At 36.9% G+C, this 288,358-nt stretch overlaps 11 protein-coding genes and 1 long non-coding RNA gene across 30 annotated transcripts; 4 read left to right on the top strand and 8 right to left on the bottom strand.

Annotated features, from left to right (window-relative positions):
* Positions 1-40,591: 40,591 nt before the first annotated feature.
* Positions 40,592-44,737, bottom strand: LOC132268751 (uncharacterized). 5 transcript variants are annotated; one of them, XM_059769580.1, is made up of 3 exons: positions 44,526-44,692; positions 43,471-43,708; positions 40,592-40,858 (listed from the first exon to the last, which is right to left on the bottom strand). In XM_059769580.1, exons 1-3 carry the CDS (start codon positions 44,555-44,557, stop codon positions 40,766-40,768), a joined length of 363 nt encoding a protein of 120 aa, XP_059625563.1. In that variant the 5' UTR covers positions 44,558-44,692; the 3' UTR covers positions 40,592-40,765. The 5 variants fall into 5 exon arrangements, 3 of the variants coding, with proteins under 3 accessions (XP_059625563.1, XP_059625573.1, XP_059625554.1); XM_059769590.1 differs by lacking the exon at positions 44,526-44,692 and adding an exon at positions 44,067-44,412; XR_009469360.1 differs by lacking the exons at positions 43,471-43,708; positions 44,526-44,692 and adding an exon at positions 44,067-44,515.
* A 285-nt stretch (positions 44,738-45,022) lies between these two features.
* On the top strand, positions 45,023-65,490 carry LOC132268729 (C-type lectin receptor-like tyrosine-protein kinase At1g52310). The gene is made up of 5 exons (XM_059769531.1): positions 45,023-45,325; positions 45,476-45,551; positions 59,136-59,555; positions 59,749-60,319; positions 64,275-65,490. Exons 1-5 carry the CDS (start codon positions 45,245-45,247, stop codon positions 64,780-64,782), a joined length of 1,656 nt encoding a protein of 551 aa, XP_059625514.1. The 5' UTR covers positions 45,023-45,244; the 3' UTR covers positions 64,783-65,490.
* Positions 65,491-66,063: 573 nt separating this feature from the next.
* On the bottom strand, positions 66,064-75,134 carry LOC132268734 (allantoate deiminase 1). Of its 3 annotated transcripts, XM_059769545.1 has the most exons (12): positions 74,935-75,133; positions 74,020-74,108; positions 70,407-70,510; positions 70,251-70,335; positions 70,013-70,129; positions 68,435-68,544; positions 68,250-68,355; positions 68,045-68,131; positions 67,069-67,311; positions 66,825-66,950; positions 66,582-66,743; positions 66,064-66,499 (listed from the first exon to the last, which is right to left on the bottom strand). In XM_059769545.1, the coding sequence occupies exons 1-12, from the start codon at positions 75,032-75,034 to the stop codon at positions 66,377-66,379; spliced, it is 1,452 nt and encodes a 483-aa protein (XP_059625528.1). In that variant the 5' UTR covers positions 75,035-75,133; the 3' UTR covers positions 66,064-66,376. The 3 variants fall into 3 exon arrangements, with proteins under 3 accessions (XP_059625528.1, XP_059625533.1, XP_059625542.1); XM_059769550.1 differs by lacking the exon at positions 74,020-74,108; XM_059769559.1 differs by lacking the exon at positions 66,064-66,499 and having other exon boundaries at positions 66,603-66,743; positions 66,830-66,950; positions 74,935-75,134.
* A 14,462-nt stretch (positions 75,135-89,596) lies between these two features.
* Positions 89,597-92,042, top strand: LOC132268707 (polygalacturonase QRT3). Its single transcript, XM_059769509.1, has 3 exons — positions 89,597-89,800; positions 89,994-90,233; positions 90,709-92,042. The coding sequence occupies exons 1-3, from the start codon at positions 89,657-89,659 to the stop codon at positions 91,756-91,758; spliced, it is 1,434 nt and encodes a 477-aa protein (XP_059625492.1). The 5' UTR covers positions 89,597-89,656; the 3' UTR covers positions 91,759-92,042.
* Positions 92,043-93,731: 1,689 nt separating this feature from the next.
* On the bottom strand, positions 93,732-116,199 carry LOC132268720 (choline-phosphate cytidylyltransferase 2-like). Its single transcript, XM_059769518.1, has 8 exons — positions 115,987-116,199; positions 115,586-115,699; positions 102,580-102,675; positions 101,751-101,793; positions 101,281-101,436; positions 101,064-101,144; positions 94,556-94,666; positions 93,732-94,336 (listed from the first exon to the last, which is right to left on the bottom strand). Exons 1-8 carry the CDS (start codon positions 116,112-116,114, stop codon positions 94,175-94,177), a joined length of 891 nt encoding a protein of 296 aa, XP_059625501.1. The 5' UTR covers positions 116,115-116,199; the 3' UTR covers positions 93,732-94,174.
* A 1,408-nt stretch (positions 116,200-117,607) lies between these two features.
* Positions 117,608-124,669, bottom strand: LOC132268691 (copper-transporting ATPase RAN1). Of its 3 annotated transcripts, none has more exons than XM_059769499.1 (10): positions 124,030-124,095; positions 123,463-123,687; positions 122,174-122,788; positions 121,423-121,852; positions 120,869-121,194; positions 119,941-119,999; positions 119,487-119,829; positions 118,891-119,100; positions 118,523-118,780; positions 117,608-118,413 (listed from the first exon to the last, which is right to left on the bottom strand). In XM_059769499.1, exons 3-10 carry the CDS (start codon positions 122,666-122,668, stop codon positions 117,937-117,939), a joined length of 2,598 nt encoding a protein of 865 aa, XP_059625482.1. In that variant the 5' UTR covers positions 122,669-122,788; positions 123,463-123,687; positions 124,030-124,095; the 3' UTR covers positions 117,608-117,936. The 3 variants fall into 3 exon arrangements, with proteins under 3 accessions (XP_059625482.1, XP_059625487.1, XP_059625479.1); XM_059769504.1 differs by having other exon boundaries at positions 123,463-123,516; positions 124,030-124,094; XM_059769496.1 differs by lacking the exon at positions 123,463-123,687 and having other exon boundaries at positions 124,030-124,669.
* Positions 124,670-129,406: 4,737 nt separating this feature from the next.
* Positions 129,407-130,191, top strand: LOC132272619 (uncharacterized). The gene is made up of 2 exons (XR_009470047.1): positions 129,407-129,568; positions 130,136-130,191. It is a non-coding gene; the product is annotated as an uncharacterized LOC132272619 (long non-coding RNA).
* A 1,997-nt stretch (positions 130,192-132,188) lies between these two features.
* On the bottom strand, positions 132,189-147,951 carry LOC132268671 (UDP-N-acetylglucosamine diphosphorylase 1). Of its 2 annotated transcripts, none has more exons than XM_059769482.1 (15): positions 146,877-147,951; positions 146,540-146,594; positions 146,209-146,360; positions 144,655-144,694; positions 143,976-144,068; positions 143,782-143,894; positions 143,590-143,664; positions 138,117-138,156; positions 137,913-137,995; positions 137,731-137,811; positions 135,882-136,025; positions 134,850-134,917; positions 133,416-133,530; positions 133,102-133,258; positions 132,189-132,478 (listed from the first exon to the last, which is right to left on the bottom strand). In XM_059769482.1, the coding sequence occupies exons 1-15, from the start codon at positions 147,033-147,035 to the stop codon at positions 132,381-132,383; spliced, it is 1,473 nt and encodes a 490-aa protein (XP_059625465.1). In that variant the 5' UTR covers positions 147,036-147,951; the 3' UTR covers positions 132,189-132,380. The 2 variants fall into 2 exon arrangements, with proteins under 2 accessions (XP_059625465.1, XP_059625469.1); XM_059769486.1 differs by having other exon boundaries at positions 137,731-137,808; positions 146,877-147,948.
* A 12,831-nt stretch (positions 147,952-160,782) lies between these two features.
* LOC132268638 (protein FAR1-RELATED SEQUENCE 1) lies at positions 160,783-167,661 on the bottom strand. 4 transcript variants are annotated; one of them, XM_059769467.1, is made up of 10 exons: positions 167,507-167,661; positions 162,964-165,290; positions 162,794-162,850; positions 162,631-162,699; positions 162,446-162,514; positions 162,275-162,343; positions 162,112-162,180; positions 161,809-161,877; positions 161,522-161,727; positions 160,783-161,085 (listed from the first exon to the last, which is right to left on the bottom strand). In XM_059769467.1, the coding sequence occupies exons 2-9, from the start codon at positions 165,247-165,249 to the stop codon at positions 161,650-161,652; spliced, it is 2,766 nt and encodes a 921-aa protein (XP_059625450.1). In that variant the 5' UTR covers positions 165,250-165,290; positions 167,507-167,661; the 3' UTR covers positions 160,783-161,085; positions 161,522-161,649. The 4 variants fall into 4 exon arrangements, with proteins under 4 accessions (XP_059625450.1, XP_059625443.1, XP_059625454.1 ...); XM_059769460.1 differs by having other exon boundaries at positions 161,538-161,727; XM_059769471.1 differs by lacking the exon at positions 162,631-162,699 and having other exon boundaries at positions 161,538-161,727.
* A 13,709-nt stretch (positions 167,662-181,370) lies between these two features.
* On the bottom strand, positions 181,371-209,990 carry LOC132268614 (protein CHROMATIN REMODELING 4). Of its 3 annotated transcripts, none has more exons than XM_059769443.1 (11): positions 209,365-209,990; positions 205,190-205,503; positions 204,607-204,708; positions 203,670-204,461; positions 196,136-196,243; positions 193,180-195,957; positions 190,629-190,786; positions 187,291-187,405; positions 184,823-184,908; positions 183,774-184,437; positions 181,371-183,672 (listed from the first exon to the last, which is right to left on the bottom strand). In XM_059769443.1, exons 2-11 carry the CDS (start codon positions 205,403-205,405, stop codon positions 181,609-181,611), a joined length of 7,083 nt encoding a protein of 2,360 aa, XP_059625426.1. In that variant the 5' UTR covers positions 205,406-205,503; positions 209,365-209,990; the 3' UTR covers positions 181,371-181,608. The 3 variants fall into 3 exon arrangements, with proteins under 3 accessions (XP_059625426.1, XP_059625432.1, XP_059625437.1); XM_059769449.1 differs by having other exon boundaries at positions 209,580-209,990; XM_059769454.1 differs by having other exon boundaries at positions 184,823-184,905; positions 209,365-209,989.
* A 9,200-nt stretch (positions 209,991-219,190) lies between these two features.
* Positions 219,191-255,617, top strand: LOC132268566 (uncharacterized). Its single transcript, XM_059769400.1, has 9 exons — positions 219,191-219,476; positions 222,400-225,668; positions 225,749-225,829; positions 234,270-234,422; positions 234,780-234,943; positions 235,033-235,180; positions 235,277-235,399; positions 237,314-237,401; positions 255,153-255,617. The coding sequence occupies exons 2-9, from the start codon at positions 222,681-222,683 to the stop codon at positions 255,353-255,355; spliced, it is 3,948 nt and encodes a 1,315-aa protein (XP_059625383.1). The 5' UTR covers positions 219,191-219,476; positions 222,400-222,680; the 3' UTR covers positions 255,356-255,617.
* Positions 255,618-259,103: 3,486 nt separating this feature from the next.
* LOC132268576 (tRNA (guanine-N(7)-)-methyltransferase) lies at positions 259,104-262,005 on the bottom strand. Of its 5 annotated transcripts, none has more exons than XM_059769423.1 (3): positions 261,797-262,004; positions 261,286-261,708; positions 259,104-260,271 (listed from the first exon to the last, which is right to left on the bottom strand). In XM_059769423.1, the coding sequence occupies exon 3, from the start codon at positions 260,253-260,255 to the stop codon at positions 259,497-259,499; it is 759 nt and encodes a 252-aa protein (XP_059625406.1). In that variant the 5' UTR covers positions 260,256-260,271; positions 261,286-261,708; positions 261,797-262,004; the 3' UTR covers positions 259,104-259,496. The 5 variants fall into 5 exon arrangements, with proteins under 5 accessions (XP_059625406.1, XP_059625411.1, XP_059625416.1 ...); XM_059769428.1 differs by having other exon boundaries at positions 261,821-262,004; XM_059769433.1 differs by lacking the exon at positions 261,286-261,708 and having other exon boundaries at positions 261,821-262,005.
* Positions 262,006-288,358: the final 26,353 nt, after the last annotated feature.

Genomic DNA, 288,358 nt, shown 5'->3' with positions numbered 1-288,358 from the left:
ATTTGTATTGTCATGGCAACTACTTGTTGAGCGGCAATACCAGGGATTTTGGATGGATTTTATATATGTACTGTTATGGTGCCTCGGTATGAGCTTGAGCCTCAAGACCGATGGCTAGGGAGCGTATATGCATCGAGATGTGTAGCTGGCTACGATGGTTGGAGGTGTACCTTGTTTAGATATAGGTACATATGCCCACTTCGTGTGCGTTTTAGCATGTTACCTCTATTCAGGTTGAGACCGGCCTGTAGTCCAGTGAGAGTCCTTTAGTGTGACTGTATATATATTTACGAACTATCAGCTATTGTTGAATTGTTTAGGATGTACATGTGTATCGGACCTTTGTTTGGATTGTAATAGTATAGAACTTGCGCGTGGGCCTGACCCACTACTATTTTTCAGGTACACGATAGTTCCAGGCTTAAACGTGTTCGTGCTGAGCAGAGGTCTCTATTCACTCTTCCGACGATGTAGGGCTCTCTCTATAGTTTTATTTCTGGACGTTTATTACAGTTGTTCTATCTTCCGTTTGGATGTTTAATAGGGGTCCACTAGAGATGGATTCCCAAGTTGTAAACTGATGGAGTTTTGGAGTTTGGGTTTGATGGATTTTAATAATTATAATATTTTGCGGATTCTATTTTTAGTTCCTTCCAGCTTTAATTTCATTTCTTAATTTATTTTGTATTCCGTGTTCATTATAAAATATTAATTGTTTGATATTCCCTTGGGTTTGGGCCTGGGCCTGATCAACCCGTGTCTCGGATCCGAGGGGTATCTTAGTTGGTATCAGAGCACTACAGGTTCAAGTGTCTCTAGGATTCTATCGTATAAGACTTCCGCGTAGCGTTTTCTCTTGTTTAGAGCTTTAGGATTAGGATTCGTTGAATTCCTTTACGGTTCGTTTAGAAAGTACTGATGTCAAGTGTATTCTGTAATTGCAGAATGTTTGGCACTAGGAAGAGGATGAGGGCCACGATGAAAGCAAAGAAGGGCCCAAGGTCGAGGAAGGTTATTCCGGTGATTCCCCTACGAAGGCCGATCAAGAAGGCGAAATTGGAGACTAAGGAGTTGATTCCAATAGGCGTTGCTTCGGAGTACAAGTCAAGGAAAGTTTCTTGCGTGCGGGATTGGCCACCATACTGTGGACCTAACACAACTTCGGTGGTGCTCGAAGCTGAGCCAAGGGGAGAGGAAGACCCCGAAGAAGATCAGGATGGAGGAGATACCGAAGCATCTAAGATGGAGGGCACCGGAGTTCAAGGATGACTGCTCTTTTAAGAGTACTTTTAATTACTAGTAGTGGAGGAGGTATTAGTAAGAATGTAGTACGGATTTAATCACGTACATTAGGATTATGTTAAAGAACACCTTACGGTTATTTGTTTGACAGTTTTGGTTTGAAAAGTTCTTAATAAAGTAAACTTGTGGTTTTGGCTATCTCAATTTTGTTTATTGGAAGTTGTGTTCTGATGTATACATGAATGGTTTTATTAAACTGTATTGGAATGTGTACGTTGCGATAAGGAAAGGAAGTCAGTCACAGTAGGGTGATTGGTTTTTGGACAAGCAAACAAAGTTTTGCTTATAGGTTCATTGTCTTGAAATAGGATGATTACCAAGGAGTTATAAAAGAACTTGTGTAAACTCAATATGTTGGGTTTGGTATAGAAGGAAGATTCTCAAAATAGAGCGACGTTCTAACTCTGAGTAGATTTCGGAGCATTTTGTTTATTTTACGTGTTTTGAACCGTTGGGATTTAAGTTGGTGACACATGTATGCAATAGACCTCAGGATATTTCTACACCTTTTTGGCAATACCACCACTTTACATAGGAGGATGGTCCTGTGACACTAGATATTGGTAGACTCGGATTTCTAACAAGTTTTTTGGTCCTAGACATGCACACGTATGACGTGATACTTGAGATGGATTGGTTATCACTACCATGCTCAAGTTATTTGTGTTGGAAAGGTCTATTGTGTTCACCATACCTAGTTAGGATATTTTACGTCGTTGCTATGCCACGCTCTAGCGGGGACAATAGCACCCATATTTTTTTTGTTTCGGGTAGAGTAGGAGACGGAGGAGGGGATTACTGTATCTTTGGATAACATACCAATTGTACATGATTTTCCAGATGTATTTCAGGAGATTCCAGGGTTGCCACTTAGTCGCGAGATCGATTTTGTGATAGACTTAGCTCCAGGCACTGCGCCTATTGCTAGGGCACCCTATAGGATGGCACCGGTAGAGATGAGAGAGCTGAGGGATCAGATTCAGCAGTTACTCAGCTAGGGTTTTATTCGTAGGAGTACATCACCTTGGGGAGCACCGGTTCTGTTTGTAAAGAAGAAGGATGGTTCGCTTCGTCTGTGTATAGATTACAGGGAGTTGAACAAGGTTACGATTCGTAACAAGTATCCTTTGCCCAGGATTGATGACTTGTTTGATCAGTTAAGGGGAGCCACATATTTCTCCAAGATTGATCTGCGTTCTGGGTATCATCAGCTGAGGGTCAGGGAGCAGGATGTTCCTAAGACAGCATTTCTCACGCGATATGGTTCTTATGAGTTTCGAGTTATGCCGTTTGGGACGACTAATGCACCTGCAGTATTCATGGACTTAATGAATAGAGTCTTCCGGGCTTATTTGGATCAGTTTGTTATTGTCTTTATTGATGACATCTTGATCTATTCTCGGTCGGAGGACGATCCTGCTAGACATCTTCGCATAATCTTGCAGACGCTTCGTGAGCACCAGTTATATGCCAAGTTCGAGAAGTGTGAATTTTGGCAGCGGGAGGTGAAATTTCTGGGTCACGTGGTGTCAGAAAAGGGGATAGCAGTGGATCCGACCAAGGTTTCAGTGGTGGTTGAGTGGGGACAGCCTACATCACCTACTGAGATTCGGAGTTTTCTCGGTCTGGCAGGATATTACAGGAGATTCATCCAGGGGTTCTCCAAGATAGCAGGACCACTCACTCATCTGACCAAGAAGGGTGTACAGTTCGTGTGGGATGAACACTGTCAGCGAGCTTTTGATGAGCTGAAAAGGAAGCTGACTTCTGCACCGGTTCTGGCTACTCCGCAGAGCGGGATAGAGTATCTTGTTTACACGGATGCTTCGTTGCAGGGTCTTGGATGTGTATTGATGCAGGAGGAGCGACCGATTTCTTATGGATCTCGGAAACTTAAGCCTCATGAGCTTAATTATCCAACACATGATTTGGAGTTGGCAGCAGTGGTCTTTGCCTTGCGTATTTGGAAGCATTATCTGTTGGGTGAGTCCTTCAGATTATTCAGTGATCACAAGAGTCTGCAGTACTTGTTCACTCAGCGGGAGCTAAATATGAGACAACGCAGGTGGTTGGAGTTTGTAAAAGACTATCATTTTTCTATACAGTACCATCCAGGGAAAACGAATGTAGTGGCGGATGCACTCAGTCGCCGACCTGTTGGTAGTCTTTCTGCTCTATTCACTACTGAGTGGAATGCTTTAAAGAGTGTGGATGAGTTATCAGATGGCTTGCATGGTGGTTACACCTTCCATCATTCGCAAGGTTTTACAAGCACAACTCACCGATCAGTAGTGTGTCGACAAGGTCGCAGAGATAGCTTCCGGAGAGGTTTCATTCTACTATGTTGGGGCTGATGGAGGTTTAAGGTACAAGGGACGGTTAGTGGTACCTTCTGCTAATAATTTGAGGAAGGATGTGATGACCGAGACTCATCACTCTGAGTTCTCTGTTCATCCAGGAGACAATAAGATGTATCAAGATATGAAGCGGCAGTTTTGGTGGGCAGGTATGAAGAGTGTAATACCTCGTATTTTTGGAAGTGATTATTTAAATTAATGTTATAATGTGTAGGTTTATTCATCTTTTAATGTTAGATTATTAAATTAATTATTTGTGCGTGAAATGTTGATTATGTGCACTACGTATAATAATGCTAATTTTTTTTATATTTTAGTTATTTGTGTTTTATAATAATAGAAAGTAAGATTAATAAATAATAAAATAATATTATAATGTGCCTAATATAATATGTTTAGTATGTGCTCTACATATTCTAATGTTAGTAGTTATATTGTATGGATTATGTTGTATTAAATTATAATATAATAATAATAATAATAAGATTAATAAAATAATAATAATGATAATAAGATAATAATGTAATTATATTATTATTAATTAAATGTCATGATGAAAACAATGACATTTGGATTGGGATTTAATTCCTATAGTAGACATTTGGGTTTTGGGTGGACTTAGGAGGCATGACCATTAAGCCTTATAGGTAGGAATGTGAGGAATGGGTGAGAATTAAATGTAAATTTAGATATTTGTATTATATATATTATATAAGTTAGTATATATATATCAGTTAGCCAACTTACCCTTAAGGCAGCTCACCTAAGTAGAAAAGAAAGAATAACAGTGAGCAATTGTTGAAGAGTGAAAGGAAGAGAGAGAAAGAAGGGAGCCTGTACCGGTGTAGGCGATTTTACCCGACTACGCACAACCGGCGGATTTATTTTAAATCCTAAAGGCAAGTTATTATCTATTTTTCCCCTTTGAATCCATAAATTAATTGTTTAAATTATTTAGATTATGATGGAGCATTGAGAGCATGCTTAGATTTTAATAAATGATTATTTTTTTTTTAGTTTATTAAATTAATTTTTAATTATTTAGAATGGTAGATAATTAGTTATTATCCTATGAAGTTCAAAATAGCTAAAAATAATTCCTTAAGGCGTTAGGGATTTTTTTTAGAATTTTTAGGAATTTTTTGGGCATTTTCTGCAATTTCCGGCGAGCCTCCGGCGAGGTTTCCGGCCACCGGCAGTGAGGAAGGTGACCGGAGTAATCTGGTGTGTTGCGGTGTATTGTAACAAGCATGCGCATGGATCAGCAGCCGTTAGATGGGTTGTGGATCCTTAGATTAATACGGCGTAGCGCGGAACACCATATGATGGTGCGCACGAATCATTGGCCGTAGGATTAATTAGGCTCATTTAGATTGATCCGGTGTGACGCGAGTATAGAGTCCGGATGCAGCCAACCAACCAGGAAGTGACACGTCTGCAGGAAGCCATGGTGCGCGCGTGGGAGTGCGTGCGCGCGCGTAGCTGATGCCAGATGCGCGTTGAGGCGCGTGCAAGCGCGTGGGAGAGTGGGGAAGGTTGGGCTGCGCGTGGGGGAGCTTGGGGCGGCGCGTGGGGGCGCATGAGGGGCCCTGTCAGCTGTTGGAACTTACCAGAATACCCCTAGGGCCTGTTTTGTAAATTCCAGAACCTTAAACTTGGAGTTTTAGGGCCTGTGTTGGTAGTTACGGGTTTAACGGGCCACGAAATTATTATTTTATTACCCGTTGATTATTCTTAAGGCCGATTAATCTTTTCTAAGCATTTATTGGCTCGTTTACCGTACGGATATGAATGTGATTTATTTAACGACATTGTTAAATATAAATAGTGTTATTATTTTATTCAATAGTATCAAACATTACTGTTAAATTAAATAATGCCATGGTTTTAGTCATATAAATTATCCATGATATTTTATGGGATGTTTATACTGTTAAATGATATATAAACCATAATTATTATGCTGTGTGCATTTCAGGAAATAAATGAACTGTTTAATTATGTCACATTTATATTATATGGATGTGTTGCCATATAGAACCATGTGAGCTGGCTAATAAGTTTAGACTCATTTATACCTTATGCATTCGTTGCAATAGACAGATGTGTGGTTATCGGGGTATGTGGTTTAATATTATGGGCATGTGTTGCCTAATTGACATACTCAGTATATTTAGTATTATTATTGGCATGTGTTGCCTAATTGATATGCTTAGTAACTCATTAGTACATTGAGATGCGTTACTACTGTGTAGTCTTTACAGTCGGTGTTGTCGGTACCGTGCACCGTGTATAATAGCTGATTTCCCGGGTAGGGAAAGGAGACACTTAACCACCTAGTGTGAGTTTAAGTGATCCCCGTCTATTCTGGTTGAGGTCATATTATACATCAGGTAGTTCCATTTGGATGTATACAGATATAGTACTCATCCGATTCATAATGATTAATTTATTTGATTCTCTGATTTGGGTCATAGTAGAGAGGACTTGCTCGTGGGGTTGACCCACCATTGTTGTTATTTCAGGATACGATCAGTACCCATCCAAGGTTGAGGTTAGCAGTGTGGGACCACCATCCGAACTCATCTACTCTTACGATCCAGTTCAAGGTAGAAGTTTTATGTATTACTTCAGTTTCAGTTTTTATTTACTTTTGACGTTAAATTCTCAGGTTTATATTTAGGGATCCTTGACATAGGATTTCCAAGTTATAACGGAGTATTGTATTAAATAAAGGATGGATGGATGTTTTATTATTTAGTATTCCTCTCATGTCTAAATTCTTTTATTATTATCATTTTGTATTCCATGCTTGTATATTGCCAATTGTTGTTGATATCCCTCATTTTTCGTGTATAAGCCTGATCAACTTATGCGTGGAAAATGTTGGGGGTGTCACAAAGAGGGACATTGCTCTTTTTATTTCTCAATGTAGTACTTGTCAGATGGTTAAGATTGATCATTAGAGGCCGCCAGGAGCTCTACAGCCACTACCAATTTCGGAGTGGAAATGGGAGAGCATATCAACGGATTTTGTGGAAGGGTTGCCAAATTCTTTTAAGGGGCATAATTCCATATGGGTCATTGTGGATAGGTTGACCAAGTCAGCTCATTTCTTGCCTATTTGCACTGACTACACTTCGGAGCAGTTGGCGAGGCTTTACATTTCAGAGATTGTGAAGCTACATGGCATTCCATTGTCTATTATATCGGACAGGGATTCGAGCTTTGTATCTGGATTTTGGAAGAGTTTTCAGCAGGCTTTAGGTATGGAGTTACACCTTAGTACTGCTTATCATCCTCAGACTGACGGACAGACTGAGTGGGTGAATCAGATTATGGAAGATATGCTTCGGTCGTGTGTTCTGGATTGCAAGGGCCACTGGGAGGAATATTTGCCACTTGTGGAGTTTGCTTATAACAATAGTTTCCAGAAGACTATTGGTATGGCACCATTTGAGGCATTGTACGGTCGACCGTGTCGGTCACCTGTTTGTTGGATGGAGGTTGGAGAGAATTGATTATTAGGTCCTGAGTTCATCAAGGATACCTCTGAAAAGATTGCTCTTATTTGAGATCGCATGCGTACTGCCCAAAGTAGGCAGAAGAGCTATGCTGATCGTCGTACTCGGGCTTTGGAGTTTCAGGTTGGGGATCAGGTTCTACTCAAAGTGTCTCCTATGAAGGGTGTTATGCGCTTTGGGAAGAAAGGGAAGTTGTCACCGCGATTTGTTGGTCCATTCATGATTACGGATCGCATTGGAGCTGTTGCTTATCGGTTGGCACTTCCGGATACATTGGATCGCGTCCACAACGTGTTTCATGTTTCCATGTTACGGAAATTTCTTCGAGATGAGGATCGGTATCAGCATATCGATGTTGGGGAAATTGCGTTGCAGCCAGATGCAACTTATTTAGAGCCACCGTGTCGTCTTGTCGACTGACGAGATCAGATTCTTCGTAATAAGGTTATTCCTTTGGTTCGTGTTCAGTGGAGTCATCATAATGAGTCTGAGTCCACTTGGGAACGAGAGGATGTCATTCGCTCACGGTTTCCTGAAATATTGGAAGAAGGTAAGAGTGAATTCAGAGGACGGAATTCCTTTTGTTAGGGGGAAATAATGTAATACCCCTAATTTTAAAAAGGATATTCCTGGTATTTAATGGTATTTAATTTATTATTTAAGTGCATTTTATTTGATTATGTGTCATTATTTTTTTTATTAGGTGCTTAATTGTTTTCTTTTGTGGTGATTTAATTTATTTCTTTTGTGGTTATTTAATTTATTTAAATGATATTTATTTTTAGTTATTTGATTGGAATTAATTGTTAGTGTTTTAATTATTTAATTGGCATTAATGGTTTAAGTGTAATTGGTTTAGTTATTTGATTGGAATTACTTGTTAGTGTTTTAATTTTTTAATTGGCATTAATGGTTTAAGTGTAATTGATTTAGTTATTTGATTGGAATTTCTTGTTAGTGTTTTAATTTTTTAATTGGCATTAATGGTTTAAGTGTAATTGGGTTTACTAATTATTATTTTGTTCAATTAGATTATTTGTTAAGTATTTAATGGTGAATAGGGTAATTAGGTAAATACATCTAACTAGGGTTTTAATTACAGTATAAATTAGGGTTTTATATTATAGCCGTCGTAGGTTTCTACGTTAATTGGATGGGCCGGTTAGGATTGTGAGTTGGACTTAAATGAACCTAGGGTTTAGGAAAACTCTATAAGTATAAGGTAGACGTCTGTGTAGGGTTTTTTTAAACAAAGCACACGTTTTGTGGAAGTGGAGAAGGAAAAACGTAGTTTTTCACATTCTGCCCAGATTTCATCAAACATCCGATCCTACTTCGTCCGTGGTCCGATCGAGCTGAATTTTGGAGGAGAGGTTCAGGACTCAGTGACGCACAATCTGAACGGTGAAGATTAGAGTTTGACCTCGGGAACAATGATTCGTACTCGTGAACAGTAACTGGGTCGCACAGGTTTTTTCCATTCTGCCCAGATTTCATCAAACATCCGATCCCGCTTCGTCCGTGGTCTGATCGAGCTGAATTTTGGAAGAGAAGTTCACGACTCAGTGACGCATAATCTGAACGGTGTAGATCAGATTTTGACCTCGGGAACAGTGATTCGTACTCATGAACAGTAACTGGGTCGCACAGGTTTTGTTTCCATTTTGCCCAGATTTCATCAAACATCCGATCCCGCTTCGTCCGTGGTCCAATCGAGCTGAAATTTGGAGGATAGGTTCATGAATCAGTGTCGCACAATCTGAACGGTGGAGATCAGATTTTGAGTTTGGGAATAGTGTTTCGTACCCGTGAACAGTAACCGGGTTTTGGAACTCGCAGGGATTTTTTTAAGAAGACGACGTTGAAACTTTGAACAAAAGTTTCTGAGGCAAGATTCTATCCTTACTCTTTCCCTTAGGCTTTATACTCTTTGCACTCTTAAATGATTTCAGGATTAATGAAGATTAAACCAAACTAAAATGATATCTGTTTTGCTATGAAACTGGTAGTTACAGTAGTGTTGTATGCTTGTTCAACCTAGACTAAGCATGTTTGTGGGTGCATTGTAGTTCTGTGGTTCATGTTTTTCCTTACCACTGCTAGTATAAATTATTGGAAGGATGGGTCTAGATGATAGCTATCTTAACTTCTGTAATAGCAACTGTTGGAACTTAAATACTATGAGGATTTGAGTTTAACACTAGATCGGTTTTGTGGAACACTATAATTTGAGCATGTCTACATACATACTGTGAATATTGTTTTGATGCTTACATTATCACAGTTAGTATCAACTGTGGAGGTTAGGATTTTGTGATACATACCCTACATATCTGTATGTCATTTGTAAGGTGTTAAATGAAAGTTTTAATTAATTCTGTCTTTATATCAGACTAAAGGGAACAACTTAAATTGGGCATGTATATGTTGTTGTTGTGACCCTGTTTATCAATGCTTATTTTATCACTGCTAACATTGAATGTTGGATGTTGGAATTTAGTTGATATATACTTGATTTATTGGTATTATTGACTACTGGAGGATTGGAAAGTAGCCACCGGTATGGGACGGTGGCATACTAATGATGGGTTTGGTTTTTAAAACAATACCATTACCCACCTACTTGGAATAAGGATGGGATTAACTAAAAGTTAAGTCCCGTGGATTTGTATTGTCATGGCAACTACTTGTTGAGCGGCAATACCAGGGATTTTGGATGGATTTTATATATGTACTGTTATGGTGCCTCGGTATGAGCTTGAGCCTCAAGACCGATGGCTAGGGAGCGTATATGCATCGAGATGTGTAGCTGGCTACGATGGTTGGAGGTGTACCCTGTTTAGGTATAGGTACATATGCCCACTTCGTGTGCGTTTTAGCATGTTACCTCTATTCAGGTTGAGACCGGCCTGTAGTCGAGTGAGAGTCCTTTAGTGTGACTATATATATATTTACGAACTATCAACTATTGTTGAATTGTTTAGGATGTACATGCGTATCGGGCCTCTGTTTGGATTGTAGTAGTATAGAACTTGCGCGTGGGCCTGACCCACTACTATTTTTCAGGTACACGATAGTTCCAGGCTTAGACGTGTTCGTGCTGAGCAGAGGTCTCTATTCACTCTTCCGACGATGTAGGGCTCTCTCTATAGTTTTATTTCTGGACGTTTATTACAGTTGTTCTATCTTCCGTTTGGATGTTTAATAGGGGTCCACTAGAGATGGATTCCCAAGTTGTAAACTGATGGAGTTTTGGAGTTTGGGTTTGATGGATTTTAATAATTATAATATTTTACGGATTCTATTTTTAGTTCCTTCCAGCTTTAATTTCATTTCTTAATTTATTTTGTATTCCGTGTTCATTATAAAATATTAATTGTTTGATATTCCCTCGGGTTTGGGTCTGGGCCTGATCAACCCGTGTCTCGGATCCGAGGGGTATCTCAATTAATTAATTCATTGTTTATTTATTTTCTTTATCGTAACTTAGGGTTTGAGGATTTAATGTGGCCGACTCATAGTTAGAACGAGAATAGGGTTTGGTTACTTGAAGCCTATAAATACATAAGAATACTGGGGTTTAGGGTTTTAGAAAAACATAAACGTAAGTTCTGTAAAAACAGAGACAGTGAGATACAGAGGGAAAACAGAGAGAGAACCGGAGAGTGAACTTGTGTGATTCACAAAACAGAATCAAGGAAGGAAGTTTGGTATAGGTTACTGGACTGTAATAGGAGCAGCAAGAGCTGTTTAATACAATCAACGTGGCTGGAGAAGATAGAGGCAACAATTAGAGATATTTATTCAAAGTCTCAAAGACAAGTTCTTTTATTTCTCCTTCCCATTGGCTTGTGTTGTGTGCACCTAGATAGTCTCTAGGAGATTAGTTGGACAATAATTGAACTATGCATGACCATTATATGTTATACTTGATTATCTGGTATTAGTGAAATTTAATTTGAAATCATTCTGATATGTATAGTTTGTATCGTTTCTGTTTTGGCATAAAACGGGCCACTGTTTTAATTTTATTTTGAATCTTACTGCATCAAACCAAGGTCTAAATTAATACTAGATGTAGTTTAAGGTCTGTAAGCTCAAAATAGAGGAAACACAGTAAGGTTAGAGTGGCCGGAGACGGAGAGGATGAGCTGAAACGGAGCAGAATGAGGCCGGACGCTTTCAGAAGAAGTGAGAGCCGGCTCCATAGAAGTGGGAGCCGGTTCCAGGCTAAAAGAGCCTGCTCCCAAAGTTTGGAGCAGGCTCCCTCCTCTATTTTACATTCTGGTTTTTGTTTTTTTTTTGTTTTTTACGAACTGTTTGATACTGTTGGAGCATGGAGACTATTCTGATGAATCTGGGACTGTACAGAGTGATTAGGAAGATGGTTTTGGGTATTACTAAGACTTAAAATTAATTAGAATTCAGTTCTAATTACTTGGAACAAACAGTATCAAATTAATGGAATTATGTATAATGTTAACGGATGAAAGATGGATTAATTGCCTAATTAAATTTTAGCAATATAATGGGATGTGAGATATTTATAAAACTTATTTTAAATGCATGGTAGGGTCCTCTGTATATTTATTTTGATCTAGTCATGCATTGGGATGTTAATTGTCGAATTATTAAACTTTTTCTGCAATTACTTGGATAATCATTGGATTTTTAATTGCGAGAATATTAATTATCGTCCCTACAATTATTTGGATATTAGTTGAACTGTAAAATTACCATCTACGGATTTATTTTGATCCATACATGTGTTGGGATGTTAATTGTCGAAATATTAAACTTTTTCTGCAATTATTTGGATTACCATCGGATTTTAATTGCTATAATTTTAATTATTGTCTTTGCAATTATTTGGATGTTAGTTTGGACTGTAAATTACTCAGTATGATTTATATGTTGTAATTTACATGGATATGGAGGATTGTGTGCACCGGTATGGGACGGTGGCACACTAAGGACGGCTTGGCTTCAAAATGTTAAAACCTAACCTTTCAGATTAATGGAATGGATTGTAAACTGTTGAATCCTAAATTGTGTATAAGTCAGATCAACTGACTAAGTTGAATGACTTCCTGGATTAGTTGGTTGTGGTAAAGTCATATCAGCTGAATAAGTTGAGTGACTATCTGGATTGTGTTTTGTATGTCTCCTCGGTGAATAATTGAATGACATACTTTGGATTTGGACGGATTTTAGATATATGATTATGGTACCACGAGATGAGCTTGAGTCTCAAGTTCGTTGGTTAGGGTGCGTATATGCAGTGGATACGTAGCTGGATATAGTAGGTAGGTGTACCTTGTTAGGTCTAGGTACTCATGCCCACCTTTGGATGCGTTTTCGCATGTTGCCTTCTATTCAGGTTGAGACCCCTATTATAGTCCAGTGAATGTCCTTAGTGTGGATGTATATATACGTATGGACTAGATAGCTATTGTGAGGATATCTAGTGTGTATCTGCGTATCAGGTCACTGTATGGATTGCAGTTAGATTAGAACTTGTTCGTGGGCCTGACCCACTCTTTTATTTTTCAGGTGCTCGTCAACTCCAGGGTTAGAGTTTGGTCGTACAGAGCAGATACAGACTTCTATTCCACCGACTACGAGGGATTGCTTACTTATTAGTTTTGGATCGTACTTCAGTTATTTCATTTTACAGTTGGGATTTTTATTAGGGGTCCACCGGATGGATTCCCGAGTTGTTAATTAATTGGAGGTTTTGGAGTTTGGATTTTAATAATTATATTTTTGGGGAATTTTTATTAGAATTTATTTCAGCCAGCTATTATTTATTTCTTTTCCTTTAATTTGTATTCTGTGTTCGCATTAAATATTAATTGTTAGATATTCCCTCGAGTTTGGGCCTGGGCCTGATCAACCCGTGTCTCGGATCCGAGGGGTATCATAGTTGGTATTAGAGTACTCCGGGTTCAAGTATCTCTAGGATGTTTCGTATTAAGACTTCCGCGTAGCTTTTTCTCTTGATTGGAACTTAAGTTTGGGATTCCTTGTATTCCTTTTACGGTTCGTTTAAACTCGTACTGATATTTGTCTTTCTTTGTTAACAGCATGGTTAACGCTAGAAGGGGACAGATGAACAGTCGACAGAGGAGAGTGGCGCGTAGGCAACAGGAACGCCTGCGGCGTCAGGAAGAACAACATTTGCAGAGTTTCAGGATGATGGTCAGTTTCACGAGGGGCAGGAGGATGTTCAGCAGAGTCAGGATCAAGGAGGAGATCCAAAGTTTCCTCCTCACGTTAATGACCTTATTGCTTGGGCTATAGAACCAGGGGTAACCGCTGCACTTCGGAATTAGCCTCAGGTACAGCCGGCACCGTTACCAGTACCGTTACCAGCACCGGTTGTTCAGACTGATACTTGGGAGAAAGTGATGAGTTTTTTCACAAAGGGGAGCCCACCTGAGTTCACAGGCTCCACTGATGCGAGAGTAGCTCACCAGTGGAAACAGGACATCGAACGACATCTTTGCTTGATTCAGTGCACGGGGGTTCAGAAACAGATGTTTGCTACCTTCAAGCTAGTTAGGGATGCACTGCAGTGGTGGGAGTCAGTTACCACTATAGAGGAGAGGATGACTTTGACTTATGATGAGTTCAGTGCACGCTTTGAAGTGAAGTATTTCCCTTATGCAGTCAGGGCAGCCATGAAAACTAAGTTTCTTAACCTACAGCAAGGAAACATGACAGTGGCAGAGTATGAGCAGCAGTTCACACGCTTATCTCTTTTAACACCGGAGGAGGTAGATACCGAGGAAAAGAAGCGCAACAGTTTCGTTAAGGGACTGATGTGGTCTATCAAGAGAGCTATTACAGGTAATCCAGCTTATACTACCTATGCTCAGGTGGTAGACGCGGCACTACAACAATATCAGTTAACCGTGGACTTCAGACAGGCTAAGGGTGAGAAGCGGGGTGATAAGGACTCTGCTAATCAGTCAGCTGAGAAAAGGAATAAGAATGGACACCAACAGAATTACAAGGGAAAATTTCAGGGACTGTAGCCTTGGAAGAAGCATAAGGGTGGTTCAGATGCTCACAGGGATATGGCACCTATTCAGCGACAGCAGAATGGGGGACCACAAGTGGGACAGGGTCAGCCACAGGCTAACCGACAAAGGAGGTTGTTTGGTACTTTCCAGGATAGTTGCTATACTTGTGGAGAGTATGGTCATACCTCAAGACAGTGTCCTAGAGCAAGACAGGGACATGGACAGGGTCAATATGTGCAGCAGCAGCAGAGGCAGAGGGCGCCAGTGCCTTTACCAGCTCCACAGGTTCCACGGATTCAGGGACAGTCATATCCAGCTTTACCGGCACCGCCGTAGTCTCAGGGATAGGCACCGCAGCAGTTACATTATGGCAGGGTGTACAACCTTATACCCCAAGATATGCAAGCACTTCAGGCTGTTGAGGGTAAGTTTCCTACTCATGGTTTACTTGGACGTGTTTTATTTGATACGAGTGCTACACACTTATTTGTAGCTAAATCTTTTGTTACTTTGTCTGGGATGACGACTCGGGTATGCAGTAGACCTCATGGTATTTCTACACTGTTAGACAATACAGCCATTCTTCATGAGAGTGATGGACATGTGACACTAGATATTGGTAGACTCAGATTTCTAGCCAATTTTTTGGTCCTGGACATGCACACTTATGATGTGATACTTGGGATGGATTGGTTATCGCATTACTATGCCCAAGTTGATTGTTATGATAGGTCAGTGGTTTTCACCATACCTGGTCAAGACATGTATGTCGCCGCTATACCGCGTTCTAGCGGGGTCACTAGCACCTATTTGTTTCATATGGAGGAGGAAATGGAGGAGGGGACTACTATATCATTGGATAACATACCAATTGTACAAGATTTCCCGGATGTATTTCAGGAGATTCCAGGGTTTTCGCCTAGTCGCGAGATTGACTTTGTGATAGACTTAGCTCTAAGCACTACACCTACTACTAGGGCACCATATAGGATGGCACCAATAGAGATGCGAGAGCTGAGGGATCAGATTCAGTAAGGGTTTTATTCGTAGGAGTACTTCACCCTGGGGAGCACCAGTTCTGTTTGTGAAGAAGAAGGATGGTTCACTTCGGCTGTATATAGATTACAGGGAGTTGAATAAGGTTACCATTCATAACAAGTACCCTTTACCCAGGATTGATGATCTTTTTTATCAGTTGAGGGAAGCTACTTATTTCTCTAAGATTGATTTGCAGTCTGGATATCATCAACTTCGAGTTCGCGAGCAGGATGTTCCGAGGATAGCGTTTCTCACTAGATATGGATCTTATGAGTTTCGTGTGATGCCGTTCGGGTTGACTAATGTACCAGCGGTTTTCATGGATTTAATGAACAGAGTCTTCAGGGCTTACTTGGATCAATTTGTTATTGTCTTCATAGATGACATTTTGATTTACTCAAGGTCAGAGGACGATCATACTAGACATCTTCGGATAGTCTTACAGATGCTTCATGAGCACCAATTGTATGCCAAGTTTGAGAAATGTGAATTTTGGCAGCGGGAAGTGAAATTTTTGGGTCATATGGTATCGGAAAAGGGAATAGCGATGGATCCAGCCAAGGTCTCAGCAGTGGTTGAGTGGGGACAGCCTACTTCACCTACTGAGATTCGGAGTTTCCTCGGTTTGGCAGGATATTACAGAAAGTTCATCTAGGGGTTCTCAAAGATAGCGGGACCACTTACTCATCTGACAAAGAAAGGTGTACGGTTTGTGTGGGATGAACATTGTCAGAAAGCTTTTGATGAGCTGAAGACTAAGTTGACTTCTGCACCAGTTTTGTCTACCCCACAGAGCGGAATAGAGTATCTTGTCTATACGGATGCTTCTTTGCATGGTCTTGGATGTGTTTTGATGCAGGAGGAGCGACCGATTTCGTATGGATCTCGGAAGCTTAAGCCTCCCGAGCTTAATTATCCAACACATGATTTGGAGTTGGCAGCTGTGGTCTTTGCCTTACGTATTTGGAGGCATTATCTGCTGGGTGAGTCCTTCAGATTATTCAGCGATCACAAGACTTTGCAGTATTTGTTCACTCAGCTGGAGCTGAATATGATATAGCGTAGGTGGTTGGAGTTTGTGAACGACTATCACTTTTCTATACAGTCCCATTCAGGGAAAGCGAATGTGGCGGCGGATGTACTCAGTCGCCGACCTGTTGGTAGTCTTTCCGCTCTATTCACTACTGAGTGGAATGCATTGAAGAATGTTGATGAGTTGTCGGATGCTTTCATGGCTTGCATGGTAGTTACACCTTCTATCATTCACAAGGTTTTAAAGGCACAACTCAAGGATTAGCAGTGTATGGACAAAGTTGCAAAGATAGCTTCTGGTGAGGTCCCATTTTATTATGTTGGGGCTGATGGAGGTTTGAGGTACAAGGGACGGTCAGTGGTACCTTCTGCTGACGAGTTTAGGAAGGATGTGATGATGGAGACTCACCATTCTGAGTTTTCTGTTCATCTAGGAGGGGACAAGATGTATCAGGATATGAAGCGGCAGTTCTGGTGGGCAGGTATGAAGAGGGGCATTGCTCTTTTTGTTTCGCAGTGTAGTACCTGTCAGATGGTTAAGATTGATCATCAGGTATGCTTCGGTCGTGTGTTCTTGATTTCAAGGGCCATTGGGAGGATTACTTACCACTTGTGGAGTTTACTTATAACAATAGTTTTCAGAAGACTATTGAAATGGCACCATTTGAGGCGTTATACGGCCGACCGTGTCGATTGTTTGTTTGTTGGATGGAGGTTGGCGAGAGCAGCTTCTTTGGTCCTGAGTTCATCAAGGATACTTCTAAGAAGATTGCTCTTATTAGGGATCGCATGCGCACTGCCCAGAGTCGGCGGAAAAGTTTTGCGGATGGTCGCACACGTGCTTTAGAGTTTCAGGTTGGGGATTAGGTTCTTCTCAAAATGTCTCTTATAAAGGATGTCATGCGCTTTGGGAAAAAAGGGAAGTTATCTCTGCGATTTGTCGATCTGTTCATGATTACGGATCGAGTGGGAGCTGTTGCTTATCGATTAACACTTCCGGATAATTTAGATCGCGTACACAACGTGTTTCATGTTTCTATGTTACGAAAATTTCTGCGAGATGAGGATTGATATCAGCATATCGATGTTGGGGAGATTGAGTTGTAACCGGATGCAACTTATTTGGAGCCACCGTGTCATATTGTCGACCGTCAGGATCAAATCCTTTGTAATAAGGTTATTCCTTTTGTGCGTGTTCAGTGGAGTCATCACAATAAGGCTGAGTCCACTTGGGAACGGGCGGATGTTATTCGCTCGCAATTTCCTGAAATATTGGAAGAAGGTAAGAGCGAATTCCAAAGACGGAATTCTTTTTGTTAGGGGGGAAGAATGTAATACCCCTAATTTTAAAAGAATATTTCTGGTATTTAATTGAGTATTTAATTGCATTTTTTTTTTAATTTTAATTAATTGGTTTGTTATTTGATTTAATTACTTACTTGACGTAATTGATTGAGTTAATTTTTTTAATTGGATTTAATTAATTATTTGAATTAATTGGTTTATTTGATTTAATTGCAGTCTTTGTTTTTTTATTTAATTGTATTCTTTTTGATTTAATTGAATTATTGGATTTAATTAATTATTTAAATTACATTAAGTGTTGAATAATATGTAACTTGGATTAATTACCTGTTTTAATTACCATACTTATTTAATTAATTAATTCATTGTGTATTTATTTTCTTTATCGTAACTTAGGGTTTTAGGATTTAATGTGGCCGACTCATAGATAGAACGGGAATAGGGTTTGGTTACATGAAGCCTATAAATACATAAGAATACTGGGGTTTAGGATTTTAGAAAAACATAAACGTAAGTTCTGTAAAAATAGAGACTGTGAGATACAGAGGGAAAACAAAGAGAGAACCGGAGAGTGAACTTGGGTGATTCACAAAACAGAATCAAGGAGGGAAGTTTGGTGTGGGCTACTGGATTGTAATAAGAGCAGCAAGAGCTATTTAATACAACCAACGTGGTCGGAGAAGATAGAGGCAACAATTAGAGATTTTTATTCAAAGTCTCAAAGGCAAGTTCTTTTATTTCTCCTTCCCATTGGCTTGTGTTCTGTGCACCTAGATAGTCTCTAGGAGATTAGTTGGACAGTAATTGAACTATGCATGACCATTATATGTTATACTTGATTATCTGATATTAGTGAAATTTAATTTGAAATAATTTTGACATGTATAGTTTGTATCGTTTCTGTTTTGGCATAAAACGGGCCACTGTTTTAATTTTATTTTGAATCTTACTGCATCAAACCAAGGTCTAAATTAATACTAGATGTAGTTTAAGGTCTGTAAGCTCAATATAGAAAAAACACAATAAGGTTAGAGTGGCCGGAGACTGTTAGACATGCTTATTGAAAAACGAATATAGAACCTTAGAAAGGTAGATGAGGTGAAATATTTAATATATGGTATTTCAAGAGTTGGAAAACCAGAAGAAATATATCATATATAAAATTTCAGGATTATCCCAAAGTTGTGGGGGGATATTGTCCATAGATAAAATTTGCTATGAGTTACCTCACCAAATAAGAAATACTTATAAATGTAGGGTTCTTAATCCTAAGAAATTTTGGATAGAACCAAAAATCATTTATAGTATTATAACAATAGTGCATGTTATTTCCTATGAGGAAAATATTATGGAACAACTACAAAAGTTCTTTTTCCAGCGGAAGAGTTGAGTTATTTGTTCTAGTTGAAGAGTAAAGTGTACAAGCTTATAAGTCCTTGAGTGGATTAAAGCTAGTACCAAGACAATGACATAAATGTGATGTATAAATCATTGTATGCCTTAAAAAAATTAATGATATACTAATTAGTATATTTGATATGAAAGATTTAACATCTAATAACATAGTATATTCTCAATAGAGTGAGATTGAGATAATACTAGTTATGATAAGAAAAGCCTAGCTAACTTTTGTAGATGTAAATCTCATATATAAATACTAGCCAAAGTATATCATTGGTTGAGATTGCAAGGCATCTTAATAACTGTGTTTAATTGCACATTTTCAATCCAAGATCGGATCACTGAAAAACAATAAATTAGGTAGTTGAGATACACCCTAAATCCAATATTGCATAGATCGAGGTATGTAACTAAATTGGAGGTGTAACAGTGATGCAATCTGGATATGAGCTATTAAAGACTTCAAATCCAATAGTGGATATGTCTTTTATATTAAAGGTGTAGTTCTATGTTTTTAATATAACTCAAAGTTAGAAACTTTGAATAAATCAAATAGGGAAGTCAATAGACTTCACATAGAGGACAATTCAAAGTAAGTCTACACCTGTACCACTAAAGAAAATGATATTGCTAACAATAAGCAATTTTACGGCACAAAGTATACAGTTGCTCTCACCTGGAGAAATCTCTACAGAGTGTAATATTTTTAAACACAACCTTGTGGCCACATATAAAATTAAAGGTTATACTAGAGAGCAATTGTCCAGTTCATCGAGGGGAATGGGGTTTAAAGCCGAAAGCTAACTAGTCACCTTAATGGAAACCCAACCTAGCTGACTGGAGATCCCAAGATCTAGGTTCAAAGGGACAACAGAAATTCTGAGTGACTCACCAGAAGCACTGGAAAGATATAAATCTTCTACCCATTTCTATGATGAGACAGTGCTACCTACAGCGATGATCAGGATAAGCTACGCTTTTAATGACTCTTATACCTTGAAATTTCAAGTGGGGTATGGTAGGATACTCTTAATAAAAAGTCACCTATATGAGTGTGAAGTGGGGCCGCTTCTATGAGAACTATAAAGGCTAAGTTTTCCAAAGCACTCATTGAATACCAGGACTTGTTCAGGGCCAAAATGAACACAACAATAAGAACCAACTTTGTGAGGAAAGCTACTGTGTGTTTGTTATTGTCTTGGTTTACACAAACGGCTGAACAGTTCAAGACATCGCGTTCACTGGTTAGCCAGTAAATCCGATAGCAATACACTAGGGAAGGTTGAAAGCCAAAAGCCACCTATCCTGATGCAGTACTTTTTCGACTATACTCTCTCTAGTGTCTGCATGATCATCATTTGCATTTTATGCAAATTTCCATTCATGTGGGGGATTGTTGGAAACGGGGGCATTAAAAACATAAACTTTGGATGAGATTTGAAATAGATTCCACTAATAATTTTTTACGGATCTCTAGACAAGCGCGTTTCTCTTCGCAAGGAGATGAACGTGGTATATTTACTTTCTGAAATCCGTTTCTGGATGAAAGAAAAATTAGCTCCAAAGTGTGGTATTTTGATAAGCCTAAATATGTATGCAAAATGTGGGAAGTGTTTGTCCCACATGAAAAAAATGTTGAAACAAATTAAAATTTAAATAAGCTGAGTTTAGGATTTGGGCTTGGGCTTGGGCCTAATTATAAAGTCCAGATTATTCTTTTTTGGAATTTTGGATTGGGCCTAATTTTAGGCTGAGATTATTTAAATGGGTTTCACGAATGGGTGGGTTTTTTGGGTGGTTGGTTTTTTTGAATTAAAAAACTACTTTTTAGTTTTTCTAAAAAGTTACACCTTTTAAATTAAAAAATCATATTTTAGTTTTTCTAAAAGGTTACACCTTTTAAATTAAAAAAACCATATTTTAGTTTTTCTAAAGGGTTATACCTTTTAAATTAAAAAATCACTTTTTAGTTTTTTTCAAAGGGTTACACCTTTTTTCAAACCATCATAACCCATGGTTGCACCCACTCGAAAAGGCACATTGCAACATAGTGGAATGGATGTGTCTATTGGTGAACAGACACTATGTGAACCATTGCAACCTATTCAATGGTTGTGTCCAATGATGAAGAGATGCACCCAATCCGAAAAGGCATTTCTGTTTCTATAAATACCCCCCTTTTGATCATTTGCATGTGGTTCATTTATTTCATTTTCTTTTATCTCCCTCTCTAGACTTAAATCCAACCCAAGTGGGTTCAAACCATAAGTTAAGTGGTCCGAACCACTTAGACCCTAATCCAATTTCATTGAGCCATATTAAGATTGGTCCGAACCATTTGATTCGGATTACACCCAATTCAGCATTTATATAGTATAGATGCATTTTTGAGTCAGAGAGAGTATCACACAGAGAAGGTTCGCGGTATCCATGTGTTTGTAGTGTTGCTACTGGTGGATGTAGACCGTTGTATCCTGGGAGATAGACGCCACTGAGTCCGTTAGCACCATAGCGGGGCGAATCTGTCTTAAGGACATAGTATCCAATACTAGCCTTGGTCCAGGTTCTTTATTGATTATTATGATTTTATTAATTTATTTTGCATATTTAATTAAATATAGAGTTGCATATTTAATTAATGATTTCTTAGCATATTGTTAATTATTTCATGACATATTAGTATAAGATTTGTTATATCTTAAATGTCACATGACGCATATATTTTACCAATAAAAACTAGTCAGCTCCAAGATATAACCCAATCAGCTCGCAGCGGCATCTCCTCCATGTGCATGACCACAGGAAGATTAGGTCCAAGTGTATATAAGTCTAGTTGCTCATAAACTCAATATGTAAAATACTCTCAAGTATAGTATACACATATACATATATGGAAGAGTATAATAGATGGATGGAAACCTATTCTTTTAGAGTTTCACTCATTCTAGATGTACATATTCAAACTTTACCCCTTTAGAATGATAAACATATAACCTATATATAGTGTAAAAGAATGTAACGGTTATAGCAACATAAATAGAGAATTGAAATATAATTATTTCGTCAATAAATATAATAAATCATTCCATTAAATAATATTTAATATAATGTAACTTAATATATAATTTAATATATTTATTATTTCACATATATTGCGCATCATTAATTCTTTATTATTTTGATTTTATATGAGATTTATTGAGTCAAATTAAAGTTCTTTAAAATTGGGCTTACTGTTTTTGGTAGATACTATTTTAGTCTAAAGAAAACATTTTATAAAAAAATTGACATAGTCAGCTTCTTTTTTCATTAGGTACAATGTTGAAAAAGAACAATACGAAAATAAAGAAAAGGCAGAGATGTATCATCCGTAGCAACACACAAGGCCAACATTGCTTGGGAAATGTCTCATTTTGGTGTCATCAATTGCAACGAGAAATGATTGTTTAGTCGCTTTGAAGAATAAAGAAAAGGTATGGGAACTGAAAAAGTTTGGAGATAGTGACAGGGGACCCAAACTTTGAATTTTTGTTTTGTGAACAAGAGGTAGCAGGTATAGTACTCCAGCAATTCTGAAGCATTGGTGGGGCTAAGAAAATTGGTTTTTTGTCCGCTTTATTTCAGGTGGGTAGTAGTGATTAATGACTATTTGTGGTGCAAGAGATGCAAAAAAAAAAAGATGAAGATAACCAAAGGAAAAAAAAAAAAAATAGTGTAGTATATTGTAATATGACCTTTTTCATGGCAAGTGTGCTTGCATGGTGGGTCACAACTTAATAAAATTTTAGTTTTGTGTGGCGGAGGGAGATCGCACGAGAGTTGTCCCGGGTTCTCTCATCCGATATGGTATGTGTGTTTATGTGTGCTTGCATTCTCCCTCATCACGCCAATTTCTACTTTACAATGTTGCAACTAAAATAAATGAATAGCAAATGCATCCGGATGCACTAACAATCCAAGATAACAAATTATCAATCTTAAATTTCTCAAACGATGTATTATTCAGTGATGTATTATTTTGTGAAAAAAAAAGAAAAAGAAAAAGAAAAAAGAAGAAGATGAGATTGATAAGAAGGAAGTGGTGGGGTGAAAATTAAAAAGGAAAAAATGAAAATTAGAGAGGAAAAATACGGAGAAAAAAAAAAATGAGCAAAAAAAAAGGAGTTGGGCTGTGAATAAAGAAAATAAAAAAGACCAAGGGTCTTTTTAGGATATAGTCCTATGTCGAGGGGGATGGGCCTAAGCCCCAAGGGAGTCACCTCCGGAAGTAACCCAACATTCTGATTGGCGATTTAATCACATGACGAAAAGTTCAATGGGTTGAAACAATCTGCACTGCGTGACTCATTGACGACACTATTTTTTGGAGGTTTCTCGAAGAGATTTTTTCCTACTCATCCCTATGGCATCAGTGTTATGATGTGACGTTAAGGAAGGGTTTTGCCCTGAATGAATTCGAGGCAAGTATACTCTCGCATGGTATAGGTGACATATACCATTGGAGGATTCACCTAAGTGAAAGTCGTCGTGAGGCCGCGACCGTGGGAGTTGGGCTATTCCCTAGGAACTTTCATGAGAATCAAGATACCAGCGCATGGCCATTAATCACGCTAACCCGCGAAACCAAGTCTTTTGTCAATACTATATGTGTGGTATGTTGAAGTTTGGCTTAAGGAACCGAATTCAAGACTTAGTTCATTCAGGTTCCTTAAATGGAGACTATCACACGAAGTGTAGGTTCAAGCCCAGAAAACACCTACGCCGATTGCATAGTATAAAGTTGATCAATTATATATTTTACTTATTTTATTAAAATAGGTGGGGATTGTTGGGTGTTATTTTAATAAAATTAATAAATATATTAAATTATATATTAAGTTACATTATATTAAATATTATTTAATAGAATAGTTTATTATATTTATTGATGAAATAATTATATTTAAATTCTCTATTTATGTTGCTATAACCGTTACATTCTTTCACGCTATAAATAGGTTATATGTTTATCATTCTAAATGAGCGAAGTATGGATACGTATATCTAGTGTGAGTGAGACTCTAAAAGAATAGGTTTCCATCTATCTATTATACTCTTCCATATATGTATAGGTGTATACTATACTTTAGAGTATTTTACATATTGAGTTTATGAATAACTAGACTTATATAGACTTGGACCTAGTCTTCTTGTGGTCGTGCATATGGAGAAGATGTCGCTGCGAGCTGATTGGGTTGTATCTTGGAGCTGACTAGTTTCATCAATATCCGCACGAAGGGAAGGACTATCAGCTTTAGGTCAATATATTTACACATGCCTCTACAATCAGGCCAGCACTTTCTTACCTATTTTAATATTATTTTCATTTTATAATTTTTATTATTATATTAATTTTCTATTGCAGAATTATTATATTATTAAATCCTTATTCATCTTTATATCCATGTTGTTCATATTGTTGTATTCATTTTATTGAAAGAATTGTAAAGTGTTATTCATGTATTATTCATATTTATTTAATAACGAATTATTTATTATTTTATTTCATTGTGTAATGTTGAATTGATTATTGTATTTGTATTAGTTTATAAAATATGTGGAATTTCCACAACAATTACTTACTTTCTTTTTGTTATATATATTTTCTTTTCTTTTCTTTTTATATCAAATTTTTTTATTTTTATGATTCTATGAATAATCTTACTATATATATATAGATATATATGTCGTGAATATGAATTTTAACAAAAAAAAAATTCCTAAAATAAAAAAATATGATTAACTAAAATAAATTGTTATTTAAAATAAATAAATAAAAGTTTAAACACATTATCAGTTTTCTATTTAAGGAAGAGAAAATGTTTTTCATTAATTAAATATACATGTATATATTTATATGTGGGACATGCTATTTTTTTTTTGGAATTAATGTTCATGTGCGGTATGAATTATTATAGATTAATGAACTCTTTTTATGTGAAAAAAAAAATCAAAAATGTTAAGAAATTCCTTACACTTTAATTTAGAATAGCATAGATATATATGTCGTGAATATGCATTTAAACAAAAAAAAATTCCTAAAATAATAAAATAATGATTAATTAAAATAAATTGCTATTTAAAAGAAATAAATAAAGTTTAAACACATTATCAATTTTCTATTTAAGAAAGAGGAAAAGTTTTGATTAAATATGCATGTATATATTTATACGTGGGACGTGGTTTTTGTTTTTTTTTTAGGAATTAATGTTCATGTGTGGTATGAATTATTGATTAATGAAATTTTTTTATGTGAAAAAAAAATCAAAAGTATTAAGAAATTCCTTACACTGTTTCAGTAATTATAAATACTAATGTTTACATAATTACTTGCTTTCTTTTTGTTATATATATTTTACTTTCTTTTTTTATATCAATTTTTTTATTTTTATCATTCTACTGTATATATATATATATGTTGTGAATATGCATTTTAACAAAAAAATTTCCTAAAATAATAAAATATAATTAACTAATGTAAATTGCTATTTAAAACAGATAAATAAAAGTTTAAACATATTATCAGTTTTCTATTTAAGGAAGAGAAAAAGTTTTTCACTGATTAAATATACATGTATATATTTATATGTGGGACATGCTATTTTTTTTTAATTAATGTTCATATACGGTATGAATTATTATAGATTAATAAACTCTTTTTATGTGAAAAAAAAAAAAAAAAATCAAAAGTGTTAAGAAATTTCTTACACTTTTAGAATAGTATATATAGATTATTTTTTATCATTCTATGTTATAATCTTACTATATATATATATAGATATATGTTGTGAATATGCATTTTAACAAAAAAAATTCCTAAAATAATAAAATATGATTAACTAAAATAAATTGCTATTTAAAACAGATAAATAAAAGTTTAAACATATTATCAGTTTTCTATTTAAGGAAAAGGAAAAGTTTTTCACTGATTAAATATACATGTATATAGTTATATGTGGGACGTGCTATTTTTTTTTTGAATTAATGTTCATGTGCGGTATGAATTATTATAGATTAATAAACTCTTTTTATGTGAAAGAAAAAAAAAAAAAATCAAAAGTATTAAGAAATTTCTTACACTTTTAGAATAGTATATATAGATTACTTTTATCATTCTATGTTATAATCTTACTATATATATATATAGATATATGTTGTGAATATGCATTTTAACAAAAAAAAAATCCTAAAATAATAAAATATGATTAACTAAAATAAATTGCTATTTAAAACAGATAAATAAAAGTTTAAACATATTATCAGTTTTCTATTTAAGGAAGAGGAAAAGTTTTTCACTAATTAAATATACATGTATATATTTATATGTGGGAGGTGCTATTTTTTTTTTGGAATTAATGTTCATGTGCGGTATGAATTATTATAGATTAATAAACTTTTTTTATGTGAAAAAAAAAAAAAAAATCAAAAGTGTTAAGAAATTTCTTACACTTTTAGAATAGTATATATAGATTATTTTTATCATTCTATGTTATAATCTTACTATATATATATATATATATGCATTTTAACCAAACAAATTCCTAAAATAATAAAATATGATTAACTAAAATAAATTGCTATTTAAAACAGATAAATAAAAGTTCAAACATATTATCAGTTTTCTATTTAAGGAAGAGGAAAAGTTTTTCACCAATTAAATATACATTTATATATTTATATGTGGGACGTGCTATTTTTTTTTTTGAATTAATGTTCATGTGCGGTGTGAATTATTATATATTAATAAACTCTTTTTATGTGAAAAAAAAAAAAATCAAAAGTGTTAAGAAATTTCTTACACTTTTAGAATATTATAGATATAGATAAACAAAATATATACATTGGAAGCATGGTTGATATGTTATTTTATAAGTATGAACAACAACATACTTAAGGAGGCATGTATTAATTCCCAAGACATAAATAGATTGTCATTTAGATAATATAGACAAAACATACTCATGGAGGTATGGAAGAGTTGCCAAAGCATAAATAAAATGTTATGTAAATTCAGATGAATAAATATTATTTATGGATATTGTGTTTATGGATTAAGGGAATAAAATACTCCTATGTTCGAATAAAATATTATTTACTGACTAATAAACCAATGTATTAAATTTATAGGTTGAGGGAGTTAGGGGAGTTAGTCTCATAAGAGGATAGTTTATCTATTGTCGTAAACAAAGTTTATATATACATACATATATATATATATATATATATATATATGTATGTATGTATACTAATATCTATGGATGGGATCCTATGATTTATTAATTAAACCTATTGACATTATATAGTATTACTTATCATTTTACTCTAAAGGTTAAATATTATATTAGGATGATTGTGATTAGAGATGTATTATTCATCGTTTTTCAAAGACTTGGTAGAGGTAACTTGCTTATGAGTTTGACCTACTTCATTTTTACATATTTCAGGTTTTAGAAGTTCAAGTCTCAATGCTAAGGATCCACAGCTTGGAAACTTATCTATCATCCACTATTTCAGTTATTTCAAAGTAAGACATTATTCTATTATTTATTCTTGGAATTATTTATTTGTGGATTATTGAATAATGGATATTGGTTAAGAGGTCCTTAAATTACGGGATCTCGAGTTGTATATTTGAAAATTATTTAATATGGATTTTAAGTTGGAAGTTTATTAATGGATTATTATATTAGATTTCTTTTGGCGGTTTATTTATTTATTTTAATTCTTTTCGAAATCTGTGCTTGTTAAATATTAATTGTTTTGATATCCCCTGATTTTTTAGTATGGACTTGATCAATCAATGTCTCTGAAATTAGGGGGTATCACAACACACATCCTCTATATTCAGTTACGCATCCCAGGGGTAATATAACCTTCCTAATTATCGATCCCGATACCTCAAGCTTGTATCATGGTACATAAATACATATATAGCCATATCCTGACAATGGTACATAAAATATAAAATAAATAAAAGCCATATCGTGATGACAATGTCACATCATTCCTATCCTGACAATGGTATGATGTAGAATGAGGTTTATTAGCCAGATCATCCCTAATATACAACCATATCCTGACAATAGTGTATAATCTGAAACCATATCCTGACAATGGTTTCGAAATAAACAACAAATGAAGATCAAATATAAGATCATACAATACTTCCATAATTATGATTATAATCATTAAATCATCCATTACAATTGTTATAACAAATAAAGCAATATAAAATATCATGTAATTAACTTACAGCCTATTTAAGTTCCATTATATATTGATGTTTATTATGTATTATGGGAATTTATCAAGTCCATATAAGTCATTTAAATCAACTATTACGAGCTAAGTAGCCTTAGAACCCATGGGAAAAATAATAATAAAAAATAAAAAATAAAAAATAAAAATCCATCCTGTTCATTTTTCCATAAAGGGAGCCAACTTATTTTCAAGGGAGTTGGCTCTCTTTTCACAAGGGAGCCGACTCCTTTCCAATGGAACCGACTCTCCACCTGAGAACCGAAATTTTTCATAAGGGAGCTGGCTCTCCACCTGTTGGTCTTCGTTTTTTTCAACTCCGGTTACTGTAAATTGCTCTGTTCTCCTCCGTTAAGGGTCCTAAACATGTATTATAAGTCCCAAATAATCCCAGTTAATTATTTAAAGCTTTTAGACATAATTACAACAAGTAAAAACAACAAATTATACATCAAATTACAAGTTCATACAAAATATATACACATATATTCTATCTATTTTTAATCCGTTTTAACATGGAAACAGATTCATTTTTACTGTTTAATCATCCTAAAGTAGTCATCCTAGGCATGTATTGAACACGAGATCAAAGGAGAAGAGTAAAACAAAGAACTTGCTTTAAGGGTTTCGGATCAAAACCCAATTTCCTTCCTTCTCCAACCTATTCACTGACACCGGCAACCTCTGGTTGTCGTTGTCACCTCTGCTGGTTTGGTTATGCACCACAAACAACCTCTCTCTTCCTCCCATTGGTTTGGCTTGGCCTTCTCGCCCAAACCCTTACATTCTCTCTCTTTTTGTCCCTCTGCGTCTCTTTTTTTTCTCTCTGCCAAGATCTCTCTTTCTGAATGCGTATATGGGTTTGCAAACCCTTGCACAGACAAAATATATATATATAATATATACACTACCCGAATCCTAATCCTACTATACCTCGCGTTTAACTTAAAGAAAAATAAAAGAAATTAATAATAATAATAACAACATATATACACACACACATCTATTTATATATAACTAATGCACCCATGTGCCATGATCCTTACCCATTCAGGCTTTCATTCGAAGTAGTCCATGAGACCTATTTTGTTGGTCCATTATTACTAACCCAATCCATCCCTTTAAATAAAATTAGAATAAAATAAAACAATTAAACATTTAATGTTAACAAATAATTACATACAAGTATACACAATTAAATCACATAGTTTACAATAAACAATTAAATCAAAGAACCACATAAACATATAGCCAAGTAATCAAATAAAATGCAAATAAAATAATTAAATAAATCATTTGAAAATTAGGGGTATTACATTATTCCCCCCTAATAAAGGAATTCCGTCCTTGGAATTCATCTTTACCTTATTCCAAAATTTTTGGAAACTTTGAACGGATTTCGCCTTCCCGTTCTCAAGTAGACTCAACCTCATTATGATAGCTCCACTGAATACGCACAAGAAGAATAACCTTGCAAAGAACTTGATCCATACGGTCAAGAATACAACACGGTGGTTCTACATATATTGTATCCGGTTGCAACTTCATCTCACCAATATTGATATGCTGATAACGATCCTCATCTCGCATAAATTTTCGCAACATGGACACATGAAAAATATTGTGGACATGTTGTAAATGGCCTGGAAGTGCTAACCGATAAGCTATAGCTCCCACGTGATTTGTAATCATAAAAGGACCGCTAAAACGCGGTGATAATTTCCCTTCTTTTTTTTTTTTTTCCCAAAATGCATTACTCCTGGGAGACACTTTGAGCAAAACTTGGTCTTCAACCTGAAACTCCAATGCACGTGTACGATGGTGTACATAACTCTTCTACCTTCTCTGGGCAGTGCGCATGCGATCTCGGATATAAACGATCTTCTCAGAGGTATCTTTAATAAACTCAAGACCCAAAAATACGCTCTATCCAACCTCTAACCAACAAACAGGATATCTACATGGTCAGCCATACAATGTCTTAAGTGGTACAATACCAATAATCTTCTGAAAACTATTGTTATAAGCAAACTCCGCGAGTGGCAAATAGTCATCCCAATTGCCCTTAAAGTCAAAAACACAAGCTCGAGACATATATTCCATAATCTATTTAACTCTCTTGGTCTGTCCATCTGTCTGAGGATGATAAACAGTGCTAAGACGTAACTCTGTACCCAAAACTTGTTGAAAGCTCTCCCAAAATCCTAACACAAAGCTCGAATCCCTATCCGATATGATGGATTACGGTATACCATATAGCTTCAAAAATCTCTGCAATATAAAGCCTCGCCAACTGTTCTGAAGTGAAATCAGTTTGAATAGGCAATAATGAGTTGATTTGGTCAATATATCAATAATGAACCAAATGGAATTGTGATTCCTATTTGAATTTGGAAATCCCTCAACAAAATACATAGAAATGCTCTCACATTTCCACTATAGTATAAGTAGTGGCTACAAAGAACTCGGCGGTCTCTGATGATCAATCTTGACCATCTGACATGTACTATATTTTAAGACAAAGATAGCTATGTCCTGTCTCATGCCTGCCCACCAAACTATCGTTTCATGTCTTGATACATCTTATCTCTACCTGGATGGATAAAAAACTTAGATTTGTGAACCTCTGTCATCACATGTTTCCTCAAATCATCAACAGAAGGTACTATTAAGCGTCCCTTATACCTCAAGCCTCTATCTACCCCAACAGAATAAAATGGAACATCTCCAGAAGCTAACTCTGTAACTCTACCAATACACTGCTGATCTGTAAGTTGTGCCTTAAGTACTTTGTGAATAATAGACGGTATAACTACCATACACGCCATAAAAGCATCGGTCAACTCATCAACCATCTTCAAAGCATCCCACTTCGTGGTGAATAATGCAGAAAGGCTAGCATAAGGTTGGCGACTTAATGCATCTGCCACCACATTCACTTTCCCTGGATGATACTGTATAGATAAATGATAGTCTTTCACAAATTCTAACCACCTGAGTTGTCTTATATTTAGCTCCCGCTGAGTGAATAAATACTGTAAGCTCTTGTGATAACTAAATGGTTTGAAAGACTCTCCCAACTGATAATGCCTCCAAATACGCAAGGCAAATACCACAACTAGTAACTCCAATCGTATGTTAGATAATTAAGCTCATGAGGCTTAAACTTACGAGACCCATACTAAACTGGTCGTTCTTCCTGTATCAAAACACAGCCAAGACCCAGCAAAGACTCATTTATGTAGATAAGATACTTTATCTCGCTCTATGGAGTAGTTAGAACAGGTGCAGAAGTCAACTTGCTCTTTATCTCATCAAAAACTTTTTGACAATGTTCAACCAACGGTACACCCTTCTTAGTCAGATGGGTGAGTGGTCTCGCTACTCCAAACGTTATCTGTGCATGGCGTTAGAGCCCTGACATCATGTAAAATGACGTAAATACCCTTTGACAAAAGTCAAAGAACTCCTTAACCCTAAATAATTATATAAAAGGACTAAAATATCCTTAAATATTTTTATAAATTTACAATTTTATATATATATAGATATAAATTGCTTCTTATATACTAGGGTTAAATGCAAAAAAATCCCCCTAAACTATTACCTTTTTGCAAATAACCCCCTTGAATTAAAAATTGCTCCTTGAACTATTTATTTGTTGTAATTAAGGACAAATCTATCACAAAAGACTATTTTACCCTTTTTATTAAAATTTTCATTTCTTATTAAATTATTTTTATTATCTTTTCTATTATGTAAATATTAATTATACTATTTACCTTAATTTTATTATTAGTATCCATTTATCATGAAAATGAAAAAAAAAATGATAAATAGATTTGTAACTACCATTTTCTAAATTGATTAACTTATTATTAAAACTTTATTATTTCTAATAAAATGTATTATAACCAATATAAACATTTTAATCGTAAAAAAATATGGAGTATCATCTTTTAATACAATATATTGATGAAAAATTAATAAAATACTTTTATATTCATTAAAAATAAAAAAATTTTACTATTTTTTTTTTATTAAATCATTAATTAAAAAATTAGGGGTAAATTTATGCAAATTTAATGAAAAATATATCGTCAAATTAGTATGAATTTTTTCATAATTTATTTAGATAAGAAAAAATTATTAAATATAATTCAATAAGAAAGGGTATCATGGTCATTTAATGAAATATAGTATAGTCTTTGGGGTATGTTGTAACAAAATGAAATAGTTTAAGGAGTTTTATGCATAAAATATAGTTTAAAGAGGTTATTTTCAAATTCAAACATAATTTCTTTTTTAATTTTTTATTTATTATTATTATTTTTTTTGAACTTTACCCTATATATGCATATGCATATGTGTGTGTGTTTATATATATATATATATATATATATATATATATGTATATATATCCCTCTCTTCTGCCTTTCCACCACTAGCGCCGCCAGCGACCCAAAGACCGACGTTAGTGATCCAAGCCCCAATTCATAAACACAGTTAACACCAACCTTGCCTCATTGGAGTTGCGTCAGACTCACCTTTACCTTCACCTTCACCTTCACTATCACCATCTAGCCCCAACACCCACATCTCTATGAAAATTCCTTTCCTTTATTGAAGTTTCAATTTTATTGTTTTTCAAAGTAGGGTTCTTAATCTCGTCTCTCTCACTTGACCTATCCTCATTTCACCAAAACTAGATAGAGAGAGAGAAATCGCCTTGATTCATTCACTACCATGACCAGAAAGCCGAAGCTAAAGAAGCACATGACGAAGGTAATAGCGGTGAAAATCGATGCCGCAGCCACCAACCCAGCCGGTGGCAAGGCCGGCCAGGTGGAGAGTTTCTACACATAGTGGATGATTATTAATCGGAGAAGAGAAGCATTATATACCATGAACAGAGAACCAAGTTCGCTATGGAACAAATAAATGGCACAGGAGACGAATCACATGAGTCACAGGTAGTGGCACTGACCCAATTGTTTGATTATTGTCTTCTATCTCTAAAATTGAAGAAATCAAGTTTCCAAATTTAAAATAGGGTAAAGTGTAAAAAATAATTATTGACTTTTTGCAACTAACCCTCTTGAACTAAAAATTGCCCCCCTAAACTATTTATTTGTTGCAATTAAGGACAAATTAATCACAAAAGACTATATTACCCTTTGTTATTAAATTTGTCATTTCTTATTAAATTATTTTTTCTTATATTTTCTCTTATTTAAATATTAATTATACCATTTACCTTAATTTTATAATTAATATCAATTGATTATAAAAATAGAAAAAAATAAATAAATTTGTAGCTATCATTTTCTAAAATGATTGACTTATTATATTCACTTTAAAAAAATTTAGTATAAAAAAATATATTCTTTTTCAAATAATATTCATGAAAAATTAATAAATTACGTAAATAAAAAATATCTTCTTTTTAATGCAATATATTCATGAAAACTAAGAAATTACTTAAATTGTTTCAAAATTTTCTATTTAAGATTATTATTTAAATAATCAATTTAAAAAATTAAAACCAAACTTATGCAAATTTAATGGAGAATATTTCATCAAATTAGTATGAATTTTTTTCATAATTTATTTTAACAAGAAAAATAAATCAAGTGTAATTCAATAAGAAAAGGTATTATGGTCATTTAATGAAAAATAGGTAAGACAATGGGGCATTTAGCAACTAGATGTGATAATTTATGGAGTTTTATGCGCAAAACATAGTTTAGGGGGGTTATTTGCAAATTTAAACATTGTTGAGGGGTTTTTTTTTGCACTTTACCCTTTAAAATATTATTGTCTTCAATACAATAACCCTAATAAAGATTTTGCATCACCTCTACAATCATACACACGCATATATATAAAGATTCATATACGAACAAACACATGGACAAGTATGTAATTCTTGTTCATTTTTAAATATGTTTGGAGTGGAATGCTTAGATTTTTTAAGATGTTTGGAGTGGAATGCTTAGATTTTGAAATATAATTATCAAATCTGTCCAGAATCACTCATGATTTACGCACTTCAAGATTACAACTGATTGATCACACAAAGAATAGTTAGAAGAAGAGTACTGTTATTTAGCCCGACTTAAAAAAACCGAGTTATAACCGACTCTATACTTAGATTGCCACGTATGCAAATATCATCGTTCTCAAGTTTTGTTTTCTCCACCGTCAGATCTTATAAAGGCGTCGGATTGGGGGTTTAAAAAACTACTTTGGTTACAAAACACGGTGGTCTTTTCATTAATCCAACCACCGATGATTCAGCAAGATCTGCCGAAGAACTCCCAACAATACTCAAATTCGTTTTCTGTTTGTACGATCCAAAACACACACATTCAATTTTCATCAAATTCATCTTCTGTTCGTGCCATTCCAAACACACATTCAATTTTCATCTTTTATCCATAGAATACCAAATACACACAAATTCATTTATCATAGAATCTCAAATAGACACTCACTCTTCCCAAAGCCGCAAGGCAGTACTCATTCATAACCACATAACAGGGACAAGAACATTCTTGTTTAAAAGCGCCCCCTCCCCCCCTCTTTATTTTTTTTTTAGCCCTTTTTTACTTTGTGGGTTGAGAAACATTATGATGTAATTATAGAGTCCCAATCACCATGCTAACACCTCCCCCAGATACAAATTTGTCATCCCGTAAAGTAGGTCTCTCTCTATATCCATGGTGAAATAGGTGTCGCCGGTGGTAGAGTAATAACGCTATGGTGATTTTTAAAAAAGGTGGCCCACCAGAGATGGAGGAATTGTGAAACTCTATTTTTTTTTCCTTATATATTAATATTAAATAAACGTGTTTGGGTGACCAATAGCATTCAGCCATATATTGAATCGGTTTTTTATCGGTACAAAAAAGTCGTCAAAAATATCATTTTCCTTAGAAGAATATATATATGTAATCATTTCAGCTTCCAATAAAGTACCTATAGATCAGTTCAGAACATGTGCTTAAAATCCACTTTAGTTCCTCCAAAATTTCAAAAATAAAAAATACATAAAATGAGAAAGAAGAAAAACAGTGAACTGACTTGCGAATTTTGTAGGTCTTCAAATTGGAAGTTCTAGATATGAGAGATAAGTGGGTAAGATGATGCTAGGGAGAGAAAAAAGAGTACGAGTAGGGGTGCAAAAAAAAAAACCGTGGAACTGTGTAACCGTAAGAACTGAATAGAATCGTGAGTTTCGGTTTGAGTTCTCACGGTTTCGGTTCCGGTCCCAGTTCTGGAATTAGGAACCATGGGTGTACGATTCCGGTTCCAGGCCCGTGGGAATGGGCAAGAACCGGAACCGTATATATATATATATATTATTAATTACATACTTAGTAGTTAGTTAGTTACAACCATCTACTAAAGTCCAAAGTAAGTTAAGTATATACTGGTGAGGCTACCACGTGGTCCACTAGTGTCCACAAAACAAACTCATTTAAACCTAAACCTAAACCTAAGTCTCAGACTCTCATCACCCTTTATCTAAACCTAAACCTAAGTTTCATCGCCCCCCTAATCTCAAGGCTTCCTCAATCCTCATCACCCCCCTAAACTCAAGAGTCAAGGCTTCCTCATCGCCCTTCGCCTTAGTCGATTCAATCTGATCGAGAAATGGATGGAAAATAAGGTTCACGAGAAGGTCTCATCACTGAGACCAATGCAGGACAACGATCCTCTATTCTTCAGTTCCTCTTTGATCTCTTCAGATTAAAGTTTGGAATCTTTTAGTACATCGAATTCAACAAAAACTAGTTTCTTGTAATACCCCTAATATTTAAAAGGATATAGTTGGAATTTAAATTAAATTTTTTTTGAATTTTGTTTTCATTTTTATTTAATTATTTGGATTTTGTGTTTTGTGTGAGTATTTGGCTATATGTTTCATCAACATTGTTTTTGTGTTAAATTAATTACTTATTTGTTGTAATTTAATTGGATGATTAATTGGTATTTTAAAGTAATTGATTATTTGTTTTAATTTAATTGATTGATTAATTGGTTTTAACTGACGTGTGTTGTATATGGCTTATATGATTTATAAATTAAGTTTAGGGTTTATGTGGTATAGCCGTCATATAATAAGTTATGGAAATTAGGATTAGGGTTTCAATGGAGCCTATATATATATATAAGTTGTAGGTCTGGCAAGGGTTTTAAAAAAAACAAACTATGTTCCCGTAACTAGAGAAAAAGAGAAACAGAGAGGCTGAGGGGTAAAACATGAAAGGAAAACTGGGGAAAGGCTTTCAGCAATGTAACTGAAGGTCGTATCAAGGAGGAAGGAATGGTTTACTGTGAGATTGAACTGGCGCAGTGATTAGAGGAATGAACAGTCTTGGAGAAGCTTTGAAACTTAGAGACGACGATGAAGATTTCAAACCGGAATCTTAAGGCAAGTTTCAATCTATTCCTCTCCTGTAAACTTATGTTCTGTGCATCTTATATAGACTCCAGGAACGTAATTAAACTTTTAAAAACGGACTTTATGCATGCTAGATGTTTTCTGTAATCTGTTCTGCGTTTTTTTAAAGTTTAAATTATTGTTGCATAAACTGTTCTGTTGTGAGTTTACTTTCTGTCGATTGATTTACACTGGAGTATGAGGGGTTCTAGGACTGTAAGAAACTTAAATAGAGTTCTAAAGATGCTACAAAGGTTTGGGGATAGGATGGGAAGCTTTGCCGGAAGCACAGAAGGCAACCGAACGAAGCAGAGATGAGTTTGGAGCAGAGGAGAAGGCTCAAAGTGAGAGAGAGAGGGCTCCAAATTGTGGGAGTTGTCTCCCCCTTCTTAGAGCCAGCTCCAAGGGGTTAGGGAGCTGGCTCTAGGTAGAATAGAGCCTGCTCTTTTATTTTAGAGCAGGCTCCCTTGGTTAAGACACGTTTGGATGCATTTTGGAACTGTTTGGGCACTGTTTGGGCTAAGTTTGAAATTCTAAATGGTTTTAGGGACTGGAATGAGAATTCTAAAAGTATTTTCAAGGGTTTTAAATTCCTCTAATTGTATATTTTGGTTCATAGGGCAAATGGAATAAACAGTGTAAAAATAAGTGACTTTGTACGCTGCTAACGGATAGGAAGGACTAGTGCGCTAAGTTTTGTTTTAAAAATTTAACGGACTATTGCATGGAATCTAAATATGATATTATGCTATATTAGAATTCATTATGAATAATTTATCCTAATATGCTAAGGGTTTTCACAGTGTGGGAGTTTTAAGTAATGACGCACATTGTTGGCGATTGTAAAGTATTTAGTTGTGTAAATTTAATTTAGCAACTTAGATGACTGGAGGATGGTTCTAAAATCTATGTTAGATACAGAATAAGGTCATATATTTATTAGACCTTATTTGTGCATAGGTTGGATTTTAATTAAGGAACTAACAAATTAGGTTCCATTAATTAAATGGAGATTGTTATTTTAATAGTTAAACTATTCTTTATGTTTCAGCAACTATTGGTTAGTACTGTGGATGTTTCTGAGTTATAGTTTGGCATTCTCAGCTTTATAATTGACTCTTACTATTGTTAATATTGTCAACTGCTGGACTGTACTATGGGTTAGTTGAAATTTAATTAAATGAATTAAATTGTCAATGACATCGATGGATACTGGATCTTAACTTGATGAATTATTAAACTTTGTCTCGTTAATTACATGGATGGATTCTGGATTGCAAGTTGATGAACTGTTTAAACTCTGTATATCAACTATTTAGATTACGTGGGTATGATTTGATGAACTGTTGAAAATGTTGCATCATTCAAGGATCATTTGCATTATATGTACAGGTATGGGACGGTGACATATCAGGGATGGATTAGATCAAAAAGCTAAGTTCTACCCCTTTATACATAAGGAATGGATTAACTAAAACAGTTAAATCCTACATGGATGCATGTCCTGTCAATTAAAACAGTTGAACGACATAATGGATATTTGTTTTATCTTTCTGCATTAGGAAGGAATTTATATATATATTTATGGTACCGTGATATGAGCTTGAGTCTCCTGATCACGGTTAGGGTGCGTATATCGCAAAGGTTGAGTAGCTGGATATAGCTAATGTTCCCTGGTAGGTCTAGGTACTTGGCCGCTGGAAAGCGTGTTTTATATGTCACCTTCTACCCAGACTAAACTATGTTATAGGCTAGTGAGCATCCTATAGTGTGTATTTATATATCTATGGACTATTATAGATATTGCCGAGTTATCTATGATGTATCTGCGTATCGGGTTTATGTACGGATTGTAATAGATTGGAACTTGCATGTGGGCCTGACCCACTCCTATTTTTCAGGTATTCGCCAGTTCCAGCTTAGAGTTTGATCGTGTTGATGCAGATACAGACACTCACTCTACCGGTTACATAGGATTTCCTTCCTATTATGGTTTTGGATTTTAATTCTGTAAATTTATCTAAAGATTTGTATTTAGGGGTCCACCAGGTGGATTCCCGAGTTGTACGGATTTAAATTATATTAAATTATTATTTAAGGTTTGAGGATTCATATTAGTATTATTTCTGTTTATTATTATTTAAATCTTACTTCAGTTTTATTCCTGCTTGTTTATATATTGATTGTTTGGTATCCCTCGGATCTGTGCTCGGACTTGATCACCCGTAGCTCTAGAAACGAGGGGTATCACATTTCTCTATTCCGAGGCCCAAACAAATCAAAACTAACATTTCATGTTATGATTATGATCTATTTGATGACTATCATGATAATCAGCAAAAACATGAAGAAAGTGACCAAGTCGAAATTGAGAGCTTTAAAAATTTACAACAATTTGAAGTCGGCAAAAAAAAAGCAAACAGTCGGTTCTCGTGGAACCAAACCAGAACCGAACCTTAAATACTGTTTGGTTTGGTTCCATACTTATAGGGTTTCGGTTCTAATTTTAAGGAACTGTTGTGAACGGTTCTGGTTCCAGTCGGAACCATAAGGAACCGAACCGTGTGCACTCTAAGTGTGAGAGTGCTTAATGAGGGCAAAATAGACATTTTAGGTTGTTGATATTTTAAAATAAAATATATTAAAAAATTAAGGATAACATTGTATTTTCGCACAGATTTAACGGTGGAAAAGTAAAATTGGACTTAAGTGATAATAATTTTTGAAAGATGTTTTAATATTATATTTGGTCAAACCTGAAGGATGTCCATGAAATTAACCCTATTTTTTGGCATCACAAGAAGCTTACATGCCAACACGAACTTGAATTTTGACTTTTAACTCTGGAAGGTGAAAAAAAATTACTAGTTATAACCCCCTTTGTGATAAATGAGATTGGAGTTAGTTGAGATATTTTTTTAAATTGTAAAATGCTTATTTTAATTGATAATCATGAAAAGTTTATAAAATTATAATTACTTTGGGTAACTAGTACATTAAAGGGTCTTTCAAAGCCATGGTTGATATATGAGTTAAAAATATAGATTTATTTATTTATAACCTGGCAAACATCCAACAGCCTAACGGCACTTACAAAGATGAGGCATAAACAACCATAACAATCCCACACAGGGATGAACAATAAATCCAAAAAAAACAACCCCAAGACAACTAACCCAACACCAAGCTAGCTCAAGATCGAAGTCTTGAGAACAGTTAAAGCTTTAGAAAGTGTTAAGAAGGCTGAACTGGCTATCCCTCTAGAAACGTAAATTAAGTATCAAAGCACTGAAGGACCCACAACGCAACAGAAGACGAACTTATAATATGAAAATCAAGGAACCACATAACCCAAGTCAATAACCTGGCGATGATATCAGGGGCAAAAACATAACCGATAGGCTGCATCACCCAGACAACACAAAACAAATAAACTATGGAAGCCTCCCTTGTGATATGAAACACAAAGACATAAAAAGGATTAGCATTAAACACAGGGCTCGAGGGTACACGTGTCCATTACCCACCAACACCCATAAGAAAAACTTTCACAATACACTTTTAAGACGTCAGCGAAGACACCACCATAAACGTGCCAAAAAAGGAGTGAAAAATCACCGCCATACACGTATCGTCATATCGTACGTGACCCTGGCCCACCCAACACCCAAAGAAAACTTCTAGAGAACGCTTCCAAGACATTATCCATGACGTTATACCTACCCCAGCCGAAAACCCTAATCCCGACCACGACGGCTGTGATACCCCTCGGATCCGAGACACGGGTTGATCAGGCCCAGGCCCAAACCCGATGGATATCAAACAATTAATATGTTAAAATGAACACGGAATACAAAGTGATTAAAGAAATAATATAATGAGCGGAAAGAAACTAAAATAAATCCTCAAATATAAATATTTAAATCTTGACAATCCAAACTCCATAAGTTTACAACTCGGGAATCCATCTCTAGTGGACCCCTAATAAAATCCCAAAATGCATGGAAGTAAAACTGAAGATAAAATCTAAATCTAATATCTGGAAAAAAGTCCTACGTTGTCGGTAGAATAGAAGTCTGTATCTGCTCTGCACGAACAAACTTTAACCCTGAAACTGACGAGTACCTGAAAAATATAAGGGTGGGTCAGGCCCACATACAAGTCCTGATCTACTACAATCCAAACAGGAATCCGATACGCAGATACATACTAGAAAGACTCAACAATATCTAGAGTAGTCCATATATGTATAAGTACACACTATAGGACGCTCACTAGTCCAAAAAGGTCTGTCTCAGCCTGAATAGAGATACCATGCAAATTGCACATACTGTGGTCATGTGTATCTAGACCTACCAGGGAACAACACCTCTGTCCAGCTATCCATCCTAGGCAATATACGCACCCTAACCATGGTCCTGAGACTCAAGCTCATACCATGGCACATATAATAAATATATAAAGTCCGTTCAAGGTGTGTCATTCAAAAAGTTTATTGACCTGACACATAGTTATAAGTAGACTTAACTTTTGTAGTTAATCCATCTTATTTCAAAATAGGTAGGACTTAGTGTTTAGAACTAATCCATCCCTAAAGTAGGTAGGTCTTAGTGTTTGAACTAAGCCATCCCTAATATGCCACCGTCCCATACCGGTGCATATACATCCAGATAAGTAGGACTTAACTTTTATAGTTAATCCAACTTATTTCAGAATAGGTAGGACTTGGTATTTATACTAATCCGTCCCTAGGATAGGTAGGTCTTAGTGTTTTGAACTAAGCCGTCCCTAGTATGTCACCGTCCCATACCGGTACATACAAACCTCCATACACACGTAGTTGACAAAATAGTATAAATATATATCAACTACACTCCATAATTTAGCATAAATATAGTCCAACATGTATATGGCCAATTAATGCATCCAAAATAAGATTTAGGAATAATCAACAACCATCCTCCAGTATATGCATTTGTATAAATTCATACATATATCAATATTAGGTATTCACTACAGAACCTACATATCATGCTCCAACAGTTTAAATAGCTAGACTAAGACATAACATTTAAATTATCCAAAACGGCCAATAAATTGATACAAATTAAACAAATTAAATATTAATTTAAATCCAACTAAGTATAGATAAATATAATTAATTTACCATACTTATAACACAGTAAAAATATAGAGTTATATATAATTGAATTATATACAAAACTTTGCCAAGTTCCAGTTATATAAACCTAGCAAAAACAGTGCAACGTATAGACATTATTTGAACTGTTCATTGCTCCTTCCCTTAAACCATTATTGTATTAAATATTTTCAACATTTATTTAAATCCCTAACATTTAATTACATCTCACAGTATCATTTAAACAGCCTTAGAAAGCACTGTACAGCCAAACAGCCCCTAAAACTCGTTTCTGGGCAATTCAAGAAAGAGCAGGCTCAATTAAAACATTGAGCCTGCTCCAAATTTAGGTTAGAGCCGGCTCCTTCAGCATTGAGCCGGCTCCATCTTCCTAATAGAGCCGGCTCCATCCTCTTTGAGCCGGCTCTAAGGTGATTTTAAAGCCTGCTCTTTCTCCGTTGCAGTCTACGTCCGTTCTGAGCTTCATCTTCTTCAACTCCGGTGATTACAGAGCCTCTGTGGTGTGTTCTAATTCTTATTCTAGGTCCAATCTTAGTACTAAATAAGTTTAAACCACTGAGTTCTGATCCTAACATGTGTAGGAACACAAGTTTTAAAGCCCCGTTTACAGAACCTCTGTTAGCAAATCCTAAGCAAGTTGCAACAAATTTAATTCAGATAAATTTGGTGCAATTAAATTCTGTTTTAAACACTTGTTCTGGAGTTCCAATTCAGTCCCAGATTAGTCAACAAACAATGATATACAATCAAAACTTAAATTGAAACACAAGTTGATTCACAGCGGCAGCAAGGTTACAAATTAATTTTCTTAAAGCAACCAAGAACAGATTAATACCATCAATTTAATTACTGATTAAACATGCATAATAGATATAATTAAGCCTTAGTTTAATCCCTGGAGTCTTCCTAAGCATGCACAGAACACAGACTAACGGGATAGAATATAACAGAACTTGCCTTGAGACTTTGGTTTAAAAACCCCCAACTGTTGTCTCTATCCTCTTTGGCTACCTTTGTTGTATCAAACAGCCTCTGCTGCTCCTAATTCAGTCCCGAATTCCTCCTTGAATCACTCAAGTTCACTATGTATTTCCTCTCAATCTTTCTCTCTGTTTTCTCTCTATCACACTGTATACGTGATTATGGTGAATATGATTTTTATTTGTAACCCTAAATCAACACATAAACAATATATATATAGACTCTACAGAAACCCTAAGTCCATACAGATATCACTCGGCCCATAGGTAATCCTAGGTTATAACAATGTCGGCTATGATAAAACCTAAAACCCTAAGTTACAATTAATGCATTTAAAACACATTAAACCAATTAACATAAATAAATAAATAAACAATTAAATTAAAACTAAAAATAAAACATTTAATTCAAATAAAATCAACTAATAACAATTAAATTAAACAATATCAGGTGGTTCAAATAAATTCAGATAAAATTAAATAATACACCAATTAATAAAAATACACACTTAAACAATTTAAAAATGTAATAAAATAATTAATAAAAATATGAGAATTATCCTTTTCAATTTAGGGTATTACAACGGCCAACACACCCATGAGTCGACAATCGCAGAACTGTACCCAACACGGCCGTCGGGCTCCTGGAGAAGGAGCAAAACAAGCCGATCCTGCCCCACACACAAAGCATCCAGAGTATCTATAAGCCATCCATGCACCAAACTCAAAAACATCCATAAGGACGAACTCCACAAAGACCCGATCTGATAGAACCATCCCCGGCTATAAACAATTTGGTTGTCGAAATCCTTTATCTGGAGCACACCATAGTGCCTACATAGCCCAACACACGCAAAACCCATGATAGAAAAGGAACAGAGCATATGAAAACCCAGTATAACAATAAAACAAACCCCCAACCCACAAGAACAAGAGAATATATTATTTCCACACACAAAGAAAAACAGATATGCATAAGCAAAGATATTAACCAAAGGTACAGTGCACCACCAAATCTTCCAAAATATAAGTAATTTACCAAGGGCTAGTCGAAATCGAGAAAAGCCACAGACAACAAACATGGTAATACACAAGATCGAAAGCACTAACACAAAAAAGAAAGCACAAAACACTAGACCACACCACAAGTGACCCTATGCCAGCCAAAGAGCTTGCGAATCGAACCACATACATTATCGGTGAAGAGCAAAACGTAAGCACAGAGAAGATCGCCACCGACTACCCCAATGGAGGCACAAGATCCAACACCCACAAAACCCAAGCAGATCAAAATCGAATCGCAGTTAATTCCCCCCAGGAAGCTAGATGGATGATCATGAAACCCTCAAAATGATAAACCCTAGTCCCAAATTGATCGAGAGAAACCCACCCAACACCAAAGGAACTAAGCAGAAAAGAAACTAGCACGAAAGCAATTGAAGGGACAAAAGATGAGGAGGGAAAGGAGGAAGAAAACGGCAGAAATCAACAGGTGGGAGAAGATCACTCGGACAAACAGAGACGCTCCTATAAATATAGATTTGTTCCGGTAAAAACTTAATCAGGTGAATTGAACTTGTGATTTTTACTTAGCAGTAAGAAAAGAAAAAAATTGTAAAATAACATTAAAATATCATATAAATTAACGTACCTACCCAATGGCATCAATGTGTTTGTTGTCATTGGCTTTCACTATGCATCGTTTTGATCTTGCAGAATATTCCTCGGACAATTATCCTGGCCAACTTTGTTAAAAGCGGTTTTAATCAATCATAGATGCAAAAAATTTTGTTAGTCTAATAAGAAAATAATAGAACATATGAAAAAGGTTAAGATACATTATGTTACTTAAATTAGGTTCATGTCTAGTTTGAGGAGGGAGCCTCCTAACTCCAAAAGTCTCTCGTTAGAAAAATGAGTACATTTTTTAATACTTTAGAAAGTTACTTACTACATTAAGAATTTAAGATTATATGTAAAATGACAATGATTCACCAAAAATTTGCAATTCATTGTAAACAAAATCAGGAAAAGCACAATATTAAAAAAAGAAAAAAAAGGAAAAAGCACTCTTTATGTCAATATGACGGTGTCATAACTCTTCAACTTAAAGTCCAACCTACTGCCAATAGTAATACAGTACTCCGTAGTATTATTACCCACCAGCTATGCTAGCTGTTGGTGGTGGCTCTCTCCTCACAGCGCGTGGTCAGATAGATAGATGGATAGATGATTTGATAATCTGACGTTGTACTTGATAGCCCAACATTCTTGATTGTAATCGCTCCCCTGAGGCTTTATCAAAGTGTCATTTTGAGTTTTATTTATTTTTATTTTTTACCTTTAGGGTTTTTGAAATTGGTTCTCGCGATGGAAGGGAAACTGATCCCTCTGCAATTTATTTTGCTTCTGATCGCTTGCCTGAGCCTTCATCTTTGCTCTTCAAATACGGTAAAAAAAAAAAAAAAAAAAAAAAAAAATGAATATTTGACTTCTTCTTCTGCTTGAAATTGAAGTGATTCCATTCCATGTGTAGTTAGTGTTTTCCTTTAATTTTTTTTTTACATGATTTCACGATCAACACTCAGTCATTTGTTTTAGGTCTATAATGGTCCGCTGGGTGTGCGCTTGCTTGCTTCTTCTGAGAAAGATAACCGTACTGGAGGTGGAGGTGGAGGTACGCACGCATTTTACCTATTTACCACTAAGTGCTTCTCTGAATTCAGTTTATTTAGCTCGCTCTGTCTGGTGTCCAGGAAAAGTAGATTTTGAAAACATGGGCTACCTTCTTCTCTACTCTAAATCATTTGAATTTGATATATCTTTTTCTCAAATTTCCCCCTTTTGGGAATTGGGATGTTCCGTTGCAGGAAATAGCGTTTAACTATACAAATACACATCTGGTCCTTAATTTAGTTCAGTAATCTGGAATGAAACTGATATGTATTTTGAAGGTGTCTAGGAAGTAACCTGTTGGTAATTTTAGAGGAACTCATGGTTGATCACTAGTCTGATCCTTTGGGCAAAACCAATTCCCAGGGTGTGATGGGACATTGTTTGGCACAGTGGTAAAAGTTCAAATTGATAAGCGAGAGGAAGCAGGTTTCGTTTCAATTTGAGACAAATTAATACCATAGGGTTGATTTGTCTCCGATGTTCCCCTTCCTAAACCTCATATATGCAGGACTAGCATAGGGTAGAAACTGATTTGCATTATCATTTTATACTAAAAACTGTGAATGCTACTCAACACAAATTATCATTTTACTAAATCTTTATGCAATTCATCGGTAGTGAATGTATTTGCTTAGAATGAAGATAGACTTCTTCTTCTTCCTCTCTTTCTCGGTAAAATATGAAGATACTGTGTTTCTTTTCATTTTTTAAGCAACATAGAGCATCCATCACCCCCTTTGGTGGTAGGAATTTGGATATCCACAAATACCCCCAAACCCCGGGGTTTGGGGAAGCCAGAATGGACGTTTGACACCCTTAAGAGTTGAACACAAGACCTCTAGGCCTTATACGGCTACCACATGGGGGTTAAATATGAAGATACACCTGTCATGCTTTAACCAAATTCTTCTTTTGACCAATAGCTAATGTGCCACTGCCATGTGCCCACCTTTTAGAGCGTTCAAGGGAAGATGTAGTTTTCCCTTTCAATATTACAACTTGCTTTTACCACCCAATAACTGATTTGTAGTGTAATTGAGCTTAGTGCAAAATCATGTAGACAATCCTTAATAAGTTATGATCTTCTTCTCATCTTCTACTTACCTAGATTTTTTTTTTTTTTTTTGTTGTACTTAATAGAGAATTTTTGTGTTAACTTTGTTGCTGAACTTGAATATTCACATAGTAAAACCATGTTTTTTGTCTTCTTTCTGGTTGTTGGTTTTCACAGAGCCTCTTTTCCTTTAGGTGGTTGCAATTTGTAGAATGCTTTACATCTTGTAAACTTGTAATCTTTTGGATATGTGGTGTGGAAATACCTTGTTTCGAATGACTTTCCTAAATTTAGTGAAACTCTATTAGACTAGGAAGCATTGGTTAGTAATTTAGTATCCATATAAAGAGGTTGGAGAATGGTGTAATCCAGCCACCATCCCTTTTCAGAAATCTTTTAGTATTAGGAAATGGACATGTAGAGGTTTGAAGGAAAGACTATCATAATAGGTGGTGTCCTTCTTCTCAATAGCTGTAGCATTTGTTTTATCCATTGTGGCTGCAGTTTGAGTTCTATGTCAAGGGTGTGCAGATGTTCCCATAAATGTACAATCTCTAGATGTCACACCGTTACTATCAAGAAGAAACAATTATTATTTTTAATTAAAAATTTGGTTACCATGCTTTACTATTGAAAGCGAGTTTTCCATGGGTTCAGGTGGTTTCCCTAGAATTTAGTTTTGAACTATTTTTGTGCTTCTTTGATGCTGCCTTACCAAGATGATACGATTAAATCGTCTTCACAACAATATTGTAATGAAATAGAGAACAAAAGCAAGAGAAAATGATATATTGCAAATAATTGCAAAGCAAACTTTATTTGCTGTAAAAACAAAAAAATCTCAAAAACTAAAACTGAAGACCCTAGCAATTACAAGGGTTTATATGGAGTTTCTTCCTCCCCAATCCTAGCCTTATATTAGCTAACCATCAAATATAAAATAAAACCAAAACAGGAAAGTTGCCAAAAATTCAGAAAACTAGAAAAGTAAGGAAAATTTTAAAATATGAAAAGTTTCTAAAAGACACAAATTTCACTGCAGAAAATTAGGTTCTGTGACTGCATCAGTCCCCCCAGGTTGGAAAGAACTTGTCCTCGAGTTTTTGCTATGGATCATATGTAAGTATAAATAGGATTCTGATTGTTGGTCCTGGGCTGCCACCTCTCATGGGCGCTTTGAGGTTAGATCCTTTTTTAGATGCCTCACGGATGATCATAAAGCTCGCTTCCCTTGGAAGGCTGTTTGGCGCTCTAAGGCTCCTCTCAAGGTGGGTTTTTTTGCTTGGACCTCTGTTTTGGGACGGATTTTAACCCAGGATAATTTGAGAAGGAGAAATCAGGTGGTGATCAATCGCTGCTATATGTGTCTTCGGGATGAGGAATCTGTGGATCACCTTCTCCTCCATTGCAACATGGTTAGAGACTGCTGGAATTTGATGTTTGGCTTGTTTGGGATTCTTTGGGTTATGCCTGGATCCGTTAGAGGGTTGATTGAGGCTTGGAGAGGTTGCCATGTGGGGGCTCACATTGTGGACGCTTGGAGGGCTACGCCTCTTTGTGTGTGGTGGTGTATTTGGCTCGAGAGGAATAGAAGATATTTTGATGGGAAAGAGTTGTCGATTTCTACTCTTAAATTCTCTATTATTTCCACTCTTTTTTGTTGGGTTTATGGGAGAGATCATAGAACTTTAGATGAAATTATCGATTTTTTGGCTTCATTGAAGGCCTAAAGGTCCTTTGTGGCCTTGTGTATATTTTCAGGGTTTCGCTCCCCTTTTGAGCGCTTTTATAAAATTATTCTTACTTATCAAAAAAAAAAAAGTTAAGTATAAATAGGATTCTATACCATTGGGAACTTCTTAATTTTTCACGAACTCTTTCCATGATGATACCCGAAAATCCATGCTCTAAAATATCATGCTTGGTACCCGATTTACCTCACCAATGGTTACTATTAGATGTACAGAAGGAATTTTAGACAAGAAGCCCAGCCGAGTATTCAAGGTGTGTGGTACACCAAACATATCTTGTACAACAGCATGACCAACAATATATTGACCAAAAGTATCATATAAAAGAACATATATGCCAGAATATGCCAACCGTGCAATTTGACTATTAGCTGCCTTTGGTATCACATGATTCAGCAGACCAGAACCAACTTCTGATGGAACAGTTCCTCTTTCCCCATGTGTCATCAATTTGGAAATATCATTGACCATACCATCAACTAATCCATATGGCTCACTTTTATTAGCAAATTTCTGGTCATCATCCTCTTCTTTTGTTGTATTGAATTTCTCAACTTTATCATCTTCATGTTTCAGATTCAGTAGTGACTTTTGCATAACCAAAAAATCATCTACATCACCACATATGATATCATCCTCTTCCTCCGGGTAATCATCATATTTTGGCCTGACCTGGGGTCGCATCATCTTCCTCAATCTAAAATTATTTTTCTTCACCACCAAGATATCCTACAAATTTGCCCCTATAGGCATGTTGGCTGAAGAATCAGTCCATCCGACTCATCCCAAACTAGATAATAGGAATCGGGGGTTTAGAACCCCTATTCCACTATTTTCTGTGCAAGATTCTACATCCCTTCGGATTGTATGCTGAGTTATCCCAGCGTCCTAGATTTGCTCAATTTCAGCTTGCTTGTTATGACCAATACCATCCAATTTCCAGTAGCTATCCCTAAGCGTCCATCGAGAGCGAAGTAGAGACCTTAGTTTCCGTACTTCCGTCGCCTATGTAGCCGGTCCCCTCGATCCGAGGCCGGTCTGGATGTTGCTCTACTGCAAAAAGGATTGAAAAAGTCCTCTTCATAAGAATCAGTAACCTGGAAATTGATATTTGTCAGCCAACAACAATCGGTTCGCTCATTGAGTGATCTATGGCGACGCAAAAAATACGATTTTTTCGCAATAGTTGGTGTATGACACATCATCATCCACCAAAACATTGTCATCAACTAGTGGGTTGACAACATGTTGACCCAATAGTTGAGTCAACAACTCAACTTGTCTCCGTAAAAACTCTCATTCGTGTTGCTTGGGTAAAGGTTTAGTCAGATCCTGCATCCTATAATTTCCTCCTCTCGGTTGTTGTCGTGGAGGCATGATTGAGCAGTCGGAAAGCCAAAACCAAAGCGCTGATACCAAACTGATGCCGCTTTACCAAGAGGATATGATTAAATCGTCTTCACAGCAATATTGAAACAAAATAAAGAACAAAAGCAAGAGAAAAGGATAAATTGCAAAGAATTGCAAAGCAAACTTTATTTGTTTTAAAAAAAATAATTGCAAAAACTAAAACTGGAATATAAAATAATTACCAAATATAAAATAAAACCAAAACAGGAAAGTTGCCTAAGCAAGTGGTTATGGAGATTCGGCAGTGAAAGACATAGGTTATGGACAGGGGCGGAGCCAATTAAGGCCCAGAGGGGGCACATGCCCCCCGCCCTTGCTCCAACCTACTATATATAGGTATATATTTTTTTTATATTCATATATTTATATGGTAATTTTAAATAGTGCCCCCCCTAAAATTTTCAAATTCCTCTAATTTTCTTTTGAAAAAAAAAAAAATGTTACATATATCCCCCTTTTCAAGTACACCATATATTTTTCCTTTTCTAATTTTTCTTTCCTTTTTCAAAAATTTTCTTTTTTAACTTATGTATAATTATGAATTGTTTTATTTTTTCCACTTCTTTCTTTTTATTGATGACATTTGTGATTGTATTTTATTAAAATATTATTAATCAATATTTTGATTCTTATATTTGTAAGTATATTTTTTTTACAATACTTATTTAGCATATTATTTCACAACCATTTTTTTTTTTTTGTTTTTTTAATTTTAAGTTTTTTTTTTATTCAATAAGTGCATTGTGCCTCCTCTGAAATAAAATTCTAGCTCTGCCCCTGGTTATGGAGGAAGGTTGTTTCACGTCGTTTTGGGGAGGAGAGAAGGGGATGGTCAGCTAGGCCGGTCAGATTTGCTGTCGGCGTGGGGGTGTGGAAATCCATTGGGAAGGGTTAGGATGAGTTCTCTAAGCATATTAGATTCAGAGTTCGGGAAGGATGGGACGTCCGGTTTTGGGAGGATTCTTGGTGCGAAGGTCATCCATTGTCTTTTTTGTTCCCAAGGTTGTTCAAGATTGCTGTTGATAGATATGCTTTGGTTGCTGACTGCTATCGTCTTGATAGCTGTAGGTTGTCTTGGGATGTGTTGTTCCGGCGATCTTTCCAGGATTGGGAGTTGGATGACGTCACTGGCTTGCTAGACTTTTTGTATAGACAGAAGGTGGATGGCACTGGTTCGGATTCTTTGACTTGGGTGCCTTTTTCGCAGGGGACTTTTCAGGTCCGGTCCTTCTTTTTCTGCCTCTCCAGGTTACACGGTACCACTTTCCCGTGGAAAACGGTTTGGCATTCGAAGGCTCCTCTTAGGGTGGCCTTTTTTGTTTGGATTGCAGCTTGGGGTAGTATCTTGACTCTGGACAATTTGAGGAAGAGAAGACAATTCATTGTCAACCGGTGTTGTTTGTGTACGAATGATGGAGAGTCTGTGAATTACCTTCTCTTGCATTGTCCCGTGGCTCATGACTGCTGGAGGCTTATTTTGGGTCTTTTTGGTGTCCAGTGGGTTATGCCCCATCAAGGGACTTGATTGACATTTGGAGGGCCAAAGGGTGGGGGCTCATGTTCGCGATTTTTGGAGGGTGACCCCCCTCTGTGTTTGGTGGAGCCTTTGGAAAGAGCGGAATAGAAGATCTTTTGATGGGGAGGAAATCGCCATTGGGGCGTTAAAGTTTTCTATTATTTGATCTCTTTTTAGTTGGGGTATGGGGAGAGATTGTATATCTTTAGATGAGATCGTGGACTTTTTGGGGTCTTTGGGTCCTTGAGACTTCCCCTTTCCCTTTTTTCGGTTTTTGTACAGCTCTTGGGACGCGTTCCCCTTTTGAACGATTTCTAATACATTTTTACTTATAAAAAAAAAAAAAAAAAAAAGGTGCCAAAAATTCAGAAAACTACAAAAATAAGGAAATTTTCAAAATATGAAAAGTTTCTAAAAGACACAAATTTCACTGCAGAAAATTAGGTTCTATGACTGCATCATTCTTTATATTGAAATTTGTATAAAGCCTTTCTGATGTTCTTGCTAAAAATAAATTGCAGAGAACTTGTACGGAATCTGCCAATGCGAACATTCCTTTGTTGTTTCCAACCTGGTTCCTTATTCTTTGAACAAGATAAAATGATTTGAGTCTTCAAAATGTCCAGGGTTTTTGGTCTCTACCAAAGGAGATGAAATTGTGATGCTCCAACTATAATTTGATGCATCAAAATCGTTTAGCTGTGGTGAATGAACTCAATGGAACTGTTTTTTGCATTAGAATCTAAACAGTAGGTCAAGACACAATATGATGTAGAGTATGATCAGCTGTGGTTGATTTGCTTATAATAGTGAATTCTTTGGTCAATTGATGTTTTACATGACATGCAACTTCTTGTCCACCTATGTCATGAACAAGTCCACTTTTAAAGTGGCGAAGGCATGACTTTCCCTGATTGATCTTAGCTTTTTCCCCAACTCACTCAAGTTTGTCTAATAATTAATATAGTAATCCCATAAACCAATGTTCTGATTCACAATTTTTGGGAAAGCCTCGTTCTATAATCAAGTTACATAGATATTAAATAGCAGATTAACCTCTGAAGTGGTTGGCACATAAAATTTATATGTCATTTCTTTTACCTATGATGAGCATGGCTTTGAAGTTTTTCCTCATTCACAAGTCATATCTATGTTTTATTTGATGAGAGGTATTCAGTTTAGGATTTTTCATATACCCCCCCCGGGCGCCCCGCGGGGGGGGGGGGGGGGGGGGGGGGGGGGGGTGGTGGTTTAAGGCTAAGCGGAGTGGAAACTGACTGTAAGAATGAGCAAGGAGTATGTTTTTCTGCTAAAACCGCAAGTAAATTGTTCCCGGTGGTTCAATTATTTGGTTCAATTTCTGGATGATGATTCGGTTAGAAGGAGAGAAGATGATCTTCGTTCGTGTTTGGTGGGTGAATCCGATAAGGAGGTGGGTGATAGGGCTCAGATCGCTAGGGTTCTCAAGGAGGGGCGACGGGATTGGGGAAGGGCCACTCTTTGAGTGGATGCTTGGAATTTCAGAGTGGGCTGCTTCGGAGTGCTGAAGGAGAAGGGGTTGAAAAGAGTCACGCTGTACGGACTCCCTCTCCACCTTTGGAATCATTCTCTGTTTGTGACAGTTGGGGATCTCTGTGGTGGCTTTATTTGGGTGGAAGCCGATGAATCCCTTGATGTGGAGAAGGTTCGCATCACAGTTTCGGCTGGCCGTGTTTGCCCTCCGTTTGTCTTCATCCATGATGATAAGTTCTGCTATAAAGTGGCTATTTGGGAGGAGAAGCATCCTGTGCTTGTCTCGACGACGGACAGTTTGGAAGGTGGAGATGGATCGCACCTGTTAAAGGAGGCTGATTGGTTGAGATGGGAGGCGTTAGGGAAGAGGGGATGAACGAGTTCCAGAAATGGAAGGAGTGGCGAGATTTGCTTTGGGATAGGAATACGGAATGCTTCAGAAGGATTTTCTCTTTGAAAAGGAGAGATGGTGTTTCATCCTCATCGGAGTTGTGTCGTCTTGCAGGCAATAGGACATTCCCAAGGTTCGGTGAGTTCAGAGGCCATGGCGTTTTGTCGGCCGTCCAGTTTGCTGATCGGAGAAGTTACCAACTTGGATTTCACGTGCCTGCAACGCGTAGGGGGAAGGGCTGGACCTAGGACACGTGGTTGGCGTCCAAGGTTCGGCCGTTGGAAGTGGGATACAGCTGTATCCACTTCTTTTTAAAAAAAATGGGTTGTCAAGGCTAAGCACGCTTCTTGTGCTGATGCGCTTGTGGGTGGGCCGGTGTTAGGGCCTAATTCTTCTTGTGTTGCTGACCCTGTTTCGATTGGGCCTTGTGTTGGGCCTGGGATTTTTACCTGCCGCGACTCGGGTCATTATGGACCGAGCTGTTTTGAGATAGCCCAGAGGCCCGATAAGGGTTGTTCCTTGGGTATTTCTTCAGCCTGCAAAGCGGTAAGTTGCGTGGATCGGATTACGGTTCGGCGGGTGGGCTGGATGTTGCTCCTGTTTGCTATGGGTTGCAAGTTAAGAACCGGTTCTACGCTCATTCTTCTTTAGTGGTTTGCCCGGATCAACAGCCCTCTGCGTCTCTTTCTGGGGGCATCAGACATGGTAGAAGAGCTGCTCTCCCTGTTTAGGGGCACCGGTTGAGGTCCAAAAAGAAGGTTGTTCTCCCAATTTTGCGTAAGAAATGGTCTCGTAAAGAAAAGCAGAAATGGGTGATGTCTAAGCAACAGGATTCATCTCCGGGTAAGTCTTTCTCTCGGTCTGGTTTGGCCCCTTTGCTTTCTTCTTCGTTCTCTTCCCCTTCTGTTGGGGTGTCAGGGTTGGAAAAGGGAGGGTTGTCCTCCTTCTCTAAAAGGCTTTCTTCGGATTTAGAGGAGGTTTCAATGGTGAAAGAGGATGTCTGGCATGGGGATGGACAGGGCTGCAAGTTATCTCGGTTGCCTGATTTGACCCGTGAGGGAGTCACGGTTTGTGTTGGGCGGGATTTACAATTCTTTTTTAACAATGCCTCTTTTGCCCCTTTGATCAATGACTTGCGGGCTCACTTAGCTTCGAGGAATTTTCAGAGTGAGTCTAGGGGCTGTTTGTCGAATGAGGAGTTCGGGACTCCGTTGGCTGGCAGCTCCCCTTCCACTTCTGTCCATGAGGATTGGGAGGGTGATGCTTGTTTTCGGTGGCTGGGGAGTTGGGTTTGGTGTAGTGGGATGGTTTGGAGCAGGAGGCTGTTTTGTGTGCTCCTTTGGCTTTTGTTCGACCGAAAGGGAATGTGTGGAGGGTCCTTTTTTTGAGGGAAGAGAAGGTGTGGATGAGGAGTGGTTTAGAGAGAGGTGGAGAGGTGGGTTCTCTTTTGGCGGTGTCTTTTGAGGGCAAGATGGAGGAGGTGATGAGTATGTTTCATGATGTCCTTGTTTCATAACAGAAGGAAAGTATGGGTTGCAAGGGTGGGGTTCAGAATGGGATGGATGAGCGTGATGTAAGATGCCACACTGAGTTGGTGACTTATGAAAGAAGGAATAGGGCCCCAGGGTGAGGGATGGTGGGAGGAGGGGAGGGACGGATTTAACTACTGTTTCCCTATGAAGCTAAAGATTTTGTCTTGGAATGTCCGGGGCCTTAATGACCCGGTGCGAAGGAAAGTGAAAAAGTCTGTGATTCGAAAAGGGGGAGGTCATGTGGTGTGTCTTCAGGAATCTAAGATTGCTTCGATGACGGATCGGATTGTGAGAAGCCTTTGGGGTGGTAGATTTGTGGAGTGGTGCGTTTTGGATGCTTCTGGCACTTCGGGTGGTATCCTTGTTAAGTGGGACAACAGATGGGTGTTGTTGGTGGACTCTCGGCTTGGGAGGTCCTCTGTTTCTTGTGTGTTCTCGCTCATTGAGAATGGTTTGCATTGGGTCTTCACAGGAGTTTACGGGCCTTCGGAGGATTCGTTGCTTACTCTTCTTTGGGAGGAGCTGGGGGATGTCTGAAGATGATGGTTGTTACCTTGGTGTATTGGTGGTGACTTTAATGTTGTTCGTTCTCCTTTTGAGAGATCGACGGGGGGTCGGTGGAAGACTGACATGGAGGCCTTTTCGGAGTTTATTGATGCTTCTGGGCTGGTTGATCTTCCTTTGGAGGGAGGTCCTTTTCGTGGTCTAGTGGTCGTTCTCCTCCTACCCTGTCTCGGCTTGATAGATTCCTTGTGTTAGGTGACTGGGAGGAGACGTTCTCTGATGCTACTCAGGCTACTTTGGCTCGCCCTATTTCTGACCATGTCCTGTTGACGCTGGACTGTGGTGGGTTGTGTAAATGTAGATCTCCCAGGTTCGAGAATATGTGGCTTCGTGCTGAAGGTTTTCGGGATCGGGTCCGAGGCTGGTGGGATGGGTTTGGAGTGGTTGGCACCCCTAGTTATATGCTTGCAGGGAGATTACGTCTTCTCAAGGAAAGCATTAAGAGAGATTACGTCTTCTCAAGGAAAGCATTAAGATTTGGAATAAAGAGGTGTCCGGGAATCTTGTTTGGAGGAAGAATCAGGTCTTTTCTGAGATTGCTGATATTGACAGGATGGAGGGTCAAGGGGTTTTGGGGGACGATTTGAAGGAAAGGAGGGCGAAGTGTCAGGCGGAGTTTGCTGAGATTGCTATCATGGAGGAGATTTCGTGGAGACAAAAATCTCGAGCCTTTTGGCTTAAGGAGGGCGACAGAAACACGAAGTTTTTCTATAGATTGGCCAATGCCCATCAAAGAGGCAATCATATTGGGAGGATTCGGGTGCATGAGTTGACTCTGGTTAAGGAGGAGGATGTGTGCAAAGGTATTGCTGAGTACTATGCGGAGTTGTTCACAGAGGTTGCTACGTGGAGACCTCTGCTTGAGGGGCTTCATTTCGACACCATTTCTTGTGAGGAGTGTGCGGGCTTGGAAGAGCCTTTTTCTGAAGAGGAAGTCTTGTCTGCTTTAAAGAGTTGTAACGGGGATAACGCCCCAGGTCTTAAGGGGTTTACCATGTGTTTCCTTTTGGAGTGGTGGGAGGTGGTTAAAGGGGAAGTGATGGGCACTTTTCAAGCTTTCCATGCCCAAGGGTCTTTTTGAGAAGAGCTTGAATGCCACCTTTGTTGCTCTCATCCCCAAGAGAGGGGGGGGGGGGGGGGGGCTTTGGATGTTCGGGATTTTTGCCCTATCAGTTTAGTAGGGTGCATTTACAAGTTGATTGCCAAAGTCCTTGCTCTTCGTTTGAGGAAAGTGATGGATGGTGTGATTTTTGATTCTCAGAATGCCTTTGTGGGAGGCCATCAAATTCTTGACTCAGTTCTTATTGCTAGTGAGTGTGTGGACTCCAGATTGAGTAATGGGGTTCCAGGTGTTCTGTGTAAGCTGGATATTGAGAAGGCGTATAACCATGTGAGTTGGAGTTTCCTTCTCTACCTAATGGAGAGGATGGGGTTTGGAGTGAGATGGAGGAAATGGATTCATTTTTGTATCTCCAGTGCTCGGTTCTTAATTCTTGTGAATGGAGCTCCGACCCGTTTTTTCTCCAGTTCGAGGGGGCTTTAGGCAGGGTGACCCACTTTCCCCATTCTTGTTCCTCTTTGTGATGGAGGCTCTTAGTAGGTTGATGAGGAGGGCTGTTGAGTTGGGCTTTTTGAGAGGGTTTCGGGTGGGTAGAGATGCTGGTAGCCAGTTAGAGATCTCTCACTTGATGTTTGCTAATGATACGCTCGTGTTGTGTGATGCAGAAGAGTCCCAACTCAGGTATTTGAGATGTGTCTTTATCTGGTTCCAAGTTGTTTTTGGCCTAAAGGTGAATGTTGGCAAGAGTGTTTTGGTGCCAGTTGGGAAGGTTCCTGAGATCGGCTTGTTTACTAGTATTCTTGGTTGTCACACTGGCTCTTTTCCTATCTCTTATTTAGGATTGTCTCTGGGAGCTCCTTCGAGGTGTGTCGGAGTTTGGGATCCAGTTGTGGATAGATTTGAGAGGAGGCTTGCGGGTTGGAAGAAGCAGTATCTTTCCAAGGGGGGGTGGGTCACTCTGATTAAGAGTACCCTCTCTTGCCTTCCTACTTATTTTATTTCGCTTTTCCAGATTCCCGTCTCTGTGGCTGAGAGAATTGAGCTCTTGCAGCATAATTTTCTGTGGGGGGGCAAAAGGGAGGAGTTTAAGTTTCATTTGGTTTGGTGGGAGCATGTTTGCAGGCCTATTCGTAATGGTGGGTTGGGGCTTCGTAGATTGGTGCCTTTCAATAAAGCTCTCCTTGGAAAATGGTTGTGGAGGTTTGGAGTGGAAAGGCATTGGCTTTGGAGGAGGGTTGTTGCTAGTAGGTTTGGGGAGAGCAAAGGAGGGTGGTGCTCTCTTGAGGTGCGTGGTCCGAGGGGTATGTGGGTCTGGAAGTGCATTCGGAAGGGTTGGTTTGATTTCTCCTTGAATGTCCGTTTTAGATTCAGGGATGGCGGGAGGATCAGTTTTTGGGAGGATGTTTGGTGTGGAGATATTTCTCTTGCTCTAGCTTGTCCACGGCTGTTTAGGATTGCTTCGAATAGGCAGGCCATTGTAGTTGACTGTTATCATCTTGATAGCGGGAGACTGGTGTGGGATGTTCGGTTCAGGCGTCTCTTTCAGGATTGGGAGGTTGAGGATGCCATTCATCCTGTTGGAGTTGTTGTATCGGCAGGGAGTCACGGTTGGTGAGTCTGATGGTTGGATTTGGGCACCCAGTGCTCAGGGTCGTTTTGATGTGCGGTCCTTCTTTAGGTATCTTTCTGTGGAGCCTGGAGGGCCCTTCCCGTGGAAGTTTGTTTGGCGTTCTAAGGCTCCTCTCAAAGTGGCCTTCTTTACTTGGACTTCTGTGTTGGGCAAAATTTTAACCCTGGATAATTTGAGAAGGAAAAATCAGGTGGTGGTCAATCGGTGCTACATGTGTCTTAGGGACGAGGAGACAGTGGACTATCTTCTTTTGCATTGCCCCATGGCTAAGGATTGTTGGGATTTGATGCTTGGCTTGTTTGGGTTCCAATGGGTCATGCCTCAGTCCGCCAGAGAGTTGGTCGAGGCTTGGAGATGGTGTTTTGTGGGGGGCCATGTTAGTGATGCTTGGAGGGCTACTCCTCTTTGTGTGTGGTGGTGTATTTGGCTTGAGAGGAATATGAGATTTTTTGAGGGGAAGGAGAGGCCTATTTTTTTTCTTAAGTTCTCTATTGTTCCCACTCTTTTTTGTTGGATCTCGGGTAGAGATTATAGATCTTTAGATGAAATAATTGATTTTTTGGCCTCTTTAAAAGCGTAATGGCTGTTTTGGCCTGTTTTTGTTCCCTTGGGATGCGCTCCCCCTTTTGAGCGCTTTTTATAAATTTCTTACTTATCAAAAAAAAAAAAAAATTTATTTGATAATCAGAGTCATCCTTTGATATTAATAAATGATCACTAGGAGTCAAGATCAATAGAATTTGATCACTCCTTTTTGTTCTGTTGTTAAGGCAGAGAATTGAATTGGGTGCATGTCATGTTAATCTGTCTTAGTGTGATCCCTGCTGTCTTGGCATATTAGAAGAGCGATGTGTAAAGCTGTCAAATTGCTTTACTAAATTAAAATATCTGAAACCAAAATCTATAGGCTTCCACAATCAGTAGGCACCGTAAAATTTATTATTTAATCATATCCTTTTTTTGCATCATCGACTCACATATTTAGGAAGATCATTGTATCGCCATTTTTTCCCCCTTTCTTTCTAGAATGCCATGCATAATCAACTGTTTGCTAGTTTTCTGTTCACGTGTTTATGTTAATACGAGGATTCTGTTCATAGTTCGTGTGGATTCTGCTCGGTATAGATGTTTAGTATGTTAAAATGTTTCATTTTCTTGGGGACAGCACCGTGCCCTTCTGGATGGGTCATTAGCCCAAGTAAGATGAAGTGCTTCAGATCCATAGCAAGCTCTCAATCGTGGGGGAAATCAGAGACCCACTGCAAAGTTTATAATGGACACTTAGCAGCACTGACATCATTTCAAGAACTAAGCTTTGTTCAAAAGCTGTGTGGTGAAACTGCTAGTGAATGCTGGGTTGGAGGGAAGGGTGTCAACTCTACAATTGGCTTTGGTTGGAAATGGTCTGACAATACATCAAATTGGAACGAATCTATCATTCCTGAGGCATTCTCCAGTTGTCCCAATTCGTCATGCCACATCGACAATTCAATTGATTTGTGTACATTGGTGAGTAAAGGAACCACACTGCTCCGGGCTGAGAGATGCAACATCCCTCATGACTTCATGTGCATGCTCGAAATAGGTATGTTGCTGATCTACATTCTTATATTTAACTTTCATAACTTCTTCCTGTTTTTGTTTTCATTCTGTGTTAAATAGATGAAATATAATTGTTCTTGTTGATGTTGCGCTTCGTGGTTCTTGTAAATAGGTGGTTGCTAGATGTGTTTTCTTCAATTATTTGAGAAGACGTGTCTTTTCATGGTTTCTTTCAGATAACAAATGTTACCATATGCGCTGTCACAAGGAATATCTTATTATTCTTGCTGTTGTCAGTGGACTGATTCTCTGCACCACATTAGCTGTTGTGATTTGGCTCCTTGTGTATAGGCGGAGCAAGAGGCGCAGAAAATCTCGTAAACTATCTAATCCTGCAGCATCTGCATTAGTTCCCCCATCATGGAAGGTCTTCACCAGTGAGGAACTGAGGTCGATTACGAAGAATTTCAGTGAAGGAAACCGTCTTCTTGGGGATGCCAAAACAGGTAGCACATATAGTGGGCTGCTCCCTGATGGATCAAGGGTGGCAGTTAAAAGGTTGAAGAGGTCTAGTTTTCAGAGGAAAAAGGAATTCCATTCTGAGATTGGAAGGGTTGCAAGACTTCACCATCCTAATTTGGTGGCCGTGAAAGGATGCTGCTATAATCATGGTGATCGATACATTGTTTATGAATTTATAGCAAATGGGCCCTTGGATAGATGGCTGCACCACATCCCCAGGGGAGGTAGGAGTTTGGATTGGGCCATGAGAATGAAAGTTGCCACAACTCTTGCTCAAGGAATAGCGTACGTAGAAATATCCTTGAACTTTACTTTTATTCATTAAGGGCAATATGTCTGAAATTGCAATTATTTTTTGTCATGTAGTGATTTATGTCATTATTTTTGAAGCTATGTTTTCTTTGATTTTTTTTTTGAATTTGTCTTTCTACCATGGTGCCATATTATTGTTATTTTCATCTTTATTTTGAAAGAGGAACTTATGACGTTGTTATGACTCGTACTGTATTCCACTTGATTCTTTCTACTTGCCGTAGTTCTTTGAGACCTTTTTTAGCTTCTTAGTTGTAATCCACCTTACTCTGGGAAAGAGTCTTCCTGGGACCTTATTGGACATGTGAAGTTACAAAATTGCAGTGAACATTATATATGCCTCTAAAATCATCTCCTTCTTGGCTTGCATGTAGTTAAATTGACTAGGAGGTCCATTCTCTGTGAATAATGAATAATATGGTTTTAAAATTGCCATGATTAAATAGGCAAAAACATCATCTCTGAATAACATGCTTTAAGGAAACTTATCTAGAATATGAGCAGTCCATTCACTCGTAATAAAGTTATTAACGTAAATTCATAAATATATTCTCTCACATCCTTGCCCATCTTTGTATATTCATAAATTCAAAGTTCCCTTGTACATTCCTTGGGTTTTAAAATTACCACCTGTAATGTCATTTCACCAAAATGTTATCTTCTTAACGTGTACAACGAAGAAGCAGGTCATGTACAATGGGAGTTTCTGGAAAACTTTGAATGAAATGAGTGTGCTTATGATTAAATTTAGGAAAGATTCCAGTTACCTCCCCTGAGGTTTGGAGATTAGGCAGAAACCACCACAAATTTCAAAGAAGCCTGCCAGGAAGCTTTAGCGAGCAAATCTCTGGAAAAAATTATGTTCGGAGTTCTCTGGTTCTTGGCAGCCATGGAAGATGCTGTTCTTTGTTGATTGGAGACAAAACATGGAGTTCAACTGCTAGTGGAGGCATAGGGAGCAAAGATGCCCCCTGCTTCGGCACCTATCTGGTCTTGTCTTTTGGCCACTTCTCTGTTGGTTAGATCTAGGTTTTGAGACTAAGTAGCTTTTTTTTGATGCCAAACTTGCAAGTAGCCATTTTCCTCTTTATTATTTCTCCAGAGCATTGGTTGTTGCAGCAGCCCCATAAAGTGCCACCTGAAAACCAACTTCCTTTGTGACTGCAACTTCTTAGAGAACGTAATGTCCATTGCTTGGGAGAGGAGCTCTTCATCTGCGCTAATTAATATTGGAAATAGTGAGAATGGTAATGGGTTTGGTTTAGGAGAGTGGAGAGAAAGAAGCTGGCTTTTTCCAGAGTGGAGGCAAGAGAGAAATTGGGTTGGTTTTAACAATGGAATATTGAGCAGTTATCTATGTAATTATGGCTAACTGCTATGACTACGACAAGAACAAGGGAACATTGCATGCTGATAAGTGGCTCCAGCATTTTTTAGTCCAAATCGGAGTTCTCCCTATCTACTGAATTTAAAACATACTTGATTAGCAATATGGATGAGCTTGTGCACTCTACCAAGCTGGAGTACGGTAGAGGCAGAGGCGATTTCCGGTGGAGCAATGAGATGTGTAGAGATCGGAAAGAACTCAGCCGCAGGAACAGGGAACAAATCCCTCAAAAATGGAATGAGTTCGCAATTTTTACCACAAGAAAGCCACCCCCTCATCACTTATCGCTATTTATTCTTGGATTCGCGCGCGCCGGGGGGGTGGGGGGATTCACAAAATATTTTCTGGCATTCCTTCCTATTGATGAAGAGGTGACCTCGGGCAAATTGGGAATTCAGCAATGAATTATTGATGGTTGGGTTGGACAGCAGTGATGGTGATGTTTTGGAGATGGATGAATGATGGTGGTTGTGACTTGATTAGTGTAGGTATCTTGGAATGATAGAAAAGTAGAGGGTGGGAGATAGGGGATTAGAGGATGAATATGTGGTGGTAATGGCTGGTGAAGGTGGTCAGAGTTTCAATTAGGTTAGAGAGAAGATTACTAAAAATTATAATGGAAGGTTTGTTGTTTTTTTTCCATTGCATAATTACCATCCTGTCTAGCTAAAAATTATAGAAATGTTTTTTTTATTTTATTTTTTTTTTGTCAATTCATGATTACCATTATGCCGGTCTAGCATGAACACAAGCTAATAATATTTGACGATAGGACGATGTTGCCTATTTCTTAAACTCTGGTGACTAGCAACTCAATTCCCAAACCTTAGGGAGCTAAGAGGAACTTATCCTGAAATTTGAATTTATCTCAAGTCTTAGGGAGGTCAGGTCTGTGATAGCCTGGTAGGGCATGAAATGGTTCAGGTTTGGCTCGATATCTAATCCAATCTAAAACCCATTTTATTTGAACTTAGATCTTAATTTCAATCCGAATTGAAATGGATTGGATACGGTTCTTTAGAAAATCATTCAGATCGAAGTGGATTCAAGTATATTAAAAATATCCATTCAAATGCTTAATATTATCAGCATAATATTTAGGTCTGGTGCCTTTATGTTATCAGTGTATGATATTTAGGTCTGGTGCCTTTGTGTTTTACTTTTTTATATAATTTCTTTTTAAGTCATTGCTAGTTTCTTAATGGTTGATTAAAAGAGCAACTCAGGCTACCATTTGAATTTTGGATCTGACCCAATCAAAATCGAATGTTGTATAGTGATAGCATAGGTAAGACATGGATTTTATCCATAAGATTCATCTCGGATGCAGAGTTGCATTGGGACTATAACATAAAGTATGATCCGGACTCGAATTTCATGGATGGACTATTTCATTACCTTATGACATTGTGGCAACACTAGTGAGTTTTCCATAAACGTAGAATTGCACCAAGGATCGGTGCTAAGCGCCACCTATTTTCAATAATTTTTGATGAAATAACAAAAGAATTCCAAAACGAGATTCCATGGTGCATGATGTTTGCCGATGACATTGTGGTCTTGGAAACCTCTAAAGAGAACTTAACAATAAAACTATAAATATGGAGAAATGCTCTAGAATTGAAAGGATTGAGAATTATTCAAAGTAAAACCGAGTATATGGAATGTAAATTTAATAAAGATTCACATTGATAACATAATGATGACACTCCAAAACCAAAAGATTACTCAAAGCAACTACTTCTTTTTTCTTTTCTTTTTTTAATTTTTTTTTAATTTTTAAATTTTATTTTATTTTATCTAGGATCAATAATACAAAATAGAGAGATCGATAGTGATATAACTAGCAGAATTGGAGCGGGTTGGACAAATTGGAGACAAGCTAATGGGATATTATGTCATAAAAGAATGACACATAGGCTAAAATATTGGACCATTATTAGACCAACTATGTTTTATGGAGTGGAGTTTTGGGCCCTAAAAGAGAAACAAGAATAGAGCGCATTCATGTAGCGGAAATGAGAATATTAAGATGGATGAGTGGAATTACTAGAAGAGATAGGGTCATTAATGACAGTGTAAGAGATAGGTGTGGCACCCATTAGTGAAAATTAGAGTAAGTATACTTAAATGGTTTGGACACTTGCATCGGAGACCTAGTGACGCGCTGGTCACAACGAGAAAGACTAGTTGTAATAGAAGGTAAGAAACGGAGATGGCGATAAAAAATAACATGGGATGAGGTTATTAAAAATGACTTTAAAAAGTAAATGTTGTAGGTGAAATGACATGTAATACAAAATATTGGGGAGAGAGTATTTATGTGGCCGACCTCATTCATATGGGATTAAGGCAAGGATGATTACGACAACGATGACTATTTCATACCTTATCATATGTGAATATGATAGATGATTAAGCGATTTATACTTATTTTATTTTGTGGCTATTTGTTGACTCCTAACCTTATATATATATATATATATATATATATATATATATATATATATGATTTTCCATTTATTTCATATATCAAAACAGATTCCTGCATGACAAGGTGAAGCCGCAGGTTGTGCATCGTGATATCCGTGCCAGTAATGTACTGCTTGATGAAGAGTTTGGTGCACATTTAATGGGGGTTGGTTTGTCAAAGTTTGTGCCATGGGAAGTGATGCACGAGAGGACAGTGATCGCTGGTGGCACATATGGTTACCTTGCTCCAGAGTTTGTGTATAGAAATGAGCTCACGACAAAGAGTGATGTTTACAGCTTTGGAGTGCTGCTGCTTGAAATTGTTAGTGGGCGTAGGCCCGCGCAAGCTGTTGATTCAGTGGGTTGGCAAAGTATATTTGAATGGGCCACACCTCTGGTGCAGTCTCACCGCTATCCCGAGCTCTTGGATCCTCTCATATCTTCTTCTTCACCTCAAATCCCCGAAGCTGGAGTCATTCAAAAGGTAGTGGATCTTGTATATTCTTGCACCCAACATGTCCCATCTATGCGCCCCAGAATGTCACATGTTGTCCATCAGCTGCAACAGTTGGTCTAGCCTCCTATTGTGAAGTAAGTTCAGTAAATCATATGAGCTCTAGGGCTTTCTATTGCTAGACGAAAAATGCTGTATGGGGATTTTTTCTACCCAGGTAATTCAGGTCTGTCTTGATGTTGTAAAATCATGAGAAACAGTTCTCGTGCTAACATAGTTACATTGCTGGTATAGTTGTAGAAGACGGGCTTGTTGGTGACTGGAATGGGACGCTTCTCTAAAGCACTTTCATTGCTAATGTAGTAGTTGTTTGCTTATAGAATATTTTTTGTAATCTTTTTTTCTTTTTTCGACGAAACAATCACATGAGTGTATGCAGTTAGCAGGCTTGTTTCAATTTCTGTTGGTGGGACATGCTTCTTCACCAGCCACATTCATTTTCCATTCCAAGTTCTCGAGTGGTGAACCTTATTGTCAGCTGGGGAACTGTGGAAACTGCAGAAAATATGGTATGAGGCAAAAGAAGCTCAGGCAAAAATTAATCTCACTTGTGTAGGTTGAATTTTGCATAGACCAGAGATGTTGAAATGGCTTTGATATATATAGTGGCTGGTGGACCAGAGATGTTCAATTGCGATCTCGCTGGGTAGGATCGTAATGTGTTGTGTTTTAACTGCTTCTAGTATATAAAATGGTATTGCTGGTACTGACAATTTTTGTATGTTAACCTAGCTGTTGAGAGCGGGTATGCAGTGAACCTCCTTGAGTTGAGTTGGTTTTTCTGTCCAGTGATTCCCACACTTAAATTTTGACGAACAAAAATTGTCCACAAAAGAAAAACATTACAACAATGATGGAATATCACATTTGTGATGAAAAGTTAACGTGTAATTTGAAGCTTTAGATGACATCACATTCTTAAAATCGTCTGGGGAGGACTTTTATGTTGTCTCCACAGTTTGTCTTTCTATTCTTGTTATATTATCTCTGCTTTGCAATTAGTTGGCATGAATCTTCAGTTCTTAATATTTTGTAATTAATTGTCTTTGTGCCCTTTAATGCATGACGAAAGCATTAGATGCCTTTGGTAACCGGCTTATGTATCATGGACAGATATTACACAGTGAAATAACATTGCATCGTATTGAAATCTCGTTCCTTCTACAAAGGTTTGGCTTGCTTGGCTACAATGTTTTAGCGGACAAGTGATCTACCCATAAAATCATCATCGTCATCAGTTGAAGTTGCTAATACATCTATTGTAGATGAATCTAGACCATGCATTCTTGTGGTTCTCTAGATGTACTACAAATCAACATCTACGAGCTATTGTAAGATCATAAGTTTGTAACGAATTAAAGTTTCTTGCAATTACGAACTGCTTCGTGAAGAGTTGGTACAACCAAATAGAATAATTATGTGTAAGCAGCCACACATATCCTTGTGCTGTTTCTACATCTCAAACCTCTAATTAAGTTTGTAAATAAAATTATTTTTAACCCACCTAATTTGATGAGATTAAGACCAACGTCATACAAAAACAATGTCGAACATTGTCTATAAGAAAACTATACAATTAGCCAGTGGATCTGCACAAAATGACTGCTCCACTTTAAAATTTGAGAGATATACTAGCGCATATATACTGTTGTGTTGTTTACGTCTGGGTTTCTAGAAATGCCAGGATTGCCAAACCAGCAGCCCAAACATCATCATCTAATACATGCTCTGCAGGGGAATGACTGACGCCTCCCCGGCAACGCACAAACATCATGCCAACCTGTTCATATACTAGTAAATCTTTAATACAAACAGGAAAACCACTTTGTGAACATTTGGACATGAAATGAGAGAGAATGCACCTTAGTCAGGTGAGACATGGCCATTGCATCGTGCCCAGCTCCACTCATCAATAGAGGCACATCAACTAGATTCTCACCTACCATTCTCTTCAGTGCCGTGGAAGCTGCAGATCTCAGCTGCGAGCTCAGTCCGGTATCACAAACCACTGCATTAGCTTCATGCTGAAATTATCCAATATGAGAATTAAGTCATACCATAATGTAGCAATGAAGTAACACAAAATGGGATTGAAATCCTCACACCTTACGTTCAATAACACAAGAAACAGAACGCCGATCACATATTTGATGCATCCGATTAGAATATTCATAAATAATAGCCTCCCGTCCCATGTCATCCATTGCTCGCATGTCTATGGTGAAAATTACCTGCAAGTTGATGGTTTTCGCAGCACTGGTAAAGACATGAACGTGTTTTGATGGAATAAGATATACCCCGCATGGCTAGTTGCTACATTTAGCAGTCTCAAGAAAACTGAGTACTTGCCTGGCCTGGAATGACATTACTTGCACTTGGCCAACTTGATATCTCTCCAACAGTACAAACAAGAGATCCTGCAAGAGATTCTGCAGTAAAAGCTTTGCACTGACCATCATAAGATAAAAAATCTTCTGGATGTTTACAAAGACTTTCCAACAATACAATTAACTCAGCAGCAGCAGCCATAGAATCCTGGCGCATAGTCATGGGGACTGTTCCAGCATGCCCTTGTGAACCTCTCACAGTTACCTGCAAAGCAAGGTTATGTTTGGCAAATCATTTATTTTTCCAAAAAATATAAAAGAAGAGAGAATAATATAAACAGAGTTTTGACTTGAGATTTGCTGTTCATGATTTAATAACTAGGCTTTACATTTATTAATTCACATATCTTTACATGCTAAATTCCTTAATTGGATCATCATACTTCAACTATATGCCACAGTAACCAAGCAACAATTCATCTAAATGTAAATTATAACAAATCAAGTTGCTTTTTGTGCCTGAATGGAGGAGAATGGAAGGATTTTAAGCCACATAGATGAGTTCAGGAGTCTTGAGATGCTTATTTATTTGATTATTTTGTTTTGTAAATGGAGTTTTTTTTTTAGTTATACTTTACATCTCAAAGTAAAGAAGAATCAAGTCAGAATAACTAGTGAATATTCCGGCCACTGCAGTGTGCACTTTCATGCTACTTGTAGTAGGAATAGCAAATGGGCATTTGTTTTAGTGGTTTTTAATGTGATTTAAGTTGCTGGTTGAAAATCTAACAAATTTTGTATGTAGCATTGTAGAAGTGGATCAAACTAGAGTTCTGATACCATATACCTTATCCTGGAACCTTCATCCCTACAATAATTCAAATATAAGTAACATTGAGCAACAGCATAACCAAATCAAATGGACTGGATTCCTTTAACAATAACAAACCATAGCACAAGGAATGAAATCTGATTTGTGTTGGAGAGATAAAAAATACCTTTAATCGTGTCTGTCCAGCAATGCCTTTCACCACACCAAGAGGAAGGCCAGCCAATTCCAGTATGGGACCCTGTTCAATATGAACCTGCAGCATGAAATTGAAGCAAGGGCAGTATGAGCGTTCAGAATACAGAAGTTGTATGGGCTGAAATACTTGTTCTTTAAACAGCACTCCACAGGATAATAAACATAGGCCAGGATACCTCGACGTAACCCCAAACAGATTCTGGATAATATTTGAGCTGTAAAAAGTTTTCCTCAGTAGTTTCTCCAGTTATCTCCTTTAACAAATCTTGCATTGTCACACCACTGAAGAATGATCATGCATAAATGTACTGAAATTAAGCAGATTTACAAATGGATATGAGCTGTGAGTTACTCGTGGAACCTCTTATCACGTATCTGTAACGCTGAAATCGGCAATGTACCAGCAATAGAAGCACTGCCTAAGAAGGTAGATTGAAACCTAACTCCCTCCTCATCGCTAAACGCAATCACCTGCAAGGTACAAAAGTAAGTAAAATATATAAATTTGACTTCTAATGCCAACACCACAACTAATTCAAATTCTCCATTATAGGTGTTTGAAAGAGTCTATAGTACTGGATTAATGTTAGAGGTGTCCCACATCGGACCTGGATAGGAAGTGAAATGGGTATATATGGGTGGGTATGCAATACTATCCAATATAACTTAAGCATTTAGGTTAGAGGGCAAGCGCCCGACCTGATATAGTTGGTATCAGAGCCAGACTCAGTCCTTGATCTGGTGTCACGCCAAGCGCCCGCCTGGGTATGCCACACCCGGGGGGTGCCGAGATCCAGACCGGGTAAGCAGGGTGATCTGACGAGGGTGTTTGAGGTATTTATGTATTAAAGTTACACCTTCTCTAATAACTTAAGCTTTTAGAGTAGATATGGTTGTCAACATGCTATCAGAACAGGTAAAGTCCTAAGTTCAAACCTCACTGTCACCCTAAAAATTAAAATTGAAATATGTGTTGGACACTTGGACCAAAAGAAGGCCACACTTGAGGGGGCGTGCTGAAGGCTTTATATATATTACAGGTACACCCTCTCCAATAGATTATGCTTTTAGAGTAGATGGCTGTTAATAGAGGACATTGCGAGTTTGGGCGGGGGAGAATGTTAGAAGTGTCCCACATCGGATCCGGATGGGAAGTGAAATGGGACCCGTTACATTATCCACAACATTAAAAATAATTATAACAACAAAAAAAACGACGACAACAATAAAATGATGACGATGATGATGAAGACAGTCCATCAAAAATTAAGGTTTGGGATGTAGCTGTAGTAGAATGTCAATTGAATTAATTTCTAGCAGAAACAACATTCCAATCATCCAGTCCCATCATGGTTTGTCATGTAGCAAATCATGGTTCACAATCAGAATGTGATGATGAAGATGGTGATGATGATGATGGAGACAATACATCAAAATTTAAGGTTTGGGATTGTAGTGCTGTAGTAAAATGTCAATTGAATTAATTTCTAGCAAAAACAACATTCCAATCATCCAGTCCCATCATGGTTTGTCATGTAGCAAATCATGGTTCACTATCAGAATGTGTTCTTTCCTAATATAGTTTCTTGCCATGTTTTGGTATGCTTCATACATGAAGTCACATATATTATAATATATGCTGATCCTAAGGGCTACACAGTTACTGCTAGTCTAGTCCTTAAAAAATAATTCAACCTTCAACATCACTTCTTATCATACTGCCATACACCACTAGCAATCCCATAAAATTGCCCCTGGTTACATTTTTTTTGGGTAAGGAAAACATATTTCCAGGGTACAATGGTAAATAAGAACAAATATATCTAATTTTGGAAGCTGAAGAAAACAAGGAGATAATTAATCATATTGCAATCGTCCAATGCATCACTCAATCAACTTTTCTGGAACCATTACCCGTTGGTATTGATATTTAACTGACCTCAACTGGCCGCCGTAGTTTTCCTAATCTTCCAGTGATATTCAAAACCTTCAATGCAGATAATGCAGAAACTATACCTAGCGCACCATCAAACATTCCAGCATCAATGACAGTATCCTGTTAAGAGATATGTAACAGTTAACTACCAGTTGGTATGTATTATACACTAAGCAAACTAGGTTGTATAAAGAAGGTATAATAAACGATATAATAATAGTGAATAAACAAAGTGCTTTACCAAATGAGAACCGATTAACAAAGCCTTGGCACTTGCATTCATCCCTTTAGCTCGACCATGCACATTGCCAATTTGGTCCACCCATCTGAAGATCAACAGCAGTCACAGTTGAGTTAATGAACACTACTTAATGATGGCAATAAGTAAACAGCTCACGTTATCAAACCAGCATCCTCCATCCATTTACGAATAAGATTTCCTGCTCTGACAGAAGCTGGGCTCAAGAATGTCCTCTCAAGATAGCCATCGGCATCACTTACCTGCCAGGTCAGACAATAATAGTATCGTTTTTCAAATAACCACATTTTAGTGCCACAAGATGAATGAGAAGAGTAATTTGAGTAAAGGAGAATTGAGAGGAAAATTGCGACTTGAATTCACAATAGACTGGAAGACAACCCATGCACTGAAACATTCAATGACCGGTCACTGCTAAGTAATTCAGTTGAATACTGGATCCCATTCAAGTAAAAACTAAATTAAAGGTATGAATTTTAAAGATATCTGAAATGACTTTTGAGAGGAAAATTGCGACTCAAATTCACATTAGACTGCGGAACATATGATTTCCTAGATCATTATTTCTTTTGTTTCATTTTTTTCTTGCCTTTTTTTTTTTTTCAGTTTGATAGAAAACCAATTAAGATACCCCAGTACCCCAGATCCTGTTTATTTCCTTTATATTACATTTATTATGACCAAATAATTGTTCAAATAATTTCTTAAAGAAAGAAAAAAAAAAAGATTTTGAAGCAAAACTAAACCTTTTCTTTTCTTTATTTTTTTCAAAAATGAAAAAAGAAAAAGAAAAAAAGGAAAACAAAGCCAATACTGTCATATGATGAAAATTAGCATATTCATCAAAAGTGAATGATTGATAGAAGTCTTAATTTTTCCAGGTAATATAATAAATCTTTAAGCAATAAATTCTTTACGATGAAAATTAGCATATTCATCTAAAGTGAATGATTGATAGAAGACTTAATTTTTTCAGGTAAAATAAAAAAATCCTTAAAGGATAATTCTTAAGAGTGAATTAGTATTTTCAATGTATTTATTTTATTAATTAAAGGTCACCTCCCAATCAAATATTGTTATCTATCTGCAGTCACCATCACCACTTTTTCAATATTATATTTTGCTCCTAGCTACAAAGACAAAGAAATGAGTTTAAAGGTTTAAAACTTATACAGCCATATTGAATGTAATGTGGTAGCTAGGATAAAGATACATATCAAATCTATCTTTTCAGAAAATTTCAAAATCGAAAAGGCATCAGTGACTTAACAATATATATATATATATATATATAAAAGGTATCAGCGGTTCATCCAGTCAACTAGTTTGTTCATTTATTCAATTTTCTCAAGTTTATACAAATTCTTGACACAGACAGATATCTTACGACAAAAGTTTTGCAATAGCAAATTCCAGGATAATTGTTGCCCCAGCAGGTATATGTATCACTCAAATGTTGAATGAACTTTATAGACTTGATAGTTTTAAATAGTGTACATATTTAATCCAGCTTCTCCAATTTCCGCCAGAGCATCAGAAAGTTTTCTCTTGACAATTATTTGTCTTTTGTTCATGATAAAATTATTTATTGAAATTGTACATTTTTTCAGAAGTACTCAACAAGTTTTGGAACTAATGGGCCACTCTTTTTTTATCTTTTTTTATCTGAGTTGACATCTAAAATGATCGATCAAATTAGCCAAAGTTCTGTACAGCGGTGACATTTTTTTAACCATGCTTTCAGAACAAGGACATCATGATTTATTTTTCACATTTCCATGTTCCACAGCCAAATCCTGATTACTTGGTACTCAAAATACTTTTCTCACAGATCATGTCATTATTTATTATTTATTTTTTAAGTAGAGAAGCAAAGAACAATATATTTAACCGTAAATACTATGTTAGGCTGTAATAGGAGAGACATAGAATGTCCATTTATAAATAAATAGATAAATGCTACTTATGTAGTAATTTACCAAAATCTGCAGCATCTTTATTCATTTTTTTTTTGGCAACATCTTTTTCATCTGGACAATGTATTGATGTTTGGATATTCAAGGTCAGGGTTCATAGATAGATGAATGCTACTTATGTAGTAATTTACCAAAATCTGCAGCATCATATTCAATTTTTTTTTTTTTTTTTTTTTGCAGCATCCTTCCATCAGGACAATGTATTGATTTTTGGGATATTCAAAGTCAGGATTCTTGGTGTAGGTGGTAGCTACAAAAATTCATTCCCCCCTCTTTCTTGTAGTCTCTGTAATTACACAATACGAGGCAGTTCTGTCTTACATTTTAGCTCACTATTGGAGAATGGTCTATCCAACACTAGCATAACCATGCACATGCACAGTCCTATTGCATTTCACAATGATTTTGCTCCTTACTATTGCAACAAAATATTGGTCATGGACTGTCAAGAAATAAAGACACCAACTGGAACCTTACAAGACAAGTTAATGGAAACAGGAAAATCTAGGTCCAACCATAAAGTATAAGCAAAATTTGTGCGAGATACCATGATGGATCACACAGATGAAAGAAATGATGAAAAAAATGTAGGCCACAGGCTAATGAAACCAACAATAGAATACTCAAATCCAGAACAAATTGATGTGTTTTTTTTACATCCACTAGCAGCTTTGGATGATGAGGGTAACCCACATAAGAATTATAATTAGTAAATGATTTACTTTGAAATTGAAAACATGCCACCAGATTTCAAATTACATGAAAGTAAGTTGAACATGATTGTCTTAAACTCTTAACAAGAAAACTTCACACTTATTATGAAAGGACAGTGCGATAGGGACAGCCTTAAAGTCAATGCAGGAAAGTCCAGAGGACAAGGTGTGGTGGTGAGATCTACCAATTATCCATCAACTCTGCTATTTGTTATTTCTGGATTACATCCTTGAATGCCACACCCTACAATATTGTATGGCCCATGTGTTTAGTTTTATGATCTACTGGTAGTTCACGGGACAGAATGTGAAGGGCATAAATTCTGTGTCGAGCTAATATCTCTACTAGATCCCGGTTGAAGCTTCCAACATTACTTTGATAGTTACAAATTTTAGCAATAGCTTCTATATGAAGTGAAAACATATGTGAACAAATATAGCAACATGAAGTATCACAAAGTTTGGTGTAGAGCTCATCACAAAACCGCAGTCATCCACAAACATAGGATGGAACCACAATAAACAAGTTGACTGTGGTAAAGTTGACAACAACATTGTCCAACGAGGACTAATTAGTGGTTCAAACAATAGATCTCCACCTTAGGTTATTAATAATCACCAAGACTAAAATTATTGTATTCTTGCTAATATTCTTACTATTGTTTTTATAATGCTTCATTTATTCTTAAAATATGTTATGGCTATTGTAAATCAATGATAAATATTGCATAGCATTTGCTAGTCATAAACAAACCACTAATTAATAAGGCTAAACAGCAAACCAAATTTTATGCTCTGAATGCTTTATTTTTAATGTCTCAATAAAACAGCAAATTGAATCCATTCTTGAAACACAATACAACACAATCAGGCCACTCAAACATAATGAAAGGTGAGATATGTTCAGAGAGAAGAAGAATTGCAGATCCAGACTAAACTACTCTGCTCAAGTGTTGGAATGAGAATCACATAATCTCAACTGCAGGTTTTGCAAATTTTGGCATAAGGCCTAAGAACAACAAATAATAGGGTTATGTAGATAAGTGAAGAGTACTTTAATACCTTTCCGAGCTCATTAAGTTGTGTCACCGCCTCATCCTTTAAGATTTCTGGAAACAGATTACTTTTGATGCCAGTTTTATCTTCACCACCTTATTAAATAAAAAAGCTAGTGATTGTTTTATTTCAAAATTTGCAGCTATATGATGCATAAAACAACATTGGCAATTGGTGAAACATAATACACTATTAGTGTACTAACAATAACACAAGTAATATAGTTAAGCCTCTGGGCATCATGAATCCATCTAAAATGATGTGATTGTTACCTTTTCCCGTACACCTTTTTAAAAAAAGAGAGAAAGCATCATTTTCCCATTAATTCTTATTATTTATTTCCATTTATCTATTGGAAATGGACTCAAGGTATCTCATTTTCGCCGCTTAGCCAGTATTATGTTGTTCATCGATGGAAGTAGTCTAAGTGGGAGAAATTTGAGTTTACAACAAAGTAAATTAAAACCGTTGAGAATTCAAGTTACTCCTCCTCCTCCTCCTCCTCCTCCTCCTATATATATATATGCATATTATTTCCGCGGTTCCTTTTTCTTTTTCATTCAAAATACAATAGAATTTGTCACTTCTCATAAAAAAAAAAAGAAAAAAAATTTGCATCCTGTTGTGTGCTCCGTAGTTTTCTTTAACATGAACAGAAATTGAGTCAAATTGAACACATGCGATATATTTTTACAACACAGTATTCATATATAACATACACACACGTATAAGAATTATCGACCATTATATATATATAAGCATATGATATAATCAAAGGGGAGCTCAGCCGGTGGACATATAAAAAAAATGAATAAAAAATGATATGAAAATGAAATGATTGAGTATTAATCGAGAGGAATATGCATATATATGATTAAAATAAAAAGAGAGAGAAAAAAGTTGGGTATGAAATAAAATTACCAGAAAAAAGTTGAGCGGAGTAGACGGTTGATAGCAGAAAAAGGAGAGAGAGAAAAGTTGTGGATGAATGATTAATGTTGATCAGACCCATCATCATCATCAAGCAGCAATTGAACAAGCATGCAATTGCTCTATCCCTCGATCGTTGTTCTTCCTAATTGTGCTGTGCTGTGTAGTGTTGTGAGCTTTTATTTATTTTATTTTATTTTATGGGCCTTGACGTTCTCTATGCATTGATTGATTCACAACCGTCCAAGGAGACACAGTGGCTCGTGACTGTTCGGATCAGACAGCTAGGATTAGGACCCTCACGGGCCCACCATTATTAGGGTTAGTCGTCAGTGATTGCCATTTGCATTTGCAAATTGGGGTGTGTTTGTGAGAGACTAATTGCGGATCACAGTCATTCCCACATCACTGTCATTATATATATATATATATTTTATGGTAAGATTTAGATACATCATTATCCTCCAACAAAGTAATTTATTATTCTTAACCAGACAAATTAATAGTCATCATAGGAATATATATATAATGGATTCCAAGACTGAATCACGAGACTCTTCGGTTTGTCTCTTTCCTTTTACCAAACCCTTTTAGCATCAAAATCATATCATTTTCGTACAAAGTATAATATCCGTAATTAATGTAAATAAACAGTCTTTTTAGTAACAATTGCAAGTGGGTTGCTGCTTTTGCCTTCTGCACATAATTTAATTGAATTGAATTTTATTTTTTAAATCAATTGAATAATATAATCCTATACATGCAGAGTACGAACAAGCTCCGTCCCGTATGGGACTTCCTCTTCTCTACAGTCGGACTCAGACGGGTGAGAATTATGCGTGCCACGCATGCAATGGCAGCACACCAAAAATGACTTGTTAATTTATGGTAGCCTAGCCTAGAATCTAGATGTGCGCGTCCCACATACGTTACGTAACACTCTTAATGAGGTGGTTTTGCATGCCGTGTGTTTTGAGGACATTTAGAAATTTTATTTACTTCATCCACTACAATATCAAATATCATTAATTTAGTAATACGAGTTTAGACTAAAAAATTTGATATATTATGACCTATTTCGAATCAAATTCAACTTTTTTTTTTTTGGAACTCAATCAAATCCAACCTTCCCAAACATAATATGGACCTATATTTAAATACTAATATCAAACAAAATATATCATAATACATGTCAAATGAGCCTAATGTTATTTTTAGAATACACGTATTTTTTTGTCTTTCCTTTTTTTTTTTTCATTGTCAAAAAAATTCACACACTTTACTCTTTTAAAGACTTCAACCCCCATCATACACCTTGAAAGATAAAACCGCATACTCTAGTCTTGGGGCTGTGTTTTTGTCCATCAATGCACTGTCATTTTCACATATTTAATGTCCCAACAATTGTTTATTCCTCTATTCTGATTCCATTTTTTATTCTAAACATATATATATATATATATACACACACACACACACACACACACACACACTAGCAAAGAGAACGTGGCGATTAAGAATCTGTATGCCTGGTTTCAAAATACAAAATTATCCGATGCTTGGTTACAAATTTAGAATCTGCAGCAACTTTTAAAAGGAAATATATATATATATATATATAAAGAATTATTGCCATTAAAAGTGATGGATCCATTAACAATATCATAAACATTCTATATAGATATATAAAGGATTATTGCCAATAATCCTTTATATATCTATATAGAATGTTTATGATATTGTTAATGGATCCATCACTTTTAATGGCAATAATCCTTTATAGGCCGTCATTCTTTATTGAAGCATTGAAAGAGATGATTTTAAGAAATTCAGTCCATTAATTTATAAAAAAGAGTTTCAAAACAAGCAAATTAAAAGAGAAACACAATTCAAACTTAACTGTCTTATTATGTGTATATAGAGTCTTGATCTCTTGTTCTCTATAGAGTAAGAAAATTAATCCACACTTTCTGTATAAATCGTTAGATTAAGCCATTTTTCAAACCATTGCCTTTTCATTTAACACAAAACCACCCTTACCTTATTTTTAGTTTCTATATTAAATTTTCTTATTACTATCTATTGTAACAATAAAAAGTAATTATCAAAATAAAAATAGAAACCTTTGAGTGGGAGGTTTATATCTGGTAGACGGGATAGATTGATGGCTCGATTCAGCTTTTTCTTCATTTCTTTGTGCGTGGCTGAATTTGAATCCATGAACAAAAGTGTTGACAAATAATTACTTTCCATGGATAAGGTTGTGAGAAAAACTTCACCCATTTTTTCTTGGGTTACCTTGTTATTTCTGAGGTGGATTCTACCGTTCCACCATAGTAAGTACATCATCATCATCCAATAATCAAACTTACAAATTCACATATTCAATAATAAATTTCACCAAATGCCCAATTTCAAATTGAAATAGAAAGAACTTTTGTTCAAACTTTAAATGAAATTTTCTTCAATTTCAAGTCCAATGAATCAATTTGATATTCCAAAATACAACATCATAATATATTTGTTGATAAATATCCTTATACTAGAGAAGTATATTAATTTACTTATAGTGAGAACAATAAGATATTTCTTAAGAAAATGTTATTATCATATTGTTGTTGCAAAATTGAAAGATCAAGTATTGTTTTTCTTTCAAAGAAACATCTAAATAAAAACAAAATTTTAATAAAATATACGGGTATTAGTTTTTTTCCAAAGGTTTCTATTTTTATTTTAATAATTATCTTTTATGGTTATAATGGTAAAATTAAATATAAGAACTAAAAATAGAGTGAGAACGGTTTTGTATTAAAAGGAAAGGCTAGTTTGAAAAATGACTGTTAGATTTAATCTAACGGTCTACATAAAAAGTGTGAATTAATTTTTGTACTTCATGGAGAGCAAGAGATCAGGACTCTCTCTCTCTCATGGGGAGCAAGAGATCATGACTCTCTCTCTCTATATATATGTAATATTATGAAAACTTAAGCAATTCATTATCTTTCAAAATAATAATAATTCATACTTCACGATTATCTGCAATCAATTATGTCAATAGTTTCATATTGACCTTCATTTTCAACATAGATCATAAAACAATGGTGTGAGAAGTCAAAGAAAAAGTGAGGGTGAATTGAACCCGAATGTAGGATATGATCAGACGCTAAAGTGAATATTCGCATACCATATCTAATTGGCTTGAGACTTGAGAGTGCCTGCAACGGCATATGTGCATGTGCAATTTTTTGAAATGGTGGGTCTCCAAATACTTTGTACAATTTGTTCTTCCATTCCCATATATGATGGTCATGCTTTACATATATTAAATGTATTTGATTACTTTTAATTTGGTAGACAAGTAAAATCCGTAACGACCAAACTAAAGGGTTATGACTATTACATTATAATAATTATTAGTAAAAATTTTTTAATGTAAGTATTTAATGAAAATTATTTTGTATTTTTTAATAACTCAAAAATATTAAGAAAATGCTTCCATTCACATGATGGCCATGCTTTAGGTATATTAAATGAATTTGATTACTTTTAATTTGGTAAACTAGTAAAATCCATAAGATCATTACATTATAATAATTATTAGTAATGAAATATTTAATGTAAGTATTTAATTAAATTTATTTTATATTTTTTAATAATTCAAAAATGTTAAGAAATTGATTACACTTTTATAATAATAGCAAAATTCACGGGCAATGCACGCGGTGAATTAATCATTAAAAAATATAAATTATAATAATTATAATAATACAACATCATATAAAATTAAAATCAAATTGAAATATACTTAAATGCAATATGATTGAATCTGATTCACACCACACAATTATTATTATTATTATTATTATTATGCACACATTAAAATCAAATTGAAGTACACTTAAATCCTCAAATAATCACCATTACAAAATATTTGAAGTAAAAAATCAAAATTGAACTCAATTTATACAATCATAATTTACACAAACCCATGTAATATACAAAATAATAATAATAAATACAAACATATGTATATTCAATATTTTGGAACTGATTATAACTAACTTTTTGAATCTGATTATATAAAAGATTCGAACAAATAACAAATGCAATGGGATTGAATCTGATTCAAACCATGCACTAAAAAAACATTTTATTTTACAAATACTAAAATCAAATTGAAACATACTTAAATCCTCAAAAACTACCATCATGAAATATTTGAACTATAAGATCCAAAATGAACGCATATAATATAATGAAATATTTGAACTATAAGATCCAAAATGAACACGTACAATACAATGATGTTTCGATTTCAATTCAAACAGACAGTTAAAATGCGTATAAATAATTAAAGTAAAAATAAATAAAAATACAACTATATGTAAATTCAGTACCTTTAGAGTTGATTATAATTAACTTCATGCTGATGAGTTGACCTGAATCCATTGGTCTGGACTAATCTATTTGAACATTATTCACATTTAATATAAGAAGGATTATATTCAACCATAAATGGAAAAATACCGAATGGAGCCTAACTTCTTAAAGGTTTACCGAGATAATTGGAGAATTAATTTATTCAATTCTACAAAAAATTAATTTGTAACAAATAAGTATCTCAAATTCGATAATGAATTGAAAAAGTAAACACCGTTCACTTGCACGACCAATATTTTTCAATAAGGAATATCGGATGCATCATTTTAAAAAAGACACTAACTGATAAAAGAAAAAATAAATAAAGAGTTTTAATAAATAACATATATAAAAAAATGACTTGATAAGAATTAAGATTAAGGTTACCTAATATTGATACTAGAGTTGGAGAGTCATAGTTGCCTTCATATCCAAATATCTTCAAGAATTTCTTGCAACAAACAAAATTTTATTTTCTTCAATTTTTTGTTTTATGTAACAAAACTTCTTTATTGGTAGGAACAACTTGGTTAGAGATCTATACGAATCTCTCTCCATTTTTTAAATCATATATATATTTAGTTTTTTATGGAGGAAGAATCTATACTGGAGGGCAAAAGTGATGGGAGGAAGCTTGTCTCTGCCAAAAGAGGAAGGGAAAGAAATGAGATATTTTATTTTAGTACTAGTACATGAACATGAACATGTACAAATGTTATTGAGCTAATGAAAAACGAATATCTGGATAGATTATATGTATGTGTATGAAATTTGTAGAACTATAATATGAAAAATGAAAGAAGAATGAAGATGCCAAATGTATTACTCCCATTGCTATAGAAAATAGTAATGCATCATTTAATCCCAACTAAATAAAAAGATGAAGGTTCAGGTAAGTCACAAGACACACCTTGTGACAATGAACCATCACATAATTTAAGAAAAATAAATGTTAGAAAACTTTGTGGACAATGAACCATCATATAATTTAAAAATACTATTAGTAATATATATATTTTTTAATTTAAAATAGTATAAAAATGTATAGAAATAATTAAATTTTTATACATTTTTATAAGTAGTATAGATAGATAAGAATAATATATTAAAAATATAAGTCACTATAAAACTGAAGTTGAGTGGACGTTTGTTTTGAAAAAAAAAGATACCAAATGCATCGTGTTGTGTGCTCCATAGTTTTGTTTAACATGAACAGTAATTGAGTCAAATTGAACACATGCAATATATTTTTACAATACAATATTCACATATAACATAACACACCTATAAGAATTATCGACCATTATATATATATATATATATATATATATATATATATATATATATATATATATATATATAAGCATATGATATAATCAAAGGGGAGCTTAGCTGGTGGAGATATATATATAAAAAAAAAAGAGAGAATAAAAAATGATATGAAAATGAAATGATTGAGTATTAATCGAGAGACATATGTATATATATGATTAAAATAAAAAGAGAGAAAAAAGTTGGGTATGAAATAAAATTACCAGAAAAAAGTTGAGCAGAGTAGACGGTTGATAGCAGAAAAGGAGAGAGTAAAGCTGAGGATGAATAATTAATGTTGATTAGACCCATCATCATCATCAAGCAGCAATTGAACAAGCATTCAATTGCTCTATTTCTTGATCGTTAGTCTTCCTAATTGTGCTGTGTAGTGTTGTGGAATTTATTTATTTTATTTGATTTTATGGGCTTGACGTTCTCTATGTATTGATTGATTCATAACCGTCCAAAGATACACAATGGTTCGTAAGTGTTCGGATCAGCTATAGGATTAGAACCCTCACGGGCCCGCCATTATTAGTGGTTAGTCGTCAGTAACTTATATTTTCATTATAATATTGTTATCTATCTATACCACAAGTTAGGGTGCTCAAGCACCCTCTACAACACTTAGCCAATTTTCTTTAAATAATTTTCAAAGCGTCTTTTTGCCCAACACTTAGTCAAATTTTAGCATTTTTCAGCATGGTGCTCGAGCACCATGACTAGGATGCTCGAGCACCCTAAATAGTGCTCGATCACTATGAACAGGGTGCTCAAGCACCCTCTCAACATGTAGTTTTGTAACACTATTTTGACCTATTTGGAGTCCGAACCTTGTAATGGCTAAACAAAAAAAAGACGGTCTTCGAGTCATCTTTCCATAGCCGCTGAGTTTGCCCAATTTAGAGTTTCAAGTAAAAAGTTTTTCCCAAAATACTGAATCAGGTCCAGAATTCTTCAAGGGTGCTCGAGCCCTATTTCAAAATTTTCATCAAATCTCACTTGGATGACCCCTAATTCAACCCAAAAGGTCCAAAACACCTCCAAAGGCCTCGAGAACATTGCTCTGTGCCTCAAAACCATGATTTTACTATATTCTTTAGAAAATAACCTACGAGAAACAAATAATCAAAAATCAGTATAAGAACTGGATAAAAGTATTACTAAGGCATTAACATATGCACATTTAAGGGCTTAAATATACAATATTTTGCGCTTATCAGATACTAAGCAACTTCAAAGGTTATTAGGATGTGTTATTGACATGAGGGATTATCTTCCAAATATAGCTTAATACACTTTAAGTCTAATTAGCCAACAAATTAGAAAGGCTAGAACTCCCTAAAGAAAATGACTTTTTGATAGTCGAAACAGATGCTTCAGATGCAAACTGGAGTGGAATTCTGAAAGCTATGAGTCTAGATACTATTCTAGAAAAAGTTTGTAAGTATGCTTCAAGAATTTTTAAACCTAGTAAATGAAATTATACTCCAATGGAAAAAGAAATCCTTGCTATAAAAAATAACATATTTTATTTTGAACTCTTTATAAATCATCAACAATTTCTAATTAGAACTGATCGTAAGTATTTTACAACTTTCATGAAGTTTAATTTTGATAGGTGCATCAGTAAAGGAAGATTACTACGATGGAGACATCAATGATGTCGAACATATTGTAGGAGAAACCAATAGTCTATCAGACGTCTTAACACACGAGATGGCTTGTACACTCTGTGACAGTTTTATCAAGAACAAAAATGGTGATAGCCAAAATAAATCAATTATCCACAAGGATAAAAATAGTACACCAATACCATTATAGTCTACGGACTTAAAAACCCATAAGGGAAAGTTGAAAGATAATAAATTTAACAACGAAACTTCAGTTTCAAATCCTCCGAAAGAAAATGGTCCCTTTTAAAAAACTATGGTCGACAAGTTCAAGGGCAAACAAATTGAGAATATTGAAGATTTATTCTTTGGAAATCTCGCCCTTAATATGATGAAAAACCCTACACATGTTTTCAAAACAAATGAGAAACACTCACTGTTTTAAAAGACATATCTTGGATTCTGTATGGAATGATTTCAAGACCCAAGATACAAAACATATGCTTACTACATTGAAAGTGATAAGTAAATATCTTATTATGCTCCAAAAAGAGTGTAGACGACTGAATGCCTTAGAAATAAATAGGGTTACACCTGAAACTACTGATGCTTCTATTCAAACAGAATAAATTCAGGAACTTTCAAAAGGAGAAAAAATGCTTCGAGAGCCAAAAGTCTGAACCACTTTATAAGTGGAATCTGTAAATTTAATTTATCAAAAGGTAGAAGATCTCACTAAGCACGTATTCCTAAAAATTATAGGAACACCAACTAGTGCTCACAAAAAATGGCATGAGTTCACTAAAAGAATATGAGATTTTAAAATTCCAAAATGTTATGTTACTCAGGGGCTCAGTCCTAAGATAGTTGAGTTAAGTTTCACAACTGTCCAAAGGAGATCACGAAACTAAAGCTTATGCTTTAGAAAATGGATTCTTGACAAGTTTCCAGTATCACACAGAGGAAGACACAGAAGGAATGCCAACATCCATCCAGGAAGCATGCAATGAATTCAAACCAAAACGACTATTTCATGTTGAGGTCATAACTGCAGCACTAGAATGGGACGAAATAGATTATCCCTCGATTCATCTTATAAGCTTGCACTCAGCACCCCAATGGTTGGGAAATATTATAGATGAGAACAAGCTAAAGAAGAGAAAGCCCTAATACACAAGTGATTATGATATTGGAGTAAATCGAGCCGTAGGGATAACCATGATTGAGAAAAAGATCAAAGAATCATGGACATTGAAACAATGGACCACGATATTTTCTGGAGAAAGAAAAATAATTCAAATCTTAGCATTCAAAAATGAAGAAAATTTTGAATTAACAAAATCCATTAAGTAAGGCAGATTAGTGACCACTCAAGAAACCAAGGAAATAATCGAAGCTATGAATAGAGAAATTGATTATCAAATAATGAATTATGGTATTGATGTCATGGATGACGATGATCGACTGGATGACATTAGAAACCAAAATCTGGACAACATGATGGAGTATTAGCTGTTCTCCACCATATCAATTTTCCACTGAAGTAGATGTTTTCCAAAGAAGAAATAACCAAAAGAAAAGCACAGACTGGAAAGAGTGTCAGATTGTAATAAAGTTAGATTCGAATTTCAAATCCAAATTCAAGTATAGATCTATTTCAAGTTCGGGGTCTATAAAAAGGCTCTTAAGGCATTGTATGAGGCATCAAAAGCCAGAGAGTGAGATAGGGTATTGTAAAAGTGCTTTCTTTCAAGTGTGTGTAGTAGTATTTTTCTTTCAAGCTTTTGTGTAATATTTCAGATTGTTTAAGTATTATATACTCATATTTCTTTCAATAAAATAAGTCAGTGTGTTTCCATAAACTCCTTCAAATACTCCATAGAAAACCTTAAAGTAATATTCCTTTTGGTTCTTCTATTTTGTGAATATTTATTCCTTGTTCGTTAAACCCGGTGAGCCATTGATGTTGGTAAAAGGGTGTCCAAAACAATTTTCCAGTGAAGAAAGTCCGGTCATGCGATGGTTGTTAACCTCGGAACAGAAGAATTCGAAGAACAAAAGAATAAATTCTTAAAGGTTAGTATATTCAATAGTATTATGTAGGAGCGTGGTGGGCATATATTAGATATATTTCATGTTTTATAGCTTTTATGTTATAATAATTGTGTTTTGGGTCTTTATAGTAATATAAATTGTTGTGTGGTCCAAAATAAAAAGTGAGTCCATAAATAAGAAATAGTTTGCGTGGTCTTCCCATTTACTATAGTTTCATGACTCTAACTTCAGTGTAATATTAACCCCATAAACCCATGTATTGGGAGTTATCTTCTTCTTCTTCTTCCTCCTTTTTTTTTTTTCACTTTACCCTATATATTATACCAATGAAGCAAATGCAAGGCCATGGCCCATGCGTATATTATACACTTTAGAGTTGGAGTTGGGCTGGGTTTATGCGTGCATGCCACATGTGATTTGGACTTTGGAGCAGGCTAGGTCCACAATGTGATTTTTCTTTCATATACTACTATCCATCGTAATGTTTTAGTGTGTCCTCCTTAGGGCTGCAAATGAGCCGAGCCGAGTTTTGGCCTGCTCGGGCTCGGCTTACCAGGTTCAGAAGGCTGCTCGGGCTTGGCTCGGGCTCGGGCGAGCTTAACTTAGCCAAGTTCGGGCTCGGCTCGCCAATATTTGGACAAACTCGGGCTCGGTTCGGCTCAAGCTCCATTGCATAAATCAGCCTCTTAATCTTCTACATATCCGCAAATCCCACAGCTTTTCGATCGCATTATAGAGGATGGAATCAGTTTCTTAATCATCGTGTTAAACCCTATTTTCTTATCTAATTCTTCCTAAGCACTCTAGCCCCAAAGTATTTTTCATCCTCTTATAACTCCATGAAAAGAAGAAGAAAAAAGGTGGTTGTCAAGATAAAGAACATGAATCTGAGATGGACGGATTGAGATTAATAAAAATGGTTGAGAAAGGGATATAGTAATAACCTTGTATTAGTTGTTGTTGGAGTAAGATTTTCGCATCGGTCGCTAGTAGAGTAGCTGTCAACATGAATCTGAGATGGACGGATTGAGAGGTCTCCTATGGTTGCCGTCTTCAACAAGAGTTAGGAACTTAGGGTTTTTTTTTTCTTTTGTTATAGTTAATTGGCTATAACATGTGTAATCCAATGGCTGTGATAAATTGTATAGGATATTGGGCTTATTAGCTTGTGGGCTTCAAGAATGGATATAGTTTAATTTTATAAAACCAATCTACTACATGGACCTTTAAAAACTTTTAAGTGTTTGGGCTAAATTTTAGTAACAAAATTTGAAATATAGGCCCTATTAACTAAATAAACCTGTTCACAAGCTTGACGAGCCGAACTCATCATTGCTCAAGCTCGGCTCGTTTATTAAACGAGCCTGGAAAATGAGCTCGAGCTCGGCTCGTTTACTAAACGAACGAGCCCGAGCCGAGCTTTTAACGAGCCGAGCTCGAACTGTTCATGAACAGCTCGGTTCATTTGCAGCCCTAGTCCTCCTGTGTGTGTTGTTATATACAGTATATATCTTCGATCCAATCATTTATTAACTTATAGTATCCAATATATATATATATATATATATATAGAGTAATGATCTCTTGCTTCCCATAGAGCAAGAAAATTCTTTTGCACTTTCTATAGTGACCATTAGATTAAATCTAATGGTCAAATTCCAAACCCACCTATATATTTTCCTTTTAATATAAAACCACTATCACTATTTCTAATTTGTAAATTTAAAATTTACCAATACCACTAATTACAACTATAAAAGGTAAGTACCAAACAAATAAAAATATAAATCGCTTCACCTCTGGAACGTCTCACCTCCACTAATGGGAATTTTTATTTTCTTTGATGTCTTTGCTGTTACTCTACATATTAGCAGTCTTTCATACTTTATTTGCTTACAAAAAAAAAAAAAATGATGATGGTGAAAAAAAAAAAAAAAATGATGATAATAATAGCAGTATTAAAGAAAAAACTAAGAAAAATAACTAATTTACAACGAAAATCTGAAATTTCATAGAATAATATAATTTTTTGTTGTGAATCTCCTCATTATGTCAATAAATTTTTGTTATTATAGTAGAACTAGAAAAAAGATTTTGTACGATTTATTATGACATATGAGTAATTGGAATGTGTTTACAAATAGTTAAAATCTGAAATAAAATAAAACAAAATTAACAAAAAAGATGAAACAATTTGTGACAAAGGGGTTAATAGATTGAATTTCTAATTTTTAAATAGTATGCATTTAGGGAGCTATACAATAATTTAAATTGTGAAGTGTTGCAAATCACATGTTACCTTTTTATTAATGTTTTAGTTGATGTTTTGTATGTCAATAGTGTAATTTTAAATTTTTTTTTCACATTCAAACAAATACGCAATGACAACTTTAGTATCAAGTCATGAATACAATTCTCTAACACTTATAATTTTTTTTTTAAAGAAACTAAAATTTCGATTAGTGATGAGACGTGATTTCGAGAGGTGAAGAGATTTCTATTTTTATTTTTTTAGTACTTATCTTTTATTGTTATAATTAATGGTATTGATAAATATTAAATTTAGAAACTTGAAATAGTAATAATGTTGTTGTATTGAAAGGAAAGCATATAGGTGTGTTTAGAATGTGACTATTAGATTTAATTTAATGGTCACTATAAACGATGCGAAAGAATTTCCTTACTCTATAGGAAGCAAGAAACCACTAATCTCTCTATATATATATATATATATGTATGATCAATCTAAAAGTGAAGTTGCACAGGACAATTTAATGTCACAGACTCACAGCTCACACGATTTGCATTCGGAAATGTATAATGTTTCACCTCCACGAAACACATTCATCAAACAATTAATTAACTGGGATCCATGACGCGATCTTTTCGTGCTTCCACTCCACTGACTTAAATATATGCGATCTTTTCGTGCTTCCACTCCACTGACTTAAATATATATATATATATATATATATATATCTTAATTAAAGATCTAATAATCACGGGTGAGGTTAGAACAAGAACATCCGTGTTACCTACTCCAAAGGAAAATGATTAGAGGACGACACACGAAACTCGGCAATTTGAAAAATCAAATAGTGTTGTTATGCTTTCCTTCACCACTTACCATGCAAAAAAACAACAGAATCAAGTTTTGTCCACTTTCTAATTGACAAGCCTTTCTGTTTCAAATAGCGATTATTACATATCAATGGTTTTAAGGTCACATATTTATCATTTGATAGATCCAAAATCTCATACTGTCGAAAAAATAAAATTGACCAAAATGATATGAAAAAAATACTGTTTATTTGTCAAAAATGTATCACTTTTAGGTACATAGGTACTCCGATACCGCTTTTTGTCATCGGGTACTACTTTTGTTTTGAGCATAAATGTATCATTTTTATACACATAGATATCACTTTTTGTGTAGGCATGTACCATTTTTTTGTATAGCACAAAAAGTGATACCCGATGACAAAAAGTAATACTTGCTGCGCAAAAAGTGATACTTATGTGCCCAAAATTGATACCTTTTGACAAATAAACAATATTTTTTCATATCCACACTAGTATTTTGGTCAACTTTATTACTTTAGAATTATGAAACTTTGACTACATGAAATAATAAATATGAATCATTAATATCATTTATATTTAATAATCCATTTTAAAAATATCACTAGTCTTCTCCAAAACTGTAATGTGGCCGGCCCACCTTAAAACTATTTTGGTTGATGGATTTGGAATTTGTTTACGGTAGTATATTTTACAGTTTCTTTTATGGTAGTATAAAAATAATGGGCAAAACAATATGATTGTGAATTAAGCACATAGATAGAGCAGCTGGAGCAACCGAACAACAAAATCAATTAGGATAACTGTAAATACCAACTACGAACCATTTTTGGTTTGATGATGTCAATGGAAGTACCCACTGATGGCGCGATCAGGACTTGTTAACAAATGCACACTACCTACTTAGTGGTATTAATATTATATAGTATACAATTACAAGCCAAACAATATATTAAAACTCATTCATTATATTAACGAATTAAATAGATTTTTCATGTGATCGAATGGTATTAAGACGATATTATCTTAGCTCTCCTGTTTATATATATAAAAAAAGAAAGTATTATCTTAGCTCCTTATCTCTCATCCAATCCAATACTATGGACTGTATATATAGTTTTAGTCTTCTTCAATCACTCAAAATGTAAATTCCTAGAAACAAAAATAGGCGGTGTTAAATTACTCATTCATTGGACTTACCGATGGATTGACCATCGGCCGGAAGAAAATAAAAAAAAAATTACCAACCATAAAATTGGAGGTGATAGATTCAAAAGTATATGGAGTATTAGACAAAAGTATAATTAATTATGGGCCGTCCAATACCATGGATGATCATCGATCTTGGTCATGACTACTATAAATGGGAAATTAATCTGAGCTGTACGTTTGTTAATAAATTAAGCATATATAATCAAATTAACTGTCCAAGTACATAACAAAACACAGGAAGGGGAGAAGAAAACTTTAAGCATAAGTTAGCCCCTATATTATATGTTAAAGAAAAAGTAGTTGATGGATGAAGTAGGAAGATGTGTAACTTGTCTTTGGGAGTAAAAATACCTTTTACACAATTAATGTCAAACTTGTTAGGATCCTAAAAGTAAGAAGTTGGTCACTGCTTACTTTTCTTTTGTGTCACAGAAGGGAAGAATAATTCAAAAGCCTGATGGAGGCCCACCTACATACATAGTACATACATATATGAATACACACACACACACACACACACACACACATACATTACACACGCGTGTAGTATTAATAGCTAGAAATGAGAAACGTAGCCATTAATTTCACGGATGCAGTAGTGTGGGTGTTATATGTATGATCCAATATGAAATAAGTTGATACGATTTTCTTTACCAATCTCAGTTAGGCCTCCCTTTTCGTGTCTTACTATCTCTCTCTGCTCCATCAATCTAACAGCTATATATAAATGGTTTTATGATCAAGATTCAAGAAGTAGTCGATCTTGTCGAATTACAAGAAATTAAGACAAACACACACGCACACACACATATATTAGAATTACAGGTATATTGGTAGCATTAATGGCAAGAAGGAGAGGTGTAATACTAGTGTGTTCAAGCATAATGGGTTTGGTAATTAGCTTAGTGTCAATGAATGATGTTGTATACGGAGGAGGAGGAGGAGGAGGAGGAGGAGGAGGAGGAGAGCATGAGCATTCTTGGTCGACAGTGGGACTTGGCCGCCACCACCGTGACCAAATGCGAAAACTGGAAGCATTCAAGGCATCATTAGCACCCCGCTATCATTCGCCTTCCGTTTTGTTGTCTCTTAGTGATGTTCCGGCACCGTCACCTGCATCACCATCGGCATCGCCATCAGCATCACCATCACTATCACCATCGGTGAGTACCTGTTTAATTGTGGCTTAACTTAATTCTTGGTTACTCTTTAATTAATTACCATATATATATATATATATATTGAAACTTTACATAATTAATTAACTCATGTATACCATATATATAGAAAATTAATTGATGTTATGTGATAAAAATATATGATGATGAATAATATGATGGAGATGGATGGATGTAGGTTAATGGAGGAGCAAAAGTGTATAACGTGACATCATATGGTGCAGACTCAACAGGGAAAAGAGATAGTACGGAGGCATTTGTTAAAGCTATATCAGATGCAGTTGCAGGCAGCAGTAGCGATGGAGGCTTGATTCAGGGAATCGCTAATCTTGGGGGTGCACAGATTTACCTTCAAGGTGGCTATTACCTCATCAGCCGCCCCCTGCGCTTCCCCAACTCCGGCCTAGGTAACCTCATGGTAATTCCTTAATTTATATGCCCACCCCCAAATATATATATATATATATATATATATATATATATATTGTACTAACCATTGCTTAGTCAATTTTGATTTAAGAATATTATTAAACACATATGTTTGTTACTACCTTCTATGAAAGGTCCAATTGGTTCTGCATATAACCTCTCCCTTTCTTATATATATATATATATATATATTCTTGATTAATCAAGAAGAGGTTACAGGGGAGGGAGGTTTGGAGAGATCAGCATCATAGGCCTGAAGTAGTCACTGACGCCAATCTCTCCAAAAAAATAAAAAAAAATAAAAAATACATGATATATTTATATAATTTTCAGCATCAGACAAGGTATCACATTAATTCTTCATTTATTTATATAATCTTCAGTACGTATCAATTGAACTCTAAGCTTGTCCTAAAATTTAAAACTGAAGAATTTTTGGTGATAAATATAAATAATAAATACAGATACATGGAGGAACAATAAGAGCTTCGGATGATTTTCCAAGTGATGGGTATCTGATTGATTTATCAGGCAACCGCAACGTTGGATCGTATAACACAGAGTTCATAACACTGAAAGACCTGATGTTGGACTCAAACTACAGGGGTGGAGGCATTCAAGTTATAAACGGACTTAGAACTAGCATTGATAACTGTTACATTGTTCATTTCACCACCAATGGTATCTTAGTCCAAGGTGGTCATGAAACCTACATCCGAAACTCCTTCCTTGGCCAACACATTACTGCCGGAGGTGATCCCCGCGAGAGAAACTTCTCAGCCACCGCAATCAACCTAATGGGCAACGACAATGCTGTGACGGATGTCGTCATATTTTCAGCTGCGGTTGGAATCATGATTTCAGGTCAAGCTAACACGCTTTCTGGGGTACATTGCTACAACAAAGCAACAGGCTTTGGTGGTACTGGGATTTACATAAAGTTGCCAGGCTTGACACAAACTCGGATAGTGAATTCCTACTTGGACTACACAGGCATCGTTGCAGAAGATCCGGTGCAACTTCACATCTCAAGTAGTTTCTTCCTTGGGGACGCATACATTGTTCTGAAATCCATAAATGGCGTGGTGAATGGAGTGAATATTGTGAATAACATGTTTTCTGGGAGTGATAAAGGGATCGAGATTGTTCAGTTGGATGAAAGAAATGGGGAATTCAAGGAGATTGATCAAGTTGTAATTGATCAAAACAATGTGAAGGGGATGAAGTATAAGGCGACAGTTGCAAGAGGAAGCGTGGAGGGGAATGGTACTTCATGGATGGTAGACCTTAGTTCAACTCTATTATTCCCAAACCTTATAAACCAGGTGCACTACACATTATTATTAAAATCAAGCACTAGCACTAGCACTAGTAGCAGCAGCAGCAGCATTTCTTCTTCATTTCCTAAGCATGCCTTGCGTAATGTCTCTAATAACCGCGTTGTGATTGAGTCCGATGTGCCCATTCCAGCAAACGTTTTTGTGATGGCGGATCAAGGAATTTCTTCAAAGTAGCTAGCTGATCAAACCAAGGAAGAAATTACTGTAATATAGCTAGATAGCTGGGTGGCTTGGGTGGAAGAGAGATTGATCATACATACATACATACATTCAACCAACTATGGATTAATTGGGCACAATTATTTTTGTTTTCCCATTTACATACAGGAATTAATTCACCATATTGAATTTTCCAACTGTTATACTATTTTTCAGTCAATGTAAACCACAGGATGTATGTATATTCCAAATGTCGGAAAAGTATACTAATAACATTACTACAATTACAACACATTTTCTTTATGTCTTACTAATTGCTAGTCCCGAATCACATGAGCCGCCATAAGTCCAGTCCCAGGTTTCAAATTTCAAGTGTGAAGTTGATTTATCAAACCGGAAGTTATATAGGATCAGACCGAAAATTTGACAAAATAACCCCATTTGTAGAAACATGCATGCTAATTAAAGGACTTCGGCACAGATAGACCAAACAACGCGTGTATGTGCGCGTGTGTGTGATAAAAAGCAAGGGGCTCCCATATTTTCTCTTCCATGTTCAACATTTCAAATGTGGTGACTAGTTGTGTTAAAAGTTCAACATAACCAACATATAAAACATTAAAATCTAAATCAATTACAACAATGGAAACTAACTTTAAATCAATTCAATTCAATGGAGTCTCAATTGATATCGATTGCGGCAGTTGACTGTGTAGTACAAGTCTAGAAGGTCTAAACCTAAGTTTCCCATAAATTTTTTACTAATTTTATCGAATATCAGATTACTAGAACTGATATCATGCTGACATATTGTAGAAAGCGACTATTTTTTTTTTTTTTTAAACATGCAATTATGTTGATATGAACACGCACACACAATTGGGAGGTAAAATAAGCATGGCAAATTCAGCAACACTGGTCCAAGCTTTGCAGTATTTAATTGAAAGAGTAACTAATTAATCATCCTGCCATATATGTTAGGTGAATGTGGTTGGCCATTTAAGTCACCATCCATGCGGTTAGAGTTGGTGAGCGTACTCAACTTCAAAACAGAACATCTTGCTTTCGGAACAATAAAAAAATAAAATAAAAATAAGACTAGAAAACCAGAACGATATAAAGAAAGAGTCTTATGAAAGAGATGATTACAAGGGAGCGTAGTAACAATGTAGTAACAATGTTTCGCGAATGCTAATTTATTTCTATTTTGACCCTGCCTGACTACTCAACATATATAGAGAATGGCTCTATTTATCGGATTGAGTTCCGAGTACTTTAAATTTGAGTAAATAAAGCAAATGCAGCAAAAGTTAAGAGTAAAGCCAAGGCATCCTTACAAGCATTGTTTGAGTATGTTATTATTTTGAGAACATTGAAATGTTTAGGCTTTAATTCTCTATTCTGCATTCTACTACTTGCAATAAAATTGAATTCACCCAACAACCCCTATTGGCTTATGTGTCAAATTAAAGAATAAAACTAATGGAGAAGTTGGATCGCTTTGTTTACAATTCTTACAAAGGTTCTAGGTCATGCATCACCTAGATAGTTGTAACGGGTGGACGCTTGCCCATTTACCCGGATCCGATATGGGACAAGTACCCCTTGTAACATTCTCCTCCACCCGAACTCGCAACGCCCTCATTGCGGTTAGGCACCCAGACGCGTCCGGACCGGGCGCTTGGCGTGACACCAACTCAAAGATTGAGTCTGACTCTGATACCAACTATAATGGGTGGGCACTTGCCCATTTACCCAAAAGCTTAAGTTATTGGGTAGTGCTACATATTCACTCATTTATACCCATTTCACTTCCCAATCCGGATCCAACGTACCCCTTGTAACAATAATCCAGTAACGTTTCTGGGTGAATCTACCGGCATTCTAAGTATATATGGGACATCTTAAATTCCCACTGACAAACATGACATAACATGGACGAGCAAACTCGATATGTTCATACGAAGTTTCATGCCATAACGCATACGAGATTAAACTTCTCTACATAATAAGGAAATGTCATATTGAAAGAGTTCACAAATCAAGTTAAACTTGTCAAAAAAAAAAAAAAAACAAATCAAGTTAAACAATGAAGGCATGAGCTGAAAACTGCAATATAACATACATAGCACATCTATCTCCAAGTAAGGCTTCAACCTTATATTTCAATCCCAGCACTCACCTGTATCTGCATAAATTGACATAAAGTTGTTTCTTCAACAAATACCTGCAGTTGCTAGTTCCATAGACAACTTGCTTTCTTAAGCCAGAACAAATATATACAAACACACACACACACATATATATATATATATATATTAACCATTAGAGATGATGTCTCATGCTAGGCATTGCAGACTAAATTCATGCCCCACAACTGCGAGGAATATTCAACGGGAGGGTACTCAGATAACATTACCATGAAAGATGATTACAGTGAAACAGCTTTTTCTTCATCTTCATTGTCATAGAATTCTTCTTCACTGCTGTCGTCATAATAATACTCATCATCATCTTCCTCATCATATATGAGTCCTCTTATATTTGCCTTTTGAATTAATTGTTCTTGAATTCGATCTCTAATGGCAGTTCCCTGATAGAAGTATAAAATTTATGAACACAAATGACAACGGCATCTTCTTCTACCAGCTAGTATGTGCGTGCATGAAAGCTCACCATTCAACTGAAACCTCTACTTTGTCTGCAAGTAGGTCTGTGTGCTTGTAGATGTGGGTGAGTAAGCACGTGTGCCCGCATGTGCTATGTGTGCGTGTGTTTGTGCGTGTGAGAGAAAGAGAGACAGAGCTCTCACCATTTTGTGGCAACCTTCTTCAAACATCTCAAGAAAACCTGCAACTAAACGATCGGCATTCTCCACCCATATGTTATGATGCATACCAGCCGTTTTTGCTACTGTTTGTATCTGCAGTATCACAGCCAAGAAACACACTCACTAGCATCAGTAGTGTAGCTAACAGCTTGATTATCTTCTAATAGGTAAGGAATGATGGAATTGCATCAGCAGGTTGATAAAACACAACATTCATTTCGTCTGAGTAATATCATAAGTTGAAACCTTATTCATCCAGACACCATTAAACGATGTTGATCCCGTTGATATGAGGTGCTCTCAGATGATTTAACCTTTTGGTGTTAAATACACAAAGTAACTACTCTTAGACTTAAATCCGAATTCTCATGCATGCTTGGTGGACAGACGTTTACCATTGCACCAAGTAATGGTATCCAGTCATATAAGCATAAAAAAACTAGCATGAGACGATCCCAAGAAAAGCTTGTAACTCCTGCCAAAAATTAATTAAATTTCTGCCATACTTGTGATGGTAACAGCATTACACATGAAATCCCAAAAGGTTTTATTGTTGGGAAATTTTTTAATTGGTCAAGTAGAAAGTCCTGTAAAGAAGAACAAGATGAATACTAAAAAAAGGAATGTGAAATGAAACCACAAGGGAGGGAGGGAGAGAGGAAAAGGGGAGGGGGAGGGTTGGAAACATGACAGTCTTGAATTGAATCAATAATGCCACTTTAAAGTCGACTTAGATGGGGGATCCATCTAGCTGACCCGAAGTGACTGAGATTGAGTTATCGTGAGTCATTTTCATGAAGTGAAGTAAACTAAAACACTGGTAAGTACATAAACAAGTGTTTTTGTTGGAAATCTTATCTATAAGTTGACTCAACGATTATGGCAGATTTATTGGGTCTTCAATATAGGCTAATTTTTAGGGATTTTATTTTAATTCTGATTTGATTTGATTTGATTTTATTCTCTTTATTTTGATTTGATTTTATTCTCTTTTCCATATTTGTAATTTTCCGCTTGTATATAATGATAGTCAGGCTCTCAAATTGAGTACGCCAATTTTACCAAGTTACTTTTTGGTATCAGAGCCTCAAACCTACGCCTCCCCCATCTCTCTCTCTTTCACCGCCTCTTTTAATATCTCTCTCTATCTCGTTACAGCCCTTTCCCTATATTTTTATTTTATTTATTTTTTTTCACAGACCTTCTCTCTTTTTCAGGTCGCTGTTGCGACAGTCCTAGGGGGAGTCAATCTCCTCTAGGTTCGACCCCTGTAGGGGTATTCCCTTAGTCTTTTTCATGCACTAAGGGTCAAAAGACGTGTTTGTAATTTTTTGGGGCTGCCGGGATATTCGGCAGCATTTTCGGATCAGACCGTTGTGTCTCTAGCTTCTTGGTTTGATCAAAATCAGGTTTATTCCTCCTTTATTTGAAATTATTGGTAATCTGTTGAATTGATCTATTTAATATTATGGCTGAATCAAGTAATAATAAAGAAACTCTCTTTTCGGCGCAACACACACCGGCTCAACGAGTTACTAGTGTGCTGTTGAATGGCCGTAATTTTGCATCCTGGGCTCGTTCCCTCCGCCTCTATGTTGGTGGAAAAGGCAAATCAAGGTGGATTTTGGGTACTGAAAATAGGCCAGATATTAAAGATCCTAAATATGCTCAGTGGGATATGGACAATTGCACCATTTTAGGATGGATGTTTAATTCTATGGAGGAACGCATTTATAATATATTCATGTTTTATGACTCTGTTAATGACTTGTGGACTGCTTTGAATCAAATGTATGCTCATTCTAGGAATGATGCTCGTATTTTTGAATTATATCAAGATATTGCTAAGGCCTTGCAGGAAGGCCTGAATTTGTCTGTAACTGATTATTTTGGATATTTGAGATCTCGTTGGGAGGAACTAGCTCAATATGAGCCTCTCAGTGAATTTCCTTCTAAGGCAGCCTCTCTTCTTGTCAAACGTCTTGATCGTCAGCATACCTATCAGTTTTTGATGGGATTACGCCCAGAATTTGAACCACTAAAGTCTCAGATCTTGAATGCATCACCAATGCCATCCCTGTTGGAAGCCTTTGCTACTGTTTATGGTGAAGCACGCAGGCACCGTTTAATTCAGCCCTCAATTGTTCCTGTACCAGTGTCTGAGCCTGCTGGGGATAGTATGGCTTTTGCAGCCAACTTTGGATCACGAGCTTCTAGAGGTCAGATTATTTGTCACCATTGTGGAGGGGTTGGACATGTTAAGGCTCGTTGCTTCAAACTTCATCCTGAACTGAAGCAAAAATTTTCTAGGAACCGTTTATCTGGAACTGGTTCTTCTCGTACTGTGGCTGTTGCAGAAACTCCTGTTACTACTGGTGGATCTACTGTATTTCCTGGACTGAGCCAGCTTCAGTCTCAGATTGGGCATATCCAAGACCAGCTTGGCTCCCTTGCTTCTAGAGTTAGTGCTCCTTCAACTGCTCCCACTGCAACTATTGCTACAGGTACTCCTACTGCATTTCATGTTAAGGCCAAGCAGCCCACTTGGGTTCTAGATTCTGGGGCCAATGATCACATGACTGGTGAGTTATCAGTTTTTTCTTCTAATGTCATACCTGTCACCCAATCTGTGTATCTTGCGGATGGCTCTACATCTTACATTCACAGCAAGGGTGATGTTTGTCTGTCTCCTGATATTACTCTTTCATCTGTCCTTCATGTACCTAAATTTGCCTTTAACCTTTTATCTGTTAGCCGGTTTGCAAAAAACCTCCAATGTGGAATTATATTCTTACCAGATCACTGTTTGTTGCAGGACCTTTGTTCGAAGAGGATTTTTGACATGAGCGTGATGTGCTTTACTACTTTGGGGAACCACCAGGAACGAGTCTTCAAGCTTCTGTCCTACCTACTTCTAGTGTTTATGATGTTTCTTTTCGCACTTTTAGTCTGTGGCATGCACGTTTGGGGCATGTAAACTTTTAATATCTATGTATATTGTTTCCTTCGTTAAATAAAGCATGTAAGGACCATAAGTTTCAATGTGAAGTTTGTGAGCTTTCTAAACATACTAGAACTAGCTATATTTCTCATATGAGTCGTGCTCCTAGTATGTTTGATCTTATTCATTCTGATGTCTGGGGCCCTTCCCCAGTTACTGCTTTCTCTGGACATCGATATTATGTGACATTTATTGATGATTATTCTCGTTGTACTTGGGTTTATTTATTGAAAAAGAAATCTGATGTGTTTCTTTTATTTACCCAGTTTCTTCAAATGATCAAAACCCAGTATAACACTGTTGTCCGTAATATTCGTTCTGATAATGGACGAGAATATGTTTCGAATGAGTTCCGGTCTGAACTTAATAAAAAGGGGATTTTACATCAACTCACTTGCCCCTATACTCCTGAGCAAAATGGCGTGGCTGAACGCAAAAACCGTCATCTTATGTCTGTGGTCCGATGTCTTCTGAGTGGTATGCATGTGCCTAAATTCTATTGGCACATGGCTGTTCTTACAACTGCTTTTCTGATTAATCGTACTCCCAGTCGAGTTTTGGGTGGTAAGGCACCACTTCAGATTCTCCAGCCTGATTATACATTGTTTCACCTTCTGCCTCGTATTTTTGGCTGTACTTGTTTTGTTCATAACCGTAGTCCTTCTCGTCATAAACTTGATGATAAATCTATTAGGTGTATTTTCTTGGGGTATTCTGCTATGTCAAAGGGCTATCGTTGTTATGATCCTGTGACCAAACATATGTATCATTCTCTTGATGTGACATTTCATGAAACTGTTCCTTTTTATAGTACTAATTCTGTGGTACAGGATTCTCTCTCTTGTGATCTGGAGAAGGAGATTTCTCCTATTGCCCGTCTTGTTCCTCTCTTTGAAAATCACACTGTCCTAGAATCTCCTTCTCCATCCATGCAGGGTTCCCCTCCACCTTTGCAGGTCTACTCTCGTCGCCATCGCACTCAACCTCCCCTGCCAGAATCATCTTCAGAACCAGGGCCAGGTAACTCTCCTTCTCTTATTGATCCTACAATTCTTGAGCGTACCTCCCGTTATCCTACCCGTGATCGTCATCCTCCTAATTGGTATGGTTTTTCTAGTAGCACTAACCACCTTATTTCCCAGTATGTCTCCTATGATGGTCTTTCAGGTGCATATAAATCCTTCCTGAGCAAGATTGGGACCGTTTCTATTCCTCAATCTGTGTCAGAAGCCCTCCAGGATCCCAATTGGGTGTTTGCCATGACAACAGAATTGGATACTTTACACCATAATAATACATGGGAACTTGTTGCTTTACCTTCTGGGGAGAAAACGGTTGGCTACAAGTCGGTCTTTAATATGAAGTACTTAGCCGATGGTTCTATTGATCGGTATAAGGCTCGGTTGGTGGCAAAAGGCTTTACTCAGATTCCGGGTAAAGACTTTAGTGCTACTTTTGCTCCTGTGGCTAAGTTGACGTCTGTGCGACTGCTTGTCTCCTTGTCTGCTGCCCATTCTTGGCCTCTGCATCAGTTAGATGTCAAGAATGCATTTCGTAATGGAGACTTACTTGAGACTATATATATGGATCCACCCCCTGGATTTCGGGCTGAGGGGGAGTATGCTGGGAAAGTCTGTAGGCTACGGAAGTCTCTTTATGGTCTGTAGCAATCTCCTAGAGCTTGGTTTAGTCGTTTCAGCAATGTTGTTTTATCCATGGGCTTTGTGCGCTGCCACTCAGACCATACTTGTTTTATTCGACGTCACTCTGATGGTCATTGCATTATGTTATTGGTATATGTGGATGATATCATTATCACAGGTGATGATGCTTCAGGGATTGCTCAGGCGAAACTTCATCTTCAAAAGTCCTTTGATGTGAAGGACTTAGGTCTTCTTCGATATTTTCTTGGAATTGAGGTTGCTAGATCCCGTCGTGGAATTTCTTTATCTCCAAGAAAATATGTTTTGGATCTTTTTCAAGATACTGGTATGCTTGGATGTCGACTCGCTTCCACTCCTATGGACCCCAATCTTAAACTCTCTGTTGAGTCAGGGGAATTACTTCCAGATCCATCCGTGTATCAACGTTTAGTAGGTCGTCTTATCTACTTGACTAACACAAGGCCCGATTTGACATTTGCTGTCAGTGTGATTAGTCAATTCATGCATGCCCCTCGCTCAGCTCATATGGATGCAGTTTACCATATTTTGAGGTACCTTAAGTCGTGCCTTGGTCTTGGTCTGTTCTATGCCTCAGGAAATCAGTCTGGACTCTCATGCTTTACTGATGCAGACTATGCTGGATGTAAGACAGATAGACGTTCTACCTCTGGCTTCTGTACTTTCTATGGTAATCATCTCATATCATGGAAGAGTAAGAAGCAGGCTGTTGTTTCTAGATCCTCTGCTAAAGCTGAATACCGAGCTATGGCTCAAGGTACTTGTGAGCTCCTTTGGCTTCAATCAATTTTGGGAGAGTTGGGTCTTGTACAGAAAGGTTCTTCAAAGCTGTTTTATGACAATAAATCAGCCATTATGCTTGCTTCTGATTCTGTTTTACATGAAAGGTCGAAACATATTGAGGTAGACATTCACTTTAGTCGAGAGAAGGTTCGATCGGGTATCATTAATCCTATTTTTGTTCCTTTTTTAGAACAGACTGCAGATGTGTTCACAAAGTCTGTTGGGCCTTCTCTTCTCCAGTCTTCCATCGTCAAGCTGGGCTTAGTCAACATATTTGCTCCAGCTTGAGGGGGAGTGTTGGAAATCTTATCTATAAGTTGACTCAACGATTATGGCAGATTTATTGGGTCTTCAATATGGGCTAATTTTTAGGGATTTTATTTTTATTCTGATTTGATTTTATTTGATTTTATTCTCTTTATTTTGATTTGATTTTATTCTCTTTTCCATATTTGTAATTTTTCGCTTGTATATAATGATAGTCAGGCTCTCAAATTGAGTACGCCAATTTTACCAAGTTACTTTTGTTTTCATTACCAACAGGCCAGTGGCCTAACATTACCAAGCCCCTACTTCTCAAAGAGAGGTCAAGGGTTCAAGCCTCAGTGGAAGCATGTGTGTGTGAGTACCAACTAGGAAAAAAAAAATAATAATAAACAAGTGTTTTCATTTCAAACATCATATTCAAAACAAGGAAACAAATAGGTTGAAGGTTTTAAACTACAGCTTAGGCATTATGTACCATGGAGTTTGTGGACAAAAACACCAACTACAAATGGTTTCACACATTGATTGTGTGACAAGCTAAGGCTCCTATAAGAAGAGGAGACAGTTCCAGGGTGTTTAACCATGACTGAGATGTTAAGTTAGTCTAAACACTGACAATAAATAAGTTAGAATCCAACATTTGCCACTATTTTCCATGAAGCCTTAACAAATCTAGCTTATGATTTAGAATTCCCATGCCATAACCAATAATTAATTACACATCATAAAAATGTATTTAACTTAAAAACCTAAATACCTTCTCACCAACTTTCTCTTGTTGTTTCTTCACTTTTTCACGCAACTTTTTCAATCCCATGTTCACTCTCAGCCTCTTTTCCTGATTGAAAGAAACAGGGATGAAATCAGCTCACTTAGTGGAAAATGGTAATAAGTTGACTGAAGATCAACACATAGAAAATAAAATCTTGAAAAAATTGGAAGAAATAAGCAATGGTCACTTGAAAAATAAGTACCTTCACATAGCTAACACCAAGCTCATTTCTTGAGTATCCTCGGTCCAAGTTGCGCATCACATACTGGTTGTAGTCTTTGACAATCCGCATTATTACATCTGATGTGGATATCCCATCTGTACGCTTGGTCTCCTTAAATTTTCCAACAGATTTAACCTAATACAAGAATTTTATGTCATACCTGTATCTAAATCCAACCACAGATCCATCATGGTGGAATAACAGGATGTAAAATACAGCAAGCCCATAAAAATACTTTAGCGAAAAGGAGAAAAACAGATGGACGGCCGAAAGAAACTGAAATAAAGAGGGAGGTGGGGGTTGGATTCCAAATGGCAGGAGATTGTACTGAAACATAACTTAAAATCACTATAGAGAAAACCCAATTTGCATAGCGACCCAGGAACAAAGAAAGGGCCAATGTTAGTAAAAGCAGATAATCATATAAATGAATGACAGTGTGAACTTACAAACTCATAAACATCTTTTCCAGCCCCACTTGCATCAGCATAACTAAAATTTAGAGCAAACACGAAGCCATTAACACATTCGCAACGTAACTTAAAATAACCAGGACAATATAAAATTGCATGCGCCATAAGAAATAACATTGGGTGTTCGGGAACCACACAGGAAAAGGATTCAACGTGTACAATATGTGAAATAGAAATGGCATCATCAACTACTTCCATGACCATTATATACAATAAAGAACTAAATACAAGTAAAAGGGAAATTCTAGAATAGAACAAATGTCGTGACTCAAAGTTACGAGATAATTATAAATACTAAAATGGAAAAATAAAATAAAATCTACAAACTGTTTAATTCTCTAGTTGTTTTGGTATATACACAATGAGCAATTTCAGCTATTATTATAAATATTATTTTTATAAGTAACAGTTTCTGCTATGAAAGTAACAAAAGAAAAAAACATAAAGCGAAAATTCACCATACCTATCTGCCCACATTGAAAAGCTCTTCTTTTCCCAAGAAAGAATTTCATGCATAAGATACATTCCAACATTTGCAAATGTTTAGAAGACACAGATTCCTTTTGTAGTGTTGAAAAAAATCATCATAGACAATCTTTCTATTTTTTATAAAAAAAGAGATAAAATTCGGGTATAACAGATATTTTGTTAAAATTGTTAACCACAATAACGTGTTCCCTTAAGAAAATAAATATAACCCTAAAAGAAATGGCTTCTTTCAAAATTACTCCATAAAATTCATTTCTCATCAAAACCAGCAGGTCCTTAGGGGGGAAATGAAACAATTAGGGCTGGTTAACCTTACGGAAGAGAGTCGTGTGCCACATAGTGAATCTCATGTTTGTCCAGGAACTCTGGTGTGATCACCCATGGTGCATCAGGAATAACTTCATCAACCCACCTGCAGCAGAGGAGAAGAAGGCAAAGTTGAATGCATTCTAAAGCTGAAAATAAAGTAAATTATTATGCATATGGGCAAATATATGTGACATTTAGAAGTTGTATGACAAACACACCAACTTAGATGTAAACTAGTAAGTGAGGGAGGAAAAAAGCAATGACACAAACTAAATTAATCTTGAAGCTAAAGTGATGCAGGACAAGTAGTGTGTAAATAGTAACCAAAAAGAAAGAAGGGAATGAGAATGAGAAGATGAGATGAGACTGACGAAGGAGGTGAGAAAATAGACGAATGAGATGAGAAATCAGACTGAAGGAGGTAGGCTAGAGAGACTGAGGGATTAAGAACAGCAAGAACACAAGGGATAATAGATACAAGAGAGAGAGAGTTTGCAAACTCAACGATAATATTCAATATTCCAAAAACTGAGTTCTCAAATTGCAAAGGAGCCTTTAAATAGGTAAATTATTAAGCAAACCCTAAAACATAAAAATACCAAAATAACCCTAAAATTCAAACATGATCAAATATAACAATAAGCCTAAATAAAACCCTAAATAACTAAAATCCTTAATTTTATTTCTCTTTCCCTCTTCTCCAAAAGTAACGTTGGAACATGTGTGCGAATCACACCCCATTCCCCATCAATTCTCCACGGCTGAGAAGAACTCTTCTCCAAAAAGTTAAGCGGAAATTGCTGCTTGAAATAGCTCGTATCAACATGGCAAAACTCAACTGTAATCCATGAGACGTCTGAAACTGGAAAATACATCCATTGTGACTCACTCTGACCATCAATAATACCCTTAATCAGTGACGGAGCCAGGATTTCAAGTGAGGGGGGGACACGCTGTCAAAAAAATAATAATAATACGGAGTATATATATATATATATATATATATATATATATATATATATACTCCGTATTATTATTATTTTTTTGAATAACAACTATAAAATTCAAAAGACAAAGAAGAAAAAAATTATTAAAATATAAAAGGAAAGAAAAATGAGAGAACTTTAAAAAGAAATAGTTGAAAAGTTTCAATTGAGGAAGAAAAATTTGACTTTTTCTACTAAGGAAATTTAAGGAATGCGAAGAATAAAAGAGAAAATAAAGAAAAAATAAAAATATAATTTTAGGAACTAAAAATTTGAGGGGGGGCACTGTATAAATTTTTTCATATATACGGAATTTTTTTAAAAAATTACCACATATATTATAGGTTGTTGACCAACTCAGGGGGGGCACGTGCCCCCCCTAGGCCTTCATTGGCTCTGTCCCTGCCCTTAATCCAATTCCAAGGCCATAGCTCACATGATGGGAGGACAAGTGTTGCTGCTAAAGAAAATGTAATTCCACCTGTAGAAACACAAGCTAACAACACAAGAGGCTTAAAGGCACCACGATTAGGCATCAAATACTCCACATGAAAAATTGGACCAATACTAGTATCTGTTGACAAGTCAAATAAATATGCATTAGGTCCAAACTTATTAGTGATGTGGAAATGTTGAATGCCTTGGGCTTCCAATGAATTGAGGGAGTTGTAAGGATAAGGTAGTTGTGGAAAACAAATTATAAGATAATCTCCTTCCAAGAATTTAAGATTCCTATGATGAGCATATGCAATAAATTTATAATTTTTATGACTCAAAATAATTTGTCGTCTTCTATCGGCATGAAGATCACGGACATACTCGACAAAGGAATCACATATTTTGAATGAACAAGAATGTGGAGGCAGCAAAGTAAAGTCAATGGGCTGGCGAAGGAAAATCAGAGGTATAATCTCAAAAGAACAACTTCTAGCAGACCAATTGACCAAGCTATTATATGCAAACTCCACAACAGAGAACAAAAAGTCCGAAGTGTTTAAGGGCACTCTTACAAGAAAACTAACCAACTTTCCTATACCATGATTAACAACCTCAAATTTTCTGTCAGGACAAAATGCAAAGGAAAGTTTCAAACTAGCGCCCAAAGATGCCCAAAGTGTTTTCCAAAAATAGCCTACATACTTAACGTCCATACCTGAAACAATGGAATTGTATGAGCCATGAATTCTAACATCCTCTACATGATTATCTAGAATGGGATGACGTGGGACATTAGATTCATTTAAACACATTTTCAGATGGAATTTGTAAAACTTCTTTTGCCATTTCTCTTGCTAACATGAGTTCATCAACAAAAGGCTGAGGAGAGGGCTTATATTGTGCCTTAGAGTCACTTTCTAATGGCTTTGCGGGATTTAACTTGATATTTTTGCCATTATACTTGAAGGTATACGTGTTCTCTTTACAACAGCTATTCACATTTAAATCACGTATCCATGGGCGACCAAGAAGTACATTGGCTACCTTCATAGGTAATACATCACTCACACCAAATCATGCCAAAATAGACACCCATTTGAATTGGAACTAAATACCTCTCAGAGACCAAGAAGGAAGTTTCTCCTACCCAGGCCACTCTATATGGTTGTGGATGAGGCTCGGGTTTGAGTTTCATTCTATTAATACCTGATTTTGATACCACATTTACTGGACTTTCCTTGTCAATGATGATTTTGCAGACTTTATCTCCGCATTGGAGATATGTGTGAAATAGGTTGGTTCTTCTCCAATCATCATTTTCCAAAAGAATGGATGGAACACTTGTCAAGACATTATTGATGGACTGATCTTCTTTCCAATTTCCTGTGTGGTTATGGATTGGTCCAATTTTATTCATGACATTTAAGTGCTTAGGTTGAGGATACTTGCATTCTAAGACTCGATGTGGTTGAACAGCTTGAGGTCTCCTAGCATAATTTTGGACTCGACTCTCTTTGAAACTGGTTTTTCTCATTCTGAATAATGACAATGGATAATAAAAGAATGCCGATATAATACTCAAATTGAATCAAGTAATCCAAAATTATAAAATACCATAATGCTCATAGTAAAAATTGAAATGCAGGAGAGCTTGGCAAAAATGGGCAGAATATATATATATATTTTTTGGTAAGTGAAATAATGTGCAGAATTTAGTGGTAGTGGTGACGAACAACAAATGGCAGTGAGGTACTGAAGTTTAATAGGTCAAGAAATAATGATTTTCAGTTAAAGTCTGGACCTTCTTGCAAATTTATGGACTTCAAACAGATAATTCAATTTTCAAGTGAAGTAGGCTTACCTCTACCGAAGTCCAATGCAGCTATCCGAACAAAGAAAGCTCCAAAAAGTTTCTCCAACAGCTGAAGTTGATCAATCCCACTTTAAAATAATTTTCTGAACATTTTTTTTTTTTTTTTTTTTTTTCTTTGGTTCTGCTGCACTGGTTTCCGGTTGAAGATTGCTGAACTGTTTCTGGGCTTGGCCAAACCAATCTGATACAATTCTCTTGGCAGCTGTTTCATTTCTTTTCTTTTTCTGTTTCTGGATCACTGTTGTACTGGGCTGGCCTTGTTCTGAACTTGCTTCCTGGACCGGGTCAAATTGTTTTAAGGAAATTGATTCTTGCACCGAATAGTAGCAGTGAATTGCTAGACCTACTCTTTTAATTGGTCAATTATGCAACAAATAAGGAAGTGGAACCCTCCACTTAGTTGTATTTAGTATAAATAGCCAATTAAAAATTATTTGGTTAAGCAATTCATTGCAAGTGTTCGGTGTGAGTATCACTACTCTTTTTTAATTGATTTGGGGCAGGTAGAATCTGGTATACAAGAGAAACCAAATTTATCCTTTCCAAACCAATTCTGATTTTCAAATCTGATCTTTCCAAACCAGAAGGTATAATCCAAAGTTAACTTTCCAAATTCAGTCGCGCTGAAATTTTGGTGACAATATTGCAATAATCCAAAGTTGACTTTCCAAAATCAGTGGCGCTGAAATTTTGGTGACAATAACGATCTCTAAGATTGCAATAATCCAAAGTTGATTTTCCAAAATCAATCCTTCAATTCTGTGCTGAAGTGGCGATACTGACAATAACCAAATTTGACTTACCAAAATCAAACACTGAATTCTCGGCTGAAGTTGCGATGGGAAAGATGGCAGCGATGATCAGAAAATCTCGGTGATGATGAGGCGATGAAATCAACGGCAAACTCTGGTGAAGACTGTTCGACGACGGACTGATGTCAAGATGTGCCAGACGTTGATGAGAAAGCCAACGATGATGCAAAACAGATGAAGGGGGGCTGACGGCAAGGGATATTGGCGACAAGAGAGAACTCCGGCAATGATGATTTGTGATTTTTCACTCTAAATAAACTTGATCGTTTTGCTCTGATACGAATTGACGCTGGATAAGTAGTGTGTAAATAGTAACCAGAAAAAAAGAAGGGGATGAGAATGAGAAGAAGAGATGAGACTGATGAAGGAGGTGAGAAAATAGACGAATGAGATGAGAAATCAGACTGAAGGAGGTAGGCTAGAGAGACTGAGGAATTAAGAACAGCAAGAACACGAGAGAGAATAGATACAAAGAGAGAGTTCACAAACTCAACGATAATATTCAATATTCCAAAAACTGAGTTCTCAAATTACAAAGGAGCCTTTAAATAGGCAAATTATTAAGCAAACGCTAAAACATAAAAATACCAAAATAACCCTAAAATTCAAACATGATCAAATATAACAATAAGCATAAATAAAACCCTAAATTACTAAAATCCTTAATTTTATTTCTCTTTCACTCATCTCCAAAAGTAACGTTGGAACACGTGCAACTCATGTGTGCGAATCACACCCCGTTCCCCATCATAAAGTCTATAGAGGATGACATGGATCATTACTTGACATTTTAAATTATGAATTTTGACAATCCATGTTAGTGTTGGAAAATGTTTCAAAATATTTTATTATATTTCTGAAAAATAAATATGTATATAATTAGAGTCAAGTTATTTTGATTGATTCCCCCTTTGAACAAATAAGTTTATATGTGTTCATAAGTATATACATTCTTTTGGGTGGTTCATTAATCAACAAGTGAGATGTTTCTACAGTTGATTTTTAGTATTCTTAATGAATTTATTAGATTCAACTAATTTTAGGATGAACCTATTCTAAGTTTATTCATCAAATTTATGAGATACATTTTGGTAGTTGTGATACATGAATGTATTTATCTAAGTTCATTGTGTTGGAACATGAATCTTCTTAATTCATGTATCTTGATATTTGAACACATTTATGGGGATATACTTGAGAGGTCTACATAAGACTACATTTCCATTTTTCAAGTATGGAAAAAGTATGAATGAAACATAGAGAAAGTTCAATCCCAACTTATACTCAAATTTTCTTAACTCAAGTTTAGAAGTTTTCCCTTCTAATTTTCATATTTGGGCATTCTGAAAAGAGATTAAGTGTTTCACCCAATAGTGTATCGTGCACAAATATACTGTGGTTGGATTGAGTCCTGACTTGGTTGAATCCCGGAGATAGAGTTGTCATGATACCTTGCACCTTGTGGGAGGCTTCGACTATATTCAAGAAGCGTTTACGCGCCTCCAAGCTATGGTCCAGGTTTTCTAGAAATTTGTATTTCCACCATATAAATAAGTGTAAGTAATTGTTATAATTTATCATATTCTTTTTTTTTTCCAACAATTTGAAGATATAGTCTTTCTCTTATATCGGCATGGTATTGCCTGGACTCATCTCAACACATGAAATTTTCTCAACAAAAAGAAAAAGATATATGGTGTATGCCATCGACTTTGTCGATATGGTTGCAAATGTTGAATTTGTCAAAAAATGCTCAAAGTAGTGGGGGGTTGAACATGGAGACGATAACTTCTCTCATACAAGATGCAAATTCGATTTGGATTCAGATTAGTCAAAAGTGATTTTCTGCTTGGAGTTTGCCTAGGAGTGGTGCTATCTCCTGGAAGTCTAATAGGTAGACATGGTTTTCTTATTTCTCTACAGAATTTGAGTCCGAGTCATTGAGAGGATGGAACGCGTTTTAAACTAATATGAGAATATCCCTCTTGAGTCAATGAGAGGATGGTACATACTTTGTACTTACAAGTGGAAGGAAATGATGACTTATCACCAAAAAAAATAAAAATAAAAATAAAATAAAAAAATAAAAAAGTGGAAGGAAATGATGGCCTAGTTTAGCCCTCTCGAGATAATGAGAGGATGATTGAATTTGTAGCTCTCTCGAATTAATGAGAGAATGACTGGATTCTTAGCTTTCTTGAGATAATGAGAGAATAACTGAAGTTATTACATTCTCTTACAAAGAGATAGGGACGAGCAACTCATTTTGATGAGCTAGGAATATTAGCATGCACTTTATTGTGATATGTGGCTATATCATGCAGTGAGGATGATGAATTCAAAGAAATTCATCCATATGATCATCATTTGTGGGGTTTAATTACTTATGGTATTGAGGCCATACAATATTTTCTAGACTTGGTAGACCCATAGCCCAAGAACTTCTTGGATGATTGGTGATCTTAAACACATCGAGGGGAATGGGACTAAGCCTAAAAATAAGCTATACTTGGGGATACCCAACCTGATGAGTTTCTCAGGTTCAATGGGAAAAATGAACCAAGATGGCAGTTGTTGGTGGTGCACTACATTATGAAATTTGAGAGTCCCTTTCCTATGGTGTAAGTAGTGCAAAAAGTCTTGTAGTAATTTGGAAGATGAGATTTTACCTCTTAATGGATCTATGGACATTTATTGTCAGGGTGACTACAAGACACTCCTGATAGATTCACCTAATTGAGAGTGAAGGTTGGTCACCTTCTATGGGACTTCAGGCTGTCTCTAGAGCTCTCAATGAGAAAACGGGATGAAGCACAAACCTTAAAAGTGCCGAGCTAGATGCACAACAATCTCTGAAAGAAATGTGTGTGTGACAAGTTGGATATGTCCATATGGGTTCATTAGTTCAAGATTCCGTCCATTGACGTTCTCGGGTAAACTTTGATTTGTTTGCACTAAGTAAAGGTTCAAGTCCCCAAGACACCTTTATCTATGCACATGACTTTCATGAATGCCCATTTATGAGATTTTATTTACAAATTATTGAGATTTATTTTTGTTGAAAGAGAGAGAGAGGGAGAATATATGAAAACGTATATCTTATTGAGTGACTAATACAATAATACAGTGCAGTTTATATAGGAGAAGCTACGGGAGTAGATGAGTGGAGAACAAGTAAACTCTATACATGGTAATTCTATATATGGTAATGAGGGGTAGGTGACAACTCAAACGATATTAACTGTACACGTGTGACAACTCATACGATACTAACTACACATGTGTGACAACTCATACAATACTGTACACATGTGACAACTCATACAATACTGTACAACACTCCCCCTCAAGCTGGAGAGTAAATGTCAATAACTCCTAGCTTGCCACATATGGAATCAATTGGGTTCTTGGGAAGCGCCTTAGTGAAGATGTCTGCCAGCTGCCTACCAGAAGGAACAAAAGGTGTAACAATCTCATTCGAGTCAACTTTAGATCGAATAAAATGGCAATCTACTTCAATGTGTTTAGTCCTCTCATGGTAGACTGGATTGCTAGCAATATGAATAGCTGCCTGATTGACACAATGGAGAGGAATTGGGTATTGGATTGAAATCCCAAGTTCCTGGAAAAGAGTTTTCAACCAAGTAAGTTCAAAGGCAGTCTGTGCCATGGCACGATACTCTGCTTCAGCACTGGAACGAGCCACAACTGACTGTTTCTTACTCCTCCAAGTTATTAGATTTCCTCCTATGAAAGTGTAGTAACCCGTGGTGGACCGTCGATCAGAAGAAGAACCGGCCCAATCTGCATCTGTGTATCCCTCAATTCGAAGATGTCCAGAAGATCGATAAAGCAGACCACATCTCGGAGCACCCTTGAGATACTTCAAGAGGTGTACAACTACCTCCATGTGAGGTACCTGAGGACTGGTCATGAACTGGCTCACAACACTGACTGCATAGAAGATGTTTGGACGAGTGACTGTGAGGTAAATAAGTTTACCTACAAGTCTCCGATACATCTTTGGATCATCAAGTGGGTCACAATCATCCACCTTAAGTTTTACATTAGTCTCCATGGGTGTAGCACAAGTTTCGAACAAAAATATCCAGTATCTTGTAAGAGATCAAGAGTATACTTCCGCTGAGAAAGACTAACGCCTTGCTTCGACCGAGCCACCTCAATTCCTAGAAAATACCGAAGTAGGCCCAAATCCTTAGTAAGGAAGCTAAAACTCAAGTGATGGATTAGAACTTGTATCCCATCTTTGTCACTGCCGGTGATAACGATATCATTTACATACACTACAAGAATCACAATACCACGTTTCATTTTCTTAAAAAAGAGAGAGTGATCAGCTTGGCTTCTGGTCATACCATAATCTACCACTGCTTTACTGAACTTATCAAACCATGCACGAGGAGACTGTTTGAGACCATAGATAGACTTCTAGAGATGGCACACACACTCCCCCTTAGACTTAAACCCAGGTGGTTGAGTCATATAGACTGTCTCAGTAAGGTCACCGTGCAGAAAGGCATTTTTAACATCAAGTTGATGAAGTGCCAGTCTAGATTAGCTGTAAGAGAGATTATAACATGAACATAATTTAGTTTGGCCACAGGAGAGAACGTCTCAGTATAATCAATGCCATAAGTCTAAGTGTAGCCTTTAACTTATCAAAAAAAAAAAAGTCTGAGTGTAGCCTTTAGCAACAAGTCGAGCTTTGAGACGGTCAACAGTACCATCACGCTTCTGTTTAACAGTAAAAACCCAACGACACCCAACAACCTGAGTATCTGCAGGCTTAGGAACAAGGTCCCAAGTATGATTCAATTTTAAAGCGTTTATTTCTTCTTCCATAGCTTTCCTCCACCCTGGATGAGAAAGTGCCTCCCTGTAGGACTTGGGAAGAGTAATAGAGGATAATGACAAAGAAAAAGCTTGAAAGGAGGAGGACAATTTATTATAAGATACAAAATTGGAGATAGGGTGATTGGTACAAGACCGTTTACCTTTCCGAACAGCAATAGGTTGATCAAGATCAGAGTCTGAAGAGATGGAAAAATCTCCAGGCGTTGAAGCGATTGGCAAAAGTGGCAAGGCTGGGTTTACTACTTCAGTCGTTGGAACATGATTAACTACTCTTTTCCGGCGACGAGCATAGACACAAAGAGCTGGTGGGATGTCATAATCAAAAACTGGAGTTGGAAGAACAGACTCTTGAAGAATAGAGTCCTCCAAACGACTGCCTTCCTGGGAATAATAAGGAACATCCTCAAAGAAAGTTACATTTGCACACACAAATTGTTTACGAAGAGTTGGACTGTAACATTTATATCCCTTTTGAGTGCGAGAATGGCCTAAGAAAACACATTTGTGAGCACGAGGATCAAGTTTGTTTGTCCCGGCCTTAGATTGTGAACAAAACAAACACACCCAAACAGCTTTTGAGGAATGGAAAAAGGGTTTTTGTCAGGAAACATCATTTGGAAGGGTGATTTTCCTTGAAGGACCCTAGAAGGCTTGCGGTTTAAAGGATAAACAGCAACCAGAACTGCATCTGCCCAAAAATGTTTTGGAACAGGCATTTGAATTATTAAGGCACAAGCGATAGGTAGGAGTGGGCCATTCTTCCGTTCAAAAACTCTATTTTGTTAAGGGGTATCAACACAAGATGTTTGATGGATAATGCCCCTCGACTCAAGAAACTTTTGAAAAGCATGAAGTGTATATTCAAGGGCATTGTCAGTTCTAAGAACAAGTAATTTTGCATCAAACTGATTTTGAATTTCAACATAAAAGGATTGAAAAACAGAGAATACTTGAGATCTATCTTTAAGAATATAAACCCAAGTTAAACGTGAATAATCATCAATAAATGACACAAAATAACAAGCACCAAATAAACTAGTAGTACGAGCTGGTCCCCAAACATCCGAATGTACTAACTCAAAAGGTTTTAAACTTTTATTATCAAAATGAGACTTAAAAGTAACCCGACGATGTTTACTAAGTTCGCAAGTAGTACAATTAAACTTAGCAAAATCAACTAAAAAAGGGACCAAGACTCGAAGACTATTTAAAGAGGGATGTCCAAGGCAGCAATGCCATTGGTAAGCTGAAGAGGAGGTGGAATGTAGAGCTGTCGGAGTAGTAGTTGGCTGGAAGTAGTAAAGACCATCCTTCTCAAACGCCCCACCAATCGTCTTCTTCGTCTTGAGATTATGAAAGACACGACAGGAAGGAGAAAAAGTAACTGAGCAATTTAAATCTGATATGATTTTGCGAACTAACAATAAATTGAATGAAAATTGAGGGATATATAAAACTGATGAAAAAGTGAGACCCGAAGTGCGGAAGGTACCAATTCCATGAACATGCGATTTGGCACCATTCGCTATAGTAACAACCGATGGTGAGAAAACATGGGAAATATCAGAAAGAAGAGATGCGTTACCTGTCATGTGATCGGATGCCCCTGAATCAACGATCCAAGGTGTAGAAAAGGAAGCATGGAGACATGTATTACCTGAAGTAACGATAGTAGCGGTGGAGGTGGGCTGATTTGCACGCTCACGCTTTACCAGAGAATCATATTCGGCTTTGGAGAGAACGACTTGTTCATTTACAGGAGTGGGAGTAGTTTCCTCCGAAACCAAAGCTTGATTAGCCCAAGCTGGCTTGCCATGAAGAGCCCAAGAAGTCAACATAGTGATTGTTTCGGCCACAATAAGTACACTTTTTGCTGCCACGACCCCCTCTGCCGCCACGAGTAACACGGCCTAGGTTGGAAGGACCTCTTCCCCCTCGTCCTCCACGGAAAGTATCATGTCACTCAGTAGGAACAACAAGAGTAGAGTGGTTATCCTTCTCAATCACAGGTGCATGAATAGATGCTCTTCGAACTCAAGCAAAAGTCTCACTTGCTGTGGGTATCTCCTTGCCAGACAAAATCTACGAACTTATCGGAGCTAGTTCAGGTTTAAGTCCAGATTAAAATTTTGCCACCAGAAACTCCTCTCTGTGTCGTTCTTGTTGTTCTATGTCTGTAGTCAATGATTGGTAGACATTCAATTCGTCCCACATGCCCTTCAATTCTAAGTAATAATTTTCAACAGAACGATCTCCCTGCTTAAAAATATCCTGTTACAACTGATAAATACGAGAAATATTGTTCTCTGAAGAATACATGTCCCTGAGATTTTCCCAGATATCTTTGGCAGATTCTAGGAATGACACGTTGTTGAATATCTCAGGCTCCAAGCTGTTCCATAACCAAGTCATAATCTGAGCATCTTCTTTCTCCCAAGCCTCAATAATCTTTTCATCACTGGTGGGTTTGGTTGATTTAAGATATGACAGTTTTCCTCGAGCCCGTAAGAACACCTCTACGGCTCGAGACCATTGAAGGTAGTTTGAGCCTTTCAGGTTGGTGCTGGTGATTGACCCAAGTAGATGAGATTCCTTAGTATCCATCACAAGAGCTGCTGAACAAATGAGATATAGTAGCGAGAAGGAACCGAGATAAGAGAACCGAGATCTAATCGAGATGAACCCGAGAGAAATTATCGAGGAAAGTCGAGGAAGGATCCAAGAGAGATTGTCGAGATGAGAACTGAGATCACCGAGGAGTGATCGCCGAGAAGATATTGCTAAGAGAAAGCCAACGAGGAATCCGAGAAAGATTTCCGAGACGAGAACTGGAATCACCAAGGAGAGATCGCCGAGAAGCGATTGCTGAGAGAAAGCCGAGATAAAATCAAGATCGGAGTCTGAATAAGACTAAAAAAAAAAAAATTAAAGAGGGATCGATTTCCGCTCTGATACCATGTTGAAAGAGAGAGAGAGAAAGAGAATATATGAAAATGTATATTTTATTGAGTGAATAATACAATAATACAGTGTTGTTTATATAGGAGAACTTACGGTAGTAGATGAGTGGAGAACAAGTAAACCCTATACATGGTAATTTTATATATGGTAATGAGGGGTAGATGACAACTCATACAATACTAACTGTACACATGTAACAACACATACAATACTCTACAACGTGACAACTCATACAATACTGTAAAACAATTTTCATACTATATTTTGAAACAAGTGGGGGATTATTGAAAAATGTTTCAAAATATTTTTATTATATTTCTAAAAAATAAATATGTACTACATATATAATTAGAGTCAAATTATTTTGATTCATTCCCCCCTTTAAACAATTAAGTGTAAATGTGTTCATAAGTATATACATGTTTTTGGGTGGTTCATTCATCAACAAGTGAGATGTTTCTACACTTGATTTTTAGTATTCTAAATGAATCTATTAGATTCACCTAATTTTAGGATAAACCTATTCAAAGTTCTTTCATCAAATTTATGAGATACATTTTGGTAGTTGTGATAAAGTTTTCTCTTCTAATTTTCATACTTGGCATTTTGAAAAGAGGTTAAGTGTTGCACCCAATAGTGTATCATGCAAATACACTGTGGTTGGATCGAGTCCAAGCTTGGTTGAATCCGAGAAATAGAGTTGTCATGATCCCTTGCACCTTGTAAGAGGCTTCAACTATATTCAAGAATCATTTACGCGCCTCCAAGCTATGGTCCGAGTTTTCTTGAAAATTATATTTCCGCTATATATGTAAGTGCAAATGATTGTTGTAATTTATCATATTCTTTTTCCAACAGTCAGCCCATCAATTTCACCTGGGTGGTTCTCACCAAATTACTTATTCAATATAGGCTTTAGTAAAGTAATATATTAGTCCTGACGAAGAAAAACACTTTCCGGAATTGTGGATAACGAACAGGCTTGACATGTATATATATATTTTCTCTAACAAAAACAACATGATTAATACATGTTAGAAAAACATGAGATGAAAGAAAGGAAGTAACCTGCAGTGACGGAGAGATTCATAGCGCTCCTTGTCAGTCATAACAGTTTTGCCCTTGTACTTGTGGGTAACCTCATCATTGCAGCATCCGACAAGCAAATAAGTGTTGGGAAACCTACACACAGACACAGTCAGTTTGGGCATAAATACAAAACAATACAATAGTCATAACCTCCTCCTCGATTAATTTAATTATGTAGTAGTTCGTATAAATTTATTTGTCTCAATTAATTTAATTATAACCTCAAAAAACACGTAAGAACATACTGTAGATAATTAGAGAGCAAGTGATCATCATGTCGGGATAGAAAAAGACATAATTGGAAGAGAGTATTATGAATCAGAGGGAAAGAATTGAAAGAAAAAGTTGAAACTGATGGAAGTTAAATTACTAGTACATACAATTTCTTGGCTTGCTCGAGGGAACGGGCATGGCCCAAATGGAATAGGTCGTAAATACCGTCCGCATAAACACGAACCCTACCACCATTCCTATGCTCCTTCTTTACTTCTTCTTCTTCAATCTCCATACTCTCTGTCTCACACACACAACACACACTAATCCTCCACGACTCAATGGATCAGAATGGGCATAGGTTTGCGTACTCCTCCATTTTGTTGAACAGTAGTACATATTAGAGGACTGATATGCAGTCGCACGTGCGATACTTGCACAGTCGTATCAAATGTAAATTTATAGGATAAAAATACCCTTTTAATTTTTTCTTTCTCCTTACATTCTTTTGTTTTCCTCACACTATACACCTACGTGTGTGTAAATTGATTAATTGAGTATCTATATATATATAAACAACAGCTTTTCTTTTCAAGTAAATATATAGATTGATTATCTATATATACAAACAACGGTATATAGTTAAAAGACAATTAAAAAGAAAAATAAAAGAATCCATTAAAAAAAAAATAGAAAGAAAATAATCATAATTCATAATGAGATTGTTATTGATATATATATACACATATATGGATCAACTTAGGAGGGAAAAAATAATTAAAAATGCACTTTTGTCCTATGAATTTATATTTTAAATGTCTTGTAATGATAGAAGACAAGTGTCCTCTTGTAATTATTTTTAAACTTTTTTTTTAATATATATATATATATTTTTGATAATTTATGAGCTTCCATAAACTATTTGTAAGTATATAGACCCATCAAGCAACTAATCAACCAATTTTTTTGTTATTATTTTAAATAATAATAATTATTATTATTATTATTTAACTGCTACTACTATTTATTTATTGACAATTTACGAGCTTGCAATTTTTTTTTTTATAGGTATATGGATCCATCAAGCAATTTATTTTTGTTGTTATTTTAAAATTTTATTATTATTACTAGTACCATTATTATTGTTATTATTAGTTATTATTATTCTTATTGTTATTATTATTATTATTATTATTCTTATTGTTAATTCATAGGGTTTAAAAGTGATTCACATCTTGCAACTAAGCAATTTATTTTTGTTATTTTATTATTATTATTACTATTATTATGTTTTTAATATTAATATTAATATTAATAATATTATTATTATTGATATTGTTTATTATTATTAGGCAAAATTGCAAAAACTCCCTGAACTATTGGTTAGTTGCATGATGGCTCCTGAAGGGTATTAGGGGTATTGTACATTATGATATTTTATATTTTTTATATAAATTAATAAGTGGAGGTATTTTGGTAATTTTGACCCTCGTCGGAAAATGTGGTCGATCGAGGGGTTCTTTTTGCAACGTTGATATAAATGAGGGTTATATTTATAACTCCAAATAGTTCCAGTTATTTTTCACTTAAATTTTTTACACTTTGCCTAAATATTACCGATGCTTCTTGCTGGGCAACACATCTTAATACTAATAGTAGTAGTATTTGGATTTCTAGCTATCAAAGTTCCAACATTGCAGTCCACTGTAGCATACGGCATTTGGATTATGCTGAGAAAGGCTCGACATTTAATCCTCCTATTGTTCAATTTCATATAAAATTAAAATAGAGACCAATGATTCTCTTCATTTTAGTAAAACCAAAAAAGAATACAGAGGAATGAATGGCACAAGAAGCTACATGTGAAATTTAACATCAAACGTGGGCATGTAAGTGGGCATGTAAGTAAACAAAAAAACCGGGCCTATTATTTATATATATTTTAAGAATGAAGTTGAAAAATATAAAATAAAATAAATTCCTCCCCATTCCCATTCACTTTATCTCTTTCAATTTTCTTTTCCATGAAATTGGTTAAATAATTTTTTTTCCTCTTTTTTTAATTTTATTTTTCTTTTCCTTTTCCTTTTTACTGTCATGATCCTCTCAGTTTTTTTTTAATCTACAGTTATCTCCAGTAGAGAGGTAAGTCTGGGTTTTCTATATGTCCTAAGAAGCAAAGAAGAGCACACAACAGTTACAGAAGACAGAGCCATGCATGCACCAGCTGCCCAAGGCGGTAACTCAATCCTTATCCAAGGAAAGAAAACCCCTGCAGCAACAGGGATTGCAATCACATTGTAGGCCATGGCAAACACATAATTCCATCGTATACGAGTGAAGGTCTTTCTTGATAGATCAATGGCTGTGATAACATCTTCTAAATTACTCCTCATCAACACATAATCAGCAGCCTCTACCGCGATATCGGTTCCTGCCCCAATTGCCATACCAACATCAGCAGCAGCCAAGGCAGGCGAATCATTGATACCATCACCCACCATCGCCACTACACTTCCATCTTTCTGAAATGAACGGATTACCTCTGCTTTTCCTGCCGGCATCACCTCTGCCCTTACATCTTCAATACCAACCTGCCCACCAACACATGTTCAAAATTTTAAGCAAGTAAACTAATCTAACACAATGAACCAATAATAATTATCAGACGACGGATTGATGCAATGAAAAATAAATACAGACCTCCCTAGCAACTGCTCGAGCAGTCCTCCAATTATCCCCTGTAACCATGATAGGATTGACGCCCATTTTCCTAAGGCCTTCTACAACTACAGCTGCTTCTCTCTTTAGTGAATCTGCTACCCCCATAACACCAATGAGGGCATTATCATATGCAACAAGTATGCCAGTTTGTGCACTTTCTTCCAATTCAACAACAAAATTTTCAGCATGGATTGGAATGGTGACACCATTTTCAGTCAGCAGCTTCCGGTTACCAACCTGTGATGCAATTACTAACCCACTCAAAACTAATGAAGCATAATTTCTATTGCTTCAAACAAAAAGGGACATATATTAAAAAATAAATTTTAAAAAATCACAAATCTCACCAAAATTTGTTTTCCATTTATAAAGCACCGGACACCTTTTCCAGGCAGAGCAGAGAACTCAGTGACATCAAAAAGCCATCCAGGGAATTCAGAGATATTAAACTCTTTTCTGTAGTTTTGGGCATCCTTGGTAGCGGAAGACTCGTCAAAGAAGTGAAAGTGGTGGGCATATTCCATTATAGCTTTCGCCAAAGGGTGTTCACTGCTAGCCTGAACCATAAAAAATCAGCCAGAATCATTAATTATTCATTAATGTTTTACTGCTTAATTATAGAATAAGTGCTGCTGCACTCCCCCAGCCCCTCCCCCCGGGGCATCAAATAAAAATAAATAAACAAACAAAACAAAACATAAGAACAGGAAAAAGAAAAACAAACGTGGCATTCAGTTCTCAACCAAAGCTTGGTACTACAATGTACAGATGGCATGTTCTATTTCCCAAAAGAATGGTAATTCAATAAATGCCTCTTTTGTAGTAAAATCATCGAGGTGTTTATAGCTTTTATGGAGCACTGTAATAAAATAAAAAAATAAAAAAACTGGAAATGCTTCACAGGAGCCAAACGGAATTTGAATATTCTTGAAAAAGATGTTACCTCTGCCGAAGCTACCAATGTAAGGAATTCTCCTCGATCCATTTCTGTTAAAACTCTTACAGTTGTAACTCTGGCTTTTCCTTGGGTTAGGGTGCCTGTTTTATCAAACACTACATATTTAATCTTCTGAGCCCTCTCTAATGCATCTCCTCCTTTTATTAGCACACCATTAATAGCTCCAACCCCTGTTGCAACCATGACAGCAGTTGGGGTGGCCAAGCCAAGTGCACAAGGACATGCAATCACCACAACTGATATTGAAAACATGAGGGCAAAAACAAAATAATTGCCATTTTTGGGTAACCATTGCTCTGGGTAAGCTCCGAGAGCTCCACCAATGTACCTAAAAACAGCCAACATAATATAAATATGAAAATGTGGAATATATTAACATTCAATTTAGATCATTAATTTACTAGCCATATGACCATGCCAAATTAAGTTGTAAACTTACCATCCCAACAGCGTCAGCAATGACATGGCAACAACTGTAGGGACAAATATGCTTGCGACCTGTAAAATAAAAACAAACCTAGGGTAAGGATGCCATTTGAATTCAGAACTCATGTATATTACCAGAGCAATAAAATATTCTAAATCTTAAAACAATAAAATGGAAAAATATAGAATCCATTAAAAATGGAAGAAGCACAAAGTTTTAACGTGCCGCATAGTTGTTGGCAAAATAATAAGTTTGATGATAAAACTTATGGAATTCAATTCAATGCCTTCTATAAGTTCTTGTTCTAGACCAGTTGCTTTTATGGTACCTTTTCTCTTAGGAAGTTATCCCTGCCTGTACCACTAGCTCTCTTTCACTAAGAATCAATTCTAATAAAAATGAAAAGGTTTCTTTAGATTTAATATAATTCCATAACATGATTTAAAAGGCCTTTGCAAGGAGACAACCTTGCCGGAAATCTGATAAAATTGAAATATTTTAATACATTCAAAATTTCAAATTCAAGTTCATCATATCAGAATAAAAGGATATGCCAACATGGCAAGATATAAGATATATGTGCTCAGAACAATACAGATAGGAAACAAAGCAATCACATTATTGCATTTTATAGGTTAAAAACAAAGGCAACACCACATTGTCTACTCAACATATTGTTTGGTTAGTTTTTCTTTTCATTTTTTTTTTTCCTGGCACAAAACTCATGGGAACTTGAACCATCGACTTTATACTTTGAAAGGTGAGTAAGTACCACTGGGCTACAGCCTTTGGTGGTATACTGTTAGTTAGGAAGAATAGGTTTTACATTTTTCTTAAGAGCAGTAATTATGCAATATTGCTTCCAGGAGCATGCCAAGTAACTGATAAAATGAAATAGACCACTAGTACATCATAGTTTAATTGCACAATTACTACTTACAAAATCAGCAAACTTCTGAATAGGAGCTTTGGACATCTGTGCTGTCTCAACCAGACAAATTATCTGGCTCAAAACTGTGTTAGATCCTATTTTGGTGGCTTTTATATGAAGAGAACCATGTAAATTCATTGTACCTCCTATAACTGATGAATTGACCTCCTTCAAATTGGGAGCAGATTCACCAGTAACCATACTCTCGTTAACATAGCTTGAACCCCACACGACCATGCCATCAACAGGAACCTTTGCACCGGGAAGAACTTTTAATATGTCACCAGGCTGAATCAGCAAAGCATCAATTTCCCTTTCTCCAGTGCTCTTCCCATCTAGGAAATCAACAAAATGAAACCTACTCATTTTCAAGGTTCCAAATATCATTCTCAGTATCAATTCGCCTAGTAGTGAACCAAGAAAGTTACCAGAATTAATTTTTTTTTTTTATTCTTCAACTTCATTGACATACTGTAACTTTAGAACAGCTAGGAAATAGGTTAAAACTACCAAAATTAATGCACCTCACAAACTATCCTCAAATTACAATCAGGCAAACATACCTTTGTCTTTCTCAAGCAACAAAGCAGTCGCAGGCGCGAGTTCCACTAACTTCTTTATAGCATCTGAAGTTTTCCCCTTGGCAAGTGTTTCTAGATACTTTCCCAACAGCACAAATGTTATTAGCATAGCACTTGTTTCAAAGTATGTTGGGGACCAAAACCCAGTCACTGCACCATATAGAAGTGCGCACACGGAGTAGAAATAAGAGGCTGAAGTACCCAACGCAACCAACACATCCATGTTTGTAGAACCATTTCTTAGTGCTCTGCCAGCTGCAATGTAGAAACGCTTCCCAACAACAAATTGAACAATAGTGACCAATGCCCAATTCAACCAATCACCAATCCGGAACAGCCCACTTTGGCGGAGCAACAAAGAATACAACAGAGGTATGTGAGGGCAGACTACTCTCATCAGGAAGACGGGAACCTGCACCAATTGTAAGGACTTGGTAATGAGTATCTTAAAACGTTTGTTATTATAAATTTTACACGGTAGAAGGTCAGACCTCTGGGTTTATCTCCTTTTAAAAGAGAAAGGTCTTTGGTGGGTCATTCCTTGAGTATTTTGTATGAGAAACATATTCCCAAAAAAACAAATTAGCAAAGCATTTGTTCAAACTTATTTTGCATTTCACAGGAAATATCCAGTAAATGGTTTCTAAATAATCCATCCAAAGAAAACCGATCTGAAGAACGAATTTGTTGAAAATATGAATTAAAAAAAGGAAATAAAAAAAAAATTACTCACACTGAGAATCAGACTAGCAGTAAAGAGCCGAAACATATTTGAGGATTCTTCTAGGTCTTTAGAAGCCATTCTCGTGTAAGGGTTCTTAACATGTAATTTGAACTTCCCAATGCTTCCTTCCTCAATATTATCAACTAAGGATCTAGAACCAACAACTTCGGGATCAAAGAGGACTTCTAGTTCTCCTGATGACCTGCCAAAACAAAATTGTCTCACTCCTTTCAAGTTGCAAAGTATGCTTTCCAAAAGCAGTATATCCATTTCATTAGATATTCCAGCAACCCCCAGTATGATTTTATCCTGCTCACTGCTCTGTACAAGTGCAGCTTCAAAACCAGCATCTTCAATTGCATTAACTATAGCATCCTTACTAATCACAGTAGGATCATACTCGACTTCCCCTAATGAAGTAGCCAAGGCAACTGCTGCCCTTTTAACTCCAGGGAGCTCTCTTAAGATACCTTCAACAGAATTCACACAAGCTGCACATGTCATACCTCCTATTGTGAACTGTCCCAACAGGGTTCCCTGTGGCTTTGTTTGAGATGCACTAGGTTCTGGTAAAATTTCTGCCTCAAACCCAGCATCTTCTATTGCATTCTTGATGTCTTCTCCCTGAAACAATAAATAATCACTACATTTGCTTGGACTAAAACCTCTTAGTCATGTTAGTTAGTTGGTATGCAGCATTGAAAGCAAGTCCATCCAAAGAAGGACAAGATAGCATATCCAGAAAGTATTGGCCTAACAATAGCACATAAACAAATTACAGATTTTGAGAATCTGAATATACAAGATAGATAATATGATAATTGAAAGCCAAAGTGAAAACTATGCTAAAACCAAGAAACTTAAAAGATGCTAGGGCCATCCAAAGAAGCTAAATTAGTTGGTAAGTGGCATTAAAAGCAAGTCCATACTAACAATAAGATAAACATAACACTTTTGAAATGTAGCAACCAGACAGTGTATAAAGAACAACAATTCGTGATTTTTAAAAACCTTGCTAGACACTCTATACAAGACTGAAGATACTAAAAGCCAAAGCAAAAATGCTAGAACCAATATATCCACACTTCTAGAGTCGTGAATTTGACAGAAAACATCTAACCGGAGTTTCTATATAGTTCACAACAGCAAAGAGAAGACGAATTAGAAATATCCAACAAGAAAGGTATAATTGTTAACTTCTGCTTGAAACAAGTTAGTTCAACTAATGAACCGAGTAATTGATTTAAGTGCAGAAAAGCACATGTTGCAAACGAATTAAAATACGATCTCTGAAATACCTTTCAGCTTATCTGGAGCTGTATCGTCTCTTAAAGCAAGCCCACTAGGAATGCCTGACATTAAATTGCAGAGGATTCATGTTCAGAAGGAAGGTCCATAAGTTTTACATCGGCCATCATTCACCATTAAGTAAGTCTCTTATCTAAAGGTTGGGACCACTAGTGCCACTATAACCCTCCAAATGAAGCCAAGTTTTAATCAATGATGATCCAAAAACTTCCCAACTAACAAATGAACAAGAACACATAATAAAAATTTCAGCAATCACACATAAGCAACTTAGTGTCATAAAGTCCAAAAACCCCCCAAAATAATAATAATAATAAATAAATAAATAAACAATAGCTCTTCATGAATCGAGATCCAATAAAGCCAACATCACGACCCATATGAATAATTAGAAATACAGAAAGAAAAAGTTAAGTATCATAAAGTCGAGAAAAGAAAAAGATGATGATGTCTAGTTCTGAATCATTGACCCACGATCCAAGTATCATCTAAAGCTAGTTAAAATGTATAATTAGGAGAATGAATGAGATGAACATAGTAAAGGAAAAAAAACTAACATTGAGCAAATTGGGATCAAAAACGACTTGGGCCTTGTTCTGAAGCAAAGCGACTGAAGCTCGGAAGACCCCATTGAGGGTGATGAGAGCTCCTTCGACCGAATTGGAACAAGCCGCACATGTCATCCCTGTCACTCTCACTTGAATTCTTTTCATACCTTCTTCCTCTGAAGCCACCAATTTATTTGAATTTTCCTTTTCATACGAATCCAGAAGCCGTACGTCTTCGCGGTCAATATCAGGCTGTTTTGGGCCGGCGGTGGTGAGCTGGAGGTCTCTGGAACTCGGCGCCATTGAAGGAACCAAGGAGACAGCAGACCAGAGCAGAGGAGGAATAATGTAGAGAGAGAGGGACAAGGTAAAGCAGGTAGAGAAAGAGAGTGAGTTGTTTTTTTCAAGAGAGAAAAACAGAGAGCGAGTGAGAGAGAGTGCTTTCCTTCCTTGCGAGGGACGTGGTGGAGGCAGCAATCTTTTTTGTAAGCTATAAAGTAGAAGATCTGGTACAGAGATATAATAGTTTTTTTTTTTTTTTTAATTGTCAATTTTGTCCTTTGTACTTCCTCTTCTTTTTGTACTGCAACACAACCAAACCAGCTAACTTAACTAATCCACCACACCTGAAATTGTTCTGATGTGATTTAGAAACAATTTCTTCACATGCCAAGCTAAACACACCATTACATATTTCACCCTCTCCATACCACACAGATACCAGAAGTCTAATGCATATGCAGTAATGTAGAAAACCAATCTGAAAAATTATGTTTGAATTTGGAATAATAATTTTTTATATTGTTATACTTTTAATAACCAAATATCATTAGAATTTTCATTTTCATTTAATTTTAATCAAATTTAAAACTCAATCAAATTACTAGAACTAATACATAAAATGCAATCTTTTCCCATGTTCCTAAATTTTACCGAATGGTTTGGCCAATTCAAATTCAATTATACATATATTTTTGTTATTAATTTTTGTATAGAATAAATGACAAATAGATGTTATTTCTTTTATTTACTTATAAATATAAGTTATTCAACTTAACAAATTTTTTTCTAAGACTTAAGTCAATTACTTATGCTTTGCTTTGTACGAGGAAAGAAAAAAAGTAACTGCAAATCAATGGCATTGATCCTATAATTGTTGGAAGCCAACTCCACTAACCTCAATAGGTGACGAATAATTGAATTTGATTGGTTCATAAACAGACTTAGATTGAGCGAAATTCCTTGATACTTTTTTTGGCAGGTAAGAATAGATGAAGTGAAGTAAAAGATTTTATATTTTTTTTACCAACATACTTTCATTATATAAACTAATAAAAAAGTAAATATTAATTTTAAATTAATAAGGGGTCTAACAAAATAATTTGGTACATAATTGAGAAATAAAAATAATATTTTATATTTATAGAACAGTTTTTCTCTTTTTCCTTCAATCTTTCGTCCAATTTTGGAGTTCCAAACAAAGCATTATACACTTGAACCTACTTTTTCTACTACTTCTGTCTTGATGTAAAGTTAATAATTTTTTTTTTTCCCCTTAAATAATGCTCTTAAGAGGATCATGTTACGAGAAGAGCCATAAATTCAGTTTTTATGAAAGATATGAAAAGTCAAATAAATTATTTAATACATCATCCAACCTAATAAAAAATCAAATAAACATGATAAGCTCATTACTCTTCTATGAGCTTAGAAGCATTACTCTTCTTTTTTTTCCCTATTTTACCTAGGCAAGAAATACTCACACCCCTCTTTGTTTGTCTTATGAGAACTTCAATCGTACGCCTTCCAATTTAAAAGACGATAAAATATCACTGCTGCTCTCTCTCGCTCTCTTTACTCTATGGGTAACTTACTTTTATTTTCCTTATTCTTATTTCTTTTCAAAAATGCACTGTTGCATAGCATTATATATATTTTTATTAAAGTATTTGTCTATGCATAGAATAGTGGCCAAAATTTTGAAAACAAAAAACGTTTCAACACTATAGCAATGAACAGAATTTAAAAAAAAAAAAAAAAATCTTAAATGACAATTTTTACTAACCATTATATTTTTCAAATTTGTCATACTTTTTTACAGAATATATATTTTTATATTTTTGTTTCTAAAAATCTTATAACACATAGACTTTACTAAACATACTTCTAATTACTATTTAAAATACTTTATAATAAAATACTTATTTTATTTCAAATTAAAACAAAAACACAAAAATTAAATCAGTTTCAAATAGAACTTAAAGAGTAAATTCAGAATATCTACAAGAGTATTGATTTCAAATTTTGATAATATAAAGTAAAGGAAATTACTTCATGGAGGAGTGGATTGGATTGGAGTGGAGTGGGACCAAACAAATCTTGTTGGAAAGATGACTTCATTTCCACTAGTTAATCAGGATTCAGGACTAGAAAGTTAAAAAGAAATTCCAATAATTATAACACCATGCATCTATATATATATATATATATATATATATATATATATTTGCATTTCATTATCCTTGAACCCAAACATATCCTACAGGCGAGACTCAAATAGTGCTTGACAAAATATTTCATAATTAATTTTTTTTGAATTTTTTTTTCTTTCTAAAAATGGCTTAGAGCATTTATAAAAATTCTAGGCTATTAGATAATTAAAACGCCCAAACATGAAAACAATATAATTAATTCGTTGCACTTGAAGGGGGTTTGTGTGTGTGTGTGTGTGTCTCTCTCTCTATATATATATATACATATAACTCTTTTAATATATAACAGTACTGATCTAACAATGGGATATATCAATGGCCTAAAATCAACCTGTTGTACTTGATGCTTTTGAATTGTCAAGGGTAGTTTAGTAATTTTCTATCAAATGAATTTGGTTGGTGAGATGATCGTATAAGTAGTCCTTTTAAGGGCTGCTAGGGTATGAAAGAAAGATCATATATAGTTGCTCTCGTTTTCATCTCATGCTGAAAGGTTAATCTGGACTATTTTTATTTCGATTAATCTGGACATTGAATTAGGAGGGATCCACGTCCAAATCAAGGGAATATATATACATATAATATGTTTCCTTGTAAAAGTGGCATGTTAGGTGACCAAATTAAGACCATATGTATATGTAGTTGGTGCAACGTCAAACACCATATACATATATATATATATATATATATATGTATGTGTGTGTATATTATAGTATATATGTGTTAGTTACATATGACCCAATAAGAAATGAACGGTTGTTGAACCATCCTACCACCAGTGTCAAGCAATATCCATTTGTTGGATGCCACGTGGCATCGTCTCCAACAAGTCGCAATATCTTTTTTTTTTTTTTTGGCTTAAGCTGATGACCAAGAGTGTATGTGGATTTAGCATGCGTTAATCCAAAGGTGAGACAATGAACATTAAAACTTAAAAGGAAAGTCTTTAGTTTTTTAACAACAGTTTTCAGGAACAATGATTTTTTATTTTTATTTTTAAAAAACTCCATTATCAAAATAGAAAAACTTATTTGGTATATAGTCAAACTAGTTTTTATTATTTTAAGAGTTAAAATCATAAAACCTCCTCTATTTTTCATTTTTTATTATAAAAGTAAAAATTCTAATACTATTACAAAGTTATTATATTGCCCCAATTCTGTCGAGGAATCGTTAAGGGCTTGTTAAATGACTAAATTACTCGATATACCACTTTATTTAAATAAAAAAAAATTTGAAAATTTTCAAATTACAAAATTACCCTCAGGCAAATATTATAATTTTGTTCATGTTAAATAAAAAAATCTTTTGTAGAATTCATAATTTCCGTAAACAAAAAATTAAATAAGTCATTAAAATATCATTATTTATTTTATATTCTTGAAAAATTGAATCATTTTCATACTTCAAAAAAATTGACTAATTACTACACAATTTAAAAATTGACAACAATTAGGATAGCTAATAATTTTTTTCAAATATATTTAAATGGCAAACTAATAGAATTTGGATAACCACTAAATTTTGAATAAAATTCTAATTACAAAAGTTTAATTCTTATTTTGAAAAATGGTATAAATAAAAAAGCGATTGGTTCAAAACTCAATTGAAAGAAGATTTCCAATGTTAGATTTATTGTATCTCTAAAAAATAAATAAAATGAAAGGCTTCATCTGTGTTTAAAAAGGAAATGCATAATTTGATGGTAAATTTTTTAAATAAATATTTTTAAAAATATTCTTTTAATGCCTTCAGTTATAAATTATTTAAAATTTTAATTCAAACATTAAAATTCAATCATATTTTCAGTGGATGAGTAAACGGTGGCTTTTATTATTTAACATGCTTAGGGGCATTTTTAGAATAACAAAAAAAATTGTAACAACACATGGTTGACAAATGTTTTTGTAGGGGTAATTTTGTCACTAAAAATATTTTGCTAATACAAGTGAGTACTTTAACGCCCCAAACTAATAAAATTGGGGCAATGTGATAACTTTGTAATAATGTTGTGGTTTTTAGAAACAAATCTAAATGTTATGATAAAAAAAATTGAAAGTTAGCAGGATTTTATGATTTTAACCTTTATTTTAATTTGAAACTTGACAATTAAACAATTTTTTTGTACAAAATGAAAATTAAAAAATTATTCTAGAAAACTAAACTAAATAGTCTCATTTTACCTTCATCGAAGGAAAAAAAAAAAACTTGTAAATTGCTTCTATTCAATTGTTTATAGGGTATGACACCTCATCTGGAGTTGATGATACTGATAACAAAACCAACTAGCTTGCCAACTACTTTCCCACCATGTCTCCCACTACTAATCGAAGAAACCTTCTATCTGCATCATGTATGGTGGAAAAAAGCATGCACGATTAGCTAGATTTTGGGTCGAAAAAACGGAAACTATGCTTGAAATATCGTTTCATACTTTCCCACAAATAAAAATAAAAAAAAAATTATATTTCTAATTTCCAACATAATTAAAATGAAATTTACCTGATATGATTATCTAGAATTTTTCATATGAGGTAAATTTCATTGTAATTATATTCAAGTAAATTTTGAATTAAAATAAGGGTTAAAACTTAAAATTATAAAATTCTACCTACTTTTAAAATTATGTATAGAACCCAGTAGAATTAAAAACACCTGAATTAACAAAATTTATCGAATTACTTCCAAATTAATAATATATTTAAAGAAAAATTTCACCCTAGTCCTACTTTTGAAGCCTAAAGACAATCAAGTCCTAAAATAATTTTTGTGGACAAACAAGTCATACTTTTGGTACTTATTTCCAAATCAATTCAAATTTTTTTTATTATTTATTTTCAACATTACCCTTTTTTGTCCTTTTCAATAATTAGGGTTGGGAATCTTCACCTTCTTTTTCGCACGGATTAAAAAACATTCTTCTGCCTCTTCGATACGGCTAGAGAGAGCTCCCTCAAACAAACGAAGAGAAGCACATGCCAAGTCAAGAAAACGAAGCAAGGCGAAAACCATTTTGCTTGTTCATCATCATCCACCATTTTTTCCGGTGATTTCAGGTAAGATAGCATTTCTTTCTATTCTTTTATTTGAAACTTTATCTTTTAGATTTAGATTGGGGGAATTGATGATTGGCCCAGATTCAGACTACATGCAGAGTTTTAATTAGGGTTGGGATCTCCATTCTCTCCTCTTTTATTTTCTCTAGTCACTTAATGCTTCTATAAACTCATGAGAGATACTATTAACTCGGGTTCTATTAAACTATGCAGTATGTTTCCTAATATGTTTTTTTTTTTTTTTTTTCTGTTAAGCAATCCTGATTTGTTGTTAATTAGGATTGTGTGGTGATTATTTTTTCATAGATATATATTTATAATTTGATGGTTAATTCAACAAGTGATGTGATTCTTTACTGAAATTTTTAAAGAAGCTGGCTTGATTTTTGACTTAGAAGGTTGAAGTTTTGGTAAAAATTCCTGCATCACATCTACAAGCATACTTTTTGGCATGATGAATTGTTGGCTTGATTTTTTTGTATCAGGTTTTCTTCCTTTGATACTGTAATTGATGTAATGTATCGGACAATTATTGAGTTAATTGATTATTCCATTTTTATGTATCAGGTTTTCTTGATCTAATGTATTAGACAATTATTGAGGTTGAAAATTGGATTATTCCATTTTTATGTATAAGGTTTTATTTGATATTGTAATTGATGTAGTGTATCAGACAATTATTGTGGTTGAAAACTGGATTATTCCATTCTCATGGATAATACTAGCTAATTTAATGTGTTCAAAATCCTCAATGATTACATATTTGCTTTTGTTGAGTATATTCATTAATTTTTTATCCATGGAATGTAAAAGTATATTGATATGAATAATATATACAAAAGTAATAATTCAGCTTGTGAACATTCCAAAAGAAGAGAAAAGCAAGCAACAATCAAGGGACAAACAACTGTCTCAACTATTTGGGTGCATCTCTTGTATGTTACATGAATTCTAAAGGATAGGAATGTACGGTGGTGTGAGAACTAAAGAAGGATTTTTATTCACCATGTTCTTATACAACTATATACATATAGATGATCATATTATCAAGTCCTTGTATATTTTTTTTTTTTTTCTGTGTATCAATTTGTTTGGTAATTTCACTGCAATCCTATGTTAATTTTCTAACATTCTTGAAAAGATGATGAAGATTCCCCGGCCTAATTATTGAAAAGGACAAAAAAGGATAATGTTGGGAAAAGAAAATTGAACTGATTTGGAAATAAGTAGCAAAAGTAGGACTTGTTTGTCCTCAAAAATTATTTTAGGACTTGATTGTCTTTATGCTTCAAGAGTAGGACTAGGATGGAATTTTCTCTAATTTAAATGGGTTGTGAAATATTAATTTTGACCTTAGTATTTAATGTTTAGTTAAAGGCTACAATTATTATTTTAAAATTACAAAAATAATAATTGATAAAACAGTATGGAATAATTAATTCCAAATATCACACAGCCAGAGTGCAATGTATTTGTGTGCAAGTTACTCTTCTAAGTTCTAATAGAAGAACTGAAGAAGTAAGAGGCCGGAAATCTACCAGAGGTACCATAACTCACTCAAAATCATTTGGGGTTCATAAAAAATCCTCACAGTGAGCATCATAAAATATCCTCATAGGTAAGCATTCCTAATATTGGTCAAACTTAATTTGGAGTTCTCCTAATTTATTATTATTATTATTATTTGTTTTTTGAGAATGATAAAGCAATTGAGTCCGGCCTTCGGGACTTGAACTCATAACTTCTCTTTAAAAAATATGAACTACGTACTGCTGGGCCACTGACTCAGTGATAATAACTGGGCCACTGACCTATTGATATTTATTAATTATCTTCGATCATTAGAAAATCACGTCGGGGTTGGGTGTTAGTCCCACCTAATAACTTAAGTTTTGGGGTCCGATCGAAAAACACTTACTTATTACAGTTGGTATTAGAGTCAAACCCAGACATTGATCCTTTGTCACGCCAATTGCTCGACCCAGAATGCATCCGAGTCTACATCCTGAGTAAGTAAGGTGACTCGACCCACAACGCCCTGGGTGGAAAAGAATGTAACAAGTGGGTCGGCCGGTCATGCATGTATGCTTTGTGTGTATATATTTATTGTAATTAGTTTTTTTGTCTTACGTACGAGTTACTCTTCATCAGAAATTATTAATGTTTTATTTATTTATATATATTATATATATATATTTTTCGGAAAGTTATATTATATATATATATATATATATATATTGCATCAATGAAATCGAAAATTGCCATTACAAATCACTATATAAATAGAGATATATATCCCTCCCCTCCCGGGTCCACCTAAGCATCTTTTCTGGCGCTACCACTACTAATTGTAAGTGTATGGTATCTAAATGTTTTTAGATTTTTCTTTTTTTCAGTTTTTGTTTCACTCAACAAAACCTCTCCTGTTTCCCCTTGGCATTGCTCCTTATTGCCTTGTCATTAGAGGAATTGAATCTAATATACTGCATTCAATATATTGCCTCTTCCACTACTTTCATCCCAAATTGAAATAAAGATTAAAAAAAGAGGCATCCAACAACAAGAAGATGGACGCCACATAATCAAATCATGCAATCCTCTCGTGCTCAGAAAAAGAATATAAATCAAAATCATATCAATCCTTTCATACTCAAAATAAGCCGACGCCGAAACATTTAATTCACACAATAGCACTTCATACACATATAAAAATAAAAAATAAAAACACCTGTATAAGATTTACAGGCCTTATTCTTACAAAATTAAGATACAACATACCCTCTCAAATCAACATCGCTAGACAAAACTTAAACTAAAATGAGATTTCACAAGGTGCATGAAATGTTCTTCCACGGCAAATAGCTTCTAGGTTTTCTCCAGCATAAGAACAAAGTGGTGAAACCTCCACACCTAAGCTCAAGATCAGAGAGCAAAAACATTAAGACAATAAAAGAAAATGATTAGAGAAGTTCTTTTTTAGTTTCTCATGTTACCCTTTTGATTCACTACTATCTTCATGTTTTAAAATCCATATCATATGTGCCAGTTGTTCAGGGAGCCCCCCTTTTTTTTTGCTCCTCCATTTGCTGTCTCTAGTTCAAATTGAGCCAGAAACCCAAAATGATCAGAGTAATCTGATGTTCAACTAAATTATATGACCAGGGGCGTGTTTGGGTTTATGCTTTCAATTTGTCCATTTACCTTTTACATGGCCAAAGAAATTTATCACCACGAACAAGGCCGCTAATGAAAGAGAGAATTCACAATTTCTAGGTATAAAATCAATTTTTAGCTTCTTTTCGAAAGACAAAATTGAACATTTTCTATCCTCACCATCTAAGTGATGCTAAAAAGTGAATAGGACCTTTCCAATTAAACGGGGACATCCAAACATTCCCAAAGCATTTCAACCAGACCAAACCTTACTCATAACAAGGGTTAATTCGCAACTCATTGATCACTCTTTTGATCGTTTATATCAAATTGGAATCCTATACATGTCAATTGACACATAAAAATAAAATAAAAATTACCCGTTGCATATAGGGGCACCGAATGCGTTAAGAAGCCACCAGCAGCAACCACCCAACGAGTGTGGAGACGGAGAACAAGCAGTCGGGCACTATCTGGAGTGTCAAAATTTGATCCATTGGCATTTTTTACTGGTGCAAATTCTTCTTCACGCAACACCTAAATATTGGACAACCAATACCCAAGGATATATGACAAGTAAATATTTGCACCCAAAAAAATAAGACAGACTAATAATTTTTATTATTCCTCCTAGGCAGCACAAGAAGCAGAATAAAGTAAGCATATGGCATCGGAAGAAAAGACAACAGATCACCTCGAAAAGAGCTGTGGAAGGTGCATATGGAAATGCATCAAATATAAACTGCTCTAATTTGTAACCCATTGTATGTCCATGTATTGAAGGGATTTTCTTCTCCGCAAGATGGTAACTGCACTCACATTGGATAGCTTTCCACATCAATATCTAAGAAAATGATTCGACATTAAAAAAAAAAAAAAAAAATTTAGTTGAAGAAACATGTCAATAATATTCTTTAAAAAAAAAAGTTAGATAGGCAAAAATAACAATGCCAAGAAACCAGACCACTAAGCACAGTCCTCAAGTAGGAATCAATTATGCATCTGATCTGATTGAAGGTCTAGCACTTCTTGGATAACTATAAATGATATAGGGACATTTGAGACAACATATTTTATATAATAAATCTAATATGTAAGGGTAACGAAGTGTGACATATGAGATGGCAGGGCCATTGGGAGTCTATACAAGGAAGCAATATAATTCTAGGGGCATTAAGCTGCTAGGACTAGCGGAAGGCCAAAAGAGGTGTAAAAGGAGGACAAGAAAAAAGACCCAAAAGCCAATTTTCTAACACTGATAATGGTCCAATAATAGTACATAACAAGCCATTTACGATAAAATGCGGTTGATATTTTAATGTTATTGATAAAAGACATTGATGAGTATCTAATCTACATCTTTTTTGAAACATGGCTTGATTCTATGTGACTATCAAGTTAGTCTTGAGTTCAGGACTTCAAATGTTTATTCACAATTTTTCATCGTCACCCACATCATAATTAAAAATGTATTAAAAGGTATAAACTCCAACAGAGGAAATAATCACAGAAGGATAATATCAAATGGCTGAGCAACTGAAAAGCTGTCTCATGACTTATAGATAAAGACAAACATTTCTTCTAGTTATTGAATATGTTTGTCTGTATTCACTTTGCAAACATTTTAGATTAACTCATAAAAGTCTAGTGTGGTAAATAATCAAATTTTGCCCTTTCATACAATAGATTTGATATCTTAATGGTTTATGAAACCAGGAAGAGACAAATCAGATAAAATTAGACAGGACCATCAAATTTATTGTTACAAGTGAGAGACTGGAGATTGAGGAAACTCTTAAAAAATCTACATTAGGTGCAGTCACACACGTTATATAATAAATGAAGATCTAGATAAGGTGCTGAGTCTGTGGAACAGGAGTGGCATCTATTATATCACAACTCAGTTCTTCGTGATGGATGTGACAAATTCATTAGAACAATTTATCTGCTAGATATATTTTCACATGAAACCACAGAGTAAAATTAGATTTAATATTAGTAATATTTTTTAGTAAATAGAAAAAAGTCAAACATTTCGGAATCATAGAGACTCAATTGATAACATCAAATGTAAAATAGAAAAAGTAAATAAAAACCCCTGCAAAATAAGAAAAATAGCATTGCATACATGCTGTCTTTCTCAAGGCCATTTGCCACTTGGTTCAGAAAATCCAAAGTAAACATATGCAAGCAGACCTGAAAAATATAAAGCGCACCAAGATTTCAGACAGACGGGAGCTAACAAAAAGAAAAACGGAAACATTTTTTTTTCTTGATAAGTAAAAAAGAGAGCAGAAACATACTTAAATCATTATTTCATTTTAAAACTTTTAAGCATGCACATCGAAGTGCTTAAGGCAATGTGATTTGCTATTAGATCAAATTTAAGTGCAACCTGTAGAAGATAGAGAAGGAATTCCAGCATGCTGGTAAAAAAAGAAAGGAACACCACCAAAATCTAGCCAACTAATTATCAAGTATAGAAGTCATTCTGTACTTATATTCTTATTTCTCACTGAACCAGCTTCTCCTTCATTAGGTGTGGAAGCAAGTTAGAACATTAGCTGGGACCAGCGACCTGTCATCTTAATCTGATGAAACCTATTGGTAATATTAGCAATAAATAATCACATTGCTGCAACGTTCATGGCTTAGAAATATCATTTCTATTAGTTGTGACTATTAGATTTTTTGTTATTTATTTACTTATTTGGAGCCATTGTTAGATTAATCTAGTCAGCTTCTAGTCTAATAATCAAAATAGCTGAAGGTTAAAACCATCCAACTTATTATACTCATACTCATCTATCTTATACGAACTATGTTGTCTTGATACCTTTAGTTTCCGTAGGCCAAATATGCTCATAAAAATTCTCCAAATATAGGAACAAATTATTTAACAAAAAAAGTTAAAAATAATAATAGTAATTTCAAGCAATTTATTAACATATAATACCATTATTCAATCCAAGAACTTGAAAGATTTTTAAATGGCCAACTATTTTGAAAATGTCATCTGCAGGCAGTTTGGTCTCAAAACACAATAGTTAAATAATTACAAGAAAAAAAAAAAAGTAATTAAATTAAAAATTAAAAACAAGCACAACCACATAACAATATCAATAAGTACTAGAATATGCAAGGTGAAAACAAACTATACATTACTCCAACAAAAGCGAAGACGTCCAGTTCCCTGATTTATTTCACTAGCCAGTGACGGGTCCAACTCATTGTATTCAACAACAGAAAGAGGTCCACCTTTACCTCGCCGTACAAACACACCAACCTTTTCTTGCGGATATGCCTGCATAGATTGATCAAGAAATTTAACATGTAAAAAACTAAACAAATTGCATTGAAGGAACTTCCAACATAAAATAAGAGTAATGCCCGCATCTAAAAATCAACTCTAAATAGAATACTGAACATCAACATTGTTCAACTCGATTAAATCCAATTGACACTGAATTTCTTGCATCAGTGAGATTCAAAGCTATTTGTATCATCGTGCAACCTTTGATATGGAATTTTTTTTTTTCCTAGTTGGTACTCACACACACTCGTCTCTTCTGAGACTTGAACCCCTAACCTCCCTTTGGGAAGTAAGAGGCTGATACCGCTAGGCCACTGGCCCGATGGTCCTTTGATATGGAATTTAAATGTTCTTTTTTCTGTATATAATAACGTCCTCAAGAAATAAGTAAAATGAAATTACCAATAGAAAGGAGTAGTTTGATGATAACAACAATAAAGTCCAAAAACTCTTAGTGATCGACAAGCTGGTTCAATGAGGATCTTATGAGGAGAAAGATGCTTCCAAATTAGTACTTTATCAGTATGGGAGTTGAGGAGACTGTTAATCATCTTCTAAAGAGTTGCTCAGTGGCTAGAGAATCATGGTACCTTCTTCCCTCAGTTTCTAGTGTGCACTAAAAATGCCAAGTTCTATGTACGAGGAGTTGGATTACTGGAAGAAGGTTTTGCCAACTCACTGCAGGAGAGTTGGGACACTTTGACCCTGCTCCTTCCCGCGTCCTTCGATGTCTTTGGAAGCAGAAACATAGATATCCTATTTATGGGGCAAAGTTGCCAAGTCAAAAGCTGAAAAAGTTTCCTTTTGAATTCAATGTCCTTAAGTTTTGGCTCATAGGTACCAAAATGAAGTATTATGTGATGTACCTGCCACAGATGCGGTAAATATTATTGGGTAGGCCATTTCCAGTATGATCTTACTGCTACTGTGCAGCATGATGGTCAGAGAAATACTTGTACCTTACATAAGAATAATATTTTGGTCCAACCCAATATGAGAGCATAATGAGCATTCGCAAGCCTAAGCAAGGGGAGGATGTTATTTTGTGTCGCTAAATTTGTGAAGGAAGCAGAGGAGAGTCGTGTTGTTTTTTGTCTTAACAGGGAAGAACTAACATTGTCTGCAATATATAGGAAGATGTGAAGCCTATTCTTAAGGAGCTTAAGGATAATGATACAATAAATGTTGCTCCCTGGATTGCCTCCAATTAGACATGCAACGTCATTTTGACTTGATGCCTAAAGCAAGGTTACGTAATAAATCCCATCATGCACAAGCCTGGAAAAACGAAAAAGTAAGTCCTCACTAAGTTATACATTTTCTAGCAACTAAATAACTGTCACTTAATTCAGAATCAGATGACATTTTTCAGATCATTCTTTTTCTTTTTCTTTTTCTTTTCCCATCAGGGTTCGGGACTGAGGAAGCAAACGTAAAATAATGTTTTTGATTGAGGCGTTTCAATCGTTATAAAGCAATAATGTAAATAAATTGAATTATTGGACATGCTTTTGAGGTGCATGTCAAACCAAATGTGTGAAATACATATCACATAACCAATTCCCAATGTTATGTATTGAACACAGCTACTTCATATAATTTTAAAGATTACATGTAATATAGGATATGATAGCCTTTTCAAGTTCTGCAACAAATTTAACATAAAAACCCAAAAGAACCAAGAAGACTAACTCACCTTACGAACGACTTTCGCACCAGCAGCTACCCCTTTGTCGATGAAATAACCCAAGAAAGTTGGATCAGCAACACGGACCTGCTTTCAAAATACTAATCACTGTCACTCTAATGGAATAATTTTCTAGAGAAATTCAACTGACAAGAAGAGAAACAGGATTAAAGGGAAAGAGAAGAACTCACCAGTGCATTGTCTACTCCATAGCAATCCAAATATCTAACCCCTCTCGTGGCCATATCTTCCAATAATCTTGAATATTTCAAAGCTGATTAATTGAAAACAATCAGTATTGTTCAAAGAATGGAAGCATAAACTAATAAAATCAATCAGCATTCCATCCAAACATCATTCTCTAATCTTTTTATTTTTTTTTATAAAAAAAATACCTGAATAAACTCCTCCATTTCCATCCGGAGCCTTTGCTACCTGGCTTTAATAAATTAGATTCATGTAACAACCACATTTTGTTGAATTTATTCAAATAGAAATAATTAGTGAAAAATTATATGGATGCAACGAATTAAATAGAAACTGTTCAACCAGATTTTAACCACTTCTATCAAAGGCCTACAAGAGTTTCAAGCATTTCTCTCAATTGTATAAGCTTTCTTCTTGTCCTTTCAGAAAAAAATAAACATTAAAAACAAAAGGAACAGTTCTATTCCCTGTGAAGTTTTTGAGTCATGTATTACACATCAAAATTGTTATACGCACAATGTCAATGTCAACGAAATGATGGTTTAGGACTTCATAATCTCCTAATAAGGTTCTAAACAATATGTCACAGTTTCATGCAGACAAAATGTAAGGTATTTCTTTCTGGTCAATTTTCCCATAGCCTAATAAGACACCTACTACGAATTGACGCTTCACCTTTTTCCAATAAGGGAACAGGAGATGTCGATAAAGGTCGAAAGCTGGTTCTGCAGAAAATACTGAACTTATAATTCATAACAGAAATCAAGGTTTTAACCGTGACTCATTCTTACCACCACTTGGTTTGTTAATCTCTCTCTCTCTCTCTCTCTCTCTCTCTCTGTGCAGAAAAACATAAACATAAGCAAAAGCAAAAAAACAAAAAAAGCAAGAAGAAAAATAAAATTTGCTGCTTTTTTAAGAGAGAGTTCAAAATTGTTGCCATCTAGTACTAAACTATTAGTCTATTAGTAGATGACATCTATTACCCAAACTATTGGCGTATAGACCTCAAGAAATCTCTGAAAATGAGGTCTTGGCTCGATCTCTCTTCTTTCCTTTTTTCACTTATCGTGGTCGGATGGCGAAAGGCCCACGTTTTTGCCCAGGCTATCGTCCTATCTAAGCGGCTTTCTGTTGCTCATTTTGAAGCTGCCTGGTTTTGAGGATAATATCTCAGTTCATCCGCTTATTCAATAATGATACACAATTAGAACTTGTGTCAGAATTGAGAGAGAATTCTATGGGATCGCAGCTGGGACCTTAATAGAGGAAGATGCCAATTCCCGATAGACTAGGGGTTAGTGTAATGGGGAGTTAGGTGCAGCGAGGCCTTTTCATCTTAGATAGGGGGCTCCCACCTGCCGTTCAAAAAGAAGATTGCAGGCGATCCGGACCAGTTCAATGGATTTGAAACCCATATTGGAATTCTCACGGATTACGCAATGGCGTCCTGCCCTTCTTTCTGCATCTGAAACTACCTAAAGCTGGGATTCGCCTGAGGTCTAACAAGATGCAATGTTTATAAAAGCTTGATGACGTTCTTTGACATACATAAGGCTTTCTCTCTGGTATCATAGTATATGGCAGACCAACAACCCAATCGCAGTGAAAAAGAAAAGCTTTTTTCAACAAAAAAAACCCTAAACAAAAGGCTATACCTTTCATTAAATGTAAGGTAAATGGTCATTGAATGAGAGTCTTTGGCAATGGCAAAAGTAGAGAAAATAAGGAAGTCAAGCCCGTTCCAGACACTTAATCCCATGTATAGGAATGCTGTATGGATCAGCCAGCCGAAGCATCTAGGCAAGCCTTATTCGCTACTGCCTGACCAATCGCCCCTTCTCCTTCTTAAAGCAAAGCTAATGAGGTAGCTAACTTGGGCGAGACTCCACTTTCATTTCAAACAATAGCTGCTTTCACTTTCACAATGAATAGTGAGTCGCTAACCATAAAGGGTACAGCCACAGGCGCATAGGCTTGATGAGCCACGCCCGCTACAAAGAGTAGGGGCAAGGAAGGGTGCGACTCTATTCCATGAGCAAGATGGGGAAAACAAGTTTTTACTATGATGATCAAAATGGTGAGTAGGTTGAAAAGGGTGGATCACCTCTTAGATGACATCTATTCTTCTTCATGACTGTTATTGGTACGCGTGCTTGTATTGCCACGTCTTTTCCTTTTTATGTTCCAGTGGGATACCCTCCCAATGAATGAAAAGTCACATTGTTGTTAATCAATCTAGAGATATTCAGTGTACAACAATGGTACAAGAGAGAAAAGCGGTGAATCTTTTACCAAGAATATAGACTAATGGTCGACTTACCTGAGGATAGGAAGCGTTACGTGAGTCGAAGTGGCAAACAAGAAAGCTTATCCTGACGTCTTTTAGGTTGGTACCCTTGAAAAGTCAGAAAGTGAAATTCTCGAGATTGAGATCTTGCGGCCTTAAGGGGATCCTGCTGGATTGAATCATTCAGAGTTAGAGCGAACCAAAATCCAGCATTTTCACTCATTTCACACATATATGAGACTAAAAGTGTTTCGTCTTTTCTTAAGGAAAAGGCGGGTTAGGATGAAAACACGGGTTTTTCAAACTTTTTCAATTGGATGATCGTCATCAGAGCTAAAAAATAGACATCTAATAAAGGCATCAAAGGGCTAGCTAGATTTACCATATATATACGACAGATCCAGGCAAGTGCGAACCCTTCTTGTCGAAACGAATGGTAGTGACTGCTGTATGCACAGCCAAAGACTCCAACCAGTCTAAAAGCTTTCCATGTTCGGGTGAGCGTTGACTCATAACAGTAGCCAAGGAGTTTCAAATAGACTGAAATCCATTTCTCTCCTGCCCCTCCTAAGCAAACAGTCAGCGAGTCTTTACTTGGCTTTCTTTCTGTTTCCTTCAGTTCGAATGGATGTGGCTATAAGGTCAGCTCCTTCATTGGAAAACCTTCTGAGTCTAATAGTACGAAGTAGGGGTTGGCTTTTCTTTGGGTGAAAAGCCGACCTCTAGCGGAATAATGGATTTAGGTGACCAAGGGAGGTACAGAACAAGTTCCGAAGATGCCTAAGAAAGGCAAGGGTCAGAAGACGCCTTAAAAGCAGGCTCTGGCTTTGTTGCTATACCGGCGTATGAACAGGGTCAGTCATCTTCGTAACGAACTCACTATATGGGGCTTCCGCTTCAACCGGTCCTTTCTATTTGCTTAGTGGAGAGCAGGCACCAGATTGGGGAGATCAACGGACTTGAGACTACCACAGAAAGGGGAGGATCAGCCGGCTCAAGAGTGGACTCTGGGCAACCTTCAAGGGAGACCTATACCTTGATTGCTTGCTCATCGGTTCACTCACGTTCTCATGATGTACATATATATAATGAATGTTAGTTAGTCAGATTGCTCATATGGATAGGCTTGCCTGCATAGATAGGTCCAAACTTCCCATTACATGACTTTTCGGGGAATGGTTGTTTGTTGGGATATCTGTAAGGTCAGAGGAAAGATCTCATCAAGCAATTGTATTGGTTCCCTTCTTGTGAAGGCCAGAAAGCTTTCTACGGATCACTCAGTTGGTGGACATGTAGAACTGGCAATTGCTCCGGTTGCAGAAAGACAAGTCCCATACATTAGCTTGGACTAGTATTCCAAATCGAAAGTAAAATCAACCTTTTTTCGGTCTCATATCTAAGCTGCTGCATCACGAAAGTCTGTTACATAAGTGATCAAATCTCCGTCTTTTATGTATGCTTGGCTGGACCAAAAAAAAGTATGTCCTGAGAGTAGAAATTCCTAAAAGGCTTGCTAACTAGCCACCCGTAGCAGTCGTGCCTACAAGGCATCCAAAAAGAAGTGTCCCGTTGTCAGGCCTACTTATTAGTTCATTTAAGTTTTTCCTAACCCAGTCATGTTTCTGAATGTTTAATTGGGGAAACGAAAAGACACATGCTAGCTCGTGAGTGCGAGCTTGACGGAGACTCACATGGATAGCAAAAGGACAGAGGATCTGTCACAATCGCCTATGTAACAAAGGTTTGCCTTTGCTTCTTGTTTTTCTCTTACCCCCTGCCCATTCTACTCCACCAGCAGCCATTGATATTGGTTTTCCCAATGGGTATGGAGATGGTGAGACAGTCAAGCCCACCAATTCGTAGAGATCGGTCTGGAGTCTCGGACTATCTGCCTCACTAGCTATCCGCCTTATTCCTTTCTCGCGCACATCTGATTAGTTGGAAATCTTAGTCAGTTCGTGAACAACTCCAAGATGAGACCTTTGAAAAAGGTCAAATACAAGTCCGTTTTGAAGTCCAATTTCCTGGAAACTAAAGCATGATGAAGGGGTTTGGCAACAGGGATCGGGGCTAGCCACTAAGCAAAGAGGACGGGGTTGGGGTAACTTCCTTGTGAAAGGCGGAGTGAGTGGCACTTCCTCTACCTAGAAATTGGATCAATAGTGAAAGGCTAACCCGAAATACTGTCCTTCTTTCAGAAGAAGCATACCCTTAAGACAGTGGAAACACTAAAGCAGAGCGTTCGAACCCCAGAGAATGACAGGCGGTACTCGCTACCAGTGGGAAGAAGCCTTGTTGACCTTGATGCGTTTGGGGTAAGAGGTGGGACCGGACCCCAGAGAATGACATGCGGTACTATATAACAAAAGGAAGAGGGCTTAGTAGACTGGAGCTTGAACTTGATAAGTCAAGCTCATTCTTACCACCACTTAGTATTTCTTTCTGGTCAATTTTCCCATAGCCTAACAAGACACCTACTACGAATTGACGCTGCACCTTTTTCCATAAGGGAACAGGAGATGTCGATAAAGGTCAAAAGCTGGTTGTGCAGAAAATACTGAACTTATAATTCATAACAGAAATCAAGGTTTTAACCATGACTCATTCTTACCACCACTTGGTTTGTTAATCTCTCTCTCTCTCACTGTGTGTGTGTGCAGAAAAACATAAACATAAGCAAAAGCAAAACAAACAAAAAAAGTAAGAAGAAAAATAAAATTTGCTGCTTTTGTAAGAAAGAGTTCAAAATTGTTTCCATCTACTACTAAACTGTTAGTAGATGACATTTATTACCCAAACTATTGGCGTATAGACCTCAAGAAATCTCTAACGTTACTAGTTGCTTTGGTTGTCTTGAGTATACTCTTTGAATTTAAATAGATATTATTGACTTTTAATCATTCCATAGTAAGTATTCTATATTTGTCATAATCTGGGTGCAAATTGCCTCTGATTTCTATAAGATTACAGATGGTTTCTGAAAGTTCCAAAGCATATTTAGCAATGGAAACTATAATCTTGTTAATTACCTCTCACTACAAAAGGGGTTTATTAAATGCCAAAACTAACAACAGATTTTCCTAGCATGTGCTACCCTCTCAAATTCAGCATATAAAATCTTTCACCCAAATGATTATGCAAAAGCTTTAGCAGTAGGCTGTTGGCCTATATATCAAATTCCGAATGTTAGCTAAAATGGTAATAACCAAGTGGAATATAAATATTACCACAATTTTCAAAAGCACAGGTTCAGCATGTCCTACAAAAGAATGTGTTTTTGAGGATAAAGACTCCTAAGATGAATGCGAATGTAAACATTTATAGCCAACCAGACAACAAAATTAATCATGAATTATAAGAACAAACCCTACTTTGTATGGAGTCTCCATGACAAATCTACCATCTTTTGAAACACAAGGTATGGTGCTCTGCTGAAAGAAGGTGACCTGCATTAAAAATGTATTCATAGGTGAGCTACCCCAAAATCAAGAACTAAATAAAAAAACAAATAAATAAAAATATATATATATGTGTGTGTGTGTGTGTGTGTATATATATCTTACTTGATCAGCTTCAAGGCCAAAATATTTATGACTTTCAAAAAACTTGTGTGTGGCATCATCAGTAAATGGGCTAGTCATTATGTACCAATGTATCGGCACCAAACCAGCTGAACCTGCATATAACCCAATAATTAAGAATGTGATAGCAGATCTAATGAGGTATGAATTCACAGAAACTGCAAGATGAAGCTCACCATCATTTACAGACTGAGCTGCTAATTTTTGAACACACAAAATTCGCTCAGCTTGAAGTTGAAACAACGACTTCCGGGATGGAAGGCCAATATCTGTAAAGAAAGAAAATAATAAATATAAAATAACCAGAATCTTTAGTGACACACAAAAGAAATGAGAGAAAAAAGTATTCATACAGGCACCTAGGTAAATCAAATCACCAGTGTTACCAAATCCAGGAAAATCAACTTTTTCCATGATCTTCGCATAAAAATTAAAATTAGCCATTTGGCCTGGGTTTTACCACTTTTAAGGGAGAAAGTGGGATGTAAGAGAAATAGAGGCACTTCATAAGTTAATATACTATATACCCTTACACCCTGGACTCAAAGCAAATTATTGAAGAATTAGACAACAAAATTTCTTCATAGTGGCTCCAAGAAAACTAAATTAGTCACTGCTTTCATAGAAAATGTTTCCATTAACTGAATACAAACACCAACAGATTAATAAGCACCCCACTTGCCTCAGTCATGAGCAGAAAAAATAACCTATATTTCTATTTCATTTGGAGCAGAAAAATAATATGAGAGAGAGAGAGAGAGAGAGAAGGAAAATTACAAGGAGATTTTCCAATGGAAAAAAAAGACAATAAGAGGACAACAAGTAGGGTATCAAGTAAACATGATAATCACTCACTAAAACACCCCTTAGGATCTGAACTTCCAAGCCGAGTTCCCTGCATTAGAGATTCAACCATGAGGACATACAAGCAAGAAACAACTTATAAAAAACTCTGTGCATCTTATAATTCAAAACTAGAACAAGATACAATTTATACAAGCAACTTGGGCATAATTAGGCAAAGCAACAAATTTCTTTACATACACATAATAGTCATGTATTATGGATTACATATACCAAATTTTCTCCAACCAATTATACAAAAGGATCTATCAGTGCACATTTTATACCGCCAAGCCAACAGTATAATTACACAACTACATTTCCGACATGTAAATATTACCTCCTATTAGGTGTAGTGTACAAATGTAAATAGAAAGAACCTCTCCATGCCTGAAATTATGGCATAACTTGGTAAAATAAACAAGTACAAACGGAAAAATACTTCAGGAGTTCTATACATGTATGCATGCAGCAACTACTACTAGTTCCCTGCAGAATGTAGTCAATGCCCATGACAGTAAGTTCCTTATTCAGAGATATATAGAGAGAAGGGAGGTGGAGGTAAGGGGAAGTGGCAGGGCTGAATTAGCAACAATACAATCGCAGGCGTCAAAAATGATTCTTAATGGAGAATCTACAAGGTATAAGAATCTTTCAACTGATCTATGTTGAAACTTCCAGTAGAACTGGATCTCTTCATAGTGGCTTTAATGACATTAGACTTGAGCAATTGCTAAAAGGGATCACGTTTTAAACAAACAAACAAAAACAAAAAAAAAAAAACCAATTGCTAAGGAGCTAACAGCAGTACAGCTTCAAAGTCTGAATTTTAAGACAAATTCCAAATTGTCATCATAATAAAATCAATATAGGTAAGAAGTTTACAAATTAAAGCAATAAAATTGGTGAAGATGGAATACCAAAACATCTATTAATGTAAACTATGCTATTTATGAATTTCGATGACGGAGTTCAATAACATTATGTGCATGTCTATTTCCCAGAAAGATATGCTTTGAAAATTGTAATAGCAATATGAGTTACATACACAATGATCTGAACATGACATTGTAATGGATTTGGGTGCTGGGGCACTGATGAAGTCCTCATAGGTTGTAGATGATGATGATAAAATAGTAATATTACTTTCCAAATTTATCATGTATTAGCTCCATTATACAATTCTTCCTTTTTGACTTTTTGAAATGATTTCAAATGACTGGAATATGAAGTATACTATATCCATTAAAGGATATTGTTAGTATAAAGTCCTTTTACATAGCACATAATAAAAGTTGCTATTTCTTTTATTAGGTTAACATATCAATCACCAAATTGTCATGAGTAGACATGCCAAAAGCAACACCATGCCAAACTCATAAAGAGAGAGAAAGAGAGAGAGATTTGTAACTACCAATCCAATTAGTTCAATAATTAATTCAATGTACCTTTCCATTTCTTTAAGTATTGTAAAAGGTTAAAAAAATATAAAGTAGAAGCAACTAATGAAAAAGTAGACCACATCAAAAGAAGTGTATTATTCAACTAATAACAAGAACATAATACCTGGCCACCAGAAAGAAGCAACACAGCCAACTTCCCTTCAGAGATAGCCTTCAAGCCCATCTTCCACCATTTCTCTCTATCTTCAAGCGTTCGCTCCTCAACAGTTGACACACTACTTTCTGGCACCGGCTCAATTGCCGCTGCCGGAAGCCCTGAAAGATCAGAAATTTAAACAGAATGCACAAATAACATCTATCATCTGGTATGCAAACTAAAGGAACTACTACATATACATACATACATATATATATATATATATATATATATATATATATATATATATATAAAAGCACTTACATACACATATATATAGAGAGAGAGGAAGAGTGACCTTGAGATTGAAATGAACATCGAATGATCCGATCTATCCTCGGAAGATCTATGTTCTGAAATAACATAGTTTAGCTAACAAAATCAGATTTTAAAGCCATAATTATAATTCGAAACGCACGAGATAAAAGAAAAAAAAAATGTAATTTTGGTATCTAATACATCAATTAGCTTCCGCCACGGTATCTTATATCCGAACCGGCAACAAATTAAGATGGAAACTAATAATTAAATTGAAAATGAAATTAAATCTATGTGACCAATGTAAAGTTCAAAATGGAGATATTACAGATGAGAGATCTATTAAGAACCATATACATAGGGAAAAATGAAACAACCTCGATGTCCTTGACAAGCAGCTCACGTTCTTCGGGAGATACCTCGTCCCATAGGGCAAAAGCGTCTTCTTGGCCGTAATCCTTAAGCCTCTCGAGCAGGGCTTGTGGAGGTGACGATGCGTTACTGTCAACCAATTGAGTTGCCGCCGGTTCTCTCATTCTCTCTATAATTTCTATTTCTAGATCTATCTCTCACTCTCTTAGCTTCTCTCTCTAGATCTCCGTCACTCGTATATATCTCTCTCTACTCAAGTTTAGCTTCTGAACTCTGGTTTCGGTTGGCTGTTGGTAGAGCTTCCTTATAGAGGAGAGAGGAGAGAAACAGTGGTGATGAAGCGAAGAATCGTTTTACGCTTGTCTTGAATCGTTTAAAGGACTCGAATGACCAAAATGACCTTATTTTTCTCCTGGGTCATTTGCTTGGGTATACAGAATAGAATAATCGGGTAAATTACACCCACGCCCCCTTGGTTTTAAATTTCACTTACTCCTCAGCCATCATCCAATTCACCCCTCAACTCCACCCATCAAATATACACACGCGTATAGATCTATCTATATATACACACACACACACACAAAACAAGGGCGAGCTCGGAAAACAGGGGGCGATGATGGCGAATCACCGGCGACGATGGCCTCGGAGAAGAGGGAAGAACCCACGCGAACAATGGTCTCGGAAAACAGGGGGCGAGCTCGGAACGGCTGCGAATCAGGGGTCCCCGTCCGTCCCCGACGGAATAATCGACCTCGATCAATTCCGGTCAGCGATTCGCCCCGATACGGGGCTGGTCTCGATCGTGATACTGAATAATGAGATAGAAGTTGAAGATTACAATTTCACACTGATGCGGCACAGGCTTTGGGGAAGATTCCGATTGATGCGGAGAAGATGAATGTGAGTTTGATGTCGTTGAGGGGGTATAAAATTTACGGGCCGAAAGGAGTTGGAGCTCTGTATATAGCCGAAGTTCTTTTTTTCTTTTTCTTTTTTCATTCTGTCTAATTATATTATGTAAAATACAATACTATTTTGTACATAGTCTAATTCAAGTCTGCGTAGCCGATCTTTAATCTAAATTTCTTGACCCAAGTTTAGGGGACACATTCAGAAAATTTCTTGACCCAAGTTTAGGGGACATTCAGAAAATTGTGTGAGGAGGCAATAGTGTAGTGTAATTTTTGTAGTAATTTTAATGGGGGCAATAATAAAATATTATATATATATATATCAAAATGAAAAATACTAATAATATGGTATAATACTTTAAAAAATTCAGTGGAAAATCCGTGCCTGCCCAGCCTATCCTAAGCTTAAGATAGATTTATCTTGAGTTTTGTTATCCCTAAGCATAAAGAATTCAAAAAAACAAAAATTATTTGTAAACAGGTTCTCAAGATATCATTTTTCAAAGAATTAATTAATATATAATATGTCCTTTTTTAAAATAATAATAATAATAATAAGTTGATCGTGATTATAAGTATATATAATATATATAAAATCATGTATAAAACTCATATTAAGATTAAGGTTTGGGTTGGAATCAAGTTGATGATTGAGGAGGCCCTGGATGACATGGGTCAGGTCCGACTCGCAAAACACAACCTTCAGTCCGAACAGCTGGGTCAGCCCATAGAAAGACACTGCCATATGGGCCGAGCGGGAGTAAGCCCATCAAGAGTGACCAGGGCTTACTGAGGAATAGGCCCAGGTCCATCAATTAGTAAATATCTTGTAAATATCTTGTAAATATCTGGTAAGTATCTATAAATAGGAGTTGGAATGAAGAGGAGGGGGATCTTGATTCGGGTTGAGGTGTAAGAATTCTAGAGAGAGAAAGAATAGAAGGAGTTTCTTGCATCTTCAATTGGCGCCGTCTGTGGGAAACGCATAAAAGTTTGGTTGATCAATGAGGAGTATCGAATGGATTCAAACCAATTCGGTTGATCGAGACTCGATCTTGCGGATTTGAATCCAGATCTGAGCGATTGTGACCTACTCTGGAGGAATTACGATTCTTGAAGCTTTGGCAGGAGTGACTTCAGATCTACGCAACCGCGAGTTGCTCGATTGTGACAGGATCTGACGGATTTAGAGTCCAGGCAATTCAGATCTTGTAAACAGTGAGCATAATTCGGAGAATTAGAAGCCAGATCTAAAAATTCCTACTCACGAAGCTTAGATCTACTCGCGAACTTGAGATTAATGCCTTTACTCCGTTCGGGAATAATGATAGGTGAAAGCTCCAATCCGATGGAGGCTGTCCAGCAAACAAAGCTTGAAGAGTTGATGAATTTGATTGAAGCTCTCAGAAAAGAAAATGCAGAATTGAAAGCTGGATTGCAGCATCGGCAAATACCCGCAGTTTCGCATCCGCTTCCGGTCGGAGAAGGAGGTGTTCCATCTAGTATCGCGCATCAAGGCGATCAGAACGAGAACAATCAGTCAGCTCACCACCGTGATGAAAGGATGATGGACAATTCGCCGCCAAATGTTCGTCGAGTTGAAGATCACGAAGGCTCGACTCACGTTGATCCGCAGCGGGAAAGGTTTGACCGAGAGGAAGTGATGGAGGTAGATCGCCGTCGAGTAGTGTCGCCTTGGCAGAGAGAGTTCATAGAGGAACGGTCGTTCGATCCGTCTTACCGGCCCTCCATGGTTACTGTCACTCATCACGGTTCGGAGGGCAGAACCGTAACTCACAGAGCTACCGCTGGACTCCAGAGAGAGAATGAAGCTCTCCGATCCGCAGCTCGGACGGTGGATTCACCATTCACCGACGAGATCTTGAATGCGCCGCATCCAAGGAAGTTTGCTATGCCAGTCTTTATTCTGTTTGACGGAACAACCGATCCGATCGATCATGTGTATCATATCCAGTTGAAAATGGCCCTGAATACGGAAAACGACTCTTTAATGTGCAAATGCTTCCCTACAAGTCTGGCCGGACCGGCGCTCAGCTGGTTCAAAAACTTGCCTAGGAGCTCCATTGGCAGTTTCAGGGACCTGTGCGATCGGTTCATAAGCCAGTACTATGGGAACAAACGCCCGCCGAAGGACATCTCGAGCCTGTTCACGATGCGGCAACACAAGGATGAACGGCTCCAGGCCTTTCTTACCAGGTTTAATCTCACTAAGAGTATGGTAATCGAATGCCATCCTTCTACGGCAGTTCAAGCCTTCAAGTTAGCCATGACACGCGGAACTCCGTTTCACACCAGTCTGGTAGTGAATACGCCAGCTACCATGGATGAACTCAATGAGAGAGCCGATGGCTTTGTGCGCCTCGAAGAAGAGGAGGCAGCTAATGCTCGGACAACGTCGCTTGTGTCGACCGAGGAAAAGTCCAAGGCAAAGATCAGGCAGAAGCAGGCTCAGCCGCAACGTCAGACCACTTGGAAGGCCGAAAAAAGGTCCAGGGAGGAAGAGTTGATTACTCCGCTGAAGGTCACTCTGGCGAGGTTGTATCAGGAGAACAAGGACAAGTTTCATCCACCACTGCCAATTAGACAACCCCTCGAACAGAGGGATCAAACTAAACATTGTGCTTTTCATTCTGATTTCGGACATCAGACTAACGAATGCAGGAACCTGAGGAGGCAAGTGGAGATGTTGATAGCTAGAGGGGAGTTTGCGAGTTATGTTCAAGGCTCGACGATGGAGCAGAATCGACCAGTGGAACAAATAAAAAGGAGTCATAAACAAAGCTCCCACAATTCGCAACCAGTTCGTATAATCAATGCTATCCATGGTCGACCCGAGCCTAGTGAAGAGCCAGATGAGCTGCTACGGGTGCGCCTGCGGCAGGCGCAGATGAAGAAAAGGGTCGGCAATGTGACCACTCTACACCAACAGAGCCCGTCAATGCAGATAAAGTTCGACTGGACAGACCTGCAGCGTGTTCAACTGCCTCATGACGACCCGTTGGTAGTCAGTTTGACAGTGGCAGAGTGCTTGGTGCGCAGAGTTCTGATCGATCCTGGGAGCAGTGCGAATGTTATGCCGAGGGACACATTTGACAGGCTCGACATTAAACCAGAGAGGCTCAAGCCCACCGGAAATCCCTTATTAGGGTTCGATGGGAAGAGGGTGGAACCCGTCGGGATGGTGGAAGTAGAAGTTCAAGCTGCAGAGCGAGCTCTTATGGAAACTTTTGTGGTTGTGGAAATTCACCCCTCGTATAATCTCCTGATGGGAAGAGGATGGATTCACAGAGTCCGAGGTGTACCCTCAACTCTGCATCAGGTCATGAGGTGCCTCGGGCCCGATGGAGATAAAGTGATAGACATTCGGGGGGATCAGGTCGCAGCCAAAGAGTGTTATTCCGTCACACTAAAGCATGCAGGGAAGGGAAAGGCGCCCGTCCGGTCGACAAGCCCCAGATAGCAATTACAGGAACCTCCACTCGAGCAGAATAGGGTGGAGGAGTCAGCCGACTTGACCGAGGAGCCCCTTCTGGATGTGCAGATCGATCAGTCCAGGCCAGAACGAACTACCAGAGTGGGTATAAGACTGACCAGAGAAGAGCAGCAAGAGCTAGTGGATTTCTTATCCCACAATGTCGACGTATTTGCATGGAGTCACCTCGACATGCCTGGAATTAGTCCTTCCGTCTCCTGTCATTCCCTGAATGTCAATCCTAATTTCAAACCAGTGAAACAGAAGCAGCGAAGATTTGCTCCAGAACGTAATCAGATCATAACGGAAGAAGTTGATAGGCTGCTTGATGCGGGATTTATCAGAGAGGTGCACTACCCTGAGTGGTTGTCCAACGTCGTTGTGGTGCAGAAGAAAAATGGGAAATGGCGCGTATGCATTGATTTCACCAATTTAAACAAAGCCTGCCCGAAGGACAGTTTCCCGTTGCCTAAGATTGATCAAATGGTGGATGCCACCACGGGGTATGAGCGTTTAACCTTTCTGGACGCATATTCAGGTTATAATCAGATTCCTATGGACCCCGCAGATGAAGAAAAAACTTCTTTTGTCACCGAGCGAGGAACATACTGCTACAAGGTTATGCCTTTTGGATTAAAGAATGCGGGAGCAACTTATCAACGACTTGTCAGCAAAGTTTTTAAGAATCAAATGGGTAAGATTGTCGAAGCCTATATTGATGATATGGTGGTGAAAAGTAGGAAAAAGGATGATCATCTGAAGCATCTGCAAGAGGTATTTGATGTACTAAAGCGATATGGGATGAGGCTCAATCCGACCAAGTGCTCGTTCGGTGTGAGTTCCGGGCAGTTTCTGGGACACGTGGTCAACCGCAGGGGCATCGAAGTTAGCCCCGCTCAAGCAGAGGCTTTGATTAAGAATGCCGAGCCAAAGACGATCAGAGAGGTGCAAGCCCTAACAGGACGAATAGCTGCATTAAGTCGATTTATTTCAAAGTTGTCAGACCACTGCAAACCATTCTTTGACACGATTCGGAGCCATGGAAGGCAGGTCTGGGGGGATGAGCAACGACAGGCATTGACTCATTTGAAGCAATATATGCAGAATCCGCCAGTCCTGTCAGCCCCAGAACCGGAAGAAAAGTTATTTCTATATCTTGGAGTATCTGGTGTCGCGACGAGTGCCGTTCTGATTCGTTGCAAGGAAGGGGTGCAATACCCGGTATTTTATGTAAGCAAAACACTGATGGAGGCAGAAAAAAGATACTCAAAGGCCGAACGGGTGGTACTTGCACTTGTAAATGCAAAAAGAAAGTTAAGGCATTATTTTGAATCCCACCCCATAGCTGTTCTAACAACTTTCCCAATCAGAACGCTCATGCACAAGCCAGAGCTCTCGGGCAGAATGACAAAGTGGGCCATAGAGTTGAGTTCATTTGACATAACGTACGAGCCGAGAACAGCTATTAAAGGGCAAGCGGTGGCCGATTTCCTACTAGAATGTGATGCCGAAGATACGGAAGAGGACCTTAGAAGCGGCTCTTGGAAACTTTTTGTGGATGGCTCCTCTAACCAGACGGTGGCTGGGATTGGGATCAAACTGCAAACCCCAGAGGGTACTTCCTTGAGCCAAGCACTCAGACTTGAGTTCCGAGCCACCAATAATGAAGCGGAATACGAGGCGTTGCTAAATGGATTAAAGTTGGCCAAAGAGCTACAGATCAAAAGTTTGACAGTGTATAGTGACTCGCAGCTGATTGTTCGGCAGGTAAATGGTGAGTACGCAACCAAGGATGACATGATGGGGGCATACCGTTCTGCCGTTCTGCGTAGAGCCAAGGACTTTGCAAAGATTGAATTCATACAGTTGCCGAGGGAACAGAATGCAGATGCAGACCGTTTAGCATGCAGTGCTTCAAGTTGCGGTGAAACATTGGCGAGGGTGATTCCAGTGGGAATAGTGACCCAGCCGTCCATTTTCGAAGAACCGATGGTCTCGGACCCTTGGCAAGTCAACGTCATACCGTATGAACCGAGTTGGATTGACCCAATCATTACCTATATTCGAGATGGCGTTTTGCCTATGCAAAGGGATGAAGCTAGGAAACTCAAAAAGAATGCTGCCAAGTACGCCATCGTGCGGAACCAGCTGTACAGAAGGTCCTATTCTGGCCCATACTTGAAATGTGTCACCCCCGCGGAGTCGCAGCAGGTATTGCGAACTATTCATGAGGGTGTGTGTGGCAATCATTCTGGGGGAAGATCGTTAGCGCATAAAGCAATGACACAAGGGTATTTTTGGCCAAACATGTCAAGAGATGCGGAGGAGTTCTCTCGAAGGTGCGATAAGTGCCAACGATATGGACCAATGATCCACCAACCACCTGAAGAATTGCACGTAATGGCCTCGCCGTGGCCTTTCGCGCAATGGGGGATGGATGTGGTCGGTCCTCTGCCAACTGCAAGAGCTCAGAACAAGTATGTGTTACTGGCCACGGATTATTTCACTAAATGGGTGGAGGCAGAACCGTATCCTAGCGTGACTCAGACTCAGGTGAGACGATTTATCTGGAACAACATTATCTGCCGCTTCGGTGTTCCCAGAACAATAGTCATGGACAATGGCACAAACCTCGACAGCAGGCAAGTAAGAAAGCTGCTGGAGGAGTATGGAATCAACCAGAAGTTGGCTGCAGTAAGTCATCCTCAGGCTAACGGATAAGCAGAAATCACAAACAGAACCATTTTCGCCTGCATTAAGAAGAAGCTGGAAGATCATAAGGGGAAGTGGTTGGATGAACTCCCGAACGTTCTATGGGCTTACAGAACCACCCCAAGGCGGCCGACTGGGGAGAGCCCGTTCGCGATGGCGTATGGTACCGAAGCAGTTATACCGGTTGAGCATTTAGTCCCCACTATCAGAAGCTTAGCATGGAGTCGAGATCAGAACGACAAGATGTTAAGATTGAACCTCGACATGATAGACGAAAGGAGGGACGCAGCGGCTATAAGGCTAGCATCGTATCAGCAAGTGCTGGCGAATAGTCACAATAAGAGAGTAAAACACAGGGATTTTGCCCCGGGCGATCTGGTTCTGAAAAGAAAGGTGGGGATGGTCAAAAAAATGATGCCACCCTGGGAAGGCCCATACAGAATTGCAGAAGTCATTGGCAAAGGGGCATATACGTTGGAAACCATGGCGGGAAAGTTGGTCAGCAAGCCCTGGAACGCCACGTCTCTGAAGAGGTACTATCAATAGAAGCTAAGTTCTGGTTTTAATTGGATGTTATTTGTTGTCAATCAAATACGTATGAATGAGCAAGTTACCGGAATTTACAAAAAAAGAAGAGAAGAATTTTCTTTTCCAATGGTCTACTATAAAAATTTAAAGCCAAGTGGCAAGTGGCATTCTAGCCGAGCGCCAGGCACTTAAGCAAGATAAGTGGCAGCTGGCACTATAAGCCGAACGCCAGACACTTGCTAAAAATTGAAAGCCAAGTGGCAAGTGGCATTCTAGCCGAGCGCCAGTCACTTAAGCAAGATAAGTGGCAGCTGGCACTATAAGCCGAACGCCAGACACTTGCTAAAAATTGAAAGCCAAGTGGCAAGTGGCATTCTAGCCGAGCGCCAGGCACTTAAGCAAGATAAGTGGCAGCTGGCACTATAAGCCGAACGCCAGACACTTGCTAAAAATTGAAAGCCAAGTGGCAAGTGGCATTCTAGCCGAGCGCCAGGCACTTAAGCAAGATAAGTGGCAGCTGGCACTATAAGCCGAACGCCAGACACTTGCTAAAAATTGAAAGCCAAGTGGCAAGTGGCATTCTAGCCGAGCGCCAGGCACTTAAGCAAGATAAGTGGCAGCTGGCACTATAAGCCGAACGCCAGACACTTGCTAAAAATTGAAAGCCAAGTGGCAAGTGGCATTCTAGCCGAGCGCCAGGCACTTAAGCAAGATAAGTGGCAGCTGGCACTATAAGCCGAACGCCAGACACTTGCTAAAAATTTAAAGCCAAATGGCAAGTGGCATTCTAGCCGAGCGCCAGGCACTTAAGCAAGATAAGTGGCAGCTGGCACTATAAGCCGAACGCCAGACACTTGCTAAAAATTTAAAGCCAAGTGGCAAGTGGCATTCTAGCCGAGCGCCAGGCACTTGCCGTACAAACACACAGCAAAGCTAATATAAAAAGAAAAAGAGAGAAAAGATATATATGTACTGAAGATAAGTTGAACAGAGCACAACACATAGAGAAAAAGAGTTCGGCCATTTCATTAATATTGAACATTTAGTTTACAAAAGAGAGGTGTCCATCATTACAAGAAGATATGAACTGGAAGAATTCGAAGGAGCCCTAGCTAGACGCCTCAGTACCAACAGCATCCTGGTCCTGCCGACTCGCCTCCTCGGCCCCATCAGCCGCCTCACCTTCATGAGGTGGGGAATCCAGGTGAATAACTGAGTCGTTCGGCTGGGGTTCAGCGTCAGCAGTGGCTACAGAGGGAGCCACGGTTGACGATTGGGGAGCGGTCAGTGGCAGAGCGGTAGGAGGAGCTGTGATGATCCTTGAGGATGCGATGTCCTGGCACTCATCAAATATACGCTCCGCTTCGGTGGGTTCTGGGTCGACATAGACCCCCAGAGGCTCGATCCCCAGATCCTTGTCTACCTCATCCGGAGTGGAGCTGGTCTGTCCCTCATCCGGAACCCGGTCGGCGAAACCTTCCCGGAATCCTTGAGCATACCGAAGAGCACCGACCCTGGAGAGCCGAGCATGAAGGGCCAGCATCCCACCACCCACTCTGCTGATAGCGTCGATCAGAGCGGTACGCTCGTCCAGAGCTCTTTTTTCAAAAGCCATCCGAGCAGACTGTTCATCAGCTAGAAGACGTTGGAGTTCTGCCTTCTCTTCTCTGAGTGATTCCTGCTCAGTCTGCCAGACGCTCTTCTCGAGCTGGAGGGCGTCCTTCTCATCCTGAAGGGAATCATTCTCCTTTTTCAGGACATCTCTCTCTTGCTCGGCCTTGTCAAGCCGAACCAGCACCTCGGTATTCTTCATGGCAAGGAGGTCGTTCTCTTTATTAGCCACCTCCAGGCTGTCAGAATACTTTCGGGCCCTGGCGTTCCCCATTTCCACCTGCTTCTGCATGGCCATCATCCCGAACAATGTCTGCATAGGTGCACAATAAGAACGGTTAAACCAATAGTCAGAACGGGCGAAGGCAAGACCAAGTAATATAAGAGAATTCATGAGTTAGAAAATAAAAGTCACCTCCATAGCAGATTGGGGAAAGCGACTGAACACGTCCTTCTGGGAAAGGCCCTTTGCCGCCTCAATGTCCTTCGGAGTCCACATGCTCCTGTAGTAGGCCATAGCGGTCTGGCCATCCTTCAGCATGGTCTCGTTCGGTTTCACGAACGTCCCATCCGTTCGAGTGTACCGAGGGGCCCATGGCGGCAGGCTGGGGATAGAAGGGGGGCCTGAAGCAGAAGCAGAGCCACCAGCTGCAGGAGGCCCAGAGTGAGAAGGAGCTCTGATCGCTCGGTGCAAGAGAGTACCCGGCCCAGAGACTCGGGTCCTTCTAATAAGAGGCTCCTCCTCAGGGTCGATTTCACTGTCAGGATGAGGCCTTTTGCCTCGCTCTTTGTCCCGACCGCCCCCCGCAGCAGCAGGAGCTATGGTAGCTGGGGAGGGCGCGTTCTGGTTGGCCGCAGGGGCGCTGGCAGCAGGGTTAGTAGCCACTGCGCTCGGGACAGTGTCAGATATGGTGGCTGAAGAAGAAGCCGACGCTGGAGAGGAGGTCGCCCCAGCAGCAGGAATGACTGGGGGAGTATTTTTCCTCCTGCCAAAAGAGGGAATCTGCAGTCTGCTCATATTGTAGCCGAGTGATGAGAGCGCAAAGAGGTTGTCTGAAGTGAGGAGATCTGAGCAGGAAGGAATATCGTTCAGAACGTATCTCTTCAAGTAGTTAATCCTATCCCTGCAAACACTGTAGCTCAAGTCATCACAAGGTATTCCCAAGGAGCGGCATAAGTAAGTGCAAAAACGAGGAACGCATGTTTCACAGGGGCAGTCGTGTTTATGGGATTTGAATTTTTTATAGGAGGAGACAGAGCAGACACCAAAGGCGCTCGGGATTGGGTAATCCTCTGCAGCCGGCGAAGACCAAGCCCCACTAATACCCACTATGCTATCCCTCCAACCCTTTTCAGATTTTATTGTGTCAGTGCATATGGACATCTTCTCGAACGGGTAGAGGTGGTAGAAGGGCTCGTTAGTACGGATCTTACTGACCTTATAGCACAGAAGGAGGTCTATGAGGTCAAGGTCCAGATTTCTGTCACGCATCAATAAGAGCATAACAGATATGATCCTAAAGAAGTTGGGGTTGACCTGCAGAGGGGATATCCCCAATCTGTTGAAGACGTAACTAAAGAAAGGGTGCAGAGGGAACCTAACAACATTCAGTTGAAGGTTTGTGAATAAGACTTCGCCGGGCAGGAGGCCGGCGCCGGTCGTAATATTAACGTCTTGGGGGCAAACCCTAACTACGATGTTGTCAGGAAGTCTAAGTCTCATACGAAGAACACCCAGATCTACAACCATGGTGGAAGTGCAAGAAGAATCTAAAAGAGGGAAAATGGAAGCCTGCCGAAAGTAAAAAGAACGAAACTAACCTCGGAGGACTGCAAGATCGCTGGGAGAATGACTCTCGAAGGATTTCACCGGAAAAGGCTTAGCACAGTTCTAAAAAGAGGGAGATTTGGCTGATGATGGAGACGGTAAAGGGAAGTGAAGTGGAATTCTAGAGCATTATATAGGCAAGGGGGCCCGAGGGCCGAAGCGTCGGGAAGGCAAGAAATCCCTCGAACCCCGGAACATTGATTCTGGATCTGACCGTTCGCTCCCCCACGTGGTTATCTCGAGCCGTCAGCGTCATGATGAGACGCCATCAATAATTACCCCTTATTAAATAAGGGGCAATTATGGGGGCAGTTGAGGAGGCCCTGGATGACATGGGCCAGGTCCGACTCGCAAAACACAACCTTCAGTCCGAACAGCTGGGTCAGCCCATAGAAAGACACTGCCATATGGGCCGAGCGGGAGTAAGCCCATCAAGAGTGACCAGGGCTTACTGAGGAATAGGCCCAGGTCCATCAATTAGTAAATATCTTGTAAATATCTTGTAAATATCTGGTAAGTATCTATAAATAGGAGTTGGAATGAAGAGGAGGGGGATCTTGATTCGGGTTGAGGTGTAAGAATTCTAGAGAGAGAAAGAATAGAAGGAGTTTCTTGCATCTTCAATGATTGTATAAATCCGTTAAAAAATTCGTGGGCTTACCAAAATGCCTACCCAAAAAGCACCACTATAATGGTCCATATAAATATCCGATGAAGGCATTTTCCTTTTTTTTTTTTTTTTTTTTTGGCCCTTTTAGTTTGATTATCTAATGCGATAGAAATGGCTATTGACATACCAAAAAAGTTATAAAAAAGAAATGACTATTACCTAACTCTTCGGAAGAAAAATGTGAAAATGAGCATTCCAATAAAACGATGATTATTATTAAAGAGCAAGTTGAGATGGAATGAAAAAACATTTCATTTTATTATACTAAACATAGTTTAATGTAGTGAATTGTTCTGATGTATTTGAAATATGAAAACTAACTGTATTCTGAAATATTCTTCTTAATTAGATAGTGTGAATAAACCAAACAAGTGCGATGTAACTATTCTTAAATATTCTTCTTAATTAGATAGTGGAAATAAACGAAACTGATTGAACTTTAGAAGACTAGCTGATGATAGTGATAGAGTGTAGCCTTCCAGCAATTTAGGAAGGAATATATGCTCAAGGCATGGGAATGAGAATTGCAAGTGAAAATTCCCCTATTTGTGGTTGTTCCCTCGAATAAAGGATATTCTGGCCCTATTGTGCGTGTGGGTGCGTGTGTTTGTGACAACTTCAACTTCGCTGTGAAAGTTGCGTAAACAAGGGATGAGGATCAAGAGGAAACGGATTATTCTAGCTAAAATTACTTTTCTTGTCCTCAAGACCGTATGAGAGTTTTATAATAATAACTTGAACATGTATGTTTTACATCAATGCTATCATATGATGATATGGTTTTAGAAACTTTGGCATTGCAATCTATTCACGTAAATAATAAGCATGTGAATTTTATTTTATTTTATTTTATTATTATTATTATTATTTTCGCAGAAAAGCATGTGAATGTGATTACTTGCATCATGCGTATTTAATGGAAGCCCTTCTCTAACAGGTACATTGACCATTTTATTAACATTGGTGTGTGTGTGTGTGTGTGTATTAATAAAAAATTGTGACCAATAATTACACAATTTGCCTTAGGCTATGGGAACATGTAAGGGCCTGTAATTTGTATAATGTAAATATACATGTGGTGGTAATAACATATAGTATATATACTTATTCATTTGCCAATTGCCATGCTATATATATATGTGTGTGTATGTGTGCATCATTACTTTATTCTTACCTTAAATAATTTCTATCTGGTAAATCACACGAGTCCAATTCATTTTCATTTTCATTTTCATTACATGAAAGAAATTTAAATAAAATGAGCAGCACTGGGGATAGATATGAGACAAAAATGAGGAGGGCCCATTAATATTCCATAATGCCATCCCCCGACAATTGTTATGGAGTGGGGCCTATCCCACCAACAAGTTTTCAATGTCTAAGCCCAACCCGGCCCGTTACCATCATCAACTAATCAAGATCTGAACAGAGTTTCTTTTTTGGTAAGCAGGTAGATGATGATGATCAGAAAGAACACAGTTGATAGATACTAAGGACCTAATATCATGTTTTTTCAAAGCATTATGAGTTAGTTGATGATAACTGTAAAAGCATATTAATATTATTAATAGCCAAATTGGGAGCTCAGTCTTAATACTATCCCCCACATGAGATTGCAAATTTATTTGTTACTCATGTACAATATGATTAAACCCATGATCAGATTGGGAAAATAAAAACCCATGATGGTTGTTTAATATGTCCCACAACATGGGTCACTTAAATTTATGTAAATTATATATATATATATATATATATATATATATATGTGTGTGTGTGTGTGTGTGTATTGTGGGTGGGGGACAAGAGTGTAATAACAATAACATAGATCAGCACATCACTTGGTAAAATAGTTTTTACTTCTTGGACGTCAATTGTAAGAATTGGTTTGACTACAAATCAAATGAGGAAGAGTATTTATTATGTGCTGCTCAAAATCATAACAAAAATTTCACTAAATAGGAAAACAATTTTACAATGCTACCCTCCCAGTGTTTTGTTCGGTGGGATCCAGATCCGGACAACTGAAATTCCCACACTTAAAACTCAAATCAATTTTAAGTAAGTTGGGTTGGGGTGGAAACAAATTAAGCAGCTTATAGATATGATAAATGCATTTTTAATCATGCTGCTATCAAGCACCAACTCAAGAATGAGAATGCAGTGAACCCAGTGAAAGAAATAATTTAGACTAATCAAATAAATACAGCTGTATTAACCAAACTTGACAAGGCAACAACAATATTTACAAAAGAGCTCTACGTAAAGAAACCTAAATCAATACATCTTTTTCCCATATCCACCCCCTGGAAATATATTATCATCAACAGTTGTAGTCCATCATCTCTCTGGAAAACACCAATGGTAGCACTAAAACTCGCTGTCAACGCACCAAAACTAGAAAGATTCAACTTTTAAACTGAATTATCTTTGTACAAACACCCTGTCTTGACTCCACCTGTGAAAGTAATAGATCATACTCATCAAAACATTTAGTCAATTGAAAATTCCAAATACCAATACCAAAGAAAAGCCTCTGTTTTGTCATGCAAAATTATACCCTGCAGAAAAATACAAGGAGGAGCTAGCCCAAGCAGCAAAATTATTCACATTCTCCTTTTTACATGGTCAACCAAAAATGGACGAAATTTTAGGCTGAATTTAAAAATAAAAAAAAATAAAAAAATAAAAAAACCAGATGAATTTCTTGAAAACGTTCAAATGGAAAAAGTTTCAAAAGCCAATCAAATAAAACCCACTATCAGCTTGTAAAGTGTGGCCAAACCAAACTCTGTTTTCCTTTTGAGAGTTACTACCATAGAATCAAATAGAGCCCACAAAATATATAAGAGCTCTACTATGCATCACAGATCCAAAATTCACCAAAAGTTTACCCTGTATAGCTCTCACCTAAGGGCGGCAGCCCATCAAGCCATTTGCTGACAATCAGTGATCTTCACTACATGATGCATATCAGTGCTGAAAATATAACCACTTCTGTACGGCAACTAAAAACCCAGAACTACTGAGAGAGGTGTTTCGAGAGCAAGTGTTTTGCAGCCATGCCATGCAACTGTGCAGGTCCCACATTAGACTGATCCTGAAACACAAATAAAATCAGTTGTGAGGAATCCATAAAAGAAAAACATTAAATGATCTCAAGCACTTGTGAATCCAATACCATATCTTGCAAACTGTCTTGAATGTCAAAACAACTCTGAATACTGTGTGGTCTGAAATGTAATTGCCCCTACAAGCATGTAACAGGATATGTTATTTAATTGCTTCATCTAAACAGCATAATACAACAATAAGGATTTAAGATTTTCACAACACTTCAGAGGATATAGAGAGGTTCGTAGACAGAAATGCCCCCAAAACAGTTGTAAAATCCCTTTTACTACTAACAACAAACTCAATTACACAATATTGTCAGCTTATGTGAAACCTAGTTCCTTTACAAACACATGTTAAAATACCATACCAGCCCCTGCAATCTTTGTTGAGTAAGGTAATGACCATCATGAATTGGTGCTATTGAATTTAATTGCCCCTACAGCAAGAACAAATACAACTTAAAAGTCTATATTAAGAAAGGAAAAAAAAAAGTGCAAACGCAATGTGGCCGAAATTGTTATATGCATTACCAGCCCCTGCATGCTCTGTTGATTGCTATAAAAATCATCACGGCCAGGAGCAAGGGTATTTAAATGTCCCTACAACAAGAAGCAACACAGATTATATTATTGGAAGTGAAAAACAATAACGGTTTAACTTCTTGGTTTGTACATTATGCTCATTATCAGAACATCCCCTACCATTCCTTGTACAATTTGTTGAGTGCCAAAATAGCCATCAAGGTTTGGAACTCTCGAGTTCAATTGTTCCTACAAGAATAAAACCCCATATCTAAGAAAAGACCACTTCAGATTATATTTTAACTTCAACTACATAAAAAATCTACTGTCTAATATATTAAAGTAACAATTAAAATCCATCATACCATCCCTTGTATGCTCTCTTGCGTATCATAAGAACAATCAAGGGTTGGTGCTTGTAAATTTGAGTGTCCCTACAGCAAGTATGGAACCCACATCAAAATGCATCTTCTATATCTATTTCAAAAATAAAACAAGGTGGTCAAACAGGTGAAAAATGTAACGAACCATTGGCTGCCAGGTTTCATGCATCCCAATTGTTATTACTTCTGGCTCTGACTGTACCTAAAATATATATGCAAAAGACCTACTCAAGTGAATTATCATTTCTAATGGTTTGAAATGACTTGAACTATAAGCATGATTGTGGTAAAAGAAGAAAAAGAGAATCAAATTACCTTTCCTTTTCTACACATACTGTTCTTTTTATTTGTCTTGCTTGTACTGTTACCTTGGATCACTTTTTCAAAGTCATTAAGACCACGAGTTGATGGAGAGCTGGGCTCCAATACAGGTTGAACTGAGTTATTCATACTCTCACACTTTCTCAAAGCTTCTTCCAGTGCATTGAAAGCAATATTGTAACTCTCTTGAGATAAAGATCCTTCATCACCCAATATAAAAGCCCGTTGACATAGATCATTGTAGCGTTGAACCCTGGACTCAATCATATGTAGCTCTTGTCTCGTGGTTTGTCTACTTTTTGCATCCTTTGTCCAGCGTTTCAAAATATATTGAGATGGAATGTTATGCACACCGGACATTTGAAGAACAATCATGACATGTCTACAAAGGAAACCACTGTATTCAAATAAACGGCAAGTGCAAGAAATATCAGATGTCATTTCATTCCTCACTACAACAAAATCTTGATTCTCTTCAAAATCTTGAACTTTGAACATCATGATTGCACCATCTTCACTTTCTTTCTTTGGATGACAAGCAACAACTCCCAAAACCTCTACTTGGAACTTCTTGAATATAGCATGTGTGTAAACTGTTGCCATTTGTTTCCCGAAGGGTGAGGGGGATTTTAATCCTGGTTGTTTATGCCATGACTCAAAATCTGCTTTTGCTTCCTCTTCATACTTCTCTTGTAAAATTGCTTTGTAATGGTCTAAAAATTCCTTCAACGTAGTTCTCCGTTGCATGTATTTATCAAAAAAGGAGTTTATACTTTCCGACCGTTGCGTTGTAGATATCCCAGCCAAGAAAATGTTTCTCATGTATGTTGGAATCCATCGTTCACGATCGTCATACAATGATTGAAACCATATGTCATTTCTTAGATTGAATTTATCAACAATTTTCCACCATCTCTTTTCAAACTTCTCATCTGTTGAAGACTTAATAATACATTTGTTAAATTTAGTCATAAAGTTTTCATGTTGCCTTAACACATAACTGAGTTTCTCCGGAATCTTGCTCAGTATATGCCACAAACAAAAACAATGGCGAGAAACAGGAAAAACATCAGCGATAGCTTCTTTTAAGACTTTGTCTTGGTCAGTCAATATCACTTTAGGAGCTTGTCCACCCATTGCTCTAAGCCACGCTTGCATCACCCAAGCATATGTAGATTTAGTCTCATCTGCAATCAATGCACATCCAAGCAACACAAACTGAAAGTGATGGTTCACTGCAATAAAGGGAGCAAACGGCAATTTGTATTCGTTCTTGATATATGTAGTGTCAAAAAACACTACGTCGCCAAAATTTCCATAGTCAAGCCTACCTTTGCCATCAACCCAGAAAACATTTCTCAAACGCTGTTCTTCATTCAAATCTAGTGCATAGAAGAAGGTGGGATTCTCATCTTGCATGCACATAAAATGTTCAAGCATAACCTGTGCATCTCCCTCCTCTAAAGCTAAAAGCTGCCCACTACTACCATTAATGATGCCACTCTTTTGATTCACAAATTTCTTAATTCCACCAGTCTTTCTGGACATTGTGACGTACATCTTTTTTGTTCTTGCTCGGATAGCATGCAAGGCATCAACATTACTGTTGCCTAGATCTATGTTTCTGTGACCTCGAAAGTAATAGGCTTGATCTGGAAAAATTTCATGGTTATGCTCCTTTACGAAACTACGAATAATCCATCTTCCATCCTGCCTTCTCTTAACATGCATGCAAGCCTTGCAATCCGTCTTTGACCAAGATCGATTTATTCTTCCTCGTTTTCTCTTAATAGGAATGTTTGCTGAGCCGTCTGCATTTGAAACAAGTTCTGGAGTTTCAGATGTACTAGATTCTCGCTTGCTTCCATATCTAGTACACACAAATTTTGCATCAATAAATTTTCCAGAGATTCTTGATCGACGGCTGGCCTTTATTATGGTGGCAAAACCAACAGACTTGGCGTATTCTTTATAAAATGAAAACGCATCCTCCTTGGAGTCAAATTCCATACCATCACATGGCTCTAAATTGGTATGAAAATTCACAGCAACTCCATCTTCGGCATGCACTTTCTGTCTGCTATTTGATGTGAATCCACTCACATTTGGTCCTGTGTTTTCTTTATCATGTACAGCAATCTTAGGAGAGCAAGCAGTTGCTCCATCCCTGCCATGCACTTCACCTCCAGCATCCTCCGCATCTTCGTTCACATTTGGCCTACTGTCTTCCTTATAATGTTCTCCTGATGGCTGTTCAAGGTCTATTCCGATTGAGGGCATTTTTTTTTTTTTTTTCTCTCTTAAATTTTTTTACAACATACCTGGAAGTATTGATAAATGTGTGAACTCAGCATTAGTAACCAAAATCAATTTTAAAAAATGCAGGAATATCCAGCTATGTAAGAAGAAATATGTAAAATTCGATATAATTCAAACTTCTTGTTACATTTTATAATGGAGAGAAGATTCTAAGATTAAATTATACCCTTTCTGAAGTGTTAGATCATGATATATGTTGTTGGGCCCATTCTCTAACAGCCTAACTTTTGGAGCAATTGGTAGTCTAATGGTATCAGAGCTTTGGTTCTGGAGGTAATGGATTCAAGTCTCCATCTTTCCATTTGTTCCCCAGTTCATTGTGCACATTTTGCACTTGTTCTAATCCTAATTTGGTCTATTTGCCTTGCTACGTGGAATACCGTGTCGCACGTGAGGGAGGGTGTTAGAACTCGATATACACTATTGGGCCCATTCTTTAACAACTTCAGCTTTTGGAGCAACTGGTAGTCTAACATACAAAAATAATAACACGGTAGCATTGAATTAAGAAAATACGCAAAAGAATAAAGTAAACCTTCGTGATGCAAGTAAATTAGTGCACTGTGATTCATTTAAGATAATAAGACAACCCAATCATAAATGTTTAAAAGCATTGAATTCACTTGTACAATTACTTATCCGAAAAAAATATTTGAATCCACTTATACAACATGATTTATATACATATACATATATATATATATAGAGAGAGAGAGAGAGGGAGAGAGAGAGAAAATCAATATATATCAGAAAATATCCTACAAACTTAGAGATTAGGAATTCAAATGAGGTATCATGGTTAGTTTAGATTGTTAAGTGCTACACGCTTGAAGGACTCTCTGCAGTCTAATATTTTCCAGTGAACTTAAAAGAAAAGAAAAGAAGAAGATAGAGATAGAGGAAAAAATTAGAGAGAGATTGATTTAAAACAACATTAGCTTGCTTGAAGTTCAACATTTATGTGATGACTTTCCTTACATGAAACTACAATCATATTTTACACAATAACAACCAGATTATGGCATTAGAAAAAATCACTAGAAGAGCCAAGTCAGGTTCTCAAAAAAAAAAAAAAAGAAAAATCAACAGTATTACTAGACACCAAATCCTAGAAAGGGATATTAGATGTAAACTACACTCCCTTCAGGGGTAAAAAACAAACAAAATCATAAAGATAAACTAGGCGATACAAATGACTCATCCGTGCCTATTTTTTAAAAGAAAAGAAAGAAAAAATGAATTCATCGTCAAATACTTGTTTCACCGGAAAAAATGAAAATGACATATTTCCACAATGAATGGGCACAATTATAGCTCTAGCAACTAAGGCAGGCAAGATGAGTATGTATCACTCGCACAGGAACATAATATATACACAAACACACACATATGAGAACCACTTTATTTATTTATTTACTTATATTAACAAATGGAAGATAATGCAATAATTATTGGGTGTGGTGAGTGTAATATGGTATAAAGAATCAACAACGTTGCAGTCATCAACATTGATAGAAATATGCAGCCCCTACAATATGCAAATTAGAGTAGGATACGGCTCCCACATGGATAAATTATGTTCCATGGGTCATAACAAATATATAGTAATTGCAAGGTAAAGCATTTTCAGAACATAAATTAATGAGATGGAGAAAATAACAAATAAAAAATAAAAAGAATGGTTCCAATTGTTGGGGTCACCAGATTGAACCTCTTGGAACAACAACCAGACATGTTTTGCCACGTTTTAGAATAATATATCATGTGTAGATTCACATCATTAACATACATAGTAAACTCTTCTTAAATCAGTTGGTTCAAATTTCAATTTGATGTTGGGGATTCTTGCATAGCATAGCTTATTATCGGCTCTTCAATAATATATTTGAATTCCAACATTAATCATACGAAATCAAATTGCCGAATGCCAAAAAACAAGTAAACAGATTGCCAGTCACTAATTTTGCTCATAAAAAGCAATTTACTTCTTCACGTCTATAATTTTATATAAGCTAATCAGCGTTTTCTCTGGTTTCCCTAAGCATTAAAATTTATCCGAATATATATCTATATGTGTGTGTGTACATATATATATATATACATATATATTTTGAACTTTCATTTCTGTACTTCCTGCCTACACAGTCACAGACACGCAAGTGAAGAAAAATGAAAATGCATGGAAAAAAAAAAGTAGAGAGAGAACGAGTAAAATTACGGCAAGTGAAGAAGTCCAACAGAGATTGAAGATCGTAGCAGAGAAGAGTGAGTGAGATTTGCGGGCGAGTATGGAACTCTTCGTTACCTCGACAGGTTAGGGCACCACACACTTTCCAAACGTACTCGCATCTCGCGTTTTCTCACTCGCCTCTCCTCCTATCCTCTCTACTCTCATGGGTCGGCCCACCTAAGTCTAGCCGCTTTTTTTGACCCAGCAAGATGGCACGGATCGATCACAATGTCGTTTAGTTTATGGGCTTAACTTTACCATGTTTTAAAATCTGTTGGGTCTCAAATGAACAAAGCTACTCCACTTATTAAGTTGGGCTTCTAAAAGAAAAAGATGGTCAAAGTTTTTGGCATCGTTACGAGAACAACAATATTTGCCTTCTTAGGCCCTGTTTGGTAAAGCTGCGATTTTTATTTTTTTGTTGTGATTTCATTTTTGTTAAAATGACAAATTTATGAAAAGTTGTGCTGTCATTTCAGCCAAAACAAAATACGTTTGGAAACGTACATCTGCGGTTGAATTTCGCCTTTTTTTAACCCAGATGGAATGGATAGATCACAATGTTGTTTAGTTATGGGATTAGTTTTACCATCTTTTAAAATTTGTCGGGTCTGAAATGAACAAAGCTACTTTTATTTATGTGAAAATGATAAATTTATGAAAAATTGTGCTGTAATTTCTGTCAAAATAAAATACGATTGGTAACGTACATCTGCTGTTAAATTTTTTAAAAGAGAAAAGAGAAAATATGTTTGGTAATTTTAAAAAAAAAAAAAAAAAAAAAAATGCCTATTTTATTTACAATTTGAATATAATTGAAAATTAATAAAATAACATTTTTTAATTTTACTATTGGAGTATAATGATGTACCTCAACGCCTAGAAAATAATAAATGAAGCCAAGATCCTGCATAGAAAATGCTTCTCCGAGTTTGTGAATGAAGGCATTTAAAAACTCGGGATTAGAACTTGTGAGGATAATGTCATCCACATATAAGAGTAGAAGAAGAGTGTCATGGTGGCTATGGCAAACAAAGAGAGACGAGTCAACTGCACTGCAAAAGAAACCATTAGATAACAAATATGAGCTAAATTTATCAAACCAAGCCCGTGGGGCTTGTTTTAGCCCTTACAAGGCTTTCTCGAGTCAACAAACATGATTGGGTCGTGTTGGATCCTGAAAACCAGGAGGTTGGTCCATGAATACAGGGTCAACAAGATTACCGTAAAGGAAAGCATTTTTTACATCGAGTTGTCTTATGTCCCAGTGGGGAACAAAGGCTACAGAAAAAAACAATGCGTATTGTAACAAGCTTGACTGCAGGCGAGAATATTTCAGCAAAATCAACACCAGGAACCTGAGAATAACCTTTTGCGACTAATCGAGCTTTTAACTTCTCAAGTGTGCCATCAACTTTAACTTGTGTCTTAAAGACCTACTTAATGACATTCATGTCGGTTTTGTACGGAACCAACTCCCAAGTCTCATTTTGGTGAAGTGCCAAGAGTTCTTCTTCCATTGCCAAATGCCATTCTGGATGTTGAAGGGAAAACTTTATGGTTTTGGGTTCCTTAGGTAAATCAATGGCTAGTGGACAATAATCATGTAAGGAGTATTTGGGAATGGGTTTAGGTGGTCTATTACTCCGATGAGGTAGTAAATCACGAGTGGTATTTTCTTCTAAAGGTGGACTGGGAAGATCATTTTGGGGTGGTTCTAAGTTTGGTAAACATAGATCAAAATGTGGGGTCAAGGTAGGAGATGAATGAACACAAGAGGGGTCAGAAACTGATTGGAGTATGGTATTTAAAGGTAAAGAGTTGATTTGGTTGTGGGCTGGAGAGATATCTTCTGGCATTTTTTCCATTGGAAATGGTTAGATTGTAGGGGAAGTCTCTTGTGATGAAGAGAAATCTTGAGATCCTATGAACCAATGAAAAAAATGTGATTGTCATTAGCATCTCTTATGGTAGAAAATAATGACCTGGGAGTACGAATTAAAAAAGTGAGCTCATTAAACACCACATGTCATGACATATATACAGTAGGTGGATAATAACATTTGTACCCTTTTAAAAATTCAGAATAACCAAGAGATACACCAGGTAAAGATCTCAGATCCATTTTTGTTTTTGTATAGTCTCTCAAATCCGGGAAACATCTACAACCAAAGACCCTTAGAGAACTATAATCTGGTGTTTGTTTTTCCAGCACCTCATATGGACATTCCCAACTCAATACACGAGATGGTTGTCTATTAATTAAACATATTGTTGTTGCAAAAGCTTCAACCCAAAAACTTTTTGGAACATTACTATGGAAGAGAAGAGTTAGGCCAAGCTCAATAATATTCCTGTGTTTTCTTTTAGGTAAGCCATTTTGTTCTGGAGTATGTGGGCAAGAGAATTGATGTTTGATTCTATGATCTTCCAAATATGAAATGAATTTTTTATCAATAAATTATCCTCCTCCATTTGATTGAAACACCTTAATTCTCTTATCATATTGATTGATCACATATTTGTGAAAATTAATGAAACATGAGATGAAATCAGATTAGTGCTTTAGTGGGAAAAACTAAGTATACCGTATGCATTCATCAATAAAAATAACATAATACCGAAATTTTTTTAAAAAATAACACATGAGCTACACCTCATAGATCACAATGAATAATTACAATAGGTTCATCACAATTTTTTATTTTATTTTATTTTTTATTTTTTATTTATTATTTTTTTTTTTTATGACATAGGAACCCCCACAATTACCTGCCCTTTGGACTTGTAGCTACCGTGTGAACCCCCAGCTACCCACCCCGGCCCCACAATGCGAGTAATAGGTGGTTCATCACAAATTTTATTTGAAGGAAAGAACGGTAAATGACATGCCTTTGCCATTTGACAACTTTTGCACAGTTTCTCAACCTTATTTCCAATACTAAAAATTAATTTGTTGCTCTTAAACAGATCTATTACCTTCATCTGAGGATGACCTAACCGTTGGTGCCAAACTTCATCTGAAACAACTTTATTTCTAGTTCGGAAAAAGGCTTCCTTTTTTTGCTGCAAAGCATACAATCCTCCACATCTATTCCCCATTGTGATTAATGCATTTGTCTCCATGTTCTTTATCCTAAACCTACTAGATGAGAACTCAAAATTATATGAATGATGAGAAGTCATATGACTAACAGAAAGCAAATCCCTTTTCTTTCTTTTTTTTATTTCTGGAACAACTAGTACATTTTCTAAAGCCAATGTTTTCTTTCTAGTGGGAATACTAGCAATACCAATATGTGAAATTGTGAAACCATTTCCATCACCAATGAAGACTTTATCATGTCGAAAATAAGGAGAGTAATGGTCTAACTTACTAGTAGCAGAAGTCATGTGAGATGATGTTTCTGTATCTGGATACCAAACCGCATCTTGTGAATCAGACATCAACATGGTTGCTAGTGCATATGTAACATCTTTTGGTTGATATGTTTGATTAAACCCATGCCAACACTGCAAGGCATTGTGTCCATACTTTTCACATATTTGACACATAACTTCATATTGAGATGAATGGCTGGTCTTAGCAGCAAGTGCATTTATGGAGTTATTATTCTTCATAGCATTACTTCTCCTATCAGTTGAATAACCTACTTGAGAAAACCCACGTCCTCTTGATGAAAAATTATTGTGAGCTTGTCTTCCCCTACGACTAAAATTCCTATTGTTGATGTGAGATCTTTCATCAGCAAAAGCAATATTTTGATTAACAAGGGAAAAGTTAGCATCATTGTTTTGGGAAACATACAAGTTTTAAATACTTTTCGAGGGATTTTAATACATAGATCTTGATTCATCACATAGAGACAAGTTTTATGCAAAAATAAAATATGATGTATCATTCAACTAATGGATTGAATACTTACATCAAAGGTCTGAGTAAACCTTTAAATCTTTCCTCTAAAGTGAATGTTCTCACTTATTGTAGATCCCTTAACAAGATGCCTTCTCCTTGGATCTCCATCTTCTTGGTAATTGTTTTGCCTTTAGAAATCACTCATAAGCCTCCATGAATGACCTTGGAAAATTAGGCTTGTGGGAGCCTCCATTAGATCAGAACATAAACCCTAATTTTCTAGAGAGAGAAAATATATTCCTATTTCCTTCTCATAAAAATCACTCCTAAAATATACATAGACCATGTATATATATAGGCAACATAAAGATAAGGAAAAGGAAACAATTAATCCTTCTCAATCTCTAATTCACATGTTTCAAATCTAATATGATTCCAATATCAAGTTGGGCTATGAGTGAGAATCCTTGGGGCCTATTATTTTATTGGCTACAATGAATTAATAATTGGCTCGGTCCATGGACCCAATTCAATTAATTCATAAATTAATTTCTACTCCATTAAAAGAAATTAATTGAACTCCAATTAAATAATAAATAACTTCTAAGTCAATATTACACTTTGACCCCTCTATGCATAATTAGTTATCGGATAAATAAAGCCATCAATCTGACTACTTAATTAATATATTTATTTTGGTACCTTTGATTATTTCTAACTCGATCACAATAAAACATTTGTTTGAAAAAAATAATAATTTAAATAAATAAATATATAATAAATCATTTTGTTTAAAAACACACGAACGCCTTCGAATTTACTTTGTAATCAACCATAATTAATACAAAATAAATATAAGTAGCAATGATGCAAATATTGAAAATATAACCCTCTAACTATTAATTACATAATTACCCAAAGTGTCGGTCTAAGGATCTCGAAGAATCCGCCGAACAAATCAAAGTAATTATTAATTAATAAAATAGTATATAATTTTCTCATGCTTAAGAGTCAAATGCCATGACGGAGATAGGGAGCAATTGCATACGACGGCTCTCGCAATATATCTCAACCTAACGCGGATCCAGTTCAAATCTTAATTAATTATGAGTTCATCCATAATTACCGACTATGAACCATTTATGATTACTATTTATATATCATGCATTGATTACCATCACATACATATATATAAATATCTCTTGTAATCAAATGGACACTATCAATTCTATAATGAATCGAAATATAATACATTGAATTCACCAATTGTATAAAACATAAATATTTCAGAAACGCCAGGAACATATGTCACTTTAATCCAAACAGAACAGCTCCCACTTGCCCTCATAGCCAATTCAAATTGCACCTAACTCCAATGTTATCCAGATGATGATTAAAATTATTGATCAATGACACCTTTGATAATGGATCAACAAAGTTGTGTTCCAATGCAATGTTCTAGTTACAAGTATATTTTCTTGCCGGACAATATCATGTAGAACATGATACTTCCTCTCAGTGTATCTTGTTCCTCTATAGAACCTTGGGTCATTGGTTTGGACTACTTCTGCACTATTGTCACAACATAGCTCAATAGGCAGGCTAGTATACTCCACAACCTCTAAATCAGTGAGATCAAACCAATAGGCTTCCTTTACCGCCTTTAAGGCCGCAATATATTCCACCTGCAGGTTTGAGTCAGCAGTTGAAATCTACTTAACAATCTACCAACTGATTTCCCTTCCATTAAGTGAACATACACTAAGTCATGAACCTCATAGTATCTACTTCTGATTGAAAATCAGAACTAGCATACCTGACTAGGACCATATCATCACATCCATAAATGAGTATGATATCATTGGTCCTCCTTAGGTACTTAATGATATTTTTCACAACAGACCAGTTATCAAGTCCAGGATTAGATTGATATCTTTTGACTATCCCTACTATGTATAGACCATGGCATATATGAGACTTCCATATGCCAAAGCATATAGTTCCAGTCTTATTTGCTCAATCTTCTCTGCTAGTCTTGGAAAACTACTTACTAGAGAGAACAATCCATATCAATAAAGCAAAAACTCATTTATTGAGTTATGCATACCAAACCTGGTCAAAACTTTATCAATGTAGGATTATTAAGATAAGCCTATTTTCCTTTTAACCTGATCTTGCAAAAGCTTGATCCTAAGAATATAGCTTACATCTTGAAAATCTTTCATTTAAAAGTAATTGAACAACTACCTCTTTATTGATGACAAAACTTCCACATCATTCTAAATGAGTAGGATGTCATCAATATATATAGAATCAGAAAAATAATGACATTCCCTTGTACACTCATGATTTATTCACTAAGAAATCTTCTGGTATCTTTTTGTAGATTAACTTGCCTTCCATAGGTATCACCCTACTAGAAAATTCTACAAGATCCCAGAATTTATTGGAATACATAGATTCCAACTCTGATTTCATAGTAACGTGCCAAAACGATCTGTATCCATATCGGTTCACGCTTCCGTGTAGCTTACTGGGTCCAACTCATGTTTAACAGGGATGTTCATAACAGTCTCACCTAAAAACATGATTCTGTCATATTGGATGATAATCCTCCCACTACCTCAATGTACCGATGCAAGAATCTGTGTACTAGATGATGCTGACGCATCAATAGGGAATTCATATATTATTCTCAATCTCTATAATAAGTGTGTTCATATGTGGTACATCTGGTACTCATACCATATTCTCTAACACTATGCTACTAGGTATGTAATTCATAATATGATTCTCCTATAGATAAACAGTGAGTGTAAACAATCAACTTTTATCATTGAGATCATAAAATAATCTGTCCTAGTGACTTTTAGAGTAGCTATCTAATCTATCATGCGTATGATCTGTTTCCAACTTACTTATCCATATCAAGCACACATGTACAAGACTACCCCATATGTGCATGTGATTCAAACTAAGATTTAGTCAAAAACATAGCTCAACGGTATCCTTGAGACAAACTAAGATGGAATGCAATTCATAATGTGCATTGATATCGTCAAAGCTAAACTCTAAAATGAAATAGATAATGTAGCATAACAGATCATAGATCTAACCATGTTAAGCGGAATTCTGTTATTCCTATTTGACACATAAATCCATTTAACATCAATTACGGAAAACCTGGTACACCGCACCCTCATTGACCATATAGTCTTTGCACTATCCCAAGAAATACTCATCTCCACGATCAGATCGGATTGTTTTGATAAGCTTACCTAATCTGTGCTCCACATCAGTCTTGACACTTTCAGAATGTACCAAAAGTTTAAGGCTCGTGTCGCATCAGATAAATTTATCCAAAACATGAGTAATCTTGCTTGGATGTTCATAAGACCACACGTGTCTATGTGTACCGACTCCAATTGTCCTTTATGTCTATTCAATTTGGCTGATTAAGCCCTTAGAGTTATCTATCCTTCAAAACAGGATTCACAAGTTTGGTTTAGGCTCCTTTGCCTCACTAGGTAATAAACATTCTTTGACCAATATTTGAATCTCATTTTGATTGATTACAACCCAAAAATAGACACTAAAAAAATACAATGAGTCAGGAATAACAAATTTTCTCTTAACACTCAATCTAGAAGATGCAACATTAGTTTCTACATCTTGCAAATCTTAAGAGTTTGTGATTATAGTATATTAACCATCTTTCAATGCACCAGAAACAATTGCATATCTATTCAATTTTATAAAACCAATTTTACAAAATAACAACACAGTTTTTATAAACCACAAGTGAAACAAAAATTAGATTGCGTCTAACTTCTGTGCATAAAGATAGTTCTCTAATACTAATATCCTCATACTCTCTAATTTCAGATGTAATACTCCCACTGACTTAACTACAACCTTGGCATCAGGACAAAAGATAAATATATATCCATATCATCAAGGCTTCTGGATTCCTGAAATTCTTACAATGAATTGCAAACATGCTTAGTGGCTCCAGAATCTATCTATCAGGAATTAATAGACGCAACCACATAACATAGCTCAATGATTAAATATATATTTTCCTATGCCACGTCATTGCTTAGACAGTTCGCCCTTTAGTGTTTTAGTTAGCGACAAAAGAAACAGTTTTCTTCGCCCTCAACATACACTGCCTTATTCCCTTTAACCTTTTTGAATACTCATGTTTTGTGCTAGCCTAGTCCTATTATCATCCTTCTTTTTTACTTTGCCCTTCCACTTGGGCCTAGAAGAAGATGGTATAGACTAGGTTAGATTAATAGGAACGCCTATACTTTTGATTATCCTATCATCTGTTATCAATTCTATAAGAATATCAGTGAGCGTGAACTCAAACTGATTCCTTATTTAGTTCACTCTAAAAGAGTCGAACGAGTTTGGTAACAAGACAATAATCATTTCAACTTGAAACTTACCACCCAAGTCAGCCCTATTGATCTCCAGCTAAGTTTTAAATAATAAACAATTATTTTCAAAATACAATTTCATACTGGAGTTCCTTAGGCTATCTTGATGGTGTTCAAGTCTGACATAGTACGTAGGCATACGCCCTATCTAATCTCACTAAAACATCTCATTAAGTATCTTAAAGTAGTGGAATTAGGTATAGGAGTATTATATACATTTTGTACCCTTACGTTGTGAATAAAATATCTAAGTTCCTTTTCCAATCATTATAAAAGAGGTCTACATACATTGAATATGTTAGCAAGCAGATAACATGGATTAGACATAATTAATCTGAATATAAATGCATTCATACAATATGCAAGGTAAATTATTAATATTGTCATGCATATTTAAAATTAAAATGAGTTTGTTAACCACATAATATAATAAATCTTAATTTAATAAGATTTCATTATCACTATTGGTGAACAATCCCTTTTAATTAATGCGGGTCCCTCAACTCCGTAGCATCATAAATCACACAATCAATATGTCAATAACTTATCCTGATGGAGGAGTTCATTATTACTATTGTTGGGATTCATTTGCTAGTAGGTGAGCACTTCCATTAAAATAATAATATGTGGGTCCCTTAACCACTGCATGAAAAATCAGATAACCAATACGCCAATAATTTATTCGGTTGGCGAAATTCATTATTGCTATTGGCGGGCAAATCCCATCATCTCTCATATCTCTTAAGACAATGCCTTGTCTATTTATATGAAATGATTCCCGATTATATTTAGCCTTTCTAAAATCATCTAGTGTAGACCACTCCGTTGGGGAGCTAACACTATTGATTTTAGATTAAGTGCATAACGTTATTAAAGCTCTAATGAAAAATAAAAACATTAAATATCTTGTCATTATAATCTAGACTCTTTAAATCATGCGTAGGGCCTTATTTTTAAAGATCTAATTACAATGAACATTTAATATTTTAATTTTCATGAGACAACCATTCTTGTAATATTAAGACTCTTCAAATCATGCGTGGAGCCTTATTTTTGAAGATCTAATTACAATGGTTTTAATAACGAAGGCCATGGGGCAATGTATAAAAATCCCCGCTCCCACTCAATTTTTAATCATTTATAATTAGGGTTTTCATTTTATTCATTTACATGATATAATGCAGGCAAAACGTCTTGATTTTAATCCAATTAAATTTAGAAAATATTTGGACTTTAAACGATTCACTAATATTTAATTTGAAGCACACTTTAAAAATAATTTACAAAAATGATTTTTCGTTTCCTAATAAGTGCCCTCAAATTAATTAGTATTTAAATCCAATTAATTTTCATAATTTAATTAATATAAATCAAGTCACTTAAATAAATATCATGGATCCAATGCATGAACAATAATTAATTAATAATTATTTATTCTATGCATTTCATACATCACATAAATATATAAATGATAGACAAAAGCAAATAAAATGGCCAATGGATTTAACTTTTAACATTTAATTGCTCTAAGTATTGCGCGAGGGTCAATCATTGGCTTGCAAACACCTGCAGGAGGTTGATACGCGCCTGGAGAAGCAAAACAATGCTCGGAACGCGCCCGGAGGAGCTGCAGTTCATCCCTACGCGCTTGCACGCGCTGGGGATAGCCTTAGGCGCGTGGCACGCGCCGCCATGTGATTGGAAAATGCTCCGGCGCGTGGGACGCACCTCCACGCGCGTGTACCATTGGCTGGCGCGTGTTCCCCACGCGCCAGCAAGCCCTCTTCTACTGGCGCGTAAGGAACGCGCCAGTCGCATGCTCTTGCGACTACACTTGATTCCTTCCTCCTTTGGTGATGATCTTGATGATCTGACGGCTGCTGATCTAAGCGTACCACATGTTGGTGTTCCTCGTCGCACCGGATCAGCCAGCCAAACTCCGGCACTCCCTTGCAGCCGGCATTACTCCGGTCGCCGAAAAATCGCCGAAAAAATCCAGAAAAATCAGAAAATTTCAAAAAAAAAAAAACCCTTGAACTATTAGTAAACTTGCAAAAAACCCCCTAAACTACTAAAATTGTAGAAAACCCCCTAAATTATACACATTTGTTGCAGATCACCTCCTCCGGCCACCGGCCAGTTGAATATTACTATTCATGACCAACAATTTTAAATTAAAGGACCATAATACCCTTATTTTTAACCTTTTTACCCAAACACATTAATAACTCTAATTAACCTTACACCCTAACACTACCCATCTCCATTGTTTATTTTCTTCATTAAACCCAATCGTAAGATTTCGCTGCTCCATCTACAGCAGCGTAAACAGCAACTCTCTCCCTCCCTCTATGTGTATGCGTGTTTATATGTATGTGTGTGTGTGTGTGTGTGTGTGTGTGCTTGTCCGGAGAATTGAATATATCCAAAGGAAGCATTTGCGGGAGAAATAATTGAATATGAAACAGAAGGATTGAAATCCAAACAAACCCTCACCACTCCTCTCCGGCGACACACCTCCCTTTCACTCGTCGCCAAATTAATGGTTCAAATTAGACCTAATTGCTTGTTTTGGAGAACCCAAATCGAGAGCATGGTCTCGTTGCCGAATTGATGTTCGTATTGAAACCCAATTGCTTGTTTCAGCGAACCCAACCCGACTGGATTGCAGAGGGTTCAACCTAATTTTCTAAGTTTTCTGTGATGAAGAGAATTCCCATATTGATTTCGATTCTCTGTGATGGCGGTAGGTTTGTCAGGGTTGTGACGGTGAATTTGTGAGGGAGCAGTGATGGTGGTGGAAGTAAGGGAAGTGGTGACCAGTGACCGTGGGTGGTTTGGTCTGTGCCGATATACAATAATTTTCCCCCAAAATTGTGTCAATGAAGAAGATGTACAGTAATTTTCCCCCAAAATAACGTAAGCAATTTGCGAAGAGGTTAATTTAAAGAAGTGACAATGGCAAAGGCGCACAGAAGATAAGAAGAAGAAGCGAGGGTCTGCCACAGGGGTTTTATTGTGATACAATTTGACTACGCAACTTGCCGCTGCCATCACGCCACCGTGATGCTCCACTATGGATACGGCGCCGTCAAGAAGTCCGTCCAGGCCTATGTATCACGCGCCGGCGGTCAAGTAATCGAAGTTCAATTACCATTTCCTGTTAATTCCAAAGACTGAAATAGCCAACAAGTTTCGGAAAGCCCTAGAAAGGGGCAAATCGAACAATCGTAGGGTTAGGTTAGCGGTGATCGATCACATCACATTGATGCCGAGTGTTGTGATTCCGGTGAAGGAATTGGTTAAGATTTGTAGAGACGAAGGTGTTGACCAAGTCTTCGTCAACGTAGCACATGTAATTGGGTGTATTGATCTTGATATAAAGGAAATTGGGGTTGATTTTTACACTAGTAATCTGTACAAATGGTTTTTCTGCCACCCTCTGTTACATTTTGTACTGTAGGAAAACCGAAAGCTCATCGGATTTGCATCATCCGGTGGTATCACATGAATATGGAAATGGATTGGTAATAGAGAGATGTTAGGTCTGCACCGGAGATGTGTTCAAGTATAGTTATGTTTAGGTTATCGGCATGTTGGTGGTGGTGGTGGTGGGTTACCGGCATATTGCTTTCGAAACGGTGTCCAGAAAGTCCATACAGGTGGTTATGCCGGAGGAAGATGTACAGTAACTTTATTTGGAGCTACGTGGTCTTATAATAAGGGCAAAATTGTCTTTTTTTCTTTTCCAATGACCTGAGGGAGCAAATTGCAACAAAATCATAGTTCAAGGGGGTTTTTTTGTAGTTCAGGGGGTTTCTTGCAAAACCCCAATAGTTCAGGGGGATTTTTTGCATTTTACCCTAACATAACAGTGTCGTCTTAATGGTTATACAGACGTATTTGATCTGTTCATCAAGGGTAAAATGCAAAAAAAAACTCCCCTAAATTATGTTGAAATTTTTAAATAACCCTTCTGAAATATATTTTGTGCATATTACCTCCTAAACTATTACATTTAGTTGCAAAATGCTTCAATGTCTTGACTATATTTCATTAAATGACAGTAATACCCTTTCTTATTGAATTACACTTAAATCTATTTTTCTTATTGAAATAAATTATGTAAAAAAAAATTCATACTAATTTGATAACATATTCTCCATTAAATTTGCATCAATTTAGCTTAATTTTTAAATTAATTGTTTAAATAAAAATCTTAAGTAATTTTTTAAAAACAATTTAAGTAATTTCTTAATTTTTCATGAATATATTGCATTAAAAAGAATGTATTTTTTATTTAAGTTATTTATTAATTTTTTATGAATATATTGTATGAAGAAGAAGGTACTTTTATGGTAAAAAAAAGTTTGAAGTGAGTATAATAAGTTTTATTATAAATAGTAAAGTTTTAATAACAAGTTAATCACTTTATAAAATTGTACTTATAAATATTTTATTTTTCATTTTTATAGCTAGTAATAATAAAATTAAGATAAATGGTATAATTAATATTTTGATAAAATAAAAGATAAAAAAAATAATTTAATAAGAAGTCACAAATTTATTGAGAAAGGGTAAATAGCTTTTTGTGAGGCGTTTGTCCTTTATTGCAACAAATCAATAGTCCACGGAGACAATTTGCTGTTCTGGGGTTACTTGCAAAATGGCAATAATTTATAGGGGTTTTTTTGCAGTTTACCGGTTCGTCAATTATTGTGTGTAAACTATTTTTTTATTTTTCAATGTTTTAAAAAAAAAAAAAAAATTAAGAAAAGGTTCTCAGACTTTTCAGAGCACACAACGTGTATAATTATCTTCGAATTATGGTAATATATCTCGCTAGGAGGCTAAGGGCTAGTGGAAAAACAATGGACCTGAAACAAATATGCTTTCAACATCTGGTGACAAGTTGGGTTTCTTCCCTCAGAAATAGTTGTGGTTGTAGATACAGAAACTAGGATACATGTTACCCAACCCTGCACAAGTCAGCACAAACTAGGATACATGTTACCTAACCCTGCACAAGTCAGCACAACTATTAGTATCTGCTACAAATGCCTCAAATTTATGTCAATGTTGACACTACCAGAGAAACAATCTGCATAACCTGTTTCTTCTACATTGCCTCAAATCATTTACGTGGTAAAGCTTTGAATACTTCAGCATAATTGGATAACCAAAATTTTGATCGTCAAATTAACAGCTTTGCATAGTCACAAAGAAACTTGGCATAGTCAAGTTATCAGTGCGTCATGTGCATTTGTGTTTTTGTGTGTATATATATACACACATACAGATTTGTAGCAACTGAATTCAGTAACCTGAATCTGCACTTTCCAATCTTGTCGTTCTTGAATTTTCATCAATTTCTCAAGCCTGTATCATCTTCAAAGAAAGGGTTTCTGTCGCAATGTCATAGTTTTGCATAGCAGATCTGATTCTGCAGAAATCTAATTCATTGCTTAAATTAAAATAACACCCAACCCCAACCCCAACCCCCACCCCAACCCCAACCCCAACCCCAACCCCCACCCACCCAAAAAATATATATTAAAAAAATAAAAATAAAAATAAAAAGGAAGCAGCAACAAACAGGCAACATCATGTATTTCATTTCTCTTACAGAAGCTTTACACGGGATGTCCTAAAAGATCCTATACTTGCTTGCTAGTCCAACACTCACTGCATCATGCCTACAAAAATTTTGAGCACATCCATGAAGGGCCTGAAACTTTAGTAGCATGGGAAAAACTAACTACTCTCTACTCATTACTCTGATATCAAGGCTATGGTTCATGTTCACTTGCACGATGATCTGACACAGTCCCCTCTGATGATATTTCCTCTACATCAGGCTGTGTAGCCCGAGTAGGATCTGATTGAGTCTTGCTGGAATCCCCACTCTCAGTTCGGTCTGGTTTCCCTCCTTGAAGTGGACCCCACAAACCAAGAGGTGAACCCTGCTTAGCTTTCTTTTTCCCATATGCATCTTCTGAGTTTGGCAATCCTCCTAGGTCAACAGATTTTGACAAAGGCAGCTTGCTTTCGAGGAAGCTTGAACTTGTCATGCTTGGAACGGTACCTGGACCAACACAGGATGCCACCAATTGAAGCACTTCAGGGGAGGGGGCCAATCCAGCACTTGCTTTCCTCTGGGGATTTGAACACACTGATGAGGGTGATGGATTCGTCATATCATTGAGAGGATGGAGCACATTGAGGTTGGGTTCAATCCAAGTCAGTCCTGAAGTTCCAGCAGCTGATTGTGTAAGCAGAGGAAATGGTGGGGCCAATGGAATGGAGGTTGAAGCAACATCGTCGCTGTGGAGGTTACTTTGGAAGTTATTGCTGGTTACTGCAGTATTTGGTGGGAACTGCCAAAGTGTATGTGACCTCCGCTTCTTCTTCTTCTTCTTCTTCTTCTTCAAACTCCATCGTGGATCCTTTGGTTGGGAAGGAGGCGGGGCTGGGACTACAAATGGTGGAATAGTGGGGTTCTCTTCCCCATATAGCAAGCGAACTGATTGTGCTATTGCTGAGACAGTTGGTGGCAGTTGAGGATCTGGGGGTCTTGCAGGAGCACTTACAGCTTCACGAAGCCAATGAGGCAGCTTGTTCTTTGAAGAACTACTTTCAACTACCCCTTCTTTCCCCTTGGAATGGGACGCATTCAGACCTTTATTAAAATCATGTAGCAAAGCAGAACTGGCAGATTCACCAATCCCCATGTTATTATTGGAATCACGCAAAACATTTAACGACCTATCAAGAAGACTTGGTAACTTCCCATACTTACTTGCTCCTTGTCCATCCACCTGATGTAAATCAAAGCTACCTGAGCAGTTAAACCCTAGAGAAACCGATCTATTGGCTCCAAAGGAATTCAGCAGAAATGGTTCCTCAATCTGTACATTTGAAGAAGTACCAGGTCTATCTGAGGGTCCAGCGATTGAATCTTCAAATAAATTTGCCCGCAATTTATCAGCATTCCAAGTAGGAATAGGTGCAAAATGCTCATTACGCAAACCAACTTGATCCGGTGGTTCTACATGTTGTAAGCTGGATGCTAGATCACTAAAACCCAATTTCATGTCCGTCAGGTGGGTTTGAAATTTAAGGGGCCCATTAAATTTGCTTCCATGCAATGCCCTTGCCATCATTCCATCAGAAATGGCAGGAAATAAGGAAGATTTGGTAGATTTAGTAGGCTTGATTAGTCTTGGCATTGGAAAAGTTGGCCCATCCAGGATCTTGAGTTGTTCCTCCTCCCACCTTGCTGACAAATCTTCAGCAGTTTTAAATTTGGAGAATTTTAACCTGGGGTCCTGAAGCATGGCATCCCAATTGCCCCGTCCATGTCTGCGAATACCAATCCATAGAAAATCAAGTTCATCCTCAGACCACATGTCTAGTTTTGTTTTCTTTTTGAGCAGGTTGCTCGATCCAGGTCCCGTTCTCATCATTATATTTTCAAGAACCTTCCTGTGGTTTTCAGGGAATGAAGAATATGCAGGTGGCATCTGACCCAAACCCAACATAGGAGGCACCTCCCTCTCTTGCTGGCTATATTTAGGAGCATCTTGTGGAAATTTCAAATTTGTCAACAATGGCATTGTGGGAAGGTCTTGCACAGAGTCATTTGCATCTCCAATTCTTGTCCCCAATGATAAGCTGGGTAACAGGTCAGGAAGCGGATGGGGCATGTTTCTGGCAGGAAATGGAAATCTGGGCAGCAATTTCTCATCAAAAGGTAATTTAGGCAGCACCATCTTTTCTGGAATATCAGACAAAGTTGTGCCTGAATTTTCTAAATGATCAGAAGCTTTTCGTAGAGGAAAAGCCGGAAGATGCTGCAAATAAAACAAGATTTACAATTAAAGCACATCTGTGGGTTACATTATTTCAAAATGGAAAAGCATGTACGCTTACAAGACACACACACACAGCATACCGAATTACACATGAGATAATTATCGGGCATGCTGTGCTTCATCCGCTGTTGCAGAATTTCAGCTGATGTATCCGGCAATTTTAATTTGTCTGAGGCAGTCTCGTGACCTATAACATCCATCTCATTCGAACTCCCAGGGCAAGGGGTTATGTGGAATGGGAACTCTGGTCCAATTCTTTGCCGGTTTTGTCTGCTATATGATCTTGAATGGTTCCTATGTGATGATTCCTTTTGATTAGCATTAGGAGCACACAGTCCCAGAACTGGTAACAAGTTGCTGCTGGACATTGACCTTGGATAGCTTGTGCCTTGTAACTGGTGACTAGGCAGGAAGGTGTCAGGAGAATGATGGACAAGAGGTTTAACATGAAGATCCAATTGATCACTCAGTTTATGCTTCGATATCTTGCCTAGCCTTAGGCTTGAGTCAGCCTTGCTCTTCAGTGAATCCAATGTTTGACCAACTTTGTAATCTTCCAAGTCAACCATCGAAGCCTTCTCTTCAACAGCTTGAACTAATCGAGTCACTTGATCCCCATCATTATCATTGGATAAAGGGTGTTGAGGAAGTGACTCGGGTCCGGACCATTCCTCAATGGGACCAGATGCTTCAATTGCTTTTCTCTGAGCTAGTCGTTCTTTCTGTCTAGCACGAAGCTTGGCGCTGTTGAACCAAAATAGTTGGTAAATAATTATGAAAAAAGAAATAGATGGTAAATCGTGGCATGCATGGCACAAGAACCTCTGATTAAGCCAACTTAACCTCATTTAATCAGAATAAGTTAAACAATTATTTGTAGATACCCCAATATTACCTATGGTAGATTTTGTAATAATAGCAGATTTTTATCCAAATTATTCACACTAAATATTTCATTACTCTTCCCCTGCAATTAGTTTTAAAAAATGGTCCACCTTATTAACAATAGTTAGCAATAATTTTCATATCAATAATTATTGCCAACAATGAATCTCAAATTTGTCATTGTGGCGGCATCTAGATAATACAAAAATGCTGTAGAAATAGTTCTAGAGAAATCCAAACTCACAACTTTGTTTTCAGAGCTCGTCCTGCTGGTGTATACTCTCGCTCTGGCTCTGGTTCTGGCTCTGGCTCCTCTTCAGCACCACTCTGCTTTGACACACACAACCAGGGAAAAAAAATATATTAAGACCAAGATACCTACAGATTAACACAAATACATCCCATTCAGTTAGTAACACCATTTCAGATACATACACCATGAAAATCTTAATTGCAGTTATTCCATGGAGATCCAACAACAAGCACAATAATAAAAGAGGGCACCACACTCAGAAGAAACACGAGTTCTGATCAAATAAGAAAAACTACAACTCAATAATACACTATAAAGAATGCTCCTCCTATGTATACTATTCCAAAAACAAACTCGAAATGCATAGAAACTTCCAGAACCAATTTCTATGATCAATTCTCAATATAAGACCTCAAAAATGCCTCAAGGATCCTCTGTCAGAGGGTCAATTTTATCTAACATTGTACTAATTGATACTATTTCCCCTTACCAATCAGCATCTATCTTTCATACAATTGAGAACTTTTTGCAGGTTTATTCATTTGACAAAATGCATCAATCCCCCGCTGTGGGGTTCTCTCTCCCCTTCCCACAGGAAAATAAAAATTAGAAGCCATACAAAATAATTCACAAAATAAATAAAGGATGCAAATGATTATGGCACAGAGAAACATAGAAAAACCATCAAAAAAGATTTTAGCACTTCTATACCCTCCAATCAGAAGTGGCCATGGGCCAGGCTCAGCATCTCCTACGAAATAACAGGTGGCCCATCCTGGACCAACCTTGCACCTAAACCCGCAAATCCAAGTTCTAATCCAAGCTCAGACTTCATAAATATTTCAAGGCATGAGTCTAGTCCACCATCAGCTTGACAGTGTACGTGGTACAAAGTTACCTTTTCAACTAACAGGATAGGGTTAAAACCCCTATAGTTTTTCGCTCTTTTAATAGGTTTATGTTTTATTGTAAATATATTAAAGAAGAAAATGTATATATAATATATTTAAAATATATATCATTATATATGCATGTATTATAACTTGTGTAATTCTCGGGTAAAAAACTCTTCCCAAGCCTGGCCCAGATATTGATAAGGGTTTAATATACAGTCCAGCCTCCTCTATGGACCTACACAACATACCCAGGCCTTCTCTATGGCCGGGTAAGGTCTCTCGGACCAGGCTGGTCATCAGACCAACAGCCACACCTACCGCCGTCCTTCCCTCCCTATAGCCAAAAAAAATCAGACAGGGTACCAGATATATGTCACAGTTCCTATCACATGAATCATCATTTAGTCGGTGCTTCAGTGGGAAAAATTGCTCTCCTAAACTCAACCCATAAAAATCCATTAAGTTTGGCACCAAATGAAAGGTATGAAGCAGACTTTGAAATCTTATATCATATGTCTTCTCTCAAGGACTACGAAAATTAGGCCAAGGCCTCGAAGACGAGCAAAACTAGTAAATGCAGTCCATTGAGGTTTGCTTTGAGAAGGATCTTTCAAAGTCCAAATTCGTAACATAAATTGCAGTAAAGGGTAAAATAGTTGACAACCAAATATAACAGATGACTTCATCAACCTCCAGTCAATAAATTTAAAGATGTGTCGCACGAACCTAACATATCTAAAACTCCTCACTAAACTGAAAAGATAGGTATTCTAAATATGGTTAAAACAACATCCAAAACATCAGCTACCATAGTGAAGCAGCTGCTAGCACACTTCTGAGGGGTGCCCACTAAAATAAATAAATGGTGAAAAGAAGATATGTGGTGGAACATCTGTCATCAAGAGGAAACCACAACCACTTGTGATATAATGAGGCTGTAAAGTAGTTCAAATAGCTTTTTTAAGGTCTGCCTTCAGCTTGGAAAGAAAACAAACTCATATTTGTCAACCTAGGTAGAAGCATCTAATTTGGTTCAGAAATGTGCAACTTTGTGTCACTAAATCAAAGGGCTTAGACTCAAAAGCATAGTAGTGACTTCAGATTTTCAAGGGACTTGGTGATGCTAAAAAGCTTCAAAGTATCACATTACTTTTTATTATTAAAAATCTTAAAAGGGAAACACCTAATGAAATTAAATTTCACCTTTGAGTATAAGCTAGATTGAGCTCAGTGCACCACAAACTGAGGATTCATACAGCATTGACATTAGGATTCTGTTAAAGAGATTTATAAAACTATGTATTTGTAATTTATTAAAGACACCTCCATCATCTTATCCTCGGGATAGAACATTTATAAATACTTAGAGAAAGTCGAGATAATTGAAATTTCAAGTAGGAAGATTTTATTCTTTAAAAATATTTTTTTTTAACAAAAGTATTAGACCGATAAACTTTCATATGTAGCCGTTTCTTACTAAAGGTTTCTTTCAAAGAAATAAAGAGCATAGACATGCATAGTTTTGAAAGTAATTAGCTTACATACAAAGGAAAATGGCCATACCTCACTTAATGTTTCACTAGGGTGTGGAGCATATGCTTCCCTGTAAGAAACAGCTTTCCTTTGGCGCTTCCCTCGACCAAGTGCTGCTTCCTTCTCATTCTCGTACTTCTCCCATCTACAGATCCAATATGAAACAATGTAAAAGAAACTACCACAAGTCACTAGCTACTAACTTCAAGATTTCCTCTGAGAAATTAAAAGTGCTTTAGGATCTTTTTATTTTCGTTTCTGCAAGTAAAATTACTTTATGTCTTATGAATGCAGGAAATTTCAAACATTATGCTTCAGAAATCCATTATGTTTTACCACATAAAGTAGCTGTTTTGGTTTACCATAAAGGAGAACATCCCCCTCACAATTCCCCAAAAATTCATCTACAATAAAATGCACCATAAAATTTTTTAGACCATCTTTCTGTATTATAAATTTATGTCCTCTTACAAGTGAATTGTTGTTTCACCCACCGAACGAACTGTAACCAACTAACCACTGATGACTATTTGTGAGCTTTCTACATATTATTCAACACCAATAAACTCCAGTAACTCTAACCGAAAAAATAACAGATGAAACCAATTTGGCTAATGGTTATGTTTCAGTGTTCATGTATTCTCAATTTATCTAATCAGTTTTTTATACTTAACTTCCCATATTTTGGCTAATTGAGTTAGAATCAATCGACCAAAGGAGAAGACATAATCATACTACCTCTAAGTCTAATCTATAATCTGGGAATCCACTGGAATTCTGCTTGCGCAACTCTCAACAACTCCCTCTAAGCTTAACTATATACTTGAAGGAAAGGTTAAGGAAAAGTTTAGAAACTTGAAGAAGAAGAAAGAAAACAGGAATCTCTTGTATACCATTTATATGTAAAGACAAATTTTGTCTTTCTTATTCATGTGGGGACTATATGCCCAAGCACTATATGCCCAAGCAAATATACGTAGGATGTGCAATCCTGGGTAGAAGACCAATGTTCAATATTTAACTCAATAATGTATACCAAGCTCAAAAGTTTTGGGACCAGGGTAAGACCGATTCTACATATGATGACCTGTGTTGGGTCCCTTTAAGTCAGTGACGGAACCAGAATGAATTGCCAAAATGATCAAATTTCACGGTCACAAGCTTACTACCTCACTGGCTTCTGTAATAAAGGACACTAAATTTGCTATTTTTGAGATGGACCTGGACTTTTAATATACCATAAGTCTAAGGACAACAATCATGCTCAAAATTAAGAAAAAATTATTATAGTTAAAGTCACGGTAAAATAATAAAAGTAATATGCGTCCCAAATTTTGAATTACCACTAAATAGCAATTATTTTAAAATTTGAAAACAAAAGGAATTCAATATTCACACCATATCTATAATGTTTCAATCCACTACTTTAAAAGGGAATGACACATTTAATAAAATTGTGGACTGAGCTTGTTTTCAAAAGTTATGTGATTTCATTAGTGTTAAATGTCATTTTTCAGTCACTAAATTGTGCTTTTTTTTTTTCAAAAACTAGATGAGATTTTAAAATTTTGAGGGGAACTTTACAATGAAATCTTATATTCTAAAATAAAAATAAAAAGAAAATTGAGTGTGGCAGCTGCCCACACTGAGACTATCGTGGCTACATCCCTGGCTAAGGGGGAGTCGATGAACGTAATGGGTCTGTATACAAATGTATACACAGAAGTTTTATCAAAAATTCATATTCAGTGGGGGCATTATTAGAATTTATCAAAATTCTAAATACTTAATGTAAATAGAAATATATATATATATACCAACAGGCCTGTGGCCTAACAGTACCAGGCCCCTACTTTCCAAAGGGAGGTCAGGGGTTCGAACCTCAGTGGAGGCATGTGTGTGTGAGTACCAACTAGGAAAAAATATATATATATATATATATATATATAAAATAAAATAAAAAAGGCAAATTAGAAAGTAAAGAAAGTTCCGTACTAATGTATCGGAGAAGCCATCAGTGGGGGCATCCACCCCCACTGGGCACTATGTGCCTCCGTCCCTGATTTCAGTTATGCAGAGGGAAGCACACAACTACAAGGTTCAAGATAGGCCTACCAGCCACTTCAAGTGCCTGTGCTGGCCTTCTCACTGTTGGTGCAGCCCCAGAAGGTCTTTCTTCTACTCAAGGCAATCAGTGTGACAAGGAAATAACTTCTTGAAGTAAAACAACCAGACTTAAGGGGCATTGCTGCAGTTTCTTATATAATCAAAGTGCAAGGTCAACAAGCTCAGTGAGACTTCCTTTTCGAGTCCAAATAATGGCTCGTGATTCCTCTTTTTATAAGAAAAGCAACCCAGCCACGAATCTGATTCTATCCCAAGAATCACCTAGTTACCTCCAGGCAGTCCTTCCACTCGTCAATAGCATCCACTCCTCCCAAATCTGTTTCTCTAGTGATTTTGGTCCTAGCCACTAGTCACCCAGGCTTCAATCTCATATGGTGGTTTGAACTTTGAATAATTGTGTCGAACTCTTCTTTGTAGTACGCAGCAATAGGTTTCAGCACATGTAGATTACACTCACCAGCTAATGCAGATGATGAATGTAAAGAAAAATGAGATGCAGTCTTAAAACTCACAATAATATCCACTCTATATTATATTCTCCGTATATGTACTACTGCCCTGGTATTGTGTATATATAGGCAACAGAGTAGTGTTAAGAAATTTAGGTAGGCAGAGTTTAAACCAAGTTCGAAAATACTTTTCCGAACGGTTAGATAGATCGACGATGCTCCAAAGGCAACGAAATCTACTGCAGTTCAACTAGGGACTCAAACTGAATTGAAATCATGACCCTAATTATGCATGCATGAATCCTAATTTGTGGGTGCATCATTGTGTCAACAATTTACCTTTATGCCCTTGTAGACGGAGATAACCAAATTACCCTTGAATATAGCATGAAATTCCATCTTTGACCTTGGGAGGTAACTAACACTAACTAACTTCTGAAAATTTCTAAACTAAGTTAGAAATTGAAACAAAAGAAATGACTCAGTTTTGCTCTACAAAATTTATCAACCAATGCCCTATTGACCAAACAGTTTCATTTACTTAATTTTATTGATGAATATCACACTATAGACTTCCATTTCTTACAAAACACAATATACAATACAAACATCTGTGAACATTAAAGGCTCTTTCTCCTTCAACATCACACCCCCCCCCCCCCCCCCCCCCCGACTTTCGTCTGGATATCCCTCAGTAACATCAAATTACAAAACAATAAGGGTCAAATAACATGGTGCAATAACTATAGCGCAGCAACCTATGAAAGAGGACTACAAGAAGTAACTCCTTACCTCACTCGCAGAAGCCTGTCCCATTCGTTTTCTTCAGTGCCACTAACCAAATTATCCTCCTTCTTTTCAGAAGCTTGGGAAAACATGTCATCGGTTACAACGGGAGGTGATTCAGTTCCCCCTGGCATTTCTGTTGGTTCATCATTCCACTCCAGCGACTGATAGGTTAGAGTAGGAGAAAACAGCAAAAGGACACAACAATTAAAAGATGTTAGAAACCATACAGCCGAAAAGGAATAGGAAAAAACAAAAACAGAAGTTCACAACGCAACTGGAGAACTATATTTTTCTTCACAAATAGCAGAAACAACTGAAAAGCAAAAGAGTGACACCAAAAATATTTCTAAGATTGCCCCTGTAACAATATGAGAAATGACAAGGTTACAAATTTTTAGTTATCTGATATGCCAATGGTCATATACATGACAATGCCATTGTTATACAACTTTAACAAAACCAAGTTGAGAAACACCACCAAGTAACTATTTCGAAATAAAGGAAGTACAAGTTATGAAGGAAAAATAAGCGTGCAGAGGAAGTACAAAATATGAAGGAAGAAAATATACATATGAAGTATACATATAAAAACTCTTAATATACCAGTCATTTAATGAAGATTACTTTGCATCAACCGATTATGGAAACATTGAAAAGTATAACAGGCAAAGGATCAAACAGTGGCAAGTTCGGACCAGGTTTAGTTCAAGTCAGGTTATACCTGTTCACTAACAAGGGACTGCCTGAAACCAGCCTGACAAATGACAATATTATACTACTGATATAAAGAACAGAAATTTCACAAAATTTGTTAAGGAGTAAGAGTGACTTCAGGTTTCTTGTTCCCAGACTGGACTTGTAATATCAACCCAAACCTTTTGTATTTGGGTGAGTTGGCGAGCCTGGATTATATGTTTTGATTTTTAATGCAGCAGAAAAGTACTGTTATGGCTTCAGCAATTTCATTTTCCCTGTCCCACTTAAAGGTATATTATGATTAGAACATAAATTGGCACACCTAAGATCTTGAGTATGCAAGTCTTTCACCTAGGTAGAACATCCGTTGCAAAGCATGCTAATAAGAAAAAATGCAAATTGGAAGTTTCACATGGACCACGCTTTGAACTTCGTGTAACAAAATTTATGGTTAAACTGATTTTTATGTTAGTTTTAAGTTACTAAGATGCCAGTAAACTTCTGATCCACAGGTCTTATATTTAGTCATGTTACTGGCCCGTTAGATGTGGTATTTGTTAGGTCTAAATTTTTGTTAGCAATCAAAGTTTCAAAATTGCCTATCTGGGGTTCTCAAATATTCCACCATACTTGCCAAATTTCCTGAAACCTAAAGAAGGATGATGTAGGGCAGTATTGAAGTGGTGAATATACAGGTGGTCAATGGCAATTGTTGGACAAAGCGGTTAAACCAGAAAATATATATAAATCAGAAAACATAAAGAAATGGGGATGAATATGAAAATGGTGAAGATAGGAGAGAAGGTAACTTTTGTGTAATATCATTTAGTGAGGAGCAAAACAACATTTATAAAAAGCAGCCAAAAGCTAAAATAAACGTGGCACACTTTTCTCCCCAAAATTAAATATAGAGAAACTGATTGTGTGCCACGAATGACATACCAAACATCAGCATAAGTAATTCAGGCAAAAGGTTATGTTTAGATGCTCCCCTTTATGGCTCTCCTGAGTATATCTTGTGAAATCACGCAAAAGATTCTGACTTAGAACTCTATTAACTGGAATCCAACTACAGGTGAACTAGGAACGGTAAAAAATAATAAAGATAAACAACTTAAGCCACAAATTCAATCAAGTAAGCAGAAAAAGCTATTAAAGCAAAGCCAACTAAGCAATAACAACTGAAGGAAAGAGAAGAATTGAAGCATGAAGATCTTCTTCTCCTGCTTGTATGCTCCTAAAAACAGAGTAACTTTGCACTAGTTTCTCATTCAGGCTGATATCAAATGAAAAAGAGAAAGATGGAAGACCATGATCCAACTTCATAGGAATATATACAAATCAAGTTGCCAGTTAATGAGGCAAAATAAATCTCCTCAAACAAAAGTGTGGCCTTAAGGATTAAAAGACATGTTGACAAGTGTTAACCGGCGCATAGTGTGCATCTCAGCTAGATATATATATAGACCCGATTTGACCCACTAATCTATAAGGAATCAATGAAGAAAACCAGCCAACAGTTTTTTTTTTAAAAAAAAAAAATCAACGTCTGCATGCAGAGACTTGTGTTGTTCTCAAAAGAAAATGCCCTAGGACACCTATACGATTCCCCCAGTTCCACGTAATCATAAGTTATAAATATTTCAGTTAATTAAAAAACATTTAAGAAGAACATTGATGATGACACGTACCAATAAATTTCAAAAGATAAAAAAACCTATTCTACAAAAAAATGCATCTAACCTCAGGTCTTTCTTAAAAGATATAACTAGTGATTGGTATTACGACCTCAGTAGCTATCGAAGAAAAGTTTCCCTTAAATTGATTGCATGTATACATAGATAAGTCTATCATTCACCTTTACTGAGCCAAGCATATCATTCTCTAAATCCCCTTCAGCATTATCAGGCGAACTGGATTGCAGGTTTGAACGGTCAAGCAATTTCAGAATTGCATTTTCATCCCACACAACCTTGGTGCTGCCATCTGTACACTTATCCTTGTACACGTCCCCCAGGCCACCAGCCCTCCTCTTGTGCTTATGTTCTACATCTGTAACTACTTCATCTTTGTTGCTATGACTCTCAACTGTATCTTTTCCAGTGATGATAGAGGAATCATGAAAAAGTTCTTCAGTTCCCCATCGTAAGATATCTTCCACCTCCTTTTGAGATCCAGACTTGTTGACGAAAAGCTGATCAAGCATCAATTTCTTCTTAGCAAGCTGCAAGATGCGTTCTTCAACACTAGCACGAACAACAAGCCTGTACACCAAAAGTCTATTTGATTGTCCAATTCGATGAGCCCGATTCATTGCTTGGATATCCGCATGCGGGTTGAAGTCAGAATCATAGATAATCACAGTGTCAGCAGTGGCCAAATTGATCCCAAGGCCGCATGAGCGTGTTGATAACAAGAAAACAAATCGACTTTTGTCTTGGTTAAAACGCGCAATCGATGATTGACGATCACCCACTGAAACAGAGCCATCCACTCTCTCAAATGTTTTGGCCCCGAATTCAATGGTCAAATAATCCTCAAGGATATCAAGAAGCTTTGTCATTTGTGAAAATATAAGGACTCTATGGCCTTCCTTATGTAGAACCTTAAGCATAGAATGCAGCAGAGTCAGCTTGGCTGAAGCTTTAATGCGCATTTCATGAAGGAATTCAACTGACCCAGAATCAGGCTCAGTTCCTGGTATGAGATAAGGATGGTTGCAAATCTTTCTTAATTGCATCACAATGTTCAGCATTGATTGCTGCGGAACCCCTTTTCCCAAGTTGCGTAAAATTTGATAATTCTTTGTCAGCATGGCACGATAATATTCAGCTTGTATGGATGACAACTCAACAGGAACCATTCTTTCAGTCTTTGGGGGGATATTCTGCATAGCGTCCTTTTTAAGCCTCCGAAGCATATGCGGAGCAACAAGTTTCTTCAGTTCCTCCACTTTTTCTGCAGTTGTAAGATCATTGAACTTCTCCTCAAATGACGAAAGAGAAGGGAATGAAGCCGGCTGCAAGAAATTTAGCAAGTTATACATCTCTCCTATATTGTTTTGAAGAGGAGTACCAGTCAACAGTACACGATGTTGGAAAGAAAATGTATTGAGCAAGCTAAAAAGCTTACTACCCGAGTTCTTCAGACGATGCCCCTCATCAACCACAAGAACTTCCCAAGGGACCCCACGTAGATGAGAGGAATCAGCAAGAACCATTTCATAAGTAGTTAAAAGAACATTGAATTTATAAGAAGCTGTTTTCTTATTGAACCCACTCGGATCATTGGCATGCCATTCATACTGGCGAATTACGGTTCTGGCTTTTGCGCCTCCATGATACTCCACAACATTGAGGTTAGGAGCCCATAGTGCAAACTCAGCTGTCCAGTTAGGCATCGTTGAAAGAGGAACCAAAACCAAACAAGGCAGTGTAGCTTTGAACTCGAAATATAATGATGACATAAAAGCACAAGCCGATACCGTTTTCCCTAGCCCCATCTCATCTGCAAGTATTACATTTTTGGATTTATGCCAGCATTTACGCAACCAATTCAGAGCTTCCAGCTGATGCGGAAATAATAAACCTCCTTCCAGCTCCTTGGGTTGCTCAGAGAGGGTAACTATATCACTTTGTTGACGATCACGTTTTCCCCTTGGTGTTGCATCTTTGATTGCATCTCTTTCAAATGTCTGGCATTCAAACTGATTACATAAATCAATCAGATGGGATGATTTCGCAATCACAGGTTCATCCACTCTTTCCCAAGTGCATTCATCATAAGGAAGAGCAGTCCACTTCACAAAAACTTCGGTTGCACCCTCTTTGGAGGAACGACAAGCTATCACCCGCTGAGGCAGCTTCCACCTTTCCTCACAGATATTTATCACTGCAGTCCCATACTTTGCCTTGTAATTATCCAGTTTTCTCTTTGCCAAAAGTTTCAGCTGGGATTCAGAAACCCAACTATTGTGAATATGTGATTTCCCAACCCACTTAACTAAAAATTCATATGAAACTGCAACTCCACCAGAAGATGCACATTGAGCCAATATGGATTCTTGGAGTTTTCTTTCTGGACCACTATTCATTATTTCAATATCTGCTTCCTTTGTGTCACTGATTTCTTGAGATTCAGGTATTTCACAATTGTTTGAAACCTGATTATCATCACGACTTCTCAAACTAGCATCAATATTCTCTGATGCAGAATTCTTTTCAACTGTTTTCCCCAAGTCTTCTGTACTTGAAGCAGAGACATCTTGATTTTTATCATTTAGCGGTGTAGAGCTAGAACCATTTATATCTTTCCTCACTGAATCTGTGGCATCCCCTTCCCTACATTCTTTGGTGACTGACCTCCTATATACCTGTATCTTATCCCCTCCCATATCACTTTTAGGATTTTTTTCCTCATCCAAATAGCTCACAGTATTATGACAGCCATCAGGAAAATTTTCAGCAGCTCCACCATCTAAAGTTGTATCACAGCTGGGATTTTCCTCTGATAGTCTATTTTGTTTATCTGGAGTTAGTGAATCCTCTGAAGGCAGGTCATTTGCAACCATCATAGAGATCTGACGTGAAGAGTTCATGTCATCACCTTTTACTCGACACCCCAAAACTCGATCGACCTGTCATGCACACACACACATATATATATGAAATGTATAAAATAATATAAAATGTATAGTGGTTATCTCGCCCCAATAAAATAAAGCAGCATATTTTCCTTAGCTGACACCAGCCTGACATATAATAACACTGGTATAAGAAAATCTACAGTTTCTACAGTAACCATTCAATTTTTACCTGCTGGACTTCATCAGGAACATGATCTTCACATGTCACTGTTTCATTTACAATTTTTCCAGCTTCATGTAATTCATGCCACGAATGTCCTGCTTCCTCAGGAACCCTCTGCATCAAAAGGAAGAAATAATGAATATTAAAATAACTATAAATATAATAGCAAAAGAAGAAGGAAGTATGACTATGGAGTATAGAACACTAAAATGGAACTTGCAGCAGACTAACACATCAATCCAGATTAGAATGGTATCGAACTGTGATATATAAGAACATTGATTGCACTGACATACAACGGGTAAGGTAACATTGAATCTGCACTCAAGCAGTCTTGTCATAAATATACACTAGTATAAGAGTGTGTTTATGGGTTCTTTCAATATGAAAAAAGAATTAAGATAGTAAAGCTAAGAAAAAATAAAAGAAAACAAAATCAATGAATGCAATCAGATCACGTCATGAAAATATCAGACCCTCGTACACGTAAAACAATAAATATCATGTTGTCAGTTTGACCGTTTGAGCTCAACTATCATAATCTAAATCAAATGCACTTGAGGTGCTTCCGTGCAATCAGATCGTGTCATGCAAATTTCCGACCCTCATACACATAAAACAATATAATATATATATATCATGTTGTCAGTTTGACAGTTAGTAGTGCTCAACTATTTATCTAAATCAGATGCACTTGAGGTGATTCCGTGTAAGGTATGGGTGCAAAACTAATATATTTAATGTCAGATGGAAGGATCACAGGATTCCAAAACAAGAAGAACTGACTCTGTGTGCAAGCTGCCAAGTGCGTTTTCTTCCTCAACTCAACTTTTATTCCCATGAGGGTGCCACTCAAAGCAAACTCCATGGGGGACTTGATTGTTCAGAAGAAATAAATTATAAAATCAGTTCAAAAGAGTTAAACTAGTTTAAGTTACCAGCTCCCTGTCAAGGCTGCCAATAGTTGTTGCGAAATCCAAGACCCTATGCAACCTCTTAACCCAACCAATTTAAGTACCCAGATTTAAACCATTTTTGTCTTTTATGTCAGGTTAAGATTGAAGACAATCCATCGACAAAACTATAAATGAGTTTATGATTTACTCCGTAAATGACCAGACCCAACATGTTATGGTAATCCTCCCTTGAAAGAAGATACATATTATATTTCCTATAAGTCATGAAATTTTAAATGTGAAGAAACTACAGTAGTCACTAGAACCTAATTTACATAAATTGTGGAGTTCAAATCCTTTTCTCTATTACCATTTACTAGTTACAACACACACAATGGTTCTTTCTTTAGATTTACTACATTTTTTTCATTCCTAGCAAAGATAATAAATATTCATATGCCAGTACGAATGTAGTAATAGTTAATGATTTGTTATCAATTTTAAAGAATAAAGGACAAATACATGAGGGGCTCGGACTGGCATTAGACTTGATTTCCTTGTACTTCAATTTCTTGAGATTTCAAATTTTCAATCATTCTGTCAACTTTAATTTTATGGCTGGTATTAACAATGGGCCCAATTTCCTTTTTTTTTTTAGATTCAATGTTCTGTGGCAAGGGAAAGTTAATTTTTTTTCCTTTTAAATGCATCGAGTGCACTTTTGACAGCTAGAAGTAAGATGTCCATTCTCTAACTCCTTTCATGTTATTTTATGGCAGTAAAATCTGAGGATCATTGAGGATTATGAGAACTCTACCACAGCAAAGAAATTTTTAACTGAAAATTTATGCCTTCTTAAATATCAAGAAATTTGTTGGATTTATTGGACCCTTTGACCTTAGAAAGAGCCCATATTTCAATAAATTTTTTGGTTGAGGTAACCATTATTTATTATTAATCTTGTATATGCATTCATGGTAGGCCCCTTCTTTTGTATTTTAATAAATGTATATATATAAATATCAGAAAACAAAACGACAAAATTTTAGTATTTTAACAGGCCTAAAGGTTATTCCTCTTCAGGAGACACATTCCAAATATCTTAAAACAACTGAAGCTAGAGATGTTTTGGTGTTGGATCACAAATCAATTTAGGAGAGAGGCAAAAAATTTGAGATATTTTCTAGTATATCCCATGGTCAACACCTTACAGTACAAGCTCCGGTAAATATGATTCTATAAGATTTAAAGATAAAACAATGTGTTGACGATATCTATCACCACTATTCAGTATTTTGCAAAAGGTATATGGTACACGAAATGGTACGTGTCAAACACATATAATACTTGCACAGTTTACTTGTTTTTGGCATTTTTTAATAAAAAAAATTTAAATATAATTTTATTAGTGATGTAATATTTTTATCCTTTTGCCTCCTTCACAAAATTGTCAGCCCCCCATACATGCAGCTTAGAATTTGACGTATTTATTTTATGCCCTCTACAAAAGAAGCCTAATAATTATACCTCTATTGTTTTCAAACCTTTTTGAAAACACGAGGGGATTTGCCATTATGGGCAAAAATTTAACAACTAAATACCATAGCATAAAAGTTCAAATGTCAATGATTAGTAGCACATCACAACTTAATACCATAACATAAAAGTTCAAATGTTAATGATTGGTAGCACATCACAACCAATACTATGTAAGGTATAGTTATTAAAGACATCGTAGGAGTTTGACAAATAAACCTTTTTCCCCCAAGGTGAATGCCAGAAAGTGGACATATCTAAACTTTTATTGCATTGTACAAAGCTTTACCAATCAATGTAATCTCATATTCCAAAAACATTTTATCAGTGTCCTGATTTTGCAATGACATTACTCTTGCTAATTTTGGATTTTACTTTTTAGATTTTTTTTCTCAACATATTATATTTTTGTTCATTTTATTTATGAATTAGAATGTATCTTACAGTACACAATGGACTATGATATGCAATACAAAATATATATAGAATTCAGAATGCGATAACACATGATTTTGCAATGATGATCCCACTCAACAATATACATTCAGAGGTTTATGGGGTTCAGCTTTGGGTGAAACACTAGACATCACGCATACACACATTACAAAATTTTGTATTGTGAATTAGTGAATAAGGAAAGAAAATTTCGGTGAATTAATGATTAAGGAGAACTTTAGCAACTTTTTTTTTTTAAGCAACGTGAATAATTGAAAGGGGAACGTCTAAACGTCTATCTCACTGTAGAGCTTTGTCAAAGCTTTATGAATCAATTATATCAATGAACCAATGTAAGAATGTAATTTATTAACATCTGAATTTTTAATATTACAGCACAAAGAATAAATAATTGACAATTTATTTGTCAAGTGTTTGGAGTAACGGACCATATTTCAAGTGAATTATTTTCCCATATATTATATGTATTTGCTTATTATTTTATATCTTTCAATTTTATTTTATGAATCGCAATCTATATTAATGTACCGGACACAATTTGAAATAGAACGCCACACTATAATTTATGTGTTAGGCTTCAGTTTTGATTGAATCACTACATATAACACATTTGATCAGCAGACATATTGCAATAGGAAAAATTACAGAACTTCTTCACTCTCTTCTGAACCCACCCACAACTCCCCATACTTTTCCCCAATGGTTTACTTTTAATAATTCACAAGACTAGCGGGCTCACCGCAAACTCTTCAAAGGACCACAAACTCTACATTTGCCTTTGGATTTTCAAGAACGCGCACTTGGCCCCTTTCTAATCCAGGGCTCTATTCCATCAGATCTTTCCTCCACTTTTCAGTGGAGGATGGAGGGCCTCGTTATTTGTGAGGATTAATTGGACAGCCTTTGTACCTTTTAAATGGCTTTTCCCCTTCTGGAACACAAGATCCCTAACAGTGGATCAATCAGTTTGCAAGGTGAATTTATAGTCAGAAAGACACTTCTTTTAGGCTGGAATGCTGCATTAAAGAGGAATTAGGCCTATGCTTCAGAACAAAAACGGTTTATGGCTCCTCCTACTATCTATATAACTGCAGGTCAGCTTGTGAAGCTATTGACAAGTAATTTCATCATTACTCTTCTGATAGGGAGTTATGGACCTCCCCTTTCAGCACTTCCAGAGTCAGATGGGTGCCACCTGCTCACCTGTTTTCCTTTTTGTAATGTCATTTCCTAGTTTTGGAGGATCTAAAGGGAAAATGTTGTAAATTGTGCTATTTTGGCTGTTATTTGGTCTCTATGGTAAGAACAAACTACAAAGAGGACTTTCAACATCGCTTCTCTATTGTGCAATAGGTTACTCAAAAGGATCAAATACACAGCATCTTTGTGGATTCCATTTGTCCGAATATTTGAAGCACTATACTCAGTGAAATAATTGGCGACGAGCCAGATAGTTCGGGTTCCACTTCCCATTTATCTGCAATTTTGGCACACAAAAGAACCCCTTGTGCAGATGAAGTGAAAATTGCTGCATTGAGTAATCAAGCACCCATGGTGATAAAATGCAATTGCAAGGATTACTATTAGCAATTACCATTTGGCTTCTATAGAGCTCCCAATTATGGTTCCCCATCCCTTGCTAAAATGTTTTTCTTCAATTGGGAAGTTAAGGAGGTTTTTTACCATGACAAGTAACTCACATGCCCACCTTGGCCAAACAGTGAGCTATTATGAGGGACTATTGGTTCTCTCATGCCTTTTATAGGCCTCTTTGGAAAACCAAATGAGCAGGTATGTATGATAAGGCTGATTAGCTTTATGTTGGCATGTGTGCATTAAATCGTTCATTATGTTTTCATAATCTGTAAGACTTCTACAGATTCCGAAACAACCCTTAGTTCATCAACCCTCCAGTTGTGGATAGATTTGAGAGAAGGTTGGCAGATTGGAAGAAGCAGTATCTTTCCAAGGGCGGCAGGGTCACTCTGATTAAGAGTACCCTCTCTAGCCTTCCCACTTATTTTATCTCTCTTTCAGATTCCATCTTCAGTTGCGGAGAGGATTGAGAGGTTGCAGCGTAATTTTCTGTGGGGGGGCAGAGGTGAAGAGTTTAAGTTCCATTTGGTGAGATGGGATCAGGTATGCAGGCCTATTCGGAATGGTGGGCTGGGTCTTCGTAGATTGGTGCCCTTTAATAAGGCCCTTCTTGGAAAATGGTTGTGGAGGTTTGGTGTGGAGAGACATTGGCTTTGGAGGAGGGTCGTGGCTTGTCGTTTTGGAGAGATGAGAGGAGGGTGGAGCTCTTTGGAAGTTAGAAATCCTCGGGGGGTGGGAGTTTGGAAATTTATTCGGACGGGTTGGGATGATTTTTCCAAGCACATTCGGTTTCGTCTTAGAGATGGGAGGAGGATTTGTTTTTGGGAGGATGTGTGGTGTGTTGATGCTCCTCTTGCTCTTGCCTTTCCTCAGCTTTACAAGATTGCTTCGGATAGGCAGGCCTTGGTGGTTAATTGTTATCATCTTGATAATGGGAGACTGGTTTGGGATGTTCGATTCAGGCGTGCCTTTCAGGATTGGGAGATTGATGAGGCAATTCGTCTCTTGGAGTTGTTATATCGCCAGAGGATTGTGGTGGAGGATTCGGATTGTTGGTATTGGGTCGCAAACTCCAAGGGGCGTTTTGAGGTGAGGTCTTTCTTCAAGTGCCTCTCTTTTGATCCTAGAGTTCATTTTCCTTGGAAGTCTGTTTGGCGTTCTAAGGCTCCTCTCAAAGTGGCTTTCTTTGTGTGGACTTCGGTTCTGGGTAGGATCTTAACCCAGGATAATTTGAGAAGGAGAAGCCAGGTGGTGGTCAATCGTTGTTATATGTGTCTTCGTGATGAGGAATCTGTGGATCACCTTCTTATTCATTGCTCTTTGGCTAGAGAGTGTTGGGATTTGATGCTTAGCTTATTTGTGTTTTATTGGGTTATGCCAGGATCTACTAGAGAGTTGATTGAGATGTGGAGAGGTTGCCACGTGGGGGCTCTCAATCAGGATGCGTGGAGAGCTACGCCGCTTTGTGTGTGGTGGTGTATTTGGCTTGAAAGGAATAGGAGATACTTTGAAGGAAAGGCAATATCGATTTCGGTACTTAAATTCTCGATTATTTCAACTCTTTTTTGTTGGGTTTCAGGGAGAGATCATAGATCGTTGGGGGAAATTGTTAATTTTTTGGCCTCTATGAAGGCTTGAGTCCTTTGTCCTCTTTTGTATTTCCTTGGGTTTCGCTCCCCTCTTGAGCGTCTTTTAATAATATTCTTTTATTTATCAAAAAAAAAAAAATAGCCTTCTTGTGTTTCCATTCCAGAAACCTCTTCATCTCTTCATTAGTGGCTCTTATTAATAATGTTTCATTTCTCCTAAAGAGGTAGTACAACATTTATTGGCTCATTACTCTCTCCCCTCAACTAACCAAGCTATGGGCAGGTTTGACCTCTAGTCCTGGGTGATTCTCTACGCATCCACAGAGTAATAATGGTCGATATATCAATAGGAATTGGAATCACATAAGACTCGACTGAGTGTGTAGGGACTTAAACGAACTAGCACACACATCTGATGGTGTTAAAGGTCTGACATAATGCCTTACATCCCGCGTTCATTGTACCACGACTGCATCTTTGATTGAAAACCATGTTTTTAAGTCTTGGATTGTAAGAATCTCTTACTAGATGTACCCCATCTGCATCCTTTTGTTCTTGAAAAGAACAATACGTGAGGTTCTTTAAGGGATTTAAGCTCATTATTGAAGATGAGCAGTAGAATTATTTTATGAGTTCTTCCAAGGAACTCTTTAACTCTTTGGAAATTTCAAAGAGCTGGTCATTAAGTAGTAAACGCTATTCTCTTCTTATCCTGCATCATTACCTTCGCATATGTGTTGTGCACAATATCTCATTCTCTCTTTACTTGAATTTTTTTTGTCTTTTTTTCTTTTTAAATAAAATAAATAAATAAATAAAGAGCTTGTTTCCTTCTTTGAATGCCTCCAAATAAATATGCACTTTATAAAGTCAATAGACAAAGTGTTCCAGTTTTCCAAATTACTCTTCCGAATTGGATGTTAATATATCAACTAATGTACAACGAGAATTACAAAAAATTTGTAACTTTCACTTGAACGTGAAAATATGTTTATCCTTTTAACATATTGGAACTCCTAAGATGGATTGTTGATTGGGAATGGTAGTAAAATTTGTCCCAAATATATAAATAAATATATCCTAAGAAACAATTTTATTCCTTTTTTTTTTTCCTTTTTTTTGCAATTAAAATAACAATGTAAACATGCAGAATCAGGTTCCACTCCCCAAGGTGGCTTGAAGAATGTGCATTGAATGCTTGGATCATAAAAGCGTATCAATCATTTATGCAGCACTAATTATCAATGTGCAACAATCATTTCTTCGCGATACTCTCACATTTTGAACAGGAAGAAAAGATAGTCCCCTATTTTGAGCACTGAACAATTAATTGTTAAAAGAAAAGCTTCAAATTTTATAACATGAGGAAAAGTTCCATAAATTGCAAAATTAATCAGCAAGAAAAGAGGTGTTTGAACTTGAATAAGCACCAATAACAAAAAAGACGGAAAAAAAAAAAAATGATACCTCATCCTTTCGCTGAATATCCACACTTTTTTTGAATCGACAATCCTCGTTTGACAGAGATGCAGAAGCCCCATTGTTAGCAGTATTACGTTTTCGATGAGGTTTACTGGCTCCAGGAGATGCGGAAATTGTTTTGGGTCCATGTTTATGAGAATTATTTGCACTGAATTTACCTTTATCAGTTCTAGGCTTCTTTTGATTGCCGCCAATATGAAGCTTATGCTTTCTTTTCCTGGCTTTCTGAATAGCAGCATCCGACCTAGGGACAAGTTTGTTTCTTGGAGATGCATTGTTCCAATACAGGTCAGGCTTCTTCTCTGGAACTACATCATTCAACTTTGACTCTGTAATCCTAGATAGAGACAAGACTTCCTTAGAAGCAGAGGGTGACTTATTTTCTGTTGGTATATCTGTTAGAGACAACTCAGGTTTCTTCTCACCATCAACATTCACATGTGAAGAATTACCCCCTATAGAACCACCATGAGATGGATGACTAGGGTTGGCACTAGAAGATTCGTTGTCATGGGAAGAATTTAGAGTTTTTTCAACAGATAGAACTCTGTGAGATAACGAAGATTTTCTTTTGCCTGAAGACCTTTTCTTTCCAAGAATGGAGCTTCCAAAAATCCGGGAGACCTTGTCAGAGTCAGATGATTTAATTCCAGCTTTAGATTTTCCAATGACAATCTTTGTTGCTTTTTCCGGGACAGGATCTAGATGGTTTATGGGCTCAAGCGAATCACTTTTCTGACAGCAGTTTGGGCAGTGCCACTTTCCCATTGGAATGCGCTTGAGGAGATGAATTAAAAGATAATATAAAAATAACATAAAAGAGAAGAAAATAATAATTAGCATTAAATATTTAACATATTTGAACAAAATATTGGAATGATGAGAAACACATCTTCTGTTATCATAAATAAACTAGACATACCTTAAGAGGAGGATTAAGGCACTGAAGGTGATAGGTCCTAGGACAGCTATCACAACACAGCAAGTTCCCACCAAGATCACAAATCACGCATTCATAATAGTACTGGACAGTAAAGAAAAGACAGATCAAAAGTCACAAGCAGTTTATAAATGCTTATAACACCGTCAATTTGCATCAATAGAGAAAAAGGTTTTCAAACTCTTGTGTTCTATAATTCTATTGCCATCTTGGTTTAGAACAACAGTATGATGTAGCTTGCTCAAAAGATGGAGAAGCACGAGCCAACTGGAAGTAACAAAATATATTAAACAGAAAAATACTAATTATAAGGACAACATCAGCTGGCCAAAACTGCTAAAGAGAACAATTGTTCTTGAAACAAAAGGGGAGCCATTTCGAGGAATTGCCATTGTGCTAGTGGTGATGTTATGCCTTTGTAGTTTTCACAGTTGCAGCATTCTATAGTTTCCTTTCAAGGAGGCAGCCCCCTGCCTTTTGTACTTTTCCTTCTCTTGATGTGAAATTTTGTTTTTCATCGAAGAAGAAGATGAAGAGATATAAAGAGAGAAAAGAGATAACTCACCCCATCATTTCCTTTCCTCTTGTTCATAGACTGATCAGAACACATTTCTTTCAGCTTGCATTTTGATGAAGAAATATTCGTTGGAGATTCCAAGGGTATGGAACTGTCATCTTTATCATTGGACATATCTGGACCACATGGAAGCTTTCTCCGTTTGCGCTTCAAGACCCAGTTTCTGTTAATCATTTTAGTAGTCAAAGGACCATTCTCCTTCATCTTTGGATCCTGGATGTTACATTTATGAATACCATTGACAGGAATAACATCAGAGTCAATGATAAAGTTCAGGTATCAAAATTTTCGGAATGCCATTCCTGCAATTAAAATATACTGAAGGCATTAGCAATAGAGACATTGAATGGTATCCTTAACAAAATGGGGAAAAAATGAACAAACAAAAAAAGAAAGACAAAAATAATAGCATATTGAAATCAAGCAAACATGTTCTTGAAGATTCATCAATATAAGAATAGAATTTAGCAAAGTCGAACAAAGAGGGCTAGCCTTATTTGTGAAATAAGATGCTTATGTAGAGACAGGTAGAAACAGAACAATGTAAATTTCACAGACAACAATAAAAGAAGATGGCAGATACATGAGAAACCATTTTTTTTTGGTTAGATCGTGGATTCAAGTTTTGACCTCGGGTTAAACCCAACTTTCAGGTTACAAAGAAGACCTTGAAGCAACTCACACACCATTTTATCAATAAAATGCTCCAAACTTTCATGAGAGGGCCTATTTTTCAAAGATCTACAGAATTTAAATTCAACAAGGTACACAAACAAATGTCCTCGGATGTTAGTCCAATCACAAAGGTTTATGTCGGGCAACATCACAGTATTGTCAATTAAATCAAATCACTGAACAAGCAAGGAAATACAATAATCCACTTCTAATTGATTTGTACTGAGCAATGGCCAATCAACTTCAGTCCTAACTAACGTAACACGCCATCTTGATCAATAATCTCCATCTGCGAACTTTGTGCCACCCAGTGACAACTTCAACTTCATATTTATGTTTATACTAAAGAATCTATTCTGACCAATGATTGGCAACCTACAAAATATCTAGATTTGCCAACTTAAATGAACCCCTTTGAAAAAGGTTTGGAACTGCATTTTCCAGAAACTGCTGATGAGACCTTGATGATTCTGTGCATCAGAAACAATATAATACATCAAGCCTCAAGAAGAATTTTTGTTTCTTCTTCACTGGTGTCAACGTCAACAAATTAGTTGACACAGATATGTTCAAAAGCTGTAGACATTATCCTATATCCTAAACAGTTTCTAATACTAGAAATTCATAGTAGATAACATGGACCGCTAAGCATAACTAATAGTCCATCTTTGAAACCATTAGGCTATGTTTTTTTACGGAAAATGCTGGAAATGGAAAAAATCTCAATCTTTAAGGAGTTTGATTGCAAGAAAGGGAAAAGCTTTCATAAAGTAGAATTTCTGTAACTGCTTATTTTCCAAAAAGTGTCTGCTGCAAAAAATATAGGAAAATATTTATTTCCCCTGAAAGTGGTGCTTGAATTTTGACGTCCAATTATACCTTGTGACGCTTCCTTTCTTCATTCCAGAAATTAGCAGACATGTCCTTCCTTCTATGAGTGCTTCTTTCTTAAACTTATTCTATCTATGCTTTGGGATTCTAACCACCTTTATGGAATTCTTATATCTTGAATTTGGATTAGATGATGTTGAGTTTAAATTTTTTATTTTTCCAATGAAAAAGAAACATAAACAATTGGATAAGAAGATGACTGATCTAAAACAAAACCAATTAGGCTTGCTAGTTTGTTTAATAAAAATAAAAGCACTCTGGGGAAGTAAAAAATTGCAATTCCATGTTCTCCAATAGTTCGAATACAAGAATGCAGTCGCCGACACGAATGTGTTGTAACGGATGCGGGGCTATATCGGGCATAGCGTAATGGAATCAGTTATTGCAATCGTGAAATTTTATAACCTTACACACCATCATATGTGCAGACTTGGCTGAGTATCAAGGGACTCGGCCGAAACTCGAACGATCTAAGGACTCAGTCGAATCTCATGTGATTCTGATTCTCACCGATATATCTATGAGTACCAGACTCAGCCAAGTCCGTTATGAGCAACTCAAGTTATACGGAGAACTACGCTCCAAACCTTATTTGGAACTTTCTCACAAGTTTCTTCAAATTTTTTCATCCTAACAAAATAAATGTAGAAAAACTTATTTTCCATTCTCACTTCCCTTTCTACTACTTCCACTTCCCAACATTCTTTTCTTTCTAATCAAACCTAGCCTAATGAGAAATATCTCATCATTAAAATTCCATCTTCAATGATGAATAAAACCAACATTAATAACATGGTTGTGCATAACAACCACACTAATTAACCTCCAAATATTATTAATTGTGACTAATCTTGAAAATGATTCTAAGATTTATTCTGTCTCCTTTCACCTTCTACAACACATAAGAAGGCATGCAATTTTGAACTAATAAAGAAGACAACAACAATCCAATGATTATTTCAAAAGTAATTAGATCTACAATATGCATGGAACTCCAATGAATTCAATTGTACCACCTTTTACTATGAATTGTGATAAGAAAAATAAATACTAAAACTACAAAACGATATACGGCTACAGAGATAGAAAATGCGGCCCAAAAGCAATGTCCTCCAGAACAAGTTAGGAATGTGCAATCTAAGCTAACGGAGCAAGTAAATAACTCCATTATTTTATCAATGCATAATAATATGACAGATTTATTTGTCAGACTAAAAAATGCATGATATACCTGAGTTCATGTTTTACCCCTCTAGCTTGGTAATTGCCCACTTTATGCGAGAAAAGGGACAACATGCATATGGGTTGATTAATCGAGGACTCAAAGAGGTAGGATACGTCCTAGTTAACACACACACACACACACACACACAAGAAGAAAAACCCTAACCCGCACTATCATTGAAGGAAAATCAATTGCTTCACTCAGGATGGATGAATGGCTCTAAGATGTACTCATTCAGTAGCATACCGTTCACAATGTTAGTTTAATTTTAGGTAGCATAAATACCCTCCACTCCACCCACTGAACAGAATGTACTTTAATAAGGAACTAAAATGAGAAAATCTTACCACTGTGTAACACATGCCAAAAAATAGTTATGTGATAAAAGCATTTGCAAAACCACACACACAAGAATGTACTTAGAAAGAAAGTTACCAAAAGTGCAAGGTGACTATAGGAGCAATTAGACGGCACTGTATAGAAAAGAAATGCATCGGATACGGGAACAAATAATAAGGTTTCCTCAAGAACTATAACTAGATCATTTTAAAGCCATCTAAAGCTATAAGTAGCACAATATATCTATGTTTACCAAACAATTGAAGAAAGGTACACGTTACTACAATTTGAATGTGAATACATTATTGAAACATTATAATACAAGTCTGTTGCCTACGAAGAAGAAGACCACCTTAACACAACCATGCAATAAACACACTTGTAGTGTGAAGTACTATGTAATGTTTTACTCAGAGAGTAAACCAAAGCTAAGTATAATATCTAGGCAAATAACTTTTGTAACTCCTTCATCACAGCCATCAAACCTATAAAATTTCAAATCAATAGCTAATAGCCTAATACCAGAGTTCAATTTGAATATGGATAATATAACAATGGCACTCATTTACAAGATTCCTAAATTCCCAGCTCAAATCACCATCCGAAAAAAAATACAAACTAGAAAGGTAAAACCCAACTGATATACAAAACATCATTGCGGAAAATCAAAAAAAATGGAAACAGAGAAACTGCCAATTTGAACAATCAAACACCAAAACTTGAGTGGTAAAACACATTCAACTCCTGCTGAACCCAAAACCTCATTTCAGTAAGAACTTGCCAATTACCGCACAGCAACAAGAAACTTTGGAATCAGATTACCAAACTACCCAAAAGATCAAATTGTTAGACGAAATTGAAACTGATGGCACAAAATTGACAAAAAAAAAAAAAAAAAAAAAAAACTGACATTAAATAAGAACACCAAAGCACACAAGAATCAGCTAAAATTTGATGAAAATGGAACACTCGCAAAGATATCTACCGAGCAAAACAAACAGATATTAGTAACCAGATAGATACAGAAACATACCAATCTTGTAAATGGATCAAAACACAAGAAATTGAGAGATAAAATCAATACAGATAATTTGCCAGATTATCTTATATGTATAGAGAGTGAAGAGGAGAGACAGATTAGGGCATGAAGTACAAAAACGAGAGATACGAGAAGAGAGAGAGGGAGAGAAAGGGGACACGAATAAATAGAGAGAGAAAGTTAGAGAGAGAGAGGCATATGATACGGACTCGCCGTGGTCATAGGACGGGGTTAACACTTTCCATCTGACATGGCAGCAGGGATTGTGTTGTTGTGGGAGCCGGAGAAAAAGCATCCATCCAGTGGCATCTCGCCACGTGGCACGTCCAGACGCATGTCCCGTTCTTCCCTCCTCGCACTTCCCAATTTTTTCCCTTTTCTTTATCCTTCGTCGCTCTCATTATTCTAGAGAGAGAAAGAAGAGAGAGAGTGTGTGTATGTTTATATGCGTGTGTGACTGTTCTCCCTCTCTTTCTCTCTCTTTCCTAACTTCTCATAATCGCCGCCATCAATTGCTCTTTGCTGGTGTTGATGGATTCTGATGAGAGTGTCCTATCTTTTGCAATTGCAGCCTTTTGCTTTTGCTTTTCTACCATATACACATACACATATATGTATATACTCGTATTATTACATGATCTGATGTTCATACTCTTCATATATAGTATATGTTCAAGTCTCACTTTTTATTGAACTTTCACTTTTTATTGTGATAAATTGTGATTGTTACTTACATATAAATAATGCTACAGTTACTATAAATATTAAGATTGTATTTAACCGTACTGGAGTACAGTTTTAGTAAAAGATTTAGATGAAAAGGTTTGAACGCTACTACTACTACTACTTGGGTTTGAAACTTTGAAAGTGACATGACTGCTGTGCTTTGTTCGAACAAAACAAAGTCTCATTTTACTTCATGGAATATTGTAATAACAGTCATCCGCAAATTAATTGATTGTGCGAATAAGGTTAATTGTGAGAATTATGGTTCGTGTTAACCTTTTCAAGGAGTTCAATTATTTCCTGTATTTTGCTTTTTAGTAGTTTTTAAGATAATTTTAAGAAAATTGAATCAGTTACTCTTTAAAGGTAATAACATTATTTATGCTTATACTATATCTCTCAATCTATTCATGCCATCTGTTTTATACTTGAATAACAATACAACTTGAATAACAATACAACCACTTCAAATAAATTAACTTCGAAATAAGAGATCTTCCTAAACTTTTACACTTTTGATAATTGTAGAAGTTCTTATTTTGCCTTATTTGCATTGGCTATTGTTTTCCTACACTCTTTTTTTTATAAAACAATAAAATAAAAAATAATTTAAATAAAATAAAGATTTGAGGAAATCTATTCAACCACCTCTTCAAAAGTAAAGAATGTAAATTTTATTTATAACAATATGACAACCAGTGCCTCTGGGTTGTAATCCCAAACACTTAAAAGATTTTAAGAATAAGATTCTGCAAAGCTAACCACTATTGGTAATTCTTAAAATCTTTCATTTTATAATTATGACTTATTTATGAGGTGAGGACCGTTTCTGTAGCCTTTCTGGCTCCATTCACATTTTAAACTCGCATGGGAATGCGATTATGTGAACAGTGCAAAAATAAAATTAAAATATTTTAAAAATTGTATTTTTCTAATTATATACAAATTTCCCAATATAATGCAATCTTTTTATCAAGCATTCTTCAACCTTTATATACTTTTCACGATTTGGCAGTATTAAAAAATAAGTGTGATGATATTAAAAAATAAAAACCTTTTATTGTATGTAAATATCATATAAAAGATTTGATCAAGTTTTGCTTCTTTGAATCCAAGCTAGTTAGTTAATCTAAAACATCTTATCAAATATCAAGCTAAGTAGGTTGCATGACAAGTCACATGGGATTGGAAATGTTTTCTTTTTTCTTTTTTCTTTTTCTTTTTTGCTAATGTGTTTTTAGAAGTTGTTCATGAATCGTAACTAATATAGAAAAAAATATGTTATTTATAACTTAATAGCTAACCAATTTCCAATGACAATAAGCGGTCAAATTGCACAAACTCTTTTTCTTTTTCTTTTTTTTTCCCCCAAAAACTCTTCTGAATTTTTATTTTTTTTTTTTTTTGCTAACTAATCCCTACATCTTTTATTTCCAACTTATGATAGTCCATTCCTGATGTTAAAATAGTGGTCGTGTGAGATGGAAGTGACAATGTGGACCTAAAAATTAACAATAGTTTCCTTTTTATTACCCAAAATATCATGAGTTCTCATTTCTGGTTAATAGTAAAGATAGGTTGGTTTTGAGGTATACTTTGAAATTAATTATATGTTATCCATAAATTATTATTAGCGCAAGTTCTATTTGTACTCTCCCGTGCTTTTTAAAAATTTAAAAATTAGTACTATTTGCTTAATTATAAAAATTTGTACTGTAATATAATATTTCGCTCTCGTTCCTCTTGGACCTGTATAATTATCAAATAGTCGCTCAACTAAAAATTTAGTTGACAATGTGCCTATTAACATTAATCGGACGCTCAAATTCCCTCTAACCCTATTAGAGTTTGAGGAATATTTTACAGCTTTGACACCATGCAAGACTCCTCATCAAGCACATAATTGGTAATGGGATTGACACTTCGTTCTAATGGGATAATTGGGCTTTAGGTGATTTATTTGCACCAGGTTCCCAAGCAGTATTCTCACTGACGTTGGATTGAATAATAAAACTACGGTTGATGCCTTCATATTGATCTCATCTTGGTTAGGGATGGCAACGGAGCGGGTTTGGAGCGGGTTTCTCTAAATCCCGCCCCGCCCCTTTTAATTTTTATCAAGTCCATGCCCGCCCCGAGACCCGCGACGGGTTGGATTTTCATATCCAACCCCGCCCCGTTAGGAAATACTGTGCCCCCGTGCCCGCCCCACTAACAAATTTTTTTCTCCCACTTTTTGGAACTTAAACTCCTGCTATTTAAATGTGCAAAGCCTAGGAATGACACAACATAAATAAAATTATGTATCCTAATAAATAAATAAAAAATAACATGCACATAACATAATTCAGATAACATAATAAACAAAAATAAAAGTTTAATACAACCAAATCACAAGAAGTTCTAAGCTCCAACTTCCACCATAACCAAAACAAAAACAAATTTAATACCAAGTTTATATCCCAAATTAGGATTATAAGAGATGGGTAATTGGGTAAGCCGCTAAAATAACTTATTAATATATATATATATATATATATATATATATTAAATATAGTTATATGCAGGGTGGGGCGGGGCAGGGCGGGGCCCCTAGGATATGTATATTGAACCCTTACCCGCCCCGTGACCCTCGACGGGTACAAAATTTGTATCCATGTCCGCCCCAACGGTATAACAAGTGTTCCCATATCCATTATTAACGGGGCGGGACGGGGCAGGGCCCCGGCGGGGCGGTAAAAATTGACATCCCTAATCTTGGTCTTTCCCCACCTATCATTTGTTATCTCGAAGCTGCTACTTCTACCTCCATCGTGCACATCAATAAGTGATAAAAAAATGTGGATGGCATCCTCAAATGAAGTTCACAACTTAAAGCACGTGACATTGCATCTTGCATATCATTCACCACTAGTCCCGTGGCACAATCTGGTATGGCTTTCCCCCACAATACCTAGGATGAAGTTCAATTTATGGCTGGCAGTACAATCCAGGCTTCCTACTTCTGGATAGTAAATCTGTAGCACACCATCGCAACATTTGTGCCCTTTGCCAAAATTACCTTTAATCACATGAACATTTATTCTTCAATTGTTGTTTTGTTTCCCTAATTTGGAGATTTATCAAAGACAAATGTAAACTCTGTATCTCAATTGGAATTTGGGAGGACCTAGTTCATTGGATAAGCATGCAATGGAATAGGATTTCAGCTTCAAATATTCTTCGTAAGGTTTATTTCTCATTTATGGTGTACCATACATAGGAAGAACGAAATGATCGGATCTTTGGAGGAAATAAAATTTTCTCAAGGAGTCGTTCTTGCTATAACCTGCTCCAACATTACTTCAATCCTGAAATTGGGCTTCCTTCATGATTGTCCTAAGTGACTGGAATTTGTCTTATTCATGTTATCATCCTCCACCGAGATCACCGGTTCGAGGTTCGTGCCGATCATCTTCTTATTGGGGCTCAACACCGAAATGAGCACTAACAATCACCATTAACGACTAATCAAGCTATTAATAGTAGTTATTAGTTCAAAAACAATGGAGCTAGGCTTATCCAGTGTTTGGACTTTTATTGGGCTTTTTTGTTTTCTAGTTTTTTTGGGCTGTATTTGGCCAAATGGCCCACCATGCAATTACTTACATATATATTAGTTGCTTAAAATTTTGAAGGAAAAAAAATAACATTTATTGGGGGAAAAAAAAAAGTGCTCGACAACTTTTTCAATGTCCAAAGGCATTCACAAGTGTTTAGAGTCTGTTTAGCATGCGCTTTGTTTTAGGCGTTTTCTTTTTGGCTAAAACAGAAACAATGTTTTTGCGGTTGGACTGTTTTGAAAAAAAAACCGTAAGCACGTTTGGGAACAATGTTTTGTTGTGGAAATGTCAAAAATAGAAACATGTAAAACATATTTGTTAGGTCATGCATTTCAAGAATTTTGAAAACAAAACATATTTTGTCACTCCAACTGTTGCAAAAAATATATATATATAACAAATACAAAACACATTTTTTGTTATCATTGTTTCTAATTTGTTTTTATAAATTTTAAGTATATTTTTAAATTTATTTATATATAAATAGTCATCATATTGAACACACAAAATTCATAACAAATAAACTCGAAAGATTTAATTGGAAAATTTATGAGTGCCAAACTAATCAATGGAAGTTGCCAATTTCCAACAACATCTATTACCCACATGATCCACTCTTAAAAATTCCCAAAAAGAATTTCCAACAACGTCCACTCTTAAAAATTTCCACATACTGTACAAAAACTCCTCATAGAAAAGAAATATAATTTTTCTTATATACTTATGACATTTTTTCGAAGAACTAGATGTCATCACAAATCAAATATATTTGTGCTTTTTTTTCATAATTTTTTTTTTAGGTTAAGCCCATATATTCAAAACTAATCACAGAACCTTAAAGCCTCATTTGACAAAAATGTCTTGAAGACCAAAATTTATGAAATATGACTTCTAGAAGCATAGAACAGAAAAAGGCCATTGAAAATCGGGTTCGAGGGGAGGGAGGTTACCACCAGAGATAGGAATGTCTTCGATGACACTGTAATCTAAAAGTTAATTTGAATTCTCTTCCAGAGACACCATTTTCACTTGTTTGATTGCAGAAATCCAAGGGTTTTCGGCGAGAATTCGACGGAGATATCAGAATGTGATTGGCCATCAGAAACGAAAGGGTAAAATCAGACCAAAATATAATAGAAGAAGGAAAATTAGTTTTGGGTTTGTTTGGGAACTTGGGAAATGATAAATGTTATTGGGAAGATGAGGATCAAGGAAAATTAGTTTTGAGTCGCCATAACATCGCCTCTGCTCGAGCTCTCTAGAAACCCTATAAAATGACTGAAATGTTTTAAGCGTGATTTATATACATGTTGCAAGTCTGGTTTAAGTTGGTCTTTTCATTTCTTCCGCTACAGTAATCATTTGGCCCAACAGTATCCAAAACATGATAAAACACCAAAATGGTGTTTCAACTTTTGGCTAAAAAATTGGAAATGTTTTGACACTGTTGACAAAAAAACAGGCCAAACCAAATATGTTTTGAGCAAAAAAATTACTACTGTAGTAGGCTTGCAACAAAAACACATGAAGCAAAACAAATACCAAATAGAGCTTTAATGCATGTGACATGCTAACTTGTTGTTTTCTTTGTAGGTGGACATTTTGTAATTCTCTCAGGCATCGTCGGATTAGATGGAAATAAAAATAAATGAAATGAAATGTGCAAGTATAACGAGAATAATAATGTAATGAAATGGTGATTTTCATTCTATTGTTAAGTTATATATATGAAATGTGTAAAAATAAAATGATAATAACTATTTTAGTATTTGATTGGACCTATTTAAAATTTATAGTGGAATGAAGTTCAAATTGAATTATTTAAAATAGCTCTCTTAGTGACAAATAAATTAAATTAACAAAATAACTTTCTTCTATAATTTTTTTAAAATAAATGGCAGCGGTGGTGATGGTGAAGGAAAACAATAGTGGTGTAGGTGGTGGTGTTGTAAAGCGGCGGCAGCGGCGGCGGAAGGAGACAATGATGTTGATAGATGGCGGTGACGATGCTGGAAGTCGATGGTGGTGGATAAGGTGGTGGCAGTGATGGATGTCGGCGATGGTGATGGTGGAAGGCAGTGGATGCGGCGACGGTGTGGTGGCAATGGAAGGTAGCGATGGCGGTGGCATTGCTAGTGATGGTGGTGGCAGTGGTGTAGGTGGTAGTGGTGGGATGTGGAAGTGGTGGAATGCGGTAGTGGTGACGACAATAGCGGCGACAGCGGGAATAGTGACAGTGATAACGGAAATGACGGTGGTGGAAGGCAATAAAGGTTGCGGTGGTTAAAGGTGGCAGTGGGGAAGTCGGTGGTGGTGATGGCAACGGTGGAGGTGGCAGCGGTGTAAGGCAACGGAGATGACAGTGGTTGTGGTATAGGGTGGTGGAGGTAGTGATTAGACTTAGAAAATGAGGGGTTTTGGGGAATTTAAATAATGTTTAAAACTTTACACATGAATGAATAGTCATTCTATAGGTTTAGTTGTGGAAGGGATTTTCATTTCCAGTAATGAATTTTCTTTCAAATTGAATGACCATTCTCACTTTAAATTGCATATAACACAAATGAATTGTTGGAATGGATATTCTATTTTTGTAAGCACTAACACAATTACTTGATCGTACTCCTCCTTCGAGCTTCTGAAATGTAAGAAGCAAGGTGAGGCTTAAGCTCATACAAAGCCTTATGTAGTCGACTAAGAGGAGATGCTCAATGGACAACATTACGTAGAAAAATGGAAGCTGTGACTAGAGGAACTTCACTCTAAAATGAAAGTACCTTGACAGAAATGGCAAAACACTAAACTTAATTTAAAATGAAATGAAATAGAATTTTTTTACACATTTTAGAAGTTCTAAAACACGAAACTATAATTTTTAAGGGAAAGTATTTTTTTTCACAAACTACCTAACTTCTTATAAATTTTACCTAAGAAGATAGCACGCGCACATATATATCGATATTAGTAAAATGGTACATTTGTTGCACGTGAGTAAAATTTAATTTAAAATTAATATTCAACAAAGTAATTAAATAATCACATTGATAAATTAATTAAGATAAACAGATTATAAGATTAAATAATGATATATTAAATTATTTATGTTCCTTATATATTTCCTTGTCTAATTATATTATATTTTATTAAAAAAAACTCATAATAAATAGACAATTTGAGTTTTATAAAAACTGTTCTAAACACCTTGTATTAATTAAAAATTTAAAAAATGAACTCCAATTATTTATTTTCTTTATATATTTCCTTGTCTAATTAGAGAGACTAATTATTTATTTTGTATATATTTCATTGTCTAATTAGTTTCCTTTTATTAAAAAATTCATAATAAATAGGTAACTTGAGTTCAATAGAAATTCTTCTAAACATCTTATATTAATTAAAAAAAAATAAAAATTCATAATAAATAGATGATTTGTGTTAGAGTTTTATAAAAAATCTTTTAAAAACTCATCTTTGCACTTTTAACAATAGTATAGATTTATTTATATATTTCCTTTATATATTTCCTTGTCTAAATAGAGAGACTAATTGTTTATTTTATTCATATATTTCATTGTCTAATTAGATTTCCTTTTATTGAAAAATTAATAATAAATAGGTAATTTAAGTTCTATAGAAACTCTTCTAAACACCTTATATTAATTAAAAAAATAAAAACTCATAATAAATGAGTAAAATATTCAAAATCTTTGCACTTTTAATAATGGTACAGATATATATATTTGTTGATAAAGCTTTATCAATTTATAATATTGTCTTTTTCCTTTATTCTATATTTCATGTATGTCAAACCATAAAATAGTTAATTTTCATATTTTTTTTAAAATTGTTTTATAATAAGCAAATGCTTGTTGAATGATTCGTTTTCATTGAATTCTCACTTTTTTTTTTACTTTCATTTTTCACTTATTAGTTTCCATCTAACTAAACAGATCTTTAAAGTGTATATTTACATAATAAATTTATTATTCGTTTGTTGTTGATTTGTTTATATATATATATGTGTGCGTGTGTATGTATATGTGTATATATATATATATATATATATATATTATATTTGTAGGGCCACAAAAGATTTAGTTCCCTATAATTTGTTTGCCAACCACTTATGTTTTGTATTTTTTTATTTTATATGAATCAAAATCAGTATTATATATATATATATAATGGTTGATTCCTTCAGGGAAAGAAAATGTGTTGCACGAAAAAAATAGAAGAGAGTTTAAAATATCATTAAAAAAAAAAATGGTATTTACATTACTGAACGGTCCCTATTTTTGGCAAAAAAAAAAAAAAAAACGGAATGAAAAAAAAAAATTTTGATGCTAAATAATATATGAGAAATACGTCTGCTATTTAAATCGTTTTGAGAAGTATTTCGTTGTTCGATTTTTGAGCAGAACTCATACAAGATTGTTTAAGCTTGACTTGACCATTACTCGTCAAGTTTTATCTTCGTTGCTCATCTAATCAAACTTTGATATTAATCTTGAGCTTAATATTGTAAGGAGGAAAAATAATTATAAATCCAAACAATCTATCACAGACAAGTCATTCTTACAAGTCTTTTATGGAGTTTGCTCATAAATATGTTCACAAACCTGGCAAGCCGATTCGCAAATTATTTGGACGATTCGTCTTTTAAACGAGCTTAAAGTTTGACAGCCATTCTGTTTTTTATTTTTGTTTTCATCCAAAGCAAAAGAACATTTTTTAAAGCATGTTTTGTAACAAAAAATTTGTTGTAAGATTTTTGAAAGTTAAAACATAAAACATATGTTTAATAAAAAATTGCTGCAAGTTTTTTTTTTTTGGGTACCATTCACTGTTATGCTACGGTGTGATACTATTCAAATTATAACAAAAGCCACTAAACGCGTTTCGGTGTTTTGCTTTGCTATAATACACCATTCGTATCACATCACTACTGTACACCATCCACAACACAAAACACAAAAGAAAAGTGGTTGCCAAATACCTTAATGCTGTGTTTGGGAGTATTGAATCGGTACTGTAGATTTAAAATTAAAAGTTTTAACTAAATTTCGTAAAAAAATCTAAGTCGCCAATTTAGTATTCCCAAATATAAAAATAAACCAGCTGAGTTGAGCGCGAACAGTTTTTGAAGTGTCAACTCGTTTGAACCTTAGTTCTAAGCTTGAGTTGTATTATTTAATCTGGCCCATCTGGAAGCCCAAAAAGTCCAATTGTTATTACAGACCGGGCCCTGTTCAAACACTTCAGCCCGCCTGGGCACATAGGGCATCTACCACACACCCCATTTCCACTCGCTTTAAAGGTCTTTTTTTTTCACGCACCAGTAGCACCCCCCAACAACAATCACTAATGGGACCACCTTTTGCCATAACTCTCTCGTTGATTGGTGCGTGTAATAATTGCCACTCACCTGTGGCGTCGGCTCCGTACCCGCTACTGACTAAAATCTTAAAATACTGATGTTTTGTAGATAAAACAACAAAAAAATCATCATTTATAGTGAGAAAATTGAGAGAGACGCCTTTTTATAGTGAGAAAATCGACAGTGTTAAAAAAAAAAAAAAAAAAAAATTAAATTAAAGAATTTAGAGCTGAAGAAATGTACTAGAGAAGGAGAGGACGATTTCTTTGAGTTTGTAGAGAGAGAGGACGATCTCTTTGAGTTTGTAGAGAGAGAGACTCTTAAGAGCGGCAATTATGATGGATAATACTCCAAAACTATCAGTACCGGAGCATAGTTGATAAAAACTTCGCGTATTTCAGGTACAGATTGGATCGAAAACTTTATCTGAATTTTAATGGAATTGTTTCGTTTATGTTTTGCTTCAGTTCGACTTCGATCTTTCAAGAGTGTTTAATTTTTCGATTTGTGGTTTTGATCAGTTATTGAATTTCAATTTTGGGTTTTTGTTTTGATTATTAAACCTCAATGATTCTGTATGCATGTTAATCAGAAGCTAGTATTTGATGATTTTGATTTAGTTGGTTGTTTGATTGTAGAAATACAACTAGTGGAAGCTTAATCTTTGAAAATTCAATTGTTGCCTTATAAAATATTGGAGATTTAGATGATCCAATCATGCTTATTGTTTATCAGTAAAGAGTTTTCCGGATTTGGGTTTTAACTGGAGGTTGAATTGTATACTCATTTTTGATGACTTCCGTTGTTTTGTCCATTCATGGTTAATACGTAGGTTTATTCTAGATTTTAAATGTCATTTTCCTCTTATAATTGCTTCAGTGTAACTTACTCTATGAATGGCATGCCCTTTCACTTTTCAGTCTCACTGTTTTAGTTACTGTGTTTCAGCCTTACTCCTTACCCAGGTGATTTACTGTCGTCTGGGTCATGAGTATATGCTTGAGAAGATCTCTCTTTGTCGTAGCATGTGTAGCAATGCCTGATTGCACACTTTGGGACACTGCATGGAAGATTCTACCATGCTTTTCAAATTCTTTAACAAATGTAACTGTTAAACATTGTATTTATTAGCTCGAGGTTACCATAAATTTGTGTATTGCTGCATGCACTCCTACACAGCCTTCGTTTTATTTGCTACACATCTGGACTATTTGTTAGTGTATTTTGAAATTAGTTATCCCATCATGGCTTCTGTTTCCATTTTGTTCATCATTTAATAAAAGCAGAAGCTCATGAAGCATAAGCCTCAACAAGTCTCATGCATTCTGCAATTTTTATTTTTTATTTTATTTTATTTTATTTTCTGGTTTTAAAATAAATATACAAGTAAAAATCACAAAACTGTAAAATGGAACTGCTGGCCTTTGTGGAGGCCCTGAACTAATATTTGTTCAGAACTTGTAAATGTGCTTTTGTGGAACGCAATTGCGTGACAAATGGTTTCATCTCTTAATTTTTTTAATTTTTTTTGTACTTTTATTTAGATCAGTTGGCCATTCTTCAGTGGCCAAGGTTTCTTTTATTGGATATTTAGATCATGTGACTCTTAAGGCCAAAGTTTTCAGCTATAAATGGGATTTTGCCTAAAAGAGCTTTACTTGGACCATCATGCCACGGTTGCCAGCTAGGATTCACTTTTGTCTTTATTTTTTTATAATGTTTCTTCTTATTTTTATTTTTTTATTCTCTCTTTCTATTGTTTACAATTGAGAGCTCCTTTTTATATATTTATTCATTTTAGTTTTCTCTGTCTCCCCATCTTTCTTCTCCATCCTTCTCTCCCTTATTTAATATAGTATCTTTCTCGTCAACTATAATAGCAGTAGCGGTGGGACCTTTTTTTACTTATAAAAAAAAAAAAAATTAAATAGTAGTAGCGGCAGTAATAAAGGATGTGACCAATTAGTGCTTTTAAAATCTCTTGCACAAATCTTGTCCACTGTTAAGATTTTATCAGTATACCCAGTAAAATTGTTAAGGATCTTGCTGATGCGCTTTTGCACTGGACGAAAGAAAATACGATACAAATATATTTAACCTAAATTGTGCCTATCTTGAACCATGGAAACAGCTGATAACAATACTGATATTTTGCAAATTGTATCACCCAATTTTTGAGATTTTTGCATTTCATTTCTCGCGAAAGAGATTGAATTACCCTCACATTTTTATTCCTTGCAATGATATATGTACAGGACCTTTCTTGTGGGTACCGGCTTCTTAGAAGAAATTTCACTTTCACACAATTTCGTCTTTTAAACTAGATATCCTCCCTATAAGGAATTTTTATCTCTGAATTTTTTTAAGTATAACAATCTTGATTCTTGGAGGCTCTGTGCTATAGCAGTAAATCATTAATCATTGCATGCTTGTTTTTCCAATGTTGAGTAGTATCATACATTTTAATATTTAATTGGGGCCTAATTTTGGTGGCGCATCCACCTAGGAAGAGCTACCTGTGGCCTGTGTGTAAAAAATTATATAAGGCAGTGGCATTATCTACCATCCTTTGTGTGCTAATCTTTTTCTTTTTTCTTATTTTTTTCTCCTTTCTTTTGGTAACCAACTTTTTAGATCTTGGGTAGTAATTTCTGTGAACTATCAACTATTCTGGAAAATGTTTTCACTTTGTGGTATATTTGTAAATATATGTGAATGTTACATTTTCGCTTTTCGTCCTCATATCTCATATCTCCTGGTGGATTAGTGAAATTCAGACTTTCAGAGTACATATAGTTACTTCTCTCCCCACCCCCTCCTTCCCTTTTGTAAGTAAACTACATGGGGCTTACTGGAGTTTATTGATTCACAAAGAGAAGAATTTTTGGACCTGACAGATAAGTGCTAGGGGTTGCAGAAAAGTGGGAAAGGGGAGCTTCTGCAACATACAGACTTCTAGTTTTCGATGAGGTAGTTTTGCTGAGAGTGATATGAGAATTGCCTATTTTCTCATTGAAAAGGTTAAAATTGAACAAACTTAAGGGCATTTTATTCATTAACAATTGGCATAATAACCACGTTGTAAGCTGTAGTGAATGTGTGCTTAATTTGGTTTATTCGTTAAGATGTACACATTCATAACAATGTATCACCTGAACTTGTTCAAACTTTTGGGTTGATTGATTTATTGGTTTTGAGGTTTTCCTGATTTCTTCTATGCACTGTCAGATGTTTGGTTTTCCTCTAGAATTTTAAAATTTGATCATTCAGCTTATGGAGATTCAATTTATTTATTTATTTTTGTTGGTGTAATGTGTGTTGCAGTTTTCTGTCCTTTCAGCGAAGATCATTGATTGCCTCAAAAATTGCTCAAGCTAGTAGCCTTCTCTGTCAGGGTGACTGATTTAAGAAATCAGCGAAAGCTTATTTCTTATTTTGGAATCCCTGGTTGAGAACTCAAATATTGTTTGGGAAAGATGGTTCTCTCCTAGCAAAGTTTGTGATTAACTATTTACTGGAATGAGCACATAGTTTGTGCTGATACAGCATCCATGATACATTCATGTTTTTTCATTCTGCGTTTTGTCCCATTCTAGTTGGGCCAAATGGAGAGAAATAGGGGGAGAGGTACAATAGATCAACATAAAACCTATGAACAAGTTCGATATAATTCTGTGGAAACCAGAAATGAAGGACCCGGGTCTTCAAATCATAGAGTTTTTCAGGATTCCTCTAGTTCCATTAATACAAACATGCGACCTCCGGATTTCAATTTGCCAGTTGGTGCTAGACCTGTGCTGAATTATTCCATTCAGACTGGTGAGGAGTTTGCTCTTGAATTCATGCGGGAAAGGGTGAATCCAAGGCAGCATTTCATTCCAAATGCGTCTGGTGATTCAAATAGTACAACTAACTATACAGATCTGAAGGGCATACTAGGAATTACTCATGCAGGATCAGAAAGTGGATCAGATATCTCTATGATTACCTCAATAGAAAAAGGCCGTGTCCAGGAGTATGAGAGAAGGGGCTCGTCTGTACATGAAGACAAATCTTGTTATGAGTCCACACGATCAGTGCCACAGACCTCATCAAGAAATAACATTAGTCAGGGATCCCGTGGCTATGCCTCTTTAGGGGTTTCTGATAGCTCATCATCAACAAAGGTCAAGTTTCTCTGCAGTTTTGGTGGTAAAATCCTGCCTCGTCCCAGTGATGGAAAACTAAGGTATGTTGGTGGTGAAACACGTATAATTCGGATAAACAAGGGCATTTCTTGGCAGGAGCTTATGCAGAAAACATTGACAATCTGCAACCAAATTCATACAATCAAATATCAGCTTCCAGGTGAGGATCTTGATGCATTGGTGTCCGTTTCTTGTGATGAGGATCTACAAAATATGATGGAAGAATGTAATGTGCTTGAAGATGGGGGATCACAGAAACTCAGGATGTTTCTCTTTTCTAGTACTGATTTGGATGATTCTCAGCTGGGTCTGGGGAGCATGGAGGGTGATTCTGAGATTCAATATGTAGTTGCTGTGAATGGCATGGACCTAGGATCAAGAAAAAACTCAATTGGCTTGGGAAGCTCTTCAGGAAACAATTTGGATGAGTTACTCAGTTTAAATGTTGAAAGGGATATCGGTGTTGTACCTTTGACAGCTGGTATGCCTTCATCAGCAATACAATCTTCTGAGCCGGTATTGCCAAGTTTGTCTCATGCTTACGGATCCAATCAACAGGCTTACCATGGCCAGATGGTGCATCAAAGAGAAGCAGAACTGAATCCATTACCTACTGTCCACCCGAGAGAGAGCTTCCACGATATAGATGGCAAACGTACTGTTCCATTGCAATATGTTTATGGTTCAGATACCTCTACATATGCACCGCTTATGGAAAATGTAGTTCCCACACCTCTCCATGGACACATGAATCGACAAGAAGGGTTGGCTGAAGAGCATCCATATAGTGGCATTCCCATGCAAGATCCAGAAGTGTCAATAAAGGAGCTGAGAGTGAAAAGGGATAGTTTTGCCCAGAGAATGAGCGAACTTGAAAAAAATCAGTCTCTAGAGAAGGAAGTGCTTACAAAGGAGGCAAAAATGAAAAGAGACAGTTCAATCCAGAAAATGAGTGAACCTGGAAATAATTGGTCTTTAGAAAAGGAAAATATTGTTTCTTCACATCCATATGACAGTTCTGCTCCAAATTATATTCCTAGGGAAGCTTCAGGTGCAAACTCTGCAGCAGACACTGGTGCGCCTTTGTTGCCTACAAAGAATCATAAAAAACATCAGGTATCCATACAGAGTGCAATACCCCATGAAGCTGTTAGTGGAGATGACCATTTTTACGCATCCAGTAAAGCATTTGCTCCTGGTTATGCCGACTCAGAGGCTGATCCACTTGACTTTAGCTGTCTTGAACCACAAATGCTACCTCAGAGGATTTTTCATTCTGAAAGAATTCCCAGGGAACAGGCTGAAATGAACCGTCTGTCGAAGTCTGAGGATTCTTTTGATCCTCAGGTTCTAATAAGCCATGCTCGCTCTGATTGTTCTCATCAAATCATGGAATCAGTTGATAAATTGCATGATGGAGATGTGGCTTCGCAGACAGAGCAGTCGATCTCATCTGCAAAACCACCATATACAAATCCTCAAATTGTAGATGATGGACTCACACAGGCTAAGAAGTATGTAGAGGTAGTTGATAATAATAATAAAATGAATCTCATAATTTCTGAGGGTTTTGAGTCAAAGTCCCAGAAGTCTGAGCTAAAGCCTGTGGTATTACCTTCACCTGTGGATAGCGATGATATTACTCAGGTCACGAATAGTTATAAAGAACACTATAATGACGGAGAAATATCAGGACTGAATCATCCAATAGCAAGCCACGGAACTTCAATCAAGCGTCAGGAGGATTCTGCTTCTAAGGCACCAGAGTCTCATGGTGGTGATGTAACTGTTAATATGAATGCTGGGAATAACACTAAGGGGAATGCACAACCTTTATCTCATTCAGAGAACCCAGTTGGAGCTCTTCCTCAAGGGGAGTCCTCTGTTGGTGTTGGCACTTCAGAGCAGGGAGACATACTTATTGATATTAATGACCGTTTCCCACGTGATTTCTTGTCTGATATGTTCTTCAAGGCTAGAATATCTGAGGACATGGCAATAATCAATCCACTGCCTACTGATGGAACTGGCTTGAGTTTGAATGTGGTGAATCACGAGCCTAAGCATTGGTCCTTCTTTCAAAAGTTGGCCCAAGATGACTTTGTTAGAAATGATGTTTCCCTTATGGATCAAGATCATCTTGGTTTCTCGCCCCCACTTACTAACATTGAAGAAGGAACTCCAATAGATTATGGTTTTCCACCTTTGAATACCAACGGAGTTCCCTTTGTTCCTATGGATTCCCATATCAATTTTGATGCTGATATTCAGAAACAGTCATCTGATGCAGTTGGGCCTGACACCACAGATTTGCGTTCAGATTACACTCCTTCTCAGATTAATGCAAGCGAAAGTGTGCAGTTCGATGGTCTGGTGAACACAAGAACACCTGAATCTGATAATGAGGTACTTTTAGCTATACCATATATTTCTAACCAAAGTGCTTGCCTTCAATGGTTTTTCTAATTTATTTTTATCACTTTAAGGATGGGAAGTTAGAAGCTCAGCATACTGGTGCATCTCTTGTTGATCTTTCTCTAGGAGAGTTTGATATCAGCACCTTGCAGGTATGATGCCATTCAATTCAACTACAGATGTGCTATGAATTTTTTTGGCACACCTGCAAAAGGTTTATGCAAATTTTTTATTTGCAACTTTATTACATTATATCCTATTAAAAATATAAGGTTCTGACAATGTTATCTTGAAGTATCTTCTTGCTTTTGGTAGCGAAAAAGCAAGATAAATTCAGATAGAAATGGTAATGTTTGGTTTGGACATTGTCAAAGTTCTTTTGTATGAGCAGAACACCATGGGAGAGAGAAAGATTTCAGGTTTTTTGGGATTTCTGAAAGGAAAAACAATTAAGTTGTAGCTCAGTATTGCTTAATCCTCAAACAAACACCGTCATATTGCCAAGACACCCACAACCACCAAGCATCCGCATCAACATTCCCAACATTTCCATTACCATCACCAGTGATGGCAAAATGGCACTGTCACGACCAATTCTGTCTCCATCACTTGTGCAATTGCTACTGCCAAAACTGAAACCACAGCCAAAGCATCCACACGCCACCCTTACTCATGCATTGCTTTAATTCTACCAACACTGTCTCTGCGTCAAGTATTAAATTTTCACCACTGCCGGCTCTTTGCTGCCACTTCCAACCTCAATGCCGCCACTCCATACCACCATGGCACCACCACTCTTAATTGCAGCTGCCTTTGCCACTATTGGCATCCACTTTTATTAACACCACCACACCACTTAATTCCAAATCAATTCACCATGCTTTTCTATATTTTGTACAAAATTTTTTTTCTCCCTTTTGGGTGCCATCCTATAAAAATTGATTTGGCTTTTGCATTGCAAATAGAAAAAAACATATTGTGGTATTAGGGTTTGTGCACATCACAAGGGAGGATTTGAGGACAATGATTGGATTAGGGGAAGAGGATGGAAAGGGGAGAGATGAAATACGAAGACAGAGTAATCCTCCTGTATAGGGAGTGAGTGAAAATAGGACTTCTCGTTTGTAAGTGAAGGTGGTATTTATAGAGAAGGCCACATGTGTGACCTTAGCACACGCGAATGACAACCTTGGAGTTAGGGAGACATGCCCAGTACATTGTCATTTTCAATGAGAAGCACGTGTTCCGCAATCTTTTTTCTATTCTCCTTTGGTATGCGCCCTCTAGTTGGTGGTCACAATGCTCGAGGGTTGGAAGGGTCTGGGACCATCTATAGTGGCGTTGATAAACTCTGCTTTGGTGCAGAGTAGTGGCAGGAACCTCATTTTATCACACACTTTAGCTAGTACTTTTAATGCAATCAGCTATGAAAGAGAACAAATAAATCTGAAGAAGGGAAAAACAGAGAGCAAGATTAAGCTAACGAATAACTTAAACACCCACAACTCAATCCCAAAGAAAGGGAGAGGTAAAAAGCTGCTACAACAGACTAAATATATTGATAATGCTGCTGATTACAACTTGGATCAACCCTTTTATGAGACACAAGGGATGCCCTAGCAAAGATTTAATCCCAGCCCTTCATATAAATGTAATCTAAAGGCTAGTATTCTGTCCAGCAGAATAAAGAGATAAAAAACGACAAAACAGTCCTTAAGTAGTCACATGACTCACTTAAAAGGCACATGACTTATAAAATAAAAATTGAATAACAATAATATCCTAAAAATGAAATAAAAACAGATTTAAAACTTCGATAAATGACTCAAGACCCATAAATAAACACACAATCTGATCACACCATCAGCTGCATCTATTAATGGAAACTCAGTTTTGTCTTCTAAGGATATTCAACTGTTTGAAGAAAGCACTCCTGTAAGAATGTATATTCTTTATAGTGTTGGGTCATTATGTAATTACCCATAGTAGTTAGGGTTATTGTGTAATTATGTAATTAGGGTCTCTAACCCTTTTCTTATATAAGCCTTATTTAGAGGGCTGAAGAGATGGAATACAGAACATACATTTTCTCTCAATCTCTCTCTCTTTCTCTTCCTATCTCTCATGAATCTGAACATGGTATCAGAGCGGTATAAATTCATGGGTGTGGGAAACAATAAGTGTGTTGCCCTTGTATGAGAGCGACTGGAATCGTGAGTATATCGTTGGTGTCTTTGTCGGAAGTTCGTGTCACCGGTAGGTTGAGAACATCGTCCTTAGTCGCCGTCAGATCTGAAGCCCGTCGTCGTCGTCGTCAGATTTGCAGCCTCCTTCGTCGCCGTCAGATCTGAAGCCCCTTGGCCGCTTGTGTTGTTGCCGCATCGATCGTCAACAAGCTCGCCGACATCCACCGTTGTTGTTGGCAGAGGTGAAGCTTCATCGATTCGCCTCTTTTTTCTTGGTCGGAAGTTGCGGAGGTTGTGTGGTGTCGCCGCTGTGTGCTCGCCGGAGTCTGTTAGTGGGTTGTGAAGGAGAACAGCCTTGTTTGGTGGCGCAGCTACACTATTCCAATCCTGGTTTACTAAAACCGGGATAGCAGAGACTTGTTTTGATCCAATCCGGCTACCTAGATCCGATCCGGTTTCAGATCCGACCCAGGTCCGACCTGGTGCCAGCTACGACCCAGATCCGGCCCGGTGCCAGCTACGACCCAGAGCCGGCCCGGTTCCGATTCTGCATTTTTCCCAGGTTCTTTTTTTTTTTTTAATCTTCTCCATGGCTTCCAGTTCCGATCTCCTATCTCCTGTATCCTTTAATCCTCCCATGACTTCAGTCAAGCTTAATGGAAAAAATTACATTTTATGGGCCAAGTCAGTGGCCATTTCCTGAAAGCCAAAGGCTTTGGCGATCATTTGGTTCAAGATAAACCCAAAAGCAGTGATGCTAATTTTAGTTCATGGGAACAAAGAGATGCTCAGATCATCTCCTTAATGCTGAATTGTATTGAACCTCATATTAGCTCCAACCTGTTATATCTGGACACTGCCAAGGAGATATGGACCCGACTCCAACAGTTATATTTTGGTGCTGGTAATATAACCAGAGTTTATGAGGTGTGTAGACAATTTTTTGATCTCTAGCAAGGGACTCACAGTTTAGAAGAATACCTCTCACGAGCAATGGGACTGTGTGAAGAAATGAATATGTATCAACCCATCACCTCTGATGTGAAAAGCATGCAGCAGCAACGTGAGGATTTTAATGTTGTTCGGGTTCTCACAGGATTGTCACAAGAGTATGAACCTGTTCGTGCACAGATTTTGGGTAGCTCTACACTTCCGTCTCTACCTGATATGTTATCCAGACTCCAGCGTGCCACTTTATCTAGTGGCTCTTCAGGCAGTACTTCCAGTGGTGTCACTGCTCCTTCTAACAGTGAACGTTCTGCCTTAGTTGTGAACCAGGGTGGCTTTCAGTCTTCTCGTGGAGGTGGTGGTGGTGGTCGTTTCGGCCGTAGCCGTGGTCGAGGCAAAGGCAGAGACTCCAAAATTTGCACTCATTGCGGTCTTACCAATCACACGGTCAATTACTGTTGGGATCTTCACGGAAAACCGCCATCTTCTTCCTATGCACATCAAGTGACTGCTAGTGATGGGGATTCTTCTCTCTCTGCCACATCCACTGCTCCACATGTGGCTGTTGAGACTGCTATGGTCACGATTCCCCGTGATGAGTATGCTCAATTTCTGTCTCAACACCGGACGTCCACCTCATCTTCCATGGGGTCCTTGGCTCAATCAGGTAGTGCCCCTGCATGTCTTTTGTCCTCTAGTCAGAGTCACTGGATTCTTGACCCTGGTGCATCCGATCACATGACTGGTAGTTCTCATCTCCTATCTGATTTTCAGTCTGTTCCTTCCTCTCAAAGTGTTACTCTTGCTAATGGATCATCAACTAAAGTCTTGGGTTTGGGAACTGTTCCTCTTACCCCTTCTATGTCCCTTTCTTCTGTGTTATATGTTCCTCAATTCCCTTTTAATTTGTTGTCTTTTTCAGGATCTCAAGACGAAGAAGAGGATTGGTATGCGACATGAAGTAGGTGGCTTGTATTACTTCGATCTTGCACCATCTCTCACGGCTCTTCAATCATCTTTGTCTTCTTTCCAGTGGCACTGTCGTCTCGGCCATCCCTCGCTATTAGTTCTGCAGCGTCAAGTTCCCGGTCTTAGTCATGTTAAGTCTCTGTCTTGTGAAACATGTCAGCTTAGTAAGCATTGTCGTGTATCTTTTAAGCCAAGAGCTAATAATCGTGTGGCTAGTCCTTTCCAATTAGTTCATTCAGATGTATGGGGACTAATAAAACATATTTCTATTAAGGGATTTCGTTATTTTGTGACTCTTGTGGATGATCATTCTCGGATGACTTGGTTGTTTTTAATGAAAAATCGTTCTGAGTTGTTTTATATTTTTTCAAATATTTCGCAAAGAAATCAAAACTCAATTTGGGTGTTCCATTAAAGTTTTACGTTCTAACAATGCCAAAGAATATTTCTCGGACCCTTTTGAGACGTATTTTCATGCCAAAGGCATCATTCATCAATCCTCTTGTACTTATACTCCGCAACAAAACAGAGTAGCTGAGCGTAAAAATCGCCATCTTCTGGAAGTCTGTCGTGCCCTTTTATTTTATATGCATGTTCCCAAACGTTTTTGGAGTGATGCTGTTCTTACGGCATGTCATCTTATTAATAGGATGCCCTCATCAGTGCTACACGGTAAATCTCCTCACTCTGTTCTATTTCCCGACTCCGTATCGTTTAATCTGACTCCGCGGGTCTTTGGCTGTGTGTGTTTTGTCCATAACCTTGGACCTGGTTTTGATAAACTCGACCCTCGTGCAACTAAATGTGTTTTTCTTGGGTATTCACGCACTCAGAAGGGCTATCGGTGTTACAGTCCTCATTTCCAACGCTATTTCACTAGTGCTGATGTAACATTTTCTGAGTCTATCCCATATTTTTTTGATTCTACTAGTCCTCTCGATATTACTTCTGAGCCACCTCTGCCATCGGTTCCCTCTCGGTCTGCTGTTCCTTTGCAGGTTTATACTCGACAACCTCGACCGCCTACTTCGCTCCCTCCATCTCCTTCAGAGTCTTCGGATCCGACGCCTTTACCTGTTGATTTGCCTATTGCCCTCGTAAAGGTATTCGGTCGTGTGTTACTGCTCATCCCATTTCTAACTTTGTCTCCTATCGTCATATTTCATCCTCTTTATCTTGTTTTTTATCCAAAGTATCTGCTACTTTTGTTCCAAAGACATTGCAGGATGCTCTCTCTGATTTGGGTTGGCGGCAAGCCATGGTAGATGAAATGGATGCCCTTCATCGTAATGGAACATGGGATCTTGTTCCCTTACCTTCGGGCTCCAAACCGGTTGTTTGTAAGTGGGTCTAAACAGTTAAATACCTTCAAGATGGGTCTATTGAGCGGTTGAAGGCTCTTCTAGTGGCAAAGGGGTACACTCAAACTTATGGTGTTGACTATGATGAGACTTTTTCTCCTGTTGCTAAGATTTCTTCTATTCGGATTCTTATTTCCACTGCTGCCAATTGTAACCGGCCGTTGTGCCAATTGGATGTCAAAAATGCCTTCTTACATGGTGACTTGGTTGAAGAAGTTTATATGGAGCAACCACCTGGGTTTGTTGCTTAGGGGGAGTCTCGTCACACTGTTTGTCGCCTTAAAAAGGCCCTGTATGGATTGAAACAATCTCCGCGGGCTTGGTTTGGGAAATTCTCTGAGGTGGCATTAGAATTTGGTCTTAACAGATGCCAGACCGATCATTCGGTATTTCACTTGCGCACTAAAGCTGGCTTCATCTTTCTTGTGTTGTATGTAAATGATATTGTGATCACAGGTGATGATTCTGCAGGCATTGCTAAGTTGAAGTTGTTTCTGCAAAATCGGTTCCACACTAAAGACTTGGGTAAACTTAGATACTTCGTGGGTATTGAAGTTGCTAGATCCAAGGAAGGTATAAGTTTATCTCAACGAAAATATGTGTTGGATTTGCTAGAAGAAACGGGTATGTTAGGTGGCCGTTCGGTTGATGCTCCTATGGATTCAAATACAAAACTTGTGTCTGATGAGGGTGATCTATTTAATGACCCAGGCAGATTTCGTCGCCTTGTTGGGAAATTAATTTACCTCACTATCACTCGACCTGATATTTCATATGCAGTTAGCGTTGTAAGTCAGTTTATGGGAGCTCCTAGAATGTCACATTGGATTGCTGTTCTTCGGATTATCCGATATCTCAAGCGAGCTCCAGGTTTTGGATTACTATACCATTGAAATGGTCATCTCAGGGTGGAAGGTTTTACAGTTGCTGACTGGGCTGGTTCTCCTTCAGATAGGAGATCTACTACAGGCTACTGTACGTTTGTAGGAGGAAATCTTGTTACATGGAAGAGTAAAAAGCAAACTGTGGTAGCTCGATCTAGTGCTGAAGCTGAGTACAGGGCAATGACACATACCACTAGTGAGTTGACATGGATACAAAATCTTCTAAAAGAACTTGAGTTGACAGTTGAAACTCCTACTCCATTGTTTTGTGATAACCAAGCAACAATTCACATAACATCGAATCCTGTATTTCATGAGAGAACCAAACATATTGAGGTTGATTGTCATTTTACTCGGGAAAAAATATTAAGTGGTAGCATCTCTACTCCATTTGTGAAGTCTGAAGATCAATTAGCTGATATGTTTACCAAAGCACTGGGTCATAATCGGTTAAAGACTATCTATTCCAAGCTGGGATTATTTGATATATATTCTCCAGCTTGAGGGGGAGTGTTAGAATGTATATTCTTTATAGTGTTGGGTCATTATGTAATTACCCATAGTAGTTAGGGTTATTGTGTAATTATGTAATTAGGGTCTCTAACCCTTTTCTTATATAAGCCTTATTTAGAGGGCTGAAGAGATGGAATACAGAACATACATTTTCTCTCAATCTCTCTCTCTCTCTCCCTATCTCTCATGAATCTGAACACATTTGCACTGCATCAACAATTCTCTTGGCTCCAAACAAGTGTATCGATATGGGATGTGCCCAATACATGTACTCAAATTGGACAGCTGGATCCTCTAATTGTGATGATGATAGAAAAAGAAAAAAATCTCAAATTTGATAGCAAATAAGGGTTTCCTACTTCTGAGTATATTAGTATTGAGTATATTTATGGAATAATAGCATCATCGTTACACTTTTATGTTATGTTTTTAAGTGTGCAACACACCTGTATCCAAGATTTGGATATATATCAATTTTCAAGCAAGGGGTACCATTTCCTACAATTTGCAGGTTAGGGAGGTCTACACTTGGACACATATACGTGTAGCCTCGTCAATGTAACATAGCTTGAAATCCTCCTGAGGGACATGTTAAGGCATGAGCATGAGATGGTGAATGGTTGTCAATATGGAGTCTACATGGGACCTGTACCCGCATTTATCTCTCTGCTTGACAGAAGTGTTTAAGCTGAATGCTGATATCACTATCAGTTATAAAAATTAGGTTAAGATGACAGTCATTGTCCCGTGTTGGAGCGCCTGAACTGCATTAAGCAACAAGTGTGTGCTTGTAGAGGTGCCTGTTGAATATGATTATCTCCTAGTGATGAGCACTAGATGACATAAGCTAGTTGTCATGGAATGGGAGACTCAAGTTCCTTAGGGAAGGTTGGATGAGCTAGTTGGTAAGGTAGACCATGATTCCACAGGAACTTGTGATGAGAAATTATAGAGGCTGAGGGTGAGGATACTTGGAGGCTGACGGAGATAAGTTGTGCAGGCTAATACTAATAGGCAATGAACACTAGTGGTGATAAACTACGGATGGTAATGGCAATAAGCCATGGAGGCTGATGGTGACAAGAAATAGAGACGAATGTTGAGCTACAGATGGCAGGGTGATAGAAGGAGCCTCAGGTGTATGATAGAAGCTATATTTTAGATATTAATCTTGTTTTTGGATGTCACAATGTAATATATATATTTCATTTTTGGAGGATGTTACTTGTGTCTTTTCTTGTGAAACAAGTATGAACTATAACGACCTTTTGAAAAAAAGTAAGAACTACAGTCATTATATCATTTGGGTATATTTGGGTCTCTGGGGATTTTTGGCAAGGCTGAATTGACTCACTCCTTGGGCATCTTATTTGTAGGTTCAGAGAGCCTCATAGACTATATTTACTTGCCATCAATATAATAAGAAATTCTAAATCACGTGTCTTTCAAAATGAATGGAATTCAGTCTAAGTTTGCTTTTTCATTTTTATGTAAAATTTTCCCGAAAGCAATTTTATGCTATACTCATCATTGTGCTGTTGATATTTCTATACCAAGAGAAAGAAATTCTATTGAGTTCTAAATAAACTTCCATCCCCAATCCTTACCGTCAGAAGTTCCAACTTATCTCAAATGCTTGTGTACTCGAAATATATAATGGTCCATATGGAGATTGTTTAATTGACTAAAGTTACTTATTGTTGATTCTCTATTTTGGTTGCCGTAACACAGATCATTAAGAATGAAGATCTTGAAGAGCTGAAGGAATTAGGTTCTGGAACTTTTGGGACTGTCTATCATGGAAAATGGAGGGGAACAGATGTCGCCATTAAGCGAATAAAGAAAAGCTGTTTCACAGGGCGTTCATCTGAGCAAGAGAGGCTGGTGAGCTTTCTTTATATCAAAGATATCTTGTTATTTACTTCTCTTCCTTTTTATTGATAAATTAAGCACGAATATTAACCAGTAAACTGTCAGTTCTTTATAATTAAACCTACAGTAATCATTTGAAATCACATTTCTATCATAAGATGATTGACATACAGATTATGAGGCAGGAGAGGTTTATGTTGCCGATCTCATATGGCTGGGATTGGGCCTTTTTAGTTAGGTGCTTATGAGTTCATTTCTCATTGCCTTTTTCTTCCTGAATTTCATTGCCTTTTTCTGATTAAGGAAGATTTAGACTTGCCTTTAATTATTCTAGTTTCATATTTAGATAATTAGAGATAATTTTTGCAGACGGTTGAGTTCTGGCGTGAAGCTGATATTCTCTCAAAGCTTCACCATCCCAATGTGGTGGCATTTTACGGTGTGGTACAGGATGGACCAGGAGCAACACTTGCTACCGTGACAGAATTCATGGTGAATGGTTCCCTTAGACATGTTTTGCTTTGCAAGGACAGGTAATATCTTTATTCATATATTTACTGAATATAATACACTTAACACTCGCCTTTTTTATTCTCCATCGTTTTATTTGTTATATGTCCAGATATCTTGATCGTCGAAAGCGGCTCATTATTGCAATGGATGCGGCTTTTGGAATGGAATATTTGCATTCGAAGAATATTGTGCATTTTGATTTGAAATGTGACAACTTGCTTGTGAACTTGAAAGATCCTTTACGACCAATATGCAAGGTAACAGTTGCTATGTGATGCCGTTGCTGTCTATTTATTTATTTATATAGCAAGTGATGTTTGATAATTAAATGAGCAAATTTATTTTGGTTGCAGGTGGGTGACTTTGGGTTGTCAAAAATTAAAAGAAATACATTAGTTACTGGTGGTGTTAGGGGAACCCTGCCGTGGATGGCTCCAGAGCTATTAAATGGTAGCAGCAGTAAGGTGTCTGAAAAGGTGACGTCTTTACATTTATTTCTATTTTATGCAGTTATAAAAGGAAGTATATAATCTGAGTACTTGATGTTGATCTCTCTAGCGCACTTCAGGAAATTGAATATACGACCTATGTTACTAGTCTCAAGATTTTAATCTGACCAGTTTCTCCAAAATTTATTTTATACTGAAAATTCTCTGTTTTGAACTTTGTTTTAATGAAGCTTCAATGATTACATGTCTGATTGAAGATCACATTACAGCTTCCGAGTGTTTGATTTGTTAATGACTCACGTGATATTTTGGTTATTACCACTTTGGGCAAATGGTAGTGGTTGGTCACTTTTACCACTTTGTGGAAATTGGTGGGATTTGAACAAGTGGTTAAATATTTCTAATTGCAATCGACTTGGGAACTAATTATATATATAACCATGATATGTAGAAGTACAAGACAACCACAATATCTTCAAGAAATTAATACATTCAAGAATTAAGCATGACCCATGTCAAAGACCCAATCCATCTCCTGTCATGCCGCCGCCACTTCTTCGAGACTCCGTGGATGAGAGGTGGCATAGCTGGTTCATTCCGGTGCATTAAAGTCTTTTTGGAGTCAAGCAAAATGCAGCGAAGAAAGTAAGCTCCAGAAATAGCCAAAGTGGGATGAGAGAGACTTAGGGCTTGGATTTCACCACTAAACTCATGGAATTGCATCAAATGCGCAACCGTGATCCTTATGAAAAAGGAGTTATCCAGTTTTTACTTTTCATAGTCGTTGCTTTCATTCTGTTTCTTTTATTTATTGCTAGGGGGCTAGCAATATGTAAGTCATGTCATTTGCCACATCTCATTTTCTCTCTTTCCGGCTTCTTCAACTTGTGGTAAACGTAATATATACACTTATATAAATAAAAGAAAAAAAATGATTAATTACAAATAGTGTTTTAATGAGTAAAGATTGAATATTCGAATGAAATTACCTCAATCAAGGTACCGTTTCAGTCACTAGACCGTTTTAATGTATAAAGATTGAATTAAATGGGAAGGATTGGGGCCGTTTCTTGCATCAATGGAAAGCTCTCATCCTAAGGGTTATTTTCCCCTCTAACATATACGTATATATAGGCTATAACATTGTACGTAACATCCCAATCACTACGTACATGTCGTCAATATAGGTTGTAGGAAACATCCTAAAATAATCGTATATCTAGACCTGTCAATGGATCGGATTCTAATCCGAATCCGATCCGATTAGTCGGATATGGATTGAACAAAAAATTCGATAACCCGATTACGATTTTCCTAAAAAGCCTCCAATGCTTCTTTATTTTCTTTCTCCCGAAAAGCCTCCAATTTTTTCACTTTTATTAACAAAGTAATGATTCAATTCCTAATATTTGATTTTTTTCAACCTCATACAAACTTTCAACCTTTTGGACACCAGGAGCGGACCTAGACCTAGAGGAAGAAGCATGTTGTACGGAATTTTCACTTAGGGCCTCAAACATATCCCAAGCGTCATTTGCACTCTTGTGATGAAAATAAGTGTCTGCTGAAGTAACCGATCAGATGGCAACATGCTGTCGATCAGATGGCCATAACAGCCTTAGTCTCAATAGACTCCAAACTTGGCATTTACCGGCCCCAATTCCCTGCATGAATTCTGTTGATAAATCCAACGGGATTGGCTCTATAGCCATTCTTAACTCTTTAAAGAAATACAAGTTCCAAAGGTGATGTAGCCCAATAACTTCGGTGGCTCCTATAATAGTCAATCCTCATATTTCCTGTCTACATTTCTTACATTTTGGCCCTGCAGTTTATTTTAATTAATTAATTAATTTCTGTTGATGAAGTAGATGTCATTAAAGAAGAAATAGATCGCTAATGTTATTTATCTTTTCTTTTTCTGCTTTTTTGATGTGGCAGGTTGATGTGTTTTCCTTCGGCATTGTTCTGTGGGAGATTCTTACTGGGGATGAGCCTTATGCCAATATGCATTATGGAGCGATTATAGGTGTGTACATATATCTCTATCTCTGCTTTCCCCACCCGGTCACCCCCTTTCTCTCCATGCTCAACATGTTTTGCTGGAAATTGCTTCGCTTAAGAGCATAGAGAAATTCATGGTTCAATTGATTGTATTTACTTGTTTAAACTTCTTTGTTTTTCTCTTTTAGTTACTTGTCTAAACTTCTTTATTTTTTCTCTTTTTGTTACTTGTCTAAACTTCAGTAGCGCATAACTTAGTTTTGTTTTACAGACTGAAGGCACAAATAATAACTTAGTTTTCAAGGATGAATTTGAGGGACCCTGCGTTTAAATATTTTATGATGTCTATTTTACCGAACTATCTTTGCGTAAAAGTGACCCTTCTAAAAGTTTCTAAGAAACCTAGAATCGTGACTAAATTTTGAGAGCATAACCGCTAATGGTTAACTATCTTAAGATTTTTAAAAGACGAGTTTAAAAGCATATGAACATTGAAATATTACAAAAAGATGATTTTCGGTTTTCCCCTATAGAAGTAGTGTAAGCTTGATCACGACATAACTAGTGTGTACCCATAAACCTTTGTTACATGGACTTGGGTAGGTGTGTCGGGAGCATGTATCCAAGAGTCGGTCGTGTCAAATTCTCAAACAAAAGGACACTACTAAATATTCATTCTATCTAATATTGTCATTTTCTTCCCTAGAGTAAACTAATGTCTTTATGTTGTTCAATATAGGCATTTCACTAGTTTTGAAGAAATAATATAATAAATTTAAATTAGTGGATTTGTTGTTTGGGTGCATGTCCAACCAAAAGTGTAGGACACTTATCCCATACCCTTGTAGGTTAGTATTGTGTCCGACACGGGTACTTCACCTATTTTTGAAAAGTCCATGTAACATAGCCTTAATCTACAAGTGATTATTTGAAACATACTTTTAGAAGGTCAATTACCCTCAAACCCCCTGAGGTTATTGAATACCCACAGATGAAATCTTTTGAAAAATCACTTCCACACCACCTATCAGAGTTGGGACCGTTAGGAAAATGCCCTCACTTTTATAATTATATTTGATTACCTCACTGCTGATGTAAGCAAAGAAAATTAATAAATTTAAATAATTATACATAGACTACATAATATATATAGTTATATACACACACAACAACCAACATCACAACCGCCACCTCTCAGCGCCACCTCTTTCTTTCTCTCTCTCTCTCACTCGCGTGCGTGCACAAAAAAAAAAAACACACACACACACACAGAGACTCACTCATACAAACGCATACACAATTCAAGTAAAACAGGGGAACATAAAAAATAGGTTGTAAAAGAGGACATGAACAAGCCAACTATTAGTATCATTCTTTGAGGAATTCCAACCAGCTGCTCCTTATTAGTATATATATGATCAGTTGGAAAAGAGTTGAATTTAAGAGATAAACTAGTTATGCATTATTAGTGTTATGTATGATCAATTTGCAAGGTATCCCACAGTCCTAACAGAGACCTGAACAAAATATATGTGATTCAATCCTATCCTACACCAAAAAAAATCAGTAAATGGAACAAGCAACAACCTATCTACCCACCTTATCTACCCTCATAAAAAGAATAGAGAAATTATAAAACGTGAAGCTTATTCCAGTGGTATAGTTTGAAGAACAGTATCACCGTCTTGAACAAATTATGAGAAACCCCAAACTGGAAAGTAAAAAATTTCAAGTTTTCCATAAACGCCATGATCGTTTCTCTCTCTCTCTCTCTCTCTTCCCAATCTAATCACTACAGTTCCTTCCTCTGTGCACATCCTCTCTCTTCCTCTCCATCTATATTTGAACCTATATATATGCTGGGATAAGGTTGAATGGTTGGATCGGAGTCCAATTGATGGGTTTTAGGTCTACGCGATCAATAGGAAAATGGAGTCAAGGAGGTTCACCTGCGTTCAAACCTTCCGAACAATATGGTGATGATTTTCGAGATAAATCTTCTTCCAATTTTCGCTTCAATTTATTTCTCATGAAGGTAGTGTGCTGTCCATGGCATTTTGTACTCCATGAGAGAGAGAGAGAGAGAGAGAGAGAGAGAGAGAGGCGAGGGTAGTGAGCAGTGGAGAGATATATGTCTATATAGATATATATGTGTGGTTTGGTTAAAATGGCCATTTTGTAAAGTGAATAGGGTCATTTATGTCATCTTGCTTCATATATGGGTATATTGCTTGTATGTGTGTGTTTTAGGGTTAGGTTAGAAGAAGAGAAGAGGGAGGAGAGAAATCTGAAAAAAAATAAGAGGTCTGTAGTTAGAACTCTACACCCTCACTCTTATATATTAAGACGAGCATAAGTACAACAATACCCCTATAATTTTTTATTTTTTTTTATAAGTAAAATACAATTAATACCCCTATAATAATATCTAACTCTCCCCTTAAACTGGAGCATATAGATTAAACATGCCCAGCTTGGAGCCCAACCGCTGAAATGCACCATGAGCCGGCTTCGTAAGAATATCACCTGGCTAGTCGTCAGAGCAAGTATATGGAGTAGCAATCTATTTCCGCATCAACCTGTCGCGAATAAAATGGCAATTAACTTCTATGTGCTTGGTGCGCTAGTGAAAAACGGGATTATTAGCAATAAAGCACTCGATAGTCAGAAGCTGTCTTTTTTGGAGGTTGCCTGTCTTCCTCGTCTGGATTTTAAAGGGGAGGTGGAACGGATTTCTTCTCAGAAGGATCATATGTTTAGGGTGGATAGGCCCAGCACTTCCTCTCGCGAACAGGTTCTTAGGGCTTGCCTCGTTGGGCGTTTTGACAGAGAGGTGGGATCCTTGGAGGAGATTGAAGATTGGGCCACGAAGACTTGGTTGATTTCGGGTGGGGTTAGGGTTAACTCCTTGCCGGACGGGCTTTTGTTGTTCCGGTTCCCGTCGGCGTTGGAGGCTCATAAGGTCCTTGATTGGGGCAAGAAAGTGTGGGGTGAGGCTCAGCTCTTTATTGATCTCTGGTACTACAGGGTTGGGTGCTCCGGTTTGAGGCTGAGGAATAAGTTCTGGCAAGTCGTTTTGTATGGTCTGCTGTTGCATCTTTGGTGCCAGAAGCTTTTCGTCGCCATTGGTGATGTGTGTGGAGGTTTTCGGGAAGTGGAGGCCTTCGAGATGAGCGACACGGAAAGGATTGTGATCACTGTGGCTGACGGTGGTGTGATTCCGGTGAGTATTGTGGTGGAGGATGGTCAGTGGGTGTTCAGAATCTCGTTATCTGAAGAAATTGCTCCGACCATGGTCCCGCTGACTGGGACTTATGCTGGAAATGGTGTCTTAGGATCATCGGTGGCGTCGGCTGCCTCCTGTCCGATTCGCAGATCTGGTGGTGGAGGTAGATCTAAGTCGGAGCTCCAAAAGGTGGAGGTGCAGCACAGCCGGACTCAAGGTCAGGGACGTGGGAGAAGCCACGCGCCTTAGGCGAGTGGCAGTGGGAAGGAATCTCATGTGACACGTGGTTGGAGGAGGAACGACGCCCGTTGTGAGTGGAAGACAGCTGCTCCTCCACATGCTGAGCCTCGTGATCCTCGGCGCCTTTTGAATTCTAATTCTTTTGGGCCTAATGAGGTTGGGCTTCTCCAACGTGGGGCTCATGTTAAAGGCTCGAAAAGGACTGGGAAGGAAAAGCATGAGTTTTTTTTTTAGGCTTCCTTCTGGGCCGGGGCGGCCCTCAAAGCCCGCTAAGAGGGATGGACGCCTTAAGCTTGCTGGGCCTCTTGTTGTTGCTGGACCAGCCCAGGTTAAGCCAAGATTGGCTAAGGAGAGGGTGGTTAAATGGGGCCCAAATAAAAACCTCTCAATTTCATTTCAAGGTGGGCAGCCCATTTCAGGAAGGAACCATAGCCATTATGTTCCGGTCTTGGTTGAGGAGAGAAAAGACGAACTGGGCGAAGGTGAGTTTGAGCATGACGAAGGGGGATGGGGTTTGTCCGAAGTCTTTCCGGCATGGTTCGTGTTGTCAGAACCGGCTCTCGGGTAATAGATTTAACCCTCTGCAGTCTGGGTCTTTGGGTGAAGATGATAATGGTGATTGTGAGTCCATGAAGGAGGAGGGTCTCTCTCGGAATCTTTTGAAGCAACCCAGAAAGAAATGGACTAGAAAGGACAAACAGAAGTGGGTCGCCCGTAAGGATTCTCATTCGTGCCTCGGTAAGTCTTTTTTTTCTCATGTCCGGAACGCTCCATCAGCTTCTTTCTCTTCTTCTATTCCTTCTTGTGAGTTGTTGAGAAGCAAGGGGGAGGAGGTTTTTGCTGGGAGGCAGCAGATGTTGTCGCCTGTTATAGAGGGTGACTCGGTGGATGTGAGGAGCTCTACGGTTGGCTCTGATTTTGGGGATGATGGGCCATCAGAAAGGGATGGGACGGTTTGTTTGTCTGGTGACAGGGATTTCAACCGGTTGTGTGCCGGGTTTGCTGAGACATGCTCGGAGTTTTCTTCCACGTCCCGGTATAATGATTCCTCAGGGGAGGAAATGGGCAGGTCGGCCAAGCTTCTTTTGAGTGGATCGGCTAGGCCTTATTCTCCTCTAAAAGATGGCCCAGTGACTTGTTTGAAGGGTTCTGTGCCTGATTTGGTGACTGTTTGTGTGGGCAAAGACATCCGCATTTCCCTCAGCGATGAATCAGCCTCTCTTTTGGTAAAGGAACTGCAGAAGCACATATTTTTGCCTGATGTTCAAACTGTTGATTGCAATCCGGACCCTTTCATCCGGGATGGTGTTTTGGACTATGGTGAGGATTGGTCTTCTCATGTTGAGGAGGTAGTGGTGGATAAGGGAGGTGAGGGAGATGGGAGTAGGTCTCTTGATCTGATGTTGTGGGAGGAGGAGGGTCATGCTAACTTGGGGGTGGTGGACCCCCTGGCTATTGTTCTTCTAGAGGATTTGGGCAGTGAGGTGTGTAGACAGAAAGCTGAGATACTGGAAAGGAATGGGTCAAGGCTAATATTGGGGTCACTAGTGAACTTCTGGGTGTCTCTTGCAACGGCAATCGGGATCAGGCCTTAGCAATTCTTCGGGCTACGGAAGAAGGGAGAGGGGGAGATGATTTAGTTTTCCAGAAGGAGGAGCCGGAAGAAGAAAAACCTTTCTCTATGGAAAGGGGAAAGGGAGCTTAGGAATTTGGTTTCTGATGTGAATTATGATAGGGTTTCTGAGGGGGGGAAGGAGAGGGGGAGTGTTAAGGGAGGAGGGAGGGGTAAGGGGGTGATGGGGGTGAGCGTTTCCTTATGAAGCTACGACTTTGTGGGGCAAGAGAAAGGTGGTGAAGATGGCGGTGAGGAAATGGGGGGTGCAGTTGGTGTGTCTTCAAGAAACTAAGATTGATTCTATGACTGATCGGATGGTGAAGAGTTTGTGGGGTAACTGGTTTGTGGAGTGGGAGGCGCTGGATTCTGTTGGGACTTCAGGCGGTGTTCTCATTATGTGGGATAGAAGATGGATGGCTAAGGTGGATGTTTTTAGGGGGATTTTTTCTCTGTCTTGTGCCTTTGTGATGGAGGAGGATGGTTTCACTTGGGGCTTTTCTGGGGTGTATGGGCCAGTTGATGATGACGTGAGGGATGGTCTGTGGGAGGAGTTGAGTGGGGTGAAGGGGAGGTGGTCTCTTCCTTGGTGTGTGGCAGGTGACTTTAATGTGGTTAGGTCCCTGGCGGAGAGATCTACAGAAGGTCCGTGGACTCAGGCTATGATGCACTTTTCTGACTTTATTGATGGACATTAGCTTATTGATCTTCCTCTTGAGGGAGCTTCTTTCACTTGGTCCAGTGGAAGGGAAGCACCAACTCTCTCTCACCTTGATAGATTTTTGATTTCCGGTGACTGGGAAGAGAAGTTCCTGGCATTCCTTTGATTTGGATTGTGGAGGGTTGAGATCTCGTTGCACTCTTTTCAAATTTGAGAATATGTGGCTTCGTGCGGATAACTTCCAGGGACTCGTGCGTTCGTGGTGGGAGGAGAATCTGGTGGTGGGTACGTCGAGTTTTATTCTTGCAGGAAAGCTTCGTATTCTGAAAAATAATCTCAAAAGGTGGAATAAGGAGGTTTTTGGGAGTTTGGAATGAAGAAAGAATAGGGCTTTGGCTGATATTGTCGAGATTGATAGACTTGAAGGGGAGGATGTTCTTTCTGAATCCCAACGCAGTAGGAGAGCAGCTTGTCAGGCAGAATGTGTGGAGATTGCAGTTTTAGAGGAAATTTCGTGGCGTCAGAAATCTCGGGCCTTATGGCTCAAAGAGGGAGACCGGAATACCAAGTTTTTTCATAGAACCGCTAATGCTCATAGGAGGAATAATCACATTGGGCGGATGTGAGTGGATGGTGCAGTTTTGACTACGGAGGAGGAGGTGCGTAGCGGTATTGTCTCTTTCTACCAAAAGCTTTATTCTGAGCCTCTTCGATGGAGGCCACGTCTTGATGATCTTTACTTTGATTCTATTTCTACATTGGAAAGAGATGGGTTGGAAAATCCTTTTTCAGAGGAAGAGGTGCTGAAGGCCCTTAAGAGCTGTAATCGTGATAAGGCTCCAGGCCCAGACGGCTTTACTATGAGATTTCTGTTGGAGAGGTCCAGTACGAGGTGATGGACACTTTTCATGAGTTTCATTCCACGGGGCGGTTTGAGAAATCACTGAACGCATCTTTTATTGCTCTTATTCCTAAGAAGGGTGGTGCTTCTCATAATAAGGATTTTCGACCAATCAGTCTGATTGGATGCATTTACAAGCTCATCGCAAAAGTCCTTGCATTTCGTTTGAGGGAGGTTTTGGATGGAGTTATCTCTGAGTCTTAGAATGCTTTCATTGGGGGTAGATAGATCCTGGATTCCGCTCTTATTGCCAGTGAATGTGTGGATTCTAGATTGTGTAGTGGGGCTCCTGGGGTTCTATGTAAGCTGGATATCGAGAAAGCCTATGATCATGTCTGCTGGAATTTCCTGTTCTACCTGCTGGAGAGGATGGGCTTTGGTGAGAGATGGAGGAAATGGATTGTTTCATGTGTTTCCACTGTCAGTTTTTCGGTGTTTGTGAATGGGTCCCCTGCGGGGTTTTTCGGCAGCTCTCGCGGTCTGAGGCAGGGGGACCCTCTCTCCCCGTTCCTTTTTATTATTGTTATGGAGGCTCTTAGTAGGTTGATGAGAAGGGCGGTGGATTTGGGTTTTATCAGGGGTTTCAAGATCGGTCCCGACTCCGTTCAGCAAATGGAGATTTCTCACTTGCTCTTTGCGGATGACACTATTGTTTTTTGCGAGGCAGAGGTGTCCCAGTTGAGGTATCTGATATGTGTCTTAGTTTGCTTTCAGGCTGTCTCTGGTTTGAAAGTCAACGTGGGCAAGAGTGCGCTTGTCCTTGTGGGGGAGGTTCAGGAGGTGGACACTCTGGCTGCTTTTTTAGGGTGTGGGACACAACGTTTCCCTATCTCGTATTTGGGTTTGCCGCTGGGGGACTCGGCCAGGAGGGTAGGAAGTTGGGACCTGGTGATTGAGAGGTTGAAAGAAGATTAGCTGGTTGGAAAAAACAATATCTCTCCAAGGGTGGTAAAGTTACGTTAGTGAAAAGCATCTTGTCAAGCCTTCCAACGTATTTTCTTTCGCTCTTTCGGGTTCCAGCCTCGGTTGTTGGACGTCTTGAGATGCTACAACGAAACTTCCTTTGGGGGGGGTCATGGAGAGGAGTTTAAGTATCATCTTGTCAGATGGGAGTAGGTTTGCAGGCCTTTTCAGTTGGGCGGGCTTGGGATTCGGAGATTGGCCCCCTTTAATAGTGCTCTCCTCGGTAAGTGGCTTTGGAGATTCGGCAGTGAAAGGCATAGATTATGGAGAAGGGTTATTTCTTGTCGCTTTGGGGAGGAGAGAAGGCGGTGGTCAGCTAGGCCAGTTAGGTCTGCTAGTGGAGTAGGGGTGTGGAGGGCCATTGGAAAAGGTTGGGACGAGTTTTCCAAACATGTTAGATTCAAAGTTCGGGATGGAAGGTTTGTCCGGTTTTGGGAGGATCCCTGGTGCGCGGATAGTCCTTTGGCTCTTTTGTTTCCAAGGCTGTTCAGAATTGCTGTTGACAAACATGTTATGGTTGCTAACTGCTATCGCCTTGATAGCGGGAGGTTATCTTGGGATGTGCGATTCCGGCGATCTTTTCAGGATTGGGAGTTGGATGATGTCACTGGCTTGTTGGCTCTCTTGTACAGACAGGAGGTGGAGGGCACTGGTGTTGACTCCCTGATTTAGGTGCCCTCTTCTCAGGGGATGTTCCAGGTTCGGTCTTTTTTTGTGTGCCTTTCTGGTTTTCATGGCGTTTCCTTCCCGTGGAAGACGATGTGGTTGTCCAAGGCGCCTCTTATGGTGGCCTTTTTCGTGTGGACTGCAGCTTGGAGCAAGATTTTGACTTTGGATAACTTGAGGAAGCGAAGACATATTATTGTTAATCGGTGTTGTCTTTGTAAGTTGAATGAGGAGTCAGTGGATCACCTGCTGCTGCATTGTCCTGTGGCTCATGATTGTTGGAGTCTCATTTTTGATTTGTTTGGTATTCATTGGGTTATACCTCGGACATCTCGGGAATTGCTCGATATTTGGAGGGGCCATTGGGTGGGGGCTCAGGCGAGAGTCTTCTGGAGGGTAACCCCCTTTTGTGTTTGGTGGAGCATTTGGAAAGAGTGGAATAGAAAATCTTTTGATGGGAATGAGTCCTCCATTGGGGTGTTGAAATTTTCTATTATTTGTACTCTTTTTTGTTGGGGTTGGGGGAGAGATTTTTCCTCCATTGAGGATATTGTGGACTTTTTGGACTCCTTGAGATCATAGTTTCAGTTTTTTGTATAGCTTGGGACGCGTTCCCCTTTTGAACGCCTTCTAATATATTTTACTTATCGAAAAAAAAAAAAGATAGCAGCCTAATTATCACAATGCATCGGTATAGGAGTAGGAACATCAATACCCATTTCATGAAGAAGAGAGCGAACCCATAACATTTTAGAAGCGGTGTGAGCCATAACACGATACTCTACCTCAGCACTGGAGCGAGGACTAACAATTTGCTCTTTACCATGTCAAGAAACAAGGTTACCACCGGCAATGGTGCAATAACCAGATGTAGATTGTCGATCAGAGCGACTACCAGCCCAGTCAGTACCACTAAACCCTGTCACAGAAAGGGAAGAAGCTTTATACAAGAAGCCAATCCCAATGGCACCCTTCAAATAGCGCAAAATACGATAAACAACTTCAAAGTGAGGTTGACGAGGAGCATGCATATATTGACTGACGACACCAACAACATAAGTAATATCAGGATAAGTTACAGTAAGGTAAATCAATTTCCCAACTAGACGTTGATATCGACCAACATCCCCAAACAACTCCTCCTGTTCGTCATCAAGTTTGATGGAAGTATCCATAGGAGTATCAATCGGTTGAGCACCTAGCAGACCAGTCCCAGACAGAAGATCATGAACGTATTTTCGTTGAGATAGAGAGATGCCTTTGCAAGAACGAGCAACTTCAATCCCAAGGAAATATCGAAGAGCACCCAAATCTGTAGTATAGAATTGATGGTTCAAATGATGTTTCAACTTAGCAATATTGACCTGCAGAATCGTTCCCAGAGATAATAATATCATCAACATCGACAATCAAAATAATAATACGAGCAGAAGAGCGACAAATAAAGACATAATGATCAGAAGTGGAGCGCTGAAAGCCATATGCGATTACCATAACACTGAATCTATCAAACCAAGAATGACGTGATTGCTCTAGGCCATAGAGAGCCTTCCACAATTGAAACACGAGATGCTCACTACCAGGAACCACTTAACCAGGCGGTTGGTTCATGTAAACTTCCTCCTGTAAGTTTCCATGAAGAAAGGCATTCTTTATATCAAGCTAATACAAATGTCAGGAATAGCAAAATGCTACATAAAGGACTCATACTGAGTTAAGGCGGGTCACAGGAGAAAGGGTCTCCAGGTAGTCAACCCTATAGGTCTATGTGTATCCTTTGGCAACTAAACATGCCTTAAAGCGCTCAACTAAATCATCAAGATGATATTTAACAATATAAACCCAGCGACAACCAACAGTTTGTTTCCCAGGGGAAAGAGCAATAAGCTCCCAAGTTTGATTCTTGTCAAGGGCACTAATTTTCTCATCCATAGTGTGTTTCCATCCAGACAAAGATAGAGCTTGTTGATAAGAGGAGGGGACTGAAATAGAAGACAACGTAAAAGCGAAAGATTGCAAGGAGGGAGACACACGAGCATAGGACACAAAATTAGCAGTAGAATGTTGAGTACAAGAATGTTTACCTCGACGCAATGCAATGGGTAAATCATCAGCATTTTGAGTCGATGATGGAAGAACATGAATCTCTGGCTGAGAGGATGTTATGTCCGGACCATGAGAAACAACAGGTTGAGAGCTAGATCGCTGATAAAACTGCAAAGGAGGATTAGAAGGTGGAGCTACCGACTTCGGAAGAGTAGAATTAGAATGTGGAGTAAATGGCATCGAAAGTGTAGGAGAAGATAAGGAAGGCTCCCCCTCACGAGCAGATATGAGATCTAGTGACAAATTTTGACCAGATGATGAAAAGAAAGCAGTGGACTCAAAAAAGGTAACATCGGCACTCCCAAAGTATAGTCGAGACTTGGGATTGTAACAACGGTACCCAAATATCCAAGAAAAACACATTTACGAGCACGCAGAGATAGTTTATCCTGACCAGGATCCAGGATATGAACAAAGGCTACACATCCAAAAACACGAGGAGTGAGTTGAAAAGGTAGACACCGGGATATAAAAGAGAAAAAGGAGTTTGGTTATTCACAACCGCAGAGGGCATGCGGTTAATGAGATTACAGTCAGCCCAAAAATATTTTGGCACTTGCATATTGAATAACAAGGTACGAGCAACATGCAACAGATGGCGATGCTTTCGTTCAGCAACACCATTCTGTTGAGAAGCGTGGGCACAACTAGTCTGATGAATGATACCACGATTTGCACAGAAGGAATTCATGATAGATTGTGTACACTCCAAGGCATTATCAGATCGAAGAACCTTATAAAATTTAGCAATAACACGAGGCAACTCAGATCTCTCTTTCATCAAGAATAACCATGTCATTCGAGAATAATCTTCAACAAAGATAACAAAATATAGAAATCCATTCAAATTGGCAGTTCAAGATGGACCCCTGATATCTGTGTGGACTAAATTAAAGGATTGAGTCTGACAACTCTGACGATGACTTGGGAAGGAACTACGATGGTGCTTGCCTAACTGACAAGCTTTGCACTCTAAGACCGAAACATGACTCAATGTAGGAATAGCTAACCGCAACTTTGCCAAAGATGGGTGACCTAAATGAAAATGCCATTGAAGAGGAGCGACCATGGCACTCAAGTCTGATGCCAAAACAGGTTGAATTTTACTAAGATCCACGTAATATAACGTATCCTTCTCATGTCCCAAACCAATCATCTTCTTCGTCCTGAGGTCCTGAAGAACACGTGAAGTGGGGGAAAAAAGTTATGGAGCAATTTAGTTCTTTAGTCAATTGACTTGCAGAAATCAAATTAAAAGGAAAATTTGGAACTTAAAGACTAGAAGATAACGATAATGAATTGGTAGGATGAAGGACACCTTTCCCAAGAACAGGCCGAGAGGAACCATCAGTTAAAACTTAAAACAATGTGATGTTTAATAGGTTTTAAATCTAAAAATAAAGATAATGTACCAGACATGTGAGCAAGCTCCAGAGTCAATGACCCATGACAGAGAGGATTGAGCCACACATGCAATATTACCTGAATTAGCCAAGGTAGAAGTGGAAGTAGATGGAAGAGTAGTGCGCAACTTCTCAATAACCGCGCTAAGTTGAGTAATGAGTGCATCCCGAGAACCAGAATTGGAAGGTACATGCCCAGAAGTAGTATTAGACTGCAATTATTGTGTAGTACCACCGGTAGCCTGAACTACAAAATTTGGTTTGCCACATTTTTTCCAACAATAAGATTCACTACGATTTGAACCGCCACAGTTATTACACTTCTTGTCACCACATTCAGTAGGACGGTCACCATCATGGGAACCACCTCTAAAACAAGATCGTGGTTTATAATCAGCCACGAGCAAAATTTGGATGAGTACGACAATGTCGGATAGGTTTAGAATAAATGTGAAACCAGATTGAAAGGCCTCCGGACTTGGCAATAAATATAAACCAAAAAACAACACTGAAGCCAAATAATTTGTTCTAGATCCAATAATCAACTAGCAAGCAACAATTAAGGCCTGTCTCATTCCAAATTCATTATATTGGAGGAATCTGTGCATGAACAGTAGCAAAACAAGTGTTGAACAGTAGCAGAAATATCTTTTAACGGTAGCAGGAATCTTCGAAAAGCGCTGAATGGTAGCAGAAAATTTTAAACAGTAGCAGGAATCTTCAAACAATGCTGAATAATAGTAATACAGCGCCGATAGTGCTGAACAGTAGCAGAAAATTTCAAACAGTAGCAGAATTTTTCAAACAGTGCTGAACAATAGAAAAACATTGCTGATCTGTAGCAAACAAAGCTGAAAAGCATTAACACAGTGCCAAGTAGTAACTGCACAGTTCTGAACAGTAGCAAAAAAGAATCAAACAGTGCTGGACAATAGTAAATTGTTCTTAACAGTGGCAAGCAGTAGCAAAATAGTGCTGAAACACCCAGACTATAAATTTGGCTAAAATCTATGCAACTCTTTGAATCTTGCAACCAAATTCAAGACAATGATTCAAATATCTAAAACGCATTCGTTTTTTTTTTTTTTTGACAAGTATCTAAAACACATTCCTCTGTGTTGGATTTAGGGGTGGTAAAGTTTGACACGACCTGCCAACATGACTCGAACACGACACGAGTTAAACGGGTTTGGGTTAACCTTAAACGGGTTCGGGTCGTAAACTAGTCTACACGATTAACCCGTTTAGTTAATCGTGTCGTGTTTGGGTTGAGGGGTTCAATCCCTTTATACCCGTTTAACTATACGTGTCATAAACAAATTTCTATTTAAGTTCCAAAATAACTATCTAAACTTGTATCTTATAATTATTCTTTTGTAGATTAGAGATTGTTTAGTAATTTGGTTGGATTAAAACTTATATTTTTCTAGTATTTAATGTTTGATTGAGCATTATTAATAATTTAAATAATAAAATATTTGATTTTATTAAACAAGTCATTAAACGGGTTACACGTGTAACCCATTTAATAAACAGGTCGGGTTAGTGTTGAGGATTCCTGACACGATTATTAAAAGGGTTATGTTTGGGTTGGGCTTGTTTAGTAGAATACCCTTAAATCGACATGACACGATTACGACCCGCGAACACGAATTGCCACCCCTGGTTGGATTGAAGCAAAAAGGCAGCCAAAAAAACTCCAAAACAGCAGATCAAAACAAAGGGGCAGAAATCCAGAAAATGTTTCAAAAAAATTGAAACTACACCAAAAGAGCTTCAAAATGAAGAACAAAACCCACCATAATTACTAGGAAATTCTGGCGAGCATTGACCAGCTGCTGACGTCAGCATACAAATGATGACCTGCAGCTTTTCTGATCTCCTAAAACTTGATACAAATGTTTCCTAGCCTTCAATCTTCTGCTCTGATACCAAGTTGAAGCTTGTATGTGTGTGTTTTAGGGTTAGGTTAGAAGAAGAGAAGAGGGAGGAGAGAAAACTGAGAAAAATAAGAGGCATGTAGTCAGAACCCTAGAATAACTCATATATTAAGATGAGAATAAATACAATAATACCCCTATAATAATATCTAACATTCTGAATTCACCCCTTCGACTGGCCAATGATGGTAAGAGTTGTTCAGAGTGATTTTGCAAAACCTCAAGGGAAGTTGACCACAATTTTGACTTCAGGGGATCTGAGGGTAATTTACCCTTTTTTAAACAGATTATAAACACTAACTCTTTTTTTGGGAAATTAAAATGAAGTGTCATAATTATAAACACTACCTTGGCATAGCAATAAGTGCATATACCAAAGGAATGCCCATGCAATCAAAAGGTTATCTAGAAACCTTTTTTTCTCATCTTTGAAGCATTACTATAGTATATAACAGCTAATCCATATACCCATAATAACACATATTCTACCAATGTATTTAAGAAAACATAATTTGAAAATATGAGCTCTTATTTTTGAAAAAGAGGATAGTCTAGGCATAAGCTTGATATATCATTGGCAGTTTTGGTTTAGCCGTGGTATATGCGTGTGTATATAAAGCATATTAGAATTTTGTTGTTGTTGTTGTGTGTGTTTACACATATGAATGCACACACAACAATTATAAGAGGGTTTGCATAAAACTAAACCTAACAAAGATTTGAAGGGTTTAGGGGGTGGTCATAGGAAACCTCATGTCAACCCTTATCGTCCAGACATAACTGCTAGTTGACACAGCTGCCCAATTATGTATTTAAGAACTATGCTTGAGTGTGTTGATAAGGGGCTCATGAACACAAATATATGGCCGCGCATAGAAGGGGTGGAAGAGAGATGTGCAAGAGTAGGGCTAGAAAATACTCCCTTATATGAGTGCATACATACAATATATTCATGTGTATATGTTGCCACCTCCTCACTATATATGAGTCTTGTTTGTAAGAATTTGTTGGGACTGTCATGTCCGTACTTGTATTTACCCATTTTTTTTTTTTGTACTTCATAGGTGGTGAGGCAGGGTTTCATATGCCTCCTTGAGACCAAAAGGACTTCTGTTTTAGAAGAATATTATATTGTTTTACAGTGAAAGAAAAACTAAAAGCAAAGAGCAAAAAAAAAGGGCTCTTGGTAAATCTAATACAATATAGAATAAACTAACTCTAAATTGTAGTTCTGTTGAGATCCACTAGTGTTTTTGATGGGTTAAGAAACATGCAACAGGCTCGCAGCTAATTGACCTCTTTAACGATCAGATCCTGGAATGGCCAAGGTTGATTATTGACTTTGTATAAATAAATCAAAGAAGTACTCGTTGATAATAAACATACTAAAATTTGAAATTTGGTAAATTTATTGTAAGAATCTAAAGGGTCATTACCAGGTCTCCGTAAATCAAGGATGCTTTTTTTTTTTTTTTTTTTTGGGTTGGGGAGCGTGGAGGGGATTGGATTCAGAGTGCAGACGTACCTTCACAAATATTCCGCATTGTGGTTGTTCTCAAGAAAAATACGTGTCTGATTTTGAAAAATCAGTGTCAGCAACAAGAAACAAAAAATGAAGTTCATGTCACTCGGAATGACATATTTTATTGTCAAATAATTTATATTAACAAAAAATGTCTCTTGAGTTATTGTAAGTTTATGACTGTTTTACTTAACCTGTGTCATGACCCATTAGAGAGCCCCTTTTGACACTTCTGAAGCACACACATCATCACCATCATCAGCCTCATGGTTTAACTTTTTCCGTTCTTTTAATATCACGAGCCATTTCACCGATCGGATTTAAATTTTGAAAACTATTTCTTATTACTTCATTCCATACTAATTTTGGTCGTCCTCTGTGTCTCTTACCATTTATCTGAACCAATCTGCTATTTCTAACTAGTGCATCTAGAGTTCCACAATTTTTTTTTTCCTAGTTGGTACACAACCCCCCCAAAGGAATTGTTTGCTCCCAAGAGGAGGCGAACCTTAGACCTGATACTTCCTGAGGCACCAGGGCGAAGTGACTTACCCGCTTGAGCCAATCCTTTGGGGTTGAGGTCCACATTGAATTTGTCCATACAACCTAAATCTACTCTCTTTAATTTTCTCACTAATAGACGCCACTCATAGTTTCTCTCTTACATGTTGATTAACCATATCTCTTCTAGTTATTCCTAACACTCATCTCAGTATTTGCATTTCTGCTACATTAACATGCTGTTCTTGTTTCTTTTTTAACACCCAAAACTCTGCTCTATATAAGATAACCGATCTAATAACTGTCCTATAAACTTTCCCTTTTTAACTTTTTTGATTTCCATTATGATAGAGAATGCCGCTAGTTTGCCTCCATTTTTTTTTTTTTTTTTTGATAAGTAGTTTGCCTTCATTTTGTCCAACTTTTTCGTCTTCTACTACTTATATCATCATCAGTCTCTCCATCGTTTTGTCCGATTGATCCTAAATATAAAAAAAATGAGTACTTATAATAATGCTTTGGTCTTGAATTGTTGTTCCTACATTATCATTTTCTATAGTATTGCTAAATTTACATTCCACATGTCCCGTTTTATTTCTATTAATTTAAAAACCCTTTGACTCTAATGCGCTTATCCGAGTTTCCAATTTTATTAATATGGAGCACCATGTCATCCGCAAATAACATGCACAATGGAATGTCTCTTTGTTAGTCTTTCGTTATTTCATTCAAGATTATCGTGAATAAATATGGACTTGGTGCTGACCCTTGGTGTAGCTCCATTTTATTAGGAAAATCATTAGTCCCTCCCCAGGTTCCATATATAGTATGAAGTCTACTTTTGTATCCTTGTACATATCCTGAATAAGTTCTATTAATCTTAGAGGAATATGTTTATTTGTAAAGCCCACCAAATTAATTATATCTCTAGGTTTTTTTTATCATACGCCTCTCCAAATCTATGAAAATTATGTGTAGATCCTTTTGTCTGCTTCTGCAATCTTTCATTAACTGCCTTAATTAAGTAAATAGCCATTTAGGAAAAAAAAAATAAAGAAAGTAAATAGCCTCTATAGTAGATCTCTCCTGCATAAATCCAAATTGATTTTCAGTCAAATTACATAGCCTCTATAGTAGATCTCTCCTGCATAAATCCAAATTGATTTTCAGTCGCATCACATTATTTCTTTAATCTTTTTTTTTTTTTTCTATTACCCTTTCCTATAGCCTCATAGTGCAACTCTTTAATTTAATTCCTCGATAATTGCCGTGATTCTGTATCTCCTTTAGTTTTGTAGATTGGGACTATTGTACTTGTCCTCCATTCATTGGGCATCGTGTGTTCCTCTAGAATTTATCAAATAAATTTGTTAGCCATTCAAATTCTACCATTCCTAAGATTCTCCCTACCAATGTTGTTTGGTCCTACTGCTTTTGGAAGTGGAGCAAACTTACTAGAAATCTGGATATGGATGGGAGAGAGAAGCTCCCAAAGTATATTGTTATTGGAGGCTAAATCATAAAAGTATCAAGGTAAACTTTAGGAAGCTTATCATCAAGATTTTTGGATATATGGATGGGAGAATCATTTTTCACAGAAAGCCTGCCGCCTAATAGTGAAAATGACTGCCACTGTAATTTATCTGAGACGACCACAATGGGGTTTTAGGTAACAAATGTTTGGAATTAGGCATTATCATTTTTTACATTAGTTGCAGTATAAGACTTGTTCTTGAAATGAAACGTAAAAAATCATTTATTTATGTTTAACATTCCTCTTGGGCTCCTGAACTTCTTCTAATGTGTAAATATCTATATTCTAATAATTTTATGACTCTCTCTCTCTCTATGTGGTTTGTGTTTGTTATAAAAGTATCTTCACATTTAGAAATAAAATTACTAAAAGGTTTTTGTGTCAATGTATGAGGGTTTCATCTCATAGCAGTGTGTAGAGTGCCTGCATGATGCTTTCCCCTGTAATAAGACCTGATCTATTATCTATATGCAGTTTACTGATCTCTTTCCTCGCATGCAGGGGGCATTGTGAACAACACATTGAGACCACCCGTTCCAAGCTACTGCGACCCTGAATGGCGATTACTAATGGAGCAGTGTTGGGCCCCAGATCCAGTGGTCCGCCCATCATTCACTGAAATTGCTAGGCGCTTACGTGTGATGTCTGCAGCATGTCCAACAAAACCACAGGGTTATCAGGCACAAAACCAGGTACCCAAGTAATGGCGTATGTTCCCCTCATGTAGGGCTTTGATTTACCTCTTATAGTGATGAGTTCTTTATTCCAATAAACTCCGTAAAGGTGTTGTGTATCATATGAGTGGGGAGAATGGGCTCCCGTCAAGAGTGTGAGAGTATAGGTTGGTTGGTTTCAGAATAATTACTGGAAAAGAATATGGTTTTTTTTGCAAAAATCCTGAAGAAATCAATTTTATATGTAAAGCTATTATTTGTATCTAATGAAAATGCAAACTGGCCTTGGGTATGCGTGTAATGTTTGTGATTTGTATGGAAAAGGAAAAAGGAAAAAGAAAAAAGAAAAAGAAAAACTGATCTTTTGTCATGTCTGAAGATAAACTCTCGTCCTGTGATCAAGTTAGACCTAGATATTAGGTGTTCATTATTGGTAGAGCTTGAAAAGACTCCGGTCAATACTTTGGCTTTTGACAACACCAGTCAACACCACCCCCAACAAAAAAAAAAAACAAAAAAAAAAGGTCCTCTTTAGGTGTGTTTGGACTTGCAACTTACATTAGCTGTTGCTATGCGGTTTAAGGATAAAAGCCAAGCCACATATGGTCCATTCCTTTTTTATACATTTAATACTGCATGCATGGTCAGATTCTGTATGTTGACGTAATCTGAACATAGTAGTGCGAAATCTGAACATAGTAGTGCGAGGTCTACGTTCAATTGTTAAGCATCTCAGATGGAAAATTTTCACTGCCTTCTTTTGCTTCTTCCTTCTCGTAATTTAAAAAAAAAAAAAAAAATAGTATTTATTGCTTTGCGAGCGTAATTGCATAACTTTTATACATGGTAATTAATGATAACTCAGTTCCAATCCAATTTAGTGTCATTTTGCTATGGATTACAAATTTGGGGAAATTCCTTCGTGGTTTTATGGTACAGTCTACGGATGTTGAAGTGTTTAAATTGCATTCTTCAGCAGGATTTGAGAAATCACAATCTAATTGGTGTTATTTTTGCCATTGGGGCTTAATTTCTATCTCAAGCTTATCTGATTAGGTACTAATTTGTTTTCCACTTTCTAAGAAATCACAATCTAATTGGTGTCAATTTTTTGGGGCTTAATTTCTATTTCAAGCTTGTCTGATTAGGTCCTAATTTGTTTTCCACTTTCTAAAACTACAACTTTTCCTTTCATGCTAATAAAAAAAAGAGTAAATTCGGAGTAGGACAATTTAATTATAACCAAATTAGTAAACATTAACTTACCAGTAGGGCCGGCAAAATATACCCAAACCCAATTACCTGCGCAAACCCTCCTTTTTCTCTCCTCTCTCTTCGTCTCTCTCTCCTTTCTCTGTTTTTCTCTCTCCACATTCTTTCTGCTTTCTCTCTCTCCTCTCCGTTTCTCGCTATTATTATCTTTTTGTTGTGGTAAGTGGCAAAGTTCCCAGCACGTGTAACAGTGCGAATCAATAAAGAGAGAAAAAAAAAAAAACAGTTTTAAATTTAGTTTCTGGCAGCTAAAGAGAAAAAAAACTGCATTTATTTACTTTATGCTTTTATTTACTTTTTGTATACAGTGACGGAGCCAGGATTTCAAGTGAGGGGGCCACACTGTCAAAAAATAATAATAATAATAATACGGAGTACATATATATATAACAACTATAAAATTTAAAAAGACAAAGAAGAAGAAAATTATTAAAATATAAAAGGAAAATAAAAATGAAATTTTTTTAACAGAAAATAGTTAAAAAGTTTCAATTGAGGAAGAAAAATTAGGAATGTAAAGAGTAAAAAGAGAAAAATAAAGAAAAAATAAGAATATAATTTTAAGAATTACAAATTTGAGGAGGGCACTATATAAATTTTGTCATATATATGGAATTTTTTAAAAAAATTATCACATATATTATAAGTTGCTGGCCAATTCAGGGGGGGCATGTGTCCCCCATAGGCCTTCGTTGGCTCTGTCCCTGTGTGTATATGTACATTTAGATAGAATTAAAAAAAAAGCAGTTAAAGAGAAAAAAACTGCTTTTATTTACTCTGTGTACATGTAGATTTGAAAGAGAAAAGTAAGAGAGAAAAAAAAAAAAATTTGCTTCTTCAAATAAAGTAAATAAATATATATATATATATGAATAGTATGTATTTTTATTTACAGGAACTTTTTTAACAATAACACTATTTGTTATTGGGACAATTTGTATCTAAAAATATTCAGGTTTTTGGGTTGAGTGTGGGTTGACTTGCCCATTTAACACCCAACCCGTTTATGACCGTCATAAATGGGTTAATAATGAGTTACTGACTCAATACTGACTAGCTCATTTACCAATTGCCCCGTGAGTCAAATTTGCTGCTACACCCCAAGCTGGCTCAGTGCTACCAGGAGGTCAGAGTAAGTAGAATGAGAATCCATCTCAAATCATAATCAAAGGAATAAAGGTTACTTCTTGCATCCAATCCAGGAGGAGGCAGGGGAAGGGATCAACAAGCACAAATGATGAAGAACCACTTGCATTCCATGAGTCTAATTATTACTATATATAAAAGAAAAAAAACAGAGGATAAAGCAGAAATTAAGAAATGACTTTCTGTGTACTGCATTCTGATGGTATTTGAATTCAAACTTATCAATAGAAGCCCTCCTGTCATTATATATATATATATATATATATATATATATATCAACCATAACACATACTTTCAAGCATTCAGCACAAGATCACACCTAAAACCATTCCTTCCTAGAATTTGGTAAAGAAACAAGGACAAAGCATCATTCTCTCATAATCAACCAAAACACAATAGCTAAATCTAATGAAAAAAATTACAAAACTAATAATACCTCTGTAGCACATCATATTTTCACTTAACACTATAACATCTTAATGCGATCCTTCAATAAAATCTATAATTAAAAACCAGAGCAAGTAGGAACTCCTTGATTGATTCAAAAAATCTAAATAGTCAACTAGAAATGGTTCAATCCAATATACAGAAAAGATAATGGAAAAGTAACATCAATAGCCTTTTTTACTTGCTTCCCAAAACGGAACTATCACAGGGTTTGGGGAACTAAAAAGCAACTTGCTCGATAAATATGGAACTTGTTGGGAACGCCATTATCAAGAATAAGAGAATGATTACGGTTATGCAAAGAAGGTGATCTATTTACTACAGTTTGCTGACACATACTAGAAACAAGATTTACATAGAAAATCATACAATAACCAACTTGTAACATGAAGAATTGAAATACGGTAAATCAATATTGTGCACTTCTGCAAATCGACTTTTGATGTTCAATAATCCGAGAGATGTTCCCATATGTAAAGCCACAGCAACATAGCATATGCTTGCATATTAAAGTGCCCATGCAAAATTTAAATAGTTGAAACTAGCGCTTACGCTTGCATATTGCTCTTACATTAACCAAATTAAATATTTAAAATGCTGCAATATATGGATGAAAGATGGTCCATCCATGTGACCACGGCTACACTGACACAACTAGTCTGAAAAAAGAATCGTGTAAAAGGTTCTTTTTTGTATTTTCCCAAACATTCCAATTCTATATTTACAAATTTGATGCGGAAAGGAACTTTCATTATATGTATATATATATAAAGGAGTTACAACCATTTAGGTATCTTTCTAAAACTACAATATCTTGAAGTTACAGAAACAAAGTTCTTTACTGCCCATATATTTTTCAGCTAAAAGGAGCATTGTATTTGCAACACATTCAGCACACTAATGAGCAGAGTACTACCTTCAACACTAATTTATTCTCAGCCCAATCACTGATCATTAAGTTACATAAAGCAGTAACAGCCTGTTTTCACACGAACGGGAATAAGTTTAACAGAAAAAGAGGGAAGACAACAATGTCTAGGTTGATGCAAAACGATCACAATTCATTAGGTTTTCAATTAATCGCCATATGTGGGTGTAGTCTAACAAAGAATATCAAAATTCCAAAAGAGAAAAGAAAGAAAAAGATGATCAGCATGGAGATTCTTTTGACATTAATAAAGAAGGGAGTTTAAATAGGCATTTACCACCATACCATGCTACAGGTACAGGGTGGAGGTGACCATGAATAGCCACTGGCAGAACATGTTGATGCATGATAGTTCATGAACATCTGCACTTTTGAAAGTCAAACCTTCGGCACAATGCGTCTATAAACTGATTTGAAAGTTTGCCCTCCATTTCGCGCAACCTTTTGTCCTTCCTCAGTTGCAGAGTTCAAGAGCTTTACAACTGGATCGACATCAAGTTCTTCCTCTGTGAGCACTTCAAACATTGGGTGACCCTCCAAACAAGTCTTCATCCACGCTCCAAGTTCTTCTACATCTGTAATTGTGTATATAATCCCACCAACCTCAAGAGTGTAAGCATACTCATCTAACAAGTGTGGGCTGATCACCCGACGGCGGTGATTTTTCTCCTTGAAGTGAGGATCAGGGAACAGGAAAAACATCTTTGAAAGCTGTCCTTTCTCAAAGTAATTTGGAATGTATTTCATGGAGTTAGTCCGGACAACCGAGATATTCTGGTACTGACCAGGATTAGCGATCCTCAATGCCAAGACCCGTTCCTTGACGTACTCCGTTACCTTGTCCCGCAATTCCATACCAATCATCAGGGTCCTAGGGAAAAGGGTCGAAAGACTAATTAAAAGACCTCCAAAACCACAACCGATGTCTGCAAACTGGATCTTTTTGGAACTAGCATCTTGATCAGATGATGGAAAGAGTTGCGGGAAATGAAGGGAATAATCAACCTGAGAAGGCGTGATTGGAACTGGGAAATGAGCGTCACTTAATGGGTTACTGTGAGCTCGTGCCCGATAGAATCGTTTCCGTGGCAGGCGAGTTGTCTTGCTGAGATAAGGATTTGCCTCGTTCTCCAACATCACTTTCTCTCAAAAACTGCACAATAGCAACAAGTTAAAATCAATAGGATCATGGCAAATCTAAAGCTACTTGTTTTATAAAAGGAGAAGGAATAGCATATAGGGCTTTGATGGCTCTTTACATTTAATCCGCAAAATCTTCAAGTTGCGTAGAGAAAAACCCAGTTATTCTATGGAATCACATATGGTGAGCATAGACTGGGAAGGGGAGGAGTGAATATGTCTATTTTTTCTCGTGATTAGGAAGGTTGTTCAAATTCAATTTTTAATAACCATGCAATGAAAGAAAGAATCATAAAGCAAGAGAGAGACATGAAGTGTGATTGAAAGATATGTGTTAGTACTAAGGCCTGTGTTTGTAAGTAATTCATATCTTTCTAGTTTCTTCATTCTACTAACTACTTATAGCTGGACTACTCATGCTCGCTATCCCATACAGTGCCCAGTTGTTAAGTAATAAATATCACCAAGGTTTCCTAACTTTCCAGCATAGAAATGGAAAGATTGAAGAACATTGATTTTGCTAGAACTTTATTACATCTACTGGATAATATCTACCTTGATGAAGACTGTCCACAGTAAATAGATTCTCCAACTTTAACCACCACACACACCCAAAAGAAGAAAAAAAACAAAAAAAACACAAAAAAACTTGAAATGCACCAACCTGAACCGCCTTAATCTAGATGGATACAAAAACCTTTTACCAGACTCCCATGATTTTCTATACTTTTAGGTCATCTGTGTGTAGAACGGTTGTTCAGCATTGAAATAGAAACATAAAATGAATAAATATCATTCTTCAATGGGGATATATATAATTTTATTTTTCAACAATACACCAAAAGTGGTGTTTTTTTTTTTATACAACAACACGTTTTGTTTAAATAGTATGCTACAGTTGGCCCTAAGAAGACGCATAATATATCAAATTCTTCAATATATAAATGATGAGATCTGAATCTAGCGTATTGACAGCAAAATAAGAAAGATGACAAAATTAACTTAGAGAGGAGGATGATTTGCATACCTACCTCTGTTGTTCCAATTTGAGGACTGGGAAGTGAACGAGTGCTTCTTCTGAGCTTTTGGATAGGGATTGGAAGAGTGTTCCTAACGTTGGTTGTATCAGTAGAAACTAGAAAGGAGCGGAACTTTGTGCTGTGTGCCCTAGTTTTGCAGTTGGGTCTATCAGTAGAAACTAGAAAGAAGCGGAACTTTGTGCTGTGTGCCCTATTTTGCAGTTGGGTCTATCAGTAGAAACTAGGAAGGAGCGGAACTTTGTGTTGTGTGCCCTAGTTTTGCAGTTGGGCCTATCAATTGGGGTTTTAAAATTTCAATTGCATTAGTTTGATACAGGGGCTTCCATTAGCATATGGGCTTGGATCTCTAATTGGGTTGGAATCATACCAATTGGCAAAGAGGGTCTTGGCGAGTGTTCACTGTTCAGGGTCTGCTCGGGGATAGAGAGAGAAAGAAGAGCACGTCAGAGAGAGGGAGAGTAATAACCTTGTAGTTGGTGTTGGATTAAGATTAATAACCTTGTAATTGGGTTGGAATCATACCAATCGGTGAAGGTTGGAGAGGCCTGCTGTGGCTGTGCTCGTCTTCGTCTTCGTCTGCGTCTGCGTCTGCGTCTTCAATGAGAGTAACTTCAGTTTAATCCGATGACATATGGGTTAATGAGGTTAATGGGCTTATGGGCTAGTGGAACTGTGGAATGGATGCTCGTGCTGTTTGTATTACTACACAGCTTTTGAACAAAAGACAACTCGATGGGCCATTAGAAACATAAAATGGTTGGACTAAACTTTTAGTAAAATATTGGGTTAATTTCAACACACCCCTGAACTTTGATTATATCCCACCTATATTTTTTTGTTGGTTTCAATATTTCACTTACACCCCTTAACATTTTTATTTAGATACCAAATTGCCCCTACCGTTAAACATCTGATGGTGTGTGCTGATGTCACCCTGAAAAATTCTGTAGAAGGTTAATTTTGCCTTCTAATATCTGAAATTACATATTTAGCCTTATTGACCAATGTAGAATTACAAAACTACAATTCATTTATTAACTCAAAAGTATAGTAATGCCCTTCACTTAAAATATATGCAGAGATGGGTAGGGTAGGTCGGTGCCGGAGTGATTCCGGTGGTGGATGATCGCCGGAAAGAAGTGGGTCAGAAGGTGAGTGGTTGTATATATATATATATGTATGTAATGTAAATATGTGTATATGTTTATAAGTTTATATGGATTATAAATTGGAAAATACTTCGCCTTTCCACTCATTCTCCCACCACATCACCGTCATCATCCTCAACGCCTTCGCGGCATCACACTCCGGCTACACCACCGTCACCGCCCTCTCTGACTATGCCCACGGCTATAGGTGATGGTTCGGGCTGTTTAGATCTGTAGAGAGAGAAATCGAATGACCTGACTCGGTTTAGCAGAGACGGGACTCGGACGAGTTGGGGTGAGTCGCGTTCAGTAAACTGTTATGGTGAGGCGGTCGGTGGTGAGGAGAACATCGGCGATCTAGAGGAAGAAGATGACTGACGTCGCATGAGACGCGTTGACTTAACACTGAGTTACAGTTGCGATGAAATATTTTGGTTCTGAAATGTTGGTGATGGCGCCGAGAGTAACGAGGTTATGGTTGCCGACGGTGAATCCCGTGAAGGCGGTGCCGAAATTAACCTGTTCGTGTTACCGATGGTGAAGTCAGTGAAGGCGGCGCCAGAATTATGCTGCTGATGGTGAAGCCTGTGAAGGTGGTGCCAGAATTACCTTGTTCGTCCCCACCGATGAAGCGTTCTCGGATCTTTCGGCTACTGGCAAGTAGCCAAGTTCAATCTGGAGTTAAACGTGAACCCGATTCAGCCGTTGCTTTAGACTAAGGCAAGGGTGCCGGCCGGAAGCTACATCCTGCACATATCAAGGGTTAATAGTGGCGATCGACACCAGGATCGTGTTGGAAACGGCATTAGAAAACGCAAACTTTGGAAGGATTTTTAAAGGATTTTTAAAAAGATTCCGCTAAGAATTTTTTGCAAATCTACTGATGCTTATAAAGCCTAAATGAGTGTGAATAAAGTGGGAAATGCTTGTCCTACATCGAAAAAGTAGCAAAGCAACCTTGAGTATAAATATGTCTAGTATGGGATTTGGGTTTGGGCCCAAGGGCACCCAAGTTTTTAAGAGGGGGAGGACCTAGGCTAGCCTGGATCCGAACCAACTACCACACGCGCGCGCCGCCCGCCCGACCCGGTCGGGGCTTGATTGTGAAATGGGTTTAACTTTTTACCCAAAGTTGGAATGGGCCTGTGTGGTTTTTATTTTGATGCTGGACTTATCAAAATGGGCCTGTTTACTGGGCTGAATTAATGAGTTGGATTATTTGCTTGCTGGACTGGACGAAATTAAAGGGCTGGATCAGAATTTGAACCAAGAGTTGCACCCTTTACAAATTAAAAAACCACCAACAGTTTTTTAATTCTGATTGGTCAACAATGGTTGCACCCATTCGGATTATGGGTGCACCCATTCAGAATAGGCACCAACAAGCCTATAAATACCCATCATTGTCTTCATTTCAAAACACACCAAGTTCAGAAATCTTCTTCTCTTCTTCTGAATTTCTTCTTCTAATTCTTCTTTGTTCGGTTCAGCCACTGGTTTGGGTTCAACCTAAACTGGTTTGGATTGGGTTCGAACCTTGATTTCCAAGTTTCAGTTCAATCTTGGTTTCCTAGTTTCGGTTCAATCTTGGTCTCCGAGTTAGGGTTCAATCCTGGTCTCCGAGTCTGAGTTCAACAGAGATTACTACACCGAGCCGGTTCGCCTATTCCATTGGTTTGAAGTGCTACTACCAAAGGAAGAAAAGTCGTTGTATCCTGGGAGATAGACGCTGAAGAGTCCGTTAGCACCGTAGCGGGGCGTATCTGTCTTAAGGCTATAGAATTAAATTCTAGCCTCGACTTTATCAGGTTCTTTTATACTATAGTATATGATACATAATTAATTTTTTTATTTTTCAACAATCTTAAGACAGATATCTTTATACTATAGTAATAATTATTTAATTATTATTCTTGTTATAATTAATTATAATTTGACTCATGGTCTGTATATCAATATATAACAGACAAATGGCAAGTACGAGTATTACCGTGCCTAATGTTCCCGTCAGTCATGGGGAGAAGCCCGAAAAATTCAACGGGACAAAGTTTAAAAGGTGGCAACAGAAACTGATGTTCTACCTTACAACTCTGAATCTAAGCAAGTATCTGACTGAGACTGCTCCAGTATTAGATGAGGGTGATACAGACATTACCAAACTTGGAGCTGTTGATACATGGAAGCATGGAGACTTCCTATGCAAGAATTACATCCTCAATGGATTGGACAACACCTTATATAATGTGTACAGTCCAATAAATACTGCTAAAGAGCTTTGGGAGTCGTTAGACAAAAAGTATAAAACAGAGGATGCTGGATTGAAGAAATTCGTGGTTGGACGATTTCTGGACTTCAAAATGATAGACTCCAAGACAGTCGTGAGCCAAGTGCAGGAGCTCCAGCTGATCCTACATGAGATACATGCTGAGAAGATGACATTGAGTGAATCCTTTCAAGTAGCTTCAATCATTGAAAAGCTGCCACCTACTTGGAAAGATTTCAAAAATTACTTGAAGCATAAGCGCAAGGAAATGGGACTCGAAGATTTAATTGTCAGGCTGAGAATTGAAGAAGATAACAGTACATCTGAAAAGAGAGCCGGAAATTCTTCAATAGTGTCAAAGGCAAATGTAGTGGAAGCAGGACAGAAAAATAAGAAGAGGAAGCACTCTGGAGAAGGTCCTAGTCAAGGAAACTACAAGAAGTTCACTGGGAAGTGTTTCATATGCGGCAGGCTAGGACACCGAGCTAAAGATTGTCGTAGCCGCAAAACACATCATAACCCCAAGAAGAAGACCACTGAGGTGCACATAGCTGAAGAAGATAAGTTGACAGCTGATGTATCAGAGTTAAATCTTTCAGCTGTGGTTTCTGAAATCAACCTGGTAAGCAACAACAGAGAATGGTGGGTGGACACAGGAGCTACTCGTCATGTTTGCTCTGAAAAGAGGATGTTCACTACCTATGAAACTATAAATAATGAAGAACAACTCTACATGGGGAATTCTTCTACTGCAAAGGTTGAAGGATAAGGAAAGATCAAGCTACTAATGACCTCAGGGAAAGAGCTCACTCTTAATAATGTGCTGCATGTACCAGACATCAGGAAGAACTTGGTCTCTGGGTCACTACTAAGCAAGAATGGGTTCAAGCTGGTCTTTGTATCTGATAAGTTTGTGCTGACTAAGAATGGGGTGTATGTGGGCAAAGGATATCTAAGTAATGGACTATTTAAGTTCAATGTAATGACTGTTGTACCCAAAGCTATTAATGATAATAATAAAGCTAGTGCTTCTTCTGCTTATATTATTGACTCATCTGATGTATGGCATGGTAGGTTAGGACATGTTAATTATGATACTATTCGTAGATTGATTAACATGGAATCTATACCTAAATTTAATATTGATTTAAATCAAAAATGCCAAACATGTGTAGAAGCAAAATTGACTAAAACCTCATTTCACTCCATAGAGCGAAGTACTGAACCTCTAGCATTAATTCACAGTGAAATCTGTGACTTTAAATCTGTGCCAACTAGAGGTGGGAAAAAGTATTTCGTTACTTTTATTGATGACTGCACAAGATATTGTTATGTATACTTGTTAAGAAGTAAAGATGAAGCCTTGGAAATGTTTAAACATTACAAGAATGAGGTTGAGAATCAACTTGGAAAAAAGATAAAGATGTTTAGAAGTGATAGATGTGGTGAATACGAAATACCATTCGCTGACATTTGTTCAGAACATGGTATTATTCACCAAACTACCGCTCCTTATTCACCTCAACAGAACTGTGTTGCTGAACGCAAAAACCGTACCTTAAAAGAAATGATGAATGCTATGTTAATAAGTTCTTGTTTAACCCAGAATTTGTGGGGGGAAGCTTTGCTCTCTGCTAATTATGTTCTCAACAAGGTACCTCAAAAGAAATCAAATGTGACACCTTATGAATTATGGAAAGGTCAAAAACCTTCCTATAAATTCTTAAAAGTGTGGGGGTGTTTAGCTAAGGTTGCGGTTCCTACTCCTAAGAAAGTTAAGATAGGACCAAAAACCTTTGATGGTATTTTCATAGGCTATGCACAGAATAGTAGTGCATATCGTTTTCTTGTGCATAAATCAGACATTCTTGATATCCATGTCAATACAATTATTGAGTCAAGGAATGCTTATTTCTTTGAGGATATATTTCCATGCAAAAATCCTCTTAAAAGAAATTATGATACTGCTAATAGCAATATACAAGAGAATATAGACCAAGAGTCTATAAATGATGAAAATAAGGAAGAACCTAGACGTAGCAAAAGAGCTAGAACGTCTAAGTCATTCGGTCCTGACTTTCTGACATATATATTGGAGAATGAGCCACAAAGCTACAAGGAAGCTATGTCTTCTCCTGAAGCTAATTTATGGAAAGAAGCCATAAATAGTGAAATTGAATCCATCATGCAAAATCATACTTGGGAGCTGGTGGATCTTCCTCCTGGTGCTAAACCTTTAGGGTATAAGTGGATTTTCAAGAGGAAGATGAAGCCTGATGGTTCAATTGAAAAATATAAAGCCCGACTTGTTGCTAAGGGATATAGGCAAAAAGAAGGCCTGGATTATTTTGATACATATTCACCAGTCACAAGAATAACATCCATTAGATTGTTACTAGCTATTGCAGCACTGCAAAACTTAGAAATACATCAAATGGATGTTAAGACTGCCTTCTTAAATGGTGAATTAGAGGAGGAAATCTATATGGAACAACCTGAAGGGTTTATAGTTCCAGGGAAAGAAAAGAAGGTGTGCAAACTTGTAAAATCCTTATATGGATTAAAACAAGCACCTAAACAATGGCATGAAAAATTTGACAAAGTGATGTTGTCAAATGGTTTTAAAATTAATGAGTGTGATAAATGTGTGTATGTGAAAAACACTCAAAATGGATATGTCATTGTGTGCCTATATGTGGATGATATGCTAATAATGGGTAGTAATGATGTTATAATCAAAACTACTAAAAAGATGTTGACCAAAAATTTTGATATGAAAGATTTAGGCATAGCTGATGTCATACTAGGAATTAAGATTTCTAGAACATCAGATGGTCTAGTATTATCTCAATCTCACTATATTGAGAAAATATTAGAAAAGTTTAATAAAGGGGATAGTAGTCTTGTAAAGACTCCTGTTGATGTAAATCTTCATTTATCGAAAAATACTGGTCCTAGCATATCACAACTTGAGTATTCTCGCATTATAGGAAGCTTAATGTATTTGACGAATTGCACACGCCCAGACATAGCATACTCAGTTAATAAATTGAGTAGATATACTAGTAATCCAGGAAAGAACCATTGGACTGCAATAATTAGGGTTCTAAGGTATTTAAAATATACTATAAGTTATGGATTACATTATTCTAGATATCCAGCAGTACTTGAAGGATACAGTGATGCTAATTGGATATCAGATACTAAGGATTCTAAATCCACAAGTGGCTATGTCTTTACTATTGGAGGAGGTGCCATATCTTGGAAATCTTCAAAACAAACTTGTATTGCCAGATCCACTATGGAATCTGAATTTATTGCTTTGGATAAAGCAGGTGAAGAAGCTGAGTGGCTTCGTAATTTCTTAGAAGATATTCCAAATTGGCCTAAACCGGTGCCCGCTATATGTATACATTGTGATAGTCAATCAGCAATTGGAAGGGCACAAAGTAATATGTACAACGGTAAGTCTCGACATATACGTCGACGACATAATACCGTTAGACAATTGCTCTCAAGTGGGATAATCTCAATAGATTATATCAGGTCAAAAGATAATTTAGCGGATCCGTTTACAAAAGGTTTGACAAGAGAGCAAGTATATAGTTCATCGAGGGGAATGGGATTAAAGCCAAAAGCTAACGAGTCATCTTAATGGAAACCCAACCTAGTTGACTGGAGATCCCAAGATCTAGGTTCAAAGGGACAACAGAAATACTGAATGGCTCACCAGAAGCACTGAGAAGATTCAATCTTCTACCTATTTCTATGATGAGACAGTGTTACCTATAGCGATGAGTAGGATAATCTATGCTTTTAATGACTCTTATACCTTGAAAATTCAAGTGGGGTATGGTAGGATACTCTTAATAAGAAGTCACCTATATGAGTGTGAAGTGGGGCCGCTTCTATGAGAACTTCTAAGGCTAAGTTTTCTGGAGCGCTCATGAAATACCAGGCGTTGTTCAGGGCCATATGAACACAACCGTGAGAACCGACTTTGTGTGGGAAGGAATTGTGTGTTTGCTATTGTCTTGGTTTACATCAACGGCTGAATAGTTCAAGACATAATGTTCACTGGTTAGCTAGTAAATCCGATAGTAATACACTAGGGAAGGTTCAAGGCCAAAAGCTACCTATCCCGATGCAGTAACTTTCCAATAGTACTCTCTATAGTGTTTGTATCTTCTCCTTTTGTAATCTGCGAAAATTTTCATTCATGTGGGGGATTGTTGGAAACGGCATTAGAAAACGCAAACTTTGGAAGGATTTTTAAAAAGATTCCGTTAAGAATTTTTTGCAAATCTACTGATGAGCGCGTTCCTCTCTGCGAGGAGATGAACGTGGTATATTTATTTTCTCAAATCCGTTTCCGGGTGAATGAGAAATTGGCTCCAAAGTAAGTGATTTATAAAGCCTAAATGGGTGTGAATAAAGTGGGAAATGCTTGTCCCACATCGAAAAAGTAGCAAAGCAACCTTGAGTATAAATATGTCTAGTATGGGATTTGGGTTTGGGCCCAAGGGCACCCAAGTTTTTAAGAGGGGGAGGACCTAGGCTAGCCTGGATCCGAACCAACTACCACACGCGCGCGCCGCCAGCCCGACCCGACCCGGTTCGGTCCGGGCTAGGGCGGGGCGGGGCTTGATTGTGAAATGGGTTTAACTTTTTATCCAAAGTTGGAATGGGCCTGTGTGGTTGTAATTTTATTTTGATGCTGGACTTATCAAAATGGGCCTGTTTACTGGGCTGAATTAATGGCCGAGTTGGATTATTTGCTTGCTGGACTGGACGAAATTAAAGGGCTGGGCTGGATCAGAATTTGAACCAAGAGTTGCACCCTTTACAAATTAAAAAACCACCAACAGTTTTTTAATTCTAATTGGTCAACAATGGTTGCACCCATTCGGATTATGGGTGCACCCATTCAGAATAGGCACCAACAAGCCTATAAATACCCATCATTGTCTTCATTTCAAAACACACCAAGTTCAGAAATTTTCTTCTCTTCTTCTGAATTTCTTCTTCTAATTCTTCTTTGTTCGGTTCAGCCACTGGTTTGGGTTCAACCTAAACTGGTTTGGATTGGGTTCGAACCTTGGTTTCCAAGTTTCGGTTCAATCTTGGTTTCCTAGTTTCGGTTCAATCTTGGTCTCCGAGTTAGGGTTCAATCCTGGTCTCCGAGTCTGAGTTCAACAGAGAGTACTACACCGAGCCGGTTCGCCTATTCCATTGGTTTGAAGTGCTACTACTAAAGGAAGAAAAGTCGTTGTATCCTGGGAGATAGACGCTGAAGAGTCCGTTAGCACCGTAGCGGGGCGTATCTGTCTTAAGGCTATAGAATTAAATTCTAGCCTCGACTTTATCAGGTTCTTTTATAGTTTTATTTTCTTGATATTAAACTATATAAATATATATATATTATTATATTATTTACAAATAATATTTAAATAAATTATACTATAGTATATGATACATAATTATTTTTTTTATTTTTCAACAGATCGTTCAGGCGTTGGTGACGCAGACGGTGTTTGATCAGAACCCTGTTGTGATTTTTCAGGGTTTTGAGGGTCTTGTTGCCAAGAGATCTTTGGGAAGATCCTAGTGGTGTTGACGAAGCCTAGTGAAGGCGAGACAGGTGGTGCGCCGCCGTCGGAAGTGGTTTTGTCAATGAAGCCTAGTCTGAAACTTTTCTGACGACCAATAGATCTTATGGATTAAAAGAAGAATGTGGGTATGGATCTTAAAACCTCAGAAATAGCGTCAACAGTCCATGATTGATGAGAGGTGAGGGTGGTCGTTGAAGAAGCAAGCTGAGCATCAAAGGGTCAGTTTTGGATCATAACGGCCACTACTTGGTTTACTAGGGAAGTGAGGTATTAGAGATGACCGGTATCTCTCGCCGGAGGATGATATAAAATGCAGAGTAGGTAACAGACAAATTAAAAGGATATTTTAGTCTTTTAATGTTGTATGCAATTTATTTTTAAATAGTAATATATAATAGATTGGCAAAACTGTAAATCACATAATTCTATTAGTAAAAGAAACGCCGGTCACATACAGGGGTGTGGGTGGAATATTGAAACCAAGAAGGGGTGTAAGTAAAATATGGTCAAAGGTCAGGGGGTGTAGGTGGAATTAACCTTAAAATATTTGAAATACAAGTCCTTAATTAAAGGAGTCTGGAATCGTTCAGTTCTTTTATATTATGGTTAATTTCACTCAAATTCCCTCAGGTTTGGTCATTTTTTACCCTCAAACATTTTTAAAAAATAACTATCAGTTAAGTCCATTTTTATTTTTTTGTTAGTGACTCCGTTAAATATATGAGAAACGACAACTTTACCTTTAATTTTTTAATCCCATGCTTAAATGACCATAATACCCTACATCCACCTACCACTACCACCACCATCTGCGCCCGTAGGGTTACAATTCGGGCGGGCCCAACCCGAAATAACCCGAGCTCAGCCCAAAATTTTGTGGGCTTGAGCAATGTTTTTCTAATTTCGATTTGGGCCTGGGGTATATATTTTGTGTCTGAATTCAATTCAAGCTGAGCTTGGGTTAATATGAATGAATGTAATACTTCTAATTTTAAAAGGATAGTCTTGATATTTATTTTAATTATTTTATTTGAATTTTTGTTTATTTAATTGATTTATTGATGATTTGATTATATGTTTAATTGTTTAAATTGTCTAATTGGTTAATTTAATTATTTGTTTTCATTTACATTGTATGCTTATGTGAAATTTGAAATAATTGTTTGATTTGAATAAATGAATAAATTGGTTAATTAAATATTTCAATTAAATGTTTATTTTATTTTAAGGAGTTAGGCTTGGATAGTAATAATGGACTAACCGTTTGAGGTCACATGGATTACTTGGATTTGTGGATATGGGTATAGTTTATACCCATGGATGGTTATACATATATATATGTGTGTATATATGTATATAGGGTTAGTTTAATTATTAATTATGATTACTGATTAAATTAGTGTCATTTTTTTCATTATATATGTATAATATAGTTTTAGGGTTTTATATATATTTATGTAATCACGTTGGGGAATAGCAGACATATGTATATATATTCTTTTCCTTTTCTTGAGGTAATTAGAATTAGGTTTTTAGTAGAAGCCTATAAATATAGCATTATATGTCTGCTTAGGGTTTAGAATCTTTTCACGTACAGAGAGGTTCGAAAGAAACTGAGAGAGGGAGAATTAGGGTTTCAGGCATAGATTGAAAGTTGGACCAAGAAGGTAGGAAGAATGTTGCTTGTGGGTTGAACCAGGAGCAGAGCGGAGGAGTTTAAACAGTCAAAGATTTGCCGAAAAATCTAAGAATACAACGTTGAGATTTTTATCCGAAATCTCAAAGGCAAGTTCATATTCTAACTCTTTCCCTTAGACTTGTGTTCTGTACATGCCTAGTTAATCTCCAGGATTTAATCGGATATTAAAACTGATCTTGATTGCATGCTAATTCTTAAATAAAATAGTATTATGTGATTTTGTTTGAAATTGTTTAATCTTGAATTGTGGTACATGAATATGCGTTTTTAATTTGTATTAGTGATGCATACTGGGTTATATACATGACGGGAATGTGTTGGGACCTAGTTCAGACACCTAGGAACCTTAGCAATGGAGGACAGAGGGACTGGAATTTGATGGAGACGGAAAAGATGGAGACTGGGAGGAGTGGAGGCGGCTCCATTGAAATGGAGCCGGCTCCACATGGTAAGGAGGCAGCTCATTTAGGAGTGGAGCTGGCTCTACCTTTAATAGAGCCGGCTCCCCTTTTTGAAAACACTAGTAGGTGTATTTTTTACGATTTTTGGGTTTTCAGGGGCTACAGTGTAGTTTTGAACTTGTATGGATGGTTTTAAATAATTTAAATATGCATGATAAAATCCCAGAATGATTAATCCATACTATGAACTTGAACATCATGAGAATGATTTGCATGCTGTTAATGGCTTTGAAGGATTTAATTGATTGCCGTCATGTTAGCAAGTTAAATGGATGGTTATACATTTACTCCTGTATTTTACAGTATAATATGCTCAGTAGAAATCTGATTTTCATTATACTTATCTCTGGATTTTAATTGAAGAATTATTTTATTTTGTTCTATCAATTATTGGATTTTGGCGGATAATATGCACCGGTATAGGACGGTGGCATATTAGGGATGGATTAGTTCAAAACACTAAATCCTACCTATTCTGGAATAAGTGAATGAATTAATTATAATACTAAATCATACTTATATTTCGTGTCAGATCAATGAACAATTGAATGACATACCTTGGTTTGGATGGATTTATATATATATATGATTATGGTACCACGATATGAGTTTGAGTCTCAGAATCGATGGTTAGGGAACGTATATGCAGTGGGATGCATAACTGGCTATGATAGATAGTGGTGTACCCTATTAGGTCTAGGTACTTATGCCTACTTTAGGTGCGTTTTGCATGTTGCCTACTAGTCAGGTTGAGGCCGTCTGGTAATCCAGTGAGAGTCCCTTAGTGTGTATATATATATTTATGGACTAGATAGCTATTGTTGAGTTGTCTAGGATGTATCTGCGTATCGGGTCTTTATTTGGATTGTAGTAAAGTAAAACTTGTTCGTGAGCCTAACCTACTATTATTTTTCAAGTGTTCGATAGTTCCAGTCTTAGAGCTTGATCGTGTTGAGTAGAGACAGTCACTCACTCATCCGACTACGTAGGATTTTCCTTCCATGTTTTAGCTTTGGATTTTATTTCAGTTATTTACTTTATGTTGGGATTTTATTAGGAGTCCACTAGGTGGATTCCCGAGTTGTACTAATATTGAAGGTTTTGGAAAGTTTGGATTATATTAGTTTTATTTCGAGGATTTATTAATTAGATTCTTTTCAGCTTATTTATTCTTTATTTTTAAATCTTATTGTATTATATGCTTGTTTATATACTTAATTGTTTGGTATCCCTCGAATCTGTGTTCGGACTTGATCACCCGTGGCTCTAGAATCGAGGAGTAACACAATGAAGCCCGAAGCCCAACTCGAGCTCGAAAATATTATATATATTTATAATTATATTTATGTCACAAGATTGTGATAGCCAAGTTGGTAGTGTGTTTGGTATTTATGTTTAAGGTTTCAGGTTCAAGTCATGGGTTTAGCATTAATTGATTTATTTTTTACATAGTGTGGACTCGGGTTGGACAAATTATGTTTGGACTGGGCTTGGGCAGCTCGACTCGGGCTTAAGGCGGGCTCGGGCTGGGCAAAAGATATTCTATATGGGCCTAGCCCAAGATGAGTGCCAAGTCCTCCTAACCCGCCCGAGTTGCATCCTTACGGTGTCGCCATCACCATAACCAGTGACATCCACCGCCATACTCATCCCACAACCACCAACAAACCCATGCCATCGCCACCACGGTTGGAGTTGCCATCGCTATGACCCCCAAATTAAATCAAACCCACAGTGGCGTATTAAACCCAAAAGGGACAAACACAAAAGATTGGATATGCCGGTGGTGATGAACTCGATAAACAGACTTAATTAATCGAAAATGCACCGGGCAGAAGACCCTCTCAATAAAACCGAACCAAAAAGGCGGATATAGTAAGGTTTTGTTGGTGGTGTTGTGTGACTCAATCGGATATATCATTTTCTTCGCTTACTCCTACCAAAAAAGGTGACGAGGATCAAGACAGGACATGAAGACCCGACTACTTTGATGAGTTTTAGAACGGTGACCATGGGGATTTCTCAATCTCCGGTGAAGTGAAGGACTAGAGAAGTGGGTCTGTTGTTACCGGCGGCGGAGAACAACACTGACGGAGAGGACGACTTTGAATTGGGTGTGAACAAATTGAAGAGCAGCGGCTATAATAGTCATTTCTTCGGTAACGAGCATCGGCTACAAGGATGGTGGGGTTCGACGTCGACTGTTCCGATGGTGGGTCTGGTGGTGGTGGTCGTGGGGGTGAGGGTGGGTCTGGTGGTGGTGGTTGTGGGGGTAAAGGTAGGTTTGGTGGTTATGAGGCAGCCATCAGTGTTGGTCCGTGGACCGGTGGTGTGGTGCTTGCCGACGGCGTTGTGTGTGTGTGTATATATATATATATATATATATTTTGTAAATTTACAGAAAAACTAGGGATATTTAAGTCTTTTAATTTATATTTTTAAGGGTAATTTTTTTTTTTTTTTGACAAAGTCAAAGGGTATTTAAGTCATTTTACATCATGTTAGAACTGTTGAAGTAACGGTTGGGGCGTTAGTGAAAAACGGAACAAAAGTTTGTAATGTGAGTCATAGATATTTTCCAAAAATGTTTGAAGGTGATATTTGGCCAAACCTAAAGGGGTGTTAGTGAAATTAACCCTTTATCTTATTAAATGAGTTCAAACAATAAGCTCAAATACGGCTCGTTGTTTGAACAAATAAATTTGAACTGATCCTTTTAACAAGTTGAGTTCGAACTATTAATTTGCAACCTTATTATTAGTTTTTTTTTTTTTTTTTTTTTTTCATTTAAATCCCATCATAGTTTTGATGTTAGTCCCTTTTTTAGAAAGATTTACTAAATAATGTTAATGTTAAGATAATTTTTTACCTAATCACGTTGTTAGCCGTCACCCCTTTTATTTGATTTCTGTTTCTACTGCTTTAGTCCATTGAAAAAACGTGGCAATACCATAGATGAGATATATATTTCCTTTTACTAATTTTGAACCGTAGTTTGTTGGCTTTTTCGATATGGAAGTTTTTCAATTGCTTAGTGTATTTGTGTTATTGATGATGATTATTTGTTACTGTTTTAGCAGTTTGTATATCTTGCAATGGTAGATGGCCATGAAACTGATAAGAATATTGGATATGGAATTTATTCTACATCAACTACATTTTTAATAAAACAAATTTTAGAAAACTATCAACTAATTGAATCTTGGTATCCTTTTTTGTTTTCAGTTTTTTTGAGAAAAACAAAAAAAATTGGAAAGAAAGAAAAGATAGTGCCTCACTGTAATCTGAATATATATATTTTTTTGGCCACTCGACAGAGAACTGTGGCGGTCTTACGGTAATGTAGCAATTGGAAATTTCTTTGGTAGGAAACAGAAAGCCTCCATATTGATGATGCCATGGTAAAGTTGACAAAATACAGAGAAGACCACAAGCAAGGGATCATGCCTATGTTTTCTTTCCATTTTTTTTTTCTTTTTCTTTTTTCCAAGAAACACTAATTTTTTATAAGCCAAACAAAAATAGGATTGAATCTCAAATTGTTCTTAGAGAAAACTGAATCAAGCTGATTTTTGTACAGTAATAAAAATTGGAAAACTTTTCTCAGAAATTTTCAGAATGTAAAAGAATCATATATAACATATATTGCCTGTTTTCTAATATTATTTATGTTGTATTTCTCATCTCCTTATTTGACAAAAACACATGACTCGAAGTTGGCACATCCAGAGCTCTTCTCCATCGTTCATGAAACACATTTTTTTTATTTGTTAGGCCACATTGTATTTCTTGCACAATGTATTCCTTTTATCTTATTTCGTTTTCAAAACACATTACTCACCTGAATTATTTTTGTTAGCAATTGTTGGCATGGTTGATAACTGATAGCAATGGTGAGGCCAAAAATAAAGAAAAAACGGGCGTGGGCGTGGGATAGTTTTGAAATTTAGGAAAATTGCATTATTAACCTTAGTTATTTAGTTGACTGTTTGTTTACTATCTTAATTGTTTAAAAGTAGGATCAATGTCTGATGATTTTCGAAAAAGGGACTAATATCGATAAGTGTGGGGGTTCTTGATTATATGTCAATATTACAAGTGCTAAATGGTGATATCTAAATATGGAGCATCAACCAAAAAGCCCCCCTCTCTTTCGTGCATGAAGGCTCCTATTTATAGTCTCAGACCTTTACTTGACTCTCGACACTCTTTGAGATTCCTCCCTCATAGGGTAGCCATCATGACCTAGAAGTTTTAATAGGGATATTCTGGTCCTTTGGCTCAAGGACGGGTGCTATTACATTAAATGCACATCCTTTCGAAAGCCGTGGTAGCTGAAACTTATTAATGTGATTGTCAGTGTTGCAATCAAGGCACATGGATTCATCATTATCTTGACTAAGCCTATGGACTAGGCAGAAATAAGTCGTGGGGTCATTTCTTCTTACAAACTTTATTGTCGAGGCATATAGTATCATTTGTGATGCTGGGCTCGAGCCCAATAAAAAAAACATGTGGGGTGTGCCACACGGATCCGTGGGCTACATCCCCTAGTAACCCCCCTCCCCGATCCTCCTCCTTTTTTTTTTTTCCTGAATGAGTTTGATTTTTATTATACAAATAATCAATAATGTACAAAATAAAACAGTGATCTAGCTTTGAACACAAGGGGGAAACAAAGTAAAAGAAATCCACAGATGGGGCATACCACAAACAGAGAAAACAAAATAAAAGAACTTCACAACATGTGTAGTACTTCTCTCTCTCCTTTCTCCATATTCTCTTTGCTTTCTTTTTTTCTCTCCTCTCCGTTTCTCGTTATTACCTCTTTGTTCTGATAATGGGTAATTCTCATCTCTTACCTCATCAACTATCCAGCACGTGAAATAGTGCGGGTCAATAAAAAGAAAATTTGAAGTACTGAATTTTAAACGCTAAAATTTTAAGTGCTGAATTTATTAATTTGAAAATCTGTTTCATAATGTTTTAATTTTAAACACTGGATTCATTAACATTGTTTGTTAAATATAAAAGTTGAAGTTTAAAAATTTTACAGATTACATTTTTTGTTCTCAGTATATGATACTCATATTATTTTTTTATAATATAATTTTTTTTTAAAATAATCACATTCACTTAATAAAATATATAAATTTAACAATGAATGTTAATGTCAAATCTAGTAATAAAAAAAGGTCAATTCAAACATAAATAATTAAAATTATTCAAGCAGTACTCATTAATATAATTATAAACGCCGGTGTCTCAAAACTCTTAAATTAAGCTAAATATATAAAAATTTAAACTCGAGAACTAAATAAATTATTTTCAAAGGTAACGACGATAAATAAAATTTAAAATATATGGGTCCCAGATTATATAATATTTATGCAACCTATTGCATATAAAAAATGTGTTACAAAGATTAAAAATTGCATGTAAAAAAGAATTTTATTATAAAAATAATTGTGTTTTATAATGAATCAATTTGAATGGGTAATCAAAAGGCTATATATACGTACAATTATATATATATAAAGTGTTTTCCAAAGGCAATAACTTACCTATAATGTTATGTTTTAAGAAGGAGAGAGAAAACATACAAAAAAGCCCTAAAAAAAATTATTTAAGGTAGAAGATTAGTTGTGACGGCCCAAGATTTTACAAACCCAATGCGTCATGTGATAACCTAAAACGGATCCAAAATGCGGAAGTAAAACAAAAATAAGTCTTTAGAGATGTACGTCATCCTTAAGAAACAAGAATGGCCTTCTGAGGAGTCCCGTGACTCAGCGGAAGTAAGACCGAAGTTAGGGTTTCAAAACCCTTCAAGGAATGAACTAAGGGAAAAATGGTCATTCCAAAATGAAATGGGTGCCACCATGCACAACATTAGAAAGACAATAAAAAATCAACAAAGTTAGGCTCAAGAATCACTTGATTCGAAGTCCGGATGACAAAGATATGAAAATAGAACAAAGCGGGGTCCTCCGATTAAGAGGTACCACAACCCTATCTCCTTAAAACTATCATAACTTTCACTACGGTTGAAGTTTCAGTGTGTGGTTGGTACCATTGGAAATCTGACTTCAAGCTCTTGAAGTTAAACTCAATAATAACCTAATTTGGACCTAAAATTAGTAAGTTATGACCATTTGAAGACAGGTCATCATGGCAACCAGAATAATCGGCTCAGTTGACAACTGAGTCGACTCCCTTAGGTCGAGAGCAACAAAAACGCAGAAAATGATGCCCAGATGAACCAAGTCGACTCCTTTATAAATAGAGTCGGCTCGGTTAAAGAAAGAGTCGGCTCCTTGATAAGCGCCGAATATTGTATATTCAAGCGCCCTAAATTGCATTAGTTAATTTTTGGCGCCGTTGCCGGGGACTGCAAACGGTTTAGCAACCAAAGTTTAGGGTTAATTTTAGTTTGATTGTTAATATTGTGTCTTGTGAATATTCCTTGTGTGTTTTGATCATCTTCGTGTTGTAAGATTCTAGAGACTTGAAGCTCGCCGTGGGATTGCTAGCAAATTATAAGTCTAGAAGACCCCAGGTAAGTCTCGTGACTTCTAGTTTCGAATTGTGGATATTGTGCATGTGTTAAGCTTAAAAGTAGTTAATTTATTTGCAAGCCCTTGTTGAGGCTATATTATTGTTTTAATTTCGTGTTCAAGCATCGGTCCTTGTCGTGGCCATTTTAATTTTTGTCTTGATAATTGAGGAGAAAGGGAATATCATTGTATGTGGAGTTGATGATAAAGAATTGTTGTGTTGATTATGTTGTGTGTTGTTGATGTTTAACTCCTAGATGGAGAATAATTATCTCCCAACTCAATTCTACACACCACATGCGTTTTGTGCTTTTTGCTCTAGTAATACACATCATACAAGAGATTGTCTTCCAACGAGACAATTCTCGGATTTTTATCTAGAGCAACCAAATGCAAATTTCTCTGAACCGGGTAGTGATCCATACTTCAATGGTTATAACTCGGGTTGGGGAGACCAACAAAATTTCTTGTGGCATGACATAGGAAATTCAACCCCACAATCTCATATACAACCTTTTCAACCCAATGATCATTTTTTCCCGCCCTCTTCTCCTTTTCCACCGTCTCCATTGGATGAGCTAATTGTTGCTAACAAACAAATGATGGAGTCTATGCACACGCAAATGATGGACTCCAACAATCAACTATTGGCCTCCCTTGCTAGCATGCAATCCACAGTAGAGTCTATCAATTAAGTGGTACCATATCACCAGTCCCAAGTTAGTGCAATGATAGATGACCAAATATCTCAAATTCAACAAAGGATTAATGCTAAAAATCATGAAGAGGAGGAAACATTTTCATTTGAATTTATGGCCAATCCAAAAGAAAATTCTATGAATGATGAGATTACTCCTAGTAACTTTCATCATGAGAATGATCAAGTGGTTATTACATGTGAAAATGATAAAATGGTGGTTGAAGATCAAATTGTTGCCACTCATAAAATGGAAGAATTTGTGGTTAAAAATGAGGAAAAAGATGATGAGATTGCATCCCTTAAAACTCTAGAACAACCCCTAAATAATCCTTTGCTTGATGCACCTCCTTCAATGGAGGATCCTCTAAAAGCTTGTTTGGCTCATTTCAATTGTGAGGATTTTAATGTTGACAATTCCATTTCGGAGGTGAATTCTTTACTTAATATTCATCCACCTATTCATTCTCTTCCTTGGTCAACATCAAATGTATCTCTTTCTTGGGAGCTTGCATCTCATCCCATTCCCTCACTTGAGTTGTCTCAAGTTGTTGAGCCCGAACCGCCGGATAAGTGTGAGGAGGATGTTGAAATTTTGAAGGATAAGTTGTCGAGCATTCCTGTGCTCAATATGACCCTTCAAAAGCCTTTGCTAGGTGCACTCTCACCTACTCCATCTTCCTATAATCCAAATAAGCCCTATAATCCAAAGTTCTTCATTGAGGATGAAGAGTGGGTTGAGGTCTTTCCGCTACCTCTTTTCCACTTTTGTCTTCAAGCTCTTCCTCCTTCGCTTTTAAAAGAATTATCCTATTTAGGGAAGCTTGAATCTCTTGAGAGACATGGTATAGGGTAAGGAGGACTAACTTGATCTCGGTGTGTCTAGCTATCGAGATTTTTGAGGATTAGTACCTGCTCTAACTTCGTCTAGCTATCGACATTAAATTTAGCAAAACAAGGGAAGAAATTCTTTCGATGTTCCAAGCTTCCCTACCTTCTCAAATTGCTCGTGCCTTGAAATTTTCTGGGAAATGGTTAAGAAAAGCCAAAAATTTAATTTTTCTGGAAATCTCTTCAGTCGTGTTCCAAAATTTTAGACTGGCTTCTTAGCCCTTCTCAACTCTAATTTTCATTCCTAGCAATTTCACCGCATCTTGGGAATGCTACTCATGTGCATAATGTCTCATTTTTAATGCATTTTTGAAAAAATTTCCCAAATTCCATCCATGCATTGAAACTCTTGCACCGTTTAAAATTTTTCCATGCATTTGCAATGTTTGAAAAAATTTCAATATTCTCCATGCATTAGAGAAAAATTGCAACTTGTGAACAATTTTCAAAATTTTCCATGCATTGGATTAAAATGAAGTTGTAAAGTTTTTTTTTTTTAAAAAAAATTTCCATGCATTTGAGATGATGCGCAATATCAATTTTTCCCTCCTTGCATTAGAATGGACTGAAGTTCAAAAGTTTAAACATTGTCCATGCATTAGAAAGAAGTTGAAAAGTTTTCAAAATTTTCCATCCATACATTACATTGGAATGAATTTGCAAAGTTTTAAAAAAATTTCTGAAATTTAATTCATGCATTGTGTGATGAAGTGCAAGGTTTAAAAAAAAAATTTCCTACATTCATCCATGCATTTGAAGAGACCAAATCCCATCCATGCATTGAAGAGATGTTCCAAGGCTTGAAAATTTTCTCAAAATCCATCCATGCATTGGATTGGAATAATGTGTCAAGTTTCAAATTTTCCATGCATGGCTTGAATTTAGGACTGACATGCCAATTTTCAAAAATTCTCTATGCTTAAAATTTTCATTTTTGAGAATTCTATCCATTTTGCATCATGTTGCAAAAAGCTTGAAAATTTTCTTAAACTCATACATGCATTGTGTGCAGTGCAAAGTTTGAAAAAAAATTTCCATCCATGCAAAAATTTCAATCCATTTCATCCATGCACTCAAAATCTATCCATGCAAGATCTTCCATGCATTCAAGTTGGCTGAAACATTCAATCTCCAAGTGCCAATTCATTTCCAAGCTACTGAGCCAATTTTGTGCCCTCCAAATCCCATTCAGATTGCTCCAAACTTCTCCACCATCATTCCGAGGCTGCTGCTTGTATTTAGAGCACTCTAATTCCATTTTAGAGTGCTCTAAATGTGAACCAATCTTGCATGCACCACTGCCCAATTTTAGAGCACTCTAAATTCCATTTGGATTGCTCCAAATTCTTCAACCCACAATGCTGAGCCTACTGCCTTCATTTAGAGCACTCAAGCTCCCATTTGGAGTGCTCTAAATGTGAACCAATCTCATCCCAAGCTACTGCCTTCATTTAGAGCACTCTAGCTCCCATTTGGAGTGCTCTAAATGTGAACCATCAATCATGCAAGCTCACGATGCATCCATGCAAGCTCACTACCTTCACATTGCAACCATTCAATTTCCATGGTGTGTAACTTCATTTCCGCACCTACTGATGCCAATTTCGTGCACTCCAAAGTCCAGTTAAGTGCTTGAAAATTCCAACCCAAAATTTCGAACCCTCTGCCTCAATTTCGAGCAATCTCAGCTCCATGTTAAGTGCTCGCAGCTGCCCTCTTCCAAGTGCTGCACCCACTGCCGGATCTTCAAGCACTCGAAGATCCCATTCAAGTGCTCGAAAAGCCTTCAACCCACAAATCCCTAGCCCTCGAACTCACTCTCGGCATCTACCAACTCATCCACCATACAAACCCCCGAGCCCTAGCAACCCTCACCACCATGCAATCTCCACTAACCCGTCCCTCTTAACTCATCCCACACTCCAAGCCACATCTCTCGGCCACCCTCTCATCACCCACAAACCATCACCTACCCTCAACATACCACCTTGCACACACTAAACTAACCCACCACCAAGCCACCACCCACAACTCCACATACCAACCCACCTCACAAACCATGCTCGAACTCCACCAACCTGCACACCACTCACTCTCGGCATCCACCCATAAACCATGCCAACCCAATCCTCACAGCAAACAATCCCCTCTCGGCATCTTTGCATACCACCACATCAACCAAACCAACTCCCAAGCCCCATGCATGTATGCCCCTCACCATGCACCAACCATATCAACCTTTGGCCCTCTTCCTTTTTGTCTTGCACACCACGTGTTTGACGAATTGCCTAAGCCAACTTCATCTCTCTAAATGCACGGCTTTTGGCATTATTTTGTTTTCCATTTTAAACTTATGACTCATGTGTGCCAATTTGTATTTTGTATGGATTTTTACCTTGCAATAACATTCATCTTAGTGTTTTCATTTCTGTTTTGATTTTTCTTAAGAGACCTATGCTTTTACCTGTGTATATTCGTTGTATTTTGATAGGTCTTCATGTCCAAGTTTGGGGGACGCAGTTGCGCACTCACATAGCTGAACATCTTCGCCTTTGTCACTCTACTTGGTAGTATTGTTCCTTTCCCCCCTTTTTGCTCTTATTTTGATTTACTTGTCTTCTCACATTGAGGACAATGTGACATTCAAGTTTGGGGGTGCATTTATGTATTTTTGGTTTAATAATTTTTGCTAAGTAATGATAGTATAACTTGACACTTGTCGGAGATGAAGCATATGTTTAATACCTTGTGTATAGAAGCAATTGACATTTTTGAAAATAAAGAAAAATTTGAGTTGAAATGATCATGTAGATTCAAATTAGTCCGTATAAATGTCTCAATTAGATTCTTGCTGGATTTACACTCTTATAAGCTTCACAATGCACAGATGCACATTGGAAACTTAACTGTGAGGCATGCAACTTGATCAACCTTGACCTTGGCCTAGTTAATCTGATTTGATGAACCTGATAATTGAATATCTTTGGCATGATTTATTTTGAAAAAAAAAAAAAGAAACTGAGAAAGAAAGAAAATAATGACCGGTTGACGTTCGTAGCCTTTCCAACTTGAGCTATTAAGCCCTTTGGAGTGTCTCTACACTTAGCACCCTAAAGCCATCTGGTTTGGGAGTTATTGGCCTAACGCTCGCTATAAGGGTTGGTTAGAAAGCTTAAAGGACTTAAACATTGCACAGTCATTCAAAAAAATTTGTAATAAACATGGTTCGTTGGAGTTCGTAGCCTTTCCAACTTGAGCTATTAAGCCCTTTGGAGTGTCTCTACACTTAACACCCTAAAGCCATCTGGTTTGGGAGTTGTTGGCCTGACGCTTGCTACATAGGTTGGTTAGAAAGCTTAAGGGACTTTAGCATTGCACAACCATCTTATGTTTCACTTCTGAGTTACAATAAATTGTCAACAAGCAACAAAAGTTGTCTTGTAAATAAAATCATGCCTTAGGGACCTCATTTAAAGGGGAATTCAATTATTTGAAAACTTGTGCTTTGGAATTGGAAAAGAAAGTAAAAGCCGCATGTTGAGAATCCAATTCACTTTCATTGAAGCTAAAGTTGATTTCCATTCAAGAGATGATAATTGAGTTATTTCTATAGACTTTGATGTTGATGCATGTATGTGGAAATGTATTTAGCCAATTTTTGTATCAATGCTTCATATATGCAAGGTAGTTTTCCCAATGACCCCATCTCCAGTTTTTGTCTGTTTCAAGTTGTATTTGAGCTATGTATCTATCTCATTTTACCATGGATGATATTTTTGTAGTAGCATTCCCATGGTTGTCTTTTCATTAAGTTTTTCATTGTAGTTTTGCTAAGGGACTAGCAAAATGTAAGTTTGGGGGTGTGATAAGCGCCGAATATTGTATATTCAAGCGCCCTAAATTGCATTAGTTAAGTCCATCGTTTGATTATTTAAGTAGATTATCTTCATTTGTGTGTATGTATATATTTTCAGGTCCATTTGCCAAAAAAGGAGCAAAATCAAGGTTTTGTGGAGTTTTGGCCATCAAAAGGCACAATTCTGAATTTCTGGCAGCAGTGGAGTCAGGACTTTGCTCGCCATTTTGACCTTGCAAACTCAAGAACTGGACTTCCATTATAAAATGGCATATTTAGAGCTCTGAATCAGTTTTCCAAATCTTCAAGCGGTTCATCATTCGGAGCTCGGAGCAGAGAGTTATGGCCTTGTTACCAGAGGTGCGCAGAACTGCCTGGCAGCAATGAAATTCTGCCTTGATCTTCATTTTCGACCAACCATCCTTAAGAATTGGATCTCCACCAAAACATGAAGTTTTTAGAGCTCTGAATTAGCTTTCCAAATCTTCAAATGGTTCATCATTTGGAGTTCAGAGTGCAAAGTTATGGCCATTTTACCAAAGTAGGTCCGGGCGGAGCAAACCAAGCATAGGGCATTCTGGCCAATTTTCGAGTGCTCGAAGCCTTATTTCGAGTGCTCGAAATTAGGGCAGATTGCTTCACAAGATCAGCAGTGGAGTTAGGACTTTGCTCGCCATTTTGACCCAGAAAGCTCGAGAACTGGACTTCCATCATAACATAAAAGATTTAGAGCTCTGAATTAGCTTTCTAAATCTTTAAACGGTTCATCATTCGGAGCTCGGAGCAGAGAGTTATGGCCTTGTTACCAAAGGTGCGCAGAACTGCCTGGCAGCACTGAAGTATTGCCTTTCTCCCCATTTTCGACCAACCAGACTTGAGATTTAGGTCTTCATTAAAACATGAAGTTTTTAAAGCTCTGAATCAGCTCTCCAAATCTTTAAACGGTTCGTCATTCGGAGTTCGAAGCGCAAAGTTATGGCCATTTCATCAAAGTAGGTCTGGGCGGAACAAGTGAAGCATGGAGCTTTTTACACTAAATTCGAGTGCTCGAGGCCCTATTTCGAGCACTCGAAATTTGGGCAGTTTGCTCCACGAGACAGCCCACTTGTGCTCTGGAATTTCCAATTTTGGATGGCCCTCTTTTATGAGGTGGTTGGGGATTTTTTTGGAGGAGAGAGGAGCCTAGTTTGGTGGTAGATAAGAGGGATAAGAGCCACACATTTCATTTAAGCTTGATTCTACAAGATTAGAGGAGAGAGAATAGAGCAAAGAGGGAGAGTTCTTCAAGCTTGAAGAAGGGAGCACGAAAATGGAGGAGGTCTTCAAGCTTCTTCCTTCTTCCATTGCTCCTATGGGTAACTAAATCTTCTCTAGGGAGGTGATGAAGCCTCCTCTTTTGATCATGTTCTAGATTAGGCTATACTTTTGGGGACTATAATGTATAATGTATGGTAGTTTCATAGTCTAAGAGCATATTCCCTCTTATAATGAATTTTAATGTGTAAATGGTTGATGTAAGTTCATTGTCATATCTTTAATGATTCTTGGATCAATCTTATTGCTTTTATTTTCATAGTGACAATGAAAATATAGACTATGAATGTTTTTCAAGGCATGTTGATTTTGAAACTTGATATTCCATTGCTTAGGTACCTCCTTTGATGGTTTATACTTGATTCCTACCTTCATGTGCTTCACCATTTGATTGAAAGCTTGATGGTCTTTTGCTTGAGATAGTGTATTTGATTCTACACCTTAGTTTAAGTAGTTCAACTATGGTAGCTTTTGATGGATCATTCTTGTTTTGATTAAGTGAACTTCTTGATAATTATTAAACAATGGAGTTGCTTCATATTTCTTGACCATTGCATATATGCTATTTATCCCCAAAATTTAGACCTAATCTAGCATGTACTTAGGGTGTATTGTGGATTCATCTCCCTAGTCTTTTCTACTTGTATCTCACTTCTTCAATTTCATTGCAATCTATTGTTTTATGCATTTTAATTTCTTAGTTTAGTGACAAACACACAAACCCTCTATGAACACCCCTTATCACTCTAAAATGACTCTATACACTTAGGTTGCCATAAATTAGCGCAGTTCCAGTGGTTCGACTTACCCGACCAATAGCCCTATTTTACAATGATTCGTGCTATTGCGAAGGTTGATGTTTAGTTGATCAACCGATCACTCCTTTAGGCCGAGAGCATGCTGCAACAGAATTTCTTGAAAAAAATGAAGAAAATAGAATATTTAAATAAAATCGAGATTTCCGAGATCGAGACAACATTTTATGAAAAAATGTTGTGAAGAAACCCCCCCTAAAATCACATTTTCTATGTGACGAAGTCAAGGCCGGAATTTATTTCCCCAAGGAAAACTCCAAAATGCCCTTAAACTGGGTTATGCAAGAAAATTGTAAAATAAGTCCATAGGAGGCTCATTTCGTCAAGGAAAATGTTTTTCTTGAAAATGATCATGCACCAACGTAACTTACCTATTAGGACGTGCTACAATGATCCACGGCTTAAAAATACTGCTAATGCAAAATATGATCTATCTGAACCCCAATGCGTGAAAAATGCCCTTTAAAGGCAAATAATGCAAGAACTGTACCTAAGTACAATCAAAAGACCGTTTGACCCTTGGCCGTACTTCATGCATATAAAATGAGTCCTAGTGGATGTGTTTATATACACTATACGCCACCCGATTTAAAAATGAACCCTTAAAGGCTCGAATTTTCCTATTTTAGCCCCAAAATGCAATATACTACCTCTGTCCCTTATTAGTTGTCCATATTTGGTTTTATAACTTTCTAAGAGGACATACAATTAATGCATTGTACCCTTTTAAAATTACTATATTGTCCTTTTTAATTTAAATATATATAGTTACAAAGTTTGAAATTTTTTAAAAAGATAAAGGACAATGATAGAAATATAAAGAAAAAATGCTTTGACTTTTCAAAGAGGACAACTAATTTGGGACATGTAAAAAGAGAAAAATGAACTACTAATAAGGGATAGAGCGAGTATGAAACAAAAACGTAAAACCTAAAACAAAATGGTGTTTGGCCCTTGGTCACACCTCATATATGGTAAATGAATGCCCAAGGATGAATTTCATACACAATGCACACTTCGGTGCAAGAATGACATATTAAAATCATAGTTTTTCATATTATTCACATTAAATGCAAAATTCTACATTTTTTGATATACATGGATTTCAAAAGAAGTTTGGCCCTTGGCCACATATCAAATACATAAAATGAGTGTCAAAAAGTGTGCTTAGGCACACATGCTGACACTTGCATATGAACAAGAATATATTTAAAAGAACTTCAATCAATCGAAATGACCTAGGGATGTTGTGCACCCAAAACCAAGGCATCCGTACCTGAAAACAGCTCGATAACTTTAGGGTAAGTAAACAAGTTACTCGTAGGGAATGAGCATGCATAGACCTAACTTTTTACAAGTTTATCACATTAACATGAAACAATTCAAAAGGTCATGCCACCTAACGTCTATGTCAAAAGTGAAACTAAGGGATCATCTCAAGCTACACTAGCAACTGAAATAAATTATGACATACAAGGATACATGCTCAGTATACAAAACAATGTTGAAACATGATATACGACATATAAACATACATTTACAAGTTTCTAAACCATATTAAAACAAGTTATGCAATGTTTGAGTATACATACACAATTATACAATTAATATGGAAAACTTGTAAATTAAGTATACAAGCACAAGTATATTAAGCTGAATGAATTATGCATAAGACAAGTATACACGGCACAAGTATACTAAATGAAGTTTAAATACACAAGCAAGTATACATGTTTAAGTATACTAA

This window comes from Cornus florida, unplaced genomic scaffold (assembly GCF_030987335.1).
Source record: "Cornus florida cultivar Cherokee Brave unplaced genomic scaffold, ASM3098733v1 CherokeeBrave_3.0.0_Hap2_Chr01, whole genome shotgun sequence".
In the NCBI taxonomy this organism is placed as follows: Eukaryota; Viridiplantae; Streptophyta; class Magnoliopsida; order Cornales; family Cornaceae; genus Cornus; species Cornus florida.
Note: the sequence above shows the minus strand (reverse complement) of the source record. Positions and strands in the feature narration are given on the sequence as shown.

Coding starts and splice junctions, on each gene's coding strand:
- LOC132268751 (XM_059769571.1), bottom strand. CDS start 43,956: ATGTTTGTTGTCTGTGGCTTTTCTCGATTTCGACTAGCCCTTGGTAAA. Junction 40,859..43,470: donor CTGCGATTGTCGACTCATGG/GTGTGTTGGCCG, acceptor TATATTTTTCAG/GTACTCGTCAGTTTCAGGGT.
- LOC132268729 (XM_059769531.1), top strand. CDS start 45,245: ATGGAAGGGAAACTGATCCCTCTGCAATTTATTTTGCTTCTGATCGCT. Junction 45,326..45,475: donor ATCTTTGCTCTTCAAATACG/GTAAAAAAAAAA, acceptor CATTTGTTTTAG/GTCTATAATGGTCCGCTGGG. Junction 45,552..59,135: donor TACTGGAGGTGGAGGTGGAG/GTACGCACGCAT, acceptor TCTTGGGGACAG/CACCGTGCCCTTCTGGATGG.
- LOC132268734 (XM_059769545.1), bottom strand. CDS start 75,034: ATGATGATGATGGGTCTGATCAACATTAATCATTCATCCACAACTTTT. Junction 70,511..74,019: donor AACTTAATGAGCTCGGAAAG/GTATTAAAGTAC, acceptor CTGACCTGGCAG/GTAAGTGATGCCGATGGCTA. Junction 66,500..66,581: donor CCATGTCTCACCTGACTAAG/GTGCATTCTCTC, acceptor GTATATGAACAG/GTTGGCATGATGTTTGTGCG.
- LOC132268707 (XM_059769509.1), top strand. CDS start 89,657: ATGCGAAAACTGGAAGCATTCAAGGCATCATTAGCACCCCGCTATCAT. Junction 89,801..89,993: donor CACCATCACTATCACCATCG/GTGAGTACCTGT, acceptor GGATGGATGTAG/GTTAATGGAGGAGCAAAAGT. Junction 90,234..90,708: donor CCGGCCTAGGTAACCTCATG/GTAATTCCTTAA, acceptor TAATAAATACAG/ATACATGGAGGAACAATAAG.
- LOC132268720 (XM_059769518.1), bottom strand. CDS start 116,114: ATGGAGATTGAAGAAGAAGAAGTAAAGAAGGAGCATAGGAATGGTGGT. Junction 101,437..101,750: donor GAAAAGATGTTTATGAGTTT/GTAAGTTCACAC, acceptor TTCTTGTATTAG/GTTAAATCTGTTGGAAAATT. Junction 101,145..101,280: donor TTGGTGTTAGCTATGTGAAG/GTACTTATTTTT, acceptor TCTTTCAATCAG/GAAAAGAGGCTGAGAGTGAA.
- LOC132268691 (XM_059769496.1), bottom strand. CDS start 124,323: ATGGCGCCGAGTTCCAGAGACCTCCAGCTCACCACCGCCGGCCCAAAA. Junction 121,195..121,422: donor GTTGCTTGAGAAAGACAAAG/GTATGTTTGCCT, acceptor TTGATTTCCTAG/ATGGGAAGAGCACTGGAGAA. Junction 119,830..119,940: donor TTGCTGACGCTGTTGGGATG/GTAAGTTTACAA, acceptor GGCTGTTTTTAG/GTACATTGGTGGAGCTCTCG.
- LOC132268671 (XM_059769482.1), bottom strand. CDS start 147,035: ATGAGAGAACCGGCGGCAACTCAATTGGTTGACAGTAACGCATCGTCA. Junction 138,157..143,589: donor TCATGGAGACTCCATACAAA/GTAGGGTTTGTT, acceptor TATTAAAGCCAG/GTAGCAAAGGCTCCGGATGG. Junction 133,259..133,415: donor CTTCCACAGCTCTTTTCGAG/GTGATCTGTTGT, acceptor TCCAATATTTAG/GTGTTGCGTGAAGAAGAATT.
- LOC132268638 (XM_059769467.1), bottom strand. CDS start 165,249: ATGCCCTCAATCGGAATAGACCTTGAACAGCCATCAGGAGAACATTAT. Junction 162,700..162,793: donor ATGAAACCTGGCAGCCAATG/GTTCGTTACATT, acceptor TACTTGCTGTAG/GGACACTCAAATTTACAAGC. Junction 162,344..162,445: donor AACAAATTGTACAAGGAATG/GTAGGGGATGTT, acceptor TTCTTGTTGTAG/GGACATTTAAATACCCTTGC.
- LOC132268614 (XM_059769443.1), bottom strand. CDS start 205,405: ATGAAGGAGAATGGTCCTTTGACTACTAAAATGATTAACAGAAACTGG. Junction 204,709..205,189: donor AGAGGAAAGGAAATGATGGG/GTGAGTTATCTC, acceptor TTTACTGTCCAG/TACTATTATGAATGCGTGAT. Junction 195,958..196,135: donor TTCCTGATGAAGTCCAGCAG/GTAAAAATTGAA, acceptor TGTGCATGACAG/GTCGATCGAGTTTTGGGGTG.
- LOC132268566 (XM_059769400.1), top strand. CDS start 222,681: ATGGAGAGAAATAGGGGGAGAGGTACAATAGATCAACATAAAACCTAT. Junction 234,423..234,779: donor CATCTGAGCAAGAGAGGCTG/GTGAGCTTTCTT, acceptor TAATTTTTGCAG/ACGGTTGAGTTCTGGCGTGA. Junction 235,400..237,313: donor GCAGTAAGGTGTCTGAAAAG/GTGACGTCTTTA, acceptor TTGATGTGGCAG/GTTGATGTGTTTTCCTTCGG.
- LOC132268576 (XM_059769433.1), bottom strand. CDS start 260,255: ATGTTGGAGAACGAGGCAAATCCTTATCTCAGCAAGACAACTCGCCTG.